Genomic DNA, 288,358 nt, shown 5'->3' on the forward strand with positions numbered 1-288,358 from the left:
CCTCTTTTTACCACAAGTGATTCACTTGTCACATTTTTATCTTGAACTGGAAAACCTTTTGGCCAGCCAGACAGAGTGTTACTGCCCTGATTACATTAACCTGCCCATTAAAATCTGAACATTTCATTAAAGATTATCCCCATATTCTACTGATTAGGCCTACATATACATTAGTAAATACAGGTGAATATTATACCCATCCAAATCCCCAGCCCATCAGCCATGCCCCGACCCCATTCAGATTTTTTTTTTACTTTGAGTACGTGTCAACAGCTCCAAGGTTGAGGTAAACAGCCGCTTCAAATGAATCAAGATCTCCATCCTCTTGCTGTTCCTGGAGTGATCTCCTCCTTTCTTCACGACGACGTTCTGCGCGCTCCTCTGGCAATTCCACTGGCTTGTTAATCCACTTGTGTACACCATAAGCTATGGCAACTGCACAAATAGGATCAGTTACACTTAATAGTCCTTTACCAGCTTGTAGAACCCAATACCATGCCATTCCAAATGAGTTCTTCAGCTGCTCCAATCGTGTCGTGAAACAGACAGGAGGACAAAACGTCAAGTTACTGATATTAAACTCTGTCAGAGACTGTCCCTTTCCCTCCTGCTCTCTCGCTCAAAGGAAAACAGGAGGAGACCTTCTTTTTATGCCATCTGCCTTGAGAAAGCCCAGTACACAGTGACCAATGAAAATGTCCAGGTGTGAGGGACAGAGAATCTAAACCAATAGATGCTCACTGCAGTAATATCTGTAAAGGACATGATTTCCAAGAAATGCAGATGGGAGGGGTTTGTTACAGGGGGTTGCTCTCTCACTCACTCCCTTTACCTGTCTGAGAACTCTGCACTGTCTGTGGTCCAGAAGATGTTTTCACTACTCTACCTTAGAACATTTCAAGTGTATTACCAGTAAAATGGTTTCAAAATACATTAATTGCAGTGTAGACCATCCATGACTACAGATATGTAATATACAGTATGTTGTATTATGGATTTGGATTAATGTGATTTGATGTGGTCCTACTTCATACTGTGTACCACTGTAAATGAGAGGAGGGAGTACTGAGGCATGTGAAAGGAAGCTTAGATACTCGGAGGTAGGGAGCTGTAGGGACACTGTCCTTCAACTGGAGGGTCCAGGTTCAACCCCCGTGACAGCAAGCATCTGCCCTTAAGTGTCCTTAAGCAAGACACTGAATCCCTACCAGCTCCAGCAGTGTTGTTCTGTAGCCTGACCTCGCAAGCGAAAAGACAACTTCCCTCCGGCATCAATAGAGTATCACATAATCTGACGGGTTGCAAAGTACTTAAATATATCTCATAAATAAGATTAGCAATTTATGCTTCTTATGATGGCATATCTATGGTTTCACAAGTGGGCAGTCAGGCATCGTCCTCTGCTCCTGATGTAATGTAGTTTCTGAGTTGCTGAGCAGGCCTTTTCCAGCCAGAAGCACCAGCTGTTCCTTTAGTCACTGATTGTTGCTACAATGCGATTTCTGAACTGCTGGACGGACCATTTAATGCCAGCGGGGTAAGCCATCCCTTTAGTCACTTTAAAGAGTAACTAAGCCCCACCCAAATCTGTGGTGAAGCCTGACATCTACTGGTGAAAAGTGGGGTACTGAACTGGCCATCTGCTATTGGCTGGTCTTTGGTGCCAGGTGATGTCACCACCTGTTGTACACTATAGAAGGTGACATCACCTGGCACCAAAGACCAGCCAATAGAAAGATGGCCAGTTCAGTACCCTACTTTTCACCATTAGATGTCAGGCTTCACCACAGATTCTTTTCAGTGTTAAAGATTCAGTCACATCCTGCTCCTCAACACTCTCTGCTGAGGTTTCCCAGGAAATTCCTTGATAGGGTGGAAAATATCCGGTGCCAGATCCCTCCCCCAGTGGTTCTGTTTTCGCCTCCTCAGGCTGCCCAGTATCTTTTAGCACTTTTGAACAAATTTCCGCTGAGTCCCTAGTTAACATTATCTCTCACATGCAACCCTCATCTTGCTCCTTGGGTATTATTCTAACCAAATTGTTGAAGGAGGTACTTAGTACCATCAGCCCTTACGTTTTAGCTATCATAAATAAAATCACTGCTGGTATGGTTCCCTCTTATTTCAAACATGCCATTGTCCAGCCTTTCCTGAAAAAGAACCCATTGCTCTCAGTAATTACAGGCCTATTTCCAATTTGCCATTTCTAGCCAAGATTCTGGAAAAAGTTGTCTCAATTAGTATCATTTATGAATAGAAACAGCATCTTTGAAAATTTTCAGTCAGGCTTTAGACACCTCCACAGCACAGACTGCTCTCTTGAAGGTTACCAATGACCTCCTCCTCACTGCTGATAAAGGTGACTGTTCAATCTTAATTCTCTTAGATCTTAGTGCAGCCTTTGACACAGTTGACCATGATATTTTGCTTAATCATCTGGAAAACTGGGTGGGGCTCATAGACACAGTTCTGAACTGATTTAAATCCTATTTACTGAATAGATCCTTCTCTTTTGTGTTAGGTAACTCCACTTCCTCAACAGCTCATATGAAATTAGGTGTTCCACAAGGGTCAATCATAGGCCCTCTGTTATCCGCTGACATAATATTCACTTCTTTCACTGTTATGCAGATGAAACGCAGATATATATACCCTTAAAACCAGGCGATTCCAGCACTCTCGAATCCCTCGAAGACTGCCTTTCAGATATTAAAAGATGGATGTCACAGAATTACCTCCAACTCAATGAAAATAAGCCTGAGATTGTTCTATTTGCCCCCCCAGACTCCATCAACCAGCTTCAATTCAATATTGGTAACTTGTCCAACAACATCAAACCAGTAGCTAAGAATTTGGGTGTGTTATTTGATTCAGATCTCTGCTTTAATGATCAGGTTAAGAGGGTTGTCCAGTCTTGCTTCTTTCAGTTAAAAATATTTTTCTAGTAAAAATTAGTTTCTAGTAAAAAATTTGTTCTACAGATTGGATGGATTTAATTTCAGTACCATCCATCAGGTTGTTTGTTTCTTTTCTTGCTAGAGATATTGGGGATGTGCAGAGTGAAATGGTTAGTGCAAATGCAGCGTTGCATCTCTAGGGGGCACTCCAGTCATTCACAAGTGTTCAGCTTCCCTTCAGGTCTTGCACTGAACTGAAGACAGGCTACTTATGGATGCTACTAAATGCAGTTTTGAATGTGTAGGTTCTTATCCCTTCTTTTATCAGTGTACATGAACTTTAATGAAGCCTTTACAGATGAACGCCATTTTATGCTGAATTTCTGTAAATTTCCATCGTTCTGTCCTTCTGTCCATCAGATTTCCTTTTGGGGGGTTTTGTTGCCCATTTCTGTAACAAACAGAGAATGTATTTGTGAAGGAGAGTTCATATGCATAAACTACTTAAACAACCAAATATCATCGCCCTTATCGGCATCTTCACCACGGGAAAAACGCCTTTTATGACGTTTAACGCTAAGTAGAAGACTGAATTAGTACATTATATGTCAGCATGATATAACCCAAAAAAATGTAGCTAAAATAAATGTATTTTGTTTTTAAAAGTAACTCCAGACTGAGTTGCTTTCTGTATGTGGCCTGGCCACACAGTACCAGACATAATCTTGCTCAATATGTTGATAATACTGGGAATATAGCCAAATGTAAGACACAATCCACAGCTGGTTAATACCACAAGTGATTCACTCCTCACATGTGTATCCTCACTTAGCCAGTCAGACAGGAGTGTTACTGCCCTGATAACATGAACCCGCCCCTTAATGTACTTGCATAACACCAAACATGAGCGTTGTCATACTGCTAAAATTAAGTTTGTGGAAAAAACTGAATATCTTCTAAAAGATTATCTACTTGTGCCTTGCAAAAGCATTCAGACTCTTCCTATGGTGGCTCATTAAGGTCATTTTTTCCAAATTCATTAACTTTTGCCAGAGGAAAAGGGTCTGAATACTAATGCAATGCACATATTTCTTTTTTCTTTTTCTTTTCATTGTAGTTTTTGTTGACATTCACTGAATGTGTGCTGAATAACAAGTTAAAAAAGAAAAAAGTTGCATGCCTCATTTTGTAAGTCCACAACAGGTCTGTATTTATCCAAATAGGGAGTGAGTGAGAGAGCTGAGGTCAAACAGAGAGCAACCCCCTGGAACCTCCTGGAACAGACCCCTCCCGTCTGCACTTCCTGGAAATCATGTCCTTTACAGCAGCCTCCACATTAGGAAACAGGGTGAGCATCGATTGGTTTAGATTCTCTGTCCCTCACACCTGGACATTTTCATTGGTCACTGTGTACTGGGCTTTCTCAAGGCAGATGGCATAAAAGGAAGGTCTCCTCCTGTTTTCCCTTGAGCGAGAGAGCAGGAAGGAAAGGGACAGTCTCTGACAGAGTTTAATATCAGTAACTTGACGATTTGTCTTCCTCTTTTTCAAGATTGTAGCAGCTGAAGAACTCATTTGTAATGGCATGTATTGGAGGAGCTATACTAGCCGGTACAGGGCTATTCGGAGCAGTTGTAAACGCTTTCCCTGTTGCCGTTGGTGGAGCTGCAGTTCTCACAGTTTATGGTGGATACAAGTTGATTAAAAAGGGAGTGGAACTGGTAGAGGAGTACACAGATAATTCTGGAGAGGCACCGTCCGGAAGGAGGAAGTCATTACAGCAGCAGCAGGAGGATGGAGATAAAAATTCATCTGAAGTGGCTGAACACCTCAACCTTGGAGCTGTTGACACATACTCCAAGTAAAACATAGATCTAAACGTGTTGGGTGTATGTGTGTGTGTGTGTGTGTGTGTGTGTGTGTGTGTGTGGTGATTTGGATAAATACAGTGCCTTTAGAGAATTCAGACCCGTCTTATGTAATAATATATAATTTCATTTTGTGGAGGCATACAACTTTTTTTTAACTTCATATGTTATTCATAATCTGAATGTTCAAACTGAAGATTTCCAAGGGTGAGATACAGTAAATAACAAAATCCTACAATGACAAAAAAAACAGAAAAAAAACTTTTAATTTGGACAAAACTACCTTAATAAGTAGACAATCTTTTAGGAAATTAGAAAATATTCAGTTTTTTCCACAATCCGCTTTTTGTTCCATTTTCATTTTGTAAGTATGAAAATGCTCAAGTTTGGTGTTATGTAAGTACATTAAGGGGCGGGTTCATGTTATCAGGGCAGTAACACTCTGTCTGGCTGGCCAAAAGCCCATCAGTTCATCAGGATAAACATGTGAGGAGTGAATCACTTGTGGGATAAACAAGCTGTGGATTGTCTATATCTTTTAATGTGTCTTACATTTGGCTATATTCTCAGTATTATCAACATATTAAGCAAGATTTATGTCTGGTACCGTGTGGCCAGGCCACATACAGAAAGTGACTCAGTCTGGAGTTACCTTTTAAAACAAAATGCATGTATTTTAGCTACAACTTTTAGGGGTATTTCATGCTGACATGTAATGTACTAATCCAGTCTTCTACTTTTTAGCGTTAAACGTCATAAAAGGCCTTTTTCCCGTGGTGAAGACGGGGATAAAGGTTACGTTGAAGCGGATCACATCCCACCACTGGAGTCTCTGAGGAGGGCAGAAGACCAGCCTGAGTTTCATTCACTCCGACACATAAATCCAAATCTTTATAACATGGTGCTGAGTTTAAGAAATGACCCACGTGGAGAGAACCTGCTCACCGTTCAGGTGTCCACACATCATCACAGAGACGCTCTGTCTACTGGTGCCAGCAGGGCCTCTAGAGAATGCAGGTTGGTGTTCTTGCATTCACATTACTGCATATGTAATGTACTGTATACTGTATGTGTGCATGTGGATCTGGACCAAGGCTTTGGTTTGATTTGACACTTGCTAACTGTTCTGATTGTTTTGTTGTGTTCTCAGGCTTCTGCTTGCACGCAGAATTGCTAGAGGAGAAGTGAAGAAAATGCTGAAACAGGCTTTTATCATCGCTCATCCTTATGTTTCCCAGCAAATAAGAGATGATGCAGGTTTGTAAGCTGACATTTTTCTGACATTTATGTGTATACAAGATGGATATCACTGTGTCTGACCTGTTGTGTTTGATAATTTGGTTAAGTAGTTTATGCATATGAACTCTCCTTCACAAATACATTCTCTGTTTGTTACAGAAATGGGCAACAAAACCCCCAAAAGGAAATCTAAAATTACAAAGGACAGAACGATGGAAATTTACAGGAAAGCCTTCCTGAAAGTGCTCCAGTATTACTTTGACAAAGGCATCATCAATTCAGAAGAATTAAGAGATCTCACTGAATATGTGGAAAATCACGGCTATCTTGACAGAGATTCTGCCGAGTATCAAGAGATACTTGAAATTGTCATGTGCTATGGTAAACCTAGATAAATAGACCTTCTCCTTTAGTCCTTTCCAAAAGGATGAGAAAAAAGAATACTGCAGTCCACCCGTTTATCTTGGCATCTAAATATATTTTTGTAATTTTTGCCTTGAAAAACATGCGTGGCTTTAACTAACTATTATCTTGCCTTCAGTATATTTACCTTGCGCTACATTGAAACTTGTATGTTTACACAAGCAAGTTTCATTGTGTGGAAGATGGATTGATTTGGATACATTTGGACTCACTTGCTATTAGGTAACACTGATGTGATATTTGCTGTAAGCTGCTGTTTTGACAATTCATGACTCGCTATTTTAAACCAGTGTGTGGATTATGTTCTTAGTTCTTAGATGTGTGTATAATACCATGTTAAAGCAATAAGTGGCTCAGCATTTAACACCAGGCTCGAGGCTCATTTATCTTGTACAGTATAGTATATTGAGGGGAGGAATCTGTATTGCACTCAAACCCATTTTCTAACCCTCATTACAGTCTCTGTCACATCCATGCCTCATATCTTATTGTAATTTCTCTGTTTTCTCTGTTGTCGTGAATAAAACTCATTTGCTTCTTTCTTTTGCTCTTCCTGCTTACTTTGCGATGAGCTCGATGATTTGCTTTCATCAATCACTGGGGCATGGTTAGTCTTTCCATGAAACAGACTAACCATGTGAATCCAGGTGGAAATTATGAACTCTTATTAATCTCACCTCCAGTCATGAGGGGGAGATGCAGATACAGGGGGAGGAGGGAGGAGTTCCTGACATTTTGTCCACACAGTGCGAGTTGTTATATAGAGGCAATGGGAGTCAGTAAATAACATGTAGGTGGATCCGACCAAGTTATGTGAGCTGATATAAGATAAACATGTAGGGGGAGACCAGGGTTGGTTGGCACACAGCTATTTTCTGGCATTTTATGGTCACAGACACAAAAATGTAACATCAAAAATTATGTTAAAACATCTGAAAAGTCAGTCACTTTTTGGTGAGGGCAACATTTCAGTTTTGTAGTATCAAAAGTTTAAAAAAAAGGTCCTCACACTCAACGTATTATAAAACTGTGCTAGATAGAGATATTGGAATGTATTACTTCCAGTTAATAGAGATAAGAATCAGCTACAATTTGATATAAGATTTGGAAGTCTGTGATGAGTGATGGTAGCTGGGTAACATCATATATCAAGAGGGGTGGGTCCCAGTGTGAGCGGGGTTGGTTGGCACACACTCCAAAGGCCTAATCCACATGTGCATGGATTTAAACACACACACACACACATGCACAAAGAAAGAGAGCGGGGGAGCGAGAAAGAGAAAGGGAGAGAAATAACAGGGCCTACAGGTTTAATTGTTATTTTGAATGGCCTAATTATTTTGATTTAGTTAAATTCTTATTATTTTGAATGGCCAATGGCAATAATAATTCCTAGAGATGAACTGGTTCAAAAAATGTTGTTTGGTTTAAACTCTATTTTATTTTCTATTGAATGTTCAAGTTTTCTGGTTCTTGTTTGAATTTAATGCTCAACTTGTTTCTATTGGGTGCTATTGGTTGCAACCAACCCCGTGTTGGGGCTGGTTGGCACAAGTGCACAACATGACTTTGATCATGAATCTCCTAACTTTAGAAAACAGTTGTGGACATTAAACAATATTTATTTGTAGCTGAGACCTTAACCTTTCATTTGCTACTGGTTAGAATATTCTAACATAAATTGTGCAAGAGAAATATGGCAGAGAGCAAAAAGTGTGCCAACCAACCCCGGTCTCCCCCTATGGCTAATTCTTGACTATTAGCAATTACTGAGTCCCTTTTCTATATACCCTAGTAACTTAGACTCTGCAGGTGTTTAGCTCACATAACTAAGTCAGATCCAGCTGCATGTTATTTACTTTAATTACACCACTTTGTTGAATAGGCCCATTCATTCATTTAATCATCACTCCACAGTCAAGGAGTCCATTTTGTTGATTTGTAAATCAGATATAGCTACACCTTGTGTCAAGAGGTTACTCCATAGTTAGTGCAGACCAGTGGTCTGGAGCCCATAAACCCATAAAAGGAATGGGTTGAGCGTGGTACTAACTGCCAGGGTTAGAGGTTTGATTCCCACTGAGGCCAAAAAAGAAAATAGTCATTTGTGTAGAAATGTACACCACATGGTATAAGAAGTCTCATTCCACTCTATATATTGAAACAATCTTGGAGCATCTAAAACATGAACGGTAGGCAGAATCCTTAGAGTCAAAGAGTAAGAGCTTCTCTCTAAAGCCGCCATTTTGCACCAACATTCCACAATCATACAGGGAGAAATCCATCGTAGAAGAGGAGAGAGACCAATTTCTCCATTGATTGTAGCCTCAATAGACCAGAATGCAGTGCAGCCACAACACATGCTGTGTTTTGAGTAACGGGCACAACTCACTTTTTCTCCACTGGAAAACTTTTGCTCTCAAGTTCTTACTATGTTGTTTGTGTCTCCACCTACAGGTACAACCTGCAACTGAATGCAACAGGTTCAGGCCTGTTCTCTGGAGGTTGTTGAAAGTCATTCTGGGAAATACAGGAAATCACTAGCTGAAGTAGACGAGGCAGGTTGAGGAAAAGTGGGTACAACAAAAAAGTAGATTTCAACACTTCATCACAAAATAACCTCCTGGAATGCAGTGAACATCACAGATTGATGAGATCTACCGGTGTAAAAGCATCCGGAGGTGGATTTTTCCTTAAAGAGTGTGTAGGGAGTTTGGGTCACAAGGTTTTCATGGGCAAATGTGGGTATCGTCTGTGTAGCAGTGGAAAAAGGCATTGTGTTTATAAATATTATAAAGGACTAAATTTGCACAATCTCAGTCAATAAAGGACTCAGTGACTGCAAGGTTAAACTGCAAATTATTACATTTCATCCATATCAGATGAACTGTTACTTCTTTCACTTCTTTTGGTGTGTATCCATTTTGTTGGCAGTCTGCTTACTTTTCTATGAAATCAACAGTTGATGTGAAAGAACATTTGTGACCTGAACTAACCACATAACGCATAAAAAAACCCAGCTAGTCCAATCAATATTTATGATGTACAACTCTCTCCAAACCAGAAACTAGAATACTAAGATATATACTCAAACCTGTGATGGAGTCAAAATGCAAGACTGCAGCTGAAGTTGTGGGAAAAAACACCAGGGCGCATGAAAAGAATCTGCTTGTTATCAGAAAATGTATGAACAGGAAAGATTTATTCTTAATAACGTCAATGAAAAACAATATGCATATTACTTCATATTTACTGGACAACAATACAAAACAAGGCTAGCTTGAGTTGTGATCGCAGTTGTCCATAAACAATCTTTAAATAACCCACTGTCCCTGGCTGTCCTTCTTTCACCCACTCCTCCATCTTTCTCTCTCTCCTTCATCTCCCCTCTTTTCCCCCACCCTCCCTCCATTCATCTCGTCTAGGCTTTTACAGTTTAGGCATTTAGCTGACGCGTGTCCAGAGGGACTTACAGTGAGTGAGCAGGTAGGGGTTCAGTGTCTTGCACAAGGACACTTTGGCAGGACCCATGGCTGTCGATGGGTTTGAACCTGGGACCTTCTAGTTACGGGACAGTCTCTCCTCTCCTCCTCTCTGACCTCCACCATCCCTACACTTCACTCCCCCCCCCACAAAAAAAACGTCTTCATGTGTCGTCGAGGTCGCCGGCGCTGCTGCCGTCGCTGTCGTTGGCGACCAGCACTTCTCTGTTCTCGTAGGTCCAGAAGCCGTTGAGGTCGATCAGGATGCTGGACACCGTGTCGCCCTGGCAACTGGTCACCAAGTCCTGCAGCGTGATCTTATAGGGGTCTTTAGGCTTCACCATGTCAAAGATCTCATCCTGTGCAGAGAGAGACATCACCATTTTACACTGACAGCCCTCTCTGGACAGCGTTAGTATTACCAACTGAAATTAACTACAGTATTTTGAGTTAACTCTGACATCAGGGTAATTTTAATCCTGTCTGGATCAACACAATTTCCAAATTGAAAACCTGGAAAGTGTCATTTTCAGAGCTGTGCAGTAACCTAGTAGACAGCCTGGTATGCTTTGGGTTATTAAGTATTTAAGCAGTTTACCTGGACGCTTCTGGATGTGTTTATGTGTGTGTGTCTTGTCAATGACAGAGTGAAGGAAGGAGCACCTTCTCAACATCTACACACCCACCATAACTGCCATCATTACCACAGCAAGGATGTGGACATTCAAAGTAAAGTTTAGGAAACTTGGCTGGACTGTGTATGTGTGTGTGTGTGTGTGTGTGCGTGTGTGTGTACCTTGACATCCTGGAAGGAGACGGGCTCCTGGCCGTGGAGCTTCATCTGCTCCTGAATGGCCTGATGAACACACACACAACACCAACATGAAACACTGATACAGCACCGTCTTTGTGTATGTGTTGTTGTAATTTAGAAATATAGACAGATGAATAAAATCCAAAGTGTGTGTACTTCAAAAATGTAATAGATTAAATATCCCCATAGTAGTACAAACATTCTGTGTCTCAGTCTCAGAGTTTGAATGTTGTGTGTGTGAATGTTGTGTGTGTGTGTGTGTGTGTGTGTGTGTGCATATTCATGTGTGTATGCAGCTGATACCCTGAAGAAGTAGTTGAGAGAAAAGACATTGAGGTATCCTCGGTTCTCCATGTCCAACAGTTTAAAAATATACTGTAATGCCGCTGGCTCCTTCCTGTTCTCCAGCGCCAATACAAAGTCTAGATAGGTCTTATAGTCCTGGGACAGGGACACAGAGAGAGTGAGAGAGACAGAGAGAGAGACAGAGAGAGAGAGAAAGAGAGAAAGAGACAGAGAGAGTTTGTGTGGAGGTTTGTTTCAAATTGAACTTCAACTTAACTACTGCTGTTTCTACCACAGCTACTGTGACTGTTACTACTACTACTTTTACTACTACTACTATTGTTACTGTTACATCTAGTACCATTTCTCCATCGTAGGTGAGGCACTCCTGGTAAACTCTGTCCAGGAAGACTGAGGTGAGAGTGGCGGTGCCGTAGCGGGAAAGCTCCTCTTTGCTCAGCATGCCGTTATGGTCCTTATCCAGGTTGAGGTACTGGCCTGCAGAGACACAGAGGCACATATATTGAGAAATATCCAGAAACACAAGTACAAACAGACAGGTTGTGGTCTGTGATCTACGTTTAGGTACTTGTCTACACAGACACACACACACATATGCAAGCGATTAATAGCACCTTTTTATACATGATACACCAATGAATCATGATTACATTATTTTCGATTCAGAACCAATTCTCCAAATACCAATACTGATACTTGTGTCCCCCTTGTAAGTGTACTTATCAAGACCCACTTTTATCAAGAGGAAATGGAGATTCCTCTTGATATGGAGGAAAAAGGAAGGGAGATATTGAAATCAGTTTATGGCTCAAAATGTCCCCTAAACCATATCAGTAAAACACATAATCATATATCACAATACTAAAAAGATACACTGCCTAACTTGTAACTCACTACTATTTTTCACATTTCAGAATAATAGTAAAGACATCAAAACTATGAAATAACACAAATGGAATCATGCAGTGACCAAAAAAAGTGTTAGACAAATCAAAACTATCTTATATTTTAGATTCTTTAAAGTAGCCTTGATGGAAAGGCAAAGGCTTTGGAAAGAAATTCATACATAGGATCAACTTCACTATTTATATTTGTCTAAGAAACAAATTTCAAGCATTTAAGCATAAGCCTTTAGATCAAAATGGCTTTAAGATAATAAAAAACATAGTACATTCAATCAGGTGTGTCCAAACTTTTGACTGGTAGTGTATAATGTATGTGATATCAATACAACAGTATGTTCAGTATTGAATCAAATCGTATCATGACCCATAGTATTGTGAGGTCCTTGACAATATTTTGTCCTAACACCTGCATTATTCCTGAGGATATTATACTATTACATGAAACAGGAAAGCCAGCATCCACACACAGACGTTTTTCCCTCACCGTAGACTCGGAGAGCTGAGGGAGCTGAGAACCAGTTAGACTCCTGACTCTCTTTAGACAACTCCTCATCTCTCAGCTGGAGACAGACAGAGAGAGGTGAAGAAAGAAATTACATCAGTAACAGTGGGTCTTTACATTTCATGGAGGTAAAAAAAACAACAACATTAATCCATATAATAAAATTACAAATTCATGTATTTACTCTGGAACACTATTAAAAATTATATTCTCAGTTTTGCTGCTTTCACCCTTGAAGAAGTGAGGAAAAACTATGGGTCAGGACTTAAAAAGGTTAAGAATCCAGGAATTAGCATGATTATAAAATAACCTACTTCCAGCAGGTCATCCAGAAAACTGCAGGCCAAGATATCCTGGATCTTTATCTTTCCTGAAAAAGACAGACAGACACACACACAGCTTCAGTTAAAGAAACGGTACCACTGACTTTGGCTGTAAACCCAGTCTCTCTCTCTCTCGACACACACTTGCACATCCACTTTAACCTTTCGAGATACGTGTGATCATTTGTTTACTGTGGAGTTGAGTCTCACCGGTGCGGAGGGGGTCGAGGAAGAAGAAGAACTTGCGAACGGCAGTGCAGACGTAGAACGAGTAGAACGACTTCTCCAGTCCGTCCAACTGGGGCAGAGTGGGGATCAGCTCTAGAATATAATTCTCCAGATCCTAGAGAGAGAGGCACAGTCATCCTTTAAAATGACATTTTCACTTTATGGGGGAAAATGTTCGTATATTACTTGAAATCGCTGGTTACTGATGGAAATGCTTACAGACTCTCTGAGGTATCCTTGTCCTGCAACATCGTATAGACTCAGACCTATCCTGGTCTGGTGCAGCCACACTAGACACACACACACACACACACACACACAGAAATGGATGACCTTCAGTGACAAGATAAGGTAATCCAATCTCAGCATACACCATCATTAAAATAACACACAGGCGTACAGTCTCAGAACAGCACAGTCACCAAAACACAGGCTTCTCTGCATTGCAAAATAAGGGAAACTAACAAAGCAATACAAAATAAAGAAATTTAACCAAGTTCAGCCTGCTCTAACTTTTGAAGACTGCTAAACATGTGAAAAGGGAGGAGGAGAAGAAGGAAGAGGAGAAAAGAGGATGAAGGTCCAGACCTTTTCTCATGACATAGTTGAAGAACTGCATGATGGAGATCCTCCCGTAGGGGTCGCTGTGGAGCAGCTTGCCATACACACTGGCTGTGAAGAACTGTCTGGAGAGAGGAGAGGAGGAGAGAGGAGAAAATGTTAATTCAGACCCACCTAGGGCAAATGGTTTTATGCAAACTGTACTGCTGTTGCAAAAACTCCCTCTCTCTTCACTTACTTGCACTTGGGCCCAGCCTTCTCCCCCACCTTCAGGTAGGCTTCATAGCTGATCATGGCCTCCTCCCCGGTCACTGGAGGCACCTGGTGCTTATCCAGCAGAAACCACAGGTTCTAAAACAGATAGACAGACAAAGATACATAGACAGATACACAGAGAAACAGAAAGGTGGACAGGCATGAGAGCAAACCGATAGGAGCAGACAGAGAGACAGACAAGCAGACAGACACAAATACTGAATACTTTTACTGCAGTAGTTAGTCAGTACGTGGTGTCTGACTGACTACTTCCAAGTGTGTGTGTGTGTGTGTGTGTGTGTGTGTGTGTGTTTTACCTGTAGTTCCTCGTTGTCCAGCAGCTCTCTGCTCTTCCTCTGTAGAAAGACGGCTCTGGACTCCTCTCTCAGCTTCTGCAGTAGTATCTCATCCTCTGCTGGTAACTACAGAACAATATCATCAACAACATCATCATCATTACAGGCTGATTTTCACTTCTGCATCTCATCTTCAGCTAACAACCACAGTATAGACTCAACAACAACATTAAACTGTAAAGTTTTTTCTGCTGACAACTATGCATCAATACCATCATCATCTTCAACATAATCGTCTTCATCCTCACAACCATCATCTTAATTACTGTTATTGAACCCTACTTCAGTGTAACAGTATTATCATCATCATTAATGTCATCACATCACCAAGTTTACTATCATCAACAACAACATAACAATATTAAAGGAATAGTTCACCCAAAAATGTCTTGTAAATTAAATGGAACTGAAGTTGAAGTGAACATCAACTAACTCCATGAGCAACAGAATGAATACAGGACAGGACGAAGGATTATCACAGTCAACTACACGGGTGTGTTTTACCATAGGACAATCAAAATGAAATAAATGAAAATAGTTTTCAGGAAGTCAACGTTAAATTAGCGTTAAAACATAATATTTTTAATGATACCCTGTAGTAGAAGCGTGGGATGTTCTTGTAGGAGCGGTCTCTGTTGCCTCCTCCCTTCCATTCTGAGTAATATTTGGTGAACAGTTCAGTTTCCTCTGCTTTCTTTTCCTCTTCGCTTCTCTCATCTATACAGAAACAGAGAAATAGGCAAAACAAAAACGTGTTAACAATAAAATCAAAACGTTACTCTTACTTAGCTGACGTTAGCTCGTTAGCTGTCAACTCAAAGTAAGTTGGCTAGCTTGCTAGCTAGTATGTAGTTAACGTTACTTCTCACCTTTTTTGGAGTTTGCTAACCTCCTTTTTAAAATATCCGACCAGTGAGGCGGGTTTTCTGTTGCCATGCTTGCTCCAAACTAATACTAAGTTTTAATAAATATAACTTTTTTCATCTGAAACGTCTAAAAACAGTCAAACGTCCGTATGTACTCATAAACTGACGACTATAGCTACCGAAAGCTGGCGAGACTAGAAATAAACTTCCCGTCAGATTTTTCCAAATAAAACCCTTATCGATGAACACATGTCGTTGTCGCAACGTTTTTTGAGTAACACAAAGTATAAAGGTGCCAAAAATATATATACTTAAATAGAAACCTGTATTAAATGAATATATAACTGATATTTTTCCAAAATGATCTGTACACATCAACAGTGACAAATTTGTGATTTTATTTTGAAGGCAGATATCGTCAATTTCCCGGTCTTTTGTGGTTGTCTCTGAGAACTTGACGCAGCTCGCAAACTGAACCCAAACATCATCAGCTGTCAAGTGTTGATGACGTCACGGTGTGCGACGCAAGTCATGCCTCCTGCCATACATACATGGCTGGGTGTCCCTGAAGTTATGCTGAAAGAAAGAAGCTGAATTCATTCCTCACTTTGTATCATGAAGGGACGCGTGAGTCGCCTTTAAATGACGATAACTATAAAGTCGTGTTGCCAATAACAGAAGAATAGCTGTCTTTAAGTAACTAAAGTCTGACAGTCTGACAGCATGCTAGCAACAGTAGTAAGCTAGCTAGTCCTTTCCAGGGTTATTCATTAGTGTACACTAGCTAGGTATCTGTGCTAGTTCTGTAGTCAGCTGTTTTAGAGGATTACAGTTACAGTTATTACAGTTTGTGAGTGTGTTATGCAAAATCAGAATTGCAGCTGACGTGGTAAGAACCAATGTGCATCTTAATAAGCTAATAATCTACATTTAGTTATCATCAGGCAGCTAGTCTAACGGTTTGACAACCTAAGATGGGCTCCAGATTGATATCCAAAGCCAGAATATGCTTGAAGCCCCTAAGCCCTGTCTTCCACCAAGGAAGCTCAGGTCTCTTCACCATAAAGACTGTGGCTTCTCTGTCAAAATCACCAAACCTGCCTATTGCAGCTCGGACTCTGTGCATCGATGGCACTAAGCCTAGTAGACAGACAGACAGAAGGATCAGGGGACAGACCGACGGACCGGGTGGATTTAAAAATAAAACCATCAGACACAGAGAGGAAGAGGAATGGAGGGACGGTGCATCGGAGGGAAGACAGAGGCCTTCCTTCCCCAAGTCTGTGTTCGCTGCTGGGACGGCAAAGAGGACGACAGAGATGCTGAGGAGGAAAGCAGCCTCGGCCTATCAGGAGGAGGAGGAGGAGGAGGAGGAGAAGGGGGGGGGGGAGCCTGCAGGGAGAGCAGCTAGAGGAGCAGGTAGGAGAGACTGCAACTGCCTACCTTGGTGAAAACAACATCTAACTTTCTCCATATTTTGTCATTCTTCCTACTACCAGCCCTTGCATGATTGCTCTGTGGAATACTGTAAGGCCCTGAAATTTGCACTGTTTGGTTGCTTGTAATTTCTGGCAATGTAGGAACTGAAGCTTATTCTACTGTTGTACTCATGTAAGTTCAGTAAGTCAAATGTAAAAAAATATATATTTTCAGCCAGGGCATGTGAGCATGTTACTCATTCTCTCTGTGTTGTGTTTTGTTGTTTTTCATCTCAACTCCTTGTGAATGGAGGTCATTCGAATTTATAGCTGAAATGCTTTTAATTGTGCATGTGAACAAGGCAATTCAAATTATGGATTGTCACATATTTCCACGTAATTTCGTTCATTATTCCTGCTCAGTTTGGAAGTCTAAAGTTTGGACAAATGAGGTTCCAGTGTATCATGAGGTCAAAGTCCACTTGATTTCACCCCTTTGACGAGTGGCGACCTTTCACCCCCTAACTCTCTTCACTGTTCTCTGTCCTTATAAAGCAGGAAGGCTGTAGAAAACCCTAAACATATTCAAGAATCATCTTTGTAATGTAATCCACTGAAACAAAATGTTTGTCTCACAGGGAAGGTGCCGCCTCCTGAGCGGCCGCTCTCCGCTGCCGAGTGGAGGAAGCTGAGAGAGTCGTCGGCCAATCCGCAACGCTTCGAGGTCCAGATGATGGCGGCGCTGTTCATCTCTGGGGCCGAGCTGGATATCGCCAAGTGAGAGGAGGAGGGAGTGTGTTGTTTTTTTTGTGTGTGTGTGTCTTTGCAGGCCATTTTCTGGACTTGTGTGGTACACTAATGGGCTGGTGATGCTACCAGTCTCTTCTTATGCCTTAGTATTACAGTTCTTACCATGCTGCAGTCTGTTTACAGTGGAGAAAGAAACCATTGTTGGTGTGTTTTTCCTGCTCATCTATGCCTCACTGTGTATAGGTGTTAGGGTATTAGGGAATGAATATAAGTCAACAGAAAGTCCTCACATTTTTTTTCCCCCCATCACACCTTTCTGCCTCAGGTCCCTGCTGACGTTTGTCGCCACGGAGACGGGGACACTGTCCTACCAGCTGTTGCTCCGGTACCTGACGCTGTGTGTGAGCGGCGGCCACGATGACGAGGTGTCCGACGTCTACGGCATCATGCGGGGCAGTTTCCCGTCTCTGGACACCGGAGCCTCCAGCCTCTTCATCAAGTCTTTCAGCCGGACGGAGCGGTGGAGGGAGGCCGTCAGCATCCTGCAGGAGGTTAACAAGGTGACTGACTCAATTCTAAAGTAATGTTATTATTTTAATTATTGCTCGCTGGCAGCAGTATTTTGTTATTCTACCTGTTGCTTTTCCGTTACACCCCTCCCAGTGAACGATATTGCATTTGGATATCGCCCAAGCCTTCAATCTGATATTTAGAGGGAGTAAAGAAATGTTTTTTTGATTGATAACTGCTAATATTATTACTTAAATTTGAATAGTAATTTGTTACACTTTGTGATTTTCATGTTTTCGCTTCCATTGAAGGATTACAAGGTTCCTCTGTAGGTCGAGAACATTCTGCCACCCTCGGCTCTTATGAAACTCTTTCACAACCCATTGGATCATGTCAAAAATGCATTTGTCATCAAGCTAAAAATAAGGCTGTTTTTCCTCTCTTTATCTCTCTGTGTCTCTTCCTGTCTTTCTCTCCTTCTGTCGTTTGTCTCTTTCTCTCCTCACCCTCCTTGTACTTGTCTCCTCTCTCCTCTCTTTCCTCTTTGTTTTTCTCTCCTCCTCTCCCGTGCTCACATACACTTTTAAGTGCTACTACCTTACACCCTCCTATTTGAATGTTTGTTGTTGCTGTTGTTGTTTTGTCTCTGCTTTAGTTCCAGTCAATCCAAGGTCCTATTTGCTGACATTTCTTTCTTTCTTCTACAATTCTTTTAGTGTTAGCAGCTCTTTAAGCCAGGTGACCCCCCCTACCTATTCAATGGTAGGAGAAACTCTGGGATACATTAGGCCTGTAAATGAAGAGTTAATTTATGAAAAACAGTTGAACAATTAAATGGCTAAATAAAATGCGCAAAGAAAATAAACTTTCATTGCAGGTTTTACAGCTGTGGTCAGAAGGGAACCTCCATCATAATAACTATAATAACTGATATTTAAAAAAAGGCCAATAGCGGCCCAATATATCAGTCTAACCCTGCTCTGTACATGGTTTTGTTGTCATCCCAACAGGTCCTTACCCCGGCAACACGCAACTACGGCGACGCCATCGCCGGGGCGTTGCTGCACGGCGACACGGCCACCGCCTGGGCGCTTTATGATGAGGTCATCGAAAAGGGACTGAGCCCACAGCAGGAGACATGGGACACTCTGTTTAAAGGAGGAGTGAGGGAGGAAGCGGAGGGCTTGTCTGGGTCTGATTTCCAGGAGAGGCTGTTGAGCATTCTGCTCTACATGAGGAACAACCAGGTTTACCCCCAGCAGAGCCTGGCTGGCAGCATCAAGACCTGGTTCGAGAGGTACGACCAGACCAGAATGTGATAAACATGACTGACAAGATATTATAATTTGGTCAATGTGATAAAATATTAGATTTAGGGTAAGGTATGGTGAGCCCCACACCTCGTCATACCCTGTTGACGCCCACGCCTGACCTAATTTTCTGTCGTTTGTTCTCCCTCCTTTCTTTTTCTTTCCTCTTGGCTGTCTCTCTCTCCCTTTTTCATCCTCCTTAACGTATTTTTTCTCACTGTCCCTCCTCTCCTCTCTGTCTTTCTCTCCCTCCCTGTCTTCAGTCTTGCAGGGCAGAAATGGAGAGGCAGTTGGACCAGCGTTAACCCGAAGTAAATGCATCGCTTCCCACTTGATCATGATGCCTTCATAGCAGCTTATTTTATATATGTATATGTATATGTATATATATATATATGTATATATATATATATATACATATATATATATTTTTTTTTTTTTTGACATTTTTCCATTTAACAACTCTATATTCAAAGTTTTCTCCCACCCACCAACCTGTTGCTATACACATACATCTATCTATAATTATATTCATACATATCCTCATATATATTTATATCTGTCCATATGTACAGATACACACATACTGTACCATCCATACCTACACACTCCTTCAGAGGGAATCTATTACATCTTTAACCTTGTACAACATAAACAAAATTTAAATGATGTATAATATGCATAATGGATCGTATAGTGTTAAGACATCATAGCTTTTTATTCACTTTTTCATTCATCAACAGTCCAGTCTTAGGTGAGAGCATGTAGTGAAGTGTGTTCACTTTATCTATATGTACCTGCAGGTTTTTATGTATGTTTACTTGCATGCACACTTTTTTGCGGCGTATGTTTCTTCTGTTTTGCATGCCTTTGTGTGTCTGTATGTGTGTGTATATTTGTGTATATGTTTGAGTAATGTGTTCAATCATTCATGTGTGTGTGTGTGTGTGTGTGTGTGTGTGTGTGTGTGTGTGTGTGCGTTTAGAGGTGTGTGTAGGTGTTGCGGGTCAGAGTTAGAGTCCATCCAGCTGACTAATGAGGAGTACCAACAGCTGAAAGAGAGAGTCATGACTGACATCATCCAGGGACGAGATGTCTTCAACAAGACCACGCCCGAGGTACACACACACACACACACACACACACACACACATACACATACATACACTTATGTAAAGCAGGGTATCCTCTCCCTAAGCTCCTCTCCCTAGCCTCCACTAGGTGGCGTCAGCGCTACACATGCAGTGACCAGGCAGTCGAGGTTAATTGAAGCAGGTTAACAGACTCTGTGCCGCTCAGAACAGCTGCTTTCACTTTCTGGATGAGTGAGAGGAAAGCGGCTCATGAACAGATCCCCTTTTGATGCAGCTTCAGGGGAAACTTGAAGGGAAATGTAGTTCAGACAGACTTTAAACTGTTAACACCATTAACAGATCAAAGACAGACGATTGATAGGTTTCTCGAGACTGGTCTGACCTTGATATTTATTAATGCAGTCTGAGAAGCAGAAGATGATACAGTGGGTCTTTGAGTTGTCGCACTCTTATTATAAACTCATTTGGTTTTGTAGTGCAGCTAGGTTATCTAGTCCAGGATTAATTTAGTCTCTACAGGCTAACAAATATAAAATAGATGTTTAGATCTGGTTCTCCGATGATCATAAAGCAATACACCAAGTTTTTGGGAGATTGATTCGTTTGTCAGTTAAACCGTTATGTGATGAGAATACAGACACCAAAATCATCCATTTGTCCCCGGTAGATCATTCTCTCCAGTGCTCCATGCTAACACTTTAGCATACACTATGTTCAGTGATAGTAGGCGACTAGCTTTATCGCAAAAGTGAGAAACTGAGAGCTTGTAGCAGCTTTAAAGCTAAATGGTAAGCAATCTTAAATGATATGCAGCTAAGTCTGGCAGTTTTGTGTAGGAGATAGGTAAAATTTACACAAAATTGTGATATAAAGCTAACATTTCGAGCTAACAGGGACTATTTTCCCTGTTTCCATTGGAAGTGAAGGTGGTGGGTGATGCAAGACTGTGCAGCTGAAAAATCACTGAGCAGTGGATGAATTTGTGGTTGCTCACCTGAAATAGTTCCAAAAATAAACCTTAGCTGTATCAAGTTAATGATATTTCATTTTTAATTTACGGACAGAGAGCAAGTGCGCATACCTCTCCATGTGGAAATATCTCCCTCTCTTTTTTTCAGTCGTTGGGGGTGGGAGTTTGTTGATGGAACAGTCAGTTCAAAATGAGGGGATTTCCAGCATGCGGAGCGCCATGTGAATCAGTCCGGACCACAGCTACTGTACCTCCCGACGAGCAGACAGACATTCAATTCAGCTCGACTTTATTAATCCCCCCATTTGGAGCAATTGATTTTAAGGGCAAACAGAGTGCTTCAGACAACAATGAGACAACACACGCCAAAACAGGGAGGGAAACAGGGACAGATGGAGGAAGAGAGGAAACTCGCCACGTATGAAACTGTGTTCATATGTGGCGAGTTTCAGCACAGCCGACCTGTATTCTCACACTTAGAGAGTCACTTTCTCACAGCCCGAAACACATTTTTGCAGTCCATTCAGTATGCTAATCAGGTATAATGTATACTGTTTCAAGGTGACTAACTTATCAGCATATAATGTTTTATTCTGCCAGCAGTAACTTCCTTTGTTCAGGCTAGACAACGCTATCGCAACGTAACCACAAGCTTTAGATACCCATACAGATACACAATGTGCTATCTGTGTGTCTGACTAATGTCTTTTTAGTATGTAAAGAATCGGCTGCAACACTCATTTCCCCATGAAGAATACAGTTTTCTAATGTGTTATTTTAACTCATTTCAGTTCAGTACAATGCATGTTACACTGCAATACAACAGTAACAATCATAGGAAATAAAAAGGAAAAATAAAACGCATATATACAGGATCTGCAACTAAGTTTACTACTACTACTACTACTAATACTAATACTACTACTATTACTACTATTACTACTACTACTATTACTACTGCTACTACTACCACTACTACTATTACTACTATTACTACTACTACTATTACTACTACTACTACTTCCACTACTACTATTACTACTATTACTACTACTGCTACTGCTACTGCACACCATGCAATCAACAAATGCATGACAAAGAATAGGCCCAATGATCTGTTTCATGCCTTTGGGTTCGCTTCCCTGCAAAATCAGAAATAAAACCCTCACCAATAATAGACAGGTGACTCACAAGATAATGAAATATGACATAGTGAAATCAGGCTGCACTATTATAGTATGAAACATGAAGATAAGATGAAAATGTAATGATCTCTGTGGGGAAACTGGCAGCAGCTAAATGACTAGGATACAGTATGGAAAAATAGAATATAAACAATAAAAACAATAAGAACAATATAAACTAAAAACAATTGTGGGGTTAAATAAACATATGCTGCATGTTAGGTAGTGTTTATGGGTGGGAAGTATGAGAAAGAGTATGGATTACTTTACCTGCAGTTACTTACAGATGTTACTTACTGTATTGGTTGCTTACTTAAATATGGATTACTAAATAGGAAATATGTGCTATATACATCAATATAAGTAAGTAATATAGAATCAAATATATAAATATTTAAAAAATCAATATATATAGTGCATGAAATAGTGGAACCCTGAAAAGTATCAGAAAGTCAAGCATGATGCACCTTTTGTTTTTGGCATGTGGATGATATGTAGGTCAGTGGTAATCCAGTTTGGTAAGTTTTCATAACAATGTTATGGTATGTGTGATTATGGCGCGCATATGTGGGAGACTGTGCTTATGTACGTATGCGTAAATGTATCTGAATGTGTGTGTGTGTGTGTGTGTGTGTGTGTGTGCAGTCATATTATCCCCAGTGGCACAATGAGCTGGTTTCACATGTCAGCGCTGGAAAGTCCCTGGATAATTATACTGGACTTTCTCTCTGTCTCTCTCTCTCTCTGTCTCTCTCTCTCTGTCTCTCTCTCTCTCTCTCTCTCTCTCTCTCTCTCTCTCTCTCTCTCTCTCTCTTTCTCTCTCTGTCTCCCGCTCCCACTCTCATTCTCTCTCTCTTTTTTTCTCTGCCGACTCTCTCTCTTCCACTCGTTTCTTTTCATCCCTCACCCGTCCTCCATCGGCCATCTCTCTCTCCTCACTTCTATATCTCCGTCCATCACCCATCAGTCTTGCGCTCTACATTCTCCCCTCCCCCTACCTCAGTCTCTCTGTAATAACCCCCACCCAACACACACACACACACACACAAACACACACCACCCCACTCTACCCCAGTGTGAAACCACACACTGTAGTGGTAGCAGGTATTGCGTCATAGGTGTGTGTGTGTGTGTGTAATTGCTCTGAATCAAAGCAATGAAAAGATGAGATATTGGAACACCAACAACACCTTATTTAGCAGACATTTTATATATATTATTGCCTTTTGTGTGTGTGTGTGTGTGAGACAGTGTGCACGCAGTGAGAAGTGTCAGTCCGGGGGAATTCACAGCAGCCTATTTCCATATCGCTGCTATCTAAAAGTGAAAGTACCACCAATGTTCCCCTGCTGGAGCCTTAATCAGCCGCTGCACAACTTTCCTCTCATGCTGCAGTGCCGCACCACAGTTTTTTTTTCAAAGACTCAATCAAGACCCAAAAGGTGGGCGAGAAGATTCAAACGGGCCTGCAGTTTGTGAGAAATTAATATTCGCTGCATCCCTACAGACTGTGTAACCCTGACTCAGACATTGAATACGTATAGACTCATTTTCACGCTATTGTGAGTCTCACCTGAAACTCAGTTGACTTTTTAGTGATACATTACAGTACAGTCACTTGATAGAAACTTGAGCATCAGCATCAGACTATCCAAATAAAAGTGTGACCTAACATAATATATATAGCTGAGTAGTGTAAAAGTAGGTCACATTTTGTCATATTAGCTTGTAAACATCAGTCTAGGTTCAATATTTAAAGCAGTATTCCACTTAGTTTTAACATGGGGGTTATTCAGCTCTTGACCGCCATGAAAACCAGAATATAAAATACTCACCAAGATCGGATGCAGCTGGACGAGTTTGTAGCGTTCAGATTTTTACTCCCCATTCATTTGAATGAACCACGAAAATAGAGTGAAAACTGACATTTAACACGTTGGTGAACAGATTCAACAACAGATCCTGCTTTTAAGACAACAAAGCAGTCCTGGGTCCTTCATCATTTTGCATTTCTATTCTTGGTTTACACTAAAATTAGTATTTAAAAATAAAAGTAGATCCGCTCTCCCAAGCAGGAACTATCTCTCCTAAATGGTATTCCTCCGCTATGTTCTCTTCTGTCAATTAAAATGCTGTTTGGTGAAATTCTGTTCTAAAACGTTGGACCCACAGTCAGTTGAAAATCACAGCAGCAGGATCTGTTGTTGAATCTGTTCACCAACGTGTTAAATGTCAGTTTTCACTCTATTTTCGTGCCTTATTCAAATGAATGGGAAGTAAAAATCTGAATGCTACAAACTCGTCCAGCTGCATCTGATCTTGGTGAGTAGATTATATTCTGGTTTTCATGGCGGTCAAGTGCAAAATAACCCCCCATGTTAAAACTACGTGGAATATTGCTTTAAAGCTTACTGTACTGTGCACTTTAGCACAGTGTATCTTCCTGTCAGTTAGGCTGTTAGCTGGCACTCTGCCATGTCAGTACTGAGAAGGAAAGAGCAGGTAGATTTATTACAGTTAGGCGTCTTGTGATCAGTGAGTCATAAAAGCAGCCAGCCGTCAGGTCAGTCAGCCCACAGCTGGGGTTCAGCCACGCTCCTCAGCCACAATAAGGAACAAACACTTTGCTTTTTATAGAGAGGTGTGCACTAATGTACTGTACATATTCAGGTCAGGCACACAAATGAATAAATCTGCTGTTATATTCAGTGAGCTCAAAAAGTATTTGGACATAAACACATTTTCAGATTTTTTTTGGACTCTGTACTCTTTCTTTCCTGAAATGACTGTGACTTTAAATTGAGGTAATTTGCCGCCACACCAGATGAACGATTAAAGAACCGCAGCATCTATTGGCCATGATCTGCAGATTATATAAAGTAGTCATTTTTAGTACTGTGTGGTGAAAAATTCTTGTAAATTGTCTTCCAGTAAGCTGCAGCTGACACGCATCCTCATATTGTTTATCATGTTGTTCTCAGCCTTGTTGCATTTTAATGCATCCATATGAATGAATTCAATTGGAGACTACACACTGCACTGTAAAATACTCTCTATGGTTAAATTACATAATTTCATGGTATACTTTACAGTGAGAGGTATCAAGCTGATATAATTTATATAAGGATAGGGGATTTTTTTTTGTTTTTCTGAAAATATAATTGATTTTTGTTTATATTGGTGGTTGTTTGCCTTAAGATGATCACTGACTGAGGTCATTTACCCTTACATAACTTTTTACAAGTAAACAAGAGTCTGAGTAAACCACAGTCATCATGAATCATCATGCTTCATAATATACATGCATTACTAATGGTTATTCTTTCCCAATTAGCTCTATGAAACTGAGACTAAGCAACCTGACTAAAACATCTGGGATACACTGCTGTTTTTAATAGAACGGGGAGATTTCTTATTATCTTGCCCCATCATTATCCTCCTCCTCATATCTGCTCTCTCTCTCTCTTTCTCGCTCTCTCTCTCTCTCTCTCTCTCTCTCGTGTAGGAGTTGCAGAGATTCAAGACCTTTGTGAAGAAGAAGCCGCCGTTTGATGTGGTCGTAGATGGACTCAATGTTGCAAATATCATCAGGGGCAAGCAGTCAGAGACGGTGACGATACACACACACACACACACACACACACAAAGTGTGATTTGAAAGGGGATAACCAAATGTTTAAGGGGGAAACGAGAGGGAAATCAGGAATTTACCTGTCTACTCTGTACGCGCGCGCACACACACACACACACACACACACTCTCAGAATAGGCTCGGTAGGAGTTTTAGAGTTTAGTTTTTAGTGGTTTCTTCCTACATGTGTGTCTGTCCAACTCAGGGGCTTTTCTGCCTGTTGTGCTATGACTAACCATACAGGGTGTATGTGTGTGTGTGAGTGAGAGTGCAAGTGTGTGTGCAGTTGGGGAGATTATCTTTATTACTGGCCATTGCCCTATTTTAGCAACACCTAGCCTACTTGTCTGCCTGCCCACACGTCTGTCTGTGTCTGAATGTGTGTGTGGTCGCCTAGTTGACTGTCAGTCTGTCTCTCTGCTCTAAACTCTCTGTGTTTTAAATCAGCAGAAATTCCTTGTCAAATGTGTGTGTGCAAGACAGAGAAGGAGACGCAGAGCAGAGAGACGGATAAACATATTTCACTATCTTACTGTGTTTTTAAAGTAATAAACGCCGGCATTTTCATATAAATAAATGTATGTTTTGCTACTCTTTCTCACCGATTGATATATCGATACACAATAGTGATTCAACCGATATCCAGTTGATGAAAGCTTTTACATTGTCTGTTCTAAACACCCAGAGTTTGGTAGCTCTTTCCTGGGAAAAATCCTCTAGCGCGTGGGAAATGATGCATTTTACGTTGCCGGTTTGTTTGGAATCAACAGAAGAAGAACTGGGTAGTTAGCATGAGCAGTGATAGCCACCATGGCTGAACAGATAAAGAACAGAGAAACTCAAACTGCATCAACAGAGAATCCAAGGAGGAAGACGTGACAGTACTGGACACACTGTTTGATTGACAGGTGATCGCTGGGAAGAGCAGTGCAGAAACACCACAGCAATGTGGCTGAGCAACAAAGATGGAGACTAAATAAAAAAACAAAAATACGAGAATGTCGCATAATAGATTTGTCGATGTCTGAGGCCGGCAGTCCAGAGCGAGGGAACTTCCCAGCGGAGGAACCGGACTTATCAATGGACTGACTGTCCTGGGAGGATGAGAGGAGAAAGAGACAGAGAGAAATAACAAAATCCCAAAATAAATTGGAATACGCATTTGACCCTAAACAGCAGCAGACTCCCTGACCATCGTGACTGATGCTGAATTGAGGAAGTCCCAGACAGAATCCAGATACAGCCTGGCAGTAGAAACGGAGAAACGAAAAAGTATAATTCCTGGTACATTTACAGGAATTATATCCAATTTAAGAGGTTTATTCCAGACAGGGCAAGTCAGGGAATTTGATCAAATTGTCTGGGGAAGTGCAGCGGATTGCGGATATCAGGAAATTTTACAAATGGGTCACTTGACAGGAAAATAGCAGACTTTTACATCCTGTTTCATACATTCATTGCATTAGATGGTGGTTTTCTGCCCAGTTGTAGTGGAACCCAGCCTGTTCACCCCTTTAGAAAAACAACAGTAACAAACCAAGGAGGAATAACATTTTTAGGTCATTTTTCGTCATGGAAAAGTCAAGAAATTTGACATCGGGGCCATGGTGGGAACTTTTTAATGCCAGTGAGAAAGAAATAAGAAACCAGTGACAGAATTGAAATTGACATGAAAATGAAAACAGCTGCAGACAGATCAGAATATCTGCTTGATCGGTAAAACAGTGCTCCAAGAACATTTTTAAGGCCTCTAAAGCTGAATTTAAGATTTTAAATGCTACATATAACCATATTCTAAGGCTTTGACTTCTGGTAATATAATTGAAGATGTTTTGAGGTGGAGACAGAGACAGCCACTCTGACAGAGAGAGAGAGAGAGAGAGAGAGAGAGAGAGAGAGAGACCTACGGTAACTGCATCTTTACTGTGTATCCAGGTTTCTCCTGCATCGATCGTCAAATAATTCAGTTGTGTGTGTATGTGTGTGATCCAGTTGCTGGCGGTGGTGTCGGAGCTGGAGCGTCAGGGCCAGACGGTGCTGGTTCTGGGGAGGAAACACATGCTGCAGCCCTCCAGGTCCTGGGACAGACACAACATGAACCTGATCCAGCAGAAAGCCCACTGCTTCTTCACTGAGAACATGTAAGCACCTGCTAACAGAACAGAATAGCATACAGTAGACACAGTAGGCACTAAGTCCTTACTTAGAGACGCAGCATGAAGCTCACACAACAGAGAGCACACTGGCTTTTTACTGAGAACATTTAAGTGGCTGCCAGTGAATCTTTTCTCGGAGGGGAATTGTGGAAACGCAGCGTTCTTTGCAAAATTGTCAAACAATTGTTGCAACTTCCTTTGACACACAGTTTTGATCAGTCTGCCCGCTTTTCTTGTAAATAAACAGAAATACCACAAATAGCTTTGCAATTTTTCAATAAAAGCAAAACTCAAATGTTTTTGGTTGTAGTAATCACAGGCTGCAAAGCGCTGCAAAACCCTGGATGGCTGAATAAAAGAATAGAAGAAGGAATGTGAACTCACAGTCAGCGCATTGTAATTCCACCCTGAGTTTTGTTCATTTCTCCGTCCCGCCGCCCATCAGTTCGGAGGACGACCCCTTCCTGCTGTATGCCACGTTGCATTCTGGGAACCACTGTCGCTTCGTGAGCAGGGACCTGATGAGGGACCACAAGGCCTGCCTGCCGGACGGAGCCACCAGGCGGCTCTTCTTCAAGTGGCAGAGAGGCCACCAGCTGGTGGTGGATGGATACATCGTGGTGGGCAGGAGGGTCCGATTTCAGGTGAGGAGGAGGAGGAGAAGATGGAGGGATGGAGGGTCATAAGAGAGGAGAGAAGGAGGAGAAAAGAGGGAGGGAGGGAGTGGAAAGAGGGAGAAACGTGAACTACTTTACCCCTAGTATCAAATCTACATTTCTAAAACAATGTAAGCATGACATGGTGGCCTCTTTAATTAGCTAAATGTTAGATTCTGTGTTGGCTGTCATTGACTTTCTTGTGTGTGTGTGTGTGTGTGTGTGTGTTGCAGAGCATTCCCAGCTATGACACCATAGTCCAGACAGCAGGAGACTCTTGGCATATTCCCTATGATGACACGGAGGACAGGAGCACCTATGAAGTACCACAGAGATGGCTGTGCCTCACCAAGACTCACTGAACACACACACACACACACACACACACACACACACACACACACACACACACACACACACATTCACTCAACTAAAAGTATAGCATTTTTGGTGCTACATCATTTCCAAGGATCATATGCTTTGATTGTAACTGTGGACCTGTAAATAAAATATTTGTTTGAACAAACACAATTGCAGAGCCCATACTTTTTTATTTATCTTAGAATGTATAAGAAATTGAAATTGGGTTTGATGATGATGATGATTATTATTAATACTATATGTTATCACAACAATACAAAGGGGCAGCAGGGTGGTGTGGTGAGAAGGGAGACTGTGCTGAAGCGGAAGGCCCTGGTTCAATGTCCCATCACAGCAAGCGAAGAGATCACAGCAAGAATGATTTTCCCTTTTCAGGCTGTTTCGTTTGATTCATTATCAGAGGCCTGGAGGCTGAAAAATATTCAGTATTTACAAGGAAACAAAATAAAACCTTGAGGAAAAAAATAGACATGATAATAAATTTGTATAGTAGAAATATGTTATTTTTCTATCCTATCTATTAGTTTATTAATTTGTCAGTTAGGTCTAGGGTTAGTTTGTTTTTTCATTCATTTGTTACTTAAGACTAGTCAATTATGGCTAGCCTTTGTTTCTTAGTAAGGGTTCGGGTTAGGCTTAGTCACTCAGTCAGTCAGTCAATTATTTGGTCAGTTACTTATTATTCGTTAATTGTTAGGGCTAGGGTTAATCAGTCATTTGGTCAAATGGTTAGTTAATTAGCTAGTTAATTAGTGCTAGAGTTGGTTGGTTAATTTTTTTGGCCGGCCGGTTGACCCGGATATGCAAAGGCTCGTTCTGACAGAACACTTCCGGGGCTGATCTTTTCCATGTTTCTCTTCTGTTGTCAGCTAATATACTAGTTTCAACTTTATTTTACACCGGTTTACCTCAGTTATTTCCAGCTACTATGTCTCGGGGGTCGAGTGCGGGATTTGACCGCCATATCACCATCTTCTCCCCGGAGGGAAGACTCTACCAAGTCGGTCAGTACTGGGAGAGATGAAGAAAACTTAACCTGCTCTGTCATCACCACAGGCTAGCCGTGCTAACCAAGCTAGCACCTCTTGTTAGCCCATTCAGCGTTCACAGTTACCTAGAAAAATAACTCATACCACAACAGTAACTCGTGAGAAAGCTAACATAACGTTACTTAACATAGGGTTTATTTAGGTTAAATAATTTGCAAACAAGATACAGCTTGCTAGCTACATTAGCACTATTGCTAACATGTGAAAATCTTAGTTGTGCTAACATAGCTAGAAATGCACTATTACTTTAACGCTGTCTCTAGTTATTCTGAACGTAAATGTAACATTTATTATAACTAAATTGCCGTTTTCAATCGTTGTCATTGTTGGTGACTGTTGTAAAACTGCCTTTTAAAAGTTCATCCAGCCACCAGCGACACTTGTCAGTGTGATGTAAGTGGCTAATTTAAGCTAATGAGTTCACTAAGTGAATCTGTAATTACTGCCAATAGATACAGCAAGCGTTGTTAATATATGTGGTATGTATTACGAGGCTGTTTTGCTTGTTGTATTACGTTTTGTTTTCACAGGGCTCTGTTGTAGTCTTACATCTCATCGATTTTAAGTTCAAATACAGGCAAAAATTTGTAGAGCAGGGCTTCTTAAACGTCTCAACCCAGGTCCTAAACTGATTAAGTTTCAATATCACCCTGGGACCCAGGCTCAGTTAAACATACTATTACTAAACAGACAGTTATAGAAAATGGCTGATCTTTTGCAAGTCATCATAACCATGGACTGGTTGTGTTAATGGCTGGCAGCAGACCTGGGACCTGGGTTCAGTAAATGCACTAGTACTCTTATCAAGTGAAACAAAACGCTGACCCGTTACAGGCTGTATAGATGATGGTGCATAGATGAAGAGGCATTAGTCTATACAGCAACCCACAAAATTAGTTTGGTTCCTGAGAAAAGACCACTGTTGAAGCTCATGAGCTGTGTGTTGTTTCCCCTGTCTGTCTCCAGAGTATGCCTTCAAAGCCATCAACCAGGGAGGACTGACCTCTGTAGCTGTCCGAGGGAAGGACTGTGCTGTGGTCGTCACGCAGAAGAAAGTCCCAGTCAGTACAAATGACACGCTATACACACACACACACACACAGGTTCTTCTCTCACCTCCATCAGTTAAAACCACAGAAGATCAGATTGGATTTGTTTTCAACTAGCATGCAGCAAAGTTTATGCGTCACCCACATATTGCTTTATTACACTCACCGCCACTGGAGACATGTGGCACTCTGTTATGATAACGCATTAAAATCCAATTTCCAGAGATGGAGGTAACATAGAGAGCATTATTTCTCTTGTTGGGATCATAGTGTAGAGCAAATTAATGGATTCATTTTAACAACTAATTGTTTACAAGTTGTGAATGTTGTCAATTTTTGTTTACATGTTGCAAAGTGACGCATGGTCTTGTTGTCGCAAATACTGATCACTAGTTTCTTAGTCAGTAAATCAGCTAATATTGACAGATACTGATTTATTAATGCACAGCATCATGTTTCAGATTGTAATTTCTCTAATAATGCTTACGCTTCAGTCTTTGTAAACTATTCATTCTTTACATATAGTTGAGAAGTCACAAGTTGAGATGGGTTTTTTGTTCAAATGGTAAAAAAAAGTAAACTATTGTTTTCTGGAAACTTAATCTGGAGTCATATTTGTGAGGGAGCAGTTTGTATTTCCATGCCATGCACAACCAATGATTTTGCTCCCCAGCTATCATTACGGTTATTGTCTCCCAAAAATGTTGTGTCTATCACTGGCGGAGTGTGTGGTGTGTGTTGCTCTGTTAGAAATGTCTGTGTCTCATGTTTTTCCTCAGGACAAGCTGTTGGATTCCTCTACAGTCACACATCTGTTCAGAATCACAGAGAGCATCGGCTGTGTCATGTCTGGCATGACTGGTAAGTGATGGCCTGTCCAGCTGACGGTAAATAGACAGTGAATTCAGGCATGTGGATAAGAGAGTGGGCTTTATGGAACAAAGGTTTTAAAAACTACTGTCAAGGATTCAATTGTTAGCAAAAATTGCCCATCCACTCCATGTTGCCTCATTGTTGCCGTGTTCACGATTGTCCTTATTAGGAGCTGGAAACATGTCCTTCATTATAAATAGTCGGCTGTCATTTCAGAGCTACAGAGATACCATCAGTGTGTAATATTAGTCCGGTGCCTACTCTCCTTTCAGCATTACAGGGATCACATTACAGAACATTAGTCGATTAAACTACCTATCCATTTCAAAACAGTATGAAACATGTTGCCTCTCTGACTGGTAAGAAAAGACCCGTCATGACTTGCAGATTCATCATATAGCAAAAACTATTCCAGGGCCAAATTCTCCTGACTGGCTGATGGACGCGGTATGAAGGTGACAGTCAAGTGGTCAAAACCTTCAGCTTCTATCCTTTTTTAGCTAGTTATTGAAGCCATATAAATTAACTCAGCCATAACCTTTCTCTGTAATAACTTCAGGTGTTTTGATTGCGTTCAGCTTATTCATTCATTCATTCACTCATTTGTGTGAAATGCTTTTTGTGTCTCTCTCAGCGGACAGCAGGTCTCAGGTCCAGAGGGCGCGGTACGAGGCAGCTAACTGGAAGTATAAGTACGGCTATGAGATCCCAGTGGACATGCTGTGTAAACGGATGGCTGACATCTCCCAGGTCTACACACAGAATGCTGAGATGAGGCCGCTAGGCTGCTGTGAGTAGTGTGAGTGTGTGTGTGGGTATAAGAGAGATAAATGTCCGTTAGGGTTGTTTATGTGTATGAATGTAGGGTTTGACCGATGTATTGGTTTGCCAATATATCAGGCCAATATTGGCAAACCTGTCAGTGTCATCCACCTCCGTTAATGAATATTATGTTTATATCAGATGTCTGACCAGTGTGGTGTGGGAGGCTTTTACTCAGTTTCATTAGTATGGCCTTCAGTGGAGAGTTTTAGCATCCCATGATGGTCTAAATTCTGTTTCAGAGGCTTTTCAACCCTGCCTGAATCCTTGAATGTTTTTTGGTGGCTTGAAAATGGTCAAATTTAAAGGTCTAGCCCTAACATTCTCCTACAGGATTGTTAAAACTGTTGTTAAAGAGACCACAGACCACCTCTTTTTTAGCCAGCAGCACTCAGAAGACGGTTTGGGTAAAGCACTGTTTGTGGTTCCCTACTATGTGGAGTTCAGCATCTTTCTGCCAAAACTGAAACACATTTTAATCTCACCGCTGTCAACAGCATCCTTTCCATTGTAAACAAGACAAAGAAGCCAGAGGTGTTAAGAGACGTCTTTCCCTCTTTCTTATTGTTTCCTATCATCCTGCCTTTTTTTCCACCCCCCCCTTGCTTCCTTGTTTCCTTCCTCTAGGTATGATAGTGATAGGCGTGGATGAGGAGATGGGTCCTCAGCTGTATAAGTGCGATCCAGCTGGTTACTACTGTGGCTTTAAGGCCACCGCAGCTGGAGTCAAACAGACTGAAGCCACCAGCTTCCTGGAGAAAAAGGTCAAGAAGAAACTGGACTGGACCTACGAACAGACCATAGAGGTATGGGACACACACACACACACACTACATGTAACACCAGGCTTCTCAAACTCATGGAAAACCTGGTAGACGCATTATCACAGTGTGGCCTAAAGAAAGCCGTACTGGTCGGAATGCCATGGAATTTTGAGGTGTATTCCAGACAGGAAGAGTCAGGGAATTTGATCAGTTCTCTGGGGAAATCGGGGAATATGAGGGAATTTTACAAATGAGTCGCTTTACAGGAATATAACAGAATGTGTTTCCAACTCGTTTCACATTCACTGCATTAGCCGGTGGTTTTCAGCTGTTTTTCTCCACCAAAAGTCCAACTGTAATAGAAACCAGACTGTTTACTCCTTTAGAAAAACAACAAGAATAAGCCAGGAGGGAATCAAATTTTTAAGATGTGGAAGCGTGCCGATCTAGTTATGCAAATGGTGGGAGCCCTGACATTGACACAATAGTATTATGTGAGTCTTTCTTTCTATGATATGAGTCTTTCTTGAAAACAGTGAACATGCCATTTGCAGTCTATTGCATACTGCTACAGTATAACTGCAGCATAAGAGATGCACGCGCATCTACAGAAACACACACTTGGATACACTTGCAAACGCAAACTGACATTCGCTCACTCATGCGTGCACGAGTTGTCATTCACTCGCTTCAGTTTCCACTTTCCAAATGTCTCTTTCTCTCTGACGCAACGCTTAACCTTTTTCTCTCTCCTCTCCTCTCCTTCCCTTCCTTTCTTGCTTCTCTCCACCTCTCCTCTCTCCCTTCCTCCCAAAACAGACCGCCATCTCCTGTCTGTCTACCGTTCTGTCGATCGACTTCAAGCCCTCTGAGCTAGAGGTGGGAGTTATCACTACAGAAGAACCTAGATTCAGGTGAGTGTGTGAATATTTTCATGAGAGAGAGAGAGAGAGAGAGAGAGAGAGAGAGAGAGAGAGAGAGAGAATGTCCTCAGCCACAAGTGAGGAATCTGATCCTAGTTGTTCATTGGCCAACAGTAGAAAACTGGTTGTACTAGGCAGCTTCCAGTAGCTAACGGTAGCAGACTGTGGTTTTACTGGGAAGCTGCCAGGTGTGTTTGCGTGTAACAGAATGTCAAGTTGGGTGTTGGCTGAAAACGAGCATGCGTGCATGAAGTTTCACAAAAGAAAAGCAATGTAACGTTTGCCTTTCAACAAAACATGTTCAACTGTTGAATAACATAAAAAGACACTAGGATAACAGATCATAAAATGTGAAATCAGTAAGGCCCTGCAGCATTTTTGGGGGAAGCCATTGCTCCTGCCTTTGCTCTGCAACTATTGACAGCTTGTTTGAAGTCTTGCATCCTGGTGCTAAAAGCTGAAATGTTAACTTTTAGTACTTTTAGTGCTAAAAACATGCTAAGCTCAGGAATACGCCACAGAATCCTATTAAAAAAATTAGAAAAAGAAACCATTGTTGTAAATAAAGTTCCCCAAAAGCAGGGGTAAGACTAAAGTAAGTGCTCACATGGGCGTGAAGTTTCTCTACATATTATGGGCATGCAAAATCTGGTATAATAAATCCTCCATCGTGCGTGTTAACGCGCCTCTGTGTGTTCCAGGGTTCTGTCAGAGTCTGACATCGACATTCACCTGATGGCTCTGTCCGAGAGAGACTGAGGAACCCGGGCGGCCATTTTTGCCGCCGCCTTCGCCGTGACCCAGGAAATGAATGATGAACGGTAACACCAGAAAAGCCCCGCCCCCCCTCACACAAAAGTCTCGTCTAGAAGGAGGATAACGGAAGAGTCGGTATCGTCCAGTCAGGATGGGAGTGTACAACACATGCACAGGTTGAGGTTGAGTCGGACACAAAGCAAAATAATGTAGTCTGATTGTTTTGTAGATGCACTGAATGTGTTGCCATGATCTAGAACACATCTTGACTTTATGGGACTCCCCAACAAACTCCCACCCCACTCCTGACTGGCCATATTAATACCGACCCCTCCTGCATTCTCCTTCTAGTCCCACTGAGACGTCCTCACTGCAGCCAGCTGCCAAATCTCACAGAGCCCGGAGAAGCGTTTGACATCCAAAATCAGACCCATCGTACGACACTCGAGTCTGATATCTTGCCGCTAGGTCGATGACGCGTCGCGCAGCCATTGGCCGCAGCGCCCTCTGCCTGGCTGCAGTGTAGGCCACCAGGAATGCCGCCTTCAAGGACTGGACAGCGATTTTTTTTTTAAGTATATAATAAATGAATAAACAATGCAACACCAGATATTGAAAAACTAGAAATAAATCGAGTCGATGACCGGACAGTGACGTCAGCAGATTCAAAGATGGGGGTGTGGTAGTTGGTACAGTGACACTTGATACCTCTTCAAGTATATAAGATGTCAGCCAGGAGTCACTGCGTTGAAAACAGTGCTTCCCAACCATTTTTTGACTCAGGGCTGCCACAACTCCCAAGGTCCGCGTCTCTCTGTAATTTCATTCGTCTCGAAGTCTCTGAGGCTTGATGCCCCCCCTCCCCTCCTCCTGTAGCCCAGCGTTGGGAACCACTGGTCCAAGATAATGTTTCTGCTCTGATGTACTTTTTCAATAACCCAGGGCAGAGCAGCAGGGAATTCTCCCACTGCGACATTGTCGTCGTCACCGTCGCACCCCCGTGTTTTGAGTCTGTTCACGTCAACGTCCGTGTAAAGTCGCTGAATATTTAACTTCTCCCCTTCCCTCCCTTTCTCCCTCTGCTCCAATCCTCCTACACTCTCCTGCCATTGCTGTACATTACTGCAGTTCTATTAAAATACAATGTTTTTGACAAACTCTAAAGCTTCTATGTTGTCTTTTCCTTAGACGGTCTGTGGGGGTAATAGTTCGCTGGTGTGGATGTGGACTTTGGCTGGGTTCGGTTCACTTTCAACACAGTCAGTTGAGGAAGTGGATTTTCTTCATCATCTTGGTTGTACCAGAGTCTGTGTTAAAGATCAGTCTGGTTGGACTGTTGGTATCCATCCTGGATGTAACACTTAAACTGACATTGTTTCTGCTCCTATTGTCTGGCAAGCAAGAGCTGCGTTGGTATGCATTTACACTATAACAGCAAATCTTATATTTAGCCCTTTGTGGTACAGATTGGATGTTTCCATGGCTGTTTAAACAGGAAGAATTAATTTCCTGTGGTTATGGTTAGTTAAAAAAAGGTCTTTTGTGCTTGCATTTAAAACTTTACACAATATTTTGTACAAGTCTAGTTGTTGTGCTGGTATTGTAATGAGGGGAGATGAAGAGAGATGCCATTGTCTTTGTTAGCTCAAAATAGATGTAAATTTGTAATGCAAACTCACTGGTGGCCAACTTTTCTGACACCACTCCACACTAAATAACACTGCAATACACATCGAATCAATGATGGTTTAAACTAGGTCATTAAATGCTTTGTATCAGGGAGTCTGCAGGTCCTGGAAAAGTCTTACAATGTCTCAAATCATATTGTCTAAACTCAAAGACTTTAAATGTCTTGATATGTCTTAAATCCACTTTTAGAGGTCTTAAAAATGTTTCTGGTGCGCTGGTTTTCCAGTAAGAAATAGGCTCAGCAGTATTCTCCTAGGTCTACAGTTTTTTTTTCTTTCATTCACATTGATTTCAGTTGCAAAAGAAGTCTTGGATTTCATCCTGGCATTAAAAAGGTCTTAAAAAGTCTCCAATTTAACTTCAAACTTGCAGCGTCAAGCATATGCAGCGAGCCGCTGGACCCTGATCACATTAATTTGGAGCACAAAGCTGGATTATAAGATAATAGAATGTAATTTTAATGAAATATATAAACATCCTGTTGCTCAGCGGAGATTCCCTTCTTGTCGGCTGAGAAGCAGGAATGTCGGGAACAGCTGACTGTTCTGTTCTGGGAATTTCCTGTTGCTTGCCCTTTAGCCCCGCCCTCCCCAAAACTTCCTGATTTAGTTGGCCGAGTGTCATTCCGCACATACACACACACACTTTCACTCGCTTTATCTCTCCCTCGACACACACACACAGCATGAGGAACTGTGCGGTAGCCAGAATTGGTCACCAGTTCCTCATACAGTAGAAGTGCTGTCATTTTACCAGCCAGTTTCCTCCATGACATGCATTATATGAAAATTTAGGCGGCTAGTCGGGGAAACAAAACTCAGCTGTCATGGCTTGCATCGGCTGAAGTTATACAAGCACAAAAGAACGGACAGCTGGGGAAACAGCCTTTAAATTGTGGTTGTCGCTACGAGTTGCATGTGTTAAACTTACTTTTAGGTCCTTGTGTGTCTAATGTACAGGTGTGAATACAGCTATTTCTGTCCTTAATTCCCATCCAGACTTAGTTTAGGACCTAATATGCAGTTTTCCAATCAAAAATCATCAACTGTTTCTCCACAGTAAGTTAAGGACCCGTTTTAATCTTCCCGTGACCCAAAATTGGGAGCCGACCCAGTCTCTGGAAACCCTTTGGTACATAATAAACACAGTAGAGGCTGAACTTGAGTTAAATAGAAGTGTTTTAATTTAACTGGAGTGTGCTGGACCGTTTGCTGTCTGACATTTACAACCCGCTCAACTGTACACATTCACAGCTTCCATAAAAAATACATCTTTGTATACACAGCATTTACAATATCGTACAACATAGGTGTTGCAGGTACATCTGTGTGGATGGATGTTTTGTGACTTTGTTTTTTTTGCAGTGTCCACAGAATATAAGCGATCCGCTATCATACAGCAATATGAAACCCCCATCCCGTCATAATTTGTCGTATTTTTGCGTCCGAACATGCGTTTGCACTTCCCGCGGTCTCGTTGGTTTATTCAGCTGTCAGTCTCTCGGGTTTGTTAGATTCACCCTCGCAGCTGTCTTGTCCATCCCTCCGACCTGTCCGTCCGTCCGTCCGTGGACGCGCCCATGCTGTGTCGTCCACGTTCCTGCGCTCCTGTGACATCATCGCAGGAGGGAAGTGGACGCGCCGAGGCCGTTTCTGTTGTCCGCCGCCGCCGTCATCGCAGCCTCCCGCCTCTGCGACTTCCTCTTTTCCGGCTTCCCGCTAATGTCCGTTCCACTGGATGTCGTCGTATCCCACCTGCAGACGGGCGGAGGAGAGGAAACGGTTACAGAGTTATACTAGTTGGTCTAGGGTTGCACCGGTGTTGTCATTAGTTTGGCTTTCAGTGGAGAGTTTTAGTGACCCATGATGGTCTAAATGATGTTTCAGGGGCTTTTACACCCTGACAAGAATACAAATCTGGCAAAAAGCAACCTTAATAATTTTGGGGAATTTTTTGCCATGAATTAAAAAAAAATTCCAAGATGTTGAATATTGGCTATATGCAGCTTCAATCCAAAAAACACTGGTATCAGCCTTCAAAAGCTTATGTCACTTGAACCCTAATTTGGTCGCCCTGAACATTTTTAACACAGACACACACACACACACATATATACAGTCCACACACACCTCCTCATCAGACTGCCCGTCCTCCTCTTCCTCGCTGTCTTCCGACTCGCTGTCGGGCAGCTCCCTCAGTGCGGGGCTGGTGAGCGGGTACAGCTCCTTCCTGATGTCGTCGTCGTGGCGACCGTAGGTGAGGTGGAAGGGGGAGTGGCCGCCGTAGGTCAGGTGGTTGGCGTCGGCGCCGCCCTTCAGCAGCAGCCTGACCAGCGAGAGGTTCTGCTGGTCCACGGCCAGGTGCAGCGCGCTGCGGCCGTTACACTGCTCCTGCAGGAGGGGAGGGGGACAGCAGACTTAATCAGTACGGGGATTCACAGTGTCAGAGCAGGGTCTATTTTCTGTGTATACTGTCAATACAGCACAGATATAAATGGGTGTCTACCAGTCCTGAAAGTGTCTAAAAATGTCTTAGGCTTGCAGACACCCTGTAGAAGAGGCTGAATACTGTTTGTTGCGGATTATATACCCTGCATGTGTATGTATATGTGTGTGTGTGACATGCACATGGTGTGTGTTGTATACCTGTGCGTTGATGTCAGCTCCCAGAGCCACCAGGCTCTCCACCAGTGACAGGAAGCCCTGCACTGAGGCCAGGTGGAGGCAGTTCTGACCTGCAGAAAACACCAGAGGAACAGTTCAACAACTGACACCAGACCAGCACATGTCATTTTACACCAGCGTTTTCCTAGGGACTGCTCCGGGATCCAAAGGTGGGTGAATTAAAATGGGCCCCCACATTATTCTGTAACTGGAGAAGTATAATTTGGTATTCCAGCAATAATATCTGCTTAAAGCATTCTGAAAGTCCCTGCTATGATTAGGCTGAATACTTTTTGGGGGGAAACAGACTACCTAATAAGGCCATTTTCGTTACATAAGCCAAAATCAGTTTGGGTCATGAGAAATTATTTTGAAAATTCGGTTCCCTAGAGAAAAGGGTTGCACACCAGCCAACAATGCCATACCAAAGGCTTTAAAATGTCAAGTGCGAGAGTCTAAAAATGGACTTTCTGTCCTCTCCGTTCGGAGCCGAGCGTCTAACATTATCTGCCATGTAATGGATGGGTTTTAGTCAGCGTGTGATTGAGTGGGGCATGAGAGGCTATGGCATTCCCCTTGCTTGCAAAAATTTTTAAATACTTCCTCCTTCCTAACCATAGTATTTAGGGATAATGTGCAGCAGAAATGACTCTCTTCCTGCCCACCATTCCTACTGTTAAATAGTAGTTAGAGCACAGCAGTTAGGTCAGTGTCTCCTCCGTTTCCATTCAGCAGTGATGAGCCACCGCAGAACGAAAATGGCCACCACTGCTACAGAAAATAATAATGTAGAAACTTTGTAATTTAACCTACCTGTGCCAAATTGTCACATTTTTGCCACCAAAACACAGCTAAGTATAAGTCTAATGCTCACAATTAGTGCTTTAGTGCAGACAAGGAACCAAAACTAAACCACCACCACAACTGCTGCAAGACAAATCTTACCCTGGTAGTTGCAGGCGGCCATGCTGGTGTTTAAATGCTCCGACTGACAGTTCTGCGTGATGGCGCTGAAGCAGACCAGGTTGCCACGGCGACAGGCGATGTGGAGGGCCGTGTCCCCGCTGTCGTCCACCAGCGTGGCGTCGCAGCCGGCCACCAGGAGGCGCTCGCACACGTCCGCCTGGTCCGTGATTACCGCTAGGTGGAGGGGAGTCTAGATGTAGATGGAGAGGTGAGTTATTGTCTCGGCATGTAATTTCATTATTCTTCCTTTGATCATAGACATACAGTGCATCAGGATTGATTACTAATACAGCCAGGTGGAGGGGAGTCTAGATACAGTGGGTAGATAGAAAGTGAGAGATGGAGACAGATTGAGAGAGAAAGGGGAGAGTGAGGGGAAAGGATAGATGATAGAGATGAGGAGGGGTAAATAACTCGTATTAATCTTCCTCAGAGACACACACGGTTCTCACGCACCTGTCTCTGGTCATTCTGTGTGTTGAGGAAGTGTGTGTTCCTGGACAGGTTGATCATGGTTCTGATACAGTCCTTGGCCTCGTGGATGATAGCCAGGTGGAGCAGCCTGCAGAGACAAAGGGGACAGTAAGGAACCTGTTAGAATACACACTTACATCACCAGGGCTTGAAATTAGCACTAGCCACCGGGGAAATGCCGGTACATTCTGTCTATGGCTTCAAATCTAGAAGCCTGTAGGGACAACTGTCCACAACTAGTAGGGAACTAGTGACACATTTGAGATACTGACAGCAAAAAAAACACCTTCAACAAAACTGGTAATGGTAAATGCATATATCTTTGATTAATAAAGATTATTTCAGCAACATCAAATAGCATTATCCTAGTATTTTGGGTCTTGGTGTCATAAGTTAACTTGGTATCAGTTCAACTCTACTTGGAGAATGTTAGAATGCACAATGATTACCTGGAAGGACAGTTGAAAAATAGTACAGATAACAACACTATGATACTGAATCAGATACAGGTCAAATGGAAACTAATGCAGAGAATGTAGTGTTGGGAGATATACTGAAGGAGTACTGAAGGAGATAACACAAAAATATGGGTAAAAACAGGAAAACTGGGATTTCCATTAGAAATCAATGGGAGTTGTGTCCAAAAAGAGGAATTCTGGAGTATTCTGGTGTTTCATCACACACAATAGGCCACGGACCGCCATTGGATAAGGTTTTGTCTATGGAAATTGTGTTCACATAGTACTGAATTACATAGCTGTCTACACTGTATGTCTGGGAAAAGTCCAGAATAGTCTGGTGAAATGTATCATATATTTCTATAATTCTCAGTTCTGATTGGCTAAATTACGTTCGAAGCCGTTGTAAAATACCCAATAAACGTACACCTTTGACCTTATGGCACTTCATTTACGTTGCGCTGATTGAAAATCATCAACCACGTTGTTTAGCCACTACGTTACTGTTTAAGAACTATATTGCTCGGCGGCAGAATGACAGTTAATTATTACCTATTTAAAACGAAATGATTTATTGAACATTTGAAGTCTTTCTTTTTATTGCAGGGGGGTGTTGCCTATTTTATAAAAGTAATAAGCCACTCGACACTGTGATTTACAGGTATTTAAAACAGCCAAAAGGGTTTTGGCCAACAACGTCCAGTGGCTTATTGCTGAATTTTAAAGTTTTTTCTTTCCCCTCGCGTCACGGGGACGCGCATCGGTCGGATTCCTTGGCGGCGCGCCCGGGACTTTCCCAGGCAGCCGAGTCTGACCCGCGGCCATAGTAGATTCCCTTCTGATAATAGTCTGTTGTTTACGTCCAATACCTCCGTGCCTGACCACAACTAAACCCATTATCAAACTGGACACCAGTTCTGTGCATTGTTAACACTGCAGTCGGGTACTTTTACAAGCCCTAATGCAGAAACTAAGCCTAAACTGGGCCTGTGTGTTGTAATGACAAGGCAGAGGAAGACATTATTCGCAACAGGAAAGGGATCATATTACCTCCAAGAGCAAAGCTAGGCCTACTCGCGACACTGCACGGCTAGTTATCGCCCCCAAAATGCAAAAATAGCCCATGCTTAACGCTCTATTCCCGGTCAAACTTACGTATCTCCGTCCTCCGTGATCTGTGCTTTCCATTCCTGCTGTTCTCCGGTTACAGCGGGTTGTTGTTTGTGCTGCGGCGGCAGACTATCCACCCGGAGCCGCGTCAGCTCGGCCGCCACAGCCTGGTATTCCTCCTCTTTCAGCGAGTCCAAACCGCTGTCCAGCCGCTCTTCTGTCGTCTGAGCCGGCTTCCCCTCTTTAGAGTCCTCGCCGTAATCCATTTGATTCAATATACTGGTCCGGTGAAGGTCCATGGCGGTGGTTTTAGCTAGCCGAGTCGAGGTGCGTTTGGTTGTATCCTTGTGGAGTTGTGAGGCAGTCTGTAAATGCCCTCTGTCTGTGTGGCTGCAGCGGGGCGGGGCTAACGCAACTAGGTGGGGGATTTCCAGCAAACTGTCACTTAGAATAACACAGCATACAGATTGCTGGCTCCAAGAGGGGATTTCTATTGAGATGCATATAAATACACACAGACAGGCTGCATGCGCTGTCACCAGGGGTGCAAAGTAACTTTGCAGGCTACATTTACTGAAGTGCTGTATTTAAAGTATACGTTTCTGAAGTACATCGTCATTTACATAAGTACTTTGACTTGATTTATATGTATTTCCTCCTTATGGGTACTAGTTCTACTACACTACATTTCCAAAAGAAACATGCCTCTTTCTCTCTATTCTGTATGTGAAACCTACAGTTAGTAGGTACTTTGAAAACAACCAGATAACATGCAAAATATATGTTTTGTGAAAATGATGCAACAGTAACAGCAAGCAGTCAGGGACTGAAAGCTCTCAAGCCCAGAAAGTCAGATTATTTTAAAGCATATATATTTTCACATTTGATATTTACTTTTCCCTCAGTAGAATACTGAATGCACCGCGTTTACTGGAGCAATATTCTATTATGGGATACATGCAGTTCCTAAAGCCACGTGCCTCATAAGCTTGTGTGCTTTCATAATGTAATGTACTGAACAAAAGCACAACATGCAAATGTTGCTTCACAGCCCATCAGCATTGAGTGGGTAGAGAGAGAGAGAGAGAAACATGGAGGGGGCTGCAGTATGCACAGGACTTTCCTCCAAAACTTGCCTCAAAGTCAGACACCTTTTTAATTTGATCGCACTTTAGTTTGTTTATCAAACCTTGATAATATAATATAGAAGGAAAAAGCAGCAGCTCTGCAGTGGAGTTTCCCTGAGAGCCACAGAACCACAGCCAAGTTCATTTGCTTGTTCTTAAAGGGACATTTCACCTTGTTATAACATTTACAGTGTTTATATCAGACAAGCTCCCAAATTGTCCCTGTAATAAATAAATAGTAAAGTCAGCTGCATGCATGGACTTAACTTGCCTGTTTGCAATTATTAGTAAGTGAGTCAGGAAAATATAAAGCCTGGATGTCAGCAGTGAACACAGTGCAGCGCTGAGGTAACGTCTCAGGCTGGCAGCTAACAAAGGCAAACCAGGTAGGAAAATAGAAATGTTATATAGTTCATGTATAAAACTGATATAATTATTATGAAAAACACAACAGTTCAGATTTTAGACTTTTATCTTAGATGTCATAAACTGGGAGTCTTTTCAGTTAATAAAAACCACAGCAAGCACATTCTGGAGATCTTGCCAACTCTTTCACAACATAGCTGCACACTTGACTGCTCTAGTTTTACAGAGAGATGAATCTGTCTCCCACTGCTTCCTCTAATAAACCCCTAACAGCTCCTTCCGAGTATCAAAAACCCCGGTGCAATTTCTGTTTTCGGATGCAGTGGAAGAACTCCAAGATGTCTTAAAACCCGGAGCTATCCCTTTAAAGAGCGAACGCGGGCTGGAGCGCGATGTTCTGGAGGCCTGGGGGAAACTCCAGTGTTGTTTTACCTCCCATTGTTGAGTCTGTGCGACCAGTTAGACTGGGAAGCCCAGGCTGCTCTCTCACTGCAATTTTACTGTCATGTTTGCAACTGTTGAGCAACATGTAAGGATTTTGCTCGGGCCGATGCACGCACACACACACACATACACACACCAGCCATGTATGCTGCTGTTTTCTGAGTGTTTCGGTTAGAGAAGAGAACAGTGTGCCGTGCAGAATGTTTGTACTGAATGCATGAATTGAATGCATTTGTTGACGAAATTCAGCATGCTTCATCTAATGTTGACATAAGTAGAAATTACTCTGCAACAATTTCAATATTTTTTTCATTTCACATTGCATTCTGCTTTATCAGTTAGTGTAGAGAGACTGGAAAGATGTTCAAGAGGGAGAGCATGATACCTCTGTTTGAACAATCATAAGGCAGATGAATGGAGGAAAGGAATGCACGAAAGAAAGAAAGGTAGCGTTCACTACAGCTGAAAGAAAGGAAAACACAAAGGAGTTACGCACACGCACACACAGCTTTATGTAAGAATGTATTCAGACAAAGGGAAGTGAATATTTTCCAGCAGATTAGGAAATCCACCCTCCTTTACGGCAGTGGAAAGATTTTATTTATTGGTTAAAGATCACAAATGATTCTCAAACTAGTAAAGGAACCAAATTCTGATATGCATTGCTTAATGTTTCAACTGAACAAAAGCAATACAGTTATTTGATGAGTGTGATATCTGGTTTGCAAAAGCAGCCTATAGGACAGAGGGGGAAGTGGATGGTGATGATGATCTGGATTGTTTCATGGTATCAGCTTTTTTATGGGGCGTCTGCACTGCTTAGGGAGCCATAACAAATTCAGATGTGGGTACAAAAGATGAAAAATCAAATTTTCTGGGTCTTTCAAAACGCAGTCACCAGGATCCCCCTAGGTTACCCACTTACAGTTGGAGTGTGTTCTAATTGGAAAGCCCCGGGGAAAAAAATTCTCCTAATCTCTGTCATTAAGATAAAGATTCTGCCAGTGTGTTTTATGGTTGATAAAGAGGAGAAGTCAGATTCAGTTACTTTGACAAACCACCAACGCTTGAAACACCAGCGCAGGACTTCGAAAATCTTCAGAGAACATTCTCATGGTGTGAAAGATTCCCTTGGAACTTTGAACTGGCTGTACATGAATGCCAAGATAACAGTGTTGACAGTGTCATCTGTCACCTGGGTGCTGACGTTCTCCCAGTAAATGTTCCTGAAAGAGATAGATAACACTGCCGGCTCCCAGGATCTTTAGGAACCACTATATATATATACTGGTTTAAGCTGTCTCTAGCTCTGTTACACTCTCTCAGGCTGTAATCAGTTGAAAAGCAATAACACTTTTCCCTTAAAAATAAACGATTTCTAACATATGCAAAACCCTTTCTAAAATTATTGTCACCTCTCAATAGGACATTGACATATATTTTAAGGAAGAAATATGCTTTCTGAAAATTGACTACACTGAAACCTTGCCTTTGTCAACAATGGAAAGGTCTAATACCGATATGATGAAGTGATTCTGTCCAAATTATCTCTCATGAAATTGGTCTAAATGTCTCTACCATGTATTTTTTTTTTCAGTGTTATGTTTGCTTATAAATTATTATGTTCTATATTCTGAATAGAAAGATGTTAATATAAAAGGTGGCAGTCATTTTAAGCCCGTTATGTACAAAATAGCCATAGAATCATCTGTGGTTGTTAAATATTATGAAATGTTTACCCAAATGGACACGTAGCGCTTTAGAATGAAAGTCTTCATAACACAAATTCGGTTGAAATAAAGTATATGTTATCCCACAACTACACACATATTGAAAAGGATGTATTGTATTTTTTGTTCCACAGGTCCTTATCTGGACAAGAGTTTCAAGGGAAACTAAAAGGCCATTCTCCATCGCTGAGGTATCGGGGTGGGGCGGGGCTGGGGGGGCGGGAGGGGGTGCAGGGGAATTTAATGGAGTAAGATATGTGTCATTGTGTAAGGCGCTTTGACTAAATATCCTCTGGAGGAAAGAAGAAAAACAAGATTATGATAGTCATCGTTAAACAATACCGTAAAGTTGTGTGTGTGCCTGCATGCATGCTTGCTTGCTTGTGTGTGTGTGTGTGTATGGGAATCCCTCGGCTTTCCAGACATGAGCAGACATGTACAGTACAGAGTGACTCACTGAATCAAACACACACACAGTAAAGCACGGTGGGGTCGAGGGTCCAAGTGAACAGTGACTCATCAGATGGCATGCTGAACTTATGACTATGACTTATGAAGAAGTCAGATATGTTCACCTGGGGTTTCACCTGTCGTTCACCGATATCATCACCCACTTCTCTTGTTCTGTATTTCCTGCTTCCTCCTCCTCTGGTTTGCAGACTGGAGCTGCGACTTTGTCTGGAAGAATTTCCTCTGGATGTAATGGAACATTTCACTGTCATGTGGCGTGCATGTTGTCTCAGAGAGCTGTCCTCCCTGCTGAGATACATTTCTGGTTGAAACACAAGTGTACGCAGTTATATTTTTGGTGTTTGGCTTCCTAACTGTTCCAAAGTCTGGATTAAAGACAAAAAAGGGGTTGAGTATTCACAATCAGTGCAGTTACACTTTGAAATAATCTGCTTGAGGGAATACAAATATTAAACTTTGCAATGCTGTGGAAAACTCATTTTATAAACTTGCCAATAGCTTGTTTTTGTGCTTGTCTGAGTCCAGTATGGTTCCTGGATTTTGCTGAGTAGGCTTTCATGAGCGAATGCAGTCAGCAGTGCAAGACTTCCCTTTTTTTTTTTTTATAGCAGACTGTTTTTGTTCCTTGTATCTTGCAGCCCTTTGTTATCTGTAACAGAGAAAGTTGCTGTACAAATAGTTTGAAAATTGGGATGAAGGTCAGAGGCAGTGGAGAAGAGACAGTAGGGGTGACTCTGTTTTTCTGGACGTACAACCAGGATCTCAACACCCCCCGACAGTGAGAGTGGTGGGGTGTTATGGGTGGCACGGTGCCAGGGGGGGTTCAAAAACATCCGGGCTGTCCACAAAGAGTGGAAGAGGCAGGCTAGACTTCTGTCAGCAGGGGGCAGAAGAGAGCTGCTGGGCCACACACACACACACACACACACACACACACACACATTGCCAGTCCTTTGCATGAAAAATTGCTCTATTGTCTTGTATCATCAGGAACTTCACAGTCTATGCTACAACTAATGTGGACTATTTCAGAATTTAGCAGCACATGCTAATATGCAACAAAGAGGACAAAGTGTTTCATTTTAATTTCTCCTGTATGTTTCAGTAGCCTATATTTAGTTTGGTTTGGTCTGATAAGCCAACACTATAGCTTATAAATGGTTCATGAGAAATTATCATTTGGGGATGTGAGTCCCCAGAGAAAGTCTGAAAAGAACTAAATCAATATTTATGATACGATTGTAACCTTTAGGTCCAGAGAATCACTACCACTATGATCCACTAGGGGGCGACAGACGATCATCTTACTGATCCAGGACAGTCGAGCTGAAAGAAAGAAAGAAAACATATAGGCCTACTGTTACTGGTCTATGTTTATAGCCTATATAAGTGTTACAAAGTCATAGATAGATAGATAGATAGATAGATAGATAGACATTTTGTATATATATTATTATTATATATATATAATTATTATAATATATATATTTGTTTTTTCTTTTTCCCTTAGCTGTTGTAAAGAGTCTTTGAGTGTCATGTAAAGCGCGTTATAAATAAAATGTATTATTATTATAGATAGACTTAATTAACAAATACATATCAGATCAGTAAGACAGTTTTATAACAGTGTCACAACAGATTGTTCTTCTTATCCACCTAATCTCTCAATTATGGGGAAACAAGTTGCCTAGACTAAAGTTCTGATACTGTTTTCATTTAATCCTGAAATCATGAGCATGTTATTTCATTGATCCAGAATGCATCATATTAAATCATAAAATGATTTGTCTATTAAGTTACACCTAGAAAGTCGGCCTGATCACAATCCAAATGTTTGTAACTTTTTTTAAATCTTTTTTTTTTTTTTAGCTCACTTACAATGAGGAGATGACAGCCATTAAAGGAGCTGTCTGCCTCCTGTGGTGCTGAAACCTCTCCTCCTACACCACAGAAGAAGAACACTTCTTCAGTTAGGATTAGTGGCTCTATATAGAACCATAATGACTCAAACAACCTGCTGATTTGTTAATATATATAAAGTCATTCATCTTTTCATTCTGATTCTATATTTTCCTTCATGTCTTTTTTCTGTCTCCTCTGTAACTTACTGTAAATCTTATTGTGATCTGTCTGACTGTTTCCATTTTTTCCAAATAAAGTTGAATGAAGTGTGTGTCATAAAAAACTTAAATCCCAGCATCTGAGTGTAAACCAACAAGCCTCTACTTAATCTGGATTTAGTGCTTCTAATAACCTATGAAGCCCCCAACGGAGCTCAGACACTAAATAGCCGAAATATTATGAGCGTGTGTGTGGGTGTGTATGTGTGTGTGTGTGTGTGTGTGAGAGAGAGAGAGATTTAAGCAAATTCTGACGTGTTTTTATGTCTTGGTGGTTTTGGTTGTCAGCCACATGGTGGGAACAGACAGACACACATTTGTATTACTGTGCTTGTGAGGATCTTCATTGACCACATTCATTCCCTAAACCCTTAACTTTAACCCTCTACACTACATTCACCCTTAACCTAAACTAAACCTGATCCTAATTCTAATCTTAATTTTAAACCCAAATCCTAATCCTAAACTAGCCCCTTAAAGAAGTGAGAAGTGCAAAATGTCCTCACTTGGGAGGATTTTTCCTCATCTTTCTATCCTTGTGAGGACATTAGGTCCTCATAAGTGCAGAAACACACACACACACACACACACACACACACACACATACAAACACACTTCCCAACAGACAGGCAGGTGGGCAGCTAGACAGCTCAGCTTTATAATACAGTATAATACTTAAAGCCTGGTGACTGAGAGGCAGAGATCAATAGAGTCATTTTCAGCAGTCTGGAGGATTATCCCACCTCACTGCCCACTGATGGGATACAAACTGAAGAGACACACAGTTTGTCTTCCAGCCCGCAGCCTCCTTGGACTCTCTGGGGATCCATTTTTTATTGCTTATTTTAATTTTTTTTTTACAGGAGATTGACAAAGCTACTGAGAAAGTTGCCTACTGTATTCTACCCATCCTTTCTTCCTTACATTACAGGGACTTGTGAGCCGATCAAATGTCTCCAGAATAATTTGGGAGTCCATTTATGAACCTCATGACGCAGCTTTGTGTCCCAGCCCAGTCTTTTCTCTTACTATGTATTTATATCTGTTGATTTTTGTGATTATATTGCCATATGATGTGCACCAGCTCACTTGTTCTGACTGTGCTTGTTTGAAAAATCCCTATGAGCCATCATCATCATCATGGCATTAAGGATACTGTGTCGACTGGTTGGATCTGAATAGTCAAATCTGCAAGATATTATGGTCTGAGTCAGATGCAGCATGGCTGAACTGATGTTTCAAACATTGATTGAATAGCAATATGCAGTGATGTAGTGGTAAATGAAAAGGTGGGTTAATTACCTTCAGTCAGGTAGGAAAACAACAATGTAAACAAAAACAAAAAAATGTATTTTCAGAAAAGCATTAATTTATGTTCCCCCCCCCTCCCCCCATTAAAATACTCTGATATAACTTAGGCTGCATTAGTTTGATGCTAGGCTACTTATTCTGATATTTACTATGAATTTATGTCATGAAGGTCTATGTGAGGCTAGAGAAGCGGCTAAATTATTCTGCATTAGATGACTAAATATATACAATTATGGACCTATATATATATATATGGTTATAGGCTCATGTACTCATGGCTTATTTCCATGAGTAGCCTACACTTATTTCCAAATGTCTCGGTGTAAAAATAAAATACTTCGATCACTAAAGCCTATGTGGAATAGTTCTATTTACTGCAGCTGAAAAATTATCTCTCTGTAGCTAGATAAAATGGGAGGTGAATTGATTGAATAGATGCTACAATGCAAACACATAAGCAGCTTCAGTCATTTCCAACATGAATGTTTCAGTCAGTCGAGTCAGTAAAGCAGTAAGTGTCTCCCGGGTCAAGAAGACGATACAGCAGCTGATAATTACAGTAAAAAACCTCCAAACTGCAGGAAGCTCGGTTGTTAATTAGTTTTTAGTGCGGGATTCTCACCCTCTCTCTCATTTCTATTCTCATCTCTATTCCCCAGGCGGCTCTCGTCAAGCCAGCAGCCCGACCCTGAAGCCCGTTCTCACGCTCATCCGCCTTGATTGATTTCCAAGGAGCGTCGCCGGGGCTGGCCCGAGCCGACTGGCCGGGCTGTGGAGCGCTTGGCCCGGGTAGAGGGGCTGGCCTCCCCCGGGGGGGAGAGGAGGGATGGACGGATGGATGGATGATGCTCCCTCCGATCTCTTATCAGCCACAGCAGCTTCTAGTGGGGGAGGACACACACACACACACACATGCACGCGCGCGCACACACACGAGATCAGCATCTCTTTCTCTCCTTCACTCACTGCCCTTCTGTTGGGGAGATAACGACACACACACACACACACACACACACACACACACACACACACACACACACGCACGCACGCACGCACGCACACACACACACACACACACACACACACACACACACACACACACACACACACACCGGGAAAGCTACGCCCGAGGTATTCCCACCATTAACGCAGCAACAAAGACACCGATAATCAGACACTTGAGCGGGACTGGAACGGTCATTAGCAGCCTTATGGAGATATGATCAGTATCTGGGCCCCCATGGGTGCTTTAACGTCTATTGTGCCTAATTACAACCCAACACACAGGCTGTATAGATACACAGGATCAATCATCTGATCACATTCTCTTCTTGAAAATAAATCTATTTGTAATTTCACCAGTCGCAGCTATTTTGAAGGCTATAAGCTTGTTAGAGTGAGAGGAAATGATCAGTAACAGCAGCAACAGCATTTCACATCCGAGCATGCAATGAAATAGAAAACTAGACTTAATAAAAAAAACTATATTAATTAAATAAACCATGCAAAAAAAAGAAAAAGAAAAACAGCTACAGGCCCACTACTACTAGGCTACTACTACTACTAATAATAATAATCAACATTTGAACATGGGGAGGAAGCTGATATTGCCTGCTTAAATGGGTGAAATACAGTGTTTATTATTATTAATTTAATTTAATTTAATTTTATTTAACATGCTGAGTTGCAAGGTTAATTGTTGCTTTTCCTAAAATCCAATGTAGGCAGATGTCATCCTCCCTCACCTTCTCAAATGACCTCTTGGTTCAAAACATCTAGGCTGGAAACCCAAATATGATGTGTACATTTGTATATTATATTATATTATGTGGGCTGCACAGGCTTTATTTGATTTATACACTCATTTCCTTATGGAGAATATAAGAATGAGAAAACTAGTCCTCATAAAGATTAGGGATATTGATGGAAAATTGTCTAAAGGCCTACAGCCTGGAGCACACATTGATTTATATGTGATTTATTTGAATATAACCAGATTAGACCAAATGAGATCAAGAATGTCTTTTTCAAGGGAGACCTGGCCAAGAAAGCTGCATCATGACAAACATAAAAGTTGCAGACCTACAAATACAACAAAGACAGAATACAGTCCAAGTCAAATAAAAGAACAAAATCACATAAAACAGAGAGCAAAGTCAATTTTTCTATAGAAGCACTCCAAAAGGTCCAGTATTAAACCAGCAGACTCTTGGGCGAAACCTACTTTAAATTTGAGGAGACTGGCACAACATCCTTCATTATCAGAGAACAGTTCTTTCAGCTTTAAATCAGTTAACAGTGAATTCCATGAGGAAAACCACTTGGGTATTTACCATGGCTCTGCCTAAGTGAGTCCAAATTTGATCTTGTAGTTTTTATCATTCTAATGGAGAGCAAAAATCACCAGAAATCTATGTGGAAGCCAAATCTAAAAATCACATCAGGGTATCATTCAGGTCCAGTGTTCCCTCTAAGCTAATAATAATATCCTGTCAGTCATCAGTCATTGCTCTACTTATCCCCAGAAATGTAGTCTATCAATTGAAGTGGGTCTGGAAGATTTGGTAGGAAATCATGTTAGATTCAGGGACTTTGCCAAAGCTCAGGGTTTAGACAACCGACGACCAGTAATTCCAGCCAACTTTTAGGAATATTAGAGAACAAATAGTGAGGAAGCAGAGCAGAATGGCCTTAAACTGTAGATTAAACTCTACCAATGCATGAGTCTGAGATCCAGTGATGAGTGAGCTTTTCAGTCAGTAATAATAAAGCTCAACGCTCCTGATACACAGTGACTAAAGTTCTAGTTCCATTGGAATATAGTAGTGAAGTGGGCTAAGGGAATATTTATGAGAGAGAGAGAGAGAGAGAGAGAGAGAGAGAGAGAGAGAGAGAGAGAGAGAGAGAGAGAGAGAGGTCGCCCCTCTACCTTAGGGATAAAAACAAACCACGCGCACCCCGGACAGTGTAGTCTCTCTCTCTCTCGTGCTCACATCACACCGACACCCGAGCGCGCGCCCCTCTCTCTCCCTCTCTCTCTCTCTCTCTCTCTCTCTCTCTCTCTCTCTCTCTCTCAACCACTTCAAAGCTCTACTTGAAAGTGGGCTCGAGACAAGAGTTGTTGTTCTTTCCGCCTCTCTGGCCGGTGGTGCCGCGCGCCGAGCATCATCATCATCCTCATCATGCCTCGAGGATTCTTAGTGAAGAGGAGCCGGCGCTGCTCGGCGTCATACCGATCACGGAATAATACTACTAATAATGATAACAAAACCGTAATTTATGACAGTAACGACAAGAGCAACACTAATAACGACAACACTGAAGGGACGAGAGCGGAGACGGTAACGCAGGACAACGCGCCGCCGCTCCGCCGGGAGAAGGTGCTGAGCGTTTTCCCGTTTGAACGGCCGGACTTACTGTTCCCGGTGTCCCGCGAGGACTCTGCCGGTGTCAGGGAGGCGTGGAGCCCGCACGTGGAGTCCGCGCTGGAGGCGGAGGCGGACCGGCGCGCGCAGCTACCTGAGAGCGAGGAGCCGGTGACCGAGGTGGATGTTTTGACTCCCGACGGGGATTTCTCCCGCTTCTCCCCCCCTCCTCCTTTCCCTCCTCCTCCGCATCCTCGCGACGTGACTTTAACGGAGTCGTGCAGCCCCGTCAAACCGGTCGGCACGAGACTGCTGGAGCTGCGCGAGGAGGAAGAGAAGCGGCTGCTGTTCCCCGGCCGCTGCCTGACGTCATCCCCGGTGTCGGAGCTACCGGAGCTGCCGTTCCTGCTGAGCTCCGCGCCGACCTCGGTGTCCGCTTCGATCGAGAGGCTCCTCGCGAGCGGCAGCCGCCACCACGCGCCGTCCTACGGCCACGATGAGAAATACGACCCGAATATGGCTCACGTGCACCTGTTCCCGCCACTGACGCTGATGAGCCACGAGCAGCAGCACGCCGTGAGGAAACGCTCGTTCCTGGAGCCGGAGCAGCGCGCGAACAGCAACAGGCACACCAAACCGTCGGCGGGCAGCGCGAGCAAGAAACCCAAAGTGAACCGGAAACTTAACTTCGAGGACGAGGTCACGACCTCGCCGGTTTTGGGTCTGCGGATAAAGAAGGAAAGCCCCGAGCTGAGGAGACACCGGGAGAAGTCGTCTGTTTCTACCGGGAATCAGCCGTTAGGGGAGTTCATCTGCCAGCTCTGCAAGGAGGAGTATCCCGATCCGTTCTCCCTCGCGCAGCACAAGTGCTCCCGGATAGTGCGCGTGGAGTACCGGTGTCCCGAGTGCGACAAAGTCTTCAGCTGTCCCGCCAACCTGGCATCCCACCGCCGCTGGCACAAACCGCGTCCGGTAAATAACCACGCAGGAGAGACTCCGAAAAGCAAGAGCCAGCCGTTAACGGAGGCGCGAGGGCTCCTTCAACACGACAGGCAGCCGGTAGAGATGGAGGGCAAAGAGAACGAGCTGCTGCGCGTGAACACTAATCAGCACCACGGCGTGCTGGACAGCTCCCGCATGAGGCGCGAGCCCTCTCTGCTGCTGCTGCACGGCCGGGCTCGGGACAGTCCTGACGGCGACAGCCTAGCGTCTCCTCACTACGATTCCTCCCCTCACTACCGGAATCCGGTTGAGAGCTGTCTGGACCTGCAGCAGCACGTGAGAGCGGCGGACAGCCCGCCCTCGAGCCTCCTGCTGCTAAACGGCGGCCCGGAGGAGCGCGCGGAGCAGCCGCAGCCGACGTCCCTCCCGCCGCCTCCTCTGCCGTTCGTCCAGTCGTTACCGGAGGAGGAAGTCTACGAGTGCCGGTACTGCGGGAAGAAGTTCCGCCGACAGGCTTACCTGAGGAAGCACCTGGCCGCGCACGAGGTGACAGCGCGAGCCTCTCCGCCCCCGTCACCGTACGGCCAGGCGCGCGAGACACACACACAGAGCCAGGTGTTCCCGTGCCACCTGTGCGGCGCGCGCTTCCCGTCGGTTGAAATCAGGGACAAGCACCGTCTGTGGCACGCGATGAGGGACGAGCTACTGGCGGGAACGTTGGGAGGCGGGCTCAGACCGGAGGTCCTCCACGCGCACAGGGAGGACAACGGCACCGGGGAGTGCGAGCAGCAGCAGCAGCAGATCTTCACGTGCAAACACTGTCCGTCCACGTTCTACAGCTCCCCGGGGCTCACGAGACACATCAACAAGTCTCATCCCACCGAGAACCGGCAGGTGATGCTGCTGCAGATGGCCGTCCGACCGTAACAAACAAACACACACACACACACACACGCACACACACACACACAACTCACGTCTGGACAGTAACTGAGTATTATTATGGAGAACTTATCAGCTGTGGTTAACTGAAAGTGTTTTGTGTTTTATCTTCGCATTGAAGCCTGCATCATGTGCTGCAGTGTGAATACAGCGCTGGAGCCTGTTTGTTCCAGCTGTCCAAAAGCATCAAGTTCAGCAATGCAGTGTGTTACAGGCTGAGGATAAAAGGTTCAGTCTGTAGTCAGTGTGCGTTTCGTTCAAAGGCAAACTCCAATGAAGCATCCTAACATGATATTTTATGGGACGTTTCTCTAATGTTCTCTGATGCTAGCCTACTGAAACTAGTACAATAAAACTACGAAACACTGTCAATGGTTTTGAAACCAGGCAAATATAACATCATCACTAGATTTCTGAAATTTATATCAGCTAAAAACACTATCATTACCACATTTGGGATTGTAATACTACCATAATGTGTAAAACCGTCACACTTTTTAAATAAAAATGGGAAAGGTGAGAGATCCAAGGTGCTGATCCCTAATCAAATTAAAAAACCTAAACTCTACGGGATTATCATGACGGAAATTTTAAACTGGAGCCCGGTCATAATGGTTTATAAAGGTTATTTTTTCCCTATTTTGATTTGAAAGATATTCCACATGAAACCTGGGGGCATACTTGTTGTTTCCCAATAGAATTTGATTTAAAAAAGGGATAGAGTGGGAAGGTAAGATATTGTTTTTTTTATATATGGATGTCTTTATTTGTGTCGATAAGGAGACTGCCACCTCTTTTCAGCTTCTCTCAAATCTTTCCAATAAGCCCAACACTAAAAGAAAATTAGATGATTACAGGAATCAGCTATTTAAATTCATGTTCTATGGATTTGTGAGGCAAAGTAATGTGATTCCACAGATGCTTTGCAGTAATCCAGTGGGTTACATTACTGCAGGGTCCACCATGTGAAGCAGAGCCAGACCATAATCACAAACCTGTAATCGCATTGTGAAAGTGACCTTCCTTACCCCGAGAACTGGAGACAGAATCGATGGCCTAACTCCATTTCCAAAATCATGTCATGTACAGTTAACAGTAAACAATAAAAAACAATAAAAGAACAGTGAATCCGAGGAGAGACAGACCATAATATGCCTTTTTAAAGTAGTTCCTATGGAAACGCAGCCTGCTTGTTCCAGTGTAAATGATGTGCCGGTTGACTTCTCAGCTAGAAAATGTTATTTTCATACAGGAAAAAAAAACTTAATGTTAGTCCTCCTAGTAAAAACTGAATTGTCTTTTTGTCTTTGATGAATAGCAATGATTTATTTGTTGAAATATTTGCTGAAATTAAATTCCTTCATGATTATAAAAATGTAACTGTGGTTCAATGAAGCCTATACTATTTTGATATGTTGAATGTGAAATCTATTCCGAATTATTGTCAATAAACGTTAATACAGTATGATTCATGAGCGGTCCTGCAATACTGTCACCTTGCTCCTGTGGTTTTAAGACTGGCGCACACACACACACACACACACACACACACACACACACACACACACACACACACACACACACACACACACACACACACACACACACAATGACCCAATCAGCCTAGTGGTAAGAATCTTTTTATTGTCAAATTCCATCATCGCACATCCACTCTCTGTGTGTCTGAAATAGCCATTATACATGTATACATACTACAGGTTTGACAGTAATATAGTTCTCGGAGTGTGTGTGTGTGTGTGTGTTGCGGTACAGCTGTTACATGGTCAACACATGCAGTTAGTACTGAACTGGTGTCATGCAGTATGTATAGTCAGTAGTTACATACATCAGCTTCGTCCCAAACTACCCTCTGGACTACAGCCGCACCCGAATCCACCACAGCCTGTAAACTCACAGGATGAATCTACACAGGCACAAGAGATTTGGGCCTCAGATTTGAGTCTTATGCTGCATTCATGTCATATGGGAATAACGGTTGGAATGACTAGGCATTCAAACTCGTTGGAGGCCGTCAAGATGCCGATATATCATTCCCTACTCTTGACTACAGGTGATTCCATGTTGGTGACGTTTTGGAATTCAGGAAATCAGAGAAATTGGGGTCCATCGCAGAGTATTTACCACATGAAACTTGAGGTGAACGGTAGTTTCAAGGAGGAAGCTCTGATCTACCATCTTTCCCATGGGACATGAATGCAGCATCGGGGCTTGAGTTGTCATTGTAAGACTGCAGGGTGACTGGCAGGGCATTTGGGAGATGTGGTGAAGGTTAGGTCACAGGAGTGTGAACAAGTTTGGGATGCAGCCAGGCTGTAGGGAACACTGCAGGTCCTAGGAGGCAGGTGTGGGGGTGGAGGAGTGAGTTTGGGACGTGGCCGGTGAACAGGTTCGGGCTGTCGGAGTGTAAACGGGACGTAGCCGAGTGGGAGAGTTTGGGATGCGGCCGGTGACTGGCAGGTGAGCTGTAGTCTATTTACAGCATGTACAGATCAGTCCCATGGTGCACTGGGGGTAACGGACCAATCGCGTTACAGGAGGAGGGACGCGGCTCATTCCGGGACCAATATGAGACCAGCGCCCCAACCTCAGAGTCCACTCACTTGGTCATTAATAATAAAAACGAACATCAACAACAACAATAATTTAAAGGGACAACTCAAATCTGAAGTGAGCTCAAATATTCAAAACACACACAAAAATAATAACATGAATTCGACCTCATTATACAATGCATTTTTAAAAGATAACCATTTCAACCCGAAAGTGGGGTCAAAACAAAACATTTGCCGCTTTACAATCCCTTTCCTCTCTACAGAGAAGCTATGGCTGACAGAAAAATCACAAAAAAAACAGCAAAGTGTAACAGAAAATACAGTTGTGGAATACAGTGAGTTCAAGCCATGAAGCATCATGATGAACCTTGATAACACAAAGCAGATCTGGGCAAGGTCATTTTTGTTCAATTATGCTTCCATTATTAGGGATGTAATCAGGAGATAATGGAGAGATCATTGAAAACTAATGGAAGAGGTAAATCCAGTACACCTGAAGTCTTTCAGCCGTCTGAAACTATTTGAAATCTAGTCGAGTTTTAGTAGCCGGAGCGATGTTTTGGTTTGAGAGGCGTACCGACGGAGCGCTGGAATGAGAGCGTAAAGCTTGTGAATGCATGAAGATCCTAGGTGTGGTGTGTGTGTGTGATGTGTTAAAGCATAAGTGAGCGGTCTGGATTCAGATGCATACGGATCCCCTCCACCCAGAACTGGAGGGGACGAGTCTAAAGATCAGAACGGATACAAAATTATATTCACAACCATCTCTCTCTCTCTCTCTTCCCCTGCTCTTTGGCCTTAGAAAACACATCTTTCTCTCTTATGTACACTATTTCTGTTTCTCCCTCCTTCCCTCTTTTCACCCCCCATGATGATGAAGATGATGAAGATGAATGACCAATAACAGTCTGCCTCTCAAACTGCCTCTGGGCCTCATTTTCAGTGAAAAACGCTGAAACGTCAGGCTGAAACGTCTTATAACCAACTAGGCTTTAAAGAAATGACACTTTCTATTTTCGGGGATGTCTTATCTTGAAAGATCACAGCCCCGCAGCTGCAGTGACGTTAAGTGCATAAATTAAAAATGCTTCACGCCCGAGTGAGTTAGCCTGTTCGCTGATAAATGAAGCCCAGTCTCACACATAAATCGACAAGATCACAGATGATAATCCAACATCATAACTTTTTCTCAGATTATCCCTCATCTCCGGAATTTGGCCATAATTTGCGCATAATTAGAAGGAGTCTGTAGGAGTGTTCGATCTACAATAAGATCGTCTTTAAAGTCTTAATGAAGCGCTAACTGTTTACGAACGGGGAAGCGACGAAGCAGAAAATCTTGTAGTGTTAACCCATCTTTAGCGGACGCGGTCTGAGGTGAAACCATGGTTTGGTTTTGGCAGCTATTCTCACGTTAAGAGTATATATACACGACAAGCCTCCTCGCACTGTACACATTCAATATAGATATTCATATACCTACTATATATATATATATATTTATACTCATACATATATAGATATACACAATATATCTACGCAGAAGAACAAAGAAAGGAAAGCTGTGGTTCTGTTGCGTCAGATAACAGACTGATGCCGAGCTAAAAAATACAGCGACATTCTTGTTCGGGTCGAAACGCATTTTACAGTCAATTTAAAAATAAACAAAAAAAGAAATATTAGATTCAACTTGAGGGAAATATAATAAACGGTAGTGAACATATTCAGGAACAGTGCTTTTCCACATTTTACAGCGTGAAAAAAAACAAAAAGAGCAAACTAAACTCTTCGTGTAACAAGTGCTTGCTTTTTGATCGGTTCATCTCTCTTTCTTCTCCTTTAAGGAAAGAGGCATAATCCCTCCATCGTTCCCATAACACTGCTCTTCATACAGGGAGGGGGGGGGGGGTCAAGTCACTTTCGATCCAGTCAAGCTCGGGACGTGGCTTTGCTTCTGGATTCAAACGCAGAAAATATTTTGGCATGAGAAGGCTGCGTCCAACCTCTTCGGCAGTAACTAAAAAGTGTTCTATTGTTAGCAAATGAATGCGTTTCTATTTACATTGTGAACGGATTGAATTGGAAGTGACCCCAACCCTTCTCTCTAGAGGCCTAATGCTGCACAGAGGACAGAAATAGACAAAATAGACGTTTATCAGGCTTGCTTTCTCCATGCAACACTAGAGGTGCCGTCGCTCTGTCTCTTTTTATATCAAAACTCAGGTTTCTGCCTGTAGACGCACAGACGGACTATAGTACAAATATACAGGTTCCTCATAGACACTTTGAGGACCAACACGACACAGCTAGACTGAGTACGCGGTCTAGTTTAGTAGTTTTTCACTCTGTTTTATCCGCAGGTTCATCTTCTTCAATGTCCTTTCGACAGATGCAGCCAAGTAAAAAGCACAGCACAGTCAGGTAGAACAGTCCAGCATTTGGCAGTACTGGATACACACCGGTTTCTGTGCGATTTCTATCATGGCACAGACCAGTATGCTCTAATACTGCACCGATCAGCATGCTGCAGAACTGGTTTGAACTGGTTTCTATGCTGTTTTGTGAAGAAGGCTGAGGCATGATGCAGCAATTGTGAGCGATTTCGATATAAAAAGTACAGTATAGTAAAGTCCAGCATGGAACAGTATGGAGTAGATAGAACAGACTAGTATGTGTGCTTGTGTGTGTGTACAATTGTGCGTCAAAGCGGTTTCTGTACAGTAAAAGGCCAGCGTCCAATCAGAACGGCAGCATGCTGGAGGACACGGGATGAGCCGGGTGGGGGGGTGGGGGAGTCAAATCCTATTGGCTTAGCTCTTCAGGAAGTCCACTGCAAGTAAAGTCTTATTGGCTAACTTAACCAGAGACATATAGGGAGGAAAAGTGACACATGGTGCCGCTGAAGGTTACGTTCATTCCTGAGAAAATCCTCAATCACTTTCATGACTAATTAACTGTATGAACTTCACCAGAACAGTTCATTTTGAATAGAGGTTATTAATTACAACTGATTACAACTATTTTCATATGGAAATGCTCTCTGTGATTTACTTCTGTTATATAATTTTATGCCAAATTCCCTCAAGAAGTCACGTCTTTCTCTCTGAACTTTGAACGCAACCGACAGAGCGCCGCATGACGACTCCCTCTCCTGATAGGCTGATATGGCCAGGAGGTGACCTACTATTGGCTAATGTGAACCAGGAAGCAAGTGGTCGGCCAGTCCAAGGTTTAAGTCGTGTCTCGTTGGCTAACGTGAGAGGGACGTCAGGTTTTGTTGGCTGATGCGATATGAGGGCCAGTCCTCACTGGGTCGACGAGAGCCTGGGCGGCTCAGGTCTTATTGGCCGATCCGGAGGAGCGCCGCAGCTTCATGGACATGCGGCTCTTGCTAGTCCGAGGAGACATGGGGGACGCCGAGTCGCTCCCGGCCTCCCCAAGTGCCGGACTTTCTCCCCGAAGGATCTCTAGGCAGGAGCCTGGGGAAAAGGAGGAGGGGAGGAGAGGAGAGGGGAGGGGTGAGAGGAGGGAGCGAGTGAAGGGGATGGAGGGATGAGGGAGGGAGAGGGGAGGAGGGACATTAGAGGAGAAAAGGATGAAGGGACAACAGAAATGTTACAGCTGCCCCCCCATGCTGTCCCGCTACGGACAGCCAGCCAGCCAGCCAGATAGACTCCACAGACTCCTACAGGGACACAGACAGGACAGACATACAGACAGACTCACACAGACAGACGGGACAACAAATAGACAGACAGCTAGAAAGACCGGCAGACAGACAAGCTCTAGCGTATTCTACATTTGGTTCATTACAGTTCCCTACAAACCACTAGTCTAGTCTCTTTGGGTACTGATGCTTTTAGACTTGTCCAGATTTGAGTGGTAAAAATCAAACATGTTTGAAATAATGGTGATGGCCCCGAATGGATCGGGATGCATGAGATTAAAGTCCTGAACCTTATCGCACTACAAGATCATTTGTACGACGACACAAACTAGCACCAACTCTGGTCTTGAAAATCAGTTGTGATTCCAAATGGCAGCTAGAATTGGCCTAAACTGAGAAGGAAGCAAAAGAGAAGTCTACATTAGCTAAAAGTGAGGCAAGAACTGGGAATAATAAAGTACATTTTATTTTATTTAACTTGTCTATTTTAATCATACAATTTGCATCCATTTTCTTAACAGTAGCTGCCGTGTGTGTACACAGGACACACTATTTGATACAATTTAACACAATGCAATGTACAATAATACTGTTAGAAGTGAATGGTGGCGGGGGGGCAGACATGCCTCATTCAGTGCAGGTCAACATGTGAAGCTATGTTTTGGTTTCTAGCACTGTATGGTTGGGTTTACATCCCCATTATAATGAACCAGAAACCCAGAGAGCATCAGGATTTGAACATAGAGTGCATTTTGTTCATCTAAGATCAACTGGAGCAATATAAAATCGGTTTGAAATAGAGATTTAGGGGGAAATTCAAAGGCAAAACAGAACATAAGACTAGAGAAGGCTAGAGAAGGAACATAAGACTAGAGACGACTAGAGAAGGAACATAAGACTAGAGAAGACTAGAGAAGGAACATAAGACTAGAGAAGGAACAGAAGACTAGAGACGACTAGAGAAGGAACATAAGACTAGAGAAGACTAGAGAAGGAACATAAGACTAGAGAAGCAACATAAGACTAGAGAAGACTAGAGAAGGAACATAAGACTAGAGAAGCAACATAAGACTAGAGAAGACTAGAGAAGGAACATAAGACTAGAGAAGGAACAGAAGACTAGAGAAGGAACATAAGACTAGAGAAGACTAGAGAAGGAACATAAGACTAGAGAAGACTAGAGAAGGAACATAAGACTAGAGAAGCAACATAAGACTAGAGAAGGAACATAAGACTATAGAAGACTAGAGAAGGAACAGAAGACTAGAGAAGGAACATAAGACTAGAGAAGGAACATAAGACTAGAGAAGACTAGAGAAGGAACATAAGACTAGAGAAGACTAGAGAAGGAACATTAGACTAGAGAAGGAACATTAGACTAGAGAAGGAACATTAAGACTAGATAAGACTAGAGAAGGAACATAAGACTAGAGAAGGAACATTAGACTAGAGAAGACTAGAGAAGGAACATTAAGACTAGAGAAGACTAGAGAAGGAACATTAGACTAGAGAAGGAACATAAGACTAGAGAAGACTAGAGAAGGAACATTAAGACTAGAGAAGACTAGAGAAGGAACATAAGACTAGAGAAGGAACATTAGACTAGAGAAGGAACATTAAGACTAGAGAAGACTAGAGAAGGAACATTAGACTAGAGAAGGAACATAAGACTAGAGAAGGAACAGAAGACTAGAGAAGGAACAGAAGACTAGAGAAGACTAGAGAAGGAACATAAGACTAGAGAAGGAACATTAGACTAGAGAAGGAACATTAAGACTAGAGAAGACTAGAGAAGGAACATTAGACTAGAGAAGGAACATAAGACTAGAGAAGGAACAGAAGACTAGAGAAGGAACAGAAGACTAGAGAAGACTAGAGAAGGAACATAAGACTAGAGAAAGAACATAAGACTAGAGAAGGAACATTAAGACTAGAGAAGCAACATAAGACTAGAGAAGACTAGAGAAGGAACATAAGACTAGAGAAGCAACATAAGACTAGAGAAGACTAGAGAAGGAACATAAGACTAGAGAAGACTAGAGAAGGAACATAAGACTAGAGAAGACTAGAGAAGGAACATAAGACTAGAGAAGCAACATAAGACTAGAGAAGACTAGAGAAGGAACATAAGACTAGAGAAGACTAGAGAAGGAACATAAGACTAGAGAAGGAACATAAGACTAGAGAAGACTAGAGAAGGAACATTAGACTAGAGAAGGAACATTAAGACTAGAGAAGACTAGAGAAGGAAAATTAGACTAGAGAAGGAACATAAGACTAGAGAAGGAACAGAAGACTAGAGAAGGAACAGAAGACTAGAGAAGACTAGAGAAGGAACATAAGACTAGAGAAGGAACATAAGACTAGAGAAGCAACATAAGACTAGAGAAGACTAGAGAAGGAACATAAGACTAGAGAAGACTAGAGAAGGAACATAAGACTAGAGAAGACTAGAGAAGGAACATAAGACTAGAGAAGACTAGAGAAGGAACATAAGACTAGAGAAGACTAGAGAAGGAACATAAGACTAGAGAAGACTAGAGAAGGAACATAAGACTAGAGAAGACTAGAGAAGGAACATAAGACTAGAGAAGGAACATAAGACTAGAGAAGACTAGAGAAGGAACATTAGACTAGAGAAGGAACATTAAGACTAGAGAAGACTAGAGAAGGAACATTAGACTAGAGAAGGAACATTAAGACTAGAGAAGACTAGAGAAGGAACATTAGACTAGAGAAGGAACATTAAGACTAGAGAAGACTAGAGAAGGAACATTAGACTAGAGAAGGAACATTAAGACTAGAGAAGGAACATTAGACTAGAGAAGGAAAAACTGGGCTGATTGAAAGTATGATGGGAAAAGGGACTAAACGGACTTTCTAGCTTTAGAGCATACCATTCACAGCTAGCATGAAAGACCTTCCGCTTCAGACCCTTCCCCTTCACCCTGAGCAGGTTAAAGCTGTCTAGTGGTTTAGGAACCATCAGATACATAACACTACTGTCCTCTGGAGAGAGGAGGAGAGGAGAGGAGAGGATGAGAGGAGACGAGAAGAGGAAGGACAGGTAAGGTCAAAACACCAGAAAGGGAGAGAGGAGACATAAAAATAGGGAGGAAAAGGAAGGAGAGGAAAATAAAGAGGAAAGGAAGAAGAAAAGGAAAAAAAAGAGAAAACTGAATAAAAATAGAGAGCAGTTGTCAAACAGGAAAAGAGAGAAACAGCTGAACAGACATTCAACAGACAGAATGGCAAGACATGAGACACAAACACACTCATAAACATACAAACACAACATATACACATAAATAATGCTATAGAACATATTCTAACTTCATCATGCTGAAAGCCATTTACCAAACATGTCAATGAAAAAACAAGTGGTTATTTAATTCAAATGTAACCAATACATGTGTGTATCTGCATGGGTCTACATCCAGGTATGCTTACTCATATTTTTCGTATGTCAGTGTGTATGTGTGAGAGTGTGTGTGTGTGTGTGTGTGTGTGTGTGTGTGTGTGTGTGTGTGGTGCTACGGTGCTAGACCATGCCAAAACCAGGAAGAGAGAGAGAGGAGCAGACAAAAGGTTAGAGGTCAAAGCTTCACCAGGTCAACGTGACATCGCTGGTGAACGGAACAAACATGGAAACGGTTAAACGTGTGAACAGAGAGAGGAGAAAAGTCACATTCTTAGAAAAAAGGATGTCTCACTTTCTACATGTCGGTGAGTGTAGTTTAGGACAGCACAGACCTGGTGGCGGGGATCGGAATTCACACTGGCTGCTACCTCACTGCTGGTTATTTCTTTCTTTATTTTACATGGAAGTCCAACTGAGATGCTGAATCTCCCTGAGTCCTGGTCCAGAAAGCAGCATGAAGACAAACCTAAAAGTTGCAGCCAAAAACACGTCTGCTTCTTCAACATCTTCCTCAGCATCAGGCTACATGCTGTTTCCAGGCTGACAGCTCATCAAGATGATTGACAGGTTTTGGGGGCGGGACCTTGACCAGCTGCCTTCAGGTGAAAAGTTGCGTATTGTAGCTTTAAAAATGACTTTGGCTGAGAATTTCGGAGCCCAAAAGGTGAGTTTCATGCCCTGCTTGTGTTTCTGTTCAGCATCGGTGTGTTTTATGTGTGACTAGCAATGAGTGTTACATACTAAAACATGATGTGTGTTGCACCAGCTACACTGATGGATGTGCTGAAACTGACACATCCTTTTAGACAGTAAGAGACTGTTATCAACACATGCAGACCTGCTATGCTCGCTGAAAACAGAGAGGAAGGAGAGAGAGCAACAAGAGAGGGAGGAGGAATCACAGGAGAGGACAGGTTAGGTTGGAACGTCGTTAGGAGGAGCCAATCAGAACGGGGCATGTCAGTCATGTGACCAGGCTTACCTTTTAGCTATAGGCAAGTGAGACATTACGATCTAAAGAAGGGGGAGAACAAAAGGAGAAAAAAAGAAAGACAAAACGAAAAGAAAACAACATAAAACAAAACAAAACAAAAAAAAAAATCAAAATGAAAATAAATGAATAAAATGTGTGACATGAAAAAAGAAAATAAAAGAAAGAGAGAAGAATGCTTGATCATTGTGCTGTTAAGGGAGGGGAACCTGTGAGTTAATAAAGGGAGAGAGAGAGAGAGAGAGAGAGAGAGAGAGAGAGAGAGAGAGAGAGAGAGAGAGAGAGAGAGAGAGAGAGAGAGAGAGAGAGAGAGAGAGAGAGAGAGAGAGAGAGAGAGAGAGAGAGAGAGAGAGTAATCTGAGCAGGATTGATTTCAGAGCACAGGATTATTATGTTCTCCAGACCAGGTCAAAAACAGTCTGAATCCATTTTGAATTACTTGAACATGAGGAGCGCTTGTTTTATCCTACCTTGCTCTCAATGTGAGGCTGGTTAAATTCCAAGATAAATCAAGTGTACCTCATGCAGTTCAAATTAGGGTTAGACTGATATATTGGGCCTTTTTACACACCATACTACACTGGTTGTCTATAGGAAGCCCTTAAACTGAATTGATTGGAATATGACAATGGAGAGTTTTAGTGTCTAATGGTTTCAGATAAGAGGCTTTCCCACTCGGACAAGAGTAAAATTGTAGGGAAATGCTGAATATGTGCACTTTTTACAACATTTTTGGTATGAAAAATGTAAAGATATTGAATATCAACACAAAATGTTGACTTTCAGCAGCCTCAATTCAACAATATTATCAGTATTGGTCCTCAAAACCCATGTCAGTCGAACCCGAGTTCAAATATTCAAAAGCTTATTCAAATATATTTCTTGATCAGGTCTGAACTTTCAGCCAGATAAGCCTCCAAATGACCAGGTAATATTTATTGAATATGTAGAAAATATTATTTGGTTATCTGGGTAATCCTGTGTTCTGAAATGGCCTTTGGGGCTGAACAACGCACCAGCCAACCACTACAAACCAGTTTACTATTATTATTTATTTATTAAAAAAAAATTAAAAAAAATATTCTGGGTTTCGCTGGATGTTATTCAGCCTCAAAGCAGGGTGATTATTATTTGTATTGTTATTATTTCTGACACAGTAGCTGGTGAGAAGGGGGGCAGTCGTCCAAGTACAATAACAGTACACACACCTTGAGACAGTAACACACACAGTTGCACTTCTGCATAACCTTAAAATCAGGTCACAGTATCCTTATAACCTGTAACATTAATACACTGACATGTGACTAATACAGGCCTAAGCCATACATTTGTCTATAACCTCTACATGGATATCATTATATCATTTTAAATTAGGCTTAAACAGGCACATTATAGGCAAAAAATGATCAGTATCCCTCTAATAAAGTGACATGCTTAATGTGCGAGTCATACATTAGAATATAACTCCCATGTGTATGTCTGGCAGCTCTAAGGCTGATCAGATGTCAGTTAGTTCCTCAGAGACACTCTGGAGAGAGAAGAAGGACTGGCTGAGCGGAGCCTTGGATATACAACAGAACTCATCAGATATAAGGCTCTGGATTGGACTGTGAGTTGCTAGTGTGTGTGGCTGCTCTGTAGTTGGAAAGACAGACAAATAAACAGAGAGAGAGAGAGAGAGAGAGAGAGAGAGAGAGAGGCTGGACGGTTGGTAGTTTAAAAGCTAGCAGGCAGGACCTTCCTTATGTGCTTGACTGTATTTAAAGGGGGAACAAAACTACCCAAAAAACACAGGAATAAAATATGTACAATTTATTTAGGTGGGACTTTCTCTTCAACAACTCATTTGCAACTAATATATGAATGGGAAAATCCGGAAAGACACACACAATTGGATGATTGGATGTTTCGGGGAGCGAGGGGGCGGGTCTTACCTGAGTCAGAGGGCAGGTGTGTGCAGGGGGCGGGGCTGTAGACACGAGCGGCGTAATCCTCAAAGGTGGTTGGCTCCTGGTGGTGCTGGACGATGGTTTCTAAGTAACGGGCTCGCTCCTCATAGCTGAGGTCAAAGGTCAAGGCCAAACACAATAAAAGCACACATACCAATAGGAAAAAAAAGAATCTGAATAGGATGTAAGATTGTGATAAAATCTAGTCAAAATGTTACGCATCTTAAAAATATAGTCAACAATGGACATCAATGAAACAGAATAGAATACAATAGAACAGAACAGAATAGAACATAGACAAAAACAGAACAGAACAGAATGAAACAGAGTAGAATAAAACAATAGAATAGAACAGGATGGAACCAAACAAAAACAGAATGAAATAGAATAGAATATAATAGAATAGAATAGAATAAAATAAAATAAAAGGAGGAACAGAAGAGAACAGAACAAAATAAACAGAAGAGAATGAAATGATGAATGAATGAAAAGAATAACACTGAACAGAAAAGAATAAAACAAAACACATCCGAATAGAATCGGACAGACTAGAATAAAACTCAATAGAACTAGACAGAAAAGAACATAATAGAACAGAAAACACCAATAAGAGAATAAAGCAGAATAGAGGAGAAAAGAACAGAAGAGCATGCTTGTGTGTTATATGGATTATGCAAAGACAATAAAACGGTATCCAACGAGGCCGTTATCTACATTTTTCAGATCAAGAGACACTGGACGACTGGATCTGATGAGAAAACAAAGATGGCAGAAAAAACACTTAAAATTCAGGAGAGACAGAGGAGTAAATGGAGACCAGGACTTCAACTGTCCATCTATTAGAGATAACCTTGTTGATAGAATGACATTTCACCCTCCTAGTCATATATCTAGCCATAATGACAACCATATGCAACCATTACAGTCTCCTGGACGCACACACACACACACAACCCATGTCCCATCATCTCCCAAAAGTATTACCATTCTCTCAATGAGCTCCAATAACACAGGATTCCAAATGAGAGCTGGGTGTGTGTGTGTGTGTTTTATGTGTGTTTAGCGCTCTGTTTGATAGGGTTAGGGCCAAGAAATGGTTATGAATAAGCACTTTGCGTGTGTGTCTGTTTGACTGTGTGATGGGATTAGGCCAATGAATCTTCAGAATGAGCGCGGTGTGTTTGCGCAGTACCTCTGCGTGTGCGTGCGTGTGTGTGTGTGTGTGTGTGTGTGTGTGTGTGTCTGTACGCGTGTTGTGAATGGGTTAGCCATCTGTAATAGCGTCCATGGGTTTTCTATTGGGTTAGAGAGCCGGTCTATGGGCCTCAGAAGGAGCAGATTCAGGTCTAATGGTAACTGATCCGGTTAGAGACAATGATAATAACAACAATATGGCTCCTTTAACGTGGAGGGACAGACTGCGCTGGCAGGGGGGGGGGCGGGAGGAGAGGGAGGGCAGAAAGAGATATAGTGGGATGGAGGGAGGGGGAGGAAGAACCTTGTATAAACTTTAACACCGACACCATTTGCCAAGCAATGTTTTGCTGAAATCTACCACTCTAGCTGACAGATAAAGGTGAATATTAAGGTGATTAAAGTAGATTTATTGTATACATTGATCAATACTACACTGGTTGTCTATGGGAAACCCTTAACCTGAACTTATTCTAATGAGACGTTTCGATTTCAGTGGAGAGTTTTAGTGTCCCATGATGGTCTAAATGCTGTTTCAGAGGCTTTTACACCCTGATAAGAAGAAAACTGTGGGGGAAACATTTAATACTTATACATTTTTTGGAATATTTGTCATGAAAACGGTCCAATTGAAAGACACTGAACACATATCAGCTATTGGCAGCTTCCAATCCAAAAATATCAGTATCCGTCTTCAAAAATCCATATCGATCAAACCCGATCTTAAAGTATGCTCCTCGCAATTTGTGTCACACAAAAAAAATACACTTTCAATAAACTGGCGTGATTTGACTTCGATTTGACAAAGGGAAGGAAATGAGGGGAAAAAAGTGAGAGAGGGAATGGAGGATAGAGGTGAAAAGAGAGTAAGACACTGAGGGAGGAAGAGAAGGGGTGATTCGTGAAGAGGAGGAGGAAGGGTGAGAATCCTGCAGCGAGCCACAGGGAAAGAAAAAGAAAGAGAGAGAAGAGGGCAGTGGGCGAGACAGGGAGATAGATATTTTGGTAACAGCACTATGTGGTGTGGTGTGTGTGTGTGTGTGTGTGCGTCTCCTAGAGAGAGCTGAGAGAAGAACAACAGTCACACACAGCGTCGAGCCGGTGTCTCTCACACCGAGTGTGTGTGTGTGATCTCACCATTTGCCTTTTCCTGCTTCCTGCTCCCCTGCATCTCACTTCCTCCTTGTTGACTCAACCGGCTGTGAGTGTTGAGTGAATGTGTGTGTGTGTGTGTGTGTGCGGGTGTGTGTGTGTGTGTGTGAGAGTGTGGATATAACGCAATTATCAGCAAGAAGCGAAGCACCCGTATACCCCAGTGAACGACACCTGATGTTGTTTTTATGATGTTTTAATGTCCTGTGGATGTGAGGAAGCAACTGCGATTGTGCTTCCAAGAACATTAAATATGATATCTACATGTTTCAGAAAGACATATCTAAGACTTTTCAAGACCTTTTTCATGCCACCTGGAACTGAATTTAAGATCAAGTTATAATCAATAGAGAATCAATAGAGAACCATGGCTAGTGACAGTTCTGAAACCATAAATAATATAAGACAAGGACAACAAGAAATTGATTGAGGGTCATTAAGTCCAGTTGTGTTCATAAAGTCATAAATGAAGTTAATAAAGGTGAAGATGAAACTGAAATGTGTCTGTCATGAAATGTATTCATATTCTCGGTTTACATTGGAAGCTTTCTAAAATGCACAGGTGCCTGAACGTTAGGCCACTTTTTGTGAGTTCTCAGGTGGTTTTGAAAGAAAGAAAGAAAGAGAGAAAGAAAGAGAGCAGGAAAGAAAGACAGAAAGAAAGCAAGAAAGCAAGAAAGAAAGACAAAGAAAGCAAGAAAGCAAGAAAGACAGAAAGAAAGACAGAAAGAAAAAAAGACTGAAAGAAAGACTGAAAGAAAGAAAGAAAGAAAGAAAGAAAGAGAAAGACAGAAAGAAAGAAAGAAAGAAAGAAAGAAAGAAAGAGCAGTTAGACACGGCACCACCGCTGGGATAAATGACAGGAGTATCAGTTTTCTTTTCTTCACCCCTCTGCCTGCCCTCCTTTTCTCTCTGTCACCATTCATTTCTCCCTCTCTCTCTCTCTCTCTCTTCTTCTCTTGCTCTCAGCGTGGGTTTCTGCCCTCGGTAATGTCACCTCGTCACCACAAACACACTGAGAGGAGGCAGCAACAGGAGAGAGAGAGACGGATACACAGTGATGCGCTGCATTTACACACACAAATAAAACATTAATATTTAGGATGCTCAAGTGCGTGTTTATGAGCAGCCGCATGTTAACGCCATATCCAGCTGCTGAAGCTCAAATACCGTATGCATTATGTCATGGGTTGGTCACTCAAGCTCCTCTCACTTGAAATTTGTCTTTCTATAACGAAAAATGTTAAAGAGGGAATCCTTGAGATGCTTGTTTTTTAAATTATGTCTCTATCTTTGTTGCTAAGCGCTCATTGCTGTGGTGTTTCTTCTTCTTCTTTGCTTATATGGATACAGGGTAATTGACATCGAATATTCTGTCCTATTGTCTTGCCTTTGGTCACGTCTTTGCCACGTGTGTCTTACTCACTACTCGTGTCTTTTGATGTACAACTTTTTTTAAAAAATTTTGAACCAGGATTGAAATGTGAACAAGATTTCCCAATAAAAGTCAAGTCAAAATCAAATCAAGACAGAGAGCGAGGGAAAAAGTAAAAAAGCAGGGAAAAACAGCGAGCGAGAGGTCAAAGAAAATAGACTTGCATTGCATCCAGGCATCTCTCTCTCTCTCTCTCTCTCCGTCCATCCCTCCATCCAAATGGCAGTCGTCACTCTAAAATCTACTGTAATTGAATTTCAGATGGCTCCTTCTCTTATCAAGTCATTAGCGGAAAAATATATCTCTTTCTGAGGGAGAAAGGGAGAGACAGAGAGAGATTCGTGGAGGGAGAGAGAGAGGGGGGGGCTAGAAAGGAAGAAAAAGGGAAAAGAAAAGTAGAGCAGAGAAAGGCAGAGAGGACAGAGATGGAGAGAGGAGAGAGGAGTTGGATAAAAAGGCTCTTTTGTGTCGAGTCAGAAACTCATTTTCTCGGCGTGGCTGAAAAGAGTGGCGAGCGTGAAGCGTTCGTGCCCTCTCCATCTCTCTCTCTCTCTCTTCCACCCCTTCTATCCCCCCCCCCCCCCCCCTCTCTCTCTCCCGCCGAGCGTTTCATTGTGGTGCCGTTCGACTCCTGTGATCACTTGAGACCGAGGGAGATTGGAGGAGAGGAGGAGGCGAGGGGAGGAGAAAGAGAGCTTGTTAGCGCATTAGGAGCTGGGCCCACCGCTGGGGTGTGTGTGTGTGTGTGCGTGTCAATGTTTCTATGTACAGGAGGTCTGTGTATAAGTGTGTGTGTGGACGTGGAATATGTGTGTGGCTGTGTGTGAAAGTACAGTGCCTTCAGAGAGTATTCAACCCCCCTTTTCCTCATTTTGTGGTGTTAAAGCCTGAATTCAAAACTGATTAAATTGGATTTTTTTTTGGTCACTAATCTACACACAATAACCCATTAAATCAACGTTCTTTTACAAATTAATTAAAAATGAAAGCTGAAATGTTTTGGACGACAAAAAATCTGTTAAACCAACGTTTCAGCAAATAAATCGGTAACACTTTACATTAAGTGTTCATTAACTAATGTTAACTAATGCATTTACTAACATGAATTAAACATGAATAACAACATTAACAATCATGAGTTCATATTAAATGCACAATAAACAACTGCATTAAGTAATGTTGCTACACATTTGTTCGTGCCAATGTATTGTCTAAATTGAAACTCTAACTCTTCATGTTTTACTGGCACATATGGAAAATGTTTAAGTAATACATGTAGGAAAATGGAAAAATATGGAATTACCCAGACTCTTCCAAGATATTCCCCAACTTCCCCAGGCAACTTTCCCTGTCTGGAAAACACCTCTCAAAATTCCATGATATTCCACAAATTCCATGACCTGTATGTAAATATAGAATACTGGAGTCACAGTACAGTATACCAACCAGCTCACCCACCTATCTGACTGGGCAGAATGGAGTATGTACCCACCTGTCAGGGTTATCATCACTGACAGGTGTGGACGGTGTAGTCAGAGCCAAGCCACTTCTTCATCTACTGCCACTACAACCCTGCTGAAAGAGCAGATCAATAGCAATGCAGGCTTTGAGTTAAAGCCGTCTCTGCTGCTCCACTGGGCTGCTCTGTGAGGCAGTGATACAGATAAATGTCCATCTAACACTGCAAGTGATATTACCCACCCTGGGGTCACCAGTGCTAAAAAACATATGCACTTGTGGTACTGTAAGGTGCTTATAAAATGGCGTTAAAATACTTTTTTACATGACACTGCAACTACCGAGAGCTTGGAGTGACATATCAAACTTTTGTCACTTTTCAACACAACACGTTAAAGTAATAATCCGCAACATTTTCATATAACTAAATGTCCATTTTGCTACTCTATAGACGATCAATATATCAATATAACACAACAGTGATTCAACCTTTTCAGAGAAAAATGCTCACACAGGAAGCGATGTGTTTTACGTCTCCAGCAGCAGCAACAACAGTTTGTTTGGAATCAACAGAAGAAGAACTGGGTAGTTAGCATGAGCAGTGATAGCCACCATGGCTGAAACAGACAAAGAAAAGAGAAACTCAAACTGCATCAACAGAGAATCCAAGGAGGAAGACGTGACAGTTCTGGACACACTGTTTGATTGACAGGTGATCTCTGGGAAGAGCAGTGCAGAAACACCACAGCAAAGAGCGCTGAGTAACAAAGACGGAGACTAAGAGAGACAAGGATATCGAGGATTATGACTTGAATGTTGCCGGCTCCAAATGGCAGCGAGTAAAACATGTTAGAAACTCTTATTCTTTGACAACATTGAAGAGTAACACAAGATGATGGGTGGGAAAAAAATGACCACTGCTTTTTAAAAGTGCAAATCCTGCAGCAACAATAATAAAACTTCTATTTTCCTCAAAGCGATCCATTTTTGCAGCATGCACGCAGTTATGTACAAGATACCACTCTTCCTCAGAAACACACTCACACTCTCACAATCTCACTCTCCATCACACACACACACACACACACACCCTATCTGTCCTCTCCACCCCAGGCATTGGAACAGACAACAGAGAGAGGGACATCAGAGGGATAATACAATTGGAAAAGCTTTACAGCGTGTAATGATAAACCTGTGTGTGTGTGTGTGTGTCCATGCCCAAAGGAACAAGCTAATGGGTTTATATCTTTCTGTGATAGCAATGATATGGAGGCCTTGTGATTTCATTACGAGTGTGTGTGTGTGTGTCCACGTACGCCAAAGATGGGGACAGAGATAGGTGGGTCTAATGCACTACTTATTGCCAGGGGTGAATGTGCGTGCAAACCACACACACACACACACACACACACACCTCCACTATCATATCTACCCCTATTCATCTGCCCCTTAACCCAATGCAGAAACAGAGAGAGAAAAAGAGACATGATACATTTATTGGCCCCTTCTCGCCCCCTCCCCTGCCTGTTCTCCTTTTTACACACACACACACACACACACACACACACACACACACACACACACACACACACAAAACAACTCCTCTCTGTCACTTCTGAGGAGCCCCGAAGCTGCCAGTGTCATTACAAGCTTTATTTAACAGACGGACACACACACACACACACACACACACACACACACACACACACACACACACACGCACACCCACACACAGAGCACGGGTGTTAGTGCACATCACCAAGGCCATAATAATAATTCTCTGATTAGAGAGCTGGATGTCGTTTTTATCTGCAGGCTCTAACAACAGATAGACAATAAATATCCATCCTCCACACACACACACACACACACACAGATATGGATCCTCATAATTATCATCGAAATGGATATAGGGGGTGATTTGACACAAACTGGTAATAGAAATCATTACTGGCATCCCGGTTGTTTGGTACAGATTTGAAATTCAAAGTACCATACCACATCCCCCACCGCCTATATACTCATTACTAGTGCTGTGGCTATGGCTACATGCTGGACAGATGATAATAACAAACTTCATCTGTATAGCACTTTTTAAAACGTGCTTTAAAAATCAAATCAAACACTCCAGTAAAAACAATACAATAGCAAATAACAACAGGATAAAAGACATTATGATTAGACACTATTAAAAATCAAATATCAGCCAGTCAGTGTCATCCACCTCTGATAAGACACAGTTTAATTGATGTACGCATGAATATATTATTATTATCATCCTGGGTTTCAGTGGGGAGTTTTAGTGTCCCATGATGGTCTAAATGCTGTTTCAGAGATTTTTCCACCCTGACAAGAAGAAAACTCTGGGGGAAACACTGAATACTTAAATGTTTTTGGCATGAAAATGGTCACATTTAAAGATATTGAATATCAGCACAAAATCTATATAACAGCTATAAGCAGCTTCAATCTAAAAAATATTGACACTGCCCCCCACATTGAAACCCATATAACCCATCCATATAGAGAGCTATCAGAGCTCATGATCCACACACACACACACACACACACACACACACACACACACACACACAGTTTGCAGTGGTCCAAGTTGTGGTCTTTCTGTCATCCATGACATCCCACCATGAATCCTAAACACCTAGTCACATACAATCACAAACACAAGCACAAAGTGCGCGCACGCACACACACACACACACACACACACAGATTAGCTTGTTTACCAGTCAGCGGGAGGTCCGCGCCAACAAGGTGTGATCAAGCCACTGATGGCCACAACTCATGTGTCTGCACAGCTCTGGGCGACAGGGCACACACACACACACACACACACACACACACACACACACACACACACACACACACACACACACACAGATATATATTAAATATAGGAATAATTTTTCTCCAAAATTAGAACAGGAAAATACAGAACAGAACATGAGTAATAAAGTAACCAGCGATGGCATCAGTTCACTTTCCATTCAATCCACTGAAGAAGTGGATTTTCTTCAGAATTCAAACTGAAAGATTAATACAATTTTGCCATGATTTTTGCAAAGTTGTCCTGTTAACTTACAGTATATAACTGAGAATGAATGCTCTATCATTAGACAATTAAATGTGGTTTCTATTTTGAATCAACGGAATTGAAAATGAGATTTATTTTACCTTACATATTTGCCATTCTATCACATTAACTGTAATTTACACATTATAATTTCACTGTATGCCAATGTGTCAAAGATCATCTTAAAGCTGACATGGGTTTGTGAAGCAGCCGTTGACAGAGGCAGTCACAGAAACAGCGCTATTCTTTATCTAGACAACGAAAGTCATCACACACACACACACACACCTCCCCAGGGAGAAGTGGAGGAGAGCGATTAGCCGTGACCCCTCCTCCTCATCTCTTTCTTTTCATTCCCTCGATCCGCCGTGACAGGAAACAATTAGCCACCGCTGCCTACCCCCCTCTGCACACACACACTTGTTTTGTTACACTGGTGAGGACATTTCATTGACTTGCATTCATTTCCTAACCCCTAACTCTCACTAATACGTGCCTTACTGTAACCCTTAATCTAATCCTAATTCTGACTCGAACCCTCAAATTCCACTGAAGGTGTGATGTTGGTTTGTTATCAATGTGTCGTTCTGTCTGCTGCACAGAGGAACAGAGGGGGAAAGTGTCTGGACCACATTCATCAATATGCAGAAGAATAGCTTTGGTAGTTTTTCACTATGTGCACAAATGTAAACAAAAGTGGAGCTGAAACAAACTACAATACAGCCACAAACTACAGGTACTAGTATAGTAGGTTACAATGATCTGCTTTTTAAAGTATATTTGTCACTTGTATATTCACTTGTATTCATAGTATTCTGTTACATCACCAAAGGGCCATCTTGGTAGGAAATAACAGGTGATTGTAATAAATTAACAGGTGATTATATTCAAACAAAAGCCACAGCCAATAAGCTGTCTATATTGTAAAGCACCATATTGGTAGGAAATGCATGTGACATCATGGGAATACTATGAATAGGCTAAAATGTATAGCATTTTTTTTCCGTACATGACGCAATGCAAACTCAAGGCAGACGGTGGAGCAGCTTTTAATCATTTTACAGGATGCTTTCCATCCATGGCTGATGGCTGTAGCGGAGTTTGGGGGGCTAAGGACAAAATGACCACATTTCAGCGTCAGCGGTGACAAAATGTCTTCAATTTGTGAGGTTTTGCCCTCACCTTTCTGCCATGGTGAGGAACACACACTCCCTGTCACACACAGCAGATTGTAGCCTTACTGGGACAATAGGCTCTATTGTGGGAGCTGGCAAAGAGAGGCCAGGCTGGCCGCTAGGCGTTTGGCTGCTCCTGGTGTGTGTGTGTGTGTGTGTGTGTGTGTGTGTGTGTATTGGGGACAATAGCGCTACATGCCCAGAGCTGCCATCATTTCACTGGGAACAGAGTGTGAAAGAGAGGGGAAGGCAGTGACACATACACACACGCACGCTCTCTCTCTCTCTCTCTCTCTCTCTCACACACACACACACACACACACACACACACACACAGCAGCGCTATCACATTGAGCCATATGCTGACCCCAGCCTCACTGCAGCTATCTCTGCCAATCAACTACTAGAGGGGATGTCCCCACTCAAACACACACACACAAATACAAAAGCTCATATCCCTAAAGAGTGAAATATACACATATACACATGCAACATAAACACACAATGAAATACACGCACAAGTATAAACACAAATAGATAAATGATATACATTTGAAAATGCACGCACACAACCACACACACACTCTCTCTCTTGCTGGCAGAGGGTGTGTGTAGCAGCTTAGTAACCCTCCAACATTGTTTCCCAGAACCACAATCACCCAGGAGCAGATGGAGGATGGCCACAGCTCTCTCTTTTTCACACACACACATTCATACACTAAACACACACACACACACACACACAAACACCTATCACATACAACTGTCTCTCACACTCATGTATGTGTTGATCTGTCTTTTAACACACACACACACACACACACACACACACACACACACATATATATATCAGATGGTAGAGCAGCTGTAGGAGAGCTTGCTAGGGGAGCTGTGACCAAAGAGGTCAACTAGTCCACAGCGGCATGAAACTGAGATTAAACAAAACAAAAAAGAAGTCGACTGCTGCCTTCCCATAAACTATTACTAAAGACCATGCGTGTCAAATGTGTTGGGCAAGGTGTGGAGTCCAAACCTAACCCAACTTTATATTTTAAATTTACGTGTAACTGTTTGTTTAGATACAGTTAAGGTGAGGCAATGCTGAAAATAAAACTTTCCAACTTTTCTGAGATCTCTGGAACGCAGTGTTAGATGCTGGGACTCACACCTTAAGGTTTAGTGACACTAATGTATCACTCGATAATCTGATTCACACTCTCATCTGGTCCAATCTGAGAGTTTTCAAGGGTTGATTCCACTCAATATGGTGGGCTACAGGAGGAATCTATCTTACTCTCACCTTGGCCAAAGATCTGCTGCTTGGCTGTGAGGGTGGGGTGGGGGGGTGGGGGGGGGTCCATGTGTACGAGCGTGTTGTTTTTGTGTGTTTGAGTGTGGGGATGTGTGTGTACTGGGGGGGCGGGGGGGGGGGGGCGGGGGGGGGATAGGGACAGCGTGTGCGTGTGTGTGTGTTGGGAAGCATTGGATTGCTTTTCTTGCTGCAGCGGGCTGATATGTGAGATAGAGCTGTGCTTACACACAGCTGCCCCTGCAGCCTGGCACTGCGCGCGCGTGTGTGTGTGTGTTGGAGGGTTCTAGTCATGGTGAATGAAAGATCAGAGAGAGAGAAGGCAGATGGACTGCCCTGAGGGCCAGGAGAGAGAGGGACAGACAGAAAAGAAACAAGAGAAATGCCAGTTAACCACTGACACACTTAGCCCAGCCAACCTTCTTTCTATCTGTCTCTCTCCTTCTCTGTCCATTTCCCTCTGTCAGCCTCTCCATATTCAGTCAGCGTTGATGTGACTTACCGTCCGCGTGTTTGTAATTCTGAGTTTACTGTGGTGTCGTTGGTAAAGCCAACTGTCTGTGGCTAAAGTCACACCGGGCTAAACCAAGGCCAAGTCCCCCTGAGCAAGGGCATCTAACCCTCATGTATGACCACTAATCTGCTCCAAGAACAGGCACTGAAAACTAGTTGGCTAGTTTTTGGCAAAACACTGGCTAGTTTTTAGGGTACAGTGGCTTGTGTTTTATTACAAAAGATAAATTGTCAAAAAGTGTTCTTCAATGAAGAAGGGAAATGCATTGCACATTTTACAAACAACTCGCTTTTATTTTGTCAGCTGACATTTGTTTTCCATCTAAAAAACATCGCCTGTTAAATCAAATAAATGCAAGCTATCCAGTATATCCATTCATTCACTTTATGAATGGCCTGAAGGGGATCACACCAGCTGTTTGACATCAAGTCAAAAAAAAAGGGACAAAAAAAAGAGATGGAGATGAACAGTTAATCAATGAAGCAGGTAAATATCCGGAATTATATGCCACCAATCACAGATTCTTTAAGGATAACCAACTGTTTGACTGCGGTGTGATTGAATTTCATTTCATGTTCTTTTTTGGGATCATTTTTATTTATTTGTTCTCAGGTCTCTCTTGAAAGAGAGAGAGAGATCTTGATCCCAATAAGCCTACCTGATTAAATAAAGGACATAACACTTGTTACAATTATGAAACATCTATAGCTGCATCTTGCTTGTGTTGTCCCGAACACAGAAGAACTCCATTAGGAGGGAACACAATGTCTCTCAGCCCTCTAGAACTTTAACTCAAACTTTCAGAAATGGACAATTAAGACAAAGGGATGGAAAAAGACAGTCAGAAGTCAGAAAGGTCAAAGAAAGAAAGAAAGAGGCAAATTGTCTCTTTCTCTTCCTGCCTCTGATTTTTCAGAGACGGGAAGAACGAGACAGAGGAAGAGAGCTGGACTGAGATAGAGATAGTGACGTTAGAGAGACAAAATACAGGGACAGAAATGGAGAGAGAGATGGAGGGATAATGAGGAGAGGGGCAGAGTGATAAAAGAGGAGAAGACAGATAGATACATAATAAGATATCGAGGGGGAGCAGAGGATGAAAAGGAGGGAGAAAAGGAGAGAAAAAGAGGGAGTGACAGAGGCGGAGGGAGAGGTGGAGAGGCGGAGGAGGAGAGGAGAGAGGTGTGTGTAGCAGAGAGATGGGGAGTCAATAATGACTGATTACTGTAATTCAGCCTGTCAGAGATATCGACCTGCTGCTACCACCAATCAATACACACCAGGACACTAGGCAGACACACACACACACACACAGAGTCAGACACCAGGCGACACACACGCACATATACATAGGTATATAGATATACACACACAAAAATGTATGGACACACACACGCACAAAGTATAGATGTCCACACACACTCATCCAAGATTGCTGGAGACACACATGCACTAACTCATGGATACAGTGACACACACACACACACACGCATGCGCACACACACACACACACACACACAAAAGAGGGGGGTGATTAGCTGCGAGCTACAGCCTCACACTGAGCCAAACAATCTCCCCGTCTCTGTCTCGCTGGGTGGACATGGCAGAGAGCAAAATGGCTTCTTCACCTCCTCCTACCCCCCGCTCCTCCCACCTTCTTGCCTTTATCCCCCCCCCATATTATCTCTCTGAAAAGAGGAGAGAGAGAAAGAGGAGCGAGAGAGAAGAAAGGGAGAAAAGAAAAATGTGTACAGAGATTGGGGGGGGGGGGGGGGTGGTGAGAGGAAAGAGGAAAATAGAAAGAGATACGAGAGAGAGAGAGATGGAGGACAGGAGGTGAGAGAAAACAGGAATGGGAGGGAGAGAGAGAGGAGAAAGGGGGGGAAACAGACAGCAGAGGATGGAGGTAAGACACAAAGAGGAGGAATAAGAGAGAGATGAGAAAGGATGACAGAGAAAGAGGGGAGAGATAGGAGAGAGAAGGAAAGAGAAAAGAGGAGATGAGGGATAAAAGAGGAGGGAGAAGAAAGAAAGATGAAGATGAGTGGCGGCAGATGAGGCAGATCCAGGTATTACAATGAGTGAATGAATGACTCCCACTGAGTCAGGCAGCGCTACGTAAGCCTCTCTTCGGCTGAGTATCAGCCATTACATGCTTAGAAAAGGAGGAGTGTGTGTTTGTGTGTGTTGTTCTGTCTCATCTATACTGCAGATCGCTCCACTGCTACTATCAAGAAAATCACACTCGATCCAAGGAAACTTCGCTTAAGAAACACAAGACTTTAAGACTCAAACAGTGAAATGCCTTGTTCACTTGCATAGATCACTCGCTGCATCTCTCCTTTCTGCATATTTTCATCTCTATTTTAGCGCTGTTTCTCCGTTTCATCACTACGCAAATAAAGTAGAACTTATTCGGATATGAGTGGTAGAGGAGGGAAAAGATGAAAAACAAGACAGAGAGAGAGAGAGAGAGAGAGAGAGAGAGAGAGAGAGAGAGAGAGAGAGAGAGAATCATTAGGGAATCAAATTGCTTTAACTGCTGCTTAGAGGATATTCCAATCATCAGTCAGCAGCTCGGCTCGACCGCGGACACTGTCACCTCGCAACGGTGTGTGTGTGTGTGTGTGTGTGTGTGTGTGTGTGTGTGCATGTACTTGTGAGATACGTGCGTGAATGTGAATGCATGTGTGTGTGTGTGTGTGTCTGTTTATTTGAATGAGTGGGTTTCTGAGTGTGTGTGAGTGTGTCTGTATTTGTGTGTGTGTGTGTGTGTGCGTCTATGTGTGAGTCCAGAGAGCAAAGCCCCTCATTTAGAAACAGTGTTAGAGAGGAGAGTCGTCGATAAGTATTGACCGCCGGGCTTGTTCCAACCAAACTACCATCGCACTGGATGAAGCAGACAGACTGTATACACACCTGTCTGTTTCTCTCTCTCTCTCTCACACACACACACACACACAGTCGACCCAACTGTCTGTCTACTCTGCCATGCATTGTGCACACACACACAAACACATTTTGTATACAGCACTTCAGAGCCGAGTAAATACAGTGCTATCACCCACTGGACATTGATTTGCTATTCTTAACACTTGAGCTGAGTGATAGCCAACACACACACACACATTCATGCATGCACACACACGCATGTCTTCAATAGCAGGTACAAAGGTGCAGATGTCCTCTAACGAGCTCGAGAAGCCGAGCCCGAGCCTCCAAACGATTCATTTTGAAAGAGTTGAAAGAAAGAAAGTTGAAAGAGACCACAAGATGTATGGAGATGGAAACAAAGGCAATAAACTGGAAAAGGCAATGGAGATGCTTTTCCACAAGGCAACACAACCAGTCATGTGATCTTTTAGACCAATTGCAGACCGGTACGCAAAGAATTTGACTAGTTCTAGGTTGGAGTGCCACTATCTATCAATTCGTGAGTCGTGAAGATTCCTGTTGATGGCATGACTCGCAGAAATGTATTTTCTCATGTGCTGGATACCATGATGAATTTTGTGTACAGGTACAGATGAATGAAGCGACTCTCCCTTCAGTGAATGAAATGAATTTAGCTCTCTTCATGGTTCTGTGGGTTCAAGAGCCAAACAAAGAGGCTCCTGTGATCTTACCTTTGGCTTCTGATCCAGATTTTGAAGATTTTGAAACTGAGGTTTTTAAAAGGATACAAGTTCTGGTACAGAGGAATGAGGGACTTGAGTGCTCGGCTGGCGTTGATGGCGGTGGCTCGGACCATAGTGGGCAAAATCTTCACGTCCACTATGGCGCCGTCGAACAGCGGACCGAAGAACGGCACCTAGAGAGACAAAGAAAGAGGCATTAAGAGACAGAGAAATTCAAACTTGGTCGTTGTTGGAAAGGACCGACTGTTTTCTGCACAAGAGATTTTCCAATTGTACAATATTTGCCTGAACATGCTTTTGGAGCCATGAAATGATCATGATTCTGTCTTAAGTTATTTGCTTTTGTACAAAAATATTTGTTTCACTTCAGTTGGGAAATGGCTTCGTTCAATGCTTTCTGCTTGTATAATCTTTGCAAACAAAATTAGGCTCTTTTTTCACTTTTATTTATTCGATTTAAAAGGTTCATAACCATGCAGTGTTTGAGGCATCTCAAAGAAAACACATTGTCTGGATATGACAGCTTTCCAGCCGTATACCACTTGATTTAAGTTAAGGCTTTCTGACGTAATTCAATACTTTGCTTGTGGAATCCACCGAATAGAATAATGTCATATTGTTCAAAATGGATTTTATTGAATTTATTTTGTAGACGAGGTCTCCGAGTGATGCACTATAAGCCTGAATCCAGTGCATTCAGGACCACGGCACAGAAAATATCATATCTAACTTGCTTCTGGATTCATTATAATTCAATATTTTTGCTTGTAGAATGAATGAAAGAGAATAAGGTTATGTAATTAGTGCTGTGGTATCTATGTCATACAGAAAAAAAGTAGTATTTTATTGTGTTAGGTCTTGCTTGAAATAGAGTTATGTTATCAGTGCTGTGGTATTAACGTCTGTGTGTTTTAGACTGATACATTAACCAGAGCAGCAAGACTCAGAGCGAGACTGTCCCTGGGCCTGTCTGGCATCTGGACGCATATCTACATAGTCTGGCACAAAACACACACACATACATAGAAAAATGCAACATTACGCAGAATCTTTAAGAAGAATCTAAATTGTAGGGTTGGGGAAAAAAAATCAAAACACTAAAATATCACAATTTTATTTCCCAATTCATAGACTCACCAAATCCGAATATTGATACTTGTAGCTCATGTTATTCTACAGATGTAAAACCACTGATAAAGGGGAACATGTTTTACTTTTATAGATGACTCCGCTCCTGTAAGTGTTAAACTGTCAAGTGAATTTTAAGCAAACTTTAGAAATGTTACAAAAAATAAAAATGTGAATTAGATGAGTTTCCATCAGCTGGGTTGAAGTAAAGAATCAGGCTTCCTGAACAGAGAATTTAGCTACATGAGAGAAAACATCCAAGAGAAAAATAGCCTTTCAACAATTTCTAAGTTTTAGGCAAGTTGGCTTTGCTCTTTGGTGTCAGCCATATTTCATATTCATTTAACCTTTATTTAAAACTTTGAAAACCGGGAGTCTCTTTTTCAAGAAGGCAGGCAGTAAAGATACTGAATGATGGCACAAAATATTGGTCCATTAGTATCGGCCTTCAAGAACCCACCCATATCAGTAGAACCCCAGCATCAGTGCTAGAACACAGAACAACACAGAACGCTGCGTTTACCTCGGGTTTCTTGAGTATATGGATGGAGCACATGTGGTTCTTCATGGGGTAGATGACGATGAGGACGTCTCCGAACTCGGTGGGGATGATCCCTCGGCGGTAGTCTCTGGAATGTTCCGACCAGACGATGTGGACCTCGTCATTACCCAGGTGTCTTAACTGGAGGGGGGGAGAGAGAGAGAGAGGGAGAGAGAAGGGGAAAGAAAAGGAAGGAACAGGAAAGGAGAGAAATTAAAACTAGAATGAAACAAGAATAAACTTCTCAACTTTTTCTCTCTTGCAGCATAAACGACTGAAACTGAGTCAATGTTCACCACACACGCACACACACACACACACACACACACACAGGGCCTCATACAGCCAGCTAGACAGGCTGTGTCCATCATAAACCCAAGGCTTTTGACTGTGTGTGTGTGTACGTGCTATAGGTGGCCCTGGGGGTGATGGAGTGAGTGTGTGAAGACGGAGAGAGGACGGCAAGACAGAGTGAAGCTCTTGAAAGATGGATTACGGGCTGGAAGATGGATGGGATCAAGTCTTACGCAGTGTTCGTGTGTGTGTGTGTGTGTGTGTGCGGTTTACATTCACTCAGTGGGCTACAGTGAAGGCTGGCAACAGCTCTGTCATTAACCTTGACGTCTGACAAAAGACACACACAACCCCCACGCCCCACAGAGGCCTCTCTACTTGTCAGGTGCGTCACACACACACACCTTCAGATGGCCGCCGTTGGCCTTGGCCCTGAGACAAACACATCAAAGACATTTCCGCTTAAATGTATGTTTAACTGGAATCAGCTGTGCATTGTGCTCTCCGTCATGTTTGTTAGAGATGTAAGGAGGTTTAGGTGAGAAGAGTGTGTTAACCCTTTTCCCCACAACACTCCAGCAATCACAAAATCACATATTCCTGATTGCACTGTCTAATGAAATACTATACTTGTACACACACACACACACACCTACACACTACACATCCATCTTAACTAAGATAAAAGATCATATTTTTTGAGGCCATGATTTACTACATTGAGGGCACAAGATGCTTTTTCGTGCACACGCTTTTAAAGCTTGTGCATGATTTAGCTTATTCAACAAGTTTCAAAGTGACTTCACCCATTTCCCATAAATAGTTGAATTTACAGTACTTGACTGCATTGATTTATATGCTTAATATGAAAAAAACAACTCGGGATGAATTATCGAGACACTGCCTGCTGACAAACACTTGTGATGCAAGGTGTTGTCAGCTCATCAATATGCATTCGAAGGGAGAATTATGAGCTTCAAGCTGTATTTTTGGGTGTCGGAACTGATTTTGACAGCAGGCCTACGAGCTGCTGTGCCCCTTTGAGTTGTAACACTATCTTAGAAATATTTCACCGTTTAAAATCTTAGTGGCTGCATCTTCAGCGCCACCGTCACTTGGCGTATTGTGGCCTTAATCCTTTTAATCATGTTTCCAGCAGACGTGGCATGAGAGACACCAGAGCATACTGGGAGAGAGAGAGAGAACTGGGAAACAGCCCTGCAATGGACAATACACTCACATCTGCAGGGTGTGTGTGTGTGTGTGTGTGTGTGTGTGTGTAGCAGGGGGATGGATGATAAATGCCTGCCAGTATGGACATGTGTATGCATGTCAGTTTAGCCTCTGTGTGCACACATTTGTCAACCTCTGTGTGTGTACGCACATTTGGAAGCCAGTGTGCGTTTGTGCGAATAACGTCCTTTGTGAGTGTGTGTTTGTGTAATGGTAAACAGGTTTATGGTGTGTGTGTGTGTGTGTGTGTGTGAGTATGTGTGTTCGATGGGGCCATCAGCTGATCAGGGAGACTGATGGTGTCGAACCAGGCGCTGATAATCCAATCAGGAGCCTGCAGCGACGTGATAGGCCGAGAAGCAGGAAGTGTGATCTGATTAGAGGGACATTATGGCCATGTGCAGAGCGACCAGCGCCTGGGGGGTGACAGGTGCGCCCACACACACACACGCACACCATAAACCTGCGTACCAAACACTGAGACAACATGCACACACACCACAAACACACAGACACACACCTGATTGCCCCTATGAATTATTGGGAAGCATGGGTGTACTATAGAAACACTGACATTAACAGGTTGGTGTGCATATGTGTATGATATGTGTGTGTGTGTTTATGATTGTGTGCCTTATGTGTCTGAGTGTGTGTGTGTATGTGTGCGTCTGTGAATGTGTGTGTGTCCAGTGATCTATGCTTGATTGCAATGCCATTCTCAGGCAAAGAGAGAGGAGGAGGGGGGAGAGGAAGCTAGAAGGACAGAGGGAAGGAGGAAAAGAGGGAAAAAAAGGAGGTGGGAGCAGTGGAGAGGAGTGAAGAGGATGATCGTTTCCCTTTTCTCCTCCTCTCTTCTCCTCATTACACCCCCCCCCCCAACCCAACCCAAAAAGAATAATTGGACTGAAATTAAAGCAACAGCAATTAGTGTGCTTATTAATGCTAATTACTCCTTCTCTTTCACACACACTGATACAGACACACTGAAATACATGCACGCATACAGACAAGCACACAAACAGACACACAAACAGGTTTCAGTCAAGCTCAAGACTTTGTAAAACCTTTTTAGTAGTGGAGAAAAGTAGAGAAAAAGCAACAACATATTAAACACATTTTAAGGCCTTGAACATAAATACTTCGATTTAAAACATTAAGACTTTTTAAAGACACCCTGACACACACACACACACACAGTCCTCTTGCTAAATAGCAGGCTCTCCTCTCTTTTCTAAGAGATGTGACTTGGAGGGTCAGACAGGATTGGAGAGGATCTAAGGTGAGGCTGTGTCATTATAGCGTACTAACACACAGTGGGTTTAACCACAGGGGCTCTGCTCTGTCTCTCTCCCTCTCTCTCTCACACACACACACACACACTGATGCACACACACACACACACACACACACACACTGATGCACACACACACACACACACACACATAATGACTGCTACCATTTCTTAGAAACAGTTAACCATCTCCTGGTGTTGGAGTGAAAGAGAGGCGTGTGTGTGTGTGTGTGTGTGTGTGTTCCTTCTTGGAGGGTTTATGGGTTGACGGAGACAGTAGTCTGAGAGAGAAAGAGATAAGACACATAAAGAGATAGAGGCATGGATAGATACAGATAGCTTTATCTCTAGATAGACAGCAGCTATGTTTTCATACAACTGTCGAGCAAATTTTAACATTTCAAAATGAAATGTGAATCAGGTGCGTTTCCATCAGCTGGGTTGAAGAGAATAAACAGGTTCCTGAGCGTAGAAGGTAGCTACATCAGAAAATGAAAGTAGTCTTTCAAGAACAAATTAACAGTGAGCATAAAAACCTTTTTGCGATACTGATATTTTTTATTCAACTTTGTTATTTCCAGTCAGCTAATTCGATACATCAGAATTCCCTGAAAAACCCAGCTGGTCAGAGAGTCAGTGAGCATGTTACCTTCTTGGTGAGGTTGTGGTCCTGGTCGTGGGGCATGCGGGTGGAGACGTGGTAGATGACCTCGGTAGTGGAGGTGGCGTAGTAGGGCGTGGTCTGGCCTGTGCTGCGATTCCTCTGGAGACCTCCCATGAAGCCACAGTGCGTGGTGAGGTCCACCTAGGACGCACACACACACACACACAAACAAAATACATGCAGTGGATATCAAAAGTATGAATCCCCTTCAAATTTTCTAGCTTTTCGCCTGAAATGAAAACACATTAAAATCAGACTTGCTTCACTTTCAAAATCAAGGTAAAAACAAAATGCAACTCATTTCTGACAATGTATCAAAAAAGGAAAAATGAATGAAAAATGAAACGCCTTGGTTGCTTTGGTAAGTGTGCACACTATTCAATTACTACTTAGTAGTGTCCTGTCCAAATACTCTTTTACTGCACTATACTGAAATATACCAGAAAACTGTAGACTTTAATTTTTTTTTATTTTGCCCACTTTCCAATTTTGTGTTTTATGTTTTTTATTTTATGAATTTATTATCATTATTATTATCAATTCTTGAGGCTGGAACCCTGGCTGGTTGAAGGACAGTCTCTTTAGCCACTGGGCTTCCCTTCCGCACAATTTATTATTGGAAATTCCAGGAAGCTAAAAAGACAAATGTAGAAACATTTTCATTGACAATGTGACTAATGTCTGGAGAAGAAAAACACTGACATTCAAATGTCAACGTATCTGAAGGTATTTGGATCTAGACACTTTCTTACCTCCCATCCAAGTCCAGAGACAAAGTCTTCATAAGCCTGGCTGCCCGCTGTGTTGGTTAATATGGAGTGTTTGTCCTCTTGGCCTTCAGCCACATAAAACACTGCTATCTTATGAGTCTCACGGCTAGAGGAGAGGAGAGGAGGGGAGAGGAGAGGAGGGGAGAGGAGGGTAGAGGAGAGGAGAGGAGGGGAGAGGAGAGGAGGGGAGAGATGGGGAGAGGAGAGGAGGGTAGAGGAGAGGAGAGGAGGGGAGAGGAGAGGAGAGGAGGGTAGAGATGGGGAGAGGAGAGGAGGGTAGAGGAGAGGAGAGGAGGGGAGAGGAGAGGAGGGGAGAGATGGGGAGAGGAGAGGAGGGTAGAGGAGAGGAGAGGAGGGGAGAGGAGAGGAAAGATGGGGAGAGGAGAGGAGAGGAGAGGAGAGGAGGGTAGAGGAGAGGAGAGGAGAGGAAAACAATATGATCAAGAGGAGAACAATAGAGGAGTGGAGTGAGAAGGCAGTAACATTTTTTGTCAGGTGACTTTTGAGCGCTGAAACCAAAGTGGCCGGTCATGCCAAAAATACGTTTTCATCTGGATCGTCACTGATCTTACTGATCCTAATGCTTAATTCACTTATTTATTCTTAATCTGTGTGACTCCATCAGCTATCCAATGACCTTAGGAACTTACTGAAAAGTGAATGTGTGGATATTCAGTGGTCAGCAGTGGGGGAGAGGGGAGATCAATAATCTATAATAAAAGCATATCATGACTTTGACTTGCCTATGAGAATACAAAGTACTTATCACAAACCTTCATTAGCCTACTTGTAATCCCATGTATTGAATTTAATTTTTAAGAATATTGGATCACCACAAAATGTCTTTTAGTGTCCAGCTCTAAGGCACCAGACTGTCCCCATTAAAAAGCTCCATTATTAAAACTGTGACGTTTCGATTGTTCGGGCCTTCATCACGATTTTAATAATAAAGATGGCTTTTTAATGAGAGTGTGGCGACTCATCTTTCATGAATCCTATGCTCGTTTATGGTAGCACTTCTCTTCCAGTTGATCGAGCACAGTCCCGTATCCAGCTATAACCTAACATTATTTAATTGCTGTTGTTCATCGTGAAAAAAAAGGGCAACTAGTAAATCTCTTGAGGCTTTGAGTTTGTTCCAGAACCTTGAAAGTCATATTTCTTTAACATGGAGAGCGCTACTGAATCCTATTTGGAGCAGAGAGAGAGGATAAAACAAAGGATCCTGAAACAGAAGAGAGGAGGAGGAGAGGAGCGGGAGGAGGAATAGTGTAAGAAAAGAATGAAAAGATGGAATAGGAGAGAGAGGGAAGGAGGGATGCAGCAAAAGGTGAGAGGTGTTTTGTCATGTTTTCTCACCACTGCCGCGAGTCCAGGTTCTTCAGCTCTCTCAGTAACTTCTCATTCTTCCTCAACAGATGGAAGTTACTCCTGCAAGACACACACACACACACACACACACACACACACACACACAGAGGTTAGGAATCATTATCCAAACTTATGGCTAAACCACCCTCACCTCTCTCCAGCATTCTCTGGCTACTACAGGCGTCTCTCCTAATTGGCTGGCTGCCTGTTGTTGTCACAGCTTCCTGGAAAAAACAACCAATCTGGTGACAGCTAATAAGACAGGAAGCAGAGCTGACGGAACCTCTGGGGAAAAACGACCAAACAAGCTCAGGATTTAAAAAAAACAAAAAAAAAACAAAACAAAAGCAACTTCATTGATAGCAGAGTAGAGAGAGGTAACAGCCAAGGTTTTAAAATGTATCTTGTCTGAACGTGAGCTAATTCTTGAATACGTCAGGCACCCCAATTAAAACTAGTTATGTAAAAGTGGGAATTATGGTAGCCTGATCTTTTGTATGGAGAGACTGTCATGTCAGAGACTGTCAGAGTGATTCACCAAGCAACTCGTACTTCAATAAAATATAAACTTTTGTATTTGCTTTGCTTGTTATTCCTTTGTCATCTTTGAATTTTCCAACTTCCGGGGTCCTAAAAAGGAAAATGTGCTCAATACCCCCCACACAGTTGCCAAAAAACTCCTTATAAGCTCGTCTTTACACGAGCATCTAACCTGGGGAAAAGGCAGAGCAGACCCGGCGTCAGTTTGTGCGTAAATACGTCAAACTGGAGAAAAAGTGGGTTCAAATAACCCGGTTGTGACCCAACCCACCACAGAGGAGAAAAGCCGGAGAAAAGCCCCACTGTGTTCTGTGTAAACGAAAAGCCGGAGAATAGCTGCAGCGAATACCGTTGTAACCATCTCACGCCACAACAAGCGTTCCATCACCTGTGCGTAAGGTGCGTATGGAAACTGGGCTATCAGGGAAACTGTGGCAAACAGTCAATTGCGGCCTACTTGAGGTGAGAGAGAACCACAAAAAACAAAGCTAGGTTGACGGAGACTTTGTTTCAATTCAACCAGGCAAAACTACAACTATTAAGGGAAACATTTTGAATCTACCGGACATATAAATGGCTTTGTTTTGGAATTATATGATACAGTAATCATCCACAAAATGTTTCTTGCTGCAGTAGATCCAGTAGTTCCTGCAGATCTCCCTCCCGGCATAATAAGGCTGGATCAACAAGCTTATGAGGTGAAATTGTCTTCCGGTATGAAAGGCCGAACTACAAGGGTTGCTTCAGGTAAGATTTTTATATGATATTATAATCTACGGGGATTTGAAAGGGTTGTTGATCAATACCAATGACTCAACAATTACTTTGTCAGGTGTGGAGATTCCTGGCTTTGAAAAATTCACTTTCCAGCCGACTCATCTCTATTGTAAAAATGTGACTTTTATGATTCTGTCCATTACAGGCCACCGTAAGATGATTTTCAGTTATATGTTACTCAGTAAAGCATTGCCACCCCACACTGACCACAAACAGTGTTATCGTTACCCTCAGGGTCCACTTAGAAAAAGACTAATCCCTATTTATATTAAAACCATAGTTCATGTATGCCACCAGGGACCGGTCAGCAATGTCCCAGGGACCAGTCAATGGCCACCGACCCACGGTTTGAGAAGCTCCGATGTAAAACCGAGTCTCCAGCAGTGAAGCTCGGAGTGTACTGATAACGACATGTCATTCTTTTCACTCTTTGGAGAGAGAGGGAAAGAGGGAGAGAGAGAGAGAGAGAGAGAGAGAGACAGAGAGAGAGAGAGAGAGAGAGAGAGTCTTTATTAAACTGATACTTGGTAATGGCCTCATTCTCTGCTCTCAAAGACTCCCATTTACACCCTGGATCATAGGGAAAAGCATAAAAGGACACACACACACACACACACACACACACACACACACGAGGATGACTGTCAGTGTCTTAATGTCAGTAATGCTCCAGATGAATACCTGGAGAGACCAAGGGGGACAATAACATGATTAGACAATCTCTCTGTCCCTCTCTCGCTCCTTTGCTTATCTCTCCTCTCTCTCTCTCTCTCTCTCTCTCTCTCCTCTTTCTGTCCCTTTCCCCCTTTTTTTCGACCCCACTTTCATTTTCTCATCCTTTCTTCTTCTCTTCTCCTTTTGGCTACATCTCTCCCTTTGTTTTTTTTTCTCCCATCTCTCTATTTCTCAGTTTCCTTTCTCCCATTTTCTGGTTTGCCATCCCTCCCTCCATCTCTCTCTCTCTTTTCTTAAACTACCCTCTTTTATGCTGACTCCAAATGGGTGAGTTTGATCAATAAAGTACTATACTCATTATCACACACTCTCTTTCACACACACACGCACGCACACACACACACACACACACACACACACACACACACACACTCAGAGTGTGTTAAGAAGTCTTTTGTGCTGGTTGAATGCAGGCGGTGTAATTCCACGGAGGGCAGTTTTCTATAAAGCATAAAGAGCGATGAGTGTCCATTAGCTGGCCAGACACATTTAAAGGGATACCTTGACATTTTGTATTTCAGACCAGACTCATTGAGAACATGAAACGCTGTGCCGTGTAAATGGAACACGTGCTGTCTAATTAGCACTAAGTACTTTTGAAATTTGCAATTTTAGTCTTATTTGCCTTCACTGGGCGTTTTGCACGTTATACGCATCTGTCCTACAGCTACTGAAAAAAAAGCTTTACCAATGGGTAGGGCTAGGCATAAGCTAGCATGTTAACTTGCAGCTAGCAGCACCCATTAGTTTAAATGACTACATGCAGGGGTGGAAAGTAGAACTAGAAGTACTATTACTTGCTGAAATATTACTTAAATAGAAGTGGATTATGGTGTAAAAAACATTGTCCCTACATTGTGACGAAGGTGAAAGTGAAGAAAAATAATGAAGTTTGGCCAAGACAAATTGAAGACTTTTAAGACAAAGATAAATGTCGCAATTGAAATAAATGTAAAAATGAAAACTGTAGACCTGTAGGTCTGAGTGACTGGGCTGATTTCTCACTGACAAAACAGAGAAAACAACATTTTTAAGACCTATGAAACAGAATTTGAGACTTAAAATGAAATTTTAACTGTACTCAAGATGTATTAATTGCATTTGAAGGACTTGAGTATAGATAATAAGATTTAAGACATTTTAAGACTTTTCCAGGACCTGGTATCACAACACTTTGATAAGTATCCTGCGTCCTTCTGGAAAAAGGAGACTGTGTGTGTGTGTGTGTGTGTGTGTGTGTGTGTGTGTGTGTGTGTGTGTGGTCTGTCTTCCCACCTCTTCTCCCAGGAGTTGAGTCCCAGTATGTTGATCAGTAGCCTGCAGTAGTAGAAGGCCGACTGTGGCGTCTGGGTCTCTGGTTCAGTTTGCTGCACTGCTCTCATGTTCAAGTCTTCACCTCTCTGAAACATTCAACCATTTAAAATTAGGAAAAAAACAAAAATAAAAAACAACAGCATGGCAAGTAAGAAATAAAGATCATGGAAATCTAATAGAGTCAATTAAAGTCAACTTTCTCCATGGTGTGTGTGCAGCAGGGACTTCCAAAGACTTTTGTGAGAAAAACTTTTTTTCGTGATGTCCATAACTTTAAATAAGTCTGTCTGTTACAGTAAAAAAGGAAAATTAGGGATTTCAGCAGGACACATAACAGTGTCATGACATGTCAATACAGCAACTACACTGATACCACTGCTACAGAAAATGTGAAATGAACAAAGCTCTTCACTGAATGAGCAGAAACAAATATAGTACACATATAGCCCAGTGTTTAGTAATAGTGCTTTTATCATAATAAGTTCTCCCACTGAGAAGAGTTTTAGTGCTGCAACCTGCACTGGAGTCAAAACTGAGTCCAAAGTCTTTGTTTTCTTCTTCAGAGATTCATTCAGTCTATATGGATCTGGATTCTACGTACATGAAGGACGAACTCTCGCTCGGCGGCGCTCTGCTTCAGGATGGCGTTGATCACGTCGTTCTCCTGCTTCTCCGAGACACACGCCGGGGGAGGGGCCGGGATGTTGAGCGGCATACCTGGGGGACCAATCAGGAGTCAAGTCAGCTGTCAAAGGCATGGATTATTGGCTAGATGAGCTACTAACCCACCAACAACAATTTCATTAGTGCGGCTTTCAATGAAGCGTTTTAGTGTCCCATGATGGTCTAAATGCTGTTTCAGAGGCTTTTACACCATGACAAGAATACAATTTTATTTTACAAGTTTGAAATCTTAAGGTACTCTGTGTGTGTGTGTGTGTGTGTGTGTGTGTGTGTGTTTATACCTGCTCTCTGTAGACACTCTGGACTAGAGTAGCCCAGGTACTGCAGCATCTCGTCCAGCGCGTCGTCTCCTTCCCTCAGTGAATCCCACGCCGGCACCGCCTCCCGACACACGCGCTTAGCCAACGGCGGAGCGAGGAGCTGCTCTGAGCCCGCCTCGCCATGCTCCCCCTCCTCCTCCGCCGCTCTCGCCTCCTTCCCCTCCTCCTCCTGCTCTTCCTCTCCGCCTCCCTTCTCCTCCTCGCCGACTTTCCTCTCGTCCCCCTCCTCCTCCTCTCCCTGCATCTCCTCCCTCTCGCCCTCCGTCCCTCTTCCTCCCTCCTCAGCCTCCCTCTCCTCCTCCTCCCCCTCCACCTCGTCTTCCCTCTTCGCTCCCTCCTTTTTCGGCGGACCTCCCGGCGGGGTGTGTAAGCGAAGGTTCGGCGTGTGCGTCGGCTGTGTGTGTGCCGGGCTGGGTGGGGGGCACAGCGGGGGCCCGTAGAGGACGGCAGAGTCCCAGGAGTGTTTTCCGGCCACGTCTCGGATGATGACTCGAACGCAAGCGGGAGCCGAGGACAAACCGGCCGTCATGCCGCCTCCCGGAACACCGGACTCTGACCGGATCTGAGAGACAGGGGAAGAGATAAAGTCCATTGGTAATACACAAAATATTAGGGACATCTTTGTGGTATTGAGTTGCAGCCTGTTTAGCACAATCCACATCCCAATTGTCTCAAAGCTTAAAAATCCTTCTCTAACTCGTCTGCTTCTCTTTATCTACATCTCCTCCTTTATGATTGGTATAGATTTAATAAGGGAAATCAATAAGCTATGGCTTTTACCTGGATTCACCTCATCAGTGTACTTCATGAAAAGAGTAAGCTTCCCTCATATTTTGTACATTCAGTGTACTTTGACTTGAAGTTGCACTGTCAAGCATTACAAGCATTGTTTTGTGGTCATGTGTAGAGTTACCAATCAAAAAAACATAATGCCTGGCTCATGCTTTTTGTGTGGCTTGACATGCACAAGCCCTGAATGAAAGCAAACGCATCTTTAAATTCATATTTGACAAGACACCAGGTTTTCTCTAGCTAGTGAGATTTCAAGGCTTAAAATATATACATAAGGAAGGGTCAAATGACTTCAGAAAAATATCGACAGAAGAAGACAGAAGAACTCCTTCCAGTTCAGTTTACCTGTAGCACTGAGAGCAGCGTGGAGCCGTTCAGAACCAGGAACTGCAGGTTTGGTGAGTGGAAGAGCTCTGGTCCGAGGTCTGCGCTCTCACAGTACGGGTTGTCCTGGTTCTCACACACCTAGAAAAAACACAAACACCTGAAGGTAAATTTATGTGAAGGTATAAAATGCCAGTACCCCCTTCACTTACATGGGCTTTGTACATTTTCACACTGGCAAAAACTAAGATGTAAATTTAGAGCAATTTGAAAAGAAAATATACAATATAGCCCGAGTGAGTAAAGAGGGTTTGCAAACTAGATTTTCCTGTTTTTGGAATTTTATACTTTCATATAAATGCCTTAAAATTCCGCTCCACTTTGACAGAACAGAGTAGTTTGTGTAGATTTTAGACCAAAAACCTTAAATAAATGTGTTATGGACTAATTATGTAAGAAAATGTGTAAAAGTCAAAGGGGTGACTTCTTTTTATAGCTGTATCTCCTTCATTTGAGGAGCTTTACATCAATAATTAGTTTTTAGAGTTTAGATTTCATTTCCCTTGGGACAAGCAAGCAATCACCATCATATAGATCATACCAATATCATTATCATCACCACACACACTCACACACGCACTGTACCTGGCTAGTTAGCGTAGCGGGGCCTCCAGACATGGGATAATGTCCTAGATGGTTGACTAGGTGGGTGATGACCGTTCTGGCTGCAATGGAAACCAGGCCCTGTTGGATACGACTGCGAACTGGAAGGAGAGAAGGGAAAACACAGTTAGAGGGCATCTACTTGGATAAGGCTATGCACTGGAAAATGAGGAAAAATACAGGTAGGATATACAGTGCCTTGCAAAAGTATTCAGACCCGGTGACTTTTTTTAAAAATTGTTTCAAAATGCATTTATTCAAGAATATTATTTATTTATTTATTTTTTCAGTTCTATGCAAAGCACTCTATGAAAGCGATATTGTATATCGCAATATTTTGGTGGCACAATATCTCTGTATAAAATTTTGGATATCGCCCAAGCCTAGAATGTATAAAATTCATATTACAGAAAATAAGCAAAGTCTAGAATGCAAAGTATGAACACATTCTGGGCTAAATGGTGAAACTGGCAAAAATTTGTTGAACATCAGATGTTACAGAGACTTGATATTTAGGTTGCAGGTTACAACAAAACTTCAGGAATTACCTCGAAAAGTAGGGACAGGGATACACACACACACACACACACACACACACACACACAAAGCCTACAGCGTGTGCCCCATGCTGAGAAGAAGCCAATGCCATCACACACTGTGCTGCCAGCAGATCCTGACTAATCAACATCATTACACACACACACTGTGACACAAACACGCACACACACACACACACACACACACACTCCAAGAGCTCCTTATTGACAGGGCTGTGTGTAGACTACAGATATGTATTGACCAGACATTCTCAACAACTAGCTAAACCTCAGGAGATCTCAGGAGGAGAGGAGGGGAGAAGAAAAGAAAAGAAAGAAAAGCACAGAGAAGAGTAGAAGAGTAGAAAAGAGAAGAGAAGAAAAGAGAATAGGGGCAGAGAAAAAAAGAACAGAAAAGAAAAACAGAAAAGAGTGGCAAAGAGAAAAGAGCAGAAAAGAAAAATGGAAAAGAGAAGAACGGAAGAGAGACAAAGAGAAAAGAAAAAAGAACAAAGAAGAACAAAGAGGAGAAGAGAAGAGTGGCAAAGAAAAGAGAAGAAAAGAAAAAAAAAAAAAGAAGAGATGAAGAGAGGGAAGGGGAGAGGAGAGGAGAGCATGGTGTATCAGGGTGCTCCAGTCATTAGGCTAGTCAATGTGTCCTGGTGGACCACGACAGGGAGCAATACACACTCTCACACGGATACACACACACACACACACACACACACACCCCAAACTTCTCTTTACATTCAGTAATGGGCTGCATTTTGCTGGATGGCTCTGAGTTCCAGATTTTTTTTTGTGTGTGTGTGTGTGTGTATTCTCCACCTACATGATCTACTTTGGACTGTTTTTCACTGCTATTATGATACATATTTATGCACATATGTTACTTCCATATGTGAATATGATGATGTGAATAGCTACAGTGCATATTAACATGTTTGGACTCATTTCTGTGTATTTGTTCTCCCATAATGTGAATAACGAGCGATGCACACTTGCACATCCACTTGAACTTGTAAATCTGTCAATGAAGGCAGTGGAACTTTATTAATTTGCTGGATCATTTTCAATATGGTTGATTGGTGTCATTACTTAACACTGAACTGACCAGGCTGTGAATAGAGTGGACTTCACACACTCAATGACTTAATGATTCTTTCATTACACTTGATGACAGTTGGATTTAGGGAACATACACTTGAAGACCAGTTGGATTTAGGGAACACACTACCCAAGTTCTAATGCCACGCAACACTGTTATTTGGTGAAAACACAAACTCTTGCACTGCTGCAACACCCAAACAAAACAAACATGGAGGTGGAGCACTTTTATTTCCACACTTCTTGTATCTTTTTTCCCTCTCTGGAGCTCAACTCTCATTGGCTATCACTGATTTGTCCAGACTGGAGTCGTAAAAATCAAACATATTTCGAATAATCGTGATGGTCCCGACCGGAACAGGAGGCAAGAAATTTAAGCCCTGAACTCTTACACACTACAAAATCTTCTGTACGATCACCACTAACTAAAAAATCGGTCATGATGCCAAATCGTGGCTGCAATCGGCATAAAAGTCGTGGAGTGTGTCCCCGGCCTGAGGCAGCGTACCTTCAGTGACGGGCTGTAGTTTGCTGGAGCGTTCCGAGTCGGGGCTGTGCAGCGGCTCCGGTTCTCTGAGGTTCTCCAGGGGCAGGAACGGGTCGTAGTCCGAGCTCAGCAGGTCCGACAGCTGCAGGGGGAAATACTTGGGGCTGCTGAAGGAATGGGCTCCGTACACGCAGCCGTGCAAAACCTAGACGCAGAGGCGGAGAGAGGGAGGCCGGTGAGAGAGAAAACGGAGCCAACACAAAGAGACGGAAGCTATGTTTCGATCCAGCTGTTAAGTGAATTTTAAGCAAACTGGTGAAATGTTGCATGAAATTACACGTGTTTACTGGCAACTCTTTCATTATGTGCTTTGAGAATCTTCTTTCTTTCGAATTTCTTTATCGGACAAAACACTTTCTGCTTGTAGCTACATTTTCAGTTTCCATTAAGCTTTTCAATGTATCATAATTCACATAAAAATATGGAAACTTAGCTATGGAAAATGAGGTAAGTTGTGAGAGAGGAAAATACCTGTGACACTGGAAAGTACCTGAGAGCTCATTCATGCCTCATGCTCAGCTTTGCTGCACTAAAACTGTTCTTGTGAGGATATTTCAGTCTGATAAAATCACTCATTCTCAACATCAGTCATTGGATTTTTGGGGGAATATAGGCCTTTAGCTGTGGTGGCAGTGTGGTGACCTGCCACTGCTGAATGAATATAAAGTGGGAGGGGTTAGGGGGCATGAACACACACACACACACACACACACACACACACAGAGAGCGTTATCCATACCTTATATATGCAGCTGAGCAGGGTTTTGGTGGGCTGGTCTCTGTCTGGAGGGCTGCGTGTATTAACAGGCTGAAGGAGAGTCTTAGGAGGCAGAGCCATCACCCAGTCCAATAGACACAACAGAAGGGACACTACCAGCTACAACACACACACAAGCACGCAACACACACATGTACACACACAAGAGAGACAAATACACACATACACAGAGACATAAGATTACCTTTCGAGGCAAAACAGGTAATGTAGTGAATGAATGAGTGTGAAAGAGAGAGAGAGATGAAGTGTGTGTGTGTGTGTTACCCTCTTATCCAGTTCATGAGGAGAGGACTCAGTAGAAGGCAGCAGGTACGTGATGGTGGCAATCAAAATCTGAGAGACAAAATCAGGAAAGATTGTCTGCTAAAGAAATATTAAAACATTAAAAACACCCCAAAAAACAATAGGGGAAAAAAACAAACAACAAAACAAAAAAACCTAAAAAATACTACCTACGTTTTTACCAATTTTACAGCTGAAGTAAACATGAAAACTATAAAAAACTATAGACAACTATAGAATATAAACTATAGATGGACACTTAAAAACAGCATTTCTAAAGCCACATTTAACTGTATTCAAGACATTTTAAGGCCTTGACTTTAGAACATACAATTTAAGCCACATTACAAATTGTTCCAGGACCTGCAGACACCTTGATGCTGACCTGACAAATAAGGCCAGTGTTTAAAATAATAATAATCCTTTGATTGTAGAGAAGTGCCCGGTAATTTGTGCCTCACCTCTACGATCTTCTTGGGAGTGTCGGGGGGGAATTTCTGCAGATGGTCCACGTAACTGATCAGAAGGTGGAGGATGTCCGACGCCACCAACGCTACACTCTTATTGGGGTACTGGACAAACAAGCACACACTTAGGTATTCATGTAAATTCCCAGTATGATAGCCATCATATATTATATTATATATATTCAGGGGCCACATCAAGGGAAATCGTCCCGTTTTTTCACTTATACTCCTGTGAACAACTCATGTGAACAGCTTGCAATGAACATTTACATGCCTGCAAACAGTTCTGGACACATTTTCTTCCATCTGTATTTCTGATCATGTGAATATCTAACGATTCACTCTTGCACATTCGCTTCTAACCTGTAAAGAAGCTATATCCTTATTTATTTATCTGTTGTAGTATTCTCAATATGTTCTCTTGTAATTGTTGTATTATCTTCAATACTCTACTTATGTTTTGTTTGTATCTATATCCTTCTCTCTGCTGTGATGATGACCAACTTTCCCAACAAGGAGCTTTAATTTATATTTTGTGCTGAACAGCATCAGGATCACTGCAGTAGCCGTGATCACAGTTCAAAAAAATGCTTGTGGGGGGAAGAAAGGAGGGATTGCTGGAGGAGGAGGGAAGGGGAGGACAAGAGGAAGAGGCGGCTCTGTATAGAAATATTACAATCCCTTGAGCTTTGTGTTTGTGTGTGTGTGTCACAGAGCCCATGGCTGAGGTTACTGGCTGCTGGTATGAAGGCAAGAGATTCCAAAGTGGACAAGATGTGTGTGTGTGTATGTGATAGTGTGCGTGTGTGTGTGTGAATGACAGACAGCTTGCAGCATTCCCTGCTGGATTAGTCTCCTATCTGAAGGAGGACCAAACATATTGACAGTCCAGGGTTTGCTCCCAGGAGTAAGTGAATGCAAGTGTGTGTGTAGCTGTAGTGTCTTAGCAGGCCATTGGCTGCCGATACACAAGCTAGGGATTCCAAGGTGGACAAGGAGCGTGTGTGTGTGTGTGTGTGTGTGTGTGTGTGTGTCCAGAGCCACTTGGCTATAGATGAGACAGTACATCTTGGACTGTATTATTGTGATCCACAGACCTCCCATTCTAGTGGCCTGAAACACAAACAACTCTGCAGCAATACAGACCGGGGCAATTCCACCAACACCAACAATCGTTCCCAACAGTATTTTTCTATCACACTTTGGCTCCTTACAGCCCAAATCCTTAGCCAAATCCAACCTCCATACACAACCAACCACTATACAATTATTATCTATTCTAAAAACATTTGCCGACAGACATTTGCTGCTAAAATCAAATTTAGGTGGGTGAAAATCCCCATTCCTGTTAAGGCAGTACTGCTCATCTCCAATTAGAGATGCACCAATCAGGTTTGCTGAGGCTGATTCCAACTGCTGATTTTTTAACAGTGTGATCAGCCGATTACTGATCCCATTGAATGAAATGATGCATTTTACCCAGACTTTCTACTATCAACCTTTGATTAGTGCACCTCTATCTCTGATGCCATAGTGTTTCTTTTAAATGCCGCCCGTGATCTTAATTGTGAATGCACACTATCAGACTTTCCTTAAAGTTTCAACTAAAATAAGGCTGATTAACCATCCAGGCAGCGGAGAAAAAGAAGTTTAGATTGTGTAGAGCAGAGTAACAGGCAGCCAATCAGGAGCCATTGTTTTGCTTTGATTGGCTCACGGTCAGAGAGAGTGTACGGCGGCCAGCAGGGACAATCTTTGAGAAAGACCAAAGTCTGTGTATAACTAACACATTCAAATGTTACCATCTCAAAAAACTACCAGCCAGTGTGGTGGTTGACCCTTATTGATATTTTACTGGTATTTGGTGCTGGGCTGGTGTTAATTTCAGACCCTGGGTAGAACATAATAAGTAACGCTAAACGACTGTTAACAGTACAGAGGTGTGACTGACCTTCAGAGTGACACAGATGACGTTGAGAGCGTCTTTAATCTGCGGGTGCTGAGTCCCATGAACCAGCTCCTCACACAGCCAGATACCCAGACTGCACAGAGCCACACACCTATACACAGAGAGAGAGAGAGCGAGAGAGAGAGAGAGAGAGGGAGAGGGAGGGTGAGAGACAGTCACTCAGACACACACACGTGCTGTTACACACACACACACACACACACACAGAAATATAGATATACACACAAACACCTACACAAATATGTTCAGAATCAGTGAACATAAAAGCACACACGTTGGTTTGTCTCTCTCACTCTCTCTCTCTCACACACAGAGTTAGCAAACAGTGAAGATAAGCACACACACACACATACATGAAATTAGAAACACACAGGAACGTTAGCAAGCAGTAAACACTTGCAGCGTTTTGAAAAAGTATTCAGCCCCCATCCCTTTTTTCATACTTTCAATCTCACAGCCTGGAAAGTTTTTTTTAGAACAGGAATTTTTGGGAGTCACACATTCACCTTCACAGAGTCCACCTTAAAAAAGAAATGATGCCCAGAAAGTTTGAGGTCTTGCCACAGATTTTCGATGTGATTAAGGTTAGGACTCCGACTGAGCCACTCAAGGACATCTATTTTCTTCATTTTAAGCCCCTCCGCTGTTGCTCTTGCAACAGCTCTGATCTTTGGATCATTGTCCTGTTGCAAGGTAAACCTCCTCCCCAGTTTGAGCTTCTTGGCGCAGGGTAGAAAGATTTTTGTCCGGGCTTTGTCTGTAATGTGCACCATTCAACTTCCCATTGATCTGGACAAGATTGCCTGGTCCCTGCTGTTGAAAAGCTTTCCCACAACATGATGCTACCACCGCTTCACACTGTGGGAAGGGCATTACCTGGTTGGTGTGCAGCGTTTGATTTGTGCCATACATACCGCTTAGCATGCAGGCCAAAAAGTTCCACTTTGGTCTTGTCAGACCACAAGACTTTCTGTCATATCCATGCCACATCTTCTGGATGCCGTTTCGTAAACTCTTGGGTAAGGATATGTTTTTTTTCAGCCAGGTCTTCTTCCTTGCAACCCTCCCATTAAAGGTCCCATATTCTCCACTTCCCATTTTCTGTCTTGAGGTCCATTCAAAGCTGTGTGTGTGGTGTCATGTACCAAAAACACTCTCAATCCATTTTTACACGTTCATTTTCCAGCATCTCTCTGAGCCTTACCAAGAACAGGCTGTTTCTGTCGCTGTGTCTTTAAGGCTCATTAATATTAACGACCCTCTGTTCTGATTGGCTAACCGTTTCAAGAGTGAAACGTGAGACACCGCGGCCCGGCAGCTACAGGTAGGGAAAACTCTCCGGTAATAAACAATGACAACCGCTCAACCGCTTTGAAAAAAACACTTTGTTAGTCTATTATTTCTTACAGAAATGATAATGAGCGAACCTTTGTGACGCCACAAAGTGACGGAAGTCCAAACGGCTCGTTTAGAGGCTCGCTTTTCTAATATGGATTGTGTGGATTTAGTTGGCGACCGTGCGTTTTGATACTTTCACCATGTTTAGATAGACCATCCAACTCCTTTATAATCACAGAGGCAAGGGGAATCCCGTTTTACATTTCTGTACAATGGTCTGCACTGGGCTCCAAGGGATGTTCAATGCCTTGGCAATGCTCTTGTACTCTTTCCGAGGTTTGTCTCTCTCTATAATCATATCTCTGACCTGTTGGGAATGCTCTTTCGTCTTCATTTTGAGTCATTTTTTCTGAGGACCTCCCAAAGAGAGGGATATTAATGTTTACAAAACAATTGACAACAGGTGATGCAATTACCTAATTTCTTACACAGGTGGAGTCAATCAACAAATTGTGTGACAGTTGAGGCAACGAACTGCAGCTGTGAAAATTTGAGCTTGCAATTACAAGAGGTATGAATAGTTTTTTTAATTCAATAATTTCTGGTTTTCTTTTTTAGTAAATTGTGGGAAGGTTTTGGAACATTTGTTTTGTTTTATATTTGTTATTTCATTTTGAAAAAATGTGTTGGGGGCTAAATACTTTTTCAAGGCAGTGGAATCACATACATGTTGGTTATGACACACACATAAAAAATACACACAAACAACTTAGCAAGCAGTGAACATATGCAAGCACCCACATGTTGGTCTTAGATTAGATTAGATGAAACTTTAATGAACCCTGTGGGAAATTGGGCTGATACACACACACACACATATATAAATGTAAACCACACACACACACACACACACACACACACGCACACACACACACACACACGCACACACACACACACACAGCACCTACCTAGCAGGAGCGGAGGGTTCGTCTCTGGCAGAGTTCAGGATGTGTTTGATAATGTGCTCCTGAAATACAAAGCGTACAAAAAAACAAAGTTAATGTGCATAACACAACGCCAACCACTAAGCATATTTGTTCCCAATCATTTTCGGTGCATAATTTCTCCTCTGGGTCCCAGACAAAAAAAAAAACAACCTTCCTCCAGGTATGTATAATGGATCGGTTTACCGAATGCTCAAAAACTCTAATTGTTTATCAGATGATGAAAAAACTACCCAAATCACACATCGTTACATTATGAGGTGTAAAACACACACAGACAGCACTTGGTATGCGCACTTACACACACACACACTCACACTCGCCCGTCTAGTCCCTGCCGTCACGGTTAATGGCCGCTTAGCGATTCAAAACAAGATTTTGTCTTGTACGAAAGCACCGAGCTGGGCTGAGACGCCGCCACGCATGGCATTAACTGTTTACACATCAACAACAACAATAACAACGTTGCTCTGGACTGTTAGCAGAATGACTGATGAGACATTAACCTGTTAGCTCGCCTCCTACAAGGGCGTAGGTTTACTTTGGAAAGTGGTAGGGACAAATCAGTAGGGTGTCTGAAGGCTGTCCCTCAAAAATGTTATTACTCTTTGAACACATTTACTGCAATTCTGCACAACTTTCCATGCCTATTTAGTACTCTTGAACACAATAAAAGTTGGATAATTACCAGTCCAAATACATATACACATTTGAATAATTTATTTCAATTAAGCAGTCCTCCAATCACTACAACACTATACAAGCCCTCAATCACTAACACTGTCACCAACACCAAATACATGTCTGCACCTGTCACTGACAGACACAAACCTACATGGCCCTGAGATCCAGTTTGTCCACCTTGTCCTGATGGACATGTTCATGTTTCCCCTCTCTCTTTCCCCTCTCCCCTCTCAAAAGTTTGAATCAAGTTTGAATGTTTGACCTTAAATTATAGCACCCTCATTAAGCCAATCAGTATAATTTGTAAGGACAGGTGAATTTGTGTCTCAACGTTCGTATCAATCAGACTTGTGGTATAGGAGCTAGGGCCTTTCAAAGTTTGAAACTGACTTTTACTTATGTGCCAAAATGTGTTATCCCCCCAAGTTTTGTCAAAATTACACCAATGGTGTAGCAGTTGTGGAATTTTAAATATGAAATTTTGACCTTTAATTATAGTGCCCCCATCTGGCCAATCAGTGTAATGTTTTTAAACGTCACAACAGTGTCAACATGCATCATCCCTCCAAGTTTCATCAAAATCAGATCACGTAGGCTACGTCCCCCGACCCCCCATCCAAACTATTTCTTCCGCTTACCTTGACGTCGGTGAACTTGTTGAGGACCACTTCAGCTGTGGTGGGGTGGAGGGCCGGCAGCTCCTCATACAAGTTGGGAAAACACACCAGAGATCCCAGTAGGATCTGGGCCTCCACTCTGGGAGCCTGGAGGGACGGAAGAGGGGGAGCAGAGGAAAGGAGAAGTGGAGGGAAGGGTAGAGGGGAGGGAGATGAAAGTAATACAGGACATTTCGCATCTTTGAAATCTAAAGTCTCTCTAAAGTTTTGTGGATATGTGTCATGCTGTGTCTCCATTGAATTACTGTATACTATACTGTGTGCGCGAGCGTCTGTGTGTGTGTGTATTACATTAAGTGATGAGCAGTCGGTGACTCTAGCGGCAGCAATGATGAAATCCAGGATCAACATCGTGGCTCCAGGCAGACCGATACTGAAGAATCTGGGACTGCAGTGCTTGATGATGGTGTTCACTATGTCCTGTAAAAACACACATGTACACACACATTAAGAATCACGCAATTATACTGTGGCCTAAGTATTTTGGTAAAATGTCTGTTACAACGTCCCTGGTGCAGTTCCCACTCATTACAGTTTAAAAGAATATGGTTATATATATTATTTGATCATGAGTAGCCTCTGTTAATAATGTAACAGCATAGTCATATACATGTTAACTTGCTTGTCTCTGCACACACACACACACACACACACACACACACACACACACACACACAGACACAGAATGACGCAGTCTACCTGGTCTTGGTGCAGCAGGCCTTGGTGCATGATGTTATAGAAGTGTGTGAGGAAGTCTGTGTTCGGGGAAACATCTTGGCGTCTCTTCATGATTCTGCAGATCAGCTTGTAGGCGTGGAGCTTCCCCTGCTTGTAACGTTCCGTCAGCATGGTGGCCTGGAGGAAAACACACACACACACAAGTTACGCATTGACATAGCCTACATATGCATGCAAGCACACACACAGACAGAAAAAAAAGCACCCACAAACAAGCCATTTAACAAATGCAATGTGGGTTTTTTTGCTAGAAGTTTCAATTGCCTAAGTGTATTTAGTGTTATTTCCAAGTCAGGTACACACAAACAAATCCACATGAGGCAGGGGAACTCCTCCCATTTTATGAGATTTAGTGGTTTGTAGATTTTGAAGTTGTTCTTTGGTTTCAGCTGATGTTGGCCACATGCTGTCTGAAGAAAAAAAAAAAGAAATGCACATGGCGATATTCTAATGTATCAGCTGATGGTCATATAACTATAAAGGAACCTTATACATGGGAGAGACAACTGGATGTCGTGGTGGACAGATATTACAACAATTCAATAAGCCTATGTTATTTATTCAACGAATGCATTTCCATTGCTATTCATCACAGAATTTATCTACAAAAAACTTTCCACCTCAAACAAGAGAAAAAACTCCATTCAGCTTTTATAACTTTAGAACTCCATCATAATTCCCATAAAAACACTATGATGGAAACCCAGCTTCTGGTCCAACTTCTAGTACATGAAATAATAAAAGTCCCAACTGCACAGTGAGGACCACCGATCTATGCAACGTTCATCCACATGGTAATGGTTTAGCCCCGCCTACCTTGAAGAGCCAGGGGGTGAGGATTCTCAGGGGCGGGATCAGAACAGGGGGCGGAGGAGATGATTGGTTGTCCAGAGAAATGCCCAAATTATCCCTGATCTGTTGAGATAAGTATCATTTTACCAATATGATCTATAAAGAAAAGTGTGTGTTTTCTCATTCCTACATGAAACAGTGTGAAGCGTGTGTGTGTGTGTATACCTTAGCCAGGTTTTGCCACAGTTCACACAGGTAGTCAAACACCTGAGCGTGGATCTCTGGGTCTTTGATGCTGTTGACGTCTCCTAGGATTCCCAGCATCCTCCGCCACATTACCGTGGCAACATCGGCATGCCATCCAGTCAGAGAGCCGCCTGCCATCACGCTACAGTCTTCACTGGGGAACTCACTGGTTTCTAGAATCAATCAGTGAATCAATCAGTCAGTAACCCTTATGGGAAAGCTCTCATCCACAGGTGAGCCCCGAGTAAAAACACAAACTGAAAAGTCTCTACTTTCAAAAACAAAGACAGTCAAACAGTAACAGTGTTAACACAATAACAGAAATAGGAACTGAAGCTTATTGTTGTAGTCATTGTAAGGTTTTTAAATGTAAATTCTTACTTCTATGAAATCAAAAATTTCATTCAAAATAAACCTAAAGATAGATAGATAGATAGATAGATAGATAGATAGATAGATTTTATTAATGTGTCGTGCACCACATGGTGCCCAGCCCGTATGGGCTTACAAGACACAGAGACGTTGAGTTCTGTCAAACAAACAAGAACCATATACAAATAATAATCAAATCACACAAATCAAAGTCATAGATTCAAATAAACAGCTTCTCCATTCTCAGTTTCCATGCTTTCCCAATAAAACTACAATATCACTCCTGCTATTGGAAACGAGGAATTCTACTTTGGGAACCACTGGTATAAGACTGCCTTTGTGCAGTCTTACACCAGTATATGTATGTATGTGTGTGTGTGTGTGTGTGTGTGTTACCCAGGTCGTCGGGCGTCTGCAGTACAGAGTGGTGTAGCTTCTGGTCCAGCTGGAGGTGTGTGTGGGAGTGGGAGTGGGAGTGTTCGGTGTGCTCGGCCGTCAGCGTGGCGGGGGAGGGCGTCTGGGAGCGAGAGCCCCCCAGGGAGTGCATGGGAGACGCACTCTCTGAACCTAGACACACACACACACACAAGGAGAAAAGAATTGATACTACTGAACATGTATGTCTAATTAACAAGTCTAGAGACGGCCATACAGTAAGTGTGGCGAAATGTGTCTAGGTGTAGAGGTATCTGTGTAAAAAGCTGTTAACCTCATCAAATATATCCCCTTTACAGATAACAAATACATAAAATGTGTAGATATGCATATGTGCATTACTAGCTGTTCACTGTATATAAACTCCAGATGGAGGTACAACACATACAGAAAAAGTGACAATGTGCAAGTGTGTATGAGCGTCTAAGTGGTATAAATATACAATATTTAACAGTGTGAATAAAGCTGCTGGTCTGTCTATGGAGACATATAACCCTATTTAGATACAGATAGCTAGAGAGACATGCATGTTATGTACATACCAGTAACAGTAACAGTGTGGCTGAGGCTGCTGGTCTCTGAGTCTATGTGGAGCGTTGTCAGACTGGCTACTTCCTGTTCATCACAGGCCACGCCTCCTCCCAGGCTGTCCTGGTCCAGCGAGCTGCCTCGCCCTCCTCCTCCTGATCCAGCTCCTCCCCCACATGCCTCGGTACTGAAAGTAAAATCTACAACAAAAACAACAGGATCTTTACATTACATTTTAAGCATTTATCTGATGCTCTCATCTAGAGCGACATACAGTGAGAAAAGCATTTTTCCTTGAGTTAATTCCTATAGCAGGGTCACGCATTAGGATTAAACAATCAGTCCTTAGTTCCTTACTGTCAAACTTGCAGCTGGAGTACTGAAAGGCATTAAAGGAGTCTGATTGGCTGTCGGAGCTGATGACATCAGAACCACTGGCACTGGCGGGGGACGTCCACTCAGAGGGCACCCCGGGGTCGTCTATAGGCCGGTGGTCATCTGAGGGGCGCGACCCCTGACTCTGACCCCCCTCCAGGAGCTCCGGCAGGTCCCGGGGAACCTCCAGGCTGCCCGGGCTGCTGCCGCGGCGGCCCTGTTTGTGTCAAGAGGAAAGCAGTGTGTAAATGTGTGTTTTTGGTGGGGGTGGGGCTAGGTATTGGGGGGTGTTTGGGGAGGGGTGTTTCTTCTGTACTACTTTGTGTGTGTGTGTGTGTGTGTGTGTGTGTGTGTGTGTGTGCACTGACCGCTGTCCCCCTGGCCCTCAGTCTCTCCTGGATGAACTCATCCATGAGGTCTGAGAAGTTGGGGTTGGTGCTTCCCACGTCGCTGGAGACTGGACGGGCCTTCTGGACAACCTCCTCTTTGTTGGCTACAGACACACACACACACACACACACACACACACACACATACATTAAGACATACAGAGGCAGAGGAATTATGGTCACACATACACACAGACATACACACAAACAGACGAATGGATGGATGGAAAGTCAGAGAGACACATCCACAGATGGAAAGGCAAGATGTCAGATGTATAAACAAAGATAAATGCACAAACATACTAGCACAGAGAGACAGACAGGTGACAGATCCATCCAGACATCCACACACAGCTCCAGATTATAGACAGAAACTATCAGCAATAACTCATAGATGTATAACCATGTAATCAAGTTGCTGACTTGCTGACAAAGTCCATTGAAGTATATATAGTTTCTAGTCTGTAAAATCACCTGAACTCTTATTTTGGAGTGATGTTTATACTCTCTGTCTTTCTCACTAAACTCACCGGTATAAATGAAAGGGATACAGTGACATTTTGTTTCTGTTTTGATCGGTTTCACTTTGCAACACACTTCTTTAGTCACAAGTTTAGACTGATACAGACCCAAACATAAGCTTGGTGGCATCAGGAAGAATTTAAATTCCCGGAGCTGGTGGTAAGCAACCAGTTATTGCATTAAAATGTCACAACATCCCCATTATATACCAAACTAACTGAATTGTCTGTACGGTTACAGAAACGCCATCATGTGAAGACTGTTTTAGGGTGGAATTTCCCTGTACAGATGATAAGAGCAGTCCTGGTGTGTATGTAGGCCCTGGGAAGTTACCATAAGACTAATGTTAAAGAGAAGCCACGACACGACAGACACATCAAAACCAACCAGGGAAGCAATGCGGGAGTTAACTCACACCATGCACAGAGAGAGAGAGAGAGAGAGAGAGAGAGAGAGAGAGAGAGAGAGAGAGAGAGAGAGAGAGAGAGAGAGAGAGAGAGAGAGAGAAAAAGAGAGAGAGAGAGACAGAGAGAGAGAGAGAGAGAGAGAGAGACAGAGAGAGACAGAGAGAGCGCACCTTGTTATATCCAGGCAGCATATCAGAGGCCTACATTAGTCCAGTTATGTTACTGTGGGTTATGTTACTGTTAGATTGGTAGCAATGCCAGCAGTCAGTAGTCAGTCAGTGAGTTGGTTAACTTTGACAGCAGACAGCGTCCATCAACCCCAAGCCAGATGGGAGTAAATCGACCACCTACAGTATCAACCAACTAACCTTCAGTTCCTGAACCTGTGGCTTACAGCCATAGATTGAAAGAGTTTGGTCTTTCCAGTTTTCAGGAGCGGCCATGTTGGTTCCACAACCCAATTCCAAGACTGTTTGATCCTACACCAGCTGGTTATTGGTTGGTTTTTGGTTATGGTAAGAGTCAGCATCTCACCTTGGTGATCATATGGGAAGAACTGTTAAGTTTTTGAAGTCAAAACTTCTAATTCTATTGACAAGGGGCTGGCAACATGGCACAGATAGTATGACATGGCCAAACTCTCTCTAGTACTCTGCTGCGGTTACATTCCTGTCACCAATAGAGGGCATGCAGGTAATGTAAAGCAGCCTCTGGCGGTCATATTGGAGGTCTTGGGCAACGTCTGAAAATGCTGATTGTATTCCAAAACTTACAAATGTGTCAACGGTATGGGACAGACATATTTAATTTCTGTGCTGTCTGTTTTTGGCTGGAAAATTATTGTTTCATCACTGATGCATTTGAATGATTTTAGGTTTAGTTCATGCCAGCTTGCTAGCTAGCTAACTAACCATAGCATGTGATCAGCTTACCATCACTTGTTGCTAACACATTTGATTTACATACTACCTAATGTTACATGGATTGTAGCCTAGTAATGGCTAATAGTTGTTGCTAGTAGATTTGTTTCTTTGCAAAGTTAGCTTGCTGGCTACTTAGCAAGCTAACAAAGCCAAAAACCAACTGAATTTTGTTCAGGTTAACTGAGCTGACACTCAGGAGTGTTTTGGAGTAGATGCTAGGGCTAAAGACAAGACAGTCAAATCTCCCTCATCACTTTTAGCTACAAGGTTACTGCATGGATCCACACCTACAACTTGTATCTACCTCTGTCTTCAAGCCTGGATGTTATATAGTTTTCCAATGGACCTCCATGATGGTGCCAGCTGTGTTTGCTTGGAGATTAGGCAACTGCAGTGGTTATTTGCCATGTCATCACCAACAGAACCAGATATCAGATCGATTTACCATATCATATGATGGCTTGAGTGTCAAACACTTATACAGGCTTGGTGAGATCTGGCAACTTTGGCCTCAAATTCAACTGACCTTAAAATCTCATTGAAGGTAAAAGATGCATCTAGTCTCTGTCAGGATAAGGCAATAAGCCATATCTAATCACATCTAATCAATGAAACTAGGATTGTGAAGCAACTATCCATACTGGTACAGTACATTTCACATCGGAACTACAACATAAAAGGGTTGATGTTGTGATACAAGTACAAAGACAGCTGTAGCATTATAGACATGCTAAACTGTTATATTAGCTAACACTGAAGCTAGTCACACAGCTTAACTAGCTCAACATACAGCCAGACAGACCCTACACAGACAGACAGACAACCAGACATGGGTCAAACAATAGCTGCAAATAATTACTGGTGTGTGTTTTACCCTGCAGGGAGAACCAGGTGAGTGGAGTTTACCACATCATTGTTTAATTCTGGGATTCATTGTATTATCCTATGTGGTAAATCCCACCCATCTGGCACCAAAGTAGACAAACCAAACAAACATAAAAAAAGTATTGGCAACTACTGTTCGGCCCACGTCGGCAGACAACACACTGGAAAGAAGAATGTGGAAGGGGAACAGCGTCTCCACAGCCAGACAGAATCAGACGGTATGAATCACAGCGCTAGTGTCCGGCATCTCGCCTCCCAAGACTGTGAAATCCCCCCCCAATTCTGTTTGGCTGTTTGAGTATTGTCCCCCTGCCTATTCTCCCTCCGAAACAGCAGTCTTTGCCCACAGAATTAGAATGAACAGAAAAAGGGCATTTCTACCATTGATGCAAATGTGAACAGTGCACAAGACTCAGAATGTTAGAATGTGACGTCAAACAAAGAGTCTCATGCATTTCACCGATCATCATATCTTTGAAATTATTACATCCTACGGCAGTGTGGCAATCAATTATCCCACATTGTTGATTTGAATGCGGACGCTTTCTCTATCCATTCAAATTCTATGTTTATGTCATTATGAAGGTGGCCACTCTGACATTAGGGCTGATGCTGCATTCTGGTGGTCTAGGGACGAACTACAGCAATATGTTCACACTATGAAGTGACCTACTAGTGCTCTCTCTTCTAATAGACTTCCCATCACTGCTTTCCTTTCTAAACTGGATTTCATACCTACACATTTAAATCTAAATATAACACATATAAAGCTGTGAAAGGGCAAAAAGGCACCAAACAGTTGGGAATGTTTAGGTGAATGTTATAGGTTCTCTACAAAGCTTTTGGGACTTGGGTGTTTTTGTATAGCCGTGTCGCTTCTCTTTTATCTGTGCTTTTCTTTTTTTTCTACAGGTGGCTGTGTTTTTCTGTGGCCTGTCGTTTTCTTCTGTGCGGCTGAGAAGGGCCGAAGTCCGGGGAGGAGGCGAAGGAGGCGCGAGGAGGCCGCATGCAACATCCAGGAGGAGAGGGAGGAGGAGGTGGAGAAGAGGGAAAGGAGGAGGAGCAGAGGTTAAAGTCCCAAAGCCCTTAGGAGGAGGAGGAGGAGAAGAGGAGGAGGAGGAGAGGAAGGGTCTCCTGAGGCAGAGGAGCAGGTGGGAAGGTGTGGGGAGGAGGGGCCTTGACAGGAGGCGGGCTGGAGGAGGGGCTACGTTCAAGAGGAAACACAAAAACAGGGAGTTTGAGTTTCAATCCAGCAGCAAGATGATGAGTTTCAGCCAAAAAAAATATCATTCATCATAACAAACCGGTTAAAAACAGCAAAAAAGGAAAAGAGAGTTGTTGGTGTTTGTGTTTTTCTAAGTATTTGTCTTTTCCAGTTTGTTGATGTTTTATCTGTTGTAGTTTACTGGTGTTGTGTCCGCTGTGAGCGCTTCGTTCATTCGTTGCGATCCTCACCTGGCGAAGTCGTCTTTCGTCCAAAGTAGCCCAGGACGTGGGAGTAGAGATCTCTTAGTGACGCGTCGCCCATGGCGGCCCGGCCCTGCCGCTGCGGCGACGAGCCTTGGGACGACCCCTGACCTCGGGGCCGGGGCTTGGAGGAGAGGGCGTGAACCACAGTCTTATAGACACCGCCCAGCAGAGCCACCTGGTGGTGCCGCGAGGCGGTGCTGCCCGGCTCCTGGGAGCGGGAACGCGAGGCTCGGGGTCGCAGGCCGGAACGCCCCAAACGGCCGCGCACCCCCGCTGACATGCCGGATGCACCTGAACCGCTTGATAACACCTCAGAGTGAAGCTCGGGACCCAGGCCGGATCCCGCACTGGATCCGGGATGCTGCTCCTTGTCCTTGTCACCTGCTCCGGTCCCAGCCCTGTTTTCCAGACCTCCAGCGCCTGCACCAGCATTATCCCCAGATACCATAAGGTCCCCAGACCCCGATCTCTCATATGCCCCTACTTTATGGCTAACCCCGGCCACAGAGCCAAACTTACCTGCACTCCCTGCCCCTAGCTTCCCCCCCGCCCCAGTTCCAGCCCCGGGCCTCTCCCCGGCTGAGTGACTGTGTGTGTGGAAGTGGCTGAGGCGGCGCAGCCTGGCTTTCCAGTGGGCCTCTTTGCTCTCCAGGGGGTTGTGGAACTGGACCGACTCGGTCGAGGGCCGGAAACTGACATGGACCCCGCCGACGTGGCGCTTCTTGGGGCGACCACGGGCCACCTTGGCCCTGGTTGAGTCCAGGCCCTGGGTCTGGGAGGGTTGGCTTTGTTCAGTGCTAGATTCTATCTCAGTAGTGTCCTGTCTGATAAAGTGGGACTGCTCATCTGCTGCTGCTTCTTTATCCTCCTTTCTCCATTCTCCTCTCCTCTCTTCTCCTATTTCCCCAAATCTTTCGCCTTTTCCTCCCCATCCTGCTCCTTTTCCTGTATTTCCTCCTCCTCCTCCTATTCTTTTCTCCTTCTCCCCAGTCTGTCTTTCTAAGCTAGAGGCCTTTGTGCTGGGAGGTTGCCACTGACACTGCAGCTCCAGGCACTCGTAGATGCTGCGCTGCTCTGCCTCACTCTCCTCTGTCGAATCCACACTGCTGTGTCTCACTGCTTTACTTACCTGTCTGTCATCTTTACCGGTCTGTCTGTCCTCTCTCACCACCTGTCTCGCCTCTCCTAGCTGTCCTGTGTGTCCTATCTGTGTTCTAGCTACCCCTGTTTGCACAGAGACAGGTGAAGGTACAGAACTGGTTTCTAATGCATGACCAAGACTGTCCTTCTCTCCCGTCTCCTCCCTTTTCTCACTTCCTCTGTGGGTGAGGTACTCCCTAATAGACGAGAACAAATCGTCCTCCTCTATCCCGCCCCCCACGTCGCCCTCCTCCGCATCCGTTTCCTTCTCAGAGAAAAAGGTGAAGGGGGAATCTGAACCGCTCACCCAATCGGAGCTAGAGCCTCGGCTTCGAGAGCCAATCTCGCGCCAGAGCTGGTCGTACAAGCTGCCATCGTCCCGCCCCTCCGAGGAGGACGAAACGACGCCGTTGGAGGAGGCGAAGGGGGCAGAGGAGGAGGGGGAGTGGAGGGGGTGTGGGGGTGGCGGAGCGGCGAGGCTATTGGCTGCGAGTGAGGAAGTAGCGGTAGAGTGGCGGTGGGGGGGGTCGGGGGTCGAACGGGGGTCTCTTTGGGACTCGTCACCTTTGACCCTCTCGGCGATGAAAGGCTCCATGATGTCGGAGGCGCTGCTGCTCCGCGCGAGGGAGGAAGGGGCCGGGGGGTCCAGGTCGCAAGCCACGCCCTGGAACACCTCAGAGCAGGAGGTGGGAGGGGCTTCCTCGCTCTGGGAGGAATGGCGCATCCGGGAGGGGCGGGGTGTCAGGGTGATTGGTGGGTCCTCAAGGTCTGGTAATTGGGGTGGGGGGGGTGGAAAAACAGGAGTGAGGTTAGTAGGGGTGTGATTGGGAATGCACACACATGTAGAAATGCACATATACAAACACACACTCAAACACAAATATGAAAAACACAAAAAGAAACACACACACATACATATACTCAAAGTTGATCATTATACCATTACAATGACTATTAAGGGTCCAGCGACACATTTCTGAAGAGGTTAGACAAGATCACAAGATGATTTAGAAAGGAGATTTGATTTCATTTACATATGAAGAAAATATTTAATTGATGCATATGAGATTTTACAAATTTCATTTAAAACAAATAAGACATCTCTATCAAAGTTTTTTGAAATGGAGTATACAAGCAATGATCATTTCTGAGAAAAAAATGCCACTCACACTGACACCGTCTATTTCATTGTTGAAAGGCTGTGTTCTGAATGCAGAAGCTATCTAATCTACAGTCACTCATCAGGTCACAGTATCATGATAATTAGTTGGGTTAACTTAGTGAGACAAAATGCAAACAGGTCAGCAGTCCCAAGGTTATTTATCAAGCTGGGATCTGGATAGTGGAATTGAATTTGTTGTTAGGCCACCCTTAGCATCAAAATTGATTTCCTGTGAGTAGAAACTGAATCAATCCTGAACTGTATGACCTAGATCTATGACTACTTTTTTTTGTTTTAACTTGACATCTCAACAGCCTTCTATGTCCATTTTGTGGCACCATTTTGAATCCCTCCTGAAAGGCATTTGATTTATTTCCAAGACACAAAATGGCTCTAAGATTCAGATGATTCATTCATTGGTGCTCCACCAGGTTCATACCGTATCGCTGGACCCCACATACCGCACAGGCGTGCGCGCAAGGCCATCGGCACACTTAAACTAACACAGAAAACAACGGTGTAGTAAAAACAACAAAAGAAAATAAACACTAGTAAACAACATGAAAAAACAGCCAAGCAGAACAGCATTCATGGTGGTAGTTGACTGTTTACTGATCAACAGCATCAAACTCAGCCAGAGAAAAACCTCTACCACCAAACAGAAAAATAATGACTCTTCCTCTTTGAATTACTGGTTTGACAATATTCACAACTTGAGATTATACAGAAGCAACAGCAACTAACTTATACTTACCTAATAAAAATAATAACAGCAATCTTTCTCAACCGTAATCACATATTTTTAGATCATTAGTAAATCTAATCTACTGTTTGTATTTTCCTTGGCCTGTCATGATGCTTGCCATGTCTACTTAGCTATTTCCACTGTCATCAGAACGAAAAATGATTAAAAAAAAAAAGAGAACTTAATAATGCTAACAGACATAACAGAAGAGGATGGCATGTTTACATCTATAGCGTATAATTCATAGCTTAAACAAGCTATAGTTGAAGGAATGTCACACAGCACACACACAAAAATAACAAGACAAACAAAACAAAATAAACACAATAACTAAGTAAAATCATTCCAGTTGAGAAGCAAGGTAAAATCATCACTGTAACCTATTGAACGAGATGGGTGGAGTCAAATTAAATACTACACCAAGACATTGGTGGTAAGGAGGAACAACAAGTAGGCGGCAGAAACAGAGGGGAAAGAAAGGTGTGAGTGCAGGCAGGCAGACAGAGAGACAAGTGTGCAGGCAGACAGAGGGAAAGTCAATGGACTAACAGGCAGGCAGGCATGTAGGCAGATAGGTAAAAGTTGCAGGAAAACAGGCAGAAGAAGAAGCAGGCAGGAAAACAGGGAGGTAAAGTTTCAGGCAGACAGACAGGTAAACAGACAGACACATAAGCTAGGTTTCCAAATATTCCAAATTCACAAAAATAAAATGCAAATGAGGTGTGTTTGATGTTTGTATTCAACTTTTCCAATCCGATGCATCAGAGTTCACATAAAGATACTTGGATGGAAACCCAACTTCCGTCAGACAGTCAAACAAGTGCATCTGTCAGCTGAATGGCTAAAAGCCAGACACAGACAAACAGATAAACAGCTAAAGGCAAACAGGTGGCGTAAATCAACAGGCAGACAGACAGGTTAAGTGTCAAGTTTCAGAACAACAGGCAGGCAGGCAGACACACTAGGCATTTCTGCCAGCTAATGCTTGTTCTGTACATATGTTATCTACATCTTTAAATTGAATATATTTCATCTAAATTAAATATATCTGATACAGAAGGCCGTGCATATTTACTTTCTGTACTGTTCCTTTGAATGCGATGCACATTTTGTATATCCTGTGCATATGCTGTAAATTCACTTTTTTCTTTCATATTCTCATATTTTCTCAAAAGTTGTGTCCATCTCGCTCTGTTCGCCGCCTTCCATTAACTCTAGGTTTTTTTCATGTTCGGTCAGAACGTAGGGTAAGACACCACTGATCGGATTTTAACATAACTTGGAAAAATGATGCGTCTCGTCGCTGTGCTACAGCATTTTCAAAATTACAATAATTATCCAAAAGCGGGCACTACAATGTTCATGCGTTCATGCATGTGTCACATGCGATATCACAGACACTGCTAATCAGACTTTGACAGAATTTGAGAGAATGATGCATCTCACCGCTATATTCTGGTGTTTTTAAAAATTACACTGATTAGCCCAATGGTGGTGCTACAGCCACAGGTCAAAACAAACTGACGCATTTGTTACTGATTGGCCAAGAGGGATGGGGCTGCATCATTCCTGGGAACAAAATGCTTATTGTTGACTTGTTAATGACTGACAGATAGGCAGGCAGAAAAGCAGGCAGACACATCAACAGACAACCAGGAAAAAAGTTTAAGTTTTAGACAGACGTGCAGACAGGCAGGCGGGCAGACAGGTAGTGCAGACAGTGTGTACCTGCCAGCTGGTCAGCTAGGGGGGGAAGTAAGGGGTGGTGGTGGTGGAGGAGGACAGGAATAGGCGGAGCCAGAGCAGGAGCACTCTTAGCACTGCGGATAAAGGCTGAGGACAGCAGAGAGTCCCCCGTAGAACAGCTACGCAGGGCTGGGGAGGGGGGAAGACAGAGATAGAAAGAAGAGGGAGAGAAACGGAAGAAGAGGGGGCGAGAGTGCGAGGGAGGAGGAGGAGGAAAGCGAGGAAGGGAACGAAGGAAAGGAAAGGAGGGAGAGGTGATGGAAGAAGGAAGGATGAAGTGTGCGTGAGGAAGGAAAAGAGAGATGGAGACAAAAAAGAAAGGACAGAGAGGTCAATAGGCAGACCAGAAAAGACAAAGGAGAGATAGTCCACAGGGAGAGAGAAAAAGAATAGAAAGATAGTGAAGAGAGAAAGAAAGACAAGAAAATGTTGCATAAAATGGAAGAGGAAGTGTTGGGGATGAACAGAGAGAAAAACAAGGAGCGGGCAAAAAAAAAATGTGACACAATTGAAATTATAGAAAGATAGCTCAGGGAGAAAGACAAGAAATGTGGGAATAGAAAGGCGGAAGAGAGGACCGCGCGGGAAAGGATCGGGAGAGCGAGTGGAAGAAGGGATGGGAAAAGAGAGGAAAGGGGCGACGGGGAGAGGAGAGAGAAGGTTAAAGGCAGGGGGAGTGGAGGAGGAGTGAGACAGGGTTAGGTCTGGAGGAAAGACAGTGAGACAGTGAGAGGCTAGTGACAGCTTGGCTAACAGTACAGCTCAAGTCTCCTCATAAGGCCGCGATACACAGGCTGCCTTTTAAGGCTCAGCAGATAGACAGTGTTGCAGGAAAACAGGGTGTCTGCAAGTTTGATCAAGGTAAATTTAAGACTTTTTTCACACTAGTTCAAGTTCTTCTCGGCAATGGTCTCTTTAGTTTACAGACATTTCAGACTTTTTCAGGACATACAGACATCCTGCCAACAGCATTCCTTCTTGATACCGTTGTTCCTTACAGCCCACTATGAAATCCACAATAATTTTGTCACTGTCTATCTCATTGCGTCAGAAGGTTACCCATGTATCATCACCTTCACAAATAGAGCAGAACCTCATTTACTAGCACCAGTTAGTCGGCTAAATTAAGCCAAACATCAAGTGGTAAGAGAGATGAACAAAATACATTTGATTAATTGTGTGTTGTAGCTTGCAACTGCTTTGTTTTAACTGTAGTTTAGTTTAGTATTGTACCAATTATTACTTCAATTTCAGTAATAACATCCCTACATCCCATAACTACATCCCCGATTTTTAAAAAGGTATGAGGATGCGATAGCCAATTTTGGGGTTGTAAGGGGAAAGTAATGTAACAAGTAATGTGATGAATTACTGCTCCCTGGAAGTAATAAGAAATAACTTAAGTTTTAGTCTGCAATTTCAATACACTGCGGTGAAGATTAAATTCACACGAACAATGTCAGTTGATGAAGGCTTCGGATAAACAAGGTTCTACTGAGGATGAAGAGGAGGAGTGACAGTCAGCATATAGCACAACTTCCTGATAGACAGACAGGCAGGAGGAGAGAGGAAGAGGAGGAGGAAGAGAGAAGAAAGAGGAGGCGTCCACAGGACTCTGAGGAGAGACAGCTGGCTAGCCCTCCCTTCCAAACCACACACACACACACCAACACACACATGCACGCCAGCCAACTTATAATATACACAGATCAATCTGGCTGCCTCTACTATGAATGTGAATTTAACTACATTCTTGTAGCAAAATAAATTCTAGATTAGGGCTTTAAATGTGATACACACACACACACACACACACACACACACACACACACACACACAGGAGGAGGACAAACATCCAGGAATACAGATACTGACCAACAGTCTTCTGGCGGACTATGCTCCTGGCCTTCTCGATGCCCGGCGAGCCGGCGGTGGTGGCGCTGCGCTGCCTCATGGCCGCCGCCTGGCCCGGCTGGTCCCTGCTCCAGCCTTTAGAGAAGGAACGATCCACACACTGACGCTGGCCCTCTGAACCTATACCTGGTGTGGAAGGATGGAGGGAGGGAGGAGAGAGAGAGAGAGAGAGAAATTGCAATTATTTGTCAATGCACTTTCATTGGAATGTCTGCACTGCAACTGCACAATAAATATCAAACTAAAGATTATGATGTTGTAGTTGTGTGTCTTTTTGAGGGCGGGTTTTGAAAATTTGGTTCCAGGCTCCATGCTTTCATAAACAATTGTGTCGGTTTCAGATCCGGCAGGAGGAATATTTGCGGGTCTTATTCCGCTGGGGTAAATATTATGACGCTGTGAAGTGAGTGAGTGACCGACCTTTTCCTTTGTGCTTCTTCTGTTTCTGTTCGCTGAGTTTGTCCAGAGGCAGCTCGTTCAGATCAACACTGTACAGGTTCCTGGCCAGCACCTAAGACACGACAGACAGACACGCTGCTTTAACCTTCATCCCCATATTACTATAATGCTTATGATGATGGTTTGATTTGATTTGGCACCCACAGCAGCCATATGCATGATGACGGAGCAAAAATGCATCAAATTCAGGTGTAAATCATGTCAAAAAAGTGTCTCCAATCCACATATAGCAACTACAGAAACTGAAATAAACTTTGACTGGCTCTAACACAGATAAACAAACAAACAAACAAACAAACAGACAGTTCAGACAGTAACATCCTTGTCAAAACTGGATTGTCAAGATAGTTGTGGATGGGGAACAAGCAAGACAAAGCATTTACTGTCAATTTTAAAGGATGTCAGTATTACAAGAGGAAATTACATGAGCCGTGATCAGCGTTTTGGCAAAGCGACAAGAAATCTGATTTTAATGTGTATGCAGAGACACATTTTATTGTCAGGTGTAAATGTGATCCAGAATGTCTACATGAGGAATAGGGATGCCTACGTGCTAATTTAATAACTACAGTGTCTTCCATTACCTTGGTGAGGGTCTCCATGGTGAGCGACCACTCGGTGACCAGCTCCTCCCAGCAGGTCAGGGAGGAGAGGACGGAGAGGAGGTCGTCCCACAGCTCCCTGCTGATGTAAACGTTTAGGTTCCCCTTGATCCAGGCCACTATCAGCGTCTGGACGGAAAGAGGGAGACGACAAGAGAAGAAAAAGCCGTGTTAGAAACGGTTGAATTCAGGTCAGTCAGGATGAAACACTTCACTCCTCTATACCTGGACACTATCAAACTTCACCACAGTGTGCAGGAAATCTGTTTCTACAAATCATGTCTGTTCTTTATTGAGAAGTAAAGACAAAATGGAAGTAAAAAAGTTGCATTATTATGAAATGAAATAACTTTATTGTATTCTCCACAGAAGAGATGAAGGCAGCTGATTAACTTGGGAGCCAGACAACCCGAGATAATATTCAATAAGCTGCTCGTTAATACATCATCACCATGAATGTACTGTGTGCCTGTACAGAATACTGTACTTTGTTGGAATGTTTCCTCAACTGTATCAGAATAAAGAGGGCTAATTTCTCAGGAAATCACAACATTTAAAGTGTTATAGTAATAGTAATGTACCTGGAAGATAGCTCCAGCCAGTCTGCCAGACAGTGTGTGGTTCTTCTTGCCCTGAGGCATGATGGATGGAGGTCTTTTCATCACCGACTCCGTCACCCTCAGCAGAACCAGTAGGATCTGCTCCCTGCAAACAAACACAGGCACACATTTGAGTTTCCGCAGAAACCAGCTCTTCTTCTTCAGCCCCTGAAAGCAAGCAAGAGGTAACAGAAGCTTTATTTCAATAGAACAAGCAAATAGAACAGAGCAAATGTGTGAAGCATGCGATCAGAATATAGTTAAAAAATGAAAATAAAAGTGATATTTTTTTGGTCCTCAGTCTCTCATTTCACGTCCCAGTTTAATTGTGTGTTCAGTTCAGTTTTGTCCACTGGCTTACCAAAAAGACTGGATGAATGTGTATTTAGTATGTAACATGACAACGCTGGTGTGTATTTAGCTGGTGTTTTACCATGTTTTCTGGTCCATGGTCTCGTGCATGACGAGGCTGCGGTAGATGTTGAGGACTCGTTTGCACATGTCCACGTGCTCTTCTAGAAGGATCTTGACGTCGTTGGCCGGCTCCAACAGGAAGACGTTGGAGGAGTGGGTGATAAATACCTGGAGAGGAGACCCGAAGATGGGTCGCGGGAGGATTAAACTGGGTCCACCAAATTGTTTTTTTTAAAACCTGATGGCTTTAACTATTCCGGAGGACAGCCAGGAGGAAGAGGATGAGGAAGAACAGAAATAAGAGCCAGAGAATCTAAGTGTGTGTGTGCAAACCATACCTGTAGTGTAGTTTGGACTCCAGCATGAACACTGTACTCCAGCATCTCACTGTCAATCACCTTGTTCATTCCCTGAAAACAAACACAAACACACACGAAAAAGGCAATTTTATTTTTTTAAAGAGAAAAATACTGTGATGCATATTGTGAAACGTCATGAAAATGTCTCAAATACTTCAGCTCGTGCCCCCTCACCTCGTCCTCCTTGTCTCCGTGCTGAGAGCCTGAGTCCAGACTGTTGGCTGTGGCGATGGGATAGGGGCCCTCCTCCGGCTCCTTCATGAACACCGGCTTGTCCTCCATGGAGATCCACTCCTGGTAAACACGCACCACTTTGCGCATCGCCGCCGCTTCACACATGGGAAGGAGAAAGGCCTATAGGGGGCACAGATAGACAAATATCCATTAATATATAGAACTGAGGAACAGCTGGAAGATAAACGCTACATGTGCTTTATATTTTACAGCCCCCCCTTTGCTATATTCTTATTTACATTCTGTTTTTCTTTGCTGTATCCTATTACTATTTGCTGCTGAAACAACCCAGTTTCCCCAGTTTCCATGAAATGAAAAGTGACTTATTTACCTATTTAATACATTACAAAATTTGTGTCTTGTCTTTTTATATCAAAATCCCATTGCTTTTACTTCCTGGAAAACAGTGTATCTCTCCCCACGTTTTGTCCCGCCCCAATAACCTGTTTCAACAGGATATATGTCAAAATAGGGAAGGAAGATGCTCTCAAAATGCGATTTCATTGTGACTATGAAATTTAATCTTATCTTGATGCTTGCACCCACTCCGGCCTTTCCTCTAACAAGTGTCTACACTGGCACTCACCCTTGTTATATTACATTTTAGGCATTTAGCTGATGCCCTTACCCAGACCTGCAGTGAGTAAATGGCACAAGGGATGGTTACATCGGATCCTGTGTATTGGTAAAAATTTTTTACACCAGTGGTCCTCACTCATTTTTGGAATGGAGCTGGTTTTGCTAGAGTGAGTGAGTGTCTTTGGCGGCAATATTTTCCATTATATCTTTAGGACCAGAAACTACATAACGGATACTTAGTAAATAAGATATATTTAGCCTACACTTTTAGATCATAATTGAAAAATAAACACATATAAAAGCTGTCACACATGTCACAAGTTTCCTCCTCACCATCTCCATTATGGGGGGCATAAAGATGCATATTAACAAGAACGGGAGTAGTTTTTTCTTCTTCTCAATCCCTGTGTTTTGCTTCTCTATGCTTTTACGTATATACACACGCCTATTGGTTACAGGGAAGCATTTCTTGCCCTTGAACACTGAATACAGTTTATTCTCCACCTCTCTGAAGACCTCAGTGATTGAAGTGGTTTGTGTGTGTAAATCGCCTTTATTCTCCTTCACCTGTCTGAAGATCTCTGTGATGAAGTTGACGTTGGTCCTGGTGCTGGTCAGCACTCTCCTGACCACCTCCATGTCGGTCAGCTGCTCTTCGTCCATGGAGCAGAGCGAGGAGGAGCTGGGTTCCCTCTCCGTCAGCGTCGACGTGTTGGAGTGGCTCTGCTCGCCCTCGCCTCCGATCCCCGGACCGCCAGACAACCCCCCGACGCCCCCGCAGGGCCCCGACGAGCCCCCGCCCCCGTCCAGGTGGTTGTCGGATCGGATCCCGCCTCCGCCGCTGTCGTCCGAGCTGCCTGCGGAACGAGCCGCCAGCCCGGCTGCTGCTCGCTGGGGGAGAACACACGGGTTATATAGAAATGTAGAGTGGGGAAAAAAGGAATAAGACAGAGAAAACACTGTTTCCCGTATACTGTATATCTGGGCAGTGTGCCAGAGTAAACTTTTGTTTTATATCTATTTCAGGTACTGTGATGCACTATGCTGTGATGCTGGTGTTGATAGTTAATAGTCACTCTAATGTCGTAGTTGACGCTTAGAGACAGACTTTAGCCTTATATACCCACAATGGAATACATACATAACCTATTCTAAGCTACCTAATCTAGGCTACCACTGCTCCCAAATACAGTATAAGGAAAGAGGTTTGAGGAACTTTCTGGTAACGCTACTATTTGGCACACACTCTCCTTCTGTGTCAGGTGTGTGTGTGTGTGTGTGTGTGTGTGTGTGTGTGTGTGTGTGTGTGTGTGTTACCTGTATGTTCTTGGGGACGTTTTCGCCTTCTGTTCCAGGGATTTGCGTGTGTGTGTTGGCTCGCGGCTCCAGCCAGAAGGAGACCAGCCAGCGGATGAAGATGACCCGGGCCTGCAGGAAGCTCTCCTTGGTGCAGTAGAGCGTCTCGCCGCTGTCCTGCTCCCTGCGCACGATGCTGTAGTAGGGCTTAGGCCGCATGGGAGGCACATCTGCAGGGAAGCAGGGAACATCTCAGTTACCGTAGGGTATGGTGATAACAACAGAACATCACAAATAGGGTTCAGTTGATATGTTTCAGATACAAATGCCGATGTTTTTGGATTGAAGGTGCTGACAGCTGATATTCAACAGCTTTAATTTGGACTGTTTTCATGCCTAAGAAAATCCCCAAAAGTATAGGTATTAAGTGTTTCCCCCAGAATTTTATTCCTACATGGGACTCTGAAACTCTCCGAAAATAGTAAAAACTTTAAAAATAATAATAATAAAGGAATGAAGAGGAACGCAGCTGAAACGCATTGGTCTAAATGTTAAAGCTTTGTCAAATTGTTCCCGAAGAGCAGCTGAATTCTTGTAATTTGAGTCATGCACCCTTAAAGATAATAATAAAGACATAATGATGCATTGTGTGGAATCTGATCAAAATGTTACATTAGAATCACTTCAGGTTAAGGGCTTCCCAGAGACAACCGGTGTGGCATTGATTGAAATTTTCAATAAATATGCAATCAATTAAACTGCATCATATCCATCATGTCAGAAGGCAAGTATTGGCCTCATATATTGGCCAGGGGCTTCAGACGCTAACAAGAATACAATACCGGGGGAAACAGTAAATGCTTGTAATTTTTTGGAATGAAAATGTATCAGCACAAAATATTGGTTATCAACAGCGTTAATCCAATAAATAAATGGATGAACAAATAAATAAATATTAAAAACAGCGGTATTGGCATTCAAAGCCCATACCAGTCAAACCATCTCTTAGTCATTAAACTCTACTGACCCAGTATCGGGCTGTACAGGCTGGTTTCCATTGCGAAGTTGGGAAAGATGTGGGGAAGGTAAAACTTCCTGAAGTGACCAAAGAGGAAGTTGAAGCCACGTTCATGGTTCTCTTTACAACGCCACTCTAGAGACTTGGCCTGGTGGACACACACACACACACACACACACATACAAAAGCTTGTGTTATAAAACATTACGCACACAAAATAGGGTCGAGTGGAGAAGAGCGCCATTGTTTTAGGAAAGAATGAGTAATATGCAGATATCAGCGCTGTGTGTGTTTGTGTGTGAGACAGCGGCAAGCAGAGGCAATACAAGCAGTAAGTCAGCATGTGTTAATAAGGGATCATTTAATACCTGGTTTAGCATGTTTTTTAAGCGTTAGTGGTATTGGTAAGGGATCAGACTAATACTTGTGTGTTAATGTCAGTAGGCAATAGATCCAATACCTGGTTTCTTGCGTACTTTAAGAATTAGTGGCATTAGAAAGGGATCAGAACATGATTTTTTTTACCATATAATTTTGATGTGTTAGATGTGTTAGTAAGGGATATGGCTAATACCTGGTTTACCATGTATTTGAGCAACGCTTCAAGGAAGTAGGCGGTGAGGTCTTCCTGGTTTTTGTCACCTGACTGGGGAGGAACCAACGGGGTGATCTCCTCTGGGGTCACCTGAGCTGTAGGGGGGGAAGAAGTGGGGAGTTGCAATGTTAATATTGCTATAAATATTCAAAAGTATTGTGTGATAGAAAGTGACCTATAGTGCAATATCGACCCTGTGTATTAGTCTAACCCTACTCTGGTGTGTGTGTGTGTCTACTAACTCTCTGTTAAACTCAGCAGTGGGTTGATCAGAGTGTCCAGGGTGCGGGGCGTCCCGTGGCACAGCGGAGCCGGGAAGCCGGGGATCAGGCAGGCGAACATGCAGAGCTGCTCGCGCTCCGCGTTGCTCTGCAGCGCCTGCATCCACAGCAGGAACAGGCGCACGCCTTCGCGACGGATCTGCAGCATGGAGGAGAGAGGAAGAGGAGAGAGGTTGGTGTTTGTCAAGACCGCATTTCCCATAAACCCTGTTCCTTCCGGTCTCAGAGAAGATGTTGCTGCTTGTCCCCCATTCGTCCTCCTTAGTATCGCTCAGTTTGTTTTGAAGAACAAGAAGAATGATAATGTAAAATGCAGTGTAGAGGCTGGTATAGGCTGACAATCTTATCACTGAAGGTCTCGTTTGTTTACAGTAATTATACTAATGTCTCAAAATTAACACACTAATTGATTTATTGGTGTTAAAATGCTATATGTAGCACATTTAACAACACAAAAAAATAACATAAAATCGACAGCAAAAGCAATAAAAGCAAGATAGGAAATATAAAACCAGGGCAAGAAGCATGAAGGTAAAGCATAAAAGAGTGGTCAAAAGAGTGATTGAATGAGTTAATGAATGACTTATGAGTGGAGGAAATGAGAAAAGAGGAGGGACGAGAAGCGAAGCGAAAAGAAGAACAGGGAGAGAAGAAAAGTGGAGAAAAGAGAAGGTGATGAGAGGAAAGCTGCATAGAGACTGTGTTTCTTAGAAGCTGTACTGCTTCAGGGTGAGTAAATGAACATCCAGGCAGGACAGCGGGGGGGGGGGGGGGGGGGGGGGTCTAGGGGCTATGATTGACAGGTCGATGCCACGTGAACAACCAACCACAGCAGTACCTTCAGAGAGTTCCCGGTGTGCAACAGCTTCTTGAGGATCAGCCCTAAGAAAGAACACAAAGACATGTCAGTCTGGTCATGCAGAACTATAACATACTGTAAATACACTTAAAGGGAAGCCAGGTCTGAATATATTAACAGCTGGGTTTCTCCCATGTATAAGGCTGCTGCTGTGCTTGTATGACCATTAGTTGATGCATCTGAATATTATTTGTTTTTGTCTTCAGACAGCATGAAATATCGCACACAGTAGCTGACACTAAGGAACAGTAACAACTTAATGACAACTGATGAAGAATGCATGCAAGGTGCAGCGACTTGTGTTGTGCATTCTTCATTTTACAGTTTTGGTGCTGGTTGTTCTCTGCCGTTAGATGAAATATGAGCGTCTGTACGGTCTGAAACTGGCTTAACCTGATCCAACAATACACCATCTAATCAGATGCACACAAGTATGAGACGGACATCAGCTGTAACGCGTGTCACAGAGAGGTGTGTTTTTGTGTGTGTGTGTGGGTTACCGATGCTGTGGAACTGCCATCGGCTCTGGATTCTCTCTGGTAGGAGCTGGAGGATTTTCTGGAGAGAAAAAGGTTGGAGAAATTGGGCAAAAATATAAATACAAATGAATATGGCATAGTGCTTTTTAAGATATACAGGTCTAAATCAACACAAAGGGCTGCACTTTTGAGCAAACATCAACAAAATGTTAGCATTTTGTTTAATTCGATAAATTGCACACTGTAGTAGTCTTGTAAACAATCAAAGACATCAAAAACATATCAGGTCACAGTGTAATTTGCATTGGAGATATCAAATCCAGTAGAAAAAAATACTGTTAAATAGTCAAACATAAAAGAAATATTGAGCTATAATATTTTTGGGATAACACTCAACCCTACAAACAGTGTAACAAGTATTCGGCCTTCTTGAGGTACGCTTGATATACTTTGCTGAACACTTCAACTTATCCTTCACAAGGAAAATCTACATTAAGTGCACTATTGTTTTTCCAAGTACTCAAACTGTACTGGAATACTGGAGTGTTTTGCCCAGCTCTGAATTTGAAGAGGAGTGTTTGTTAACATGGAGTTATGTGGGCAGGGTGTAGGGGCAAAAAGAGGTCAACAACACTCACTCTCTGTCTCACACACACACGCGCACGCAGCTATCTTATCCCAGCTACTCTAAAGCACCACCCAGATCTGAGTGTTGCTAAATGCCGGCGGCCTCGCTCTGAGGTCAATGCCAGCCGGTGTTGTGATACTGACCAGGACCACCGAGAGAGAGTTAGAGCCCCTGAAATATCACAAACACCTCAGTGATTTAGTTTCGCATAAGGCCAGAGCTCTTTTCTGGAGCCATTTGGCATCCAGCATTCAGTTTCATTGTTTTGAGGGCACAAAATGGCACAAGTAAATGTAATCTTCCCACCCTTACCCACAAAAAACCCTCAATTCAGCTCAAAAATAATAACAACCACGATACCATGTAATCAAAGTTCTGTGACCAAGTCTGACCATGCAGAATTATGTTTATTTATGAGCCACAAATCTTTCTAGCAATGGCATTGGCTTGCTAGAATGTAAACAACAATTTAAAAATGTCATAACAAAGTGCAAATAATATAATTTAGATGGAGAGCTTGTGAAACTGTGATGGTCAAGTCGTCTCATTTGTGATTACTACAGCAAAATAAAATGGAGCTAATATCATGATTCATTTTTCTGCCCCACGACACGTATTGTCACATTTTTGTATTGCGATATATTGAATTTCAATATATCATCCCATCCCTACTGGATCCCTACCTGTAAGTCACTTTGGATGAGAGTGTCAGCTAAGTTATTAAATTGTAAATTTACATCTGCATAGTAAAAACAGTTTTGTACCTCGAAGATGAAGAGGATCGAGTCCAGCTCCTCCCTCTGAGACTTATGACCTGTAACACAGACAGACTGGCTTGAGCGAAGTGTAATGTTATCACTTTTATAGGTTGTTGCCATGATTTATACCTGCCCTTCCCGTTTAAGGATAACCAGACCTCACCTTATTTGTGACTTTGACGGCCAATGAGAACTTACCTTTCTGCTTGAGGCTGACCTCAATGGTGACAAAGTTCTCAAAGAAGACATAGTAGATGTGGGAGTAGTTCAGATCGAAGAACTGCTTCAGCTCCGAGGGCTCTGCGTTCTCTGGAGAATGACAGACAGTGGGGAGAAAAATAAGCCCCAAAGAGTATAGGGAGCTGAGAATTAATTAACTAACACACACACACACATACACAGGTGGTTGGAGGTTAATATTAAGTTTACTTCTGTGTCCATCCCCATTTTTGCCCCAGTTTTGATTCTAACGCAGGCTGTAGCACTAAAATTAAGAACTTATTATGGTAGAAGCACTGTTTCTAAACATGGGCCTGTACCTTTTTGTATATAGTAACATAGACATCAAATGTTCACGAAATTTGGACATCCCCCTCACCGCTATCTCTATAGTCACAAAGGTGCAACAAACAAACATGCTGAGCAGACTTGGTTTTAACTTTATTCTTAAGAGAAATTATCAAATTGCCTGAGTTTCCCTGTGTGAAACAGAACTCTCAAAATCCTTTGATGATTCAAAGAAAGACAAAGAAAGGCAGGATTTTACACCAGGGATTTCCAAACTTTTTCAGCACAGGAAGCAAATTTGAGGAATGTAACCTCCCTATAGGATCTGGGATCTCTGAAACATATTCATTGTCTTGTCAGGACCCGCCCAAAAACGGATCCACGACCCAGTGTGGGTCTCCAGCCACAGATTAAGATACATTGTTCTAAAGGATGGGAAGTTTGCCTTTGTGTGTTCTGGCCTGAATCTCTCTCTCAACACCACTGCCTGTCATTAGGTAGGAGACACACTGACTCGCACTTTGAGATAAAACATACAAACACACACACCCTCACCCACCACTGCAGTCCAGGGCCAAAATAGAAAGGAAAAACACAACCATGTCGGACTATCTTAGGCTACACATAGACGCACACTAGCATGCACGCAGGTACACACACACACACACACAGAAGAACCTCTGGTGATAGCGTCTCTGTCTCTGGGTTTGTTTATATGAAGACCGAAGGCTGAACTTTGCCAGACACACACACATACACACACGGATGGACACACACACCCTCATACACAGAGGCTGTCTGTGTTCTATGCCATAGTAGTTGCCCTTGTAAGGTCTTAGTGGCCTGGCTCAGTGGTTTTCTATCGTTCCCTCTGGGGACTGACATTTTTAAAAGGATTTTTCTCGTCACCTAAAACTGATTCTACATGCTATCTCTTAAGCTGAGGTTTGAAGCAACTTCCCTAAAGCCCATAGCATATTATGCAGTCCTTCTGCACAGTCCAGGGACTTGGGAAGGCTTTGACAACATAATTTTGGTAGTAGTACTGGATGCTCATATCTTCTGAATTATTTGGGGACCCATTTTAATCATCCCAAATTCCACATTTGGTTTGGCTGATTGCATCAAAGGGCGCTGCGAATCCATCATGCAGATGAGTTCGCAGATCAAATATAGACCATCTTATTACAGTGGAAACCTTTGTGGAAAAAACACTGTGACTTGCTCAATTTGGACACACTTAGGAATATGATACTAAATTTATTTGTATTTTGGATGTATGGCTACATGTGAAGCAAAGAGTTGCAACTCTTTGTTTCTGTAATGGAAGAAACAGCTAAGGTTCACATTGTTTCAGTCACTGGAAGTCCTTTATTACAGGAAAAGGAAATTGCTCTAATAAATTCCGTTTTTGTGACGATGATGTCTACTTGGGTAACACTGACGTCAATAATAACACTTACTGCATGGTACATTTAGTCCACTTGTTCTAGTTATCAGTGCCCATCAATGCTGCCCATCTAATGATACTCATGTACCATAGTGTTTTAGCTGTGGGTTTCTCCTATTGTTCATCTGTCTCTGTATGGTCTTATTTCTTCATGAACAATGCAACTCTGAGTGTGTGTATGTGGATGTGTGTGCGTGTGCGCGCATGTGTGTGATTGTTATCAAGGCCTCACATTCCCCATGGAGCACACAGAAGGGGCACACCCTCTCCTGTCTAAGAAGCACTCTCTCACTCTCTCCGTCTCTCACACACACACACTCTCTCTCTCTCTCTCTCTCTCTCTCTCTCTCACACACACACACACACACACACAAACAGCCTAGTAGCTCTCACAATAGAAACAGGAAGTTGTGCTACTGTACTGGACATAGAGAGGAAATAGTAGAGACTGTTTCCCTTTCTGGTCAGTGTGTGTGTCTGTGACCGAGTGAGAGAAAAACGCACACATGCACACACACACTCTTCCTTATCACCCTGTCACCCTCCCTATTCTCTCACACATTTAGAACACTGTAGTCAGCGGTGCGTTGCAACACTTCTACACTGTCAAAAGCTTCACCATGTCCCTTTGCCCGAGCACGGAGGCACACACACCACAGACACACACACACGGGCCTCCAGACAAATCACAACAGTCTAACTAAGGGGCTCCCTAACAAATCACAACTGCATCCCCGCAGTTTGTAGCATTATCGGGCCAAAACTTTACACAGGCAGCGTCACCCACCACACATTATTTCACACGCTAGTAGCCCCAATACGTTCCGTTCTCTTGTATGGACAGAACGTCGCGTCAAACTCCATTCAAGAATCTGACAATTTAAATGGCATTGCTTGTTGGCAGACATTAACACCTCGTTAAACGCAATTTTAAAATCTCTTCTGAATCGCTAGTATCTACTGGTAAATTCGGCATACATCTGATCCACCCAGTAGTATTTATTTTAATAATATTTCAACTTTAAGAATTGCTTCACGCTGCTTACTAACGCCCGTCACTGTTTGTTTTGGTGGAGGATGAGTGTGGGATTAGCGGGCGAATCAATTCGAAAAGTTGACATTTTACTGAAATATGTGTTGCTTTGTGGGCTGGAAGTATGCCGAATCCATGAGTGGATACTAACGAAGCTAAAAAGATCTGAAGTCATGTTATATAAGTGTTGTACCTTTGCCCATAAGCATGGACACATTAAATTACCAGATTTTCGAAAGGAGCTTGGCGTGACATTCTCTGCATACAAGAGAACGGCACGTAGGGGCTAACCCGCTAGCTGCTTAGCGAGGATTTTAACTTACCTATGACTATTCTCAGATGTTTGAGCCTCGTCAGCACGTCCTTTTTGGGGTCCAACACTTTCTGTGTTGATTTTTTAACGTCCCCATGAGGCTTTTTGGAGAACATTCCTGAGGCAGGAGACACACGAATGCGATGGTAGACAGAGCAAGGAGGAGCTAGCTCTGACTAGCTTCAGCTAGCGTTAATCTTCAAATTATAACAAAAAACCGCCACGCCGTTATCATTTATTAACGTTGCGCTGCAAATTAGCAGCTCTCGGGAACAACGATGAGTACATCAGTGGGTAAAAGTTGTTGGGGAGGGTGCATTCTGTTTAAAGACAAATATTATGTAAAACGTAGCGGGGCAAAGCATCCATCCATTGCACCTCCCTTCCAAAACAGTCAGTCAGCAGGCAGGAGGCTAAACTAGCTGGTTAGCTAGCTTCGCTGCTCAGTCAGAAAACATCATGGCGGAGTAGGGAGGAGGGAAAACAAAATAATGGATATCAGAGAAATTCAACGTCCATATATTATAAAAAATAAACAGACTTTGATAATATAATTGAAACTATTTAATATGTGCATTGAATAATGTGCAATTTAGATAACTTCAACGTTTTTATCGTTCACGAGCTTTGCTGATGTTTCATCAACAGGTTTTGCTCGATTTCTCCTCTACCAGCTGCAGCGGTGAATTCTGGGTAGCGTGGTTCACTTCTGTTTTTTTAGACCTGCGATGACGTTGAAATGCACCGTACAGAAAACTACAGCTCCCAAAACAAACAAGAGCGCCCTGCCGAGATTTGTTTTTAGCTTTTTCTTAGCTTAGCTTACACACACGAGTGGCTTTGCAACCTACGGAAGAATTCGCTTTAATCTTCTTTTGGCTTTTGAAAAATAATTTTCTTCTCCCCGAAACGCCTGACGCCTTCCCATCTTCACTTGTGAGTCGTGATTTAGTTTTAAGCTTCCTAGTTAATTTATTTTCGTTGCAGATCGTGCTACACTTGCTAGCTACTCTGGCTTGTTAACATGCTACGTTAGCCTGTAGTGGTGTTGTTTGTTACTATTTGTTCATTAGTTTCCCATAAATGATTGAAAAACAAAGAGAACACATGTGAGAAGTTGCGATGAATTGAAAATTGCATACAGTATGCAACTTAGGCGATCAAGTAAAACCCCATACCAACAGGGGACTAAAAAAACAACAAAATAAACAAAATACAAATGAAACCGACAAAGAAAACAAACAAGCAAAGACGAGATGTTTTATTACACAAGCCTATACACCTTGTGCAAATTAAGTACATATGAAGTATTTACAGTTTTATAGTTTTTAGTCAGTTTATAGTTTTCGTCAGGGATGGACATTTTAAACCATTTTCCAGACGGACTTCCAAATCATTTTCCAAGTTGACCCACCTTAAGAAATAAAAAATGTGCATTTTTTTTAGGCATGGCTCTGTTGTAAAACAACAAATTAAACCAAATTAATAATAATATGATAATATTTACTGCTCCACAAATTTCAGCAAACAACTTGAAGGATGGCTCCAATTTCTACTGTCAAGTCATTCCGACAACTATTCATGTGACTTGAATGCAGGACGGAATGTGGCATCAGGCCAGCTATTGATATTGATTGCAGTTTGATCTGTTTGTTTAACGAGTATGGCAATCTAAGAAAAAAGATCAGAAAAAGTCTACTTGCAGAAAGGGAGAGAGAAGCAGTAATGATAACAACTGTTTATGAAAATGTCTAGGTAGGGACACAAGCTAAGTCTTCATCAAGCTCGGTTTCTACAGTCTACTGGTATTCTGATCAGTATTCCTACATGATGAACAGACTTGCAGGATGGCTTGCACCGATTCTTCTGTCAAGTCAGTCCTCAACTAAAACACATTTGCATACGAAGTCATAATTATGCGTCAAGCTGCTTCCAAGCGGATCATTCGAGCATCGCTGATGTAAAAGCAGAACTACAGATTGCATGTCTCTGTGGTTTTAACATGCAACACCACAGAGTTAGGTTAAGGATGAGTGGAAGCTTATGATGTATATGTGTATAATAGTTATCAAAAGTCTTAACATGCTTTCAAATCGTCTAGCTTTTATTGTCTTTGATGTGTAATGTGGTAAAAATGTTAAGATGCATATGTTGTGATTAAAACCGCCTCTCTTTCTACCCTCCACTCCCACAGTCTGGAGTCGGCTAGCCGCCATGCCGGTGCACCGTGACCGGGAGAAGAAGGAGAGCACAGCGGAGGAGATGGAGGTGGAGGAGCAGGAGCAGGAGGCCACCAGCTCCGAGGAGGAGGACTCCGACACCTCCTCCGTGTCCGAGGACGGAGACAGCTCCGGTGAGACAGTCAGAACCAGAAGACTTCCTATTCTAATCAGCACTAAGAGCAGTCATTTGACTAGTGCTTTTAAAAATGGCCGCCATAAAGAGGAGCATTATTTGAGTGTGTTTCTCTCAGAAAATGTGGTTGCTGTCAAAAATGTGACTCTGTGAGTCTCATGCATTGCCCACGCTTGCATATATCTCTATAGTCCCTCTCATTTATATATTGCATATCGCTGTGTGAAAGTCTCGCAACTCCAGTTTTGGTGGTTTTAATGTTCTAACTTCAGTTGAAGTATTACATGGTTCCCCTATGGGTTGTAAACTCTGTGACTTTTGGGTCTGATGAAAGCCTTTCATAACAGAGTAACAAAGTGCTTTGCAGAGACAAGGAAGTAAAACAGAAGTGATAAAATAAGGCAAAAGCACGGGGCAGAATGATAAAACTAAGAGCAATAAAAAACACAGTAGGTGAGTGAAATAAGACAATTGCAAAAAGGCTTAAGGGGTCAACAGGTCCGAGATGTAACTAAATTTACGAGGCAAAAAGCATAATCTCAGATTTATTGTCATACAGGTGGAGGAGGTTTTGGGACATCCAGAAGTTAATATCTGACAGGCAATCCTTAAGGCTGTTTAGGGTGAACGAGTTACCTGAGTCAGCAATGATGTCACCCAGAGGGAGCATATAGATGGAAATAAACAAGGGGCCTAGGATGGAGCCTTGGGAACGCCATATTTGAGATGCACCGGGGCAGAGGAGGCATCGCCAATCACAACAGAAGGTTTTTTTATCGGCAAGATATGATTTAAACAGATTCAGAGCAGCGTCTGTAAACGTCTGTTGGGTCCTGAGCTGCTTCCTGCTTCCATCATGACTCAACCTTGTAATGCTTAGCCTAGGTGTGTGTGTGCGTGTGTGTGTGTGTATGTGTGTATGTGTGTGTGTGTGTGTGTGTGTGTGTGATTTTTTTTTTTCCCTGTATCAGAAATGGACGAAGAGGACTGTGAGCGGAGGAGGGTGGAGTGTCTGGATGAAATGTCCAACCTGGAGAAACAATTCACCGACCTCAAAGACCAGTAAGACTTCTTCTTCTTCTTCTTCTTCTTCTTCTTCTCATCTTCTTCTTCTTCTTCTTCTTCTTCTAATCTTCATCCTTCTTCTAATCCTTCTTCTCCTCATCCTCATCTCCTTCTCATCTTCATCCACCTTCTTCTCATCCTCCTTATTTTTCTTCTCATCCTCCTTCTCATCCTCATCCTTCTTCTTCTTCTCCTCATCCTTCTTCTCATCCTCATCCTTCTCATTCTTCCTCTTCTCATCCTCCTTCTCATCCTTCTTATCCTTCTTCTTCTTATCCTTCTCCTCATCATTCTTCTTCTTCGTCTTCTTCTTCCTCCTCTCTCTGAGAGCAAGGGAGAAAGAGAGAATAAGTGTGAGAGTGCCTCTGTCTATCTGAATCTCTGTCTACCCTCATTTTAAGTTATTGAAAATCATTGAAAAGGCATTGGAAAGTCTTAGTTGCATCCACTTCTCAGTACATACGTGTGTGTGTGTGTGTGTGCGCAGGCTGTACCGGGAGCGTGTCAGTCAGGTGAACAGTAAGCTGACAGAGGTGGAGGCCGGCCGGGCGGCAGAATACCTGGAGCCTCTGGCAGGACTGCTGGAGAGCATGCAGGTCCGCACCAAGGTGGCAGGTACTACACACACACTCACACATTCGCACACACACTCATACCCTCTCACACACTCACCTTCTCACACACACTCTCTCTCTCTTTCTTTCAGGTATCTACAGAGAGTTGTGTCTAGAGTCGGTGAAGAACAAGTATGAGTGTGAGATCCAGGCGGCGTGCCAGCATTGGGAGGTCGGACACACACACACGCACACACTTTTTAATTATACGAAACCAATTACTTTCTGTATTACAAAGATGTGTCGCTGACCTGATCTAACGTCTCTCGAGTCCTTGGACCATGGTGTAAATGTGCATGTACACGTGTGTTTGTGTGTGTGTGTGTTTGTATGTGTGTCTACAGAGTGAGAAGCTGCTGCTGTTTGATACGGTACAGAGCGAACTGGAGGAGAAAATTAGAAGACTGGAGGAAGACAGACACAGCATAGATATTACATCAGGTAACACACACACACACGCATAGCAGTAAAAACACTACAGTAAAATACAACACATCATAACCCTAACCCTGCAAAACATTATACTACAATAAATGAATACTAAACAACATTATAATCTCTCTCTCTCTCTCTCTCTCTCTCTCTCTCTCTCTCTCTCTCTCTCTCTCTCTCTCTCTCTCTCTCTCTCTCTCTCTCTCTCTCTCTCTCTCTCTCTCTCTCTCTCTCTCTCTCTCTCTCTCTCTCTCTCAGAGCTGTGGAGTGATGAGTTGTCAGGGAGGAAGAAGAGGAGAGATGCCTTCAGTCCAGACAAGAAGAAGAGACGACCATCAGTGGTGTCTGATATCCTACTATTACTACTACTACTGCTCCTATTACTGCTAATTCTCAAATGCTAGAATATAGAATATGTGGCTTCATATTCAGATTTTAATTCCTTCCTGCTTTGTGTGTCAGTCACTGTCCTTAACCCCGCCCACGCCCATATATAGTCTACATGCTCCCTGACCTGGACATCTTGGAGGACTGGACAGCCATCAGAAAGGTGTGTGTTGATGTGCATCCATGTGTGTTTATCCTTCTGTAATATTAGTGTGTGTGTGATCTGTCTTTTAACAGTCGTCTGATATCTCTTAACTGTGGTGTGTGTGTGTGTGTGTGTGTGTGCGCTACCTTCCAGGCTGTGGCTACGCTGGGTCCCCACAGAGGGAGGGCCGACTCTGACAGCTCCGTGTTCCCATTCAGGCCAGACAGAAACAGACCCATACTCAACTGCTGAGACACACACACACACACACACACACACACACGGGCACACAGATTCTCACTCGAACATACATAAGGACCTCAAACACACACACACACACACACACATACATATGACATGCCAGGGTAAACACAGACGTCAGCATTCACGTCTGCAAGCGTGGGAACACACACACACACACAGCAGAACTGTCTCTGAATCTTCCCAGAATCCTCTACACTCCCGGTAAGCTGCCACTAGTGCCAACAAGCACACAGGACCCGTGGGTTGGAATCCCGTCAGAGGACAAACAGGAGTGGAAGCGTTAGTCGTCCTCGTCGACACAAGAGAAACCTCATGCTGTTGTTTATCGATGGCTTTTATATCTGTACCAGGGTTTGGTTCTGCTCACTCAGAACAAATGAAGAGTTTCATTCCAAAATGAGATACACACCATTGGGGAAAAACTGTTATTCTGCTATTCAGTATCCACTTTCATGCCAGAAAATTCAACGTTACCCTCCAGATTTTTTTATTCTATTCGGGGTATAAAAGCCTCTGAAACAGCATTTAGACCATCATGGGACACCCTGAAACCCAGACTAATGAAGTTCTTCTCTTTAAGGCAGAGTGAGGCAGGTTTCACTGCAGGTTTTACAGACCGACACTCCTGTTGAGTAAAAAAGGAGGAACCTCCGTCTTAATTCTAGTGACACCCACTCTGACAAAATGACTGTAAAACTTCCTCTTAAATATAGTCATTAACTATTTTGGGGGCCGGGGAGGAGGTCGATATTGCAGAAAATATTGCTATATTCGCGAAATATCGCAATATTAAATATTATCGAATATCGGCCCAAGCCTACTCACAACTCCTTTTCTCCAAAATGGATATATCGCGTTTTGGAATGAAACCCATCAAAAGCAAATTAATTTCAGTGCCTATTTACATTTTGAACTGAATGAATAGAACGTGAATTGACCCTAACCTCTGTCTAGCCGCTTGGGTCTTCTGAATGGACCGGGTACAGTAAAGGGTTTTCATTGGCTCTTTTCCAGCGCCTAGTGTTTCCAAAATGGCAGGGTGACCGCTGAGCCCCGACACTTTCTGGTTGGGCATTGTTGATGAGGTCAAACCAGGAAGTTCCAAGATTTCTTTTCAGGACAACCTCCGTCTTTTAAAGCTGCATTATGGTCCATTGTGCCAACTGAATTGTATTGTATGAGACTATTAATTACTTTTTTGTACCAATGTTTTTGTATAGTTAGGTGGTGATCGTGCTGATAAGCCCACATTTCCACACAGCTTCCCGTCGTTTCAGACCGTATCAGGACTCTGCAGTGCCTCTATTTGAAGTTACACTCGGTACGACTTTGTTATAACAGGCTTTGGCTTTAATGGTGTGTCTCGCATTTTCAACAGTTTCAGTCTGGTTGCCACTTTAGAGCAGTGATTCGCAACCTTTTTCATACCAAGGACCCCTAATTTAGTGCACATTAGGGCCAAAGACCCCCATTTGATGAGATTTTGTGTCTCGGACCCAAATCTTGGAATATTTTTATTGTTAGATATGATTTTGTCCAGAATCTGTATTGTAGGTAGAGAGATAACAGTGAAACTATGATCAAAACAGTCATTCTTCTACATTTTCTAATTGTGTTAACTTCTTGTAAATGAAATAATGGTGAAGTTTAACAATTCATCAATTTGCTGGGGACTCCCTGGAACCCCCTCAAAGACCCCTGGTGGTCCCCAGACCCCACGTTGAGAACCACTGCTTTAGTGGTTGAGACAAACCAATCAGAACAAACTGGGTGCTTACTTATTCACTCCATTGACATCAGAAATTTAAAATTCCAACGCAGGAAAAAAGATGCATCTGTGTGGATTTTTGACCAAGACACACTTAGAACTGATGGAAAATGATCTCAGCGCAACTTTTAGACCCAGATGTGCACAAACCTGTCTGCAACTTCAAAATCCATTTAAACTCATGTACTTTATTGTGAGCTCAGTCAATCAATTTTTGATTTCTTGTGCTGTACTGTACCTCCAATTTTGCCTTTTTTAACTCGGAATTGCCAACTGTTATTGTTCCCCAAGCGTAGAAATATATTTCATGACCTCCCATAAGCTGAATGAATGAAAATGCATTGTAAAAGAACAAGCATAATTCAAATAGAATAACCGTGTTTACGCGATACCTTGACATTTTGAATTTTAGAATAGTTTAGAATAGCTGACATAAATTTTATGATTTAAATCCACAGTATAGATCATACAGAGTCATTTCAGACTTATGTAAGAAATATGAGGATAGGATCTTTTCAGGATAAAAACATGGATTCATGCTTTTCTGAAAATATATATTTTTTTGTTTTTATTGGTGGATGTTTGCCTTATGATGATCACCGACTGGTGGTCATATACTGTAGTTTACCCACCTTTTTTTTTTTTTTTTTTTTACCTGATTACAACCAATCAGCGGTCTCCATGAGGTACGCTAACAACATTGACAAGAAAAACAGATTAATTTTATTCTTTTATATTTACCCCAGTGTTACTGTTCCGTACTCTGCTTACCGTACATACCTACCTCTACTAGTCCTCAGTACTCCATCTCTAGTTCTTTCTCTCTCTCTCTCTCTCTCTCTCTCTCTCATTCAAGTTAAAATCCACACCACCGTTATTATTTATAAAACGTGACCATATTCCCGTCTTGATGCCAACGCCCAAACCTGACAAGAATATATATTTTGTTGTGTTTCAGTGTATTGTTGGCTTGAAAGAGGTGAGAGCTGTGTGTGTATAGATGTATTACGATTTCAACAAAAAGCCTATAGTGATGATGGATATTTGGTGACAACTGATGGCTGTTCATGCACACACACTCTTAATTTACAGGTGGAAGGTGTGTAATTTTGTGAAATTAAGTTTTTGCCACATTTGAACAATTTAAGATCAATGTGAAGATGAAACCCAAGTGCATTTTTATTTGTAAGCTGCAAAACATGAGGTACGCCTTCCTACTTTTGAGTTGCACCCCATTTTGCACAGTCCATGTGTCATTTGTCAACCCGTCTCTTCTTCTCTCCTCTCTATTAAAAGTGGTTTTAATAGGTGAAATCAATAAGGGATCGTAGCTTTAATTATTGTGTTTCATAGAGAGAGTCCTAATGTTTTCTTCACTCGGTGTATAAACGGAGTGATGTGAATGGCAAACCCTTTGTTAACTGTTTATAAAGGATGATGAACAAATGGCCATTCAGTAATAGTGATTTTATAAACCGAAGCATGTGAGGTGTTAATGTGGCGGTGATGTGAAATATTCAAATCAATATTTTTAGACAGTTTATTGTGTGCAATGTCACATCAGGTACATTCATGTCCAATTTTTTTTATATATTTTTTTGTGGGAGAAAGATGTCAATTTGATGTGGATGGGCTGTTTTATAATTAAAATTTGTTTTTTTTATAGAAATACATGTGTTTTTTTGTCTCACCTCAGTTCAGTGTTAAATGGTGAAAACACTGAAAGCAAACTCATTTTGACAACAGCTGACTTATTTTTAATCAAAGCTGGTGATGTATAAAATAAAAAAGATGACAGTCACAACATGAAATACATAGTTATATTATCTAGAACAATTCCCAGTGTATTTACTTTGCCTATGGATATGTTGCTTTAATTAGTGTGGCAAAGAGGCAAATTCATAAGTAAAGGCTTGAAATCTCAGCTTCACTTTGGAAATTTTACTTTTGTCAATGTAAAACTTCCCCCATTAAGATCATCATGTTTACCATATGATCGAACGTCTTGTCATTGTCTTCATAATAACTGATGTCAGTCTTTATATTCAGCGTCAAGTTAGAATATGAGTCTCCATTCCCAGTTTGGTTTCCAAAGTGTTGGACTGTATTCATATTTTCACTCTATAGTCTTTTTTGGAATTCAAATGATATACAGTGTGTTAAAGTACAGCCAACCTGCTTCATTTTAAGGGCATTTTAAGTGTATCATAAGTTAAATATAAAGCACTAGTACATGGTGTGTCCAATTAAAGATGGCAAAATATTTCAATTATTTTACTGAAAATTGGCTAATACTACTACTACTACTACTACTACTAATTTTGATAATACCAAATTTGACAGCAGTGCAAAGACTGTTTGTGAGATGAGACCCATCTAGTGGTGACACTGAAGCATGACCACGCTTTCCTCTCAGAAATACATTGCTTCATGTTGCTTTCAAAACTCACATATGAAAGCGATGATTATCAGACCTCCTTTAAAGCTGATACATACTGCTAACTGGCACTCAACTTAATATGACTGGCCTGTGTTGCTGCCTTTGTCACTGTGATTTAGTTACTGTAAAAGTGAAGTGACTGTTGTGTTGTGATATCTGATCACCATATTCCTCTCTCTTTCTCTTTTAACATTTCTGTCCACCACCTGGTCACAATCCATCTCTCTCTCTCTCTCTCTCTCACACACACAAACAAAACACCCCTCAGTCACAGTGAATGTAGTGTACAGTTCATGTTCACAAACAGCTTCCATCACAGGATAAAGGATGTTGTGTATCGAACCATTTATCTCTGGCAGTGATAAATGATTTAAAGGCACATTAGTCTTCATCCCTCCAGGGCACTCAAGCCTCTACACTATACACTTTCAGTTGGCACTTTCAATGCATTTTTGTATGGAAGTCAATGTGGAAAGTGGACAGGAGAAACTGAAAGTGCATCATTGACATTTCATTGGCATTCTCACATATTGATGAGGGAGAGGGACAATTTATAATTTATTTGAGACATCAGGAACTGGACTACCATTCCATCCTGAAGTTAACTCCACATCTGATGCTATGCTTATGATGTAGGAATTAATTCACTTATACGGATGGGACCTGAAGGCCGAAGTAGAACCATTGAAACAGATCTTAATGGAAAATGTAAAAAAAAATCGGAGAAACATATATGAATTTATGAACAAATATTTACCAGTGACACCACTTAGCCAAAATGAAACAAGGGTGTGTATGATTTTCTAGACTTTTTCTTGCATTTGAATTGTAATTTTCTATTCACTTTAAAATAAATCTTCCATAAATATAAAATCCCCCAAAAATATATTTGCTTTGTAGCTAAGGATATAAGGATATTTTAAAAACATTGTAATAATAATTAACAATTACTAAATTAACAATCATTTCCATTGCAAGTCCATGCATTATATCTATTGTTACATCAGTCATTAAACATGGTTAATTAAACTGGAGTTAAAGATAATCCAATCTAGTATGAATTTGTGGGGGACCACTGGGAACCATTGATGGAGATGCTACTACAGTTCAACATATTGAACAAAATTAATATGACAATCCATGAAAGAAATATGGAGAAATTGACAATTTGACAAAGGGTCTTTATTCATCTATTAATAATCACTTTTTACAAAAATCCACATAGTTTTCATCTTTCTGGCACTGAAAGGAACCGCTCTTCCAGTCAGTCCATTCAACACACTGCTCTGTGTCTGAGGACGGGTCACAGCTCATTCTGTCTTTTCACTCAATTTCTTTATTCCTACAAAAGACAAATGGAGATCATAAGCCACTTTTTCATGCCAGGGCCAACTGGAAGTGGTAGCAACACAGGATCAAAAGCACAGTTTTATGTGTTTGGAATAACAGCCATGTTGCAAAAAATCCTAAATTCTATGCAAAGGGAAAATTTGTGAATTTTGAAAGAATAAACCTAGTGGTGGAAACCAGGAGAATCTGGGGATAATGGTCTCATTTGGCCTCTGATGAACATTCTAGAGAATTCAACACCAAGAGGACCAACTCAGTCCAGTCCAACATAAAACAAAACCAGATGCCAAGTCTTCTTTGACAGCGATACCAGAGAGAAAATCCTTTTAAATGACTTTGACAGTGTGGATGGTAACAAAATATAACCTTAATCCCTAAAGAACAATGTGATTCCTCTCATCAGTCTGAGATCAGTTAGCTTTATGTTGTGGACTGATGCTGTAACAATGTCCACATACACACACATCAAGAGTTCAATTAAAAAGCCTTCTGGTGTCGTCAAGCAAACAAGCAGCCACACACACAGATAGCGGCGGCTATGCGTGTGTGTGTGTGTGTACACTTCTGTCTTGCCTCTGCCTCTGAAGTCATACTAGAGCGCACAGGCCTGGTCACATGACTTCCTGCTGGCTGGGTTTCCAAACAGGAAACGGGAAGTAGTCCTTGAGCGCTCCTGCTTGCCGTCACCATGACGTCAGGAAGCGCCTCACATACTCGATATTAATTCATATTGTTGGTTGGGTGATGGGGCAGAGAAAGAAGCGACAAAGAGAAACAATGGGAGAGAAAAGAGAGAGAGAGAGAGAGAGGAGGTGAACGGAAGAGAAAAAGAGCAAAGAAAAGGTAGAGAAACATCAAGACTGAAAGACAGAATGGAGATTTAACAGTAATGAAGGTGGATGGTTTCCCCTCTTGCTCACACTAATTATTAAATACATCCCTCCAGTTAATAAATAGATGTTATGGAAAAGGTAAAGAGGGAAAATAGCAACCTGCCCACCATCCATCCGCCACCTTGTTCAGCTGAAACCAAAACAAATCGTCGCGCGGCTCAAGTGAATGAGAAATATGACAGGTGGAAATCTCGGGTCGGGTTCAGATGGCGTCGTGAGGCGAAGGTGTGTGCTGGTCTGGAGACTGGCTGTGCGCTGGCGACGGGACGGGCTGGCGAGGGAGAGGGGGGCCCATGAAGGGGGGAGGGAGGCCGTCGGGCGGGAGGGGTCGCACGGGGGGGCCGTAGGAGGACATGTGAGGGTGAGGAGGAGGAGGTCCGCCGGGAGGGAAACGAGGAGGGAACGCCATGCCGGGGTGAGGAGGACGAGGAGCCCACACTGGAGAGAGAGAGAGAGGGAGAGACAGAAACAGAGAGAAAGAGAGAGAGAGAGTCAGGTTTACACTGTTGACACTTGGAGATGACATGATTGTAATACTACCGATAGCAGTCACTACTCACTAGGCATCATGGGAGGCCCCCCCGGCCCCCTGGGAGGGTAGAAATCAGGAGGTGGGGGTCCGTAGGGGGGTCTGCGGGGAAAAGGCCCGTCCATGGGTCCCAGCGGGGGTCCCAGAGGGGGGGCGTCCCCCATCCTGCGATCTGCTTCAGGGGGAGTCCTGCGCTCCCCAAGACCAGACTGGAGGAAGAGAGACGGAAGGTTAAAGGTCACAGAGGCTGGAGAATTGGATCCGAGATGAAACTAAATCAGACACTCAGCTGCACACACACACACACACACACACACACACGTCTCTCACCTCTCTGTGTTCATGTTCACCAGGTCCAAGGCTGTTTCCTCCATACGTTGCCTCTGTATAGAGAAACACACACATTTAGTTTCATCCACACAATGTGAATTCATCATGGACGAAGGAATCCCATCTACAGTCAGATAGACGAAAGTGAAGGAACAGAATACGGAGAGAGGAGAACGTCATGAAGGAAAGCCAAACAGCGATTCAGACTAGAGAGACTCACCAGCCATGTCTGCAGGGTGGGGGGGTCCCAGGGGTCCCGGGGGTCCAGCAGGAGGGAGACCCCTGGGAGGGTGAGGGCCGAGGGAGCCGGGAGGAGGCAGAAGGCCCATAGCTCCTGGAGGAGGTGCTGGCCTCCTGTACATGGGACCTCCTGCTTCTGGAAACATGTAACCTGGGAGAGAGAGGAGAGGGAGGGGGAGAGAGAGGGACAGAGGGAAAGAAAGAGAGAGAGAGACAGGAGGGAAAGGTAGAGGGAAACAGAGAGCATTAGATATTCTGAATCCACTTAGCTTCCAGTTTCACAGGAATAGCTATGTCAATATTTATGCACATCAACAACTCTTTCCACTTGCTCCACTGACAGACAGTTGGAGATTGACTTTGTGGACAATGATATGACCACAAAGTCAGCCTCCCATAAAGTGTCAGTCATTTGTTGACATTGTTATTGAGTTTTGTCTTGTTTCCAACTTTTAATATACACGTAATTTTCCATCATAGGAATGAGGTGTGAATTCTGCTTTAGAGTGGATTGTCCCTTTAATGTTGACAGGTTGCCACATGTATATTAGAGATATACAGGCTCTTCAACACATTACTGGATCACAGTCACACACATTTATCATAGAGCCTCAATGATTTCCATAGTCAACTGTAGCTCTTGATGGTTAACACTGTTTCAAATATACTCCCTCACACAATGCACTGAACACAATACACACACACACATTCCCACCATGCATTTAGTATTCACATGCACACAATTCATTCAGTTTACACACAAACATCATCAGCGTAGCACACACACTGTCACAATGCATTTAGTACAGAAATGCATGCAGTTCATTGAGCCTGCACACAATCACAATGCATATGGTGCAGCACACAGGCTCATGATGCATTTTATATATATATACACACACACACACACACACACACACACACACACACACACACACACACACACACACACACACACACACACACACACACACACACACACACACAGGTGCAGATAATGTAGCACAATGAAGGTGATGAATCGTCGATGACACAGCAGAAATCCAGCAGTGCCACATGCAAATGTTTCCCCTGAGAACCAGGACTCAGGAAAATAAATGTTCCTAGCTGCAGTTTGAAGGCTGATTCACATTTTAATAACAAGAGCAGGAAACTTTCATCTTTGGGGTCACAATTCAGTGCTAGCATTGTCAGTACACTGCAGCTTTTAATTCAGTTGTTTTTTTATATATATTTTCCAGCACTGGACCACAGTAACCAACTGAATACCTCAAAACAACATAACAGCTCTTTGGGACATTATTTGGGATATTATTTGTTGAGTAAGGGGAAAAATTATTGATATAATCAACTTAAGGGACTTTAACATTAACAAAAAAACATGTCCCTGTTTAGTTTCGTGTCAAAACGAAGGAAAACATTAATTTCTCTGTGTTAAATCTGATCTCAACTGATCCCTGACCTGTTCAGTTCTTCTATGTTGTGTGAAGCAGTGGGATGTTGGGACAGAGGTCAGGACAGGACAGGTCAGTGTGGAGGTTACCAGACCTTCCTGATATTACTAGCTGGCCTATTGGAGCCTTCTGATACTCTCTCACACACACACACACACACACACACACCTGGAGGTCTGAGGGGCCCGGGGGGTCCTGGGGGCGGTCCTCCCCTGCGATCTCTCTCCCAGGTCGGGGAGATGGAGCCACTGTCTGAATGAGGACCACCACTCCGCTCCATCTCCCCTTGGCCACCAGGGGGCTCCACTGGACCACGAGACACTGGGGAGGGAAGGAGGGAAGGAGAGAAGGAGGGAGGCAGCGAGGAGACAGTGGAAGGCAAGGAGGGAGGAGAAGAGACGTGGAAAAGAGAGGAGAGAGAGAAAAAGAACCAGAACCAAGAGAGTTTGGCCAGTAAATGTGTGATTGGAGGAGAGAGAAAGAGAGAGAGACAGATAGAGAGTGAGCGAGCATCATGTCAATCAGTGTATACAGAATGAACCAAGTAGACCAGAGTCATCATTATATTACAGTCCATTCCCCTATGGACGTTACAAAGCACCTACAGCATGCGAGCACACACACACACACCATGCTACTACAGATGTGGACGGACCTACAGTATATTTTCATCATTTTTACTCCATGGGGTAAAAAAAACAGCATCTGTAGTTCACCATGCTACAGCCAGCTGGTCATCGCCAACATGCCAAACGTGTGTGGTTACTATATCTGATATGAGTAAGTGAGGAAATGTATGTAAGATAAGATGAAACTAATGAAACGAACTAATGTATTTGGTGTGTGTGCGTGTGTGTGTTTGTGCATGCGTACTTCTAGGAGACAGTCTAGGGGGCGGTCCCTCCATCAGCGTGGGAGGAGACAGGAAGGCTCGGGTTTCGGAGGCGGGTCGACCCAGAGGTGAGGGGCCGTACGGTGACCTTTCACCTAGAAACACCACAGCAGGTGACGAAGAGATCAGAGGTCATAGGTCACAGGTGAGCGATAGGTTGACGACTGGAAGGTTGAGGTCAACAGGCAAATCAGTGGGCCGCAAATGTGTGTGCACATGTGTAACCTTCCACTTTCACCAGGTCAGGGTCCATGAGCCATGGGATATAACCTCAATAATGAGTGTGTGTGTGTGTGTGTGTGTGTGTGCGCGCATGTGTATACTAACCTCTAAAAGGCAGTGGTCTAGCCAGGGTGTCCAAGGCGTAGGGATCTTTGTCAAGGGTGTCCATTTTAAACTGTGTGTCTGTCAGCCTGCACACAAACACAGCTCAACTTAACACACAATACCTGGACCTGAATATGTAATATAGATACAAGTAAAAAATACATTCGCTAATTGATGAAAACATGTTTCTAAATTTTCTAAGGAATTCAGAATGTGTTTTTGAAATAGTAATAGAATAGGTTTCATGGGCCACAAACATAAAAAAAAAGTTCTCTTCACAAGTACTGTAACTGTGAACTAGCAAATGAAAGTCAAGTCACAAGGTTTTCAGGTGAGAATGTGTGAATTTTTGAATGTGAAACTGTCTTCAGTGTGATATCTTGAGAACATTGCATCCTTCTTGTGTTCATCAAAGCTCAGTGAAATAATGGATATGAGAAATAAGCTTGGCTGAAAGCCTCAGTGAGGGATACCGTAGAGAAAATATAATTTCCTAAGTACTCAATTTGTTTTTAAAACTTTGAAGTGTTACAAGATTTGAATAAGATGTGAAAATCAAAACAATGTATTCCGACCAAATATCGCTTGAACTAAAGACCATAGTAAAAAAAATATTACAGACAAATCAATTAGAACCAAGGTACTGAATTTGTAAAATGGCACTGAGTCATACTTACTTCTGTCTGAGGAGGGCGTTCTCTCTCCTGATGTCCGCTAGCTCTCTGTCTGCTGCTCGGGCCGCCAGCTGAAAATAAAGTCAACATCAGTAACATGCATGCTATATACATACATACACAGTCAAGATCAGTAACACACATGCTATGCTCAGGACATTATGGATCATGAGAGTAGGGTTGTCACAAAACCAAAATTGTGTCCTACTATACAACACCAGACTCCTGTTGTGTGTGCTGCGGAGACAGGCAGGAAATATAGCCATGCTAATACGTGATTGGCTGTCATCGGCAGAAAATCAATGGAGTTTTGGCAACTGTTTGTTTGTTGGTGGTGTGAACGCACAGTCGGTTACACAATCAAGACAGTGTGTGTGTGTGTGTGTGTGTTTTACTAACCCAGTTATTGTGAGCCTTCTTCTCATGTGCTGATATCTGGGTCTGGTAAGACTGTTTGGTTTTCTCCAGCTCTTCTTCCATCTCCTCTGCCCGCTGTCTGAAGGAACACAATAATACATAGGTGAGACTGCTGAAGTGTGTGTGTGTGTGTGTGTGTGTGTGTGTACATGGCAGGGAGGCACACACAAATGCCCTAGGGTAAAAATTCCACAAGCAGTGCTGAATATCACACCAAACCCACATATTACATACTGCTGATTTGTTTAATAAATTCTTCTGCAGCAGCAGCTACCTGTAGTTGTTGAGCTCCTCCATGGCCAAGGTGATGTTTCTGTCTGCTTTAGTTAGCTTCTCCTCTTTCTGCAAGCGCTCCTTCTCCTCCACCGTCAACAGTCTGCAAACACACACATTTTAATCACCATCATCAATAGGAATTGTACAACTATTATCGCTGGCATGAAATTCATGCATGTCTTATGCCTGTGTGTATAGCTGTGTGTCTGAACATGTGTGTCTATACCTGTGCAGCTTTAGCTCATTTTCCTGGTACATTTCTGTCATAATCGTGAGTTTCTGCTGCAGTCGCTGAACCTGGAGGGAATTAAATGAATCCAAAGGCAAATGAACGAACAGATGAATGTTTTAAAGGTGGGACACCATGTCGCACAAATGCAAAGTTAAGGTGTGCCTCTATAGACGGTAGGTGTCAAACCTACCTGGTCTGTGTAGTGCTCAGCCTCTGACTGCAATGATGATTTCTCACTCTCCAGCTCCTTTATGCCCTCTGGAGAGAAACACACACACAGACACATGCACATGCATATGCAGAAACACAAAAACAGTGATTAAAGGTTGATCTAGCCAGAAACAAGTGATGCTACACATTGTTTCATATCTTAAATAAATGGAATGAAATAAAATGGAAACATCTGTAGATCTATCAGAATATACATCTGCATGACTGGACTGATTTCACACTAGAGAAAATTTTTATACCTTTTTAGATGAGACATTTTAAGACTTTTTCAGGACATCCAGACACCCTGTCTATGCTCATGGCCTCTTGCAATCATTAACATTAACCACAAGAATTTCAGACAGAAACCAACAGTTCTCAAAGATTGTGAAACAGTTGCATATATTAACTGGTGAATATCAGTTAGTAGCATTTCACCCTGTTTGGAAATTGTGTTTTGTGTTAAAACCTTATTAACAGTGGTCTCTACACTGATGCAACTGTTTCATGATCTGACAACAGGTGGTCGTAAGTCACACATTAAAATGATTGTGGCTGATGTTAATTATCACCAGAGGCTATGAGCATAGAGATACTTGTGGAACCTAAAGGAGCCGACATGTCTGGGCTATGTCAAAGGCTTTATTGGCAACTGCTAAGAGATGAGACAGATACTGTGTGGCTGACTCACCTTGCAGGTCCTCTTTAGCTCTGACTTCATCATTTAGTTTGGCAAATACTCTATCCTTGTCCTCATCCACTGATTTGAGGTCTGCATTCAGCTACACACACAAATAAAAACACAACGTATTGAACATTGAATGAAACAGTAAACTGTTCATTCATGTTATTATTTAAGCAATAAGCCAATGGCTATGTGGCTATGAAATAAAAATATTAATGTAGTGAGAAATAAATGACATGCAATGAATACTGTGTGTGTGTGTGTGTGTGTGTGTGTGTGTGTGTGTACCCAGTGTAGTCCAATACCTTAGCAGCATAGATGAGTTTCTGGACTTTCTGGAGGTGGTGGTGTGTGTCTGTTGTGTGTCCTCTTCCATTCTCCCCTTCTCCCCCTCCTCCTCCTCCTGCGGTCCCATTGGAGGTCTCCCTCTCTCCTTCCTGCTCACCCTCCTCTTCCTCCAGGTCTGAATCCCATGCTTTCATACTTAGCAGCCGGTCCGTCAGGGACTGGAAGGACACACGTGTTTAGTTTCAACGAAGTCCCTCATAACATGTAACACCATTGAATCCATATGCCCAAGTTACCTATACTTGCACTATTCTGCATCCTAAAATGAACTGAACCAAATGCTTTCTAGGAAGGATACAAAATGGCTGCGTACTAGAACAATGAGGAGGTTATTAGTCAACCCCAAAGAGGATTAGACCCAAATGTCAGGCTGATATTGGCCTTTCATTAAAAATCTGACATTGGCCTGTTATGTCGTCCAAGTCAGTCTACAACAACGCAATCAATACTAGATTGGTTGTGCATGCGAAGCCTTTAAAAGCATTTTGATCCCCATAGCTATGCTTGCATATGTTTTTCTAAAAAATTCCATTAGTATGGGTTTCAATAGAGAGTTCCACATGTGTCATATGATGGCTTTTCTGGGAGAAACACTGAATACTTGGAAGTTTGTGGCATGAAAATGGTCAAATTTAAAGATAGTGAATCAACACAAAGTATCTGCTATTGGCAGCTTCCACCCAAAAAGAGGTAAAACCATGGGTCAAACCATAGAACCAACCATACCTTGATGCGCTCGTCCTTGTTGGTCACGTCCTGCAGCATCCCGCTGTAGGAAACCTCACACCTCCTCATCTCCCCCTCCAACTCACTCACTCGTTCCACCCATCCCTCCATTTGCTGTCGCAACTACAGAAGGAAACAAACACACAGGCAGAGAAAGATGAAACAACGGTGGTGGGGAGGCGGGGGTACAGTGAGGGAGAGGAGACAGTGAGAGGGGGATAGAGATAGAGAGGGGAGAGAGAAAGAGAAAGAAGGATAATATCTTGGGATGTAGTGGTATGTTTCACGCACATTTTATGCAAAGATGAACCATACAGTTGAAAAGTGCACATGGACTGTACAGAGTATACATGAATCTAATATGTAGATGTAGCAAAATGCAGAAATTTGGCTAAGCAGTACCCAAAATCCTTAATTCACCTCACCTTATATATTAAATATATTTATTTATTTATTCATGTGTGTGTGGAGTCCTACCTGTGTGTTGCTCTCCTGAAGCAGTGCGTTTTCCTCTCCGGCTGATTCCAGGTTCCTCTGTAGTCGGTCACTGTTCATATTATACACCTTCAGAGTGGTCTGTGCCTAGAGACAGACCGACAGATATATTGTCACATGAACCATAGAGAGACGGAACAGAGGAGGAAAAGAAGAAGAGGAAGCAGAGGGGAGAGGACAGGAGAATGACGGCAGGAAGAAGAGAAGAGGAGGAGAAGAGGACTGCACCTGTTCTTCCTGTGACTGGAGTTCTTTGGTTTCTTCTTCGAATGTTTTCATGCTCTCCTCAAGCTCTGCTATCTGGAGGGATAAGAGCACAACATTACTACTTAATCCATATCACACTTAACAAGACTGCCATAGTTTGGTACTGTTAATGATGGTGGGTGTGTTCCTACCCTCCTCTCTTGCTGCATCCTGTGCTCTCTCTGCCAGTCCAGCTGCTCCTTCAGTTGTTCCAGATCCCTCTCCGAATCCCTTTTAGCTCGCTCCAACTCTCTGGCTTTGACCTGGAGGAGGAGGGAGAAGAGATGCCATTAGAATAAAATCTCTATTCTCTATGTGTTTGTGAGAGAGAGGAGTGAACAATAGAGGAGGGGGGGTCAGAACACAGTGCCAAAATGCATCATCCATCCAAGTATTGCCAAAAATCAGACCAGTGGTGTCTGAGTTTAGGTCCCACACAAATGAGAGCAGTAGAGAGACAACCTTGGCATGGGGGGTCAGGCGATGAATGCAAATTTACTTGTATTAGTGGCTTTATGTGAAACATCTGAAAATAGTACAGTCTTCTTTATGTCCTCTAACCAAGGATGATTATGGGCTGTTAAACAAAACAAAGGAAAAATCACCAACCTTCCAGCACCATTGAGTTGTTAATGCCAGGATGAGACAACTGTCAGTAATCCAAGACCAGACTGAGATTAATGAATCATACAGCAAAAAAGCTTAAAATCAAACCAAAATAAATGATGATTACAAAATACTGATTATATAATCCCACAGGGTCACACAGTAATCTTATACATTATTACCAGTTTAGTACTCTACTGTTAAAATGTACATTTCATTACTTCCTCATATGAATATTCAACACTATAAAATTCTGTAGGTTTTTTTGAGTTTCTTAGCTCCCAATCTGTGTTGAATAAACTGTCGAACTGCCAACTGTCTCTCGTTCCTGAGTTTTCTTCAACACTAACAAAAAGGTGAAAAAAATATACATTAACATTGTACCAGGCGAAACAAGTCAGATCCCTGTCCCTCCCAAGCAAAAGCTGATGAAACTGGAAGGCTCTTAGCAGAACACACACTTGATTTGGAAAGTAAACACCCTAACTCAGCTATCATCATCCTTGGAGACTTCAACCACTGCGGGTTGGACAATGAACTTCCCTAGTACAAGCAGCTGGTCAGCATATTGTACCAAGCATTCCCCAGCGCCCCCTTCTGCTCCAGACATGCCATGACTGAGATAATCACAACCTACATTACAATGCTTGAGAGGGCCAAACGTGTTCAGGCAACAGTGAAAAGACGGTTCCAGGAGGAGGTGGTGGTGGGGGAGGAGAGTGTGGACCTGTCCAACTCAACCGACTGAGACACTTTTGGATGTGTGAACAAGCGATACTGTGTGCTCCTACAATTTCGTTTGTAGGTCTGCATATCAACAACAAACCACTGTGCTATACAAGGACAACAAGTCATGCTTTACCAAAGAGCTTAAGCAGCTGAGAAACAGGGAGCAGGCTCACAAGGCAGGAAATAGAGAGGAATACAGAACAGCGAAGATTCCACTCAATGAGGCAACAAGAGTCGGCCACCTCGACCCAACATCAACACAAATCAGCCCAAGGCTGCATCCTGTTTGACATCCTACCCTCTGGAAGATTCTGCTGGTGTGTCAGTGCTGCATCACTCACCACCACAAACAGTTTCTATCCAACAGCAAACACCAACAGCAAACACCCTCCTTAACCAGAGGCCTGTCTCACGAAGCGAGTTCAACAAAGTCAGGCTATCGTTGAGTTAACCGGCTTCACTAAACCTAACATTGGTGTTCCCTGATAACCGATCTCACGTAGCTGGTTATCAACTGGCTCTGTCAACCCAGGATTTACCTATCCAGCTATGATAAGCGCGTTCACATGAAAGAGGCGGGGTTTGTAACAAATAGCCAATCACATGCAACAGATCAGACAATCTGGATAAGATAAGATTAAACTATTGATCCCCGTGAGGAAATTAGATTGTTGCAGCAGCAAAAGTAATATGATTCAGCGGGGAAAAGGATATCGAATATATACGCAAAACTATAAAAAGAAGTAATAGAAATAGGCGAAAATAAAATAATAATCAAACAATAAAAGCCATAGACAATAAATAGACCTAATTATAGGATGATATAAGCCCTAATATATACTGTTGACATTTCCAACACATGGGTATCGGAAAGAAATGGATACTAACATTGGGTTCTTCTCTCAAGAAGAACAAATATTATTATTATTAGTATAATTATACAATTATAATGAATAAATGGCAGCACTACAAAACTAACCGGGAAAAGTAACATCGTTTCTGCTACCAAGGCTAGAGAGGATTACTGGAGGAACTGCCCCGTCATTAGGACACAGTGGGCAAACTTTCCATTGATAAAATAGTTTGTGGACACATGAGGCTGTAAAAAGATTCTCTATTCATAAAGTCGGCCTCATGTTCTTCGGTAATGGAATATGAATGCAACAGCCTACATCAAACCAAACATTGTCTGGAATCCAATGAAAAAATTCAGCGCAATTAATATGCAACAGTAACTTTCATTCATTAATAATATTGTCAATTAAGTAGCCGCCATATCTCCGATATAAACTATCATGGAAAGCAAAGTGATTCTACTGGTCTGTAAACACATCACTGCGAACAGCACTTCTTACTGTCTGTTAATTCAACATTTAGCCAACAGTTTCATTTATTACTTGTCATTTTCATTTGAATACAGCATTTTTGTCCATATCGGGATCTTGTAGGAATGGTGACTCCCTGTTTCCAGAGAGCTGATTGGTCAGAAGGCGGGCCTTTCATCCGTTTTGATCTGATAGTCTGAACTTAACCTGCTCCGGAGCAGGTTAGCCGTGCAGCATAAGTTACCATGGTGATCTACCCCGGTTAAAAGTGAGCCACCTTCGTGAGACTGAACAGCCAGGGTTAAACCCAAAGTTAGCTCGCTAACCCACTAATCTCGCCACTAATATATGTGCATATACAGTATGTATATGTAAATATCAGGGTTTGCCGCAGCACATTCAACATTCAAAGCAGGCCACATTAACAAAAGAACACGCCCGCCTCGCCTGCAAAATCCCCCCCCCCAAAAAAAAAGAAGAAAAAAGCCATCCTAAATGAGTTATTATACACACGTTTCCTTGCCAAAGCAATGCTGAACACAGCATCTAGGAACATTATTTTGGGCGCTTCACATCATTATCTTCTATAAAACCTCCTTGCACATCATGCAAAATATAAACCAAATGAACTTGAAGTTATTTGCCTTGCACAGCCCAAAATAATAGGCTTTTTCCCTCACTCTAGTCGGAAGTTTAGGACTTCCTCCAAACACAGGGTGACAGGATACAGTCCCTAGTGGTAGACCAACAGTTCTGTTTTATTGTGGTTAATTTGTGTCTCAGTTGTGTAAATTATTTATGTAGTTTAAATACACTTATGTGCAGTTCTTTTTGGATTATAGCTGATGTGCAGTCACAGTAGAAGACACCCTCCTAGGAATGATGGCTAATATTCTAACACTTTTTATTTATCTAATTGAGGATTTCTCCAAGGTTTCAGACATTTGTTAGTTTCTCTTTTTCTCTGTCTTACCTCCAGATTCTCTGTCTTTTCAGTTTGGGCCAACACACCACTGTCCCTCAGTGTGCCCTCCAGGTCATCATACTATAAAATAACACAGAATAAAGAAAAAAAATCAGATTAAGTGCAGAAGAGACCCACAATCACCAAGTGTTGTTATTTGGATATATATCTCTTATTCATTTGTAATGGGGAGTTTTCTGCTTTTGCTGTTTTTGATCACACTGTTCTCTGTTCTAAGTCAGTTGTTTTTCAAGCTGTGGAAAACCAAACATATTACATTAATAAGGCTAAATTTAAATGGATCAATGTATGTCAGACAGGAATTGCTTCTAGACCAGCAGACAGTCAGCATCTGCATTAGTACCTCTTGTTGACATTTGCTGAGAGTCTCCAGGACTTTACACTTCTCGTTCAGCAGCTCTGCCACCTGCTCAGCCATATGCCTCTCTTTACCTGAGACACAGGGAATACACAATATTTACACACACCGACTTATTTTTAAATTATTTCTATGACAATTTTGCTTTATGGAACAGTATACAGTGGACAGAGAGAGGGGAAAGATGACAGTGATCAGTGATGCCAAGCTGTAGAATTGTGATGTGAATGAAGAAGTAAGAGGAACTTACTTCGATACATTCTGCTTTTGACCTGTGGAGGAACAGGGAGAGAACAGTGAGATTAGTCATCAGAGGAAATGGATGGATTGATGAATGGATTGATTGCCTGTAGAATAGGTGTCATGTTTCTGTGTCTATGTATGAACTCACAGAACTACATCATATCCAGATGAACAGCATCATTGTCTGTATGTATGTGTGTGTGTACTCACAGAGCTATAACATCGACAGGTGAACAAAAGCATTGTTACCAGCCCCACCAGGCTGGAGACGATGACTGGTTCCCATGGCAACCCGTACAGGTCCGGCCCTGGTCTGATGTCATCAGGCAGCGTTGACACAACCTGGAGAGGGGGAATGGGGTGGGGTGGTGTTATACCCAATTTAATACTTATATAATACCATATAGGAGCTGGTGTCAATCAAAGACTCTAAAACAGGAATCAAAATGTTGTACAATTCGCTCTTTGAAACCCAGACTCATTAAAATATATAGATATACAAAATATTAGCACCTTAGTACTGAATTGCACCCTATTTTTCACCTGATCAGACTAAATAAAGTTTAACAGAAAAACAGGTGTTCCTAATAGCTAGTACATTTTGTGTATGAGTACTCATGGGGAGCTACCAGAAACTGGCCTGCAGCCTACATTTGGTCCAGGTAGCTAAAGAATCACTACTTGAAAAGACAGTTTGTAACCTCAGCCATGCCTCTTTCCAATACAAGCCCAAAACACTGGTGACTGCATGGTGCCCACCTATCTCCTCCTGGCAGTCAGAGAACTAATGTTTTTGTCAATACTGTACAGACTTGGCAGTGATTACACAATTGCTAAAAGAAGGAAATGATAACCGAGAACGGTAACAGCTAGGTTAGTGGATTTCTTTCTTCAGGGAAGATTCAAAGACATCTTCTGTCTATCTTAACAAATGAAAAACAGAAAAACAGAACAGACTGACAGTAACGTTACTGACAGTTAGCTGGCCAACAACAGCATCCGTTGAACATTTCAAAGCGCAACACTGAAATACCACGACAGCCCTGACAGCTGGTTAATGGCACTGGCAACACATACATGGAATTAAAAATGAACAGCACAAAGTCACAAGAGATGCGAAGAGATGTTCTCCATTGCCTAGTAGTAGTCCGTTACGTTAAGCTGTGAAAGCTAGGTTGCTAATGCTAACAAAAACTGCCACATAACGTACATCCTTCACTTTCTCCACGGCGATACTGTAGTAAGCCTCCGCCGTCGCTTGAAAGTCGTCCGCTTTGCTGGCCAGTTTTTCACTCGCCAGGTGTTCCGCCATTTCCAAATTATTTCATTTGAGTAATATTTTGTACATTTATGTTGTCATTTGGGAACAGATGCCGAAGCTGTCAACTGGGCTAGCGGCAAGTTCACCTCACATCCTATTCACAACACCGACGCTCAAGAGAGGATCACGTCATGTGGCACGTTCATAGGGGGGCACAGAATACTACAGTCTCTCCACAAACTCACTGAAACGTATGCCAGATTTCTGTTGCTCACTAATAGGACAAAGATATTATATGGTGGTACATTTAAGGACACTGAACAAAATATGTGTTCTTTGGCGCGCTAAAAGTCTCATGTAGTAATAGCCACACCCCCGCCAGTTTAAATGGTTCAGTCGCAACGTCACCAATTGTAGAACGCCACACTGGCACATCGGGACGCTTTTAAAGTGACACCAAAGCAAACAGGTGGAACCAAAACAAACAAAAATCTTCTCAGTAACCTCTTTGATGAGGTCCCGACTAACTAATATAATCATTCAAACGTTGGTGTTATTAAACCAGTGTTTCACACAAAAGGCATGCTCTCTGGAAGAGCGTGTGACCATGTGTCACCTGCTTTGAGTTACAACCACAGGCTCATAACAAGTTGGTCCAAGTAGGACACAGGTAGAGATTTCAATCCACACACTGACCAGTAATAGCCTGATACTCACCGAAATGACCTCATTTGTATCCATTTGAAACCAGCAAATAGCTTGGTCTCTCAAATTCTCATTTTACAATAATTTGCCCTCAGAGCAGTGTTGATTGCCAGCTGGCTCGGTGAGAGAAATAGAGACCTGCCCTAAGGAATGTGAGTGACGTTGAAGGGCCTAAGCCAGCTTGACAGCTGAGAAGGAGGCAACGCTGCATGCCAGAGGCAGTCAGATAGATCAGCATGTCAGAAGTTCAGTGTCTTAAAGGACCAGTTTTCACAGATTGTAGACACTTTCAAAACAGCTGTTTGGACCAATGGAGGCCTTTGACAGTACGGGACAACCAGCTGTCCAAGGCTGTGTGCCCAGAGGGACCTTAGGTGCCCATACAAAATGATCCTTCACTTGGCATTTATGCCTGCAAACTCAATGTTGCCTGACTAAATATGATGAGGTTGGGTTGGGATGAATTTCAGTAAAAAGGATGGCATTTTCCTTTTGCCTCAGCCATCATCAGTTCCCATTATTATAAAAACATTGCTGCAATAAAATAGTAGACAATGAACACTATTTGTTAGCCAAAAGCTAAATTATACTGGTGGTAGGCCTACAACATTAATTGTTCTTGTTTGGATTGGGTTTAGGCTAAAAATGATTGTTCAAAAACATAACTAGAATATAATTTATTACTTGGGTTTTCAGGTTTTAATCAGATTTGGGTTTACAAAAAGCTATACCCTTCAAATATTTGAAGTATGGGAGGAGCCTTGGTCAATTTTGCCACCTAACCTAAAATTATAAGACAGAGGATATTTTTTCCATGAGTTCTAACATTTAGTTTGAGTTGATTTCACAGGCTCGTACAGAATTATCAGTTACAGAGCCTTCATATTGCCTTGACTATGACATGGAACTTAACTTACAGCTTAGAACATTAAAGCACAATTTGACCTCCATTTGGCCTCCATGAGCCTCCATTTGGCCTCTGCTGACAAGTCTTACCTGCACAATAAGCCATTTGAGGAGCTCCCGCACTGCAAGAATATGAGTGGTTGCATCTCCAGCAATCTGATGAACAGAGTCCAGAAGCTGCTTCATCACCCCTGTGTTTACAGTCAGAGATAGGGACACACAGAAGTATTTAGAGCTGCACCCCTTTTTTATATTATTTTATGGTATTTCTGCTTTATCAGATTGTATACAGTAGCAAGTGACAGGCAGGAAAAACAGGAGAGTGAGAGAGGATGACCTGACAAAGGTCATGAGTTCAGTTCGAACACTTGAGTTTAAAGACAGCAACAGAAGGGGGAATTAATCAGAGTAAGATCCCCTTAATTCACATGTATAAGAGCACTAATCTGCTCCAAGCACTGTCATTGCAAATTAGCTAACATTGGCTAAAATGCTTTGATGTGACCAACATTGTATCTGTCTATGTAAAAGTAAAACAATCATGTATATGGTATATTGCATCTTTATACATGTGATTCTGGTCACGCATTGTGTTTGGATGAGAGGTGTTCCATGAGTGAATCATCTTTTAATCATTTTCCATTATGAAAGGACACTTGGGTCATCCATACCTTCCACTGGCTGTGGTCCTGCCTGGTTGTGAGGACTGGACACCTCTATAACTGGCTTCTCAAGGGACACTCTCTCTTCTTCACTTCCTTTCTCCGTCCCTCCTCTTTTCTCTATCTCAGTTTGCCCCTCTTTTCCCATCTCTCCACCCAGTTGTCCACCTATCTTCTGCTCCCCCATCACTTCATCTTTGTGGGTGTTGTCATCCAGGCCTGCAGAAGAATCTTCTATCTTGCTTGGGTCTTCCTCAGTGGTGGATTCTTTATCTTTTGTGTCTGATTTCCCTGTGTTGATGATCTCTTTCACTCTCGCCAACAGCATATCTAGTTTCTGAAGGGCGATGAGCATTCTGGTCTTTTCCTTGTCCTCCTGCGGCGCATCAACAAGCCTTACGCTAGGACTGATCAGCGTCTCCCTGTGGTGATGCAAGAGTCTTTCCATATCCGAGAGTATGGACGCATCATTATCAGGGTCTTCCATCACAGTGTCCGAGCTTCCCAAGGTGTAATCCAACCACTGCAGTTTGTGTCGCCCGAAGAGCTCTAACACAACGGTGGTCTCTTCCACGCTCATATGGGTGAGGAGGGTCTTGTAATGTTTGGAGAGTGTTGCTGCTGTTGTTTTGAGATGGGTTTCTGTGTTGGGAGATGGGGAATGCTGATGAGAATGGGACTCGGTGCGGGACAGAGATAATCCCTGGGTCTCGGTAAAGGGAGGAGAAGGCTGGGGCTGCTGTTGGGACGGGGAGGCAGGAGTGCTGGGGTGCAAATCTTGGATGTGAACCTGAGTTGAATCCGTAGTTGAACCCAGATCTTGTTCAGGAGTCAGAGAATCTTGTAGCTGGGATGTTTCCTCTTGTCTGCTGTCCAGAATGGGCGCAGGTTCTTTGGAGTCCTTAGTTTGGGTGCTGGGTGTCGGGCTGAAAAAACTGAAGGCGTTTTTGAAAAGACCAAATGCTCCTCCACTTTCAGGCATTACTGTGCCTCTATTTTGGTCTTCAGAGGCATCTGAAGAACCGGTAGGATCATTAGACTCATTTGAAACAGTCTGTTCAGATATCACAGCCAGACTTTCAACAGTGTCACTGGATGAAGCTGAAATCTCCCCTTCTCCCTCTGCCTTGCCGGTTGATTCATCACCAACCCTACTGTCATCATTACTCATCATCAGCCTATCAGCTCCTTCGTTCACACTTACATCATCATGCTGAAGGTTTATCTTCTTGTCCCCATCAATGGTTCTGTCCTTTTTGTCAGTAGAAAGCTGAGGGATGCTGGTTTCGCCTGAATACTTTCGATCATTGTCTCTGTGCTCGACTTTTCCTGTCTGATCTGCTGCCAAACCACCAACCGTATCACTGGAAGCAACACCAATGACAAACTGACTATGAGTGTGATCAAAGATGCCATCAGCATTGTTGCTATCAATCTCTTCATTCCCACTTACTTCTGATTCACTGTTTTTTCTCTCCCTCTGCTCTTCTCTCCTCTCCTCTTCTCTCCCCTCATCAGACTCAACATCCTCATGTGATGTTTTTTCCTCCATTTCTTTTTCCTTCTCTTCCTCCTCCTGTGTCCTCACCTCATCTCTCCTCTTCTCCTCCATTCCCTCAATGGATGTCTTCTGACGTTCTTCACTCCTCTCCGCTAATATTTGACCATCGTCAGCCGTCAGATTATGCGTTCCTGTCTTTATCGCCCCTTCATCTATTGACCTCACTCCATCCTCAGAGTCGTCTTGCTCTTCTTCTCGCTCTTCGCCGTCTGTCACAGATCCATCTTCGGCAGCCTGAGGATAAAGCTCATTCGAACCTTCCGTTACAGGCACTTCTCTGGTCGAATCCACGCCCAGACTCGAATTAATTGCCGCTAGCCTGTTCTTATCCAGACTCTCCCCTTCCTCTTCGCCCCTCTTCTCATCCTCTACATCCTTCCCCTCCTTCTTTTCCTCACCCTCCTCCTTCTCCACATCCTTTACCTCCACCTCCTTCTTTTCCATACCCTCCTTCTCCACATCCTTTACCTCCTCCTTCTTTTCCTCCTCACTCTCCTCTTCCTTCTGTAGGCTTTCAGTCTGTCTCTTTCCAGTCTTTGCTGCTGTTTCCAAGCCATTTTCAGCCTTTGACCTTTCCTCAGCACTCACTGACTCTAGCCGGCCAGTGTCATTCTGAGTGGGAGTTTCAGATTGGATACTGTTTTCACTTTCAAACTCAGAATTAGATGATTGTACGTGGTTGGTTTCTGTTTCAGACCTTCTAGCTGACTTTAGCTCAGTTTCATTCAAGATCTCTTTCTCAAAGCCAAATGCCTCTTTCTCGGTTTGAGCTGGCTGGACATTGTTTTTGTCCTCTTTCTCAGCTTCATTCTCAGCATAATCTACCTTTAGATTGTCTGCATCACCATCACTGTGTGTGTCTCCCTCTGGCATCTGTGGAGATACAGAGGTTTGATCTATATTGTCCATATTCGTGTCTTGATTGGATGTGCTCTCACTAGAGGCCAATCTGCCTCTGTCCTCTTCTGAGGCGTTTTCATTGGGAATTTCAGTATCTAGACTGGTAGAGTGGGGTCTGCCAAACTCCTGAGAGCTATCCTGATAAAGAGATTCAGCAGGGTGTGTCTCTCCCTCCTGTCCTAACTCATGGTGCGTCTCTTCCTGAGTGGTGTCAACCTCCAGTTTCATCGAGGTCTCTTCTGTTTCTGCTGTGTCATTGTCAGACATGGCTATCCTATCTGTGTCATCAGCGCTAGTTTTTACGCTCTGAGGAGCAAAGACGGTATCCTCTCCGGGGATTTTATCATCGCTGTCCTTAGCTGTGGAAGAGGAAGGCCAACTCTTTCCACTGCTGTCTTCTTCATCACTGCTGACTTGGCTCTGCTGTGTTAGGTCTTCAGTCTGCATAGTGTCATCACCTGTTAGTTGGATATCTCTGTGAAGTAGCTCCGTCTCCGCATTACTCTCCTCATCCTTATCATCATCACCACTAGCCTCAACTTCGACAGACGCCTCAGTGGAGTCTTTTGTGTTCTCAGTCTGATTCGTAAAGGTTTGTGCCCCTTCCTCATCCGCCATCCCTGTCTTTTTGCTTTGCCGCTCATCTTTGTCATCTTCCTCATCTTCACCCACAGAATGTCCCATGGAATCCAATGCAGAATCCACAGAATTCAAACCGGAACCCTGGGTGGTGATGTTGGTTTGGGTCATAAAATCCTGATTAACATCACCCGCTGATACTCCTGTATCTCTCTGTTCACTATCATCAACATCCTCATCTTCACCTTTATTCCCTGCTGATTTGTGAGTAGAAACCTGATCGACTTCACTCATGGTTTTTGCTGATCTTTCCTCATCTACTATCTCTTTACCCTTATTATCTACGTCATCATCGTCCTCATCATCTACTTGAAGAAAGCCGTCCAGCATGGAAGAGAATCCATCTACGGAGAAGACCGACTGGGACTCTTTCTCTGACTCGTTCTGGAGAGTATAGACTTTGTGATCAACTTCCTCAGATCCAGTATTTTTGGGTAAGATGCTGTCCTTTTTACTGTCCAAGTTATCTAAAACACCATCAGCATCGAGAGACGCTGTGGTACCCGACTCTGTCTCTATCTCTGAGGGGAGATTTTGATCTTTTTGAGTTTCTAGCACTTCTGATCTACTGGTGTCTTTGGTGCCAATACTGGAATCCACTCCCTTTATTACTGTCTCTGTTTCAGTCTCAGCCTCCTCCTCCTCTCTCCTTTCTTTGCTTGGCTCTGTCTTTCCCTCCTCTGTCAGTGCAGGTTGTGTCTCTTCTCTCTCTTTCAAACCACTTCCCGCAGTCTCGTCAGTTCCACCCTTATCTTTACTGAAACCTAAAACGTCCCCGATCCCTATATCCATCCAAGAGCGAGATAGTGGTGGTTCCGCTTCCTGGATTGTCTCCTCAGCCTCTCCTCCACCAGCTGTTTCCTGGTGCCCCGACTCCTGATTGGTCAGTCCGAACCCAAGCGTGCTGGACAGTCCATTTCCCAGCCAATCCAATGTCCCCATCTCTTTGTTCTCCTCATCCTGTAATTGATTGTTGTCTAGATCCAGAGCCAACCTCCTGCTCCTGAATGTCTCTCCTGTTTCCTCCTCTTTTGCTTCTCCATCTCGCTCTCTTTCTTTGGAATTATCTGTTCTTTTCTCGCCTCCAAAACCAAGCCATCCAGTCACCGTTGAAGTCAAAGAACCGTCGGTTTCTCTCACTTCTTCTCCCTTTTTCTCTTCTTTTTTCGTGCCTTCTGTGGAATCGTCCGGTTTTCCCTCTCCTCCCAATCCCAGCCATCCTGTCACCGAAGAAGTGATAGAAGCTTCGGCCTGTCTCTCATCTTTTTTCTCTCCTTCAGCCAAATCGCCAGGTTCTTCCTCTTCTGCCAGACCTAGCCATCCTGTCACAGATGAACCGAGCCAGGAGGAGGAGGAGGGGGGGGAGGGGGAAGAGGAGGGAGACCCACCTTGTTTGTTCTGAGCCTCAGGTGTCTCATTATCATCAGCACCAGAGTCTTCTTCCTCATGAGTCCCAGCAGCAGCAGCATCGTCACCGTTGTTTTTGTCACTTTCTGTCGATGTGCTGTCGACTTCCTGGGCAGACACTGGAGGTTTTGTAGTCGGATCTTCAGATGTTGAGGGACTTTCAGCATTGTTGTCATTGGTGTCTGGGCTGGTTTGGGTGGTTTCTGACTTCTGGTTTTGGATTCCCTGATCATCATCGTCATCAGTGTCAGAGTCAATGGGATAGCCATGCTCATCCATACAGAAAAAATCAAATTTCTGAATGAGGAGGGGAGATAAGGATGGCATGAATAAGTAATATTGCATTTATTTAGAAAACTGTAACTAACAGTAACTCTCCTACAGGAAACTAAGACTACTAATCCTAGGCTTAAACAGTTTAAAACAAGGAAGGACTTTCTGACTTATTACTGTCTAGTGGGTTCTATTTAATTTGCGATCAACCTGTCTACTAACTATGTGTAAGAGTGTTTAGTTCACAGTCTGTAATCTAAAGAGCAACTGAAATCAAAGCCTGTTTACCTGTGTCTCCACTATTTTCTCTGTAGTTGCATACACCTGCTCCTCCTTTACTGCGTCCTTTGGGAAATAGCCAGACTGTTTGTCAATCTGAAATAAAAAAGGATACAAAGAAGACGTGAATTGTTAGGCCAAAAAATGTTACATAACAATGAAAGCAACTGTTGTCCCATCAAAATAGCTTATAGGCTGACTGGGCTGATTTCTCACCAGAAAAACTGCACACAAGAAAACACTATATTTTAAGAAGTTTGGCCATATTTAACTGCAATTAACTGCCTTTAGATAATGTAATTGACGACATTTTAAGACGTTTTCAGGTCCTGAATGAGCCACTGAGCCCCAAATCGTCAACTTTTCATCATGAATATTAGAATAGTATACTTTTTCACTACATACTTTTTTTTCAAATTGCAGGGGAAAGATCTTTCAGCATTTTTCCTAAGCTATCTTTAAAACCCCTAATAGATACCACTAGCTACATGCTAAATCAATACCATTGATAGCTAACTCTAGCTATAGCCTACGTGGCTAGTGGTGCCTTTTTGTTTTGATCAAGAATGCTAACAGTGCTAACAAGCATTTTTGGTGAACTGAAGATCCACATGAGGTGCTGCAAGTAAAGGCTTGCAGTTAAATAATTAAATATTCTTCCTCCACCAAGAATTATAGTTCTTGAACAGTAGCTAAACAAAGTGCTACGTGACACAAGTAGCGGTGTGGGTGGTGATGATTTTGGGTTAGGCCGGGCATTAATATTTAAATGAACTGCGGTCTCAAGTGTGTGTTTATTATATTATTGTATCATTACTATTTAATTGAACTGGGATGCAGTCACAGGTCTTTTACCAAAGCTTCCCCAGCCAATCAGTACTGAGAACCTGAACTATCTGTATTATAATCAGGATTAACTTCAGGTTCTAACCTACAACCTGAGATAAAGTTCTGTTTGGGATGTGTGTTCACTATGTTCTGTATCTGAGGAGAGAGAGAGACACACACACACACACAAAAAGACAAACAGACAGGCAAAGAGAAGGACAAGAAGACTGAGACATCCAGAAATATCAGACGTACACTTCCTGCCCACAGGTCTTGTCTCTTGCCGGTCAGTTTGTGGTAAACAAAGATGGTGTCTCCTTTTTTGAAGCTCAGGAAGCGACAGTCCTTACCACGGTGGTCCCTGATGGCCTGCACCCTGCTCATCAGGCCTACACACACACACACACACACACACACACACACACACACGCACGCACACACACACACACACACACACACACAATGACAGATAGAGACACAGAAAGATATTCAAGAGGTGATTAGAAATAAAATATAAAACTCATATCATCATCATCAACAACATGGAGTTAATTCATACTGTACACGTACATATTACCACTTACTTTCACACTCGGGATCTCCACAGATCTTGTAGTCAGACAGCAAGCCCTGATTTATGTGAGGTAAAATCACAAAAATTATGCCTGCGCTCCACAGGAATACGTGAGACTGTGAAACAGCCATTCTGGATGTTTTAACAGGAGAGCATCAAGTCAAAAATGTCCATAACGGGGGAAAAATAACTTCAGCTAGTCGTGCTGGCTAAGTGGACATTGGCTCCAAGCTGTTGCTGTCATGCAGGCTCAGTGGGAAATGAGCAGAGTGGAGATAAGATATAAGGTGAATAAGGGGATAATCATTAACATCCACGAGTTGCTCAAATACACAACTTTACTGTCGCTGGTCAAAGCGTTTCATTTTGTTTTAGAGTTTTACTTCAAAAGCAATGACTGTATTTGCATTTTATTGTGAAATAAATCAACAAAAACAGCGTCTGTGCACTGATAACTTTGGTGGCAAGGTAAAACGTGGAGATTTTTTGGACTTTGACCTCTGGCTGAGGAGAGAACAGCAGTAGATACACATGTAGCGTTTTATTACTATGGCAACCTCCGCCGCGCACACTGATAGCGTCATCACCCCGCGTCAAAAAGCAAGATGGCTGCCTAGTTTGTGCTTTTGGCTTGCCAGCTGTGAAAAACTTGTTTTTTCGTCGCAGAAGGACTTTTTGTTGTAAGCTGGCACCTTGCTTGTACCTGTAACTTTTTGTTGTATTTAGGTTTGATAGCAGTTTGTTCGTTAGTTGGTTAAAAATTGAAAAACACAATGAAGTCGGACGTGGAAGAGTTGATGCCGAGGCTGCTGCCCGTTGAGGTTGGAGACGGTACAGAGGACTTGGACCTGAACGGACCTCCTAGAAACCCCCGGGAATATCTGCGACAAGTCCAGTAAGTTCATCTCACGAGCTCAAATGCTGCTGGAAAATTTGTAATTAACGTTACGACACATGGGCAATAATGGGATGTAACACTGCAGTTGTTCAGTGGAAATTTTCTGTGACACCTGCCGTGACGTTTAGAGGCAGAGAGCATACTAGCCATGTCAACAACCGATGATAAAACGATGTGTTTTATTGTCATATGTTATTATTGGCACTGCTAAATCATTTGTATAGTTGCATGTTTCTGTTTCTGTTGTCATACCAAAAATGTATACTGACTGAAGTTTTGGCTAACAAGTACAACATCAATTGCATGTCCAATGTGCATTTTCTCTTCATTCTGTCGCTGGAGCACAAAGTAGCTCTTTCCCGCGAACAGCCGACAAAAAAGCTACGTTTATTACAGGGTACATTTTGTTATTATTTCTGACTAAAAGCACTTAAATGCATAACAAATCGTACTTTGGAACTCTGAAGTTGGTGTTTACGAGAAGCACTTGAAGGCATCATGATTCTGTCGAAGTTAACGATTCATGTCCATGTTGCAGGCAACACTGTGCATCTCCATTACCTCAGATTAACTCTCCCATGTGTCTTCATCACCTTCAGTCAGTCAGTCACTTATCAACGAGAGCGGTGCAGAGACAGATGCTTTGGTTTCACTGCTGGTCGTCTATCTGTGCAGCAACAGTGTTTTTGGTCCCATCAGGTTGGAGGCGTCATTGTGTCCAGAGGTGGTGGTGGCTCAGATCGACCCCAAGAAACTGAAAAAGAAGCAAACTGTCAACGCATCTGTGAGTCTACATATATATTATGCTTTATTTTGCATCAGTATTTTAATATGTGAGAAACAACAGTGACAGAGAGGCAGAGACAGAAGTGACTGATAGAGAATAATAGCTTTATGATGAGAGATGGTTCAGTAACTGCACAGGATAAATGGAAGACACAGAACATGGGTGATTTTGGTGTCTATGTTCTCACCGCTTAACAGGTAAACTGACCAACAGGCCAAATCTCCCAAATACTCAGTATATTCCATTAACCCTGTGAGGCTCGTCTGTCTGCTGTGTTCCAGGTGGCAGGCTGCCAGGCTGCTCCAGTGGGTTTCTCCCCCAGTCTCAGATGGCAACAGCATCAAGTCAGCTGCTTCTCAGACATCAGACAGGTAACACAGAATATAATATTTCCTGGGTCAACTTTTCCCTTTGTAGATCTGCTGGAATGATGCTTGTGTAATCTGTTTTCAGAGTCAGGCTTACCCCATGCTCTGTGTTTTGCTTTCAGAGCATCACCAAGCACAGGAACCACTGGAGCAGTCAGACTCTGGACGACAACGTGCTGATGGTGAGGAGACGGCATGGATGTTAAAGTTCATTCAGTCACTAGGAAATAGTCTTCATTCATTACCGTCACGTTTGATGTTTCACCCCTGTACAACAACCAACCGTGTGTGTGTGTTTGTGTGTGTGTTTCCCCCAGCCAAAGCTGACAGACGAGGAGGGTTGGAAGAGGTTTTGTTTAGGAGAGAAGGTCTACCTGGGCACTTCGTCCTGCGACGCAGATACAGACCCAGCATTGGACTATAGCAAGGTGTGTGTGTGATTGTAAGAAATGGTTTAAGACAATTGTTTTAATTCAACTATTTACCTATAAATTTAAATACTAACATTTGTCTGTTTGACTGGTATATTTTGCTGGTCCATACATGTCCGAAACAAAATGGGCATTTTGAAGTTGGAAAAAAATGTTGCTTGATGTGTAAATGAGAATGATCAGGACATGTGTCTGTGTCCAGGTGGGCTTCCCTCCCTTCCTCAGCATCGTCAGCAGACTCAACCAGGTAAACAACCTTGTCATTTACCCATTCAGCTGATACTCATGTGTGTGACTTACAATGAGTACAACAGTCTGTTCTGTCCCTGTTTCTTTCTTCTCTCTCATCTCTCTCTGTGTCTCCAGGCCACGGTGTCGGTGGTGTTGGAGATTCTGATCAGCTGGTTTGAGGAGAGAGACTTCGTTCCTCAGTTGGTGAGTTTCTTTTTCCAAGTCACTCTGCATTCTTCGGCTGGACCTGTCTCTGTTTTCTAAAAACTCTAGACGTGGCAACAGAAGTTTATTTATCCCAATTTCTGCTCTGTGGCGGTGAAACCTCATTTTGCAACATCTAGCAAAATGAATGTAACTATATACAGTATACACCTGCTCTTCCTGTCTCCTCTTCTAATGAAATGTAATTCCAAATTTATGTTTGGGTGAGCTATTAAATGCAATTTAACGGATACGTTTTTATTGTATCAGTGCACATGGAATGGTTCAACCTGTGATTTATCAAAATCTGCATGGCAACTAGAAGGCAGTTTGCCATTGTGGTTGACTCACATCTCATGATGCTGACTAGTATGGCCACAATATGAAAGCAGCATAAGAATTTCTGCATTTGCCAGCTGGGACTATATGGCTGCCACCTCCATGCAGTTTCCATCTAGACTCAAATTCTGGCTAGTGAGAATTTGGTGCTAGCCCAGCCTGAGAAGCACTAGCTACAGGCTAGTGGATGAGCAAAACAACCATCTCTGATTTCAGCATTACAATCAATGGGCAGTTCAAATTTAACAAGGCCTGCGAGTTAAATTGTTGTTTTCCGTATGTATGTATGTGTGTGTGTATTATAGGGCCGCTGGCTGTATGCATTGTTGGCCTGCTTGGAGAAGCCACTGTTGCCTGAAGCCCACTCCCTCATCAGACAGCTGGCCAGGAGATGTGCTCTGCTCCGCAGCACTCTGGTAGGCCTCAGTCTGTTACTACTGCATGTTCCTGTGCTCTAGCCTGTGCTACCTACTCAGTTCTTCTGTTTATTCCAAACAAACCAGAAACATAAAACACCACTCCCTGTACACCAGAGGATTTTTCCCGTAAAGCGCTACCAGACACTGGTTGTTTAGAACAGCAAATGTAAAAGCTTTCATGAATTGGCTGTAGATTGGATCACTATTGTGTCACATCAGTCGGTGATAGAGTAACAAAACGGACATTTATTCATATTAAATGTTGCAGATTATTTTAAACATTCCTTTGTCAGTGCTTGACTCTTGGTGTGGACATTTGTCAGTACTGATAATGACTGGTTTGTGTGTCTGTCCCTCTGCTTTCCTGCTTCCACAGGAGAGTCAGGAGGACGAGAGACTGTCTGCCCTCAACCTGCTCATCTGTCTTGTTGCCAGGTATCTACCACTGGTGTGACAAAGGCTACCAATTGTCTTGACCATGGTCTCATTTGTTTAGGCAACAGTTAATTTGACAATTCTATATTGATGTTTAAAATGCTACACAACACCTTTAACCAACATATGAGTTACTATCCGAAATACTGTGTGCACATAAAAATGCACATTGTCTTGTTCTTCAGGTACTTTGAGCAGAATGACCTGGCAGACCAGCAGGAGTAAACGCTGAAGTTGGACTAACTGTATTCAGAGAGCAATATCTAGAAGACATCAAGGAAGGATATATGCTGTAGGCCCTCTGTGCTGCAACTGCTCTAGATGGAGAACTCTATCAATCGAGCTGAAATCAGCGAAGAGTAATAAAAACTTCAAGGATGTTACAGAGGGAACTGGTTCCTTTTTATAATTTGTAATGAATTGTTATTTTTCAAGGATTACGGAAATTATCCGATATGATACGACCACCCGGATGGCAGCCAGAGCAGTATCTGATCCAAATGTCTGTGATATCTATTATTTTTGACTGGGGACATTGAACCATTTCTTTGTGAATTTGTTCCTTGGTTTAAAGGACCTACAAAATGAAAGATTTATCTATTAAAGTAAGATGCTGAATTTCTAGAATAACTGCTTCTGTGGATTTTGTTGGTCAATAAGTGTGTGTGTGTAAAAGCTCCTACAAATGTATTCTTAGTTTTATGTAGGGGCGTCCCTCATCTCATTAAACCATCTTGCTCAAGTGTAGTGACCAGTATAGACACTGCAGCAGTCTAAAACCATTCAAGGTAAATGACTGTAAACGAACCCAGGACGGGTCCATCGCTAAACGCATATTACACCAAGTTTTGTTCAAACCCACAGAACTTTATTTTAAATTCTATTCAAGTTTCCAAAGATACTAACATGACATGCTATATTACATGGAAAACTGTATAAAATGTACAAGACAGATTTTTTTTCCAGCTGATGCAAGGGTGCAGCCATAAAAACAGCATCTTGGGATTGAATATTTCACTCATAAGTGTGCTGTAGCTTCAAGGAAGCGTTGGAAAGATGTGACATTGTACAGTATAGAAAATGTTTTTTTGCAACTTTGAAGCTACTTTAGAGGAAATATATGGGGAAAAAAATCATTGTTCAAGGGGTTAAACAGACTTCTGTCACGTTGACTCAAAGAAAGACGGGAACATTTCCAATTTTTCCTCACCTTTTTATTTGAAGGAGATTCTTCATTGGTACAAAAAGAAAATAAAACATTTTCAAACACCAGTATAGTTGTACAACATACAATGACCCAAGTGATGAAGCAAATAGTGAAAATCTCGAAGGGGATTTACGGTGTCATCACATCGACTTAAAAACACAACTACCTCAACGACCACGTTGTTACCATAACCGCCAACCAGCCCACGTTTTGATTGGGACGCAAAAGAGAAAAAAAAAATAAAAATCCAACCCCACCATCTTTCCGTCATAGCTCCACAAAGAACTTTTTAAAAACCAAATGTCGAGAGGAAGATGAAACATTTGGATTTAAAATGATGGGACTAAAATGAATCAACAGTCCTCGGATATCCTAAGCTGGCACTGGAAAAATAAAGCCCCCATCCGTCTCAAAACTACCGTTTACAGGGAGGTCTAATTACAGACGGCCTAAGGCAAAGTCAGCCTGCGAGAAACCCCACGTTGAATGGAAGTCCAGTTTATATTTCATTCCTTCATCTGGATTCCCCAGCAGAGGGAAAAAGTTAAGGAAAATTACTAAAGAGATTCCCATGTTAAGGGTAAATCCCCACTTGAAAAAATGTCAACACTGAATATGATACACATTTTCTGCCTGTCTACTGAAAATTAACGTCTGCCTCATCGTAGAGATTCCCACATCAGGGAAAATCTTCCTACGCTAAAACAACTTCGCTTGAATAAGCCTTGGTGTGAAAAAAGGTGTTTTATGGGGAAAGCCTAGTTTAAAAAGGTTTGCCATCTCATCTGTCATTAAGTAAAGAAGTGAAGGTTTATTTTCCCTCAGTGTTTTCCTGTGGTTGCCAGCTTTACTATACGGACGCAGACTGGGAACCCGATTAGCGTCTCTTGTCCTTCCTGTCTCTATCCTTATGCTCCCTATCGCTTCGGGACGACCTCCCCCTCCCTTCCTCGCTCCTCCGCTTCCTCTTCTCCTTCGAGCCCTTCGAGTCCCTCCCTCCTCCGCTACTCCCGCCTCTCTTGCGGTGACTCCTCTCTCCTCCTTTCTTTCTCTCCCGGTCCCTGTCCGACGGCCTCCTCCGGCGCTTGCCGTTGTCCCGGCTGCGACTCCGGCTGCTGCTGTTGGATGAGGAGGACGACGAGGAGGACGACGAAGACGAGGAGTGGCTGGATCCGGAGGAAGAGGACGAGCTTCCGCTGGAGGAGGAGCCGGAGGAGGAAGAGGAGGAGCTGTTGCTACGGCTGCGGCCCTTCTTCTGCTCTTTCTCCTTCTTCCTCCCTCTCCCCGACTTGCCCTCCGCTTCCTTAGGAGCAGGGACAGCGCTGGGGGTCTCTTGGGGTTCGGGTTGAAGCTTTTGGGGTGCCGGGACCCCCGGTTTTCCTTGCGTCACCTGGTTCTCGACCTCCGACTCCTGGGGCGGCTTGGGGCCAGGGGTGGCAAACTCCTGCCCAGGCAGGGTGAGGGGTGTTTGGGGTGGTGGGGCTGGCAAGGCCCCCTGTGTCTCAGAGGGCTCCACCTCTGGTTTCCCCAGCAAGGGGCTGGGCTGGGGCTGGTGGCTGCCATTCGGTGCATCGTGGCTGGGTACGGTTGGTTCAGAGGACTGGGTGTCGTGGGTCTTTTCCTTTTGGAGGTCTGTGGACTCCTTCATTCTCTCTGCCTCTCCCTCATCTCCCTTCGTCCTCTCCTCCTGCTCTGGCCCTCCCTCCATCTCCACCTCCCCTGACCCTGGACTCACCTCCTTTTCCCCCTTCTCCCCCTCACCATCTCTGCCCTTTGCCTCCTCCTCTCCCTCCTTCCTGTCCTCACCGCCCTCCACGCTCACCTCCATCCCCTCCTCCTCTTCCTCCCTCATCCCCTCCTTCTCCCCCGCCTCATGCCTCTCCTCTGCCTCATCCTTCTCTTTCTCCTTTCTAGCCCCCTCTGCTTCCCTCTCCATTTCTTCCTCTTCCTCCTCCTCTTCCTCTATCTCTGCGTCACCCCGGTTACCTGTCACCTTGACTACCTGCCCTGCTGGCTTACCCTCCGCCGACTGGTCCATCTTCGTTGCCGCATCCAGGTCGCGGTTTGGCTGTCGCCGGGGTCGGGACTCCATCTTGCTGAGGTGCTCGGCAAACGCCTCGCGCCTCTCCTCAAACACCGCTATCCGCAGACAAACACAAAAGACACACAGATTAACACACAGACAGATAAACCACCTTTCTACCTTGCATCAACCTGCGTCCTGGGTGATCGGATTGTAATGAGATAGAGCAAAAATTCTTAACATCAAGGTGTAAATATGCTCTAGACGCATTGAAAATCCAATCACCCAAATCACCTCTAGGCAAGGCAAGGCAGCTTTATTTTATGTTTACATATTTTATTTATGTAAATGCAGCCACTCTCCAATCCACATATAGGAGCTATGTAAATGACAAACTTTAGAAGCCAGATCCAACCAGGAAGCACATGCAAATCAAACATCCTTGTCAAATGGGTTGTCAGGATACTCATGGCAGGCAAACAAGTGAAACAATGAGTTTACTGTCAATTTTAAAAGGATGCCAATATTACAAGAGGGAGTGACGTACATGGCAATCTGGCCTCATATCTGACAGACTGCCAATCTGACCAAAAGCATTTTGGCAAGGGAGAGAGAAATCCGATTTCAATGTGGATTCTGGAGACTCAATTTAATGTCCAGTCTAAATGTAATCCAGCTAAATCATATCTAGACACAGATGACACATATGGCAAGAGGCACACAGGGTTAAAAGTTAATTAGACACATCTACAGAAGTAGTGTGGGCTTGTGTGCTTCGCAAGGAGGGTTTTAATCCAGAAAAAAAAGCATAGAAAACCAAAAAGCACAAAAAACATCATCTCCATAAGAAAAGAACAGGCAGGGTGTGTCCAAAAAGAAAGCGCTGCTCACCATTAAGTTTCTTGGTGGAGTCATCGAGGAGTTTCTGTGTGGCGGAGCACATCTTCCCAGGTAGGTAGAAGATATGAGGCTTGGTCTTAGTGCGGACGTATTTCACCAGATGATTATTGTGGCTGGTCCACTCCTCTTGCTGTGGAGGGAGGGAGGGTAAACAAAAACAAGGAAAGATAGGAGAAAGATGAAGACAGAAAGTCAGTGAGAAACCAATATTTCTGTTAGAGAACAGCTTTCCTCTCCCTCCACGTCCCTTCTTTTATACTCGCCACTGCTGCCATCTTAGTCCTAAAATGTTTCTTACCATTCCAGCCAATTCTACTTTCTGTAGCAGTTTCAGAAAGCCAAATTTAAAACTGGTAAAGAACTTTTCAATGCTAGCTGGAAGTGAAATTAAGACAAATTTGCTGGCAAAATAGCCTATTTCCAAATGACCTTAGCGTATGAAAGTTCTGAAACGATGATTGAGCAGTATAAAAACTAAGACACCAGTAAATTAATTGTGTACAGTGGATATAATTACAACACATGCTTTGTATACTGCATTTACCTTGTTCTGCGGTACAATCCTAAATACCACCAAATGTAAACAATCTGTCAGTGCCACTAAAATGAAATTTCTCTTACTTTAAAGAATAAATTAATTATTCTGAATGAAAAAGAAGCCTGTCATTACGTGGTGAAAAAATTAGACCGATAACTCTATTCAAGACATTTTAATACTTTTCAAGGCCTGAAATTGAGATAATTCAAGACTTTTACCAGACATTTCAGGGCCCACTCCTAATCTTACATTTCATGTTTTCTCTCTTTTGTCTCTCCTGCCCTTAAGTGATCTTGTAAACAGTGTTAAAATTCTTCTTACCAGCTGAGCCAGTTCTACTTTCTGTTCCAGTAGTCTCAGCTCAGTCTGTTTGGCCCTCCTCTCTTCAAACAGCTCCCTCCTCTCGCCCTCCACCTTCTTTCTCTCAGCCTCAGCCTGAACCTCCAGCTTCTGCTCGATCTCACAACGTCGCTTATGCTGTCGAGAAAGAGAGGATGGAGAGAAAGAACGAGAAAAAGAAAATGCAAAGTAAGTTTAATTGGAGTAGGGGCATTGGGCAATTGCCAGGGCGTTGTATTCATACTTGGTGTCAGCAGTTGGACTTCTAGTTGTGTATTTTTATGTGAATGTTGTAAGCTGAATGCAAACACCAAAATTCTGCATCACAAAAAAGCTTTTACTTGAGGCTTAAAAGTTATTTTGTTGACAAACAAATTGGGCAATAAATAGCTACAGTTTGCTCAAATTTGCTTGACAGGTGTATGGACACACAGCAAGTGAAGCCCAAACAGAGTACTAGCAGAATGTGATGTTGATGAAGTTATACCAATCAAAGCCAATAAAAAGACAAAGACACTCAGATCAGTAGTCTGTATCGGAATATACTCAAAATTCAGTACATGGTCAGCAAAGAAATCCTGGCAGCTTCCAGTCAGTCGTATGTGCACAGTGGTTACTTTTGACCGGGAGTGATCACTTTCACTATATAACATGGTCAAACACACCAATTTACACAATTGGTTAGTGTGTAGTTATCCTTTTAAAAAACAGAGGTATGAGATTCAACATGGTGAGATTAGTGCGTCGCCTCACCCTCTCTGTAGCGACGTTGGACTCCTGTTTGAATTTCTGCAGGGTCCCCATCAGCAGGCCGAACATACGCCGATTCCTGACAGAGACAAGACACACGCAATTGCAATTACTAGACGTGTAATGTTTAATACTCCCCCCTTTTGCTCTATTCTTATGTTTTATTCTTATTTTCTTTATCGGTTCCTATTATTTCCGTTTGCTGCTGCAACGACACAATTTCGCCACAAGGATCATGCAAGTTAGTCTTGTGTGTTTACCCAACAGAATCAGCAGTACACATGAATCTAAATCCATCCAGCTGGCCAGTGGCTTGTGTTGACCTACCTCTGTTTGCCCTTCTCATCCATGGTCTGGTCTTGGATGAGGTCTCGGCGTGTTCTCTCCTTGGAGGTAGCTACCACAGACGACTGCAACGCCGGCTGAAGGGAGGAGACGACATGACGGACCAGAAATTAGATGGGGCAACTTTCCCACCTGGCATTAATGTGCATCTTGTATCTGGATTGTCTCTAGGCGTTATTTAGCTGGATGGCATTTACACCAGACATTAAAATGTCTCCCAGGTTTACAGACTGAAAGCAGATTTCTCTTTCCCTCAAAAAATTTAGAACGTGACAGAGGCCACTTCTTCTCGTAATATTTACAACCCTTAAAATTGACAGTCTTGCTTGTTCATCATTCATGAGTATCCTGCCTATCCACTTGTGACAAGTATGTTACTATCTGAGCTGCCTGTTGTTTGACTTGGTTTATTTCCGTTTATGCAATATCTACATTTGGCCCTATTAATTTGAAAGTGTTTGGTTGGTGTGACTACTTGTATTATTTTCAGTACTCAGCAGTTGTCTTATTCTTATCTATATCCTATTCCTTGTTGCTATGACAACTCAATTTTCCCACAAGCATTACGATTTCATCGCATATATTCAGTAAGGCCCAAATGCCATAAAAATCAACTGGATGCCCCATTTTCCACTGGCTGCTCAAACACACAGCACCACAAACACTTTTTGCCCAATCATCCATCAACATTTATAGATCATAATAAACTCATTTCCTTTCTTTCTACCTTTTTGACATCGTCATCATCCTCGGCGTCGCTGTCGTGGCGCGAGTCTCTCCTGGCCCTCTGGTCCCCAGCCAGCCTGCACGCAGCAACAAACAGAAACATAAAACACCCACTCAAACACACACAACCAACCAAATAACACATTTAAACATAGCAACATAATGATCAGCCCAAACATCCCAACTGGTGTTCTTATCACTGCTGTCAGGATAGGCATGCTAATTGTGGCCTCTCATCTGACAGAGAAAAACCAAAGTGATTCAATTATAGCCTGGGATGTGATAAGGACAGCAGAAAAAGATGAAAAAGAGATTAGTTATCTCGTTTCCTCTTATATGCAGATGGCTCTTTGCCCTGAGAGTAATGTATGGTCCTGGTTAAACTGCAGGCATTGTTTGGATCTCCACAAAAACACCAGCAACATGTAGTCACCGCCGATACTAAATGAATTGAAGGCTTAGGGGAATATTTCCTCATATCAGAATAAGCAACACTTTCATTTTACTAAATGAGGAACTGAAAAAAATATCTATACAGTGGTTAGCATTAGCACTCTTGTTTGTGTCTAGTCTAGTTTGTGCGACAATTACCAAAGTGCATTTCAGTTTCACTATAACTAGTCTCACTAAAGAACCTTAAAATCACATTATCAGGTGCAACCGACTGCCAAACAAACGGCAACCTGACGTGTCTAAAGTATTTTCATGGGAATTATGATTTATCGAATTAGAAAATATAAATGGAAAATGCAAACTCCAAAGAAATATCCCCAACATCACAAAAAGGAAAGTTTTTATCAAGAAATTATACATTTCAAACGCTCAGTTAAAAATTTGCTTGACAGCAGGATGGAAACATGAGTACTGACCCACCTTTTGTAGTGGCATTGTATTTATTGGTGTTGACCTTACCTGCTCAGTCAATCATGCTGGGAAAATATCACCCCAACTGGTGTACAATCATATTTAAAGAAGACCGAAGTGACATCTCACCTTAGCAGGGCGCCTTCGATGTCCCTCTGCTTAGCAGGGGGGCCGCCGCTTCCAGAGTCTGAGAGACCACGCCTAGGAAAGGACAGCAGGACAAACATTAGACATGGAAAGCCAGATCGTTTCAGACACAATACATATGTTAGGAAACTCGATACCCCGATATGTGGCACTATGTCCTGTACGGAGGGAACTTCACACCCACTCCATTAAGTAATCTGGCAAGTTAATGTTGCCTTGCTCATCAGCAAAGGTACATACTTTCTAGAACATGACTTAAGGTCTTTTACAAATAATTAGGAACCACTCTTCAATTTGGCATGCATGTAATCAACCAAGCACAATCCTCCTCCATCAAAATACACTGATGTGTGGTGATGAGCAGTGTGAACCAATTCTACGGGTTGACTTGACAAATTTATCAAATAAGTGCTGCTTGTTGGATTATATGCAGGACGAATAGCGAAGTGGCTCTTGGAAAGGTCTTGTGTATTTTATGAGTCGTGTACTTTTGCCGATAAGCAAGGTCATATTAAACCGCGTGAATACTTAGAGGAAATTGGCGTCACTTTCACTCCATGTGAAAGCACCGCACGTATCGAAGTCCGTTCCAGTTAGGTAGACTGTGACTTTACCTGAGTAGGTTGATTCCTCTGCCTCTACCTCCTCCAGGGCCTGCCATGGGGCCGCTGAGCCGACGGAGCTGGCCCGGTCTGGAAAGACAGCAGGAAGACATGCACCATGTAACTTCACGTTACCACAGACAAATATCACTCATTCAGCGTTGGACATCAAAAGAGTAATATAAATATGTTCCATGCTAATTCACTAAGTGAACGACATCATAGCATTAACTTACTAACAATATCGTGAACCTATATCAAAAACACGATAGGCCTAATGCTAGGTTAGCTTGCTAAATTCGACAACTTCATAGCTTCCCAGGCTGGTATAATACATTCCAGACACATAAATCATTTTTGAAGTTTTGTTACTAACCAATTCTATTTGTATTCATACACCATATATTAGGTTAAGCATGGAGTAAGTTCAGCTAATTCTGCTAAGCGTACAACTAGCTAGCTAAATCATCCCATGCCGCCTGGCGGTGGCTGGCTAGCCGGCTAATGTTAGCTTATAGTCGTTAGCGTGCTAGTGTATTTCCACCAAAGGCGAAATTAAATTTCTTAATTCCTGTGGGGTCTCTTACCTCGATTCATTAGGATCGCGTCCAGTTAGTTTACGAATATTATCGTCCACATGTTTTAAACTCTCCTTGGCTTTTTCGAGCTGGTCTTGCAAGCTCCGCACAGCCACCGCCATCTTTGCTTCCAGTGAGCGTGAACCACCTGCGTCACTGTGCCAGTATAAAACCAAGAACTACCGGTCACAACCTTCAAAATAAAATCCATCATTGATGAACATGGCGATGGGACATTTTTTTAATAAAGTAATAAATGGAAAAAAAAACAACTGCTGTTGTTTCCAAAAACTCCTTTCACAGCATATTTTCATAGCTATCAAAATGGACTTCTACAAGATAATAGACATGATTCCGAGTTGTCTGACATCGGTCTTTATAACTTGTGACAGCTCTATATACGTACAGTAGTGTATATGTATTGTATATTGTATACATTACATTGTATATGTAATGTATTGTATATGGCAAGCTCAGGGCATTTGGTGGTTGCTTTTTCTAGATGACCCAAGTCAAACCATTAGTATTATCAATGTTATCCTTAAATTTACCCATCTGTAAGGTACTCTTTCATTGGGAAATACCATGCACCAACTTCAACTGTTTTTGCATCTATTTTACAAGGAGAGGTTCACTCCATATTTCATGCAATAAGTCCACCGAATATATAATACGATTTTGTTTCTCTGTACACCCCAGCAGTTATTGTGACAAATTTCCGCATTTATTTTGAAGGCAACATCACTCAATTTCCGGTGTTATCCTTGCTAACTCTGGCAACTTGACGAACCCACAAAACTCCACGAACCACGCGAAAGCACGCCCCAACATAACTCTCGTTTCCCGGCTAGACGCAGGGGCTGGACAGTGGTCGAGCTAGGTTTCGGTTTCTACTAGCCCGGCCCGGATACCCCTCTATTCAAAAGTCTGGGAACATAATGTGTCCCTGCTTACCGGCAAGCCTGCACACCTGGTACAACTTGAAATAAGACATTATACGACTTGCTAGGTTCTTCTGGAAAATTCGGCTTATTGATAATCCACCATGCAGCTCTTAATTTCAATAACATGTCAACTTTTTCCAAGTGGTTCAGAGCGGCGTCAATGCAAATGCAATCAATTTGCATTTCCTTGCATCTTGAGTCGACCCATTCAAAAGTTTGGAGGAAAGCAGCTGGCTGCCGGCCATATACAAAACAAATATAATTTAGGTGAAAAATACTACGAACGGGTAGGAAACCGGCCATAACTCTAGAAAGGTTGGTCCAATCATAAAATTTGGACAAACATGTTTAACCACTTTAGGAAAGGCATACAAATTTATTTAAAAATAGGCCTACAGGGGGCGCCACAATCACAACAATGTTGATCTATCTCTCTCTCTCTCTCTCTCTCTCTCTCTCTCTCTCACTCACTCTACACCTCTTTTCCTCCCTCCTTCCCTCCCCAGTGTCTCGTGGTCCAGTGGAGCCCCCTGGTGGCCAAGGGGAGATGGAGCGGAGTGGTGGTCCTCATTCAGACAGCGGCTCCATCTCCCCGACCTGGGAGAGAGATCGCAGGGGAGGACCGCCCCCAGGACCCCCCGAGCCCCTTGGACCTCCAAGTGTGTGTGTGTGTGTGTGTGTGTGTGTGTGTGTGTGTGTGTGTGTGTGTGTGTGTGTGTGTGTGTGAAAGAGAGAGAGAGAGAGAGAGAAAGAGAGAGTATCAGTAGGCTCCAATAGGCCAGCTAGTAATATCAGGAAGGTCTGGTAACCTCCACACTGACCTGTCCTGTCCTGACCTCTCTGTCCCAACATCCCACTGCTTCACACAACATAGAAGAACTGAACAGGTTTTGAGGTATTCAGTTGGTTACTGTGGTCCAATGCTGGAAAATATATTAAAAAACTGAATCAAAAACTGCAGTGTACTGACAGTGCTAGCACTGAATTGTGATCCCAAAGATGAAAGTAAAGCAGTTTGCTTCCTGCTGTTTCCTGCTCTTGTTATTAAAATGGGAATCAGCCTTCAAACTGCAGCTAGGAACATTTATTTTCCTGAGTCCTGGTTCTCAGGGGAAACATTTGCATGTGGCACTGCTGGATTTCTGCTGTGTCATCGACGATTCATCACCTTCATTGTGCTACATTATCTGCACCTGTGTGTGTGTGTGTGTGTGTGTGTGTGTGTGTGTGTGTGTGTGTGTGTGTGTGTAAAATGCATCATGAGCCTGTGTGCTGCACCATATGCATTGTCATTGTGTGCAGGCTCAATGAACTGCATGCATTTCTGTACTAAATGCATTGTGACAGTGTGTGTGCTACCCTGCTGATGTGTGTGTGTGTGTAAACTGAATGAATTGTGTGCATGTGAATACTAAATGCATGGTGGGAATGTGTGTGTATTGTGTTCAGTGCATTGTGTGAGGGAGTATATTTGACAGTGTTAAACTATGTGTAACTATGGAAATCATTGAAGCTCTATGATAAATGTGTGTGACTGTGATCCAGTAATGTGTTGTAGAAGAGCCTCTATATCTCTAATATACATGTGATGTTTTGAGGTTTTGCCTAAATGTTTAGAATTTTGAGATTAGAGTAGTGAGACATGAGGTCTTTTACCCAACTCATGTCCAGTGTGAGGGGGGATGTTTGGCCTTATGTGGGCTGCGTGACTTAGGACCTCTGTCCGGTGTCTTAGAAATTCTTGGTCATTTCTGGTCAGTTCGTTTGGGACTGGTGGGCAGAACTCCTAGGGCATGTAGTGTAGTTGACTTTGTGTTGTTGATTTCATAATCAACAAGGGGGGAACTGTGGAAGAAAATTCAACATATGTATTAACAGCTGAACTGGGGTCACCTCAGGGAATGTAAGGTTTCATGATGTATGATCACCTCACTGTAACCCTTATGCCATAACATACTATGCCAGAGGTCTTGTTGTCAGAGTGGCTCCTGGATGTCTCCGAGATGTCTATGGAAGCTCTAACTTAAGAGATAACGTGTTGCTTTTACTCTACTTTGGTGACCTGTTCTAATGTCAGCACACTCTGTACGTCCTTGGAAGATACATAAAAGACTGGTTCAGTCTCTTCCTCTTTGAAGAAGTGTACGTAGCCTCCTGCTGTGTGCATCTCTTCCTCTAAAAGACTCCTTTCAATAAATATATATTCAAGTAAGACGAACTTCTGACTCCAGAACATTTCTTCAACACAACCTGTCAACATTAAAGGGACAATCCACTCTAAAGCAGAATTCATGCACATTATTCTATGAGTCAATATTACATGATTTAGGGAAGTTACGTCTAAGCCCCACTGACTGAAACACACATATTTCACATTTTGTTATTTGCTACATTTCAAAAGTTTGCTTAAAATTCACTTTTTATCAGTGCAAGGGGGGCCGGGGGGGGGGGGGGGGTGCAAGGGGGGGGCATTTTTGGGCCTCTTTATTTACTACTAATTCCCGATTCCCTGTGAAGTTGTTTATGCTGGGCTCATGGACTCAGGCCACATCCACACTAATACGTTTTAAAACGATCTCCGTCCACACGAGCGTTTCAGAAATAATCTCCGTCCATACTAACACACCTGAAAACGCATATCACATGACCATTCACGTACACTGGGCATGCGCGCGCCGGTGTAAACAGGAAGCAGATTGTCTACTCTGCGGTTGGTTGCTTAGTTGCAGAAAATACTACGGAGGAAGAACAGCAATGGCGAAAAGTACGACCAGAGATTTCTTTGCTTGGACCGACGACGAGGTGGAACTGTCACTGAAGGTAACACACGAGTATAAGGCGATCGAGGCGGACGTCGTGACTGATAAGACCCAATCAGGAAGCGAACGTGGGTGTCTGCGTCATCGTTTTCAAAAGTCTCCGTTTCCGCCCGTCCAGACTAAAATGCAATCCCGGAGTTTTCAAACTAAAACGGGGTCAGCGGCGTTTTCAAAAGTCTCCGTTTTAGGGGTCCGAAAACACCGGAGTAGTGTGGACGCTAGGCGTAAACGTAGCAAAAGTTATGCGTTTTAAAACGAAAACGTATTAGTGTGGATGTGGCCTCAGGTCTCTCCTCCTTTCAAATGAGATGGATTATCCTGGCCATCACAGTGGCTAAGCATATTCTCTTGAGACATTGGAAAAAAGACTATCCCCCCCCTTTGAAGAGTGGGCTACGACTATGGCTCAGCTGGCTAGTTATGAGAAGGTATCATACATACTTTTGGATAAGCTTGACCATTTTGTGTTTACCTGGGGCCCATTTATTGACTGGTCGAATAGAAGTTAGTGGTCAACTTACTGTAGTGAATTGTTTCATTGATTTTTGATGTGGTGTTGCTGTATGATTGTACTGTATTTTATTTTTTTTTTTGTCTGTCTTGTCTGGTTTTCATTCTAACATTTTAGTTGTCATTGTCAGTTAAGTTTATAGTTGTCATGTCCTGTCTTTTGCTTGGAAACGTCAATAAAAATGTTCATTACAAAAAAAAAAAAAGCGAGTTTGAAAGTAACTTAATACAAGCTGTATTTTATGATCTCACAATGACATTTGGTTGGAGCAACTCTCCGACTTTTATCTTTTGATGGCATCTCAAATCAGAGCCATGTTTCCAGCTTTTGGAAGAGAATACTGTTCATGTTCACAAATATTGATTGAACTGTCTCAGATCGCAGGGATTAGCTGAATTCTGTTTTGAGTTAGATTTGTGCTCTGAGGCCATGATACATAGGCAAGACGATATTTTCTTTTTAGTTGTTTAAAAGAAAAAGATTATTTGACAGATGCAATTCACAACACAATCCCCACCGCACCCCTCACCCTTCCACTCACCACACAACACAAAGACATAAAAGAAAAGGCAATCAAAAAATAAATGAACGAAATAAATTGGAATGAAAAGAAGAAAAATACAACTAGAAATTACTTTGATGAATTGAATGCTGATCACTCAAGGGACATGGTGAGGATTAAGCATGTGAATAAGTACAAATTCAATGAATCCGCAGTACAGCGGTTATACTATCTGCAGGACAGGAATGGGAAAACACTGGCTTTGGGTTTATTATGCCTCCGCGCCGCCGACAGCCGAGGCCAGAGGCGTTATGTTTTCAGGTTGTCTGTCTGTCCGTACGTACGTACATACGTACATACGTCCCATTCTCGTGAACGCGATATCTCAGGAACGCCTGGAGGGAATTTCATTACATCTGGCGCAAACGTCCACTTGGACTCAAGGATGAACTGATTAGAATTTGGTGGTCAAAGGTCAAAGGTCAAGGTCACTGTGACCTCACGTATGTCCCATTCTCATGAACGCGATATCTCAGGAACGCCTTGAGGGAATTTCATTACATCTGGCACAAACGTCCACTTGGACTCAAGGATGAACCGATTAGAATTTGGTGGTCAAAGGTCAAGGTTTCATATGCTAATTATGACAAAATTTCACACAAATGTCTAATAGGATAAAATGATGAAGAGATAACATTTTATATCCAAAAGTTCAAAGGTCAACTTCACTGTGACATCATCACTGTAGCTGAGAAAACGATCTTGGGTCATTCTACAAAAACGGTGGAAGTGCTGTTACTTACTTTTGCAGACACCAAAATCCTTTAAGTTGACCTAATAATCACATTAATTACATATGTTCAATAAATAAAGACTGTCCTTGCAATGATAAAACAAAGTTTATTTTTTTTAGCAGGAACACGCTACACGACAGCTTGATTGCGCATGGTGAAGTGTGTCAACATGTTGACTCATCACTTCCAACGATAATCCTTCCCTGTCATTAAAAAAAAGCACAAATATATCTCCATTTAAACATACATATGCATGCGCATTCACACATGTATTATGCACACATTGGAATATTATCTTGGCACAGTGCTTTTCTGGGCTCACCCACATTTTTATTTTTTGGGGGGGGGCTCGCCCACATGCTTATTCCGTGTCGGTGGGAGCGACGTCAGAGTTTTTGCCAGCAGTGACTGGGTGACTTGGCACGTCAACCTCATCTGAAGGAGCAGATTTTTTAGATTTGTTAATTTTTTCACTACTGATAAAGGGATACATTATACTGGTCATGAATACTGGTCCAAATGCAACTGCAAAACAAAAGACTTTAAATCATCAGATTAGAGTACCTGTGGATTCCTGGAGTATCTCAATGGCCACGGTGTCTCGGCTCGCCTCGAGCACGGGGGCGGGGACGCGCTTGAGGACCTCGCTATAGTCCCGACAGGACAGCGAGTAGAGTCTGCAGCGGGTCAGGGCCGTCACGGTGACGTCACTCTCGCTCCCGTCGTTCACCAGACCCAGCTCTGCACGGTACAAGTCGGCACAGGGGATAAAGGTGAGGGAACAGCGTCTCCCCATTCTCGGGGGGGGGGACGTGACAACCTTAATGTATTCCCAAGTTTAATTATTTCTTAATATTGACATTTCTAATTAAGCAGCGTAATTGAAAAGCCTGTGTGCAGTGGCAATCATTTCAGCCGCCACTGATAAATTAATATACAAATTATTAATGAATACTACCGCTTTTAATTGCTGTGTACCCATATTCATAATTGCTGCAGCATCCTCCTTGAAATGACATGATGACAAATACAAGTGTCATGTCAGCGCTTTCCTTTTTCATCACACACCTCAATCAAAGCTAATCCATTTCACCTCAGCCATGAACAGTGAAACAAATTAAACTCCCATTTCATTTTCCACCTTCATTAATGCATCTTGTTTCCAAGGTTACAATCATTTAGCAACTCTGGAACAAACAAATTCAAAGAAGCGTGTGCTTTGATATTTTGAGAAGAAGACGTGGATGGAGCTTACTGGGAAAACAAATCAGCACCGAGTTTGAATCCTCTGGCTCCAAAGTGTTCTGCACATGTTTATCTTTTTCATTTGAGCAAACATTTAGATTTTGGACTTCAGAAGCTTATGCCCAGGGAATGATGTACATAATTTAAACTTTGATAACCTTGCCAATGTTATACTAGTAACTACTTTCTGTATTTAATGTTTTCAACTTATCCAGGTGATGGCAACAAAAGACTTGGCATGAGTAGTAACTGCACAATGTCATTATGTTCCTGGTCTTCCCTCCTATGGTGTGATGGGAAAACTCCAGACACAGTGACCCAATTCGGCTGAGTGGCTACGGGGGGGAGCCAATGGTAGGTTGTACTGCAAATACAAAGACCCTCTCAGAGGCAATAATACAATTTTATGCATGTAATGAAACTCGAGCATATGAAATGTCACATTTTAAGAGTGTATACATTTTTTTTTCCCTTTGCTCACATGAAAAGAAAAAGAGAGCCTACAGAAATGCAGGGCTAAGGCTGGGGGTGGGGTGTGTGTGTGTGGGGGGCAATGATGAGTTCTCAGACTAGCCTCTTTCGCATGCAAATCATATCTGAATTTCTCATTAGCATAAATGCAGGAGCAACTCTAAATGCTTTTAATTTTCAATCTTGCCAAGCAGAGGAGTAATTTGTCACTATCAGGGTGGGAGACTAAAAGGGGGGGACCAGAGGGAGCCAAGGACTCCACGCTAAATTGGAATTATAGAACATTTCTGCTTTACTAATTGACTGATGTGCAGTTCAATAGAGCTGTCTTGAAGGTGTAAATAATTCTGTGTATATTCAAATGGCAAAAATGAGAGAGTGCGAGGTGGATACGGAAAAGCACATTACATGATGCTTTTCCCCAGGCCATACTTTTCTCTGGTGATTCTAATTTCCAGCCTTTCACATTTTCTCTCTCTCTCTCTAAGGGGGTGCAAATTTGCTGTTTTAGTACAAAATCACAGATAATCAACTGGAAATGAAAACAAAATGTCACATATTTTACTTCCCTTTGCCATTACACAAAAAGAGGCTGCTCAAAGCTATGCAGCAGCGAAGCACAAAAACATTCCAACAGCTTATCACATAAGCAGCTGTAAGCCATTTCAAATTTTATCTTCATTCTTTCAACATGTAAGATCAATTGACACTGTACTCTGAAGTCTAAACCACTAATGCCTCATTTTTTTTTTCTTTCTACAAAGCAGTTCAGATTCAGACAGACCTTGTTAGCTAAATTTAGCTGTGGGTGAAAATATGGGAAAAAAAGATTAAACAAGCTCCCGAATTAAATGACTAAAACCAATTATGCAAACATAATTAGTATTCCTTAAGAAAACTAAAGAAAACTTAAGCTTGGGTCTAGCACTTACCTCCAAAGGAGGCCCCGTCAGACAGGATCTTGGAGGACATGTCCATATTTACTCTAACTGTACCCCGGCTGATGAAATACATGCTCTCTCTCAGCTCGCCTCTCCTGATGATCAGGTCGCCCTCGTCATACATTTCAAACACCAGCACCTCCAGAAGTTCCAAAATGAAGAGTGGGTCCATTTTTTGGAACATGGGTGTGTTGGAGACCAGATCATGACAGGTGTAAAATATCACCTCCTGTAGAGGTTTGAAAGCAACGCAGAGGGGGAGACAGGGGACAAAGAGAAAGAGAGAGAGAGGGAGGGAAAGAGACAACATTCAATGAAATGGTAACTCAAGATGAGATGAGTGGAACAGCTAAATAATCTTGGGCCTAAATCAAGACTTCCAGGGCGAAACTATTTTACAGGGTGAAGCTGCTGCCCGGTTTACAGCTTCTTCATCCCAAATCACAGTAAGGGAATTGGTGAAACTGCCCCCCCCCCACCACGTCCCGCCAGGTCAGCACACCCCTTACAGTGGAAACTTTGTTGCAGTACCCGTTTGAGCGGCTCAGGGAGCTCGTCCAGGAGGCAATCCTCATCGAACCACTTTCCCCGGTAGCGTTTTTGCAGGCGGTGGATGATCTTGTGGCGCAGTGCAGCGGGCAGATGGCGGTTCCTCGCGTACTCCATGACTTCATAGTACTGCAGGGTTAGAAAGGTTAAGAGACTGATATCTAATAAGGTGTGTTACCGAAAGCACAATGAGCATCTTTTGGAGAGCATAAGGAAGAGGGACTACACAGCGCAAAAGCTTCATCAACATGACACAGAGCTATTTTTTTGTTTTAAATAATCTGCTGTTTGGTTTATGGCAGTGTGTTGTATTATTTAGAAACACTTTTTTTTATTCATAAGCAACCCAGTGTGAGCATGGGTGGAAAGGTGCATCTTTGACATATGCATTCTCTACATCATGCTCATGCTGCCCTCCAGTGTTGAAACGGTGAACATAGTGAGAAATGCATCTGGGTTGATCACTGTGAGTCAGCAGTGTGCTTTGTTCTACCTTGCTACTGTACACACTTTCGCTGGTCCTTAAGTTGGTCACTAAAACATGTATTTTGGCCAGGATCACCGCATACATCACTGTTCCAACAGCCATACTGGTAATGATTACCCACAGCTCTGGTGGTCCTGAAATAAAAGAAGGAAGGGTAGGAGAGACGGCGTTATATTAAGGTTACAGGGTACAAGGTTCATATCAGTGAAAGTGACAAAATAGTGTTGTCTTACCTGTGGGAAAGTTCTTTGAGCCATAGTTGAGAGCCATCATTTGACAGAGGGCCCTGAACATGGACTTTGTGTACTGGTACGTTATCGGTTCATCCTAATAATATAAAGTGTAATTATGTGAAGGGGAGGGTGTTTGTCTTCACAAATACATAGAATATCCAAAACAAGTGGATCTGGGGTCACAACAAAGTAACATACACAGCATGGGCAACTCACCAAAAGGCTATCCAGCGTAACCCAGCTGTTTTCAGGGAAGTCCATGAGTTTTTCTACCAAGAACTGAAAGCAGGCGTTCCAATGGCACACAAGAGCAATACCGATAAACATGTGTATCAGTTTTATAGCAGTGGCTATGCCCCCAATGCCTGCCATCTACACACACACACAGGAAAAAGTGAGGTGTCAGCTGACCCTTCGATCGAACAAGCTCAGTAAATAAGTAGAAGGTAGTAGAAGTGAAAATAGACATGCCTCCTCCCAGTTGCGAGCATATCGCTGCAGTTTTGAGAACCTCAGCAGCCGCAATAAACCGAACAGCCGGATCAGTTTGATCAAGCGTATCACTCGCACCCCGGCGAATTCAGCCACACTGAGATCTAACTGCAAAAAATACTACACACAATAGTTACATTTTCAGTTTGAATGGCTAAGGAATAAAACAAAATTAACTAATTAATATGGAATACAAAAAAGATCATTTTTGACTCACATCCACTATAAGAAGACAGTAGTCCACAGGAACCGCTGCAAGTAGATCAGGAAAGAACCATGTCTTAAAGTAGCGGTACCGAATTTTCCCCAGGTCCACAGTCTTGGAGAACATAGTGGAGAGGATGCACAAACTGTTAATGGACCCATGTAGACTGTAATGTCTCTTTAAAGTGATGGCTGTCTATTGCTGTTAATAAATGAATGATGGACCGTATATATTCTGAGCTCACCTCTGTGTCATTAGTTGTGCCAATTAGAAAATTGAAAACTATATCAGCTACGAAGACAGTGTCTATCAGGACATTAATCGTAATCCATGGTGTGCTGTAATAGTATTCCTCGGTGAAGAAACTCAGAGTCACTGGAATGATTATCACACTGATGAAAGTGGCAAACAGTGTGATGGTGAGCCACCATTTCCTGTAAGAGATCACAGAATATAGCACAGGCCTAAATGAGAAGCAGAAAACAGAAATCATATGTTTCTATAATGATAAATAAGTTCCTTTTTTCCCCTCAGTGCCATTAGCCCATTAAGTGTCACTAAGCAAGCAAGCAAGTTGTTGTTTTTTTGTTTTTACATTTGATTTAGTTGTCCTATGAGATATAACCTCTAAAATAATTCGATTACAATAGAGTACTCATCTTAGGTCTATTTGGCTCTTGGTTTTCTTAGTCTGTTTCTATGATGATTCCTTGGCCTCAAATTCCCCAAGGCCTTGTGCCACATATTCTATTCCTATGATCTTTGAGAGTTCAGTTGATATTTGCACACACAAACAACTCTCTCCCAAAGCTAGAAATTAGTGAATCAAGGCTCTAATCTGTGAGGTGATCAAGAGAGAAAACCTGGCTGGTATAGTGACAATGAATTGGGGAAAAAAAGGTATTTTTTTGAGCTATCCAAATGACTTTTTTTTCCACTGTATTGCTAACAGAATTCAATAATAAATTGGAGCCATATTCCTGTAAAATCACCCTGGGTCCAAAAAGTGTCCCATTGATTGTCTTCTTTGGCCTTGGCCTTAAAGAAACGTACAAAACTAAACTTGGCTGTCTAGGTTCATAGGAATAACAGGTTATTCCGAGAAATGATCATCATATAATACTATTTCTGGGACAAAAGCTGCACAGCAAATTTGTGTTAATGAGTGTTGATTTTTCCATGACAATTATTTTGAGTATGATTTGAGTCATTGATTGGATTGTTGTTTGTCCACTCACAGAGCTGATATTGCTCTGGGGGCAGCTGTTCAAAACTAACAGAAGTGTTAAATTAACTTGGTTTTTATACTCTAACAGTGACTATTTTGCTGTGTAGTCAAACTGAAATAGGACTGCAACGTTTCATGTTATCGTTCCAGCTGCAGAACACCTGATACCTTGCAACAACAACATGGCTATGACTTGTAACAGTCAGATATGTCTTGTGGCAATTCAAGTCAAACAAATCTGTTTAGAGAATAATTAACGCTATTGTACAGCTGGCTGGTTTGAGGCTACCTGCCCTTGAGGCATCTGCTGCCTTCAAGTCTAGTTGTAAATATGGTAATTACGGGTTGAGCGCACATGAATGAGCCAACTGGTAAATATGTAATATTTATATATATTTAATATGTAATTTTCTAATACCACAGTTACCGAGATGTTAATGGGGCGCAGAGCATGGAAGCCGTGTCAACAAATGAGGCAACAGTAATGTATTTTCTCCTCTTCATTCTGCCCCTGCAGTACGAAGTAGCTCTGTACCGCTTAATTCTACAATAAAACAAAAGCCACCAGAAAAAGTAGCTACTTTTGCTCAAGACCCGTTATCCGACCAAAAACACGTGGGTGCGGGACAACTTGTGTTTATGATTTTGGAGCCTTTAGGAGCACCTAAAGGCATCGTCACTTCTGCATTGAGAAACAGGTGCATTACAACTTCCTGATGCCAGCTCTGGCCTTCACTAAATCGCTCCACAACCTGCGCAAAATTAACATTGGTGAAGTACAAAGACTATTTGTGTTGACTCCTGGATCTAAACTACAAGTTGTTCGCCTAAGGTTACCTCTTCGCAAAAATAACGTTGGCACAGGAAGTTGTAATGCACTGGTTTCTCACGACGTGAAGAGGGCCTATTATAGCTGTAACTAACGCTAGGTCTATTGACTATATAGTTAGCTGTAACGTTAGTTAACTTAACGTTACTTTACATAACGTAACTAACAAGTTACGTTAGACTCGAGATAATGACAAAGACAAAGAATAAGTTGCTGCTACAGTGCATCCAAGGTTGCCCAATGCCCACAGTTACGTTAGTTTAAGGTTAGCTAACTTATCTAGAGTCACGGCTGTGTGTGTTAGCTAATTAACGTTAACGTTAGAGGAATGCAGTTTCCAGACAGGTAAGATATTTATAGAAAACTCACCGGAACACACTGTACGGGTGGACAACCCACGCACGTTGCTTTTCTGCCCTGTCCATCTCTCTCGTGACAGCCTTTGTGCGCAAACACCAGTTGGTGCAACCCACCCTGTTCATGTTTGCCTAAGCTAACTCAAAACGCAACATCAGGCCTATTACGATTTAAATGTAAATACCTTTTAAATAAAAATATTCTTAACAGTTATGGTGTTCTATTGTTGAGCTTTTAGTAGCCTGTCACTTTTAACTAGGCCTATGATGATTAGAATATTCTCAGGTTGTTTTTGCTATGATTTTGATAGAATGGACAACATTACCTTTAAAAAAAAATAGGCTACAATTCCAACCATATTTCACTAGCATTTCCCTGTTTGAAGGTGGTCTACCTGGCTATTACGAATATTTTCTGCTACTTCGCACAGAACTGGCCCAACCTCCTCCTGCTGGAGGAAACATGGCATGAAAAAAGCTCTCAAAATATCATCCATTAATATTTATTATACATGGCCTGGATGAATACTTGATTCTGATTGGCTGCAGGAGTGCTGATTAATTTCAGATAACCACATGGCTCTGACACAGTAGTCCTTATCACTGCTCTAATTTAATGCATCACGTTGAGACTTGCTTATGAGTTGAATTATATTATTGTATACCAGGGTACTAGTTAGGCGATGGGCATCAAATAGCTTTTAAATGAAAACATTCTAAATGAAAATATTCATGTCAGGGACTCCCAAATTAATAGGTATTTGATAAGACTTTGTCCCAATGAAGCCCATCGGGGAAAAATATTGTAGTTGCTCATAATTTAGTACTTACCGTAATTACATTGTAACTGAGGGTGGAGAGGTGGCAGTGAAACCTATAATCAAAGCAGTCATGTATTGACTGCTTTGGTATGTAATGTATTGTGAGTGAAATTATAGTGGAATTAAACAATTCCTCATTTTGCTTGGGACCCCCTGTGTCCTTCTCCTAGAGGTTCCTGGACCCAAATGTGGGAGCAGCTTACCTAGATGACAGGTTGCTCACAAAAACAAAGCATGCAGCAATTGTCTTTTATGTTCTAAATATCTATTTATCTGCTTATTGTCCATGTTTCTGCTTTGAGACGGAGTCACATATGCCAGCTCTGTGTGTGCGGTCATCAACACCTTAGCCGCGATCGGGGGCCCAGTTGTCCACCGGCTGTCCCGCCGGGCCCCTGCAGCTCCACTGTATCACAGCTTCAGTAGCATGTGGAAGATGAGGAGGGGATGTCACCCACCCCCCCCCCCCCCCCCCCCCCCCGTGACTCCTGTCACACCTTACAGGGTCAGGTCAGCGAGAGAGGAGACACAAGCACAAGGATACACCCACCGGTACTCAATTTACCCACCTTTTTCTATGAATAGAAAATCTTTTTACAGCCTCAATGTGTCCACAAACTATTTTATCAATGAAAAATATGCCCACTGTGTCCTAATGACGGGGCAGTTCCTCCAGTAATCCTCTCTAGCCTTGGAAGCAGAAACAACTTTTACTTTTCGCGGTTATGTTTAGTAATGCTGACAGTTATTCATTATAAGACTTTGTTCTTCTTGAGAGAAGAACCCAATGTTAGTAGCTATCCATTTCTTTCCGATACCCATGTGTCGAAAATGTCAGCAGGAAATATTAGGGCTTATATCATCCTATAATTAAGTCTATTGTTTATGGCTTTTATTGTTTGATTAGCCTATTTTATTATTTTCGCCTATTTTTAGGCTATTACTTATTTTTATAGTTTTGCGCTTATATTCTATGTCCTTTTCCCCACTGAATCATATTACTTTTGCTGCACAACTATCTAATTTCCCCACGGGGATCAGTAGTTTCATCTTATCTTATCCGAATTGTCTATCTGGATCTGTCCATGTTGCATGTGATTGGCTATTTGTTACAAACCCCGCCTCTTTCATGTGAACGCGCTCATAGCTGGATAGGTAAATCCTGGGTTGACAGAGCCAGTTGATAACCAGCTACGTGAGACCGGTTATCAGGATCCCCAATGTTAGGTTTAGTGAAGCCGGCTAACTCAAACATACCCTGACTTTGTTGAACTTGCTTCGTAGTATAGGCCCCAGCTTGATGGACACAGGATTGCATCACAGATGTTATTGGACTGAGATCACAATTGAAAAAAAAAAAATCATGAATAAAAGTTGATATGGCAACTGGAATATTAAGAATGTGCATAATTTTGGTAGTCTTAATTGCACATCATCAGATTGATGCATAATATGTAGGGATTTGAAGGTTAAATTGGGATTTTAGAGGTTGGTGATTTCATATATTGAAGTCTGTTTTGGCTAGTGTGTAACCCATGATGTCTAGGCTGTTAAAATACATGTTACACTAGTCATATGTGTTATTTTATTATACGATAATGTTGACATGTAAGTGTTGGGCATGGGCCTCAGGTCTGAACCGTTCTCCCAAGGTCAGCCGCAGCGGGAGGCATAACTGCCACTCATCCGCCAAACCCTGGAGGGGAAGAGTATTTCCATCTCAACAAAAAGAGCTCCCGACACCCCCTGACCCAGCGTGGGGCGTGAACAGAGCCGCCGCTGACGACGAGAGGCCGCGGGGCCACGGGGGTTCATTCCAACCACCAGCTGTGCAGCATCCAGCGCGGCCAAAACACTGAGATGACGAATTCCTGCCCTACAGTGGGCTAGGCAGGCTGTTCCTCACTCTACGCTGAGAGGACAACTCAATTAGCTCGGCGTGTACGGCGCTGAAGTCTGAAGCTGAAGTTATAATGACGGTGGAACCTGGGGTTATTGTGTGTTTATCATAAGAGCCTGAGTGGGTTTCATGCTGAATATTCCCGCTGTAATGACTTTGCCTCTGCCCTCTTTTTCTAAATAATAAAAAGAAAGAAAAACAGTTTTTGCTCTACAATGAATGGACCATAACTGTGTGTTGTTTTGATAACATTAAACATTCATAACATGTCTGTTCAGGCTTGTATTGTATGGCAAATATACACCATGTACTGTGACAGAATTTACTGCCAGAACAGAAGAATGCAGCTCTGTTGTTCAGGCCAGGTAAAATCTACTGGTTTTTCACAAGGATGTTTCAAGGTTGTGAGTAGTATAGAGAAGAAACATACTCAGCATGAATAATGGCGCTTCCTTAATGACTTGCTCCTTATGGGAATACATCAGTCAATTGTGTTTATTTGTGTTTACTGTACATAAATACTGCACAGCGTCATTACTCATGCTGACTGAAAATGTCCCCCTCTTCTGGCTGTGCTGCATCATTGCATCAACAATAAACGGTTGTTCAAGGGCAAAGCAAAATCCCGCCTACTCCCATTTGATTAGCTGAGGTTCTGTTCTTGCGAGTTCATTGGATACGTAGACGTCAATTTAATGACGACAGCGGAAGTTTAAGAGGAAATCGGCACTGGTGAGAAACGTGGGTTAACTTGTACATTTGAAGTTTTGTGTCCACGTTTTGTTTTGTACACGGTTCATTACAACGGGCACCCCAGTGCTTCGAAACAATGTGAAGTGTTCCGTCTAAATTCAAAGGCTTTTCCCACAGCATCTACAAAGACAAATGCACTGACAAGCTAACGTTAGCACGAAAAGCTAACTACTATCACAGTCAGGTCGTCACAGCTCAGTGCAGTGTGAACAGCAGTTTAAAGTTTACCGTTCAAATTTGGATTTACTTAACTGCTGGCCATTCTCAAGCCAACTCGTCCCTGACAGATTGACAGTGCTGTGTTATCCAGTGTTAAGTTACCTTAACGTTACGTACAGCAGTGCAGAAATGAGAATGTAGTGTTCTTAACTGCAAATTTGATGATTGGTGCAAGAGCCTTTCATGGTATAAGCTACTTCTAAAATGTTAATGTCTTCAAAGCTGTTTATTTTGTCAGAATGTGAAGTGAAGGGGTAGCTGTCACGGATTTTTATGTATTAATTTTACTCATTTATTTTTCAGTGTGAATTGCAGCTTGGTCATAAAGCCACTAGGTGGCACACGAGATCGTGTAATGAGCCACCACAATGATAACATTGTCAGGCGCTTGACAACATTATCAGTACACCTTGGTTAAGACATTGAAAATCGATTCCAATTCTGAATCGATTAGAAAGTAAATGGAATTGATAACGGTTTGCCTCCATAGAGTGCTCAGTCTGTCTGTCATACTGTGTGATTTGCAACATGCTTATGGACAAACGTCAGTTCTGTATGTGTTTATTTTAAATGTTAAAATAAAAGCTAAAGAAAGCCCACTCAGTAATCTTGCAGAATCATATTTGTAAAGGGAAATGACAAAAAAACATACCATACCCAACCCTATCCTTTCAGCTTTGCCCTGTCAGCCATAAAAATGCATTATTTTGCTAAGCATACATTTGTATAGGAACACATAAGAGTATTGATGTTTTACTGTTGTCATTATTAGTTGTTATTATTAGTACATAACCCTCACACTGTGCTCTTTTCAGCAATTACATTTACACCTCTGAACCTCCAGTTTCCTCTGCTGCTGAAGAAGCCGATCAATCATAGTTTCTCTCTCACCTCTTGTATGTGTTTTTTCCCACAGTGTGCACTTGAAAGATGGCTGCCTCTGGGAAACTGGCGTCTTTCCGCTTGCTCGTCAGAAGCTGAAGCATGTACCCTATTTTTTTTTTTACCTCTAGTTTTACGTGGTCATTTTTGTATGAAATTGCGTACACATTTCCATTTGTCCCTTTATGCTCAAAGATGTCTTCAGCTGCAGCTCCACTAGTAAGATGCCGAGATTTCTTTTTTTTTTTTTTCATTGTTGGGCCTCTTTATTTACTAATTCCCGATCACTGTGAAGTTGTTTATGCAGGGGTCAACAACTGAACTCATGGACATGGACACAGGCATCATGAGCCTGTGTGCTGCACCATATGCATTGTCATTGTGTGCAGGCTCAATGAACTGCATGCATTTCTGTACTAAATGCATTGTGACAGTGTGTGTGCTACCCTGCTGATGTGTGTGTGTGTGTGTGTAAACTGAATGAATTGTGTGCATGTGAATACTAAATGCATGGTGGAAATGTGTGTGTATTGTGTTCAGTGCATTGTGTGAGGGAGTATATTTGACAGTGTTAAACTATGTGTAACTATGGAAATCATTGAAGCTCTATGATAAATGTGTGTGACTGTGATCCAGTAATGTGTTGTAGAAGAGCCTCTATATCTCTAATATACATGTGATGTTTTGAGGTTTTGCCTAAATGTTTAGAATTTTGAGATTAGAGTAGTTAGTCACATGGGGTCTTTTACCCAACTCATGTCCAGTGTGAGGGGGGATGTTTGGCCTTATGTGGGCTGCGTGACTTAGGACCTCTGTCCGGTGTCTTAGAAATTCTTGGTCATTTCTGGTCAGTTCGTTTGGGACTGGTGGGCAGAACTCCTAGGGCATGTAGTGTAGTTGACTTTGTGTTGTTGATTTCATAATCAACAAGGGGGGAACTGTGGAAGAAAATTCAACATATGTATTAACAGCTGAACTGGGGTCACCTCAGGGAATGTAAGGTTTCATGATGTATGGTCACCTCACTGTAACCCTTATGCCATAACATACTATGCCAGAGGTCTTGTTGTCAGAGTGGCTCCTGGATGTCTCCGAGATGTCTATGGAAGCTCTAACTTAAGAGATAACGTGTTGCTTTTACTCTACTTTGGTGACCTGTTCTAATGTCAGCACACTCTGTACGTCCTTGGAAGATACATAAAAGACTGGTTCAGTCTCTTCCTCTTTGAAGAAGTGTACGTAGCCTCCTGCTGTGTGCATCTCTTCCTCTAAAAGACTCCTTTCAATAAATATATATTCAAGTAAGACGAACTTCTGACTCCAGAACATTTCTTCAACACAACCTGTCAACATTAAAGGGACAATCCACTCTAAAGCAGAATTCATGCACATTATTCTATGAGTCAATATTACATGATTTAGGGAAGTTATGTCTAAGCCCCACTGACTGAAACACACATATTTCACATTTTGTTATTTGCTACATTTCAAAAGTTTGCTTAAAATTCACTTTTTATCAGTGCCCCCCTCCCCCCCTCCCCTCACACACACACACACACACACAAACACACACACGTACAATCACCATACTATGACACTTGAGCCTCAAAACCCATGTCAGCTGTCTTCTTTCATCCTATATGTCTAAATTGGATCTAATAAAGCTGGAATCTCCATCCTTGTTTAGAGGCAGACGAGCCTGATCAACTTCAAACAGTCTAACAGCCTGTAAGCCTCACTAGTTTGACAGTTCAGTATATCAGAGGGTGACACATACAGCTGTAGTGCGGTAGGACATGACACTATCTCTCTAATCAACCAGACACAACCATCAGTGTATGTAGAGTTTCATCAGCCAATTTGATTTATTAGGGCGTTTTAGAATAGAAACAGGTTTTCCCAGCCACAGGCTGTATTTGGTGTTAAGTTCAAGCCTTGGCAAGGTAGAATAATAGAGTTTCATTCTATTGAGATATGCACCATTTGAAAATATCCATGCCTACTCTTACAAAAACCATGCCTGGCACGAGAATAAAGCACATCAGCAACAGAAACCCAACCTGCTTACTCATTGTAAATTGCACTGGATAAGAGTGTCAGCAAAATGGATAATTCCATTTGTGTTTTTTAAATATTGATCGATGAATTTCAGGCAGCACCATTTTTCCAAAATGGATAGTTTTTAGATTGAGACAATAATGAAAGAGTAACTAAACTGCAAAGCCAAATCAGTGTAAAGCCTGACATCTCATGGTAAAAAGCATGCTACTCAAATTGCCATCTGCATTTGGCTGATCTTTGGTGCCACCTGCTTTTCACCATTAGATGTCAGGCTTTGGGGGTTAGTTACTCTTTAAAGGGGCATAAGGTAATCTAGAACCTTTATCGGCCTCTATTGGTGACTAGTAGGAATTGCAACAACATTGATAGAACTTGTTTCCTCATACACAAACCCCTGCTGATATATTATGGTCGTCTTGTGCTGTTGATTGATTTTCTGGCGACCGTTTTGCATCCCTCATAGTAAGCATTTGGTTCTATTCAGTTGGAGATTTAAAATGATGTGAGCCAGATCGTTGTTTGACATCTCCGTGGTAACTTCAGGACGAATAGAAAAACATGCACTGGTTTCAATTTAATAGCATAATAACCAACATCATAAAAGTCTTATAGTCTCATTATCCAGACGTGAATGAGCTCTTTGTATGCTGAGCTCTGGACAACACAGAGCAGAAAACAAGCAACTGTAATTAACCACTGAGCAAGTTGCAGTTTGTGTGTGTGTGTGTGTGTGTGTGTATTTGAGTTTAAACTCCATGTTAAACATCTGCATCACAACTGTTCATGTCCTTGATGAATTTAAATTGCGTGGACGAAACTTAATGTGTGTGTTTCTCTATACAGAGAGCTTCCTGTCGTCGTGTTGTCATGGTGACGGCAAGCAGGAGAGCTCAGGGACTACTTCCTGTTTCCTGCTTGGAAACCCAGCCAGCAGGAAGTCATGTGACCAGGCCTGTGTGCTCTAGTGTGACTTCAGAGGCAGAGGAAAGAGAGAAGTGTACACACACACACATAGCCGCTATCTGTGTATGTGGCTGCTTGTTTGCTTGACGACACCAGAGGGCTTTTTAATTGAACTTGATGTGTGTGTATGTAGGAATACTGTGTATGTGGACAGTGTTGCAGCATCAGTCCACAACATACAGAGAGAGGAGTCTAACTGAACTGATCACCAACATCTGGACTGGACTGAGTTGGTCTTCTTAGTGTTGAATTTTCCAGAATGAGACCAATTTCTCCACAACATGATTATCCTGGTTTCCACCACTGGGTTTACTCATAATTCATCTTTCAAAATTGACTGCATTTTCCCTTCCCATAGAATTTGTAGGATTCTCGGTTTTTGAAAAGCCGCTTTACAAATTAAGCATCCTGCCCCAAATGCAGAGGATGTTAACGATTCGGCTTCTCCTGACCAACGTGTCCTGGATTCAAGAGCAGATTCAGGTGTAGAAGCCAACTCGGTTATGTCCCCAGGCAACTGGGCTCAAAATAAACAGTCAAAAACTGAGCTGCGTTGCTGAGTTGCTTCAGTCAACAAACCACATTGTCACTATTGTATTTGAAGGTGTCAAAGCCATCATCAAAAAAGATTCCAGTGTGAGAGTCCCAGTCTCTGGGGATCTGACCTCTGGGAGACACCCATGTTCAGAGGTCAGATACGGTGATGAAGACGACCTAGCTCTCACCACTGTGGGTTCCCAGAAGGCGTCAGCTGCCTCCGAGCTCACAGGAAGTATCCTGGCCAGCTCCGATCTTGATCAAAACTACTTGGCCAAAATGTACACCAAGGACCTCAGGGTGAAAGCTCATAACAGCCTGACCCTGGGTGATCTGGCACCGACCTTTGAAGACATCCACAATCCACAAAAATAGGAGACAATTTGGCTTAGAGTGAGAATGCTTCCTCTAGTGTAGTGTAGTGTCAATGTGAACATCATCAAAGCCATGTGTACATGGCCATGTGTACATTTTGATTCACAACCAAGTACATTATGATCAATTTGTTGAAAACAGATTTCTAGACCCAAGAAAACCATGGAATTCACTTCACACCTTCCTCTAAACTTAAAGAGTAACTAAACCCCACCAAAATCTGTGGTGAAGCCTGACATCTACTGGTGAAAAGTAATGTACTGAACTGGCCATCTGCTATTGGCTGGTCTTTGTGCCAGGTGATGTCACCTATAGAGTTTAACAGGTGGTGACATCACCTGGCACAAAGACTAGCCAATAGCAGATGACCAGTGCAGTACCCTACTTTTCACCAGTAATGTCAGGCTTCACCACAGATTTCAGTTGGGGGTTCAGTTACTCTTCAATAAACATGCTCACATTTTTCTCTGTTGATCGATTTAGTCTAGGCAAATCCTTTTAAATAAACTGAGACAGTGAATTAACATATGGAGAAGTATCGTCTGCATATAATACTTTAAAACTGCACCAGCACCTAAGATAAGCGTTTTTGCGTGATGTGTCGTTTCCAGCTGTTTCTTTACTGAAAATAATGTACAAAGAAATGTTATGTCGCATTGAGCAAGGAGACAGGTTAATACATGAGAAACTATATTTTTTGATACTGGGAACATAGCAGGGAGACCACACAGTAAGACAATAGAGACACTGGAGTCACTTTTTGGGATTTTTGATGCTTTTATTCACTGATTAAAAGAAGAGAAGCATTCATTCAACATTGATTCAAATCAACATTCGGTGTACACCATCTGTCAGTTAAGAGGTTTTACATGGAGGTTTTCTTGGTACCCTCCCTTTTCTCCACAACAGAACCATGGATCAACACTGTTCTGAATGATAAAATCTGTCCTCTCGGCCGGTGGGCTCGGTCCCACACCGAAAACCAGAGGACTTTTTCCCTGCAGACGTAGCCAAAACAACAGCTGGACAGATTTCAAATCAGAGTTAAAATAGTACCTGGACAGATTTCAGATAAACAGACAGAAGTACTATCTGAACAGGTTTCAAATAAACGTCAAAATAGTACCCGGAAGTGCTACTGGAGGTACTGATGAGTTTCAATGTAACAGGTGCGAGGAGTGCGTGCTTCATATCATCTTTGCGGATGATGGTTCTGCTTTCGGTGCTGTTGAGCCGTCTGAATCAGACTCACCTCAGAGCAGCTTCACGATTAGGCCAAGTCCTCAACTTAACAGCTCCTTTAAATGGAAATTGGAGGGAACTCTTTGGGGTGGAACTTTTTTAGCCTGTTTGGAACGAGGCTTAACCCGTGTTGTCGAGAAACCAGCTTCCCAAATACTTCAGATGTACTTGAGACGCGGCCGGATGTATTTGAAACGTGTTCAGATGTATTTGAAACCGCATTTAGCTCTATTTGAAACATGTGCAGATATATTTTGAAACAATCTTCAGTTGGATTAGAGACTACATTCAGATGTTTTTGAAACCATGCGTCGGTTTTCAAAAGTGTTTGAAGGGTGTTCAAAACTATTTGAAACATGCTCGTCTGCATTTGAAATCTGGTCCAGCTGCATTTTGGCTTTAGTCTGGTTCCCTGCTTACAGAAGGAAGGTAAAACCCACTGCTATGTGCTCACTTTGACACACACAGTCACACAGCGCTCTGAATATTCAACATTTAAGATGGTAAAACCATTTTTGCAAAACACACACAACAACATCGCTTTTGATTTACAAATTCTGTTTGATTTCTTAATATACTTCATGTTCATAAATTGAACCCGGACATGTGTTGCATAAGAGTATACCACGGTAATGCATTGTTGATATCTATACAAATATGCACTGTGTGAGTTTATATATATTTATATATATATATATATATCTATTTATATAGTTCATATTTCTTCCTCTATGGGTTTTCTAAAGACGCAGCCGGGCGCTGTCAGCACTGCTTGTGCCCCTTTGTGGCCACTAGTAAGACTGCTGTTATTGCAAACTGTCCTGATTTTAAACAAATGCACAACATTCGTACCACGATAAAACTGGGGCCGTCTAGCCAGTCTCACAGAGACCAAGAGTGAGCCCGCCGTCACCGCTGCTGTCGCTGGGCTGGCTGACCAGAATCAAAAGATCTTAAAACAAAATGATAAGATTTCATAAATCATAATCATCATAAGGCCAAGTATCGTCATTGCAAGTTCTTATTAGGTTATGTCTCCATTTCTACTGAGTGACAGTGAGAAAAAGAAAGAAAAACAAAATGTAAAACAACAAAAAAACAAGAGTGTGGATTATATGCATTCCTCTTGCATAGTTGTGTGGCTGGACTGGGCAGCAGGCCTGCCTGCCTGGCTAATTAGGAGGTTTGGCTCTCGAGACTCTACAAGAAAGACTTTGTTTACCAGCCAAAAACATCAGAGCCACAGTAGCTGAGATCTAAATGGAGATCGTTGGCTGACACGGAGCAAGAATATCTACCAGTTCGCTGACATAGCCATCAGCTACACTCATCAGCTCATTGGGATGCAGCAGAGCCACTGATACAGATAGTTTGGCCAGGCTATACCATCAGTGCCATTTTGAGGTTTCTTCTTTAGAGCTGAAAAGGGTTGGTGGCAAGTATGGAATGATGCTCTCAATATGGTTAGATGCCCAAAAATCGGAACATCAGCTGGCTAGAAACACTGGCTAGGGAGCGATAGCAATAAAGCCAACATGGCTGACACTGAAAACTGGAATAGCCAAACTTTCTCTATGGCTCTGAGTGTAGCCATGGGCTAACTGGCTTGCTCTGTGTGAACCAGGGGAACTCCCCTTCACAGGAGATTACACCTAGTGGTTGGTTCAGCCTCACTCATACACATCTATAGTTACACAGGACTGATTTTTAAACCTATGTAACGCACATCTGGTGTTTTCTCCCCCCCAAATAACAGATACAGATTGGGGTCACATGGGATGTTAATCAAAGTCTTGGCATTCCTGCATGAGTCCAGCCCTAGGTGAGTTCATTCAAAGTCTATCTAGCATGGTAGTAGTCTATGGTCTTAGCATTTAGTTAAAAAAATAAAACAAACAGGAAGCTTGTGGAATCTCACCTATTGATGAATAAACCCTGTCTCGTAATGATAACCCTTGAGAAACATTTAAGCCTCTTAATGCCACTTTTAGGCCCAGAACCATAAATAGTTTGGCCACATTGTACAATGGGCACCATGTTGCTGCCTCTTCTGGTAAGCCTACAATTATTCAACGATGCTTTCCATAACATTGCAAGACTAAAAATTAGTTGGCATTGAATCCCAGGTTACCAAGCAATGGTCGATGTGGAAATGAAACCTGCCGGGTCTGCAGTGTGTCCTACCTATGGCTCTGGGCTCGCCTTGGACCTGTTAACCGTGTCTAGATGAGCGTAGGTCTGGCACAGTCTGCTGCTTTGGTACTACAGTGTCACACACACTTCTGTCCATGTCTACGGTACTAGTATTGGCTTTTAAGAGGTGCTTTAGTACAGCAGTGTCAAACCCCTCTCTCTCTCCACGTGGGCCTCCTGGTGAGACGGACACATCCAGACCCTTCTATATCTACAGCTCTGTCGATCGAGAGAGAGCTTTACCAAGCCGTCTGGCCGGGCCAACGCTCTCAGATAGACTACATTAGAGGCCAGCTCTGTGGATTCAATTACCCATCAGGCCACGGGGGCCCTGCTATCTTCCTGGATTTCTCAAAGAGGTGCGTGGATTGTGAATGCATATAAAGTGCCGAGAAATAAAACCAAATACAGGTCAAAAATGAAAACAAGGATGGATCCAACTGAGCTGCAACTATATCAGTGTAACAGCTGGCAATGGTCTCCTGAATAACTGAAAAACGCCCCGTTTTCTTATCCAGAGCCTCGAAACGAATGACAGAACTCTTTAAACCAAAGGCTCTGCTAGTTGTGCGTCTCTCTCTCTCCATGTATACACAGTATGGTATAGTTGTACACAAAGCTCAGTCTGCATATGGTGTACAAATAACTCTAGGCCAGAACCCAGGCGCCACTGTGTATTCAAAGTTACTGTATAACCTCCGTAAAACCTCACTGCAGAAAATATCTGGACTACCTTGCTCATATTGTCTTGCAGCGTTCTTCAACCTTTCCATTCATCTACATCAATCAAGCCATTTCATGGAAAGAGCAGGTAGTCTTTATATTTTGCACAGTCAGCATAGGTTGCTTCCACTTGTGCCCTTTTGCGTTCCGGACACATTAGGCCACAATATGGCTTCATGGTGCTGAAGCAACAAGTGAAAGCCAAGATTGGCATATTAGAAACACAGACGACCTTAGATAGAGGTACACTCCTCAACCAATTGCTTCTAAATGGTCTCACACCTCCGCTCTGCTCAGACCAGCTGGTGATCTGGTGTGACTAGTACTGGCTGCATCCCTGATCCCTTCGACAAAAATAGACCGACCAAATAAAAGTAAAAAAATAAGTCTATATATAGTCTAATTTTCATGCAGACATTTTGGCCATGGAGTTAACTGTGTTTGTTAGTCAGATGGCCTGAGCGACCCCCATGTGGAATGTCCTGTTCCGAGCAGGTCTCTAGCAGCAAATCACTTCACAGCTCTGACAGCCTGGGACTAAGCACTTCCAGTCAAACTTGACCTTGGCCACGGACTCGCCACGCATCATATCAGATTAACACAATATTCATCCCCTGTCAAGGTCGTTCGCCGTCCGTGGCTCAGGACAGACTGGTGTGTTCTGAGACTGAACCCGACTCCTCGTCCTCCTCTCCTGCAGTTTTACATTCACTCACTCCTCACAGTGAAACAGGCGGTGGACAGAAACGTCAAAAGAGAATAAGAAAGGGCGAGGAATATGGTGGTGATCAGATATCACAAAAGTGGACATGATCCAACTCTAGAACTCTCCGGCTTAAGCCTCATTCAGACTATAGAACTGGACTGGACTGGACTGGAGGCTAGGAAGGACTTGGTTTTTCCAAAATGCCTCAGCAATATGAATTATAGACCACAATAACAGAGCCGCACTTTAAGGTGGGTACTACTGTGGTCCAGTGCCATTCACAGAGAGTTGGCCACATTGTACTAAGGGTGCCATGTTGCTAACCCTTCTCAAGAACTAACACATTTTGGAATTGCAAATGTCCAATAGCCGGCTAGTGCAGAATCAACGGCCATAGGATCGATTTGTCAAGCTAACATGGCAGCCACCAAAAACAGCAATGGCCAAACCATTTGCATACAGTTCAGTTTTGGTCCGTTTGCACTTGAACAAGAACAATGTGACCTGCTCACATTATCTGGTCCAGCACAGTTTGGTTCCATAGAATAAAAGGGACATAAGCGTTTGGGCACATACACACTGGTAGTCGTAGAGTTTAGTGGAATAGACCAAGAGTGGGATAGAGTAGAAATCACCACGAGCAGAGAAGAAGAGCGTAAAGAAGAGTTAGAATAGAAAGTAGGTGTAATGTAGAAAAGAGTACTGGTCCAGCCTCCTGCCAGTGTATGTGGGCACTTCAGATAGACTTGTGTCTGGGTTAAGTTTGTTCCACTGTGGTCTTTGGCAGCTTAAAACACATCGAGGGAGGAGAATAGATCCAGTGACTGCTAGTAAAAAGACTCTTAATATTCATACACACAGAGTATGAGCTAGAGGCCTGAGCTATTGTTACTCCTTCTCTCCCTCCTCCTCCTCCTCCACTTTTTGAAAACCGATTGTACCCTGAGAACGAGCGACTTCTGTTCCTGTTTCCTGTTTCCTGCTGCTGCGGAAGTGATACGACTACACCGAACATGAGCAAACCCACACACACACACACACACACACACACACACACACACACTCACGCAACAAAATGTCTTGACGGCTGCACTTCTGAGAACTTATAAACGCGCTCGTATTATCTTATACACACGCATGTCTGACGGATACACTTTCAAAAAGCTTGCGTGGAAACTCACGCGGGAGAAACAGGCACGCTCCGAGAAAAGAACCCCAAAACACTGTCTGCGATACGGGAGCTGAAACGTGTTCTGAAACCCTAGCTAGCACATTATGCCGCTTCCCTAAACAACAGTGAACAAACGATCACGGCAACGACAACCACAACGTCAAACGACAAAAACAAAGCCGACAAATTAGGGAGAGCGGAGGGTTGAAAAGCAGTGAGACTCCAGAGGCTTTTAGGCACAAGATGGCTGAATGTCGAACTAATGGCGATGACACATGACCAACACGCATGGCCAATTCTGCCATCGATTACAGCCAAGAGTAAAAAGTTGCCTGTGTGTCATCGTCTGACTGGCATAAATCTGTCTCACCTCTTCTCCGCCTCCTAGATCTCTCTCCCTGCAACGACAACACTAGTCAAATAGAGAGCTCTCTCCACACCGTCTGCACTAGAATCCTTTTTTGATGCGTTTTTTGAGGAAAAAAAAAACAGAAAACACACAGAGTAACCTCTAATAAACAGACATTACATTGCAATGCCTCTCTGTTCTCATGCATATGTACATCACCCTTCCTCTCTCCAGTTGTCTGGGCCCGTATTCATAAAATGCCACAGAAAAAAAAGGCCTTGGCCGGGGCTAAGCAGGCTTCATCATCTTAGAGCTCAAAGGTTTTCACGTCACAAACCCCCAAATAGTCCCACATTAGCCTACAGACCCTCATTTGATAAGAATTTATCCTAGGTCCCCCATATGGAAAGATTTATGTTGTTGTTGATTTAGTACTGAATTGTTTGACCACGGTTAGCTGTAGGTGGGGAGATAATGATGGTAAGTGTGAAACCTATGCTTGGAATAGTCATTCCTATACATTCTCTAATGGGGATAATTTCTAATGTATTAAATTGTAGTGAAATTAATCTATTCCACATATGGCTGCCCTCCTGTGGAACTTCCTAAAGGACCCCCTGGGGTTCCTCAGACCCCTATTTGAGAACCACTGCTATAGCTGACCATGGGCGTTGGAAGCTACAGTCTCTCCTTTACTTCTGGTTATTCTGGGCACAAACACTGCTGCAGTCCCTAAGCTGGCACGGTTCAAACAGTGAAATCCGACTGGCCGCAGAACCCTCAATCACATCTGGAGACTTGAGAAGACAGGAAGCAGAGGAGGAAGTGAACCTGGGGGAGGGGGGGCTCTGTAATACCAGCCGTACGTTGAGCATAGACGACTAGCAAGCTTCACATTACATTCTAGATTGGCGTGATCTTCCTTCCCCTTAGTCTCCATTAGCAGGCTAATGACTATACACAGTACAAACAGTATATAAAACAGCTTTAAAACTGTCACTCAAATAAAGGAACAAAGGTGACCTCTAAAAAGAGAGGGATGAAAGGAGAAAGAGGAGGGGAGGAAGAAGACAAGATAAAAACCAACAAATTTTGGTCTGTGTGCGTTATGTTGGTATCGCTTTCCCCTCTGAATACGTGTGTGTGTGTGTTTGAGTGTGCAGCTCCATATACAGGCATAGACAGCCTTTCGAAGAAACTCTTGGTACCAAAGTGCATTTATCCTGAGATATGGACCAAGGACTATAGATTATCATGGCTAAACCATCAAGTTCCCTTGACAACAATGCAAACGTGTGGTGACTGTGGGCCCAGCACTGGGACCACAATTCCTTTTGGACCAAGCAACACACTGGCACACTGTATAACGCTGGTTCCACGCAAGTCCATGGGCTGATTTTACTTACTGCATATCACAGCTCAACCTTGTAATCTACAGACCTTGATATGGACCTTCACATTACGTAATGCTGTTGCCCCAACCTCTACAAAGCCATGGTACATACAACAATAACAGAGCTGAGGCAATGCGAGTGGGAGATTTTCCCAACATTTGCTAGCCGATAGCATTTATTCACAGGACTTGTGTTCCCTAAAGCCCACTAGCTTATCGTGCTTGATTTTCTTATCAAATTCCCAACTCAGCTCCAGGAAATGTCCGCTGCCTCATCATGTTACCTGTGTACCCACAGCGGTCATAACCACTCAGCAGTGATGACACGAGAGCACCAGATTCAACCATACTGGTCCCAATTATCTACTGGTAATCCTCACAATTACTTTCAGCATTTGCTTAGGTCTGCCTGGAGTACAAGATGCTAAGTTGCTAGATTTTGTCAACGTTGCCTGGCATGAGCCCTGGACACGGAATGCTATTATTTCCATACACCTCACATAATATTAAAGTTATTAAATCAAATGCAGTCACTCGGTTAGAGGTGCATGCCAAAAGTCAGAATCAGACAATGAGTGACACTGTTGTGACTGACTCCAACTCATGCCTCCATCCGTACAAAAGTCTTCACTGTTTGAAGAGCTAGCTTCAGCCGCCTGCACAGCCAGACGAGATCCGTTGTGCCAGACAAAAATCAATCCATCCCAGAAAAGTGACTAAATTCACTTCAAACGGTAATTGGGCCCAGCAGATCTTCTATTGACAGCATGGATTTCCCGTCCCTCCGCAGCCACGCGTCTACCAGAGATATAAAACATGTGCAACGAGCAGCTCGGTTTTGCCATTCTTCAGTCTTTATCAACCTTAATCTTTGAAAACAAATGTACGACTAGGTTTGCTGACCCCCCCCCCCCACCCCACCCGCCCCGCCAGAGGGGAACGGGGGTCCATCAGATGGCAAGATAAACAACATCATCATCAATAACAACAACGACTGAATCCAGAAAACAAGGGGCCGTTTCCAAGGCAACTGTGACTCGAGGAAAAAAAAAAAAAAAGATTATTATTTCTCACATTAACAGATTAGCTGATTGATTCATACAGCCTCCTTATCATCATCACCACCAACACCACCTTGGCTGTTGTGATGTTTAAAGCCTACCTGAGACTGACAGAGAGGACTTTTCGCCATGCAAATGACTATGGCCACAGCCACCAAGAGGTTTGGCCATGTTGTACTGTAGGTGCCATGTCTTACTGTACAGTAACCCCCTGAAAAAAAGTCTTATATGGACTGACTGATTGGCCGACAGTCTAAGAATGAGAGCGGTGTTAAATTCAGTGCATCCTTTTCCCCTGTTCAATACCAAGAGTTTTATTCCAAAACAAGATATCCACCATTGGGAAAAAACAACTACCTACAAAATGATTGCTGGCATGATTGTAAAATCCAAGTAAGTTAGTTATTTGCCACCTTGGGAACCTCTGCCTACAGAATACTGATTTTGTTTCAGCATGGGCTTCATCAGGAATTTGAAATAGCCACTGAGTTTTCTCAAAACATGGATATACAGTATATGGCATTATGGAATGAAAACCCCTTTGATCTTTACAATAACGCACACCTCTTTGTAGGTTTTTACGTACTTACATTTCAGAGCTCTTTATATAACGACGTGCACTCCTTTTCTTTTGTTTGATGTCACGGTTCCCATCTGCAGCCATTTTGCATCCCTCCAAGTACGGTTATATGGTTTAATTTGTTTGGGGACACCAAATGGCAGGAGCGACATACTTCATATAAAACGGCTCTGGAATCATCATCACTAGTTGGAAAGTCTTGCCCTCTATAGGAGAGCAAAGGCAAAGTCACTAAAGCAGCCATATTCATCCCGAAAACACAAAGTACATGCTAAACACACAACCAGCTAACTACAGATCAGAGCAGAACAGAGTGGGAGTGAGGGAATTGTGTGTGTGGTGGTGTGAGGTGCTGAATAGTATAGTTTGGCTCTGACCCATCAGTCGGAAGACAAGGCTCCCTATCTAGTCGACTAGTGAGGTTCCCTAGCAAGTCAACAAGTGAGTGAGCAGGGTGGGAAATGAGGACCACAGTCAACGATAAAGACAGTTTCGGCAGGATGCCCTATGGCCACCATGCTGCTGCTTCTTTTCTAGAATGTACGTGTTGGCGGCAAGAATGTAACAATGTTCTCCATAACACCACCAGGGTGAGGTGCTCAAAATCTTTAAAACCAGTTGGCATCGAAACGCCTGTCACGTTGCTTACAATGACCATGAATCGGAATCATGGCACGGCTGCTGCTGAAAACTGCAATTAAAAACTGGTTAGCACCAGCTGCTGTCAGCCATTTTACAGTGAAATTCCCACCCTGCTGTCAAGGCTCTCTAACTAGTGGGCAAGTGCACAAGGAGCTCCCTCAGAGCAACAGAAGAAGCAGCCGAGGTTGGCTTACCCAGGAAGGAATCGATCGGTTAGTTGACAAACTCCAACTTCTGCTAGAGTGGAGCGGACAGACCAACACGGAGCAAAGATTAAAAAAAGAGAAAAACTAGTTTCACAACTAAAGCCAGTAGCTTGTGTCAGAACACACAACCCCTCCCACCCCCCACCCACCCCAAAATCGCCCTCCCATACCCCCCTCTCCCACCAGTCAATCACTCAACCCGCCTGCCTGTCCCGTTCTAGTTGTGAGCAGGATAGTAATATAGCTGTATTTAAATATACACAGAGCCTATACAGGCAGGGGAAACACCACACAGGAAAAACAAGATCACTCTATACACAGAACAGGGAGAGGAGAGGAAAAACAATCAAATAAAAAAGGAAGAAAAAAAAATCAAAAGTTACGTTATACAGAGGCTTGGGAAGTTATTAAGGTGAAGGAAGGACATTGAACTCTGAATGCATGTTGTGGGCAAGACCAGATCAGACTGGGCCAGGCCAGACAAAGGGGGGTATTTCAAGAAGCAGGAAAATAAAAACTAAAATTCATCATGAAAAGAGCTCTAAAGTATTCTTCGTGGAGAGAGATCATGGATTGGTATGACATCCAAAAAGAACCAATATCTAAGTGTAATTTGAAAAATTATTAAATCTGTTTTTCCACAGTTCACTGGTTTGAGTTTAGGTGTCAGGTCTAACTTAGGATTTTGGCCTGGCTTAGAGGTCTGAGCTGGCCTGGCTGGTTTTGTCCGGCCTGGTCTTGCCGCACTTTAGGCTGTGTTGTGTTGGATTTGCCCTCCCCGTCTACATGCCCATGCTGAAGGCGTGCAGCTCGCGGTGGAAGTGCTGGGTGGGTTCGGACAGGACCAGGTTGGAATCCAGGCATGGGTGCCAGACGCGGCCCAGCCCCAGCGACACCTCCTTGACCAGGTTGTGGACCGGGTCGCCCTCCACATACACCGACTGGTCCGGGTCAAAGTCGATGCTCTCCTCAGACACAGCCAGGACGCGAAGACTGGAACCTCGCAGCCGAGAAATGGCCACCAGGTTATGGGACCAGACTGTGTAGCCTAGAGACAGATGGGGTGAGGTAGGTTGGAATAATTTTGCTAATTTCAATAGTTAATAATGAATGTGCAACAATTTTCTTTCAAAGTGGCAGTGGCCATGAACCAAAGTGTAATAGGTTATGAATGAACGAATGAATTAATGACATTTGAGCTTGTGTATTTGGGATTGGGCTTTTTTACTAGCAACCAGTCCCATGTCCCACATGGTTGATCAGATGGAACTTTGACCTAATTCCAGTCAAACAAAATGCCTGTAGGTCAATCTGCAATTGAAGGGATGCACTCACAAAATGGCAAAATTCAATGAAATGTCTAGACCTCTAGACCAAGTGTAGTGGACTATTTGAAAATGCTTCATCATGTCTGAGATGTTGTCTCCCACATAGGAAACTGCTTTTCTGTAGATACTGCATCTAACCAAATGTTAACATGCAAAGCTAAGCCCAGTTTTCACTCACCGTGTATCACCAGCACGGCCAGCTGAGTACATCTCCATGCCAAGAGGACCAACGGGTCTTCGTTGCGATTGACGCTGAGGTCGGGGAAGTCGGCGTCGTCCCTCAGGAGCAGGAAGTGAGTCAGTGTTTTGTTGTACTGCTGGGAGATGAGCTCCAGGGTGGCGTCGGTCACCAGGGTGCTGTAGCTGTCAAGGTGCAGGCGCTCCAGAGGAAGGCTCGGCTTCAGCACCCGGAGGAGCTCTGAGCTGTCCACCTCCAGGGCCATGATGTACACTCGCAGGTTGGCACTCACACGAACCTGAGGACAGGAGGAGATCAACTTTATTGATGTCCACATGGAGGCTGGCACTTAGTCAAACCTGAAGGAGAGGCACTGGAGAATTCGTCATTTTGTGTATTGTATTGTCCATCTTTGCACTTGTCCTTCTCTTGTATTCAACACTAGGCTAGATGTCAGAAGTGCTGGAAATGTTCTGGATAAGAGCATGAGCAAACTTGACCTGCTATGTTTATGACCAGAGCTCATAAAGAGAGACAGGCCATTGTAGTTTTAAGTGCCAAGTATCTAGATATAAGCCTCCAAACTCATTCGAAGTTGCAGTTATCAAGCTACTATTTAAGACCAGCCTAAACCCTTTAGAGCTGTATATGTGTATGACCAATTTCAAATCCTCCAGTTCCCTTCTAAATACCTGAAAAAGTTGTAGCCCAACAGCTCATTCAGTTTCTCAATGTAAACATCTATGACCTCCTCCAATCTGGCTTCAGACCTTAGCACAGCACTGAGAGAGCGTTAATCCAATTAACAATCGACCCATTATTAGCCACAGATGAGGCCTCTGTGTCAGCCCCCGTCCTCCTTAATTTAAGTGCAGCCTTTGATGCTGTTGATCATGGCACCCTCCTGGACTGTTGGAAAATCCTGTTGGCATCCACAACACTGCTCTTAGCTTGTTTTGCTCACACCTGACCAACAGATCCCAATTTGTTATTCTAGATAGTAACACGTCTGCCCATTCTATAGTACATTTCGGTGTCCCCCATGGTTCAGTTGTAGGTCCCCTCTTGCTCTCACTAAATATGCTCACCCTCTATATTATCCATAATTATTGTGTTCTCTTCTGCTCTTATGCAGATGATATACAACTTTAAATGGCGATACAACCTGGTGATACAACTCAGCCAAATAAACCTGAATCTTGTATTTTATAAATTATAAGATGGCTGACTTGCATCTTTCCTCTGCTACAACTGAAATGGTCATTCTAGATTAAGCTTCATAGAACTCATCCATCAGACTCCCCTCTTGATTTCAGTGGCTATGCAGTTACCCCCAAAGGATTCTGTCAAAAATCTTTGATTCAGACAACTTGTTTGACAACCACATCAAAGCAATGTCTAAAACAGAATATATTCGCTTTACAAATATCAACAGGATTAACAATCCTAGAAAAACTCATCCATGCTTTTGTCTCCTCCAGAATTGACTACTATACTATCCTACTTTACTACAACTATACTACAACTTGCAGGCCATTACATGGCCTTGTGTCTAAATATAACAATAATTTACTGACTCCCTATAAGGCCACCCATACCCCTCCACTTATTGGATGCAGAACTAAATGTCATTCCATGTTTTCAAAAGAAAACAACTGGGGACAGAGCCTTCTTCTATAGCGCCGCCTCCCTCTGAAACAGGCTTCTTCCATTGTCAGGGAATCAGACACGGTCTCAGTGCAGTCATCATTCATTTACTAGTCCTGCCGATTTCCCTGGCATTGCCCAGTACTCCCATATCTACTCACACACATGCAAAACACTTTCTTTGAGCTTTTGTTCTACCTTTTCTATCTTGCTTGATCTGTTTTTGTCCCTAGCTTTCAGTGAAGCACTTTGTTACAAACCCGTTTGTTGAGTGCTCTGCAAATAAACCTGACTCAACATGACACCTCAAGTACAAACTGGCAAAAATCTATTTCTGTCTCTGGAATAAAAAACAAAAAGTATGTGTTTGGAGTTTTGAATATGCTGATTATGAATATGTCCTGCCTCAATTCTTGCATGAAAATGCAATGACCTATTGAAAACAGGACAGCAGTTTGTTAGAAATGCACAAGAACTTCTCTCTGTCCATTCTATACCACTGGTTCTCCATTAGGGTACTTGTGATAATGGCAGTCACTAATATTGATTTCTACTGCACTTATTCTAAGTTGCTCAGTATGAGATAAACACCTTAACTGTAATTTCAATTGTGCATACCAGTGATATTCAGTGGCAGCAACTCATGAAGAATTATTTGCCTAAGGAGTAACAGACTTTTCCTTTGTGGAAACATTTGATTGGACAATCCAATTGGCCCATTTGGGAAGATTTTTGTTGTTTTTCAGAGTTATTAGTGGTGAGAGTGAAACCTCGGATTAAAATAGTTACTGCTATAAATTGTCTAATTGGGATAATATGTACTTTGCGAACCACCAGAGTTATTACATTACCAATGCCTTCCAGTCATCCTCGGTGGCTGTCCCTGCTAAAGGTTTGAACTCCAGGGCGGCGCCATTGAGCAGCAGGGAGAGGCGATGCAGCGGGGCGCGGCGTGGAGATGCCAGCAGACCACACAGCTCCGAGGTCAGATCAGAGAAATCCAGAGCCAGAGAATGAAGGTTAGAGAGACGATCCAACTCTGATGGCGAGATGAGCGGACCTGAGGATGGGTTAGGTGAGATGAGGGAGAAAGAGAGAGATGTTAGTGACTGTCTTGAAAAGTGCTATACAAATATAATGTATTGTCACTACTACTACTACTACTACTACTACTACTACTACTACTACAGATATGAGTGAAATTAGCCTTATCTTTACAATCCTGTTATGTAGGGCAGACACACACACATACCCAGCTGATGGTCCAGTAGACTGAGGTGCCGCAGGGTCCCAGCTGAAGAATTTGACAGGCAGGCTAAAGAGCAGGGAGTCACCAGACCCAGCATGAAGCTGCAGGACAGCCACCTCAGCTGCCTGCTGTTAGACAACAGCTCCATAAACAACTGCTGAATTCTGCAGAGAGAGGAGGGGAGTGATAATGAAGGGAGAGAGGGGGAAAATTATCTTAACTGACTACAGGTTTCTCTAAGTTAAATCTAAGACAGACATTCTAAGACCCTTTTATGCCAATTCAAATCAAATTTAAGGTCAATTTCACTCCAAAAATAAGCCTGAAAAGTTAAAAAAGAACACAGCAGCAGTATCAGGGTATACATCTGTGCAAAGAGGGCGATTTCTCACTAATTAAATTCATTTAATTCAGTCAATTAATAATTCCATTAAACATTTTAACACTTTTAAAAACAAACACCATAAAGAATGTGGTGACAGGGTAACAAACTTGATCCAGCCACTGTATGTCAAGGGTTAGTGACCACAAATTCAAAATAGTCGTTTGTTGCAACCCTATAGAAAACATGTTATATGTTACTTCTCTACAACTGTATAAAACCTAAATCCATCTCTCACTTCCTCTCTGAACTCTATAGAACATGACTTTATTGTATGGAGTAATGCTCTAGCTTACTCTTTGATCTTCTTGTCCCCCTGGTGAATCTGGTGCAGGTATGAGCTGTCCGGCAGACCCTCTTCCTGAAGGATACAGGTGTCTCCGTACAGACTCAGCTTCTGGAGGTTTCTAAGGAGGGAGAGGGAGGAAGAGAGAAAAGAGACGAGAAGGACTTCAGTACTAGACAGATCCACATGTAAACATCTTTGCGGAAGTGAAACAGACTCGTAGGTCAGGATGTTTTAGGGTTGTTTTCGACTAACTGCTCCCCCTTGGGCTGGCATACAGGTAACTATCAAAATAAAAAGAAATTTCTAAATAAATGAGGGATTCAAAATATACTGATACAGATGGGGTATCTTTCCCTGGTGGTCAAAACCCACTCAACACCTTAAGAGGGGAATGTACTGTTCATGGCAGCAAAAACAAAGTCGTGTGAGAGATCACCCTTCAACGAGAATGGGTTCAATTAGCATGCCGTTTCCTTCAAAATTCAAAATGGGAAAACCACTCGTCATGAGATGGTTGTCATTATTGAGAATGCTCTATCATTAGGAAAAGAATTATAGACTCTTTCTATTCATATTCTCAACTCGCTGACTTGAAAGTGAACTGAACCCAGTCATGACCTTCATCCTATAATTTAGCAATTAGCTGCAGAGCACGATGAACCTAGTTTCACTGTCACCCTTCTTCCACTCTGTCAACATTTGTCGAAGCTCTGTCACCGCCGCTGTACGCTGTGTGCCCAGTTCTAGCACACACAGCACACAGGGGTGGTTGGGGATTTCAACAAGAGAAGCAGGGCTTATACCAGGGTTGGGTTTAACCACTTTCACTTCAAAACAACAGGAAGCGGATTTCCCTATTAGTCAAAACTTAGCTAGTTTTGTTTTTGTGCAAACTGGTCTACTGCTGGTACTGCAGATCTTTGAGTTTTCTTTTGTCACGCACAAAATTATGATTCCAAAGCTGCCCTGCTCCTTGTTGCACTGCAGTCCAGAGCCCTTCATTTGCTGCTTCCCAAAATAGATGAACAAAAGCATGTTGCCAACAATCAAGCGGTCTATATGCCAATAGTTAATGCTATGAAAAGTAGTCTAGGTAAGCATAGACGGTGCAGCAAATTACCTTCTTCCGTGTAGCTTATCTACTCATCTTGACAATGACACTTGGAAGCAATGTAAATCATGGACAAGAACTATCATCCACCTGCATGCTGCACAGTATGAAACAGCCCTACCTGTAACATAGGCCTACCTGCTACATAGACCATTATTTACGTTATATAGGCCCATTTCCTCTAAATCACGTGAGAGCTAAGCTTCACCAAATGCCTCTCCAGTGCGCCCAACACACAGCAGCCTCATGTGCAGCTACTTAGTGTGCAAGCTGGAGGAATGAGTGAGAAGTATGCAAACCTCTAATCAAGGAACAGTGAGTTATCTATCCTCGGACCGGTGCATTAGTTGATTAAAACGTGGCTTTTCATTCACTATGATGTGACAGCAAAATTGCAGCTGGAAGTGACAGCTGGCAAATGATTTGTTTTGCTCAGTGCTAACCTGGCTTCAACTAAAGATATTGAAAAAATGAAGAATGTGTTGCGTATGGTTTATGACTTTATGACATACTGCTAAAAGAAATCTCGCCAGGTCAACTTTTCTCACTGCTCCTCTGGTCATAGCAGTCTGGAACTGCTGAAATTGAACTTGGGCCTGCAGAAAACCCCTTGGGTCCCATTACAAACAATAACTGAAGAAACCACCTAGTACCTAGAGGGCTGCTAGTTAAATCCCAAATACAGACAGTTCCTGAAACTACCAAAGTTCCCCAAAGGAAGGCACCTAACCCCTTTGTTCCTCTATATTCATTCAGCAGTGATGGACCGCTGAAACTGATATTAGGAACAGGACTGGAAGCAAACCCAGGTCTCAGAACCAAACCCACCCACCACGCTGCACAGCTACAGAACATTCTGGGCTCTGTTTCTTAAACTAAGGGCTTAAACACAAAGGTTGCTGATCTGTTTCTGCTAGGTCTCCAAATGACAAGAACAGCATTATGCTGTAATGAGCTTTGGTGCCGATGCCAGGCTAAATTTCGCAGTAGGTTGGTTTCTAGGCTGACAATGTTTGAAAACTGCTCAATGGGAAACATAAGAGAACAGTAAAGCATTCAGCCCCCTCAGCAGAACGAAGACATGATCCGCACCGCTCTGGATGTGTGTGCTAGTTCAATACAACAAAGAACTGTGGAGAATAATAGAGAATGTAGGAGAACTTTTCATAGAGGGAGGCTCTGCACTGAAGTTAGGAACCTTACAATCCCATAAAGAGTTTAGGCGTTTGACAGAATGGCCACTTCCACAACAGAACTGAGCCAGGTGGCCAGATATTCTGTATACAGCACATAGGGAGTTATATTCTACTGTATGCCACAACAGGCCAAAGCTATATATATCTATGTGTCAGTGCTGATATCAGCAAGTCACAGCCAACAAAGCTTCTCTAGCCACAACCAGCACTGCATTGTTGTTGCTGGTATGAAAACCAATGCAACATAGAAAATAGGGCTGGCTACAAAAGAAACGTAGACAAGCGTTTGACTTCACAGTGAGATATAAGTATACCGCTTATATTATGCTGTAAATGTAATACAGACGGCAGTAAACATCAAAAACACTGTTAAATCAACCACTATTCCAGAGATATAGAGCCAACGTTAGCGTTAGCTGGCTAGCCACACTGCAAAGACATGACCCGATTACGTAACTGTTAATGTCAGGGTTTGTTTGTAGCTACCGAAGCTAGCTAGCTGCCAGCTTGCTGCTACGCACCAAATACACTCAAAATGTAACATATGGAGAAGCTCTTCTGGCGTATTTCTGAAATTAAATCAAAGCAAACACCCAGGCAGACATTTTAAGTCGAGTTTACCTGTTGTTTCGGATGCTGGCGAGCACACACAACACCTGATCCAAGTAGGTGGCCATCGCTTCTTTCCATCGCTCGGAAAACTGCGGGTCGCTTTCTGGACCGGGAGGCTGGTCCATCCTGCCGGAGGACGGGTCGTGGTTCAGCGGGCTCAGGTAGCCCTCCACCGGGGCGAGCTCCAGCTGCAGCTCCCGCACGAACGAGCCGAACTTCCGCATGAGGAACTCCAGCCTCGGGGTCCCCTCGGAGCCGGAGCCGGAGCCGGAGCCGCCGCCGTTACAGCCGCCGCCTATCCGCAGTTTGAGCTCGGTCCACAGGGCAGGGTAGAAGAGACACTCCCTCCATCGGGTACACACGGCCGAGGCCCGGAGCTTGTCTCGGTCGGACAGAAAGGAGAATATGTGGACGATCAGCTCGCTGGGCAAAGCCATGGCTCCGACACCCCCGCACAGAGCCATGGCGAGCTATCTAAGCCGTTGTACGACAGTCACCCAGAAATACAGGAATAGTTACAACCGTTTTTAAAATCGGTGCGGCAACGGGGAGTAACAGTTACGCTGCTCGCTCTCGGTAAAAACAAACCGTTTTTTCAGCTTTGCCTTCAATACTATCGGACTGTACCACTTCTTCTCAGTGCGTGGGGAACAAAACAATGGCCACGAACAATAAAACATATACGAAACTAGGACATATATCATTATTTCTGTTTGACAATATGCCAATTTTCTATTTTCAACCATATGAAGAATTATTTCGAGATAATTTCACCAGAGTGTTGGTGATATATGGTTGCGGTGCTGCGTTGTCAAGCGATTTTTCAAGATGGTTTCGTCCTGAAGGGTTGTTATTTTTGCCATACCGCCGTGTTCCGCGGGAGGGCGGTGTTTCTCTGCAGCAAACACACTGGAGCCCAACATGTGATCTTTATTTTGGAAATCTGTTCCCACCCAGACACACCCCCCTCTAATCTCCCCTGTTCCAAATATAGATATACAGCACCACAGAATCTCACTCTCACAGCACACAGACGATTGATTTCTCCACTACATTTATCATCATTGCACTTTCATCATTTGAATATTTCAAATAGTAAAAATAGTATTTTTATTGCTGGAATTAAATGGGTTATATTGCCTTGTTACAAAAAACAACAAAAACAGAAAAAATACAGAGGAGTGTCAGTTCTCTAAGTCCCTGCATCTAATATCATGTAGCATCAAAATCTCCAAACCCACTTATATAAATCAACTAAATATCTGTGGAACAATGACTGATGACTGACAAGATATTATTATTTTGTCAATGTGGTGCATTATTAGACATAGTCATGACAAACTATCAGCTTAAAGGGCACATTGATCCTGAATGCTCCCCCTCATTTTTTAAATATGGCTTCCAAATATATTCATGGTGATATTTGCTTGATCTTTGCTCTCCATTATAATGATAAACACTACAGGATCGAATTTGGACTCACTTAAGTTAAGGTACAGAGTGTGCCTCACCTTTCCATACCCACATGACACACATGACGTCCTAGCAATAATCAATATATTGTAGGAGATTCCCTATTGTTGTAGTCCAATTTTATAGTTGTCCAAATGGTTGTTCCCGAATTTCCCCTAGGGGATCAATAAAGTGCATCTTATCTCACCTTATTGTGAAAAGATGCCAGATATTATCAGTAAGGAAGGGAGGGGAGGCTGAAAAGGACGACACCCCTTCTCTGTTAGTACAAATGCATCCACCTTATTTAACTATCACCACAAATATGAAATGGAATAAGCTGCATATTTCCTGACATTGTGTTGATATTAGACAAAAAAAGTGCTAATGTATTTTTTCTATTTTTAATTTTCTAATCTAACTTGTTTTTTGTATATATAAGCAGTGGCCAATTTGTCATCACTGTGCCTTACTTTAGAGAAGCTATTGTAGAGTAACCCCTGTACAGTATACACCGAGTAGGCCTATACAAAACTTTGGTCCCATCTGCTTTTTTCCACAAAATAGACCAAGCAGGTGAATCCAGGTGAAAGCTAACCAACTATCAACTTTATATACTTTATGACAGATGTAAAGGGTAGAAGATGGGTAAAATAAGTAGCATTAAGCATGGCGACAACGGAGTCACCATGCTTAATACTACTGAAACCTTTTATATCCATATTAGGAATTAAGAATAACTGGTTGATTTGTGTTTTTGTCATTGTATTTGTTTGTTTAATCAATAATTGGGTTTGGTTCCAAGGCAATAAAACACTGTCTCAACATAGAAGTCAACATCACCATTTCCATAACAGGAGTATTGGAGATATGAGGTTTGTGCTGGACACTAATATTATGTTATTAAGGACAACAAAAATCTATTATCCCTGAACTGGTCTGGAAAAATCTGGGTCAGAGGCAGAGCAGTGGATAAGAGGGACTTTCCCTTCCCTGAACAACTACTACTGAGATTCCCTCAAGCAAGGCACTGAATCGCCAGCTGCTCCAGTGGAGCTGCTAAGTGGCTGTTAATATAAGACTATGCTTGTGTGAGTGTGAGTGTGAGTGTGTGTGTGTGTGTGTGTGTGTGTGTGTGTTTTTGGCATGAACATGGGGTTCAGGATTGGTCAACTTCCCACATAATCACTACTGGAATTCAGAACTTTTTTTTTAAGCTTTTCCCAAATCTCAATATCAACAACTGCAAAAAAGGGAAAATTCATTGCAAAATGTAATAATATGTCCTGAGTCAATTTTGTGTTAAAAGAACATGGGACCTTTTCATTACAGGACAGTCTGTCTAACCTTATAGGCGACCCTGCTGCCCACTATGAATGATTTTTATGCTTGATATGCCAAACAAAAGTGTGTGGTAATGGTGACTATGGGTTCTCAGAGCAGCCAATATCAGTGGTTTACGATTACTGAATCTACACTAAACAGTAATGTTCCACCAAGGTTATGTACCGTATCATGGTAAGTGATGATGGTGCAGTACTGCTCATCCCCACACAGTAGCAGTACAACACCACACCGCAGCACCTACTGTCCCCCAAACGTTTCATTACTGTGCTTCTTCCCTGTCTATTCTCCCTCAGTCACAACTGCTGGTTTTCTGACAGGGAAGATGAGGTGTGGAGGGGAAAAGAAGAGAAGATTGGGTGTGTTTATCTACACAGAGGGAGTGATGGAAGAAACACAAATTCTCTACTTAAGTAAAGTAGCGATGCCCTGGTGGAAGGGTACTAAAAAATAAGAGCCCTCTATAAAATTCCACTTAATTCAAAGTGATCAATGTAATTGACATTAAATGTAGCAGTGTATCTGGATTAAAAGTAATGTTTCATGTTTCATATGATGGACTATTTCATTGCTATGAAGTTTAGAGTTATTGCTGGTTCATTTATGTCTCATCTGAATGATTTGCTTTTAAGATGACATTTGGGCATCCTGTCCAAAAAAGCAGAAATGCCATAAAAATAATCTTTAAAAAACACAAATGCACTATTTTTTAAATGTATTTTTTCTTCAAAGTAACTTGTGACCGAAGCAGTTAGATGCAGAGTCAAAAGAATATTTGCTTTTAAAGGTAGTGAAGTAAAAGTATGAAGTATTAAAGGGGCATTAAGTAATCTATGACCTCTAGTGGCGACCAGTAGGAATTGCAACAACATTGACATATTGGTGTCTTGAAACGTCTGAAAGTGAATTTTGCCACTGATGATAGTCTCCTGGTTCGTCTCGATAACTAAGCCAGCATTTCCTAACATAAGAACAACCAATATCCTATCACCACCTTAAACTGTCATAGTCATCCTTGTATAGAAACTAGATCAGAATAGGACAGTTTCAATGTAAACACTACTCTTGTGTTATGACTCTGGGGGGTATTCCAGAAAGACGGTTTAAGAAATCCTAAACTAAATCCTGAATTCTGACTTGAGTGAACCAGACACAGCATAGCGGGAATTTTCGGTTCCACAAAAACTGATTCCAATTTCAGCGATCGGGCTCGATCAACTCCGCATAGGTTGAGACTGAACTATGCGTGTTCACGGTGAAGTTATAAAGCCATCCTCAATCGAGGGCTGAAAAGAGGATTAATCATGGATTCAGAGGGCGACAAGCAGAGCAGAGCAGAGCTTGTTCGGCATGGCAGCCGAACAAGAAATATTAACGATAGCATATAATGAATATCAGCACATTTTCAAAAAAAAAAGTAACACAGCAGCAGCAGCTAGAGAGCGAGAGTTGGCATGGCAAAACATTGCAGATAGAGTTAATGCATGAGTTAACTATCAAGTTTAATGCCCATTTTAGTCATTAAACATTTAACAGACCTCTGTAAATTTGTAATAGGCCGGATGTTGCCTCAATTGTACACTAATGACTGATTTTTATATTTAATTTAGGTGTAATCCAGGCATGAAACGCACTTGGCAACAAATTAAAATAAAATATAAGAACATAATTCAAACTGGTAAGAATTTATTTGCTTCTAACTACATTTTCTTAATAGTAGCCTAAATGTAGGCCTATGCTTATTTGACTTTCACTCTGTAGCTAATCGGAAGAAGGCTGAGGCCCGTAAAACAGGTGGGGGTCCCCCACCACCACCTTTCACACCAGCAGAGGAGCTGGCCCTCTCTCTGAACAGTGGCAGGCCAATAATTGATGGCATCCCTGAAGGAAGCTCATCAGAGCCGACTACCCCCCAGGACACACACGCCTACATAAAGGGTAGGTTTATCACATCCATAATTAATATTTATCTCTTATCTCTTATATCATTTGAATCCAACCACCTTCATTTTCCCACAGTGAGCGATGGAGTAATTGTTCTGGTGGAGCCTCCCACATCAGAGCCTCCCACAGTTGTAAGTGACTTAATTTTCCACAGATTTCACCTGATAGTTTTTGAGTAGCCTACATCAAACATTATCTTACAGGATGAAGATGAAGAGACCATTTCAGCTGCTTCAGAGAGGCCTACAGAGGTATATCTTAAATACTAATTAGAGCAATTTTCGGATTATTTTCTCTAACATTTAAATCATCCTTGTTGTCCTCTAACAAACCATGGCTAGCCATTTCCATGAGGAGGGTCCATCCACCTCCAGGGAACAACTTGGCACAGTAAGTTCTTAGTTATCCTAAACGTCTGTGTCTAACTGAAATGATAAAATAAAGAACATTACCTAACAAAATGTCATTAACTCTTTCTAGCTGCCTGTGAAAGATCTCTATAAGGTCCATTTGGAGAAACAAATTAAAAAAGCTGATCTCCAATGGACTACATAAAGCTTCTCATGAAACAGACACAGCTTCAAATTGAAATACTTGAGCACCAGTTAAAGGTGGGTGCATGATGTTTCTTCATTGTTGTGAAATTATGAAAAATAAAATTAAAGCATGTCTTTTATTTGTAGGAAATAAAGAAGCAACAATGATGCACAATGCAAACCAAATTGTCTTTATTTGATGTATGACTGGGGGGTGGTGGTGGTGTTGAGTTGTTAAATACTGAAATGGTTATGGCAGATTGTGTCTCTGAGAACTCGACCGTCTCTGTGGTCAAGAAGGCCAAGCGGATGATCTTCCTCAGGGTCATTGTCCACAGGGTGAGGGCATCTCTCCCGCCTTATTGTGGCAATGTTGTGGAGTACCACACATGCCACAATGATGTCACATGCCCTGTCTGGGGTGACCCTAAGCCCACGCAGGCACTGGAACCTGGCCTTGAGGATGCCAAAGGTCATCTCTATTCTTGCTTTTGTCCTGCATTGGGCCAGGTTGAAGCGCGTTTGTGGTCCAGGCTCAGGGTGAGGACAGGGGGTCATCAGGTTGGGCAGGCAGGGGTAGCCTCTGTCCCCAAGGAGAAGACCATTGAAATGTCCTATAATCACATTGGAGGGGGAGGGGGAGGGGGAGGGGGAGGGGGAGGGGGAGGCAGTTAATTGTATATACAATCTAATTAAGTCAAAGTAGAATCTTAAACATTGCCCTCGGAAAAGTGACATACCCTGTTCAAATTTGTTGCACAAGGTGGACTCGCGGTAAATCCTGGAGTCATGCACAGACCCTGGCCATTTGGCCTCCACATTGGTGATGAGACTGTCTGCATCACATATTACCTTGACAGTGGAAAAGAGTAATGAGTTGCAAAATATTGTGAAATGAAACCTTGAATTGGAATAAAATATTCTTCCATTACCTGCACGTTTATGCTGTGGAAAGATTTCCTATTAACATAATCTCCTTCATTGACTGAAGGAGCTGCAATTGGAATATGGGTGCAGTCTATGCAGCCGATGACACTTGGAAATCCTGAAAAAGATTATTATTCATGGTGTTAATTTCTCAATGTCTAAATCCTTTTGATAGATTTGTAGTTAAAACTGACCAACCTGCGATTCTGTGGAATTCCTCTTTAATTAGGTTCACAGATTTATGGCCAGGGAACACGACAAAAATGTGCAAAAAACGTTTAAGTGCAAGGCACACTTTTCTGACTGCCCTACACACGGTTGCTTTTCCTATCTGTTCTGCATCTCCAATGTTATATAGAAAGGTTCCAGTGGCAAAGAGACGGAGGGCAATGCATAAAGTCTGTACAGAAGTGAGGGCGAATCCACAGTGAGTGATATTAGAAATGTGAGGCTGAAGAAGGCTATTGAGATAAATTATGGACTCTCTGGAAAAACGGTAACGCTCGCGAAGATATTCAGGTGGGTAAGATAAAGTTTAGGGTTTTGAATTAGAATTGTTTTGTTTGTTATTCTGGGCATGGCTCAGCTCTGAAGCCTTAAAAAAATAAAACTACTACATTGTGAACTCTGGTTGTGGTGCGGCTGACCATTCTTGGGAGTGGGAAGAGGGGGGGCACCGAACGTGTTGTGTCCTGGTTTCCCTAAGACCAGGGGCATAACACTTGGGATTAGTCAAACAACACATAAGTTGGTTTCTCATCAGTGTTTTGTTAGATGAAGGTCAGTCAAACCTGGTTTTAGCATTAAACGACAGGTTGGGACCATATTGAGTCACTGGCTTATGTCTGTGGGTTTCAATGAGCCTGGATCCCAGTGTTCAAAGTCAGAATTTACTCACCAATTGTGTCCCAGGCTGAAAAAAAAACACTAGCACCCTCTGATAGTCATATTTCATGGATTAATGAGCTGTCAGAAATAGAAACACACTGTCAGCTGCTATTCAGCATCAAAAACAGTAAATAGAACATAAAGTACAATATATGCAGGTGATATTAATTTATGATTGCATACTTCATCCATTTAAAACAAGTCCTGCACACTTTAACTTGCAAGAAAGCTTTATTCCAAAAAAAACATTCCGGTCTAGTAGAACTTCCTCAAGTATACCTGTGTATTCATGAATAAAGTAAGACAGGAAAGCTGGGAGAGAGAAAGAGGATGGAACATGACAAAGATTATGAGCTGGACTTGAACCTGTGACATTATGAGCACACGGCACATGCCTCATCCCACTCACCCACCATCCCGCCCACATGCATTCTCCTTTTACACGGCTTGATTTATGGCTGTGCTCTACTTTTTGCTGGTCGTGGTAAAAGGGGCACGCCAGTAGATGAGAACTCGCTCTCAAAGTGTCCCATTCATGTAGAAACTGGGGCGGCAGGATGGCCTAGTGATTAGTGAGGTCGGCCCTTCACCGGAGGGCCTGGGTTCGATCCCCCGTGCAGTCGTACCTACCTGCTGGAGTATCCTTGAGAAAGATACTGAGCCTCACAAGCCAGCTGACCCTGCACCCCAACCAGACGGTGTCAAGAGGGTTTCCCCCTTGAGGGTTGAACACATATCAAACCAAATAAATGATGTTGGCCAGGAGAGGGTTAGGGGAAGGGGCATGTTCTGCATTGGGCAGAACATGAAGATACATGTAGACCTAGTGTGACTCTATTAAAAGTCGCTACTTGCGGGCATTTTCACTGGGTGTGTTCTGGAGTCAAGCATCAGGTTTGTTTAAAATCATTTTTCAATTTTATCATTTTCTTCATTTCATTTTGCCCCAATATATGAAAAACGCAATCTTGAAATTATGCTTTACTCTAGCTTGCTTGCTGAGTGGCTACAGCTATTTGGATGTGAAGGGATAGGTAGGCTAGCAAGCTAACATTACATGTTTATCCAACCAGAGCTAAAGTTAGCACCTTTTTTAGCGCCCTAAAAGGAGTAAAGATCAACTATCTCTTTTGCCCAAATATGATTGGTTCTTGCACCGTCATGCTCATTTGCATAATATTAAGCTTTTCAACTTTTCTCATCATGTTGCGGGCCTGGTTCACATTGCCACAAATCCCGTCCCGATTACTTGCTTCTCATAGACAATTAATGGAGGCAACTGTTCGCCTTATGAAATCACATCTGGTGTATAACTACCGTAATGCAGACCCCATTTACACCTGGCATTAAAATGCACACTTAAGCAGATGTATGCAGATGCATCCAAGAAACTTTGGGAACAGATTAAAATCCCATTGCTTAAGCCACCTGGAGGAGGTGGATTTCTATCTGGCTGCCGTATTTTTGACAGCACATGAAAATGTAATTGGATAAACTGCATCTGCTTACAATCTGGTATAATTTGCATGAAATATCCAGGTGTAAGTGGGGTCACAGCTAGACAGACACTCAAACTCATACCTACAAGAAATTTAGAGTCTCTAATCCATCTGACTTGCATGTCCTTGGACAGTAGGAAGATACAGAGTATACCGAGAGCCTCCAGAGCTGTGATGTGGCAGAAACATTCAGTCAGGCCCTCAGATACTTTCGGGAACCTCAGTCCTGTAGCCGAACGCCTTCATTTAGTGCTGAATCACCTGGCTTCATGACCTGCTGCAGTTCCACTCTCAACCACTGGGTGACAGTAGTGCTCCATGACTGACTGATGCTGCTGAATCACTGACTGCTGCCACACTGAGGGAATAGAAAAAAGTAAAATAGAATAGAACAGTAGGAGAAGAGAAGAGAAGAGAAGAGAAGAGGGCAGTAAACAATTCAACATCAAAGACATCCTCCAATAAGTGGTGCTGACAAATATAATTAAACATGTAGGTCAAGTATACAGTATGAAGGTTGTGCAATAAATATGCGATTCAAAACAAAGCTGTCCTCTTAAGAGGGGGCGGTGTTGGGATAAAAGGAAATGAAAACATTTCTTAAAATGTCAGGCTAAGTTGAGGGCTGTAGGTCCATTGTTCAGACATAACCATTAACGTTATTAGTGTCAAATGTGTATAATTGTGCAGTCAGTCAAACTCATGGACAATAAATCAATTAAAAAGTAAAGCGGTCCTAAAAACAGACGGGATGCTGGAACAAAATAAAAAGATCTGAGGACTGAGTACAATATTTTATAGTTGCATAAATTGCAGGAACAACCAGGTTAATATCTTGAAATATCTACAATAATATACTGTTCAAAATAAAATTGACTTCTGAGGGGTGTGGTGGTGATGGAATACAAAAACATTATAAACGTATAGTAAAAATAACTGCAGGACAATCTTAAATAATGCAGAGCAGCATACCATTCATTTGTCCTCCAATATTTGCCGGTAACAAATGCAATTAAGTATGTCGGTAAACTGGTGAGGTGAGAGTGAGGAATAAGCAAACAATCTATATATATAAAGAATTTAAATGGTTTAAAATCAATTAAAGCAAAGTTGTGGCTTGAATGTTTATAATCAGGGTTTAGGCAAATTATAAGGCAAATATAAAACCATAACCCATAATCACAGTATAGAGCCTTGTTAGGGCTTTAATAAAAAACGTGTACTGTGGTAAAACAACTGAAACATGATGACTACTGTGTACAGAACCTGTTAGACATTGTTTGAGCACAAACACTATGGCAAAAATACAGGAATGAAACTCAGCTGTCTTTTTAATAATTCTAATGTATGGAATCAGAAGTGGGATCATTCTTGTTATGGTTCAGATTGTAACCAGGTTGCAGAGGCAGCACCATTTGGAATGTTTTGTTTAACTGTGATTTTTGGACCCACTTTGAAAACAACTCTGCCTGACCATGTTTGGCATCCACACCGTGGGAAACTCTGACTCGGTGCTCTTCACTGTCAACGGGGAGGAGGACGGTGAGTGCGACTCGGCCGCCGGTTCCACCGGGAGCTTGGAGGAGACCTACGACCTGAAGAAGGCCCGGCGGAAGGAGCTGGCGCTGAGAAATCAGGGAGATGGAGGAGAGGCTGGAGGAGCTGGAAAAGGAGGAGAAGACCTTGGAGGGCGTCATGGAGCGCATTATAGAGGAGTGCCTACAGGTGTGTGGAGAGGAAGATAGCGGTCCTCAGGAGGAGACTGGCTCACTGCCTGAAGAAGCGGAGGATGGATGCAGGGCCGGCTGTAAACTGCTGGAGGCCCTAGGCAACATTTTCTGTGGAGGCCCCTTTTAAGGCAAATCCTACCCACCATCAAGCAATAAAGACTGTAGAAAATGTAATGTTTAAAGCATTGTATGTTTGTTACCTGTTATAAGATACAGCACATGAATAATAATAAATAAATTGTAACAAATACAAAGGTGAATGTGGCTCTCTCCACTTGTGCGGAAATTAGCTTGAAATTAAGACTTTCAAGGCCAATATAGCCAAAAATTGCGAAGCAAAAAGGTTAATACCCAAATGTATTCATGTAAAATAATATACAACTCAAAATAAATTCATCCCCTAATAAGTTATGGTAGCTAATACCACTAAGTATGCAAGTCAGTATTTAAATACACTCATGTACTACCTGGCTGATCCTGTAAGCCACCTTTGTTGGGGAAGATTGGAGAATTCCTTGAGTCGAGAACATGGGAGTGCTGGAAAAGAAATCAACATCAGTACCACCAGGATATTCCTGGATATTCCTTACATCTAAGGCCAGTATGGAGAGGAGAATGGATTCACGGAAGCAGAATTTTCAGAGTTAAGGAGGAGTTATTAGGAGCTAGAAAGGGTGTTAAGATTTCAGGGTAATCATCCTAAGTGGAAACTCCAGGAATGCTGGAAGGACATTGGAGGACGTATTTTGAAATAAAACTGCACAAAGTAGGGATGTTCCCCCTTAGGATCTTGTTTGGATCTACATTTAGCCATGTATACTTTTTTATATTTAGTCTAATGTCGCAGAATACACCTCATCTTTGTTGTATGTGAGGTCCTGTTACATTTGGTCCTGTGCCTCGTGTGTCAGGCCTGTATTGGGTAACTGTCAGCACCAATTAACCCGGTCAGATTCCTTTGTACTTGGCGAATAAAAGCAACTCTGCCTCTGAGTTGCGGGCGATGGAGCATCCCTTCCAAAAAGCAACAGACAAATGTAGGACGCAGGGTCATATACACACCCACCCATCCAGCCACCCACATTCCTCTTACGTTAAGCTCTGCTGACGCATCTCTGCTGGGTCTTTTTCAAGGAGCTCCACAGGAACTGGCAGGGAACTTTGTACATGTTGAGAGTTGAGGCTGAAATAGAGGACACAACCGCTGTCTGGGACCAAGAGAGTCACCTGCAAAAAAAACCCCAAAACTCCTCTGATCCAGATTCTACCATCCACTTTTGACACTTTTGAAGGTTGTTTGGAAAATTCTACTTTTGTCCCCTTTTCAGCCATTGGTAAAGAATGGTCCGGCAAGTAACGGTTTGAAACATTCGAGTTGGGTGTTAGAATATGTCTGTTCAACATTTGAGGAAGAACAGGCTACTGTGGTACTAGCGATGGAGCTGCAGGACAGATGCAGGACGAAGGACGTTTTTTCAATGCTACCTCATAGACGAGGTTGTTGCCCATACCTGCGTCCAAAGTGTCCAGGCTCTAAGACAAGCTTTTGAAGAGAAGAGATTTTGTCAGCCAGGGATTCTTCACAATGCCAGAACACCTCGTTTAAAAAAGCTGTCTGAAACGCCTGTGAAGTGGAAATTATAATAGTCAATATTGCAAGTTTGATATATATTACTTGTGCGGCCCTAGTAAAGAGTTAAACTATTGTCAATAATAAAGAGGAAAATATAAGGAAAAATAATCTGTTTCATGTGTGTGTTTATTCTCTCACCATGCTGCCTTCATTGTTACCAAAATTTGCGTTGGAATAGAATAGAATAGAATAGAATAGAATGAATTGTTTCATGACAGATTGTTTGCTGACTCATTGACTTGACTCATTTTGTCCAGAAATGAATTAAATTTCCAGGAATGAAGAGAAAACAGCCTCATTTTCAGATTGATGCTCACACATTTTGGAACACAACCAACATCGATTGAGTCAGCAAATGAAGGACCATGTTAACATTTAATTCAAATAACAAAGGAGGTTCTCAACTGAGAGAAAAAACAGCGAGAGCATAGAAGATAATAGAGTGGACTTGGTCAGAATAGACCGGGCTGCTGCTAAATCACTTACTGCTGGACTGGGGGAGAATAGAATAGAATGGAATGAAGCAGGATATAATAGGAGTAGAATAGAGCAGAATAGAACAGCATAGAACCTGTTGCTGGCCTAGTCATTTAGTCATCTATGGGTTGAACGAATTTCATGACCAGTGATGCAGTGCTGAATAGAAAAAAAAAAGGCGGGTAAACTATCACCCCCAGTCATAAGAAAAACAGCAAATCAATAGTTAATGCTTTTCCTTAAAACACCCTATGACAGACTAAAAAAGCTCCTTGTTCTGGAGCATCAGGCCTACGAAACCCATTCCAAAGCCATGCATAATTTGTGAATGTGAAAGTTGTTTCTGGCCTAACCTCAGCCCAGGTTTTTGAGTGCAGGTCCAGTGTTATGTGCACTGTGACAGCAGCCAGACTTTTTTTTATGGGGAAATGGACAGATGGACACACTGGCTGGCTCAGGAGTGTTGGTGCTATTATGAAACAAAGCACATTTGGGCGTAAAAGCTCAAACTAATTTATTTAATGAGAACATAGAGTTTCTCATTCACAGTCAACAGAGCCACAACAGAAAAGATCTCTTGATGTTATGAAACTTTACAGCCTCCATTATTTGGTTTTAGAGCTGCTCATCTTCACAAATAGAGAAAAGTGTTGAAAATCATTGGAATAAACAGTGAATTTTCCATTTCAATAATCTGAAGATGCAAGGACAAACACCGTTCAGTGGATAAACCACATTACATGTCAAATGTTCTTAGATTCAGCAGTATCAGATGAGATATTTTTCATTCCATGATACTCCATTTTTATTATGCAGTATATTAAACCTTTTCCCAGGTTACTGCATATTGAAAATGCTTTCTGTGGAGGAGTGTTAGTACGCTGTTTGTCACATGATGCCCAGGGAGCTGTGTGCATGTCGAGGACCTCAGGCAATGAGTGCACACACACCCACACCCACACCCACACCCACACACACACACACGCACACACACACACACACACACACACACACACACACTTCCTGACCTCCAGGGCGTTTGGCTATGAGGAGTCAACCTGAGCTAAGTCAAGAGAAGAGGATAGTTACACACACATACACACACACACACACACACACACACACACACACACACACACAGTCCTTTAATATTAGGGGTTCCAGACAACAGCCCATCTAAAAGGTGGTTGTTGCCCGCAGCAACCTGACCAGCAGGAGCCTTTTACAGCGCCTGTTAAGAGACAGATAACGGAGGACCAGTGTGTGTGTGTGTGTGTGTGTGTGTGATCGTCCAGATACTCCAGAATAAAACCCCAGGGGGCAAGACAAATAAGTGACTCTCTGTGTATGTGTGTGTGTGTTCACATACAGTAAGTGTGTGTGTGTTAGGGCTGTCACTTTCATTAAATTGAGTTCCAAGGAGAAACCCGGGTGTCATTACATAAAGAGCGGTGTCAACAGAAAGCAGGCGGAGGTCGCACATTAAATCATCATGTCCACAAAATCGGACTCCTTTCAGCTGCAGCTCCAAGGCAACTGATGCAAAACCCACATTATAAAACAGACAGTTGCCATCCTCACTTCTGATTGGGTGAGCTGTGATTGAAGCTGCTGTAAAATACCCAATAAACACACACCTGTGACCACATAACAGCTCATTTAAATCCTAATGATATGTTATAGTATATAAACACACAGAGAAGGAATAGAGAAGGAATGAAGGAAAGGAAGAGGAATGAGGGAGAGAGGGGAGGAGGAGAGGAGGGGAGGAAGGAGGGAATGATGGAGGGAGGGAGGGAGGAAGGAAGAAGAGGAGGGAAGGAGAAGGAGCAAAAAAGAGAGGGAAGGGGGAAGAGAAATTAGGGAGAGGGAGGGAGAAGAGAAATTAGGGAGAGGGAGGGAAAGAGGGAGGAAGGAAATAAGGGAGAGAGAAGGAAGAGAGAAGAGAGGGAAGAGGGACAGCTGGAGAAAGAGAGGGGAGGAAAGAAGGAGGGAAGAGAAGGAAGGAAGGGAGGAAAGTGCTGTGTTTGTGTGTTGCAAAAGTTATAATGATGCTGCTAATCTTTGATCCCTGTGATGGGGAGAGAATGAGGGATCAGAGAGAGACAGAGAGAGAGAGAGAAAGAGAGAAAGAGAGAGAGATGTGAAGGGTCCTATGAATAACAAGAATATGATTATTTATGAGCAACATAAAGTAATATTACAGCATATCTCACTGTGATAGATGAGCAATCTAATTGAGAGAAAGAAAGAGAAAGAGACCAGGAGGAGCGAGAGAGAGAGAGAGAGAGAGAGAGAGAGAGAGAGAGAGAGAGAGAGAGAGAGAGAGAGAGAGAGAGAGACCGAAGAAGTTGCTGTAAAAAGTGAAAGGGAGGAAGAGAGAATCTATCTATCGATTACATTCAAAACACCTACATGTGTATAAAATCCCACACATTAATGTGACATGTAATGAATCACAGATTGCTCAATAGTCTCTCATTGTCAGATATGATATTGCCCTTTATGGTTCATAGAAAGTAAATCCACTGGATCAATAGTAGGTGTGTGTGTATGTGTGTGTGTGTGTGTGTGTGTGTGTGTGTGTGTGTGTGTGAATTGGGCTGTAGCATATATATTTCATTTAGATGTGACAGCATTGATTTCTGCTTCTCTTCATAGGGGAGTAATTGTAAATGTGCTGTCACTGCCATGGATTGCATGGTTTCACCGCAAATTCCCATGAATGATGCAATAATAATATGATCAAGTTTCTTTGTACGGCAGTTTCACCAAGAAACCAAAAACAGAGTTCACCAAGTGCTTTAACAATCTCAATACTCATACTCAAAGCACCCATAAGTATAAAGCATGTTGTTTTCAACACATGCTCACTAATTTTCCAGTTTATCCATCACCTGACAACTTTCACTTTTTATTCTGCACTACTTAACATGTAGACAGGCAGCCACAGTCACCCGGTAAAGAGGAAACAAGGAAGTGCTAAAGCAAGGTAGCATCAAAACTGTATAAGGAAAGCCTGACTTTAGATCATTTTCATTGACATCTTTTTACTTACATGTCTCATTACAGAGCGAGCAACCACTGTGTTGGAAAAGACATGGTTTGAGTGCTTTTGGTGTCTATTGGCCCTATAGAACCGTAGTGGAGAGCCACACCCAGGCAACCAAGATGTAAGTAGCTCTATAGTGAAGCAACTGATGGGATTGTGGTCAGAATCGATCAGTATGATGGAAAAAGATGGGAAAATAGAGTCCAGGTCAAGTTATGCTTCAACCCTGGACTTTGGAATGAGGATCTGAGGCTGCACACTGGCTTATAGGGGGTTAAAAGATCTGCAATATTGCAGGTATTTAGTTGACTGAGATTACATTGTTGTTAAAAGAGCCAAGTTGACTAAAATCACATTCTTATTTAGGATCACATTCTTATTTAACCAGGCTACTTACCTTAACCAGGTAAGTTAAAGAGTAACTAAACCCCAAACCCAAATCTGTGGTGAAGCCAGATTAGTAGACTCAGAATACTTCTTACTCCAGCAGACAATTTGATTAAGAAAAAAAAGTCTTATTGATCCAAGCAAGATGACTAAAATTTGAAGTGTGTTAATGTTGGATAAGATTTTGTCTATGAAACCATTTTCAAATTTATAACACTAGTAGTGGAGAATAAATTGAGAGTTTCACTTTGGCAGGGAAAGGTCACAGGTTTGATATTCATGACAGTCGGTCACAAGATGGTTTCTCTTACCACCAGAAAGACATACTGTACCTCATTAACATAAACCTGCTCTCATTTACTGCATTCAAATATTATACATTTCATCTAGCTACCACCAATGATCATATTATTTCCTATTAGTCATAAATAATTATAATATTCATAATCCTCATCCTCTATCATCTCTGCCCCCCTCTTTCTCTCAATGCGAGCTCTCCACTATCAAACAGAAACAGACATCAAATTATTGTATATTAATCATAAATAATTATATTTATGATATTCATAATCTCCATTCATCTCTGTCCCTGACTCTCAAGTGGAGATCTCAACTATCACGCAAAGAGAGATTATCATATTATTTCATATTAGTCATAAATAATCATATTCATGTTATTCATAAACCTCTTCACATCTCTCTCTTTTTCTCAAAACCGGTAGGTGACAAGTCTTCAATGTTGAATTTCATTTTCAGCTCCCCGCCTCTCTCTTTCTCCATCTCTCTCTCTCTCTCTCAGTTAAATTCAATCTGCTTTATTGGCATATAATTAAATAAAAATAATAAAGTGAAAAAACTAAACATCACATATTAATATTTTTATAAATAAACTACAACTATTACTACATCTACTGCTACTACCACTACTACTACTATAATAATAGCAATAATGATTAATACAATTATTAATGAACTAGTACATAATGATAAACACCTGTTCCACTTGTATGACGGTATGGTATTTCTGTGCCTCTTTTCTCAAAACGAGTGGGTTGGGTTTACTCAATACCAGGAATTAATGATTCTCTCTCTCTCTCTCTCTCTCTCTCTCTCTCTCTCTGTCTGCTGAAAGATAAAGCACACTGGAGTGTGTCAGCTTCAAGGCTCTCATCCATTCATCATGCAAATAGTCAGCTCCCTGCTACACCTGTGCCAGGAGACTGAATCCATTCATTCAGCTGCAAATGAACTGTACTGAGCAAGGGAGAGAGAGAGAGAGAGAGAGAGAGAGAGAGAGAGAGAGAGAGAGAGAGAGAGAGAGAGAGAGAGAGAGAGAGAGATTATAATGTTGTTTAGTATTCATTTATTGTAGTATAATGTTTTGCCACAGAGAGACACAGAGAGAGAGAGAGAGCTGTGCACTTTTAAACATTAATATATCAGTATCAAATTAATTGTGATACCTTGCTATAATTACTGTAAACAAATGAGACCATGTTCATGTAGTGGTAGCCTCAAGTTAGTGATAGTGTTTCTGAAAATGAAGACCACATTTCCCATAAACCCCATTGCTTCCTGTCACACAGAGGGTGTTGCTCCATTGGCCTTTCACTCTTTCCACCGTCTGCCACTGGCAGAAACTCTGAAAGCTTTAGCTCCATTTGCACTGGAAGAACAGCGCCCTCTTTGTCTTTTGTGCCATGAAGCAATCTCCCTTTGTGCCATAGTGCCAGAGTTCCCACAAAATCCAACCTAAGTCTTTCAAATTCAGTGCTAATAACATGGAGAGCTTCAGAGCTTCCGGTTGAGGCTGCCAGTCTTCTCAGCAATGGACTAATTTGTTCATAGTAATTATACTAATGTCTCAAAATTAATATGGTAACGATTTATTGATGTTAAAATGATACACAAAGCACCTTAAATAGTTCAAGCTGGTTGCTTTCCTGTTGGAACCTTATTTCACCAATACACAAGCATCTAAGTAAAAGGCAAATTGGCTTTCTACCAAATCATCGTACAACTGAACATACTCCACCTGAACATCATATACACCAATAAAACAAGGAGAAAACTTTTGCTTGTTTTATTGATTTTAAGAAGACTTTTGTCTCTGTTCGGCAAGAGGGATTTTATTATACCAATATCCAGAGTGGTATAGGGGGTACAATGAAATCTATGGCATAATAAAATCAATGTATATCAGTAATGACTGTGGAGTATAAATTGGCAATAAAAGAACAGATGTCTCCACTCATTGGGAAGGGGGAGGATTTCAGGGAAGCAGTTTCTCACCAACTTACATTAACATTCAGATTCATGAATTAGCGCTGCTGTTGGAACAGTTTGCTTCCCCTGGCCAATCCCTGAACAATAGGGAAGTCAGATCAGATTTTTTGCTCTATGCAGATGACCTGGTGTTGCTGTCACCCACTGAACAAGCAGTAAAGCAGCACCTGGACCTGCTACACTGCAAAAAATATCCGTCTTAACATGACATTCAATCTAGTACTGACTCTACCAATAGGGTGAGATATTTCCACTTATTTTAATGTTTTTTCTTAAATCAAGTGTCATTTTCTTGATACTAGTGGAGTGATCTGCTTGATTCTGCCTTGTTTCAGGATACTGACACTGAAACAAGTGAAACCGCATTGGAAAGAAGTGGAATTATCTCACTCCATTGGCAGAATGTTTCACCTGTTTCAAGAAAAATAAGATTTTATGACGGAATATGAAACTAAACGACTTGTTAAGATGGACAACTTTTCCAGTGTAGAGCAATATTATCAGAACCTGGCCCAGATGGTAAATCCATTTTATTATTTAATTTTTTGCTTACTTGGATTATTTAAATGTAAAGAACGCCATACAAAGCCTCATACAAATTGAAATGCTGATAGTCACTGTGCTATGAAGGGTCTGGCTATGAGAGCTGAATACAAAGCAACCCTGATTCATTAACAAGGTAGTGCAGCACACACACACACACACACACACACACACACACACACACACACAATTATACAAGTGGAACAGGTGTTATTTATAGTTATCATTTTTGGCAATGGTGTTCCTGTAACATTCATGCCATTAAAGTATATTGAAATGAACTGAGAGAGAGTCAGGAGTTGGAGGGGTAGGGAGAGGAGGTGGAGAGGATGAAAGGTGTAGGAGAAGAGGAGGAAAGGAAAGGAAAGGAAGGGGAAAGAGGAGATGAGAAACAAAGGAGTAGGGAGGAGAGAGTGAGAGAAGATGAGGGATGTTTATGAGAAAGCTGGCGTTGCATAATGTAAGTTGTGAACGAGACCATATAATGTGTTACTAGTTGTACTCAGCTTGTGGTCGTCTTTACGATGAAGGTCGTCAAACCATCACAGCTGATTCACACCAACTGCCCACCTAAAACTACCTTGTGTATGTGGGTGGTTGCTTTTTCCAAGGACAGATACAAATACAAGGACAGACTGCAGGTAACTGCCTGTTGCATCGTTGCTCAAGGGCACTTTGGCAGTACAGGATGCGGTCAGTACTGGATACTAAACCAGGAACTGTCCAACTACAGGGCGGATACCCTGACTAGCTTGGCAACTATGACCCATTTTACCAGAGTGTGTGTCTTTGTGTCTGTAGCCTGTGTGTATGTTTGTGGTCTGAGTATGTGTTAAAATGGTGGATAGAGAATTGCATAATGCATTGTCTTTAAATCTTGTTTTCCTTAAAACACGTAAAAAAGAGAGAATTCCATTTGCTTCTAAAGTAGGCTGTCACCTGTTTTGATAATTTTCTAGACATAAGCGACACTATCTTGAAATAAGGTAGATCACTCCACTAGCATCACCTGTATCTCTCACTGTAGTGTTTATGCATGTAAACATAATTGTGATATTCTACAGTAGCACTGGTAAATATTCAAATACAGTATTATTATGCTACAAACAACTATAGGCCTGCCAGGTTGCAATTTACTGGTTTTAAACAATACTAGCTGCCTGCAAGGTAGAAAACTCATGTATTGAGTCTTCTCTGCAGCCCAGTACTAGTAGCTAACTTCAAGACAGCCTAAACACTGCTAAGAAATTAACACCTTCCAGGCAGACAAGTATTAGCAGACAGCTTCTGGACAGCCCAAAGACTATAAGGCTTGAGGTGGCATTTTGCTGCCTAACACAACATGATCTCATTTGTGTTGCGTTCGCGGTGCGTTTGCATTGCATTCAAGTTTGCATTGCGTTGCGTGCGTCCGATGGCTGCGTCCAAGCTAAAAAATTGCTGAGGTTCAATTCTCGATGGCTGACGCACGCGTTCTCCCTCATTGAAAAAAAGAGAAATAAAGTTGATATTGGTTGTTTTCTGGTGTATGTTCTTCCCACCATCAAAAGTCAAAACAATGTCGATTGGCGCAACGCTGATGGGAACACAACGCAAAGCTGGTAGTGGTAGTGGAGCTCAAGCGTAACACAACTTAGATTCTGTGCCAACAGTAACAATGTCAACATGGCATTTTCAGCTAAAGGTTAGCTAACGGTTAAGTTTAGGCAAGTAAAATAACTTTGGTTAAGGTTTGGGTTAAGGTTATGGTTAGGCAACTAAAACAAACTTTAGCTAAACATTTTAATTTCACCCACGGTAGAAATGTCCTTTGTACAATTGACCAGCATTGAAGTCAAATGCATACGCTCATCCACCACCACGACCACAACACCTTGCTTTCCACCACGCTACTTCAATGTGACACTACCTCCTGTTTATAGTCGTGCCTATTTCATGTAACCGTTTCGTGCTGGAGTGGGAACACAGAATTTTAACACTATGTCCCACCAACGGAATTTAGTGTTAGCAAGTCGTGTTCATTTCACATATTTGTGTAAGACCAGGTTGAAGCTAGCGCCCGTTAGCTAGCATTCTTCTGTTTTGTTTTGAGCCAGACACTGTCAGCTGAAGTTGTACGCCAAATCTACTCCAACCTGTGCTGCTCAACAGGATGCTAAGCTGAAGACAGGATTTTCTTGTATTCTCAAAAGGACTGCCTGGACCATGTTGTTCCTGAACTGGCAGGAAATATATTGCAGGAGTAGGCCTAGGTTTAGAGGAGATCAAGATCAAATTGCATTTGACACAACCTGGTTACTGAAAATCTCTCACAATAATTTTATATATTGTTGTGAGAAGGTGTCTATCTTGAGTTATTTCCAATTTTTGATATGAATCTGAATTCTGAATTGTTAGGGGATCATTACAGTTTCATGACATTCGAGGCTCAGATATTTTTCTACACTGCAGTTTTGATGGAGCTGAACCACTTTTTCAAAATAGTTGCAACAATTTTTTTTAAGGTAGCTAAAATGTAACTATATATTTTTTTTGAAGTAGTTTTGTAAATTACAGTTTCAAATTAGATTCCCCTAACTGTCAAGAGCCAATGAATTAGGACAGTGGAGTGAGAACAAATATACTGGGCTTTGCTGGAGACAGCTGCCAATATAAAGCTAGCCACACACACACACACACGCACACACGCATGCACACACACACGCACACACAATGCCTCAATGCCATAAGAGTTTTGAGTGGTCGGCTTTATGACTGTCTGTTGGCGAGACAGCCGTAGTGTGTGTGTGGTCCCGAGGTCACTGTCCAGCCTCTGTGTGTGTGTGTGTGTGTGTGTGTGTGTGTGTGTGCGTGTGTGTGTGTGTGTGTGGTTACGAGGCTGTAAAGCAGGACCAGACAGATGAAATGAAGCTTCGGTCCTTGAAATAGAGAGATGGAGAGGAAAGGAGGGAGGGGAAGATGGGGAGGATGCAGAGTAAATTTCAGAGGTGAGATGGAGAGATGAAGAGGGGGAACCAGGGATTCAGGCATGAGAGAAAGAGAAGAAGAGACAGGAATGGAGGGAGGAAGGAGGGGGGACGGGATGGAGGGAGAGATGAAGGAAGGGGGGAGGGAAGGAAGGGGGGTGAAGGACAAGGGAGAAGGAAGGAGGGAGGGATAAAGGAAGAGGAGGATGGAAGGAAAAAGGGAAAGGAGTGAGGGAAGGTTGAAGGAAGAGGGGGATGGAAGGAAGAAGGGCAAGGAGTGAGGGAAGGTTGAAGGAAGAGGGGGATGGAAGGAAGAAGGGATGAAGGAAGAAGGGGAAGGAAGGAGGGAATGATAAAGGAAGAGGAGGAAGGAAGGAAGGAGGGACAAAGGAAGCACGTGAAGGAAGGAGGGAGTGATGAAGGAAGAGGAGGAAGGAAGGAAGGAGGGACGAAGGAAGCAAGCGAAGGAAGAAGGTGGAGAACAAATATCAGAAACGAGGCGGACTGATGAACAGAGCGAGGAGGAGGAGAGCGGAGAGGGACGGAGGAGAGAAGAGCAAATGTCAGGCGGAGGTATGAGAAGAGGAGCTTCCCTCAAACAACAACAGCGTCTCCCAGGCCTTTTAACTCCAGCGCCTGCAGAGCAGCGTCAAGCAGAGGAGCCGGGAGATGCTCTCCCTTCAGGAGAGCTGAGAGGGGAGGATGCTGTTGAAAGTGTTTCGCTATGACATGAATCAAGGCAGGAGTGTCGACTTTCAAGTTTACTTCGGTTTGAAATGTAGTCAGTCGCAGTACACTTTACAAAACAGGGAGGTTGAAGGAAAAATCCACCCTCAGATACTCTTCTGACGCTGTTAGATATCATCAATCTGTGATGTTCAGTGCATTCCAGGTGTTGTTTTTTTGTGTTGTAGTTTACTTTTTTTGGTGTATCCTCTTTCGCTAAAGCCGCCTCGTCTACTTATACTTCAGCTACTGATTTCCTACGTTTCCCAGAATGCCTTTCGACAACCCTTAAAGATCGTGACTGAAGTTGTTTTCAAGCTAGCTACGTAGTTTGTGAACATAGTGAGAGTCTACTGGTAGAAAGGATAAGTTTGGTGATTTTGGACCTATATATAATTTGTCTCTTACATACCTGTAGTACTTGGACCCGCAGACAATATTGGCTCCCAAGTCAGCTGTTGGTTGAAACGGCGAGCTCATGTTGCTAGGCCTCTTCTGCTAACAATGAGTCCAAATGGTGCATGTCAAAATATCAAAAGCCAGTCTGTGAAAACAATGTATTTATATTCACAAAGCATCAGTTACTAGGTTTTTTTTTTGCATACAAAACATGGCATAAGTTGAAGAAGATGTGTTGTGTTCAATGCGTTGATATACAAAAAATAGAATCTGCACTTTAAATTTGAATTAAACATATATAAGTCAAATGGGAAAAAAATCTGTATCAGTGACAAATTTTTCTGCAGATTTGACCTAGATATCCTTGTTTGGTTTGGCAGCTTCCAACCATTTATACTTCCATTCTCTCCCTCGCAAACATTTCAGTCTTCAGTCAAGAAGTGTTTAACTGTAAAATCGCTCATAGTGTTCTCAGTTTGTATAATACAGTCTGTGTAAAACTGTTGTTATTGTTATAGTGTATTGCAGACCCCTGGCCAAATTGTGCCGCCCCCTCCCAATATGTAAAGAATGGTGACACCCATGGTTGAAAATGACACTTGAAACTGTGACAAAGATGCCATTGTTGCATATTTGATTTGGTGGCACAAAAACAAATTCTGTGTTGGCATGAATTTAGCAAATTTGCTTTAAATTCACCATAAAGCACTGGATTGGAACCATGTTATTTCCCCCAAGCACATTTCAATGAACCAGGAAATTGACTTTTGCATATTGGAGGAGAAAAACACAAACCTAATTAATTTGTGTTTATTTTGTAATGACCTAATTTTCCATGTCTTTAATAACCGAATGAGATAATCAGCAGGCTTGGCTTCATGCTATTGCTTCCTATATTAATATTTCCTGCTCATACAACTCAGAACAGTTTTCCACTTTTGGGTGCTACAATGTTTTGTAAGCTAATTGACTTGATGCTAATTAGTAATAATTCATCAATATATTTAATGACCTCCCCTGTAAAGAGTCATTATTTCATGGATGTGTGATCACATTAATGTCGAAAAAGTGAACAAATAGAAACAGCTGTCACTGACATTTATGAGTTTTTGAAAAGCAGCCATGTGTTACCCATAGTTTCCCTTGGTCTGAGGCTCATGATACATATTCCACACATGGGAGGCTAAAGCTAAAGTTTCCATTGATCCAGATTTGATCGACACAAGCAACGCTGCACATGCCTATTGGTAACCATGGTTGTTTACGAATTTTTTTATATTTTGGCTGAAAAAAATGAGCGTTTGTTTTCAGTCAATCCATTTGTGTTGTGACAAATGGTGATGGAAAGCCACAATTACAGTAATCGGGTAACTGCAGGACTGTAGCAGTTGTCAAGGCTTTGTGCTGGAAGAAATATAGTGACGGTGAACCAGATCAATTAAGTTAGCGTCACTGGGAATCAACTGAATTTCTTGTGTGCTGTGACTTTTGACCAACACTTTTTCAGTTTATTACGTAAGTTTATAATGAATAAACCCACTCGTCCACTGGAACATTTAGCAATATTGTTGAATTATTGAGTAAAACTACCCGACTCTCCTCATTTTACCCCAAACTCCTGGAGGAAACTTTAAATTGCTTGTTTGTCTATATGTATATTTATCTATAAGTCCACATATTTCCACCTAACTCTTTATGTACTGTACATGTCTCTGTATATGAGCTGCTACATTCTCCTGGACACATCTTTACTTTACTGTACTACAATGTGATTAGCTTACAATGCACATTTGCCTGTCTGGACTGATCGTCTGTACATACATTATCTCCAAATTTACAATGCAACAGCTCACTATGCACATTTGCACGTTTACATGTCACTTCTGTATATATGTTGCCTCCATTTTTAATGTCTATATCTATCTGTACATTTGTTCTCCCATGATGTGAACAGCTACCGATGCACCCTTGCTGCTTCAACCTGTAAATCTGTCAATGAAGATGTATCTTTGTTTACTTATTCGCTATATCATTTTCAGTATCTGGTTGTTTATGTGTAAATATCTGTACTATCTTCACTGCTCTCTAGATGTCTTATTCTTATCTGTAGCTTATTCTCAACCCAGTTCTCCCATGAGGATCAATGAAGTTTCATCTAATCTAATCGAATGAATCTATCCCTCTGTCTCTCTATCTATCTATCTATCCATCCATCCATCCATCCATCCATCCATCCATCATGGCTATCCACTTGAAAATTGTGAAAATGGGTTTCCCAGCAGCTGCCAACCCCCGGTGGAGTGTTTCAGCTGGAAACCCTCAGAGTCATGCCTCTCTCTCTCCAGAGATCTGTCTCTTCAGTTTTTTGTCCTTTTCTCCTCCTCCCTCCTTCTCTCTCTCTCTTTCTTCTGCCTCAAGTCTTTTGCTCTGCCATTTTCACTGTTGTGAAAGGGCCAAGGTGGAGCAAAGGGCACGGAATACCTGGAGAATGGTAAGAGCAGGCCAATAATGACTCTGTGTGTGTGTGTGTGTGTGTGTGTGTGTGTGTTCTCCAGAGACAAACTGTGGAAACCTATTAGAAACAGCTGGAACTGCTCTCTACTCTACCCTTCTGTCCCTATGGAACACACACACACACGCACACACACACCTACACACACACACACACACACACACACACACACACACACACACACACACACACACAAAAGCAGATGGACTCCTCACTCTTTCCCTATGGAAGACAAACTATTGTATTCTGTTCTGTTCTATACAGTTCTTACAGTTCTTTATCAGTGATACAGGTTCCTGAAGGAAATTTCCCATTTATTTTCTCCATAAACATTTCAGAAAACCCTGATATAAAGGTTTAAACCAAACCAACCAGTTACAAGATTAATCACAAGGTTATAACAATAGATTCAGAAAAAAATACATATGAAAAATGAAAAAGGACAAGGATACAAAATTGTATACATTTTTTTAAAGAGAGAATAAACTACTCATCCCATACAGCATTGAGAGTGACATCATCAATTCCCTTTCCCTCATTTTCAACAGTGATACTAACATGATGTAATCACATAATAGTGATTCCTGATTTGTAGTGATTTTCATGTCTGACAGGTTGGTCTGGCTACCAGCCATGTGCAACTTTGGTGCGGGTTTCTATGGTAACAGCGACCTCTCCGATTGGTGGAAACTCGCTAAAGCTTGTGGGTAGTGTAGTATTTGACAAGCAACTCAGGAATAAAACACGGTTAAAATTTATAGAGAAGTTGAAATCAGAGTGACTGATGGTTTCTACCGGAACACATATAGTCTTTTCATCACCTGATAGTAAGGTTGTAGGTGCTTACCTAAATTATCAGATTCCCTATGGGAAAAATTAATGAAAGTTAATGTCCCCACCCTGACATTTCAGCTCTTTTCTAACCTGTTCCAACCTTCTAAATAACCTGACAGGACAATGCATCCTCTTTTCATACAAGTCTAATCTTCTGTTCTTTCCTGGTGGAGAAATAAACCCCCCCAACCTTGATGGTACTCAGGAGGAGGAGGAGTGGCAGGTATTGTGTTGTTTTATTTCTGCACAACACCGTTAATGTTGGGTGAATAGGACTTACAGGGGCAATTTGCGACGCATTTAAAAATTCATGGCCAAGTTCTCCTGAAATCATTCCTGGAAACCAAAGGGAACCATGTTGGAGCAGAAGTGTCCTTCACTGCTGAGCCACACAAAGAAGCCGATGGTTGTTCTGATTCATACAAATTTCATCTGCTTTCCCCTTTTCCCTCCTCCCTTGACAAACTTGTCCTTGGAACGAACTGGGGTTGGAGTTTACAGCGCTCAGTTGTCTTTAAAAAAAAGGTTAATTATTTTATATGTATATATATATATATAGTCAAACAGAGTGTATAGAATTTAAAGCTCAAGCTCAGTGCATGACATTGTAAGCTACATTTTCATTTACTTTTTATTTATCTGACGTTCTTATCCAGAGTGACTTAAAATGAGCCAGCAGTAGAATAATCTTTAATTCCTACATCACCCAAAATTGTCACTGCCTACATGTAGACATTACGTTGCCTTCAAATGCTGATACTTATGCTGCCTTCATGTGCTGTCGGAAATATTGTTATTAGAAGCTGAGTGCACATGAACGACCCAACAAAGTGCTAAAACAACTAGTGAATATAATGGGAAAGTTGGGATTTACTTTGATACTTAGCTGTGTTAACAACTAATGGTAAAAGTGATGTACTTTATCATTATATGTTATGTATGTATCTATTCTATCAATTATATGCCTAATGCGCATTGTCTCCCCTTTATTCTGCCACGGCAGCACAACGTAGCTTAAATTTAAACATAAAAAAAAGTACTTTTGCTACAGGGTCCATTTTGTTATTATTCCTGACCAACAGCGCTTGAATGTGCCACAAGTCAAATTTACGACTTCCAAACTTGAAAGTCGGAACTTGCGAAGAGACCTTGAAGGCAGCCTTGGTTAATTCTTACTGTGTATTCAGACTGTGAGCAGCATGATCAACAAGTCACCATAAATCCATCCAGCTGAGCGGCCAAGTGTGTGGCTTCTGTCCACATGTGCTGTCTATTTTATTATATTGCAGTCCCAAGGGTTTTTATACTACGTGAAAACTTAAGCATTAATTGACTTCTCCTCTGTCTCTTCCTCCCACTTTCTCTCTCTCTCTCTAAAGGTCACAACAATTTCTGCCTCCACTTGACAGTCTGTCATTAAGAAATCAGTTTGTAAGCTGGGCTGGTTTAACCATGAGACACACACACACACACACTGAAGTATGAGTGATTCAGAGGCTATTATCCAGAGAAATGGCACCATTAAATATTCACATGATTGGCTTCACTCCACTGATGGATTTAACTGTACACTGACCTGTGTGTGTGTGTGTGTGTGTGTGTGTGTGTGTGTGTGTATGTGTACTTTTATATCTATACTTTAACAAGGCCATATGTTTTGGGATTTGGCGAAATTTAGAGTAAGGGGTAAGGTTGGGATTAATGCTTGAGTAATTAATATAGTCCAAATATAACAACACCAGAGTATATGTGTGTGTGTGTGTGTGTGTGTGTGTGTGTGCGAGAGTGAGAGTTACGCAGAATGGGGATCATGATTTATGGACCATCAGTCGTGGATTAACTGCTAGGTTCAGTCTAGTGTCTCACAGACACACACACACACACACACACACACACACACACAGACACACACACACACACAGGTCAGTGTACAGTTAAATCCATCAGCGGAGTGAAGCCAATCATGTGAATATTTAATGGTGCCATTTCTCTGGATAATAGCCTCTGAGTCACTCATACTTCAATCAGTGTGTGTGTGTGTGTGTGTGTGTGAGAGTCACAGCTATGTCAGCAGAGCTTGCAAATTGACCAAATGATTTAATGAAAGACACACACACACACACACACGCACACACACACTCATTGGCTTGGAGGGCAGAAACAGGACTAACAACTGATTCCTGCCAGTGGAGACAGATACAGCCATGCATCGTCACCTTTCGGCTCCGTTTATACCATTAATATGCGTCTTGCATCCAGATTGTGTCTATATGTGATTTCGCTGGATTACATTTACACCTGACATTAAAATTACGGTGGCCGATGCGGGCAAATGGCCCAAAGCAATTGCATCAAAAACACATACGAAAACCCATAGCAAATACAAAGCAAACAATGGAAATGTGCTGCAAATGAAGAAAACACACTGCAGAATGCCAAAGCAAATACATTAACAGGAAACGTGCTGCAAATTCAGAAACGATGCAAAGTCAAAAACACAAAAACAAATGCAACAGGAAAGCTCTGCATATCCAGTCAACACAACGAAAGAGAGAGAGAGAGAGAGAGAGAGAGAGAGATAGAGAGAGAGAGAGGGGTCAGGCAGTCAGTCATTAACGCTTCATGAGATGGCCTCTAGAGGGAGTCTTTGTCTGAGAGATGCAGCAGACCAGCAGCATTGTACTCAATCCAACAGTCTCCCGGTGTGAAAACTAAAGAGAAACTTAACATTCCACAATCCTCTCTCTCTCTCTCTCTCTCTCTCTCTCTCCCTGTGTACAATGTAAAATGCAGTGTAGAGGCTGAGAGAGGCTACCAAAGTTGTTGGTGATGGTCCCATTTGTGAATGGTAATTATGCTAATGTCTCAAAATGAATGTGGTAATGACTTGTTGAGGTTAGAATGCCACACATAGCGCCTTTAAAAGTTTGAATGGAGCGGTGAGCTCTGAAAGGGACTACCATGATTTTGCTTAACAACCGTTCCCCATTTCCCTCAACTTCCTCTCTCTCTCTCTCTCTCTCTTGGCTGCTGCCGTTGGGGTTCATATGTAATATCAAACGCCCCTCAGAGAACACACTGATGTCTTTATCAGTGTGATGATGGCACTCGCCTCTCCCAGTCTCTCTCTGCTTTTTATTCTTTCCCTTCGCTCTCTCTCTCTCTCTCTTGGAGGCTTTGGGGGCTGCGGAGTGCTATCAAACTAGCTTTAGAGGAGAGACTGACGGCTTCATTAGCAGACATAGAAAATGAGCTAGAGATAGATAGATAGATAGATAGACAGACACATTGTCATTAATTGAATGGAAATGTTATATACTTTTTCTGTTATACTATTTCTGATAACACTGATATTTAATGATTTTGGCTTAATTATTACTTGTCATCTGTAAATAAAAAGAGAGAGAAAGGGGAAAGAGAGAGAGACAGAAATTAAGATGGAGACATTGAGACACTTGGAGGAGAGAGAGAGAGAGACAGACAGACAGACAGACAGACAGACAGACAGACAGACAGACAGAGATAATATTAATATTTTGTTGATTATTATTCAGTTGCTTACCTATTTTTCAAATGAATAATCAAATTGAAATATTGGTGTTTCTTAAATGGTCAAAAAGTTAAAGTTGTTAAAGTTCAATTGATGTCATTATACATTGTTTATATATTTGCTGTTGTATAAATGCTTTGCCAATGTGAGGAAAATCTTAGCATGACTCTTTGAATTAGGGTTAGAATTATTAAGGAATTTAATTAACTGAATTGAATTGAATGTATAGTACGTGTTTTCAAACCAAACAATTGATCATCGCTACATGGTCTGAATGTATGCACTGTTGTGAGTTCATTTTTTACACTTTGTATACTGCTTTGGCAATATTGTTTCTGATAAACAACCATGCCAATAAAGTCATTGAAGAGAGAGAGAGAGAGAGAGAGAGAGAGAGAGACAGAGAGAGAGGGAGAGGGAGAGAGACTAAAGCATATAGGGAACAGCTATGTACAGTGAGTATTGGGTTTGACAAATCATGTCATGTTGAAGATGCAGTTCTGCCATTCTGCCACAGAGGGCACTGTTGATCCATACAAAACTATTTCTCTCTCTCTCTCCCTCTCTCTCCCCCTCCCCTCCCACTGGGTTAGCTTTCCTTCCTCAATGCCAGGAATTAATGATTTCACCCTCTTTCGCTTTGTCTCTCTCTCTTGGTCTGTCTGTCTCTCTCTCTCTCTCTCTCTCTCTCTCACACACACACACACACACACACCAACTCTTTCTCTCTCTCTCTATCACACACACACACACACACACACACACACACACACACACACACACACACACACAAACTCTCTCACTCTCTCTCTCTCTACCACACTCACTAAATTGTGAATGCCTTAGATGAGATGATGTCTTTCACCGGATGTGTTGATAACACTGCGATGACCAAAAAAAGAGGTGTGTGTCTGTGTCTGTGTGATAAGTGGTTGCCAGCAGTGTAATACAGCAATAGTAACTTGACCGTTTACGAATACAAGTAGTGTAACAAATTACTATTTCAGATCCAGTAATAAAATTACTACAGCTAGTTTTGTTATCACTCCCTCTAAATATAAATCTGTTTATCCACAAACTATTTCCAAACCTCATCCCGGATTCGTGTTCGTCAAAATTGTTCATCATCCTCTCACACTAAACGAGTTTAGATGAAAAATGGCGGAAAGGTTGATGTTTTCTGGGTGGAAGTGTTCCCACTAATTTGATTTAATCAAGACAAAGGATGACAAGAACATTGGACATGATCGCTGTTTGATGATGGTTGATCAGCACACCACAAAAGATAAAAAAATCTGTCTTTTAAGTACAAGAAAAGTGATTAGATTGTTATCCCTGTTAGAAATCAGGCAACAACAGCTGCTTTCGCGCGATGCTACCGGCGGACTGGCAAAGACTGCTGATGACTTGGGAGCCTCTTCAGAGCTGATAGAAGGCCTCATAGCACTAATTAAGAAGGATCTGTATTCTAGGTTTCTTCTTGTGGCAGGATACGGGTTGTGTGTGGATCTCCCGAGGTTTGCAGGGGCGAAAGCTGTAGCAGATATGGGTGTCTACATAGAAAATGCTGGGATCACATCATACTGTATGTCCAAATCAGGGACTACTTGATCCGGCACAAGGTTGAAGGCATCAGTACAGTGATGTTTGCTCCAGACTTCGCAGCACACTTCTAATGGAGAGCCGACTAGGGCCGCTAACCCCTCACGTCCGATTCCTCGAGTTGCCGGAGCGGAGATCCTTTGAAACATGCAAATTTCCCAGACTAAACGAATTTCTGATGGGTTTCTTATCCGTAGTGGATCCGAATGCAGGGGCAAGGACTGTCTCGAAGTCCTACGAAAATTGGCTTGCTGTGGTGGCAGGGGTCAGATGGGGTCAGTACGCAAGTGCACAGATGGCAGCCAATATGGCCAAATCCCTGGTCCCAGGTCACAGTCAGTCAAGACCTGAAACTAGGGATCTTCGCCTTACTGATGGAAGCAGTTGCACTGAGCGCCCAACCACTACTTGAGGGTGAATACGACGAAGAAGCGATTATCCAGGGATTCAGTTTGATTCAGTTTCTTTCTTGTCACTTAGAGTTTGACCAGTGTTGGTTTTTATACTTTTTTTTTAATTGAAACTGCTAATAGCTGACACTTTGTGCCCATATTAAATTGACTGACTTTAAATGCATCTATGAAAACAGTGAGGGGCTGTTTTCCTCCACATTTCCCCTAAAATCTCCAGTTTAAAACAGGCTTTTTTGATGCAGTCCATCTTCTTCCGTCCTCAAATCAGCCTCCGTCTTCTCATAGCGATGAATCTCAGTGTGCTCGACTGAATTATGCTGTTGAATAATCCAACAAAATTCCGGTATGCCTGAATGCAGCAGTATAGGTAGAAGCAGAGTACATTTGAAACGGTTCCTTTTCCACTGTCTTCATCGGTGGATCCAGCAGTTTCTGTATGTGAGGGGAAATGAGATGAGAGGAGCTTAGATGCTTCTGCCATGTCAGATTCCTCTATTTTGGGAAACACAGCTATATCTTTGTTAGATAGAGGCAGACAGATAAAGCACTTAGCCAAAGTACTTTAGTTCCATATAATCCATTACAGCCCAATGCTATCTCTGAGAATCAACTCAGACGCTACAGATACCTGGTTTTAATAAGACAGGCCTTTGCTGCTAAAGATGATGAGTGTTTTCCCCATGGTTGTTTGGTGTCCCATATGGGTGGGAATCATCAAACAGTAATACAACAATGTCATGCCGGGGTATTATCCCTATAAACATGCAGTGGCTACTTTTCACGATAACAGAACTATTGGCAGTACTTCGGTTAAGCCAACAGTGCGATTTATCTGTTTCTATGATGTGGATATTGTGAGTATTAAAACAGAAATGACAAAAAACTGACAGAACATGAGTTGTGTCACCAACTACATGACGGCCAACTTGATGACACTTAAAGAAATGCGATTAAGGTGTTTACATGTTCTCATTGCTCTATATTAATGCCAGTAAAATGAGAGTATGCCACATATGATATTGCAATTAAACTTACTCCATCTAACAGCATAATGAAACTAACACAATCCATTGGTCCTGACTTACATCATCGTCTTAAAGGTCCCATATGGTGTAGAACAGGATTCCCCTTGTTAATATTAATGAGCCTTAAAGACACAGCGACAGAAACAGCCTGTTCTTGGTAAGGCTCAGAGAGATGCTGGAAAATGAACGTGTAAAAATGGATTGAGAGTGTTTTTGGTACATGACACCACACACACAGCTTTGAATGGACCTCAAGACAGAAAATAAAACACTGGAAAGTGTAGAATATGGGACCTTTAATCACATTACAATCACATTTTTTATGTGCATGTAAACGTGGTCAGTGTCTCAAGAATTCTCCATGTTCTACTGTAACTTACATCTATTTGACAAATGTCATAAATGTCAAAAAATCTAACAACACTTTGAATAGTCCCTTCCTGCGTAATGTCCCACCTGCAAGACACTATGGAAATGCCGTATCCTTGTGATTTGACTGTGCTGAATTTGTAACTCTCCAGTGAAAAGTCATTCATTCAAGTGACAGAGTCTGTTCCCACTGTATCACTGCATCATGAGTTGGATGTTTTCTCCTTATTTGCTGATGATGCAGCTTTTTTTTTTTTTTTTTAGCTCTTTGTGTGCCATAACATAGAGTTGTATCAAATTTATTTTGTAATATTACAACCAATGACCACCGCGGTTCATCTCAAATATCAGCCATAGGACCCTTGCATGAAATTCTGAGCAGTTTGTCGCATCAACAACAGAGTTTATGAGAGTGAAAAAGAGTGTCACTGGCATGTTATGGAGTAAAATACCTGCAAGAAGGTACAAAATAGAAACAGGTGCGCTTCTTCCAAAAGGCTACTTTGTAGCTGGGTGCTGGACTTCAATGATAAGAGTTAGAGTTGAAAGAAAGCAGCACACCAATAATAAAAAAGAATATAACAAAGAAGACGTCACCTCATTTTCACCAATTTCTTTTTTGTCCGTGACTGCTAACGTGTTTCGGTATTACACCTTCATCAGAGCATCAAGAGAAGGTGTTTGCATGAGTGTGTTTGTGCTTCAATGTGTGCGTTTATGTATACATTGATATTCCGAATATGAGACATATTCTAGCTAAGGTTTTAGTCAAGATATGGTGTTTACATGGAATAATCAGTAACCTGTCTTTTTATATGCCTGTATACATAGGGATATAGTTCTATAGTTTTCTTGCTGTGTTTATTAGTGGCGTGTTATTTTGATGCTTGTGACCTCATGGAAACGTGCATGACTTGGAAACAGAATATTAATGTGCATGTAAACACAAGAGACAAAAACTCAAACCATTGCCTCCGGCTTCTCTACATTCTCTGTCTCTCTGCTGTACCTCCCTCTGCTCTGCAACTTTTCCATCTTATCTTATAAGTCACAGTAAAAAACACTCCAACCTGTCTGTGTTTACTGTATATGTTTTCACCTCAGGGGCATCAATTCACTAAACCTGAGGGCATGGCAAAGTCCCCGCATCTGATATCATTTGCCACCAAAACAATGTGATAAACTATTAGATGCAGGTGTCCAAACTATCAGCTTAAAGTGAACATCGGTCCTGAATGCTCCCCTGGTGTGATTTTTTTTTTGGTTAGATATGGCTATGAACTGAAAGAGGGAGAGAAATGGAAGGAAAGATGGAACAGGGAGGGACAGAAGAGCTGGCGATAACATAAAAAGAAAGGGAGAAAGACAGAAAAAAGAAAGAGGGAGAGAGCCAAAGAGAGAGGCCGAATACTGCTGATGAAAGGGAAGGAAGGAAGCAGAGGAAGAATAATGAATCCTGAGAGAGAGAGGGAGAGAGAGGGAGAGAGAGCGAGAGGGCATGTGAGATAAAGCAAAAGATGGCGTTCTCCTCTCTTCAACCCATCAGCAGTTTCAGTCTTTACACCAAGGGTTCCCATCGTGGCCCTGATGTAAAATTCCATGACTTTTCCATGACTTTCCATATCTAAGTCGGAGCGCTTCCATGACCTAAAAATGTTATTCCCTCCTGGTTTGGTAATGCTGGGTCTGATTTCCACTCCAGTTGGGCTGAAAACCATCTAATGCAATGAATGTGTGAACCCAGTTGTAAAACACATCCTGCTATATTCCTGTAAAGTCACCCATTTGTAAAATTCCCTGATATTCCCTGACTGGAATACATCTCTCCATGATATTCCAGGAATTCCATGACCAGTGGGAACCTTTTTAGAGGATTTCAGTTGCCCACCTTGGTCATCTTACCCTGGAACACAAATACACACACACAAACACACACACACACACACACACACACACACACACACCCTAGGGAGTCGCTTGTTAGCAGTGATAAAGTGATTCTCTCCATGAAGCCACTAATCCCCTGCAGGCAAACTACGAGTGGATCTGGAAGGCAACTTCAAAAGCAGGAAATTGATCAAAATGCATTATAAACATTACTTAATAAACTTGTGTATTTTTCTTTGTGTGTGTGTGTGTGTGTGTGAATATGGCCTACACTCACACTCTCTCTCTCTCTCTCTCTCACACACACACACACACACACACACACACACACACACTGTATTCTGGGGAATATAAAAATGTATTCACACAGGCTGGTTTGACATGACAGTTTTTGTAGCCTTGTGTGTGTGTGTGTGTGTGTGTGTGTGTGTGCGCGCACGTTATGTGTCTAGTGTGTGTTGGTCTCCTGATGTGACAGACTGAGAACACACACACATACAGAGACACCATGACCAACAACAGTAATGACAGCAGACAGTGCCTTCATCTTGCCTTACTCCTCGACTCTCTGACACACACACACACACACACACACTTAACAAAGACACTTTTTTGTAGCCCTTACACAAGTGTAAATGAATGTTTTCACAAGCTCTTGTCACATTATGGGAGAAACTGGACCTTAAAGCTACACTAAGCGATTTTTTTCTGACCACTAGAGGGTGACAGCAACCGCAACACATTTTGTAAACACACAGCAAAGCTACTGGGCGACGGAAGCCCTTAAGGACAAACCGTGCATAAAGGCTAATGGCTAAAATAAACGTACCTACGGAGAAATATCACCGTTACCAGTCTCGCTTTGCCAGATTTTTCTCCCGCTGAAGGTTACATGTCCCACAATGACAAGTGAAGAGGCAGGGAGCAAGTTTACTACTTGGTTACTCGCTCGCTTCATCGATTACCAGAATTTTTTACAGGGATGGGAGGTGGAGAGCGTCGCTTTCAAACAGCGAGGGAGGAGACAAGCTAGTTTTAAAACAAGGAAAAGCTACGACTCGGGCCGAAATTGACTACAAGCTTTAGAAAAGAGGTGAGAACAACAGCACAGCTGGCCCGCGTGTGTGGCTATTTGTTTATATCATGACGTCTCACGGAAATCTCCACGTAGCACACGTTAGTTTCAGGATTGGTTACAGGGTCTGAAATCGCTTATTGCAGGTTTAAGTCTGTGTGAGCCTTGTTTTAGGGTGGAGTCTTGCTTTTAAATGCTGGAGAACGATACTACTTTACAATGTACCTTGCAATATGTCATAACCAGACTGTGAAAAACGATGGAAGTTGTGGGTGTGCCATCACCCATTGGTTTCTGAAGGGCTGTTTTGAAGCCTAGAGGTTGTGTTTACGGTCACCACCATGTTGGCATTTTTTGGAGCCAGAGCAGCCAAGCGATCCTCCTTTTCTCCACCACTGCCTCTATAAGTCCAGGCTTAGCCTTAGATAGCTGGCCTCCTGACAGGAGGGAAAGTAACTACAAGTTATTTTACTTAGTTTACTAAGTACTACTACTTACGTAGTTACAAAATGAAATTCCATGACCAGTCAGTCGGAACCCTTAGTGAGTATTAGAGGTCGACCGATACACCGGATTGCCCGATATATCAACTTGGTTAAGGTTAGGTAAAGACTTTGGTGATGGTTAAAGAGATAGGGTTAGGGTTAGTTAGATTTCAAAACTTGTCATTATGTTGTGTACAGTATGTTGTAGTTGATAAGCAATACTATACCTCCTTAAAGTTCGGGGGTTGGGCAGAGGTAATTGCTCCCTGACATAATCGTACGCTTTTGAGCTGTACTGGTGCAAAGTAAGAGCAAAGTTCTTTTGCTCATCTGTATACTCACGTGTGCTTTTTGTGAACAGGTCCAGTGGAAAATCTGGTAGAGAAATAATATGGTCATCAAGTAAGACAAAGGGAATTCAGTGACTGGCAACTATATGAAATATTCCCATTAGTAACATATTGTACCAGAGTATGATTCCAGTTTATGCTTCAACTCTTCAGTGGTGAGGATCTTTGCTTGAAGCTGTTCAGTTAATGTTTTTAAAGAGGCTCTGAGCCTCTTTTCCCTCCTCTTTGATTTGTGCAGGTCGTTTGCAAAAGTGTCTCGCAGAGCCTCTGTTTGAAAGCACCTGCATTTGAAAGAGTCTGCACTGTCTGACACATACAAATTATCTCCCTATTGAAGAATGAGGATGATACTGAATAAATATAAAATGACACAACATTCACCAATTGCAAGCTTTAGCTATTTTTACTTTTTTGTCTAAGCTCCTTTTGTCAACACTTAATGGAAAGAGAACAGTTGATGGAGATGGGACTGCACCAACAGGATGCTTACATCATATAGGGGGAGAGCGGGGTGATTTGAGCCTGTGGGGAAGTTGAGCCACCCCTTGTTTCTAGGCAACCATAGACAAAATTGGTCATGTGACCACACATTTTTGAAGAGTCATCCATTTTACTCACCCTGTGATGGAGAGAGGCCCATGGAATAAGTGGTAAGCACATTTAAGTTCAAAAAACAGTTTTTTGCCGTTCAAAGTGATTTTTTTATGTTCAAGGAGTCATGATTCTTGTGTCTGAACAATTACAGACGTCTGTAATTGTTTGAAAAGTTTGAAAAGTTTGAAGTTTGAAAAAAGTTTGAAAAACTCTCCCACATGTGTTAGTGCTTTAGGAAGTTACAATATGAGGCTATACTGTTAGCATGACGTTAGCTCTAAACTGCTGGATGATACAAGTTTGTTAAAATGGCGGGGGTGGGGTAATTTCAGCCAAAAGGCCTGGGGGAAGTTGAGCCAGTGGCTCAACTGTTCTGTCCACTGTTCTGTGGATGGAAAGCCCACCTTCACATTCAAAGAGAATGATGAAGGACTCACCCCTAGAGGTGATGTGCTCAAGAAACTACCCAAACCGCAAAAACTCGGTGGAACAGCCAGAAGGGAGCAGAAGTTCATATTCCCCTGCAGCATTGACAAGTGGGATGTTGAGTAGCAGCCCGGTTCTGTGAGGAGAATTGCAGTCGATTTTGTTCTTCATTTTGAACTTGATTTTGTTCTGAAAATTTTAAATAGGCCTTGTTGAAGAAAATTTGCCTTTGAAGTTGTAAACTTTAAATAAAAACCTTTAAGAAGTCATTTGGTGTTGAATTTGTCTTGCTTTGATATAGCATTATATGAGGTGAAAATGTTCAGTTTTACTTCAACATAATCAATGGCACAATTTACCCCCATGTGGCTCAACTTATCCTCTCCCTATGCTCAACTTACCCCTCATTGGGGGCAAGTTGAGCCAAGAGACCACTTTTTTTTGGAAAGTCATATTTTGAAAACTGTTTATTTTAGATCCAAAGTGATTATTCCCAGGGATGCACCACATCTTGAAATATATGTACATATTTTAGTTGGAGACATTACTGTCATGCCCTCACAGAGCTTCATTCTGTTTAAAAATATTTGTTTAATGACTAATCTCTGTACAATGTCACAGCACCTGCCTCACATACCTCAACTTCTGTGGGAATGGCTTTATCCCTTAGCCTCCCCGATGGGTCAAACATGTCCTTTTTGAAGTGAGTTGTGCATAGATACATATGTTTCCTTTCTACAGGAAGAGCAATGTATTTACTGATGACTGCCCGCCACATCTCTCTCTTTTTGGGTTCCTGTGGGAACCTAGAACATTCACCCATTAGTTAGTAGCCATGATATGGGCACTAGATTGGGTGTAAGACCACAGTGGGTAGTTATTTGTTCAGATTCAGCTGCTGCACTGATGACACTACAAGGGGGAAGATCATGGGTCTGGCCTGACCTCATTATAGAACTTTATCGAGTCGATCACACTGCGTGTACAGTTGGTTGCCATGCATACAGGGGGCTTTACATATGTAGGCATGACAGAATAGTCAAAAGATATCGTATCTATTTTCAGGTCATCTATAATGCTTTCTAAGGATTCTACTGTCAAGCCGGGCATGTTCAGTCTGTGTAGCGATGATTCAGACGTGTTCTCTAATATTACAGCCAACACTCCCGATGTTGTTGTTGTTCATGAAGATCTTAGAGAAGTGTTCATTGTAGAGGTCGGCTGTACTTTTGACTACAGCCTAGAGGAAGCCTTTCTGCTGAAATACAAACAGCTGGAGCAGACCATTTGGTAAGGTAGTGACAAAAGAAACATCTCTATAGCTAGGTGGCTGTAACAATAATCCCAACTCAAGTCAGTTGCAGAGCACTTTGAGGAAGCTCCTGGTACGCTGCGGGGTTGAACCAGACAAGACAGCCTTTCCCCTGGAGAATGGGGATCAGTTATGTGGAACATCATCCATCCAATCCCTGCCGCTGACCCTGATCCATTCCAGCCTTTTGGACCTTGAGAACTCCGGGAAACCCACTGAGTGGCACGCTCAGTAACATGTTGTACCTGACGCTCTGCTGCCTTCTGCCCTCTACACTACTGCTGCTTCCACATACCTGTCATCCCCAATCTGGTGAGCTGATGCAGCTGCAGAGCACCTTCAGCCTCCGCCCCGGCACCCCAAGGTGCAACACAGAGGGCTTTAGTAGAAGTAGTCGTAGTAGTAATGGTAGTAGTATCTCCAGCCTCTACCTCAGCACCCCAAGGTGCAACACAGGTCCTTTAGTAGTAACAGTAGCAGTAGTAGTAGTGGTTTAGTCTCTTGTGCCAACAGCCATCAGACTGTGCAGTGCTCCCTGTCCAAAAGGCCCCAGTCTCAGCCAACTAGGAGAAACTGAGGCAGTCTGCACTGTCTGTACCAACTATCATGGACCACATCTGCACTGTTCATAAGTAATTTGAGTATGCAACACAAATAAATGTCATCTTATTTGCCTCCCACTCTGCCTTTTCCCCGTGCTTTTCTGATTTAAGTAATCCTGACACACCATGTCCAATCATACAGACAGTTTAAAGTATCTGTATCTCTTTGTGTGCGGTTTGAAACGTTACACCTCTGTAAGTAAAACTAGCAGTGTAGAAGTTAATACATTCTCCTGTGAAAACATATAATACTGACAACCAGTGCAACTGTAAATGTGTTTTTTGAATGAGTTGCTTTATTTTTTATGGGAGAGATTTTCTTTTGCATTCATTCCTTTTCAGGGTTAAAGGAATAGTTCACCCAAAAATGTCATTATCTACTCCCCCCATGCCAGTAGAAAATCAGGTAAAGTTTGTTAGTCCATACATTGCAGCTTTCTCCAAAACAACTGAAGTTGCTGGAGACCTGTCTTCAGACTTCAAAAAATAACGTAAAATAAAATGGGTCCATGCAGCTCTTACAGCATAATCCAAGTCTGTTGAAGCCAACAGATCCCAAAGTGACTTGAAAAGACAGACATTTACACCATTATTGATTGATTTCAAAATGTCCGGCCTCGATAGGTAAGACTAGCTCGAATTATCAGAAACAAGACTTTGGGTTTAGACGGTTAGCCTTCAAAATAAAAATCTTGTGCTTTTATTTTGAAAGCTAAACATCCAAACCGGAAGTGTTGTTTCTGGTAATTCGAGCTAGCCTTACCTATCGGGCCGGGGTGCACACAAACGTGACGTATTTTTAGCAGCTAGAGTGGCGACTTCAGCTAAATAATAGTGTAAATGTCGGTCTTTTCAAGTCACTTTGGGATCTGCTGGCTTCACACCTGCTTGGTGTGCAAGGATAAGTACTGTATAGACTATTGATTGCAATGTTCTTTAAATCAGTAAATCAGTCTAATACTTGGGGTATGCAAAATAATGTAAACACTTGGGTAAAGTATATGGGTTGAATGTTCCTCTCGTTCCCTAAGAAGGCATAGTTGGTGTTAACCAGGACATGATTGTCCATGCTGATCAAGATGTCTAGTGGGTTACATAAACATTATTGTATGAAAAGCATTTTCTATGTAGATTTTCCATGTTGATTAATGTTCATGAGGTGGAATGATGTTTCATCCCTTCTACGTAATTCCAGATGCTGGTAGTTTCCATGTAACTGGTTTGGTCGCACGTTGGCCCAACATCATATTGGGTTGATGTTGGTGGTTGATGATGTTGGGCTTTTTTTTGGGGAGGCGAGCTAGTCATTCTTGTCAGCTACCGACACATGTTGATTTTGGGTACAGGGTGGTGCGTCCTACCTGGCTCCTCTGAGATATTTCCATCTGGCATCAATGCCACTGGGTCCACAGAGATGGAGGAAATGGAGACATCTACATCTAAAAAATGGAAGAAAACTGGTGTTATGACCTCTGGTCATATGTGTGGTTTCCCTGTACTATTGTGTTGTGTTCCTCTGCTCTGTATTGTGTTTCTCTCTCTCTCCCTCATCTGTGGGTGTGTCTGATGAGCAACAGGTAGTGTGCTTGTCTACCGCACTTGCACAGACAGATGATGAAAACCCTGTTACTTACTGGTTGGATGATGGTGTCCTCATGCGTAAATGGTCTCCTGCATCTGGTTTGAAAAGTGATGCTGTTCAACAAGTTGTTGTGCCCTTACAGTTCCGTTCCCAAGTGTTGAGTCTCTCTGGTCATATGGGGATTAGAAAGACGTCGCATCCTCGGCTATTTCTTTTGGCTGGGGTTAAAATCAGATGTTTCCAAATTCTGCCACTCCTGTCATAGTTGCCAAATAGTGGGTAAACCCAATCAAGTAATTCCGCCTGCTCCGTTGAAACCAATTCCTGTTCCTGGAGAACCGTTTGAGCACGTCATCATTGATTGCGTCGGGCCTCTGCCAAAAACAAAGTCTGGTAACCAATATATCCTCCCATCATGTGCGCTGCGACACGCTATCCAGAAGCTGTGCCATTACGCACAATAAAGGTCCAAGCAATAGTGAAGGCATTAGTGAAATTTTTCACCACGTTTGGGCTGCCCAAACACGTTCAGAGTGATCAAGGATCCAATTTTATGTCAAAAATATTTGCTCAAGTAATGTCGGAGCTGTCTGTTAAGCATCACACCTCCAGTGCGTATCATCCCGAGAGTCAAGGCGCACTGGAGAGATTTCATCAAATGTTGAAGTCTCAGTCGTGAGTGGGACGAGGGGTTACCTCTTCTGTTGTTTTGCAGTCCCAGCTCCAGCCATGGAGCTCACCTTCGCTCCTTGTTCCGAAGTCTGACCAGACACCTCGTTTTTTGTAATGATTTCAGAAAGGTGAATGCCATCACGAAGCCTGATTCCTTCCCTCTTCCAAGAACGGAGGATTGTGTAGATCGAGTAGGCTTGGCTAAGTATGTAACTAAACTTGACTTGCTGAAGGGATACTGGCAAGTGCCACTGACTCCTCGTGCCTCAGTCTCATACACTGACATTTCAGCTTTTGTTACCCCAGACCACTTCTTGCAATATACGGTCATGCCTTTTGGCCTCCGGAATGCCCCAGCCACATTCCAAAGATTAATGAACAAGGTTTTAATCCGTGTCAAAAACTGTGAGGCATATCTGGACGATGCTGTGGCTTATTCTTCTTCCTGGTCAGATCATGTTAAAACGTCTGAAATATTTCTTCGTTTGAGAGAAGCTTCCCTCACACTGAACTTGGCCAAGTGTGAGTTTGGGAAGGCAGTAGTCACCTACTTGGGGAAACAGGTGGGCCAAGGTCAAATGTGCCCTGTTACTGCAAAAGTGCAGGCAATAATAGATTTCCAGTGCCACGAACCAGACGTGAACTTCGCCGGTTTCTGGGGATGAGTGGCTACTATTGTGGTTTTTGTAAACATTTTGCTGATGTGGTTGCTCCCCTAACTAGTTTGTCCAGTCCCACCAAGGCATTTGTGTGGACCCCTCGTTGTCAGGATGCTTTTAACTCTGCTAAGGCTCTCCTTTTCAGCGCACCAGTGCTTGCCGCCCCGGATTTCGTGCGCCCGTTCAAGTTGGAGGTTGACGCGAGCGCCCGATGCGCGGGTGCGGTGTTGCTGCAGGAGGATGATGGCGGTATTGACCACCCAGTCTGCTGAATTACAGTACCATTGAGAAGGAAGCCTTAGCTTTGTTACTTGCCCTGCAACACTTTGAAGTTTATGTCGGTTCTAGCTCCAACCCAATTGTAGTGTTCTCAGACCACAACCCCTTGGTTTTTCTATCGCAGATGCGCAATAACAATCAGTGATTCATGCGCTGGTCCTTGCTATTGCAGGACTTTTGTATAGAAATTTGTTATAAGAGAAGAAAAAATAATGTTGTGGCCGACGCTTTATCTCGTTCGTACGGGCCCTGAGTATCAAACATTTCTTTAGGGGAGGGATGTTTGATCTTCAGGAGGGGAGGTGTTATGACCCACCACTGTCTCCCTCATCTGTGGGTGTGTCTGATGAGCAACAGGTGGTGTGCTGTGATTGGTTGCTGTGTGTGATTGTGTAGGTGTGTCCTGGCTGGTGATTGGTTCCTGCTGAGTGCTCCAGAGTATAAAACTGCTGCCACCTGTCTTCCTTCTTTGCCAGCGTCCAACATGCCAGCACATTCGTTACTTCTGTGCCTGTGATCTGTTTGATGGTTTTATAGTTTGTAACAGCCCTGGGAGTTGTAGGGGTGGGCGGCCTTTTTGGTTGAGAGCCTGTTTTCCCTCTGTTTTTCCTTGGTTAGGAGTTTAGGTAAGAAGTCTGTAATTTTTGTTGTTTTACTTTTAGATAGGTAAGTCTAGGCTCATTGTGCCTAGTTTTCTTTTTGTTTCTTATTTTGGCCATGTACCCACCCTGATATCTTTTCCCTTTGAAAGCAATAAACAGTTTGGGGCTGAAATTTCTCATTTGCTGGTTGTGCATGGGAGCAGGGAAAGAGGGGAACCGCACCTTCGTGTTGCGCCAGTGTTTCCCCTAGGCCGGGCGTAACATTAGTCTAATATCTCCCACATTGAGGTTTGCAGAACAGTAAAAGGAGTAATGAATGAGACGGTTTCCAAAAAATTATGTTATGCTAATTATGTTAGATTAGTTTTTTTATTTGTATTTTTTCCTTTTTTGTTATTGTTTGTTTTTCTCCTTAAGTTGAGGGGAGGTCCGTTGTATAAGCCTGTGGCTTCTTGACCTCTCTGTCACATCTTTTTTTTTTTTTTTCATTATCTGGATTTTATGCAGTTTTATGTGTGTGCAAATAAAATAAAATAATAAATAAAACAAAAATATAGAAGGCAAAAATGTATGATTACAAGAAGTGAGTGAAGAAAGTGAGATAATGCTGGAACAAGTGTAAAAAGAATGATCATCAGTGAATGTAAATGTAATGTAAGTAAAGGAGTGTCAACAGCAGCAATTCATTAATGAATGCATACATGCATAAGATGAGCTGTCAAATTGTTTTACAAGAAGATGTAGCACTAGTTTGTTGCACACTTTTGATGAACTGGTGTGCCACAGCTGCATGTCATCTGGCAGAGAAAGAAGCAAGAAAGGAAGAAAGCAATACATGAATCTGTTTAAAGAACATGGCTTCCATACAATCATCATGCTGTTCTCAATAGTGATCATGAAGATTCCCACTCAAGTGTTTACACATGAGCGCTAAATATAATGATCGCATTGAGATGTGCGTTTACATGCTCCACAGTATGTAATCAGAATCAAAGTTTCTGACATGCGCAAAACACCGAATCCAGCACTCGAGCAAAGATGGACCTGCGTCGGGCGCTTGGCGCCGTTATTGCTTTGCTGCTGTTTTTTGGGATTAAAGGATAAGGCTGGTGTTTTTTAATGCATTGCTTACCGTCAACAAATCCTATGAAAATAACAAAATCAACAATGCGTTTGCTCTACTCCAATTGTAAGCTATTATTGTAAGATAGAGTCCGCACACTAGACAATTACAATAATTGACTGTCCTTCTGTCCAGCACCTAGGTTTAATTTGGATGTGTGTGTTTCCTTGCATCTTTTGTCCAATTGTAAGCTAAAAACCTTGAAATACAGCTCACAAAGACATAGTTTCAATTTTAAAAATCGCTAACTGTTACCATGAAAAGTCAGGCTGTTGTAGTTATTACCAAATCAAATTCAAATGGGAACAAATTCTTCATTACACCGGGGACTATTTTCGATGCTACGGAACTACTTTCCTGAGATCGCAAACGTGTTTACAGCCGGCTTATTAAGTTGTTTGAGGAAAAAGTCGGCTGGCCCGGTGCATCGTGATGATGAAATATGCTGCCCAGAGCAGCAGCATGGCTCTTTGACGTGTTTTTAATCATTTTTTTAATACAATGGAGTTCTATGGCTGCTGGGATATGGCTTCATTGGGCAAAACAAAATCATTTAGTTTTAACATGGGGGATATTTGGCACTTGACCACCATGAAAACCAGATGCAGCTGGACGAGTTTGTAGCGTTCAGATTTTACCGCCCATTCATTTGAATGAGGCCGAGAAAATAGAGTGAAAACTGACATTTAACACGTTGGTGAACAGATTCAACAACAGATCCTGCTGCTGTGATTTTCAACTGACTGTGGGTCCAAAGTTTTAGAACAGAATTTCACCAAACAGCATTTTAATTGACAGAAGAGAACATAGCGGAGGGATACCATTTAGGAGAGATAGTTCCTGCTTGGGAGACCGGATCTACTTTTATTTTTAAATACTAATTTTAGTGTAAACCAAGAATAGAAATGCAAAATGATGAAGGACCCAGGATGTTTTGTTGTCTTAAAAGCAGGATCTGTTGTTGAATCTGTTCACCAACGTGTTAAATGTCAGTTTTCACATTTTCGTGGCTCATTCAAATGAATGGGAAGTAAGAATCTGAACACTACAAACTCGTCCAGCTGCATCCGATCTAGGTGAGTAGATTATATTCTGGTTTTCATGGCGGTCAAGTGCCATGTAATCTGGTCTCTTCTAGTGGGCGTGGCTACCAAAGGGTCCAGAGTCAGCGGGCGTCTGCTGGGTGTCAATGGAGGAAACATTTACTGAGGAGAGCTGTACACACACACACGATAAAACTAAATTGTTCAAATCTCTCCTCCCACTGCCGGCCATGTTGTTATCCGTCCTCCATTGGTTTCAGTGATTCATAATTCACACCGTCGGGAGCTTTTTATAGACTGATTTACATAAACCTCAAGGAAGATTCCATGTGATGGGCGCATGGTAAACTACACATCAAAACACACACACGCACATATAACATACACACACACATGCACTCTGCACATGCACAGAAGCTTACACACACATAAACACAAGTCCATTGTAACAAATTTGATTACATGTCTCCTGCCATTGCATGCACTCTGTTGGCTTCAATGATTCATCACTGACATTGTGATTATATGAGTCTTAATAATTAATAATGCTATGACATAGATTTAAATGAGAGGGCATCAATATCCCACTGCACACCAAAGATTAACCATTAAAAAGTCTATAGTATGTACTGCATGAAATACACTACACACAAATATGCGCTCTCTCTCACACACACACACACACACACACACACACACACACACACACACACACACACAGAGGCTTAAAGCTGCACGTTGGCAACATGAGTTAACTTTGAATTTTGAGAACTTTGAACATTGGTAAACTAAATTTCCTCTTCTTAGTGTGTGGTGGCTCCAACTTTCTCTGGATGGAGGCAGTTTGTATTTTGCTCCTAAGTTTTGATTTGTCACTTCCTGGATGTGGAGATGGTTTCCTACCAGTGTATATATCCGACACCCGAATTTCATTTGGGCAAATGGTGTGAATCTACGGTGTCTCACTTAGTGTGGATGAGACGCTCTTCTCCGTTGCAGCCCCACTTCAGGATTTAGGCTGATAAGACCTAAGATAAGATTTTTTTTGCAGCTTTAACTTCATATTGAAGTGCTGTGTACAGTCAATGTGGTATCGCTGTAAACATTCACAAGCACAGCTACGCACACACACACGTAGGCTTGGTAGCAGATAGGTGTTCACGCTTATACCTTAAACCATATGCATAAACACATGTTTTGTAGGGATGGAGCGATATGCTTATCTCACGATACGATTTGATACGCGATATGAGGTTCACGATTCAATACAACCACGATACAATGTAATAAATCAAAGTTCAATGACAACAAAGTCTGACTGCAGAATTCTGTTTTTTTTCCTGAGTCACAAATCCGTTGGCCATTGGCTTGCTAGAATGTAAACAACAATTTAAAAATGTCTTTACAAAGTGTAAATAATATAATTTGGATGGAGAGTTTGTGAAACTGTGATGGTCAAGCGTCTCATTTGTGATTAATACAGCAGAATAAAATGAAGGTAATATTGCGATTCATTTTTCTGCCCCACGATACGTATTGTCACTTTTTTGCTTTGTGATATTTTGATGTATCGTCCCATCCCTAATTTTTTGTATTACTTTTATGGTATTTCTGCTGACTGAGAGAGTATGACAATGATAAGGGTCCTGAACTGGATTCAAACCTACAACATGAACAATGGTTCAGTATGTGCTTCTGCAGAAATATGACTTCAATACAGTTTGAAAACAGAACTTTACTGATCACGCAGCATAAATTAGCCAAGTGTGTCACATCAGTCATGCACGTGGGTTTTTGTTTTTGATGCGTTTTATCCAATCATGTTAAGCGAAGCAAAGCAATATTTTACAATTACCAATGGAATGCAAGTCAATTGTTCTTTTATCCAATGAACAGCGAGCTACTTTCTATCGCCATGTAGCACTGATTCCGTGGTGTAGCGCAGCTGAAATATGGAAACGAAGCTTATGAAAGCTGGTTATTTTAGTGTTACATACATTACATTCATACACTGTAAATATAAGCTGTGCACCACTAGGCCTGTAGGTGGCACTGTCCGGGGAGAAGGACTGTTTCTCCGCTAGGTGAACGTAAAATAAAAACACAGCAGTCAGCTGAGTTTGAGCTTCCTCCTCGTCTCCATTTTGGTTTTGTTCGTAGGAAACCACGCAGATGTACGTGACATGGCTTGCTGCGGCGGCCATGTTGCTCCCTCTGTCAGCATCACTGTGGGTTGCGGTTTGAACCGCTGGCTGTAAAAACCTTTAGCGCCAAAAAATCGACACATTTTTATTTTCTTGTATTTTTCTATCTAAATACTTTTATCTTTTACCTTTCCTTTCTGGAAAACAGTGTATCTTTAATGGAGACCACATGCTGCACCAGGAGGCGTCAGTAAAAACTCCGACCAATAAAACATCACAGAATTTTGAACGCCCCTCCCATCCAATCAAACTTCCTTTCTCTCCCTGATTGACCTCCCATTGGTTTACACTTTTGAATGATCTCTCCCTGCGTTATGTCCCGCCCCAACATCCTGTTTCAACAGGAAATACATCACATCAGGAAGCAAGATGCTCTCTGTTTGTGTCTGCAGAGCTTGGGAAGGAGCCCAGACTCTGGGCTGCGTCGGCCTGGATCACATGACAGCAGATCAGGTGCCAAAGCTCTGGAGACAGTGGTGCAGTCCAGACCCTGAAAAGTCGTGGACTGATAAAGCCCAAATATTTGGAAAAAGTCATGGAAGGATGAGACCACAGCATGTCCAGTGTTTGAGAAATGTAAATTTAAAATCTCAATGCCAGCCCATGGCCTTTCTAGTGTTAATAGAAAAAATACACAAAAATACTGATATTAAAATTGTTAAAAGCCTATGCAATGGGTTTTACATGGTGCGGTGCTAATCGACCCTGAGCAACGGCTTGCAGTATGTTTGAGGTGAGAGCAGCTGCTGTTCTGGCTGCAGCTGTCGAGAAAATAGATCATAGTTTACAAATGTTGTCTGTGAAGCGCTACCATACTCTCAATTTGGCAGGCGATAATTTCATTAGCGTCTGTACATATATATATATATATATATAGGTTTATATACATATTAGCCTTGGTCAAGTGTGTATTTTTGTAATTCCGCACAATCCAAAGTGGTTCCGAATTTTTTTCTTGTCGCACTAAAGTTCCGTCCTGGTGTGCAAGCTTCCATTATAACCCACAAAATCATTTTTTATAAATTCGCACTTGGTGTGAAAGGGCTTTAAATCTGTTGATAATAAACCTGAACATTAAATCCCATCTGTTTATTTTTGTGTGTTTGTTTGATCTGGGAAACGATGTAACAAGAAATATATCCTGAAACGCTGCATTTACATTTTGGAAGAAATATTACCTACAGTCTGTGAAAGTGTCTCCTATCAGTCTTCCTGTTTTCCTGCATTTTTAGTCAACATCGTCACTCAAACATAAATAGGTGTATTATTTACCCATTTTCAAACTTGTTGAGTAATATATTGCTATACTGTATAATACATTTTAGCAGGAAATAATTGCAACAAACTATCAATAGACAATGCAGTGCTTTATTGTAGTTTTTATCAAACTTATGCACTAGTACTGCACGATGCTCTGCTGAGCTCAGGCTGCACAGTAGGGGGGTTTTGAGTGAGGTCACCGGAGTGCGGGGCCACATGGCTCTTAGGGCAACCGTTTCTCCCGAATGTCTTTTTCAGGAAGGCCCTTGTGCGAGAAAAAACAGACTTCTTCTTTCCACATGGTCGAGTGGCGGAGGAGGTAGTGACCACATCGTCTTCTCGCTTGTCTTCTTCAGGTTTGTCTTCTTCAGGTTTGTCTTCTTCTGCGCCCTTGCCACAGCAGAACAGACCCAGAAAGAAGCGTTTGAGTCTCTGAGAGCTGCGTTTGCAGCTGGGAGCCTCAGTTGGTGATTTGGAGGCGGAAGGCGTGGCCTCTGGCGCAGCGGCCTCTGGCGCAGAGGCCTCTGGCGCAGCGGCCTCTGGCGCAGTGGCCTCTGGCACAGCGGCCTCTGTCTGGTCCTCGACCAGCACTGGGGAGCCTCTGGGCTCATCTGGACCCGGGGCTGGGTGGAGAGACACCACCTTCTCAAGCCTCCTTTTCTCAGTTTCCTCTGCTAAACGGCGGAGGCTGGGGGGATTTTTCATCGGCAGGATGATCTTGTGAGTAGGGTAGCGCTTGTTCACTATCGCAGCGCAGACCCTATTGATGATCTCCTCAGTGAACGAGCTGATGGATTCACCGGACAGCGCTGTCTGTGGCCTCTCCTCCTGGACGCCATCCTTGTCGGAGCCGGTCCTCTCCCTGATGTCCTCCACTGGGGTGAACGTGGTCAGATCCTCAGGTTCGGGGGATGGAGAGGGACAGTCGTTCATGTCAATGAATGTCTCCCTGATGATGGGAGCCAGATGGTCCGGGTCGACGCAGTTCAGCCGAGCGCCAGGCAGAGCCATAGTTGCGGCTGAAGTCTTTGAAGAGTCCAATCTGGGTCTCCTTCGTCCATTTTTGGTGTCTTTCAGCATGGAGTCACCAGCTGACACCAGGGTCTGTTCCTTTGAGACCTTCTTCTTTGATGACACCCAGTTATTCCTAACTGGGTGGATTTTGTTGCGCTGCTTTTGTTTTGGCATCACCAGCTCCGGACTGGGAGGGTTCCAGTCCTCACTGCTGTCCTCAGACTCCCCGGTGCACTCCGTCAGAACCAACTGGGAGGACGTGCTGCGTGAGGTGATGCTGGCTGTGGAGGCCAGGCTGGTTAAGGAGTCTGAGGACAAGCTGGCTGCCAGGAAGTCACTGGTGAAGCATCTACCGGGTGAGTCCGCATCGGCTCTGGACTCAGCATCGGTTCTGAAGTCAGACCCGCTGCCAGAGGAGAAGATGCTGATCTCAGATTCGGTGCTGGAGGAAGACGAACTCCTCGGGGTGCTGGTACCACTGATAGTAGTATCTGAGTACATGGCAGGACTGAAAAAATGCAGCAAACGCTGCTTCAGTCCCTTTTTACGTTTAGATTTCTTCTTCTCTAAGTTAGGCTTATGATCCGTTTTCCGTGTTCCAAGTCTGCAGTGTTTTGCCGCAATGACAGCCGCTGCCCAGACGCCTGCTTATATACTGGGTATACAGTGATGTCATAATGGAAGCCCCCTGGTTAGAATGGTGCGCTTCTATTGGTTGGAATGGAGGCTGATGACTATGCACCTCTTGTAGCTGGAATGGTGGAGTGATGTCATAATGGAGGTTGATTATGACTGGTTTGGGTGAGGAGGTGAAGCTTTCTGCAACAGATAGGCAGACAAATGTTTAGCTAAGAGGAGACTTTAGACTGATATAATGTCTTGGTACATACATCACTTTACATGATACTCAGAGTTACATGTTAACAGAGATGAAGCAGTGTACACTGAAGCAGTGTTGATGTCTCTTTGTCACCTGCATACAGTTAATTAAGTTCAGATAAGAAATCATTTGCATAATATGGTTCCTAAAGTGTGATGTTCCCACAGAGATCCTGTTTCAGTTTGGATGATGGTTAGTTATTGGACAAAACAATAATGCTGTTTTAACCTCCATGACAAAACACTGACTGATTGATTCCTGTACATCCTCAACACCTGAGAGGCGTCAGAGGTCAGAGGGGTCAGAGAGGTCAGAGGTCACTTCCTCCTCCATGCTCAGGATCTGTGGAAACGAGACTGGAGAATAGAAGATGTTTTTTTTCTGAACTCTCTCCAGTCTACAGCGGGATAGGAGCTCTGCTTCCTATATGAGGATGATTTAAAATCAAATTTAAAAGTCACTGTTTACATTTATGTTCAGATGAAGTCAACATGTCATGTTTTCAGACCAACATTTCAGGCTCAGAATGTTTTTTTTTGCTTAAAGCCCTGCAAATACAATTAAAAACCAGAGAAACAAGCACATTACAATAATAAGACACAATCTATGCATCTATGCATACAGATACATATATAATGTACTGTAAATCACACAATCCATAGGAATACATATCTAGAATGTGGAAGAATATATACATTATCTGCATATTTATATGTGTTAGAATTGCTTACACACACTGGTGCTAATCTCTCTGTGTTGGTTGGTTCTTTACTTGACTGATCCATCGATAAAGGCTCACTGATTACAATGCTAATCCACATTACACACACACACACAAACACACACACACACACACACACACGCACACACACACTGCCTCTGAACATACTGAATGATTTGTATACAGTACATGTTTATTGTTACTAGTTATTATTACTATTTACTTTACATGATACTCATGTAGAGTAAAGACTGAAGACCAGAGAGTGGAAAAGCAGTGTGGAGTATTTCTGTATTGTGTGATTTCATGAGTCGGTTACTTTAATGGATGTTTTGGTAACACTTTCTATGACACCCATGTCAATAATGCATTATAAACATAATGCGTTATAATCTGCTTATAGCACTTTATAATTATAGTTATAAGCACTCATAAATATTCATAATGATTTATAACAATAATCATAACACATTATAAAGCATTTTATAATGACTTATAAGGTCAAGTATCATAATACTTAATTGCTGGTCACTCACTGACATTTTTTTTGCAAGGATCATAGTGTATTATAATTCTCATAGTTGTAATACATTATAATCATTTTATAATGCATTATAATCACTGTTATAATGCATTATAATGTGATTATAAGTTACTCTAAGTGGTCATTGGGTGCTTTAAGTAAAGTAATGAAATTCCTGAGGTATAGGCAGATATAATACATTACAAGCTGGTTATAAGTCACTATAAGTGGTCATTGTTTGCTTTAAGTAAAGTGAAAAAAATATCATTAAATCTATGCAAGAACACACAAAATGTAAAATTAATTTATTTGTTTAATGGGTCATAACAGAAATTGAGTACTCCAATTTGACAATAAATTAAATAAGTAAATCTCTCTGAATTAATAAATGGCGGTGCCTCCACTTAGTAGTGTTTAAAGAATTTAAACAATATCTACTAAGAATTTCAATTACTACAATTAACCTGAACTCAATGTCCCCCTTTGAAATATGTGACTGTATAAAATTACCACAACTCAACACCAGATACTTTAAATGCAAACCAATTTCCTTTAGGTATGCAACTAGCAAGATGTGAAATATAAAAATAGAAAATAAAAAACAACAACTTCCAATTATCAAAGCAAATACCCAGATATTCCAATATCAATCTTTTACATTCCACAGAGGCAAAGTGTGTACCTTAAAATTAACTGACCAATCTTACTTAGTCTCAAAATGAAATACAGCAATTGTGGATACATATACACACACACACACACACACACACACACACACACTCAACAACAGTCTTAGGAATAATAGTAGATCTACTAAAATAAATAAAAATGTCCAAATTAAATAATCGTTGCAGGCCTGAGTCGTTGCTGGGGTGCGTAGAGGCCTTTAAGATGAAGATGATATTGCGTCCACTTCACTTGCTCCAGCAAGGCAAAAACAAAAATAACGCAGTGCAAGTGCATAGACAGTACTCACGACTTGATGACAGTTTGTGATGGGTAGACCTGATGAGGGCGATGCAGGAAAATGGCGAGTGAGGCCGACTGCAGGCAGATCCAAACACAGGCAAACGTTGTAACTCCCGAAGCATGTGGAAACAGGGCTTTAACAGTTCTGTTGTACTCCAAGTTCCTATATGCATAAAATCCAACTAAAAATCAAGTACATAACACAAGGATATATCATACCGTATTTCCTCTAATATTGGCCCGGGCCTTTATTTACCTCAACTGCAGAGGGTACCAGGTCTTTATTGGAAGCAGGCTTATATTAGAGACAGGCCTTTATTTCTAATTCCCTCTGTTTGATAAGTATATTTGCTCATATTTTAGTACGAAGCCTCCTTGTTTTCTGATCTGCTTCTGCTGGGGTACGTTAGGTAGACGTTTTTTTTGTTACTGCAATGCATTACGATAATTACGGTAATCGACGACAGCATGCTCCAGAGACTTCCGCCGGCCGAGCCATCTTGTGGCACTTGTACGTTACTACAAACTACAGTTACAAACAGGCACCAGGAGTTTACCGGTATCCACCGTTGTTTGCATGTAAGCTGAAGCTAACTGAAGCTAAAGTAGAATCTATACAATTATATCATATCGCCGTTTATTTCGATGCATTTCCTGGGGGAACGGTTCCGGCCAGTGCCGATAGCTGGGCGCCGATTTGTTCCCGGTGCGTCACCGGGTGTCCCCGATGGGTATGGGTCGTGGCCGCGGTGGAGAGGACAGTGGCGGAGAGAGGAGACGGACACGGTCCAGCCATAAACTAGGTTTTGACCTAGTCTTGTTTCCTTTGTTTTTTTCCCCGGCCTGTATTCGGGGCCGGCCTTTATTTGTTTGTGTCGACCACGCCCCCGGCCATTATCGGAGACCCGGCTTTTAATTGACTACCGGCCACTATTAGAGGAAATACGGTAATCTATTATTAGCTTACAGGCTATCTGATAGCTCCTTCACAAATGGCCAAAGCGATTGCTATGCTAATAACGCTAGCCGCGATTAGCATTTCTTTAGGTTTAAACCATAACATTTAGCTACAGTACCACATTTAAAATAATAAAGTCATGCTTTACCTTAACAGCATTCACACAGGACTAACATGTCGTCAACCCAGTTAGGAATATTATGATGGTGTTTTCAGGACGGATAGTCCTTTCTCTGCTGCTTCCACATGTTCTCCCCTGCGCTCTACCTAGTTTCTGCAGTCAGCGCCTAAATCCCACCTCTCTTAAAGGGGGGGTATCCTAGTAAGTGGCAATTCCTAGTATTTCTGGTGATTTTGGTACTTGGAGGTGTAAAGTAATCACAGTAAAAAACAGGAATCGTGTTACTATGCCGTTTCCCCACAGTCGCCAACTATAAAACACGCCCCCTTGTACAAGCCAGTCAGATTTTGCTCCAGTTTCTACGTAGACGCTGGACTGTCTAAAATCGACCAATCAGCTACTACTACTAACTACTCATTAACATATTCGCGCCCAAGCACCTGCAAACTTCGCCCAGTCTAGCTCCGACCGCGTCCGCCATTTCACCTCTGCGACTCTTAATGAGAAAGATGACAAGCAAATCAGGCAACGCTAACTGCTCTGTTTCTGGCTGCAAATCAGCCAACAAGTCCTTACATCGACTTCCCAAAGATATGGGACTTCGTTCTCAGTGGCTTCAGTTTATTTTTAGTAACTGCATTCCTCCGAAAGTCAGCCACCACTATTATTTTGTTAGTTATAGCCGCAGTTCAGCTGTAGTACTGAAATTAGCTTGGCTAGCCGGCGCTAGCTAGCGCTAGCTACCAGTAGCCTAGCCAAAACATGCAACACACTGAATATATGTGTGTGAGACAAGTGCTCTAACCCGCAAATCTGTACAGAAAAAATGTGTGTTGCTACTAGTATGTGTGTGGTGTATTTACCATGCTGCTAAGTTGTCTCTTCCATGTCACATGCATTGCCTACCAATATGGTGCTTTACCACATACACAGCTCATAGGCTGTGGCAGTCATTTGATTATAATCACCTGTTAATGTATTGCAATCGGCTGTTATTTTCCTACCAAGACGGCTGTGTGGTGATGTAACAGAATACTATGAATTAAATGCAACTTGCTTGATAAGTTGCCCATCAGTTGGCTAACATGTAACCACAAGTTGCATTTTCTTTGACAGTTGTTAGGTTATCCAGTTAGGTATTGAGTTGCTGGACATGTCACTTAATTTGATCAGGTCACTGATTTATACTAAATTTCCTGATATCAATTCTATCTTCCTTAGGTTGCATCCTGTTTGCCAGTCCCTTCTAAAAAGGACGTAGGCTGCCAGACAGACTCCTGTAAGAGATCTGTTGGGACACAGCTTTCCAGGGGAACATTGCAAAGTCATATAAGAAGCCGAGGTTAGTTATGCTACATGTTAGCCACATGTAAAGGTTATTGCCAAATAATTTGCTTTGTGATATTGCAAGAAAATACACAATTTATTCTTTTGTGAATATAAATTAGTTTTATGGGAAACTGTTGACATCACGTCTCATGACTTCCAATGTGTCATTGTGCATGTGCTTATGGATGTATACTCTTCAGTCATCAGTCAATATATTGTCTCCAAAATAGCTTCACAAGCAAGTGTTCCCACTGTAACTGTTGGAGTAGGCACCACTGGCCGCCTGGAGTCTACATCACCACTGTTCTCACCCACACCTCTGAAGCCCATTCGTCCTGCCAAAAGGCCGCGCCTGGACTTTGATTTTGAAGGTAATTAAATGAACAAGGCAGGGTCAACAATTGCCTTGTACATAACTTCTTGCTTGGATCTGAAATGTGTTCTCTACATGGTGGGACTAGAATTGTGGTTGAAATGTTAGTCAATGATTCTAATGCAGAAAATCTGACATCAAATTGCAAAGAAACCCACACCTCCAATGACTCATAATGTAACTAGTCTGCTACTATTCAGCTAGTTGGAATGGTTCAATAACATCTACCTTTGCTATTGATCTCTAAACTGCAATCATTAGTTCCCATTGTTAACCTTCCATATCAGAGGATGCCACTGGTCTCATCAATTTGTTTACATCCACCATTACAACTCTGCTTGTCTCTATGTTATTTTCTGCTCCTAGAAGATCTTGAGGATGATGTCGAGTCCACTGAACCTGACGACTCAACATACAATCCGAGTGACTCTGCCACCATCTTGACTCAGTCAACAAACCCATCGTAAGTTATTTTCAAATGCTCCACACCTCATCAGAAATTGTTCCTTTAGTGCTGTATTGCTCCATTATCAGTGTCAGCTTGACACCCAAAAACACACACTGGCTTTCACAGTAAGATGCTGTCACAAGCTACTTAAATCTTATTTCTTCTGTGTACTTGGAGGCTAACAATAACAATATCTCTTATCTACAAAATCTGTTCTTTATATTTCTTTGTAAAGGCAAGACTCAAGGTCCATTTACGACGTCCCGAAATATATTGTGTTCGAGGACTGTCTCCTTCAGCTGTTTGAGCTCTGTCCAGTATGCCAAAGGGTGTGTGACTTGCAAACAAGGAGGCGAGGGACATTTCTGGCTGTGGACCAGTTGTGCCCCCATTGCCAGTACAGCAGGAAGTGGACAAGCCAGCCCATAATTGGTAGTACTCCTGCGGGAAACCTCCAACTTTCAGCTGCTGTGTACTTCACTGGCTCATCATTCATTCAACTGGAGAAGGTATTTGGTTTGATTTGAATAGCCACCTATGCAGAATGTGAAGTTTGTGTGGTTTTGTGTCATAAATGCATCCTACTAAACCCTTGAACTCCGTTTCATTTTTTCCAAACCAGGTCATGGCTGCAATGCGTCTCAAGGCCTTTGAATACAACACATTTCGCAGGCATGCCAGGATGTACCTTGAGCCGGCAATTGTGCATAAATGGAGGCAAGAACAGGAGAAAGTCATCATCGGAGGTGACATGCGGGCAGACTCCCCAGGTTAGTAATTTGGTAAACTCAATTGTGAAAGCAAGTTAGAATGGTGGGAGTGGGATGATCCAATCTGTTAGAACACAGTCATATTCATCTATGTTTTTTTTTGCCAACCCTTCACATACTGGCAATCAGGGCTTAAAACTAACCTTTTTTCACGACCATCCCAAAACCGTCCCAGGACCTACTTTTAACACATTGACCATCTCAAAATACAGTATATATTATATTTTACATTATCCTTAAACATTGCATTATCGTTATATCATATTATATTTATTAGAGCTGGCATAAAAATGTTGCGCAGCTTGTCACCTAGAGTTGTCACGGTGGTGCTATTTTTTTTCACCAGTGGTGCTTCCCTCCTCAACCCCGTTTATACCGCCTTTCCCCACTAGAGGGTGGTCTAACCGCTATCAAAGTCAGTCACGAAAACAAAAGTGAAACTTAAAATTCTACAATCTATTGATAATTAAGTTGTGAATTCAATTTCATGTCTGTGATATATGCCCAGATTTCTTTGGTGGTGTTGTACTGAAATCATGCTGGGAACTCTGTTTGTACCTTCTTAGGCCACTCCGCTAAGTACGGCTGTTATTCTGTTATGAATCGTGAGACACACAAAATCATTGATCTTCAGCTTGTGCAGGTTAGTAATCGGCGTGTGTGGACTAAAACCAGCGCACTGGTCTTATTGATGACCAAATTTTGATCAGTCAGACTAGTGCTTTGTTTCAAGAAGACATGTGGTAATGATTCTCCAACATGTTTTCACTTTTTGTTTTTGTGTTTCAAATAGAGCAACGAGGTCGGTGGGAGCTACCACATGGAGAAAGAAGGCCTCAAAAGAAGCCTTGCACTTCTGGAGGACCGGGGGGTGAAACTGGACAGCATTGTCACAGACCGGCACCCACAGATACAGAAGTTCCTGAGGGACAAGGACATCCAACATTTCTATGATGTCTGGCATCTGCAGAAAGGTAAAAATTAAAGGATAGGTTTATATAAACTGTATAAACTTTGTGTGGCATGACGTACAAGCCATAATTTCACCCATCACACAAGTATTGTGCAACCTACTGCTGTGCTACATCCTCTCACCATGCTCCAACACACTCCAATGGGACAGTTGTTTTAGCCTTCAAAAATCATGCGTTTCCTTTTCGTAAATGGGAAGCTTGCAGTAGAGTCACAAACTGTACATCGTATCAAACATAGAGTGTCATTGGTCCTGAGCAAATGAGTAATTCTGACAACTTCCACACAAGCGTATGAAAGTCAATATAACAATAGGATGTACAGTTTGAAACCAAAACGTGTCGAACCATCAGACTATACTTTGAATTTAAATAAATTATATGTTTCATAAGTTTTGAAGGCTAAAATGATTGGTGAGAGAATGTAGCAGAACGGTAAGTTGCTCAATACTAAAGAGATGAGATGATTATGTCCTGTACTAGTCTGCATCATGCCAGACCCTTTTAAATAGGGTTGAGGTTCCAAAAAAGTAAACCAACCCTTTAATCGTGGTTGTTGGCATCATGATCTACTTAATGAAATCCTGTTCACACTACATAAGAGGATGATTAGGATTGGTTCATACTTGTTATCAATAGTGCAAAAAGGGACATTCTTCAATCAATTGCATCTAGGTAAAAATTGCAGTAACTCTAAACATTAGTTATTCATTATTTCTCTCAATTTTAAGGTGTGTCTAAGCAGGTGGACAAGGTGGCCAAGGAAAAGGACTGTGAAATTATCCAGAGGTGGCACCCAAGCCTGAAAAATCACCTGTACTGGACAGCATCATCTTCCAAGACAGGACCAGAGAGGGTAGCTAAGTGGATGTCAGTGATCAACCATGTCCAAGACATTCACACACATGAAGACCCACTCTTCCCCAAGTGTCAGCATCCTGACCGCATTTCAAGGGACCGGAGCAAGTGGATAAAACCAGGTACTGACATGGCTAGCACCCACCCACTGTTTACAGGTTTTGAAATTGTATGAACGGTTAATTTTGTTACACTTTTCATACCATAAAATAACAGAACATGTCTCTCTGAATGTGAAAAAAATGTCCTTTTTTTTTAAATCTTTCACATAGGATCAAAGGCACTTTACAAGTTGGAGAAGGTCCTCACCAACAAACGGGTTCTTAAGGACGTGCAAAAACTGAGCCCCCACCACCAGACATCCTCACTAGAGGCCTTCCACAGTGTCATCCTACGATTTGCCCCAAAGAGTGTGGTGTTCCCTTTCCTTGGAATGCTTTGCAGGTATAAAAGAAGATGGCATTACATACTATCAACTTGCATACTGTTGGGCCAGGCCATGTGGTCAAACAAAGGAAAGGCCTACATGTAAGATTGAAAGCCTAAAACACCGGCATAACAAGGGAATCCGAAACCTGAACTCTAGCCCACCCGCTGGGCTGGGACCTTAAACAAAGGAAAGCAGCGCCAAAATTCCAACAGGCCCTGAAGTTCACACCTAGGTGCGAACTGGCTGAAACCCAACCTCTCAACGTCTCTCATTGGACGAGACTCGGGAGAACCCCGGGATGTCCCCATGACGTCACCAAGAGTATAAATTCCAGAGATACCTTTCCTCATGGCCCCTTATTGCGACCCCGTTGCTGAACAAGGTGGTACCTGAAACGTTCAAACTGTTTTTTTGTTTAGCCGAGGCGCAGTCTTCAACTCGCGGGACGAGACCAGACTGTTTAGTGTTAGCCATAACACTGTTGGATCCAGAAGGATTAGATTAGCCGTTTGTGCATCTAACTCCTTACACGCACTGCCGTGTGTAGCAGACCTGCAGAAGAGGACTGGAAGAGAATACAGCTGAGGACACTCCTTCCCTCCAAGAAGACAACGTAAGGAGACGTTTCTTCAACCAAGTCGACTCCTGGCTCATATCTTCGCTGCCTACGAGGAAAGCCAGCTGGCCGTTGTTCCGTGCACGGAGAGATAACGGTCCCGCAGATTCGCCTGGGAAAACCCCCGGATCGATAAGACGGACTCAACCACACACCAATCACTCGAGAGTGATTCCCAAGTAAGAGGCTTTGGTTCTGGGCAGAGACTAGAATAGGTGTGTTAATTAAGCTTACTGATCAGAAGCTGTATTTGTGCGTATTGGGAAGCGCATCGGACAGCCGCGTCCATATTATGCTGTATGAATAATACCTCAATCATTATGCTTGCTGCTTAATTTGATTGTGTTAATGTGAAGCTGATTTGTGTTCAATTGCATGCCGCTGAGCTTGCATCCATGTTAGTAGCCACCGTATAAAGCCAATATACTGCCTTTTACCAGTTCAAAGACCAGTAACCCGGCATACTATTTCCAAGTCGTACCCCGAGTTCCTGTGTGGTAAAAGGCTATTGTTGTGTCTCTAGACGGCGAGTAGAACCTCTAGGTTTACCTAGAGGTTCTACTCGAGGTTCTACTACTCGTTTACCTTCATTGCTACTTTAGAATTAGATGGTGTTGGTTTAGCTGCCTAACTCCAACTCCATCTTGGTTCCAAAACCCCCTTTGTTCAAACTGCGCGGTCACAGCCGCCATCTTGAACTCTCGCGAGACGTCCCGTCTGCCATCTCTCTCTCTCTCTCTCTCTCTCTCTCTCTCACACACACACACACACACACACACACACACACACACACACACACACGCACGCATCCATACGTGCCATATGCTGTTTGTGCCTTTATGCTTGTTAGTTAGACTGATAGTTATAGTTGTATAATAAGTTGTTGATTAACTGCAGTGTTATTGATTATTGATTGATATTGCTAAAGTTAAATAAACTCCATTATACTTTTAAAGAGAAGTTGTCTGTGATTCCTTGTGCATATGTTGCAATAACTGCTGGTTGTGAGGGCCTGTGTACGAATTCACCCTTCACTGTTCACTCATAAATGTACAGTGGTACTCAACCACTGTCACTGAACATTTGTACTACTGTGGCATTTTAGACTATGTAGATGAACTACTGGAGCTGCTCTTTGAGAGCATTTTCCCGGACCCTGCACCCTATGTGGAAGAGGTCCTCAAAATCCCCATCCCTGATGACCAGTGCGCCCAGTTCCAGCGACCAACCAAAGAGGAGGCCCTCGCCGGATTTGTGTCCCGCTTCAGTCGAGGGGGGGTCTGAAGCCAGTGTAGGCACCCTCCACATCTGGGTACTCCTGGCGGATGCGGAGGATGACACATGAGGGTATAACGACCCTGATCCTCCGGCCCAGCAAGCCCCAACACCAGCTCACAAAACTCCTGTAAGCCAGGAACCTGTAATGGCTGGAGATGGGACACAGACACAAATACACACACAATTTACAGCTTTGTTGTTTGTGGTTAGAGGCATGCAGAGATGAACAAACACCTTTTTAATGTGATTTTGCATGCATGAACATATACCATGATATATAAATATCGGAAAAAGTCCTTTATGATTTATTGTTGTTGATTTCTTCCATTTAAAACATATTAAAGTAGCAACCCAACTAACCCCCTTTTCCAACCACTACTAATCCTCAGTTTTCCAACATGTCTAAGATTTGAGATGTATTGTTATGTTGGTTAGTTTTAACCAATAATATGATCCAAGCAGATTCAATTTGGAAACGCTTATTCTATATATATATACAATATTTACTTACTGTATAATACTTAAAAAATGTAGAATATTGATCACAATGCATTTGTAATCATTTCCAGAAGTATTCCTGACATAACCAATAGCATTCCAATAACTTACCAACTCATGATGAAATTAAGTTTGAGCATTATTGATATGGGATACTGTTGGAAATGATTACAAATTTATTGTGACCATATAATTAGATATAGTGTCCCCTTTGGGCCAATCGGTACCATTCTTTGTTTCCAAGTAGTGAATGACCAGGACTATCCATGTGCCAAATTTGAAAAAAATGTATCGGCCTGAATATAAAACAGTAATTCCTAGGAAAGTAATAGGTTACCACTGTGGTAACCTATTACTTTGGATCATATTAGTGGTCACAGAATGCAACTCTGTATTGAAGGAAGTGCATAGCATTCACACAGATCCACCATGATGCAGGCTTGATGCTGAGATGTTGGTGTCACTACCAATAATTATCACTGGAAGGAAATGTGTACATAGCTATTTTTTCTATTTTTTTTTTTTATTGTTATACTGGCAGCAACTACTTGATTGTGTGCTCTGTCTGAGTGCTTCCATATTGCACTGTAAATGCAGTCATTCCAGTTACCCAATATCAAAATTAATCTTATCACTATTTCCATAGCAACTTGTAGATAACATTGACCATTAAACATAATCATTACTGCATTATTTAACCAAAAATAAGATGAAAATAAAATAATCCACCTTCCACAGCATCATTATTCCAATTCTAAAATCAAGTCTAGATTGATGGAACTATTGTCCAAGACTTTTTTTTTCCTATTAATTTCACCTCATTTTTGAAGAAATGGTTAGTTGGCAATAAAACTGCAAGAGGCGCATAATTATCTGTTTAGCTAGAGAGGTATATGTACAGAGGAGTATGAGACGGAGGGAGGCATGCAGCGATGGAGAAATACCAAAGACTATGACACAAGGGAGAGAAATGGTTTTATGTACAGCAAATCAAACATTACCCTTTTTACCACCTGCTAATTCTGCTTCCCTCTATGAGGATTGGCTGCAGGAGCAAGTGAAACATGTAAATAGACAAATAAGACATTTCATGATTGGGTAATTTGTATGGTTGGCAGTGTTTCAAGCCTTTTGTTACCTATTTTGATACTGTATGTTTTTGTTGTTGATCATAAAAAAAACACTGCATTTATGGCAGCCTGATTTGTTTATTCAACTGCACAAATTTCACACATTACAAGTCACTGTGTTAGCTGTTAAAAAATTGGACTTACTTTTCCATTCTCCCGAGATGCAAGGGACCATAGTCTGCTCTATAAATATTTAGGGCATTTTGCAGAGAATAGGGATTAAGGCAGACAGGATGAAGGCCAGGGTGGCCCACCATACAGGTTGGTGGCTCAGGGAGTTGGTTACACCTCCTCATGACCTATTGAATGCACATAAAGGATAAAACAATCACATTTTTGTCTGAAAAATAAGCATGATTTATGTGGAATGCAAAAAGTGAACGTTTACTAATGCTACACGTAAGCACACAAATGAACAAAAGTGCATAAGTGAGCACTTCTGCACTTATGTAGCATTAATAAACTTACGGTTTTGTATTCAAGGTACTTGTTTATTTTTTAGTTATCTGGGAAGACCTTAACCTACTGTGTTTTTATGTGGATACCTGGACACATTTTTATCTTGAAAGCTTGTTTAAACATTACATATCTATAGCTGATACTTCTCAACCTGCACAGCAACTGCACCTTTGGAATCTCTCTGCAGCAAACGTTCTCTGCTTCTGTGGGCATCTTCTGGCAGTTGCCACAAGTACACCTGTCAGAATAGTGCACAGACTATAAAAATGTGATCAGTCTCCATCCACAACAGGGATTCCTTGTAAACTTGGATTGCTATAAGCAGGGTAAGGCCTAGGAGGTTGAGTAACAAGTGACAGGATTAAAGAAACTTGGTCCATAAAGCCGGTTCCAATGTATGTTGCCATAGCTACTTATGGATCTGCCAGCCACTACAGTCAGTAAATATAGATACAGCATTATTCATTCAAACAAATTGCTAACTTTAGATTGCCTATACCTTAGCATACATAACTATGTAGCTATGCTAATTCATATTAGCAAACAATTGGTAACTATGTATGCTAATTCACATTAGCCTCATCATAAAGCTAACGTACGAAGGCGCAACAGTTTACAGTTAACCAACATGGCATCAACTTACCATTCTGAAACATCCTGCTGTGACCTGTGCTGTTGAATTTGTTCCTCCAAAATGTCTTCATTCTCTGGATCGGATTCAGGCTCGAACATGTACGGTCTTGGAGCAGTAGCCATTGTGCTAATGTCTTCTTGTTTGTTATGCTCTCTCCAAAGGAGGAGGGGGCGGGCCTTCCAGAACACCCAGCCAATCAGAGCAGTAGCTCATTAGCATAAGAATCTGCTTGTGTAAAACGACCTATTCTCTTGTAGGTGGGAAACAAGCACTGGAAAGTGAATAGCTAAAGATATAGCTAAATGATTTTTACTGAAAAAAACTTAACAGATGTATTTTATAGACACCAGGTAATTATATAAAATTGCTGAAAAAGCAAATGATACCCCCCCTTTAAATTCCGATTGGAAGATAGCAATTTAACCACCAATGGATATCAAATATCTACCCGTTTGGCAATCAGTGAGTTAGCCTGTACTCAGGGATGCAAGCACATGTATGGTGAAAAAAGAGAGAGCTACCCGAAGTCGAAAAAAAAAATGCGACAGTGTAATATATAACCATGTGACGAAGGCCTGTGCTATATGCTTAAATAAATAGGAAATTCTATTTAATATACTCAGATCAATAAGAGACAGACAGATGTTAAGTAGTAAATTAAGTTTTTTTTTTTCAGAATTAGAAAAGTAACATAACTGCAGTGTTGGGGAATAGCTAACTACATGTAGTTCAATTATATCACAGACAAACTTCCTAGCGTTTGCTGCTTTTTTTTTCTTCCTTTTTTTACTAAAAGAATACATTTTATTTCAGCACTGTAAGTCATTTCCCAACCGGTACAAACATGACTGCCATCTTTGTCTCTTTCTGAGCCATTACTCCCCTCCCTGTGAGATCAGATCACCAACAGCCAGACAAATAAAAAAAAAAAAAAAAGCAGCTTTCTTTTTCTTGTCTTTCCACAGTCAGGTGCTTCCATTATGCTAACGATGATGGCAAATTATACCAACTGTAATCAAACAACAATAATGATGATGATAATTATATAATAATATGGATAAAACTTTGAACCTTTTACGCTGCACAGATAGTTTTTTTTTGGTGGCCCTGGGTAAAATTATGTGTCTAACGGGCTGTTTTTGCATTTTTTTTGTACGTGTGAATAATTAAGGGTATGCATGAATGAATGAAAACAAGCAGTAAAAAAAAATTAATGAAAACATCAGCTAGAAACGGAGGGAAAGGATGAGATATCTCCTGCAACTTCTATTGTTCTGATATTTCATCTCTCCCGGTTAGCACTATCCCCAAATCATAAGACAGTCATGAAATAGCCTACGTTGTCCCCTTAAACATTTTACTAAATGATTAATTAGGGAGATTTCACCACTCACAACCGTGTTTTTTGTGGCAGCCTTGCGGGGGGTTTATTTTGAAAAGAATATGCGCTTCGGCGGCAAGCCTGGAAATGTGGTTTCACAGAACTTCAGCTTGAGAGGGAACTGGGAGTTCAAAATAACTGACGAAGAGACCTGAGCGTGGAGCTGGCCTGACAGCGGAGATTGGCCTGACAGTAAAACCTCCTTGGGTCTGCAGCCAGACCCCCCTCGCTGTGTCAGCCACGGTCCAGCAATAACCACGTAACCAGTGACGTAATGTGAGGTCCTCGCAACAGGTCCTGACAGTTGAGTAGAATTTTTTGCTCAATGCAGTTCACAAAAAAAAAAAAAAAAAAAAAACTCTTCGGATCTGGACGATTAACACAAGTCACCCAAACTGAAAAAAGCGACATTCGCCGAAAAGCGAGTTGTTTGCATCCCTGGCTGTACTACACACATGCAAAACCAATTTCATTTCAATCCAACGTAGAATTATTTTATAACTATATATATATAACTTATTTTTTTATATAAACTAACTAAAATTCACCCTGGGCTACACCCTCCCCCTTCTATTGTCTAGATGTCCTCATCTGACTTCTCTCTCTCTCTCTCTCTCTCTCTCTCTCTCTCTCTCTCTCTCTCTCTCACACACACACTCTCTCTCTCTCCTTGGAGAGTACCTTCTAACTTTACAGTTACAGCAAAAGGTTGAAGACTGGGGGTGTGAGGCTGTTTCAGGGTCATCTCCAGGTTTTGAGTTCAGACTGAACTGAATGACCATCCCATGGTGTTGGATAGTGAACGGCCGGTTCGAAGGATTTCCGGGCTCATCATAGCTCAGGCGAACTACTGGCTTCACAGTTCGTCTGGACGTGCATCTCTATGACGCCCATGTCTATAATGCATTATAAACATACTTATAATGCACTATGATCCTTGCGAAAAAAATGTCAGTGACCAGCAATTATGAAGTATTATGATACTTGACCTTATAAGTCATTATAAAATGCTTTATAATGTGTTATGATTATTGTTATAAAGCATTATGAATATTTATGAGTGCTTATAACTATAATTATACAGTGCTATAAGCAGATTATAACGCATTATAAGTATGTTTATAATGCATTATAGGCGTCATAGAAAGTGTTATCAAAGTTTGTTCTGTCCCAGGCCAAGCAAAACTCTTTGAATGAAGTTGAACGCGCAGTTGAAAGGGGCAAAGCGCTTGAGGTAGGTTCTGGAGATGGCCCGTTACAATACCTCCCTCAACAATGATGGCGGTAGAGACTGGGTCAAGGTAGAGCCGGTCTGGAGAGTGCTGAGGCGGATCTTCGCTGATGACAGTCAACACCCCAACAGACGTCCGTGCCCAGGCCTCATCGCTGTCTGAATCCTGTCCTGCATAGAAAAAAAAAACTTCATTACAACAAGGAAGTGGTAATGGGCATGATAAATAGCTGTCGTCCACCTTAAATGTTTGTGAACCCTTTTAAATTACGTGCATTTCTGTTACTGAACTTGTACCTTAAATACAATCCAAACATGCTGTCTGACCAACTTATGACGTACAATGTTGAACAAATATTTAAGCAGGACTGTAACTACACAAACACTTACGAAGCAGGTCTTGTAAAAGTCACTGGGGTCATCACCAAGTAGAACAGGGATGCCTAGGAGAACAAGGGAGCGTATTGCTGTCACATCTGGTTTCTGAAGGTGGTTGAGAATGAACAATTAAAGATCAAAATTCAGCAACATTCTAAAGTTAAAAGTTAAAGTCCTTAAAAAACAAACATGGTGACACTGGTTGGTTTGACAGCTCAGGGACTGAGAAAGGTGATTTAGAAGACAGAAACCCCAACTTCAATGTTAACAAAAATACAACAAAACTGGACTACATTTCTGTTTTGACAGTGTAGCTTCAAACACGATCATAACCTTTAAATATATCGAAAGCAATATAGGTAGCATCATGGGGCTTGTGGTATGTGGTATAACACATATATTGTTGCTACTTTGCAAGAACAATCTCCTTGAATTGTTCCAGGTGTTTTGCAATTTCACTATTACAAGTAAGAAAGTGTGCTGACAGGTGCCGTCACTATCTGGCACGGCAACTGCACTAAACACGAATGTGAGGCGCTCCAGAAGGTGGTGACAAGTCACAAAGACGGCCCACAACAGCGTAACACACTGCTCCCACCCATGCCATGGCCTGTTCGCACTACTTCCATCAGTAAGGCTGTTGCAGTCGGCCATGTTAACGGTGGCATATGGTCTTGGAGTCCATAAATGCTGCTAAATGATAAATGCTACTGACAACATACTGATCACTAATATCTGATCACTAATATGACGGATTAGGACGAATAGGATTAATTGTCTTACCTACAGTGACAGTAGTGTGTCCAGAAGAATGCAATGGTAAACAACAGCAATATGCCAGTCTCTGCTCTGCATTCATGTCAACTCTCTGAGTGTTGAGCAGTGTTATAAATCTCTGATTAAAAAGTGTTACTGTTTACTAGGGCTGGGCGATAGGGTAAAAATCTTTATCACAATAGTAGTAAATCAAAGGTGGCTTTGTTTCCACGCACGCGCGCGAGGCAGTGCGCGCGTGCATGTGGTGTGTGCGTTACTGTGTGCGCTGTTGGTTTGTGTGTGTCTGCGGAGGGAAGGGGGAGTTGTGTGCATGTGGTGTGTGCGTTACTGCGTGCGCTGTTGGTTTGTGTGTGTCTGCGGAGGGAAGGGGTGGGAGGAAGTTTAGGTGTCTGTGTGTCAGTGGAAGTGTTCCTTTTATAATTTATAATTTAACATTTGCCACCGCCTCTGCCCGTTTGTCATCGGATGTATTTGTTATAATGACTTGTTTCGATAATGTGTATCCTATGTATGCATTGGTGTCTGTCAGACTGCCCGTTTGGTCCATGTGGGAGGGGGGGTGTGTCAGTCGGGAGTGTGGGAGAGAAAGGAGGGTGTCTGTGTGTTGCTGTCCTGTCATCATAAACACCGTTTCGGGGTATGTGTCTCGACATGTTTCCAACAGGTTCCAAAT

The 288,358-nt window shown here is 42.5% G+C and overlaps 12 protein-coding genes and 1 long non-coding RNA gene across 14 annotated transcripts; 7 read left to right on the forward strand and 6 right to left on the reverse strand.

The window, feature by feature from the left end:
• The first annotated feature begins 4,341 nt into the window (after positions 1-4,341).
• LOC139927012 (uncharacterized) lies at positions 4,342-6,968 on the forward strand. Its single transcript, XR_011785333.2, has 4 exons — positions 4,342-4,758; positions 5,510-5,782; positions 5,916-6,022; positions 6,164-6,968. It is a non-coding gene; the product is annotated as an uncharacterized LOC139927012 (long non-coding RNA).
• A 2,650-nt stretch (positions 6,969-9,618) lies between these two features.
• Positions 9,619-15,159, reverse strand: ppp2r3c (protein phosphatase 2, regulatory subunit B'', gamma). The gene is made up of 13 exons (XM_071918974.2): positions 15,029-15,159; positions 14,752-14,876; positions 14,121-14,225; positions 13,787-13,899; positions 13,576-13,673; positions 13,207-13,277; positions 12,970-13,102; positions 12,751-12,806; positions 12,419-12,494; positions 11,370-11,506; positions 11,027-11,164; positions 10,706-10,765; positions 9,619-10,268 (listed from the first exon to the last, which is right to left on the reverse strand). The coding sequence occupies exons 1-13, from the start codon at positions 15,093-15,095 to the stop codon at positions 10,074-10,076; spliced, it is 1,374 nt and encodes a 457-aa protein (XP_071775075.1). The 5' UTR covers positions 15,096-15,159; the 3' UTR covers positions 9,619-10,073.
• A 418-nt stretch (positions 15,160-15,577) lies between these two features.
• prorp (protein only RNase P catalytic subunit) lies at positions 15,578-29,235 on the forward strand. 2 transcript variants are annotated; one of them, XM_071918978.2, is made up of 10 exons: positions 15,578-16,444; positions 17,082-17,220; positions 17,519-17,753; positions 18,714-19,000; positions 19,277-19,324; positions 19,999-20,131; positions 25,767-25,871; positions 27,885-28,033; positions 28,494-28,692; positions 28,938-29,235. In XM_071918978.2, the coding sequence occupies exons 1-10, from the start codon at positions 16,000-16,002 to the stop codon at positions 29,064-29,066; spliced, it is 1,869 nt and encodes a 622-aa protein (XP_071775079.2). In that variant the 5' UTR covers positions 15,578-15,999; the 3' UTR covers positions 29,067-29,235. The 2 variants fall into 2 exon arrangements, with proteins under 2 accessions (XP_071775079.2, XP_078145696.1); XM_078289570.1 differs by lacking the exons at positions 28,494-28,692; positions 28,938-29,235 and adding an exon at positions 28,359-28,440.
• Positions 29,236-29,929: 694 nt separating this feature from the next.
• psma6a (proteasome 20S subunit alpha 6a) lies at positions 29,930-36,479 on the forward strand. Its single transcript, XM_071918937.2, has 7 exons — positions 29,930-30,089; positions 31,101-31,195; positions 31,963-32,044; positions 32,691-32,846; positions 33,506-33,684; positions 34,462-34,556; positions 35,267-36,479. Exons 1-7 carry the CDS (start codon positions 30,014-30,016, stop codon positions 35,322-35,324), a joined length of 741 nt encoding a protein of 246 aa, XP_071775038.1. The 5' UTR covers positions 29,930-30,013; the 3' UTR covers positions 35,325-36,479.
• A 1,691-nt stretch (positions 36,480-38,170) lies between these two features.
• On the reverse strand, positions 38,171-43,052 carry nfkbiab (nuclear factor of kappa light polypeptide gene enhancer in B-cells inhibitor, alpha b). The gene is made up of 6 exons (XM_071918958.2): positions 42,727-43,052; positions 41,096-41,201; positions 40,619-40,829; positions 39,656-39,744; positions 39,140-39,400; positions 38,171-38,764 (listed from the first exon to the last, which is right to left on the reverse strand). Exons 1-6 carry the CDS (start codon positions 42,978-42,980, stop codon positions 38,729-38,731), a joined length of 957 nt encoding a protein of 318 aa, XP_071775059.1. The 5' UTR covers positions 42,981-43,052; the 3' UTR covers positions 38,171-38,728.
• A 10,380-nt stretch (positions 43,053-53,432) lies between these two features.
• Positions 53,433-55,484, forward strand: insm2 (insulinoma-associated 2). Its single transcript, XM_071918983.1, has 2 exons — positions 53,433-53,591; positions 53,628-55,484. Exons 1-2 carry the CDS (start codon positions 53,433-53,435, stop codon positions 55,482-55,484), a joined length of 2,016 nt encoding a protein of 671 aa, XP_071775084.1.
• Positions 55,485-57,123: 1,639 nt separating this feature from the next.
• ralgapa1 (Ral GTPase activating protein catalytic subunit alpha 1) lies at positions 57,124-133,515 on the reverse strand. The gene is made up of 45 exons (XM_078289359.1): positions 133,159-133,515; positions 130,044-130,154; positions 129,852-129,901; positions 128,481-128,538; positions 127,960-128,003; positions 127,083-127,260; positions 126,820-126,935; positions 126,255-126,393; positions 125,249-125,457; positions 124,499-124,822; positions 123,293-123,472; positions 123,098-123,169; positions 122,779-122,927; positions 122,328-122,451; positions 121,729-121,875; positions 121,106-121,196; positions 120,647-120,811; positions 113,964-115,886; positions 109,751-109,875; positions 109,365-109,599; positions 109,022-109,207; positions 108,441-108,611; positions 107,652-107,845; positions 107,451-107,549; positions 106,596-106,751; positions 106,188-106,316; positions 105,858-105,983; positions 104,500-104,558; positions 102,176-102,284; positions 100,219-100,329; positions 99,740-99,808; positions 99,437-99,574; positions 98,659-98,842; positions 96,490-96,608; positions 95,866-95,985; positions 94,690-95,290; positions 94,326-94,441; positions 93,686-93,810; positions 90,347-90,418; positions 88,970-89,093; positions 88,203-88,358; positions 84,718-84,876; positions 83,112-83,239; positions 68,086-68,210; positions 57,124-61,551 (listed from the first exon to the last, which is right to left on the reverse strand). The coding sequence occupies exons 1-45, from the start codon at positions 133,262-133,264 to the stop codon at positions 61,406-61,408; spliced, it is 8,268 nt and encodes a 2,755-aa protein (XP_078145485.1). The 5' UTR covers positions 133,265-133,515; the 3' UTR covers positions 57,124-61,405.
• A 458-nt stretch (positions 133,516-133,973) lies between these two features.
• Positions 133,974-138,429, forward strand: brms1la (BRMS1 like transcriptional repressor a). Its single transcript, XM_071918975.2, has 9 exons — positions 133,974-134,084; positions 135,343-135,501; positions 136,475-136,565; positions 137,056-137,183; positions 137,275-137,354; positions 137,527-137,623; positions 137,873-137,962; positions 138,100-138,164; positions 138,300-138,429. Exons 2-9 carry the CDS (start codon positions 135,363-135,365, stop codon positions 138,396-138,398), a joined length of 789 nt encoding a protein of 262 aa, XP_071775076.1. The 5' UTR covers positions 133,974-134,084; positions 135,343-135,362; the 3' UTR covers positions 138,399-138,429.
• Positions 138,430-143,822: 5,393 nt separating this feature from the next.
• Positions 143,823-167,314, reverse strand: mia2 (MIA SH3 domain ER export factor 2). Its single transcript, XM_071918970.2, has 31 exons — positions 167,194-167,314; positions 166,865-166,998; positions 165,791-165,877; positions 164,542-165,526; positions 162,698-164,343; positions 162,358-162,517; positions 160,732-161,736; positions 160,151-160,251; positions 158,399-158,506; positions 157,399-157,530; positions 157,196-157,217; positions 156,931-157,019; positions 156,576-156,647; positions 153,095-153,205; positions 152,925-152,996; positions 152,679-152,783; positions 152,202-152,324; positions 151,433-151,633; positions 151,134-151,224; positions 150,423-150,490; positions 150,227-150,297; positions 149,999-150,100; positions 149,707-149,803; positions 149,311-149,378; positions 148,634-148,719; positions 148,288-148,401; positions 147,583-147,735; positions 145,941-146,111; positions 145,721-145,773; positions 145,422-145,599; positions 143,823-145,299 (listed from the first exon to the last, which is right to left on the reverse strand). Exons 1-31 carry the CDS (start codon positions 167,312-167,314, stop codon positions 145,064-145,066), a joined length of 6,762 nt encoding a protein of 2,253 aa, XP_071775071.2. The 3' UTR covers positions 143,823-145,063.
• A 471-nt stretch (positions 167,315-167,785) lies between these two features.
• On the forward strand, positions 167,786-171,904 carry gemin2 (gem (nuclear organelle) associated protein 2). The gene is made up of 10 exons (XM_071918972.2): positions 167,786-168,078; positions 168,781-168,865; positions 169,150-169,239; positions 169,359-169,418; positions 169,554-169,664; positions 169,870-169,914; positions 170,034-170,102; positions 170,747-170,857; positions 171,237-171,295; positions 171,481-171,904. Exons 1-10 carry the CDS (start codon positions 167,957-167,959, stop codon positions 171,518-171,520), a joined length of 792 nt encoding a protein of 263 aa, XP_071775073.1. The 5' UTR covers positions 167,786-167,956; the 3' UTR covers positions 171,521-171,904.
• A 614-nt stretch (positions 171,905-172,518) lies between these two features.
• Positions 172,519-180,451, reverse strand: pnn (pinin, desmosome associated protein). Its single transcript, XM_071918960.2, has 9 exons — positions 180,324-180,451; positions 179,749-179,826; positions 179,117-179,188; positions 178,125-178,200; positions 177,380-177,474; positions 177,056-177,131; positions 176,285-176,440; positions 175,417-175,555; positions 172,519-174,641 (listed from the first exon to the last, which is right to left on the reverse strand). Exons 1-9 carry the CDS (start codon positions 180,434-180,436, stop codon positions 173,380-173,382), a joined length of 2,067 nt encoding a protein of 688 aa, XP_071775061.2. The 5' UTR covers positions 180,437-180,451; the 3' UTR covers positions 172,519-173,379.
• A 21,737-nt stretch (positions 180,452-202,188) lies between these two features.
• On the reverse strand, positions 202,189-220,178 carry fbxo33 (F-box protein 33). Its single transcript, XM_071918981.2, has 7 exons — positions 219,699-220,178; positions 216,778-216,888; positions 216,103-216,263; positions 215,702-215,910; positions 213,204-213,501; positions 212,488-212,745; positions 202,189-203,625 (listed from the first exon to the last, which is right to left on the reverse strand). The coding sequence occupies exons 1-7, from the start codon at positions 220,151-220,153 to the stop codon at positions 203,546-203,548; spliced, it is 1,572 nt and encodes a 523-aa protein (XP_071775082.2). The 5' UTR covers positions 220,154-220,178; the 3' UTR covers positions 202,189-203,545.
• Positions 220,179-277,025: 56,847 nt separating this feature from the next.
• On the forward strand, positions 277,026-281,203 carry LOC139930535 (uncharacterized). Its single transcript, XM_078289350.1, has 6 exons — positions 277,026-277,044; positions 277,611-277,687; positions 277,838-278,018; positions 278,747-278,995; positions 279,146-279,283; positions 281,025-281,203. Exons 1-6 carry the CDS (start codon positions 277,026-277,028, stop codon positions 281,201-281,203), a joined length of 843 nt encoding a protein of 280 aa, XP_078145476.1.
• Positions 281,204-288,358: the final 7,155 nt, after the last annotated feature.

Source organism: Centroberyx gerrardi, chromosome 17 (genome assembly GCF_048128805.1).
Source record: "Centroberyx gerrardi isolate f3 chromosome 17, fCenGer3.hap1.cur.20231027, whole genome shotgun sequence".
Taxonomy (NCBI): domain Eukaryota; kingdom Metazoa; phylum Chordata; class Actinopteri; order Beryciformes; family Berycidae; genus Centroberyx; species Centroberyx gerrardi.

Coding starts and splice junctions, on each gene's coding strand:
- ppp2r3c (XM_071918974.2), bottom strand. CDS start 15,095: ATGGCAACAGAAAACCCGCCTCACTGGTCGGATATTTTAAAAAGGAGG. Junction 14,877..15,028: donor GTTAGCAAACTCCAAAAAAG/GTGAGAAGTAAC, acceptor GTTTCTGTATAG/ATGAGAGAAGCGAAGAGGAA. Junction 11,165..11,369: donor TCACCTACGATGGAGAAATG/GTACTAGATGTA, acceptor TCCCTGTCCCAG/GACTATAAGACCTATCTAGA.
- prorp (XM_071918978.2), top strand. CDS start 16,000: ATGGGCTCCAGATTGATATCCAAAGCCAGAATATGCTTGAAGCCCCTA. Junction 17,754..18,713: donor TCCTGCAGGAGGTTAACAAG/GTGACTGACTCA, acceptor TCATCCCAACAG/GTCCTTACCCCGGCAACACG. Junction 20,132..25,766: donor TCAACAAGACCACGCCCGAG/GTACACACACAC, acceptor TCTCTCGTGTAG/GAGTTGCAGAGATTCAAGAC.
- psma6a (XM_071918937.2), top strand. CDS start 30,014: ATGTCTCGGGGGTCGAGTGCGGGATTTGACCGCCATATCACCATCTTC. Junction 32,045..32,690: donor TGTCATGTCTGGCATGACTG/GTAAGTGATGGC, acceptor TGTCTCTCTCAG/CGGACAGCAGGTCTCAGGTC. Junction 32,847..33,505: donor GATGAGGCCGCTAGGCTGCT/GTGAGTAGTGTG, acceptor TCCTTCCTCTAG/GTATGATAGTGATAGGCGTG.
- nfkbiab (XM_071918958.2), bottom strand. CDS start 42,980: ATGGACCTTCACCGGACCAGTATATTGAATCAAATGGATTACGGCGAG. Junction 40,830..41,095: donor CACAGAATGACCAGAGACAG/GTGCGTGAGAAC, acceptor ATCTACATCTAG/ACTCCCCTCCACCTAGCGGT. Junction 39,745..40,618: donor GGCCGCCTGCAACTACCAGG/GTAAGATTTGTC, acceptor TGTTTTCTGCAG/GTCAGAACTGCCTCCACCTG.
- insm2 (XM_071918983.1), top strand. CDS start 53,433: ATGCCTCGAGGATTCTTAGTGAAGAGGAGCCGGCGCTGCTCGGCGTCA. Junction 53,592..53,627: donor AAGGGACGAGAGCGGAGACG/GTAACGCAGGAC, acceptor CTCCGCCGGGAG/AAGGTGCTGAGCGTTTTCCC.
- ralgapa1 (XM_078289359.1), bottom strand. CDS start 133,264: ATGTTCTCCAAAAAGCCTCATGGGGACGTTAAAAAATCAACACAGAAA. Junction 99,575..99,739: donor CTCATGAACTGGATAAGAGG/GTAACACACACA, acceptor TGTGTGTTGTAG/CTGGTAGTGTCCCTTCTGTT. Junction 61,552..68,085: donor ACACCTGCCCTCTGACTCAG/GTAAGACCCGCC, acceptor CCTTTTCCCCAG/GCTCCTGCCTAGAGATCCTT.
- brms1la (XM_071918975.2), top strand. CDS start 135,363: ATGCCGGTGCACCGTGACCGGGAGAAGAAGGAGAGCACAGCGGAGGAG. Junction 135,502..136,474: donor CGAGGACGGAGACAGCTCCG/GTGAGACAGTCA, acceptor TCCCTGTATCAG/AAATGGACGAAGAGGACTGT. Junction 137,355..137,526: donor CGGCGTGCCAGCATTGGGAG/GTCGGACACACA, acceptor GTGTGTCTACAG/AGTGAGAAGCTGCTGCTGTT.
- mia2 (XM_071918970.2), bottom strand. CDS start 167,314: ATGGCTGTTTCACAGTCTCACGTATTCCTGTGGAGCGCAGGCATAATT. Junction 150,491..151,133: donor AGCTAAAGAGGACCTGCAAG/GTGAGTCAGCCA, acceptor GTTTCTCTCCAG/AGGGCATAAAGGAGCTGGAG. Junction 148,720..149,310: donor AACGCCCTCCTCAGACAGAA/GTAAGTATGACT, acceptor GTTTGTGTGCAG/GCTGACAGACACACAGTTTA.
- gemin2 (XM_071918972.2), top strand. CDS start 167,957: ATGAAGTCGGACGTGGAAGAGTTGATGCCGAGGCTGCTGCCCGTTGAG. Junction 169,665..169,869: donor CAGCATTGGACTATAGCAAG/GTGTGTGTGTGA, acceptor GTCTGTGTCCAG/GTGGGCTTCCCTCCCTTCCT. Junction 170,103..170,746: donor GAGACTTCGTTCCTCAGTTG/GTGAGTTTCTTT, acceptor TGTGTATTATAG/GGCCGCTGGCTGTATGCATT.
- pnn (XM_071918960.2), bottom strand. CDS start 180,436: ATGGCGGTGGCTGTGCGGAGCTTGCAAGACCAGCTCGAAAAAGCCAAG. Junction 179,189..179,748: donor AGAGGAATCAACCTACTCAG/GTAAAGTCACAG, acceptor GTCCTTTCCTAG/GCGTGGTCTCTCAGACTCTG. Junction 176,441..177,055: donor CCAACGTCGCTACAGAGAGG/GTGAGGCGACGC, acceptor CTTTCTCGACAG/CATAAGCGACGTTGTGAGAT.
- fbxo33 (XM_071918981.2), bottom strand. CDS start 220,153: ATGGCTCTGTGCGGGGGTGTCGGAGCCATGGCTTTGCCCAGCGAGCTG. Junction 216,889..219,698: donor GCCAGCATCCGAAACAACAG/GTAAACTCGACT, acceptor CTCCCTCCTTAG/AAACCTCCAGAAGCTGAGTC. Junction 216,264..216,777: donor GGGGACAAGAAGATCAAAGA/GTAAGCTAGAGC, acceptor CTCTCTCTGCAG/AATTCAGCAGTTGTTTATGG.
- LOC139930535 (XM_078289350.1), top strand. Junction 278,019..278,746: donor TGTCTGGCATCTGCAGAAAG/GTAAAAATTAAA, acceptor CTCAATTTTAAG/GTGTGTCTAAGCAGGTGGAC. Junction 279,284..281,024: donor CCTACGATTTGCCCCAAAGA/GTGTGGTGTTCC, acceptor GTGGCATTTTAG/ACTATGTAGATGAACTACTG.